We start from the raw sequence: 204031 nt of genomic DNA on the forward strand, positions 1-204031 counted from the left end.
GAGGAGGAGGAGGAGGAGGAGGAGGAGGAGGTAAGCGCTGACTCCAAGGCGCTTGATCTCACTGATGACTAGATCCCGACTGCCGCTGAGCATGCTGTCCGAGCAGAGGGACTCGTTCGTCACGTCGTGCCCGTACCAGTTTGGTTGGATGTATGGGACGCCGGCTTCTGCTGCGGCGCGGATGAAGTTCGTCAATTGTGGTTGGCGGAGCTAGCACGTTCATGATTATGAGGAGGACTTGCTGCCCGCGCAGGACCAACGAGTGCGCTGTCATCGTTGTCGTCGCTGGTGTTGGTGTAGTCGATGCGCGCGACGGAGTGGACGCCTTCGGGTATCTTGCTCGTATTGCCGGGGCGGGTTAAGGCTGTGATGATGTGTTTGCCGATAGATCCGCCGGCCTTGTCTTGTTAGCTTTGTCTGTAGACTCTCCTTGATTTCGTTTGAGGCAATGTAACGTACTCCGATGGCGACGTTCTCGATGCGGTTGGTGAAGCCCTCGGGTTGGTCTCTGGCGTACCGTGGAGCCATCTTTGCTACCTAGAAATATAACTGCTTGTTCAAAGCAACCTAAGAAGTAATCTTACAGCCCGACATTGGGCCGCTGTTGATAAATAAGTATGAATACAGCCCGGAGCCCTAAGAGCGCTCACAGAGCTCACAGTATCGGACATATCGGGTTTAACTTCTCAATATCCTAGCCCGGTTTGAGTTGAGCAGAGACACGCTGGGGACGAATCCATGAACATGAAGACACGAGTAAGTTATCAAGAGGAACTGGTGGGAAATCAGCTTGGAGACTGCCGTGTAAATTCTGAGAGAAGACGGTACTTAGGTTCCTTCAGCTGAATGGTGCCCTAGGTCGGCGCTCATAAATGCCGAGTTGCGACTCTTCGCCGGGCCCAGCGGACCAATATACCCTATCATTCGATGGTGTTTTGGGAGGATGTTCGTTGAGGGAGGGGGCTTTTACGTTAGGTGGACAGTGGGTCGTGATTTTGTTGTCATAGGGATAGAGAGAGAGAGAAGGTCATAAGTTATACGAAAGTTGAATGAGGAAGATAATCATTGCTCATATACTCGTCTGTTGCCATCGTCTAGAATTACGGCTGATCTTTCAGGAACCAGGGCAGGAGATCTATGTCTTATCTAGGCCAGTTTGAAAAAGCCAGTTACTGCTGCGCCTTCTCACGCTGAATCTGCGCATCCAAAATCTTATCTAACGGAGGAGGACAATCCAGCCTCTCCATAAGGACCTCCACCATGCGCACACCCTTGCCCTCTAGCATCCGCTCATCGGTCAGGGCCTTGTCAAGATCACCCCATGTCCGGACCTGCCATGTATGCGCAGCATACTCCCCCTCGGTTGGAGCGCCGAAGAACTCAGGGCCCTTGAGGTACCGCCAAGGCGTGATGTCGTTGTATGCTGCGTTGCGACCGTGAATAGCGCGCTCGATGGTATAGCCGTCATTGTTGATGAGGAAGATAATGACGTTGAGTTTGCGGTGAATGATAGTCGCAAGCTCCTGGGCTGTCAGCTGGAAGCTGCCGTCGCCAATGAATAGGATCGATCGGGCTTCGAGAAGGTCGTGATATTCCGATCGAGCGATGAGATCGTGCTGCGCTAGACTGGCGCCAAGGGTAGCTGGAAGCATGTATCCGATTGAAAGCCAGGTGACTGCTTTGAAAAGACGTGTTTTCGGAGGAAGGCGGAACTCGTTTGAACCGTATGCTGCTGTGCCTGTTTCAGCGAGAATGATGTCGCCTTCTTGGAAGAACGAAGAGATCCTGTGCCAGAAACCACCGGTTTGCGAGACAAGATCGGAGCTTGAAACTTCGGGCGGAGCGATGGATTTCGGATGCTCGAGCTTGGGCTCGTATTTGTGGAGTTTCTCCATTTCGAGGTGGCCGATAAGCTGCGGCAGGAAGTAGTTCGCCGGTAGATCGCGAATGATCTCGCCTCCAATCTGGACTGAAGTAGCGTTGAAGAAAATTGTGTCATCGCGCTTTGGGACGGTTTGATAAAGGAAGGTGTTGGTGTTGCTGAAGTGGGCGCCGAAGCAGAGGACGAGGTCGCTTGCATCGACAATTTCCTTGTGCTTCGGGGTGAAGACGCCGTAGACATTCGGCAGGGATTCGTCGAGCGAGCTCTTACCGAAGCCCGACGTGAATGTTGGCCACTTTGTTGATTTGACAATGTGGTCAATCTCGTCCACAATCCTGGCGTACCGAACTTCACCGTCCACCAGTATTATAGGTTTCTTCGCGCTGTAAATGCGATCAGAAATAGCCTTGAGCGCCTTTTCTTCGATCTTCGGCTGACGCGAAGGTAGCGGAAGGGACAGCTTCGTCTCAAGTGTCCACTTTGGAACGCGCAAGGAGACCATGTCGAGAGGGATGGCGATGCGGACGGGTCGGCTGTGGAGGAGGCATTGCTGCAAAACGCGATCAATCTCGGCGGGGGCGGTCCGGTGATCGGTCAAGATGGCCTGGGCGACGGTGATGTGTTCCTGCATCCGATCGAACCTCTCGTACTCGCCATCGTTGAAGGTATGGTGGATGAGGGCGCGCGACTCCTGGGACTGGCGGACGGGCGTGCCGACGATGTGGACGACGGGGGCGCGTTCGGCGTAGGCACCAGCGATCGCGTTGAGGGCGGACAGCTCGCCGACTCCGAAGGTGGTGACGAGGGCGCCAATACCTAGTGATAGTAAGCTTAGATGAGGTCGCAGAGAACGAATGTGAAGAAAAGACAAGGGCAGTACCTTTGATCCTGGAGTAACCGTCAGCAGCATACCCCGCATTCAGCTCATTGCCGCTGCCAATCCAGTGCAGACGCGACGGAGCCACGTAGTCCAGCAGCTGCAGGTTGTAGTCACCGGGGAGACCGAAAATGGAGTCTACACCGAGCTGATGCAGGCGCTTGAAGAGGTATTCGGCGAGGGTTGTGGTGTTGGTCTCCATGGCGAGAGAGTAGTTGTGTTGGTGTTGGAGAAGCCGAGAAGAAGAGGGGCGGCCTTATATATGGAGCGCAACCACCCGACGATAGCCGGCCCACCCGTTCCTGTTACATCATCTAGCAATCAAGATCACACTCTCAAAGAGAAAGTACCTGATATCTTAGAGGTGCCAGGTATCGGGGGTGCAAACGATCCTTTCGTTAGTTCGCGTGTTTGCTGCGAGGAGCTAAGATGTGAGCAGCCCATTGTGAATCGCAGACGCCGGTGCTGCATGACATTAATTCGACGAAGCAGGCGATCTTGGCCACAGCAAACTATACTTACTGGGCAATCCAGCCTCGTCTCAGCATGCCTGCGAATGGCTCGAATATCAACTCGAGGTGCTCCGACCAATAGCCCTAACTTGCTGTGTCCACCTTGAAGCCTCGCGTTTCCCCCAGCCTCGCCGCCATTAATGTACGTTTATCACATGGAGTAAGAAAACATGATTATCCGCAATCTATGGATGGTATGACTTGTACGCCTGCATTGCACCTGTTATGCTCTGGAACAGCCCAAACACCAGGGTCAAGGAAATCGCGACCCAGAGAGTGTACCACTGTGTGCCTTCCCGCCGGTCATTCCACCATTGAGACAGTGTCGATGGCCTTGACTCGTCGAATTCTTCCTTCAGAATGACGAGTCTATCATGCCAATAGTTGTATTCATCAATTCGCCGTTGTGCTGGGCCGCATTTGAGGACATGGTCGTCCAGTTCGTCGGACGCTCCTTGTTTTTTGTACCACTTTTCGCACGATCGATCACCCTTTGGGAAAAGAAGAGCCAGTGTTGCCAAGGTTTTGTCTATGAAGCCCGTCGGAAAGAACATTGACCTGGCTGTGTATGATAAGTATAGGTCTCAGGGGCTATGGAAGCGATCAAGCATACTGTTGCTGACTCTTCAGGAACGAAGCGTGGTGAAAAACAGTCACGGTTCTCTTGGCGTCTCTCAAGCGCAGATGATCCGTGAGATTTGAAGTCAGTTCGACTTTGAAGCCGGCAATTCGCACCATGCTGGATACATTGAAATCCCTGCCCAATTTCAAGCTGTCGTGACTGAGCGGAGCTTTGTCCGGGAATGTCTCGTGGAGAAAGTCAGTGTCCGTCTACCAGAGAATACGTGCCGAAATACGCCAACATCTAACATGAAAACAAGACGGACAGCGAGATCAATGCTGGAGTCTAGTGCGTCGTCAACGGCACTGTCTCTAGATGTACATCTTCTCATAAACTTTTCCTTGACTTCGGAACGAGGAAGGTTGTCAAGAATATCGGTCGCGATCTCTAGTATGTCTTGGTGAGTTTTCAAGGGGAGTTGCGCTTTGTATGACTGATAGATTATCATGTATTGCTCAGTATAGTATTGAAAGTAGGACCGGAGATGGCACGATTGACAGCTGCCAGATCCCCAGAACCGACTGGCTATCTCGTTTTGCGTATCTGAGGTCATATGAGACTCGAGAATTGAATGATCGAGGGACATGGCGCATGAGATCAACGTGAATAACCTGGACGAAAGCGTTCACAACCGAGGCCACTGCTTGCTTTATGCTTTCAGCATCTGCCTATTACGATGTGATTGGAGGATTGCACAGCCCCGGATATGCCTTTCTTTTCTTGTGGCAGGATCACTGTTTTTTAGCACTTGCATTGTTAAGCTCTTCTGACCAAATAATATCCACGTCCTTGATTCCAGCATATGCGAATTTCCAAAATAGGCTAGTGAATGTCATTGATTGTTCCAATTCGACAAAACTTATCCTCGGTTATCTTTGCTACACTTTCGATTTTGACAATCAAGGTAGATACCGTGGTGGATCCATAGCGGCATTGACGGGTGAAGAGCCTACATGATCTGAGACCGGAAGTGAACTGTAGCACCGTGGAATTGCTTGTTATGGGGGTGCCGTATACCAGGTCCAAAAACAAGGCGTGCCCAGGGCGATCATCCTCTTCTCCAACGCACGCAAGGTTTGACCACTGAGATTATTGGCAGATTTAATAGACGAAACCCCTGTAGATAGCAACGCAATGACAGTCTATATCGAGGATTGCGGGCGTAGATGTACGATGCAACAAAGCTGCAGGGCAATGCACTTGCATCGGCCCCTACCCTAGCCTACAGAATAGGAGAAAGAGGGTCGAATACTACAACTGATTGCTTCTGAATGGTCGGAAATTAAGCATCTGGCTATGACGCATACTGCTGGCTCAGACGTGAGGTCAGTGTGCCTTGGACCGCGAACTAGAGGAGGGTTTACTGTTAATGATTCATTGCTTATGACGTATGTGTTATATGGTACTCGAGATGCTAAAGGCCGGAATGACATAGGTGACTTTGTCTGAGACTTCCGGGTGACTTCGCTCATTATGCTTCATTAGTAGCTTGACGGGGTCTTGGACAATGAAGGTATAGAAACTCATTCGGCGGAACGATAGCATTAAAGATCTGACATCTCGCTAGCACAGTAAGCCATGGAGCGCTGATATACTAGCTCTGTCGGAGGGGCTAGGTAGCACGACTTCCAATCAAGCATGAAATTCCCGGATGAATTGCCCATCAACGGCCAAGAGGATAGAGAATATTTCGGGGAACGAGAGATCATATCAAGGATACACATTCCAGGCCATCAGATGTGGACTCATCGGCCTTGTCTGTTCATCGGCGCCCCCGGCTGGCGGCCGACACGATCTTGCTTTAGAGGAGGTAGATGGATACGCCGCCGCACTCCCGTTCTCACTGGAGTCGTCCGGGTATAGGAGGATGCAAGGTATATTCTAAGAAGGGATTTCAGGAGCTAGTTTGCGCAAATCAGCAGGAGCAGATCACAGGGAGTTAGGGCACGCCTGGGACATATCGACCAAAACCATAGTGGTAAGCTATGGTTCGTCCTGACAAAACTACAATCTTCAATCAAAGATAAGAATCACTGATATGGGGGGATTGCGTTCAAGTCACTCGAAGTGGCCCCCAAAGCTTTGTAACGAAATATGGGTACAGAAGGTGCGTGAGGGTAGAATGAAAGGTGTCATGTGTAGGCTTTGCGCTGAGCGGGCCATGAGCCTGATATAAAATAGGTGACATGTTGACCAGATCAATGGGAGAAGTGTACTGGGAGTATGCTGTTGTGCTCCTTGGAGACTCTGGAAATTTTGATTAATATGTACTACATATCAGCAAGAGCCAATGGCACGGAGAGTACAAGCAAAGACCGCGAAAGCTGCGTTGAAATATATGATGCCTTAATGATGATTCAAAGATAGAGTAAACTAGCTTCAGGGCAGGGGAGGGACTCGTAAATTTTTTATGGGAGTCCAAGATCTGAGTTTTCGAACCAAGGAAGTCATATAGTTTCCTGTAGCAACGAGCTAACAAGCTAATGACCTGTGCAGTCAGAGACCCAGAGTGGATATAGTGATGATGGAAATAGGCACTCATAGTGCAACGAAGTACGTACGCTCCCAACAAATATCTATCTGTACAGCCCAGCGTCAAAAACAATCAAAGCCTTGAATCTAATAGGTCAGGAAAACACCCACACTCCAGCGTATTAGATCCAAACTCGAGGTTACACCCTCCACTACCCGTGCCAAATCCCACGACACGACACATAAGATTCGAAATACGCCCCGAGGGGTTACCTCCGCACACAGTCAGCAGTCAGTATCCGAATGCCGTCGCAGCACAAATCCGCACGGCCCAGTGCATTGGGCCAACCCGCCATTGGTGCATCTATGATCCGGAGGCCGAAATGCATGTTTCACGACAGGCCCCAATCCCACGTAATCTTGGTGGATGCCGGAGATTATAGGCTGGTCGATCTGTGTAACGGCGGGATTGTCCTAATCTGCGATCGATCGATCGATTTCATGACTGATTAGTTGATTGCTCATGACGTATGAGCCTGGGATGGACTGGGTCAAAAATGGACTGGTAGGGCAGAGCATGGCGCGCGAGAAACTCAGGTTGCTGTAAAGTAGGGTACCAGATTGAACTCGGATTCGGATTCTCCGCGACTTCCAGCTCGGCCAGGAAGTCGTGCAACTTCGCGTGGGAACTAAGCCTTAACTAGGTGATTGAACCACTGTTTTTTCCGTTGCATCGGTCGTGTCCATGTGTGCTTTGTATGTGGACCGCATTGAAATGTGGGAAGATGTTGCCTCTTTGGGTGGGATCTGAGTTGTGCTGTTGACTTTCCCCTCGGATGGCGAATGGGTATAGGGTGTCAGCGTGCGCAGAGGAAAACATTCAGTGGCGAAATGTTTGTAGGATGGATCGTTTACCTGGTCGAGGGTTGGGATATGGACGGTATCGTGAGGTATCATGAGGAGGTCGATAGTATTGCTGTTTGGATGTATCGTTCGTGACGATGGGTTGACGGTGAGGTGTACTTTGTGAGGAAGTCACTTTGAAGAACCGCAAGATCGCGGTGACGATGCTGGTGTAGAGACGTTTAGGGGTTGTAGCGGTCCGCGCTCTCCTGGTGTATGCCCAATGCGACCTATACTCGATTATTCATATAGAGCGCGAAGAAGATCTGGAATACCATATGGGTCATCATCCGGACAGTCTATTCATTCAACAAAATACACCACGTACATTCTATGACATTATTTCCTCCGACCTTCAAGATAGTTCCAGACATCGGCACAGGCATCCCTCAACGACAGCTCCGTCCTCCAACCCAGCTCTCTTGCCGCCCGCTCCGGAATCGCAACGCAACATCCTACATCGCCCTCTTTCCTTCCCACAGGCCTCACAGACATATACCGTCCACTCGCCTCCTCCAGCGCCCTGACAACGTCGAACACCGAGTGCCCAACCCCAGTCCCGAGATTAAACGTTCGGAACGCCCCATCAATCCGACCAGCCTGCGCTGCTGAAAGAGCAGCGTGATGCCCCCTCGCTAGGTCGGAAACATGAATAAAATCCCGAATCGGACTCCCATCAGGCGTATCCCAATCCGTGCCGTAGATATACAGCTTCGGCGCCTCGCCCGTAAGCACTCGCACTGCAGCCGGGAAAAGATTGGACCCTGACTCCTTGGGATCCTCCCCGAGCAAGCCAGACGAATCGCACCCTATAGGGTTGAAGTAGCGCAGGGCGACGACAGTCCAGGATGGGTCAGATCGACACAGATCCGAGAGAATAGCTTCGGAGAAAAACTTGGAGCGACCGTAGGGGCTCGTTATCCCCGTGCAACCTTGTTCCGCGTAAGTCTGGCTGTCGGTTGCGGGGTCGATGTAGAATTCCCGCTCATGGACACAGTCTTCTTCGCGTAGGCGGGTTTTGGTTGTTGTGGACTCGGAAAGCGTGCCGTAGACGCTGGCTGAGGAGGAGAAGATGAAGGTTTTGATGTCGTGCTCTGCTAGTAAGCCGAGGAAATCGATTAAGCCTAGGACGTTGTTTTGGTAGTATTTTAGCGGGTGTTGGATGCTTTCGCCGACTTCTTTGTATGCTGCGAAGTGGATGACGCCGGAAATGGTAGAGCGTCTTTGACCGGCGGTGACCACGCTGTGTCGGGAGAGAAGAATACTCATGACTGGAATATCGCGGTAGTCGGCGAGACATAGCTCAGCTTTTGGGCATTGTGTGCCAGCCTGAGCATGGTAAAGCTTTGCGGCGAGAATGATACGGTCGAAAACGTGCTGGTAGCTGTTTGTCAAGTTGTCGACAATTATGATATTGTAGCCGGAATTGAGCAATTCGAGTGCGGTATGGGAGCCAATGAATCCAAGGCCCCCTGTAACGAGGATACATTCGACATTGTTAGGTTGGTGGAGTTCTGGTTTGAGGAGATCCTCAATCTCAGTTGCAGGAATGGGAGGGCCAGAGAAAACCACCGGCGAGCTTGTCCCTGACGACGGGGAAGATGAGGCCATGACCATGATACCGATAGTAATGTAGTGACCTTAACCAGGGTACAAATCTCCGGAAATGGAGATTATCATGGATGGCTGCCGTAATTGCCCGGGGCATCAATCCGAGAGAACAATGCAGAGCGCCAGACAAGAGAGAGCTCCATGGGTGGTGGACTCGGTACGGATACAGAATAAATTCTTAGAAAATGGACTGATTACGCGCTCTTGCGTTTGACGTCGTACGGAATCTCCGGGTTGGGCTCACAGTACCTGTCTCCAGGTGTCGCTACGGGGCCTGCTGGCTTGCTTGCCTTCCTGCCTGCCTGCCTGCCCACTTCCACTCCCACTTCTGCCCAGGCAGCGGCTGAGCGATGTGAGCACTTGTTTCTGTATGTCTCACTCTCATATCACCGGCGGCTTACTCGGATAGGTAAGAATACGGCGCAAGCAGGATTTCACATGTACTCGAGACAACGAAGACGCTGCTCTAGACTCAGCCCCATGGCTGGAATGTTCGTTGAGACTTGGATTTGTCGCATTGGCGGAAGATGGAAAACGGCATCCCACTCGGCAGTTCTACCTCGCTGTCATTCTTTAGTCTTTACTCTCCAGTAGCCCGAGAGTCTAGGATATGGCCCCTAAAAACAGAGACAGCTTTAGCTTATCGTACCTCGCTCAGGCTAGCCTAAGAGCCGGCGGCTGAAGCGCACGGTGACGTGATAAGCCGGTAGCCAGTCATCATACAATTAAGTTTACCTGACAGCACGATAGTTTCCCAGCGCTTGGGTATTGGTATCCAGCATGGAGGGCTGCAAGGTTCAGGATCGGAGCTACTGATGCTGGGCGGTTGCGGTGGCGTGCGATGCTTGCTATCTTGCTAGCTGCCTTCCTTCGCTCGTGAGGCGTTGGTCTATCCCTCACCAACAAGGTTCCTGATAATGGAATACGAGGACCAAGGGCTTGGAAAGGCATCCAAAGTTACTTCGAGTCACCTAGTCTGGGCATTGGACATGTTGCGCTGGATAATTGGCGACGGGAATTAAGGTTAGGGTCCTGGAAGTCTCTATCCTTTAAATGAAGATGGGAAATTTCAGCCGCAACCTGCAGTACCTCCTGCAAATCTCAATAATGGAACACGATATCAAGGTATTATATTTAAGTTTATCGAAAGATAAATCGAAAGATAACGTCAAAATGGCATCGAGGCTCACCGGAGCTCCAGGCTAAAATCGACAAGAGCGACGACTGCTCCAATACGAGCGCCACGTGTACGCACCCCGATAGCAGGCAAAACAACCTATCACGTCGCCAACAAGGTGCATCCCGTGCATACTTGTTCCTAAATGGCGCCATCCTCTGTCGAATTCATCCGAATTCAGCCAGGAACTTGAGAGTGTAACCGTGCGTTTCAGCCAGATACAGTTCATAGTACCATCGCTATTCATCCGCCTGTAGCGCCCGCATGAACTCCATCCAGGTCCTCCCGAAGCACTCGTAAAAGTCCTCCCGGATCTCCGTGACAAAAAAGAAAGCTGACCGGTGGCGCAACTCGAGCACTAAATCGTGCACTTGGTCCGCCGGGACGCCGCTAATCATGTAGCCGGCCTGCGAGCGGTCGAAGAACGGGTGCAGTCCCAGCCAGTGCTGCACTTCCTCCGATCGGTAGCGATGGTACGGCTCCTCGCAGACAAAGGTCAGCTCGGCGCCGGACGCGGCAGCCAAGAGGGCGTCAGGGGCGGTGCCTGGATTGTGCACGACCTGCGGAGGTTAATTGAAGGCAGAGAGAAAAAGCAAACATGCGCCGAGAATATCCCGATTTTGAGACACACAGAACACAAAAGAAAACAAGGAAAGGAAGGGGAGCATACGAATTTCTCGCCTAGAATGCCCTTGCTCTTTTTGATGGCCCGCGTCAGCGCGCTCAGATAGTCAGCTCGTTCGACCGAGTGGTGGTTCGGGGTCTCGTCGACGAAGATGCCGCGCACGCCGAGGCCCCTTGCTTCAACCTGCTCTGACCAGCCGGCATATCGCGCGATCTCGGCAAGAGATTCGTCCAGTGGTCGTCTGCAGTAGTCGATCCGGATGTAGCCCACCGTTTGGACATTAGCGTAGCTGTTGAGGCGCGACACTTCGCGGGTGTAGTTCTCGTCGGGGAGGGGGGTGTCGCCGGGCCCGCTGTTGGGGTTGACGATAACTAAAAAGTTGAGCGATGGGTTGGCCTCGATTCTGGATGTGTATCTTTTAGTGGGCTTGTCGCTGGGCTGGGCCATTTTAGTTGGTGTTGGCGACTTACGCTGCATAGAGCGGTGCCCAGGACTCCGCGGTCAGTGGATAGATGTACAGGGGCACCACGACGGTCGATTTGGGGGGCATGCTGTTTGTGATTGCTCGATCCAATGGAGAGGTCTGGAATGGGGCAGCTGCTTACTATTTGGTGCAATGCTGGCCCATTTATAGGAGGGTGGACTACATCTTTCTACAATTTCGTGCTGTATTACAACTGCTGCCTTCTCTTCTTTCTTGTCCAGTCGCCTAGTGCTGACGCTGTCCAAGACGCCAACATCATTATTTATTCATTATTTGCAATAAGGTACAAAAGCCACAACAGCGGCTTCTCCAGTGCAAGACCTAGCCAATCCTGTTCTCGCATTCCCACCACGCATCTGCACCAGCGATCCACATGGTGTGGCCTGGATCTGTCTCACTGCCTGCCAACTCAATGCCGTGCCGTCTCCACAGCGCGCACTACGGCAGATACCGCAGGATTTTCACGTCGGAATTACATTGCAGAACTCCTCCAGCCGAGACTCGGCGTCAAAATGCTCGTAGTAACTGTCCGTGCGAGTGGTAAGATACAGATACGCTGCTTTGTGGCTGATTTCGTCGACGAAACTCTCGAGATCGCCTTCGCTCATCACAGGCACCGAGTGGAAAATGTACGCCCACGTGTTGCGATCCGCGTCTTCCGCGTTCAGTTCGGCCTCTTGGCTCGTCTTGTAGTGGTCGTAGGCCTGCTCGAAGGTGACGGTGATGTCGGTGTTGGGGGCAGCCAGGCGGGCGTCGGGAACAACGCCGGGGTTGAGAATGACCTGTCAGATGCGCGTTAGAGCTAGATGTTCCAGACTGAGTCAAGCGCTAAAGTTAGAGGGGCAGTTGGCAAGGAAGAATCTTCAGTCGCATCGCACCACAAGCGAAGGAGCGATCGAGCAGGTCCAGTCTCCAGCTCCACTCAGCGCGGGACCAAGATCGCCATCGCCAGATCGAAGACCCATCAATCAATCTCCAACCCCCGGCCACGCTGCGCCTTTTCCTTTGCAGTTTCTTTTTCACGGGTTCTTGCACTCACCGTCCGATCACCCTGGAGCCCCCCGGCTTCCTTGACGGCTGAATTAATCCGCGTCAAGTACTCAACCGTCCCCTCCACATACTGATGCGGCGCCTCATCGAAGAAAATCCCCGCCATCGCCAGATCGGCCGACTGGGATTCCCACCCAGAGTAGATCGCAATGTCGTCGAGCACCTCGGAGACGTTGCGCTTCGCATAGTTTGTGCGCACGTATCCCACTTTCTGCACATTGGGATAGGTGTCCAGCTGGCGGATGGCAAGCTGGTATGCCTCGTCGGGTGCAGGCCCGGGCCCTGGCCCGCTTTGTGGGTTCACAATGACCAAAAAGTTGAGGTCGGGGTGCGATTGGATTCTGGGACGGATGATCAGTAGACGTTCAAACTGGATGCCTCGCAGAAAGTAAAACATACGCCTCGTACAACGGTCCCCAGGTGCTGTTCGTTTCCGGGTAGATATACAGTGGGAACATCACGCTGGAGGGTTGCCCTTTGTCCCCACGCTTGGGGAGGATCAGGGCCAGTGGAAGCACGATTACGAGGATGACCACTATGGCCGCAGCGACTCCAATCGCAACCCACCAGCGCCGGCGAAGCTGGCACTTGCGGTGCAACGCTGGGCTGCCGCCTTCTCGGGCGTGCTTTAGAGACTCCATGGGCGCGCACGATAGACGTAAAAATTAGAGAGAATATCAAGAAGGGGACTCAGGTGCGCGACGAGGCGGGTTTGGAATAAATGGAATATGGTCACTCGCACAGGACTCGGAGGGGAGGTCGAACAGAGACAGAGTGACAGGTCCGGAACGGTCTAGAAACAGGTATCACAGATACACGAAGGATTCGATGCTGCGCTGTCTTTTTTTTACTTTGCCTTAGCGCCGTCTGCAGTCTATCCTGATCCCGGCTAAAGTACCCAAGACTCAAGAGTCACAATGGGCGTCGACAACTAACGCTAGGCGCTCAACAAAGAGTCAAAGTTGAAAGGCGGGTCGTATCGGTCTCGTCAACCCTAATGGTCGAAGAACTTTTCCATTGAACTTAAGAGCGGACAAGGTCGCAAGCCCTAGGCTAGTGTCGCTCCGGCCAAGTGAGGCTTGCATTCAGCCCCGGTTAAGTGATCTATTTCGGGCAAAGCCATCGTGTTGTGATGAGTTGAGTAATATGGCTCCTGGCCTATGGCCCGACTCAGCCAGATGACTGGCGTGACCGGGCCCCTCAGAACTTAGCGATCCATTGGGCGCCTCCAAATCTAAACTACAACTGGTCGCATCCTTGAAGTAGCTGACACATCTGGTATAAGTTTTGTTTTGGCCAGGCGCTGAGGCTCCAGCGGCGGATCCTTGCTGCGGTGCGCTGTGCTGGTTGGTATCTACATAATCCACTCCGTCCGCACAGTCGCGATCGGAATTCCACTCGCTACATCTTGGACCCTTCTTTTGCTTGTTTTTTCTTGGTTGTTTAGTCCTTCGTTTCATCTGTGGGCTCGCTGTCACCATGGCTGAGTACCTTGGGCTGAAGGCCACGGGATGGGATCGAATGACAGAGACCTGGTGGCAGCAGGTTTGTAACCAAGCTTTGCGACTTTTGTTTCAGCCTCTAACAAGGAGAACAGACTCTTGCGGCATGCTTACTTGCGACAATTGTTCTCGGTAGCATATACATCCTGTATCGGATCGGGCGCAAGCTGTATCAGGTGTGGCGGGTAAGGATGCCCCAGGTGTATGTATATTTGGTCTTCGCTGACGCTTGCAGACGCGACATGAGCTGTCCGAAGTACCTTCGGCGACGGCGCGGTATATTGAGCGCTTGATAAAAGAGACGCCAACGCTCTATACATCCTCGTCAAAAGTGGTTGAGCCAAAGTCTTTCGGTGTATATCTCGGGAGCTTCACAAACCCGCCCACGGCGGACCAGGCTCGCTTGCTGTCACAATGGGATACACTAGCCCTTGATCCTTTGAAGCACGGTGTACTGGATGCCCTTGCCGGGGGCACTTCTGCGACTCACACACTGGCAAGGCTTGATGTTCGACAACTTGCCGAATTTGACCGAACGTCACAGGGCGACGGAGAGATCCACGCCCTCAGCATCCTCGCTGCCACGCTCACCACATATTTGAGGCGCCCTACAGACTCCCAGTCACTGTTCAATGGCGTCCTCCTAGCAGACTTTAGCGAGTCCTTTCAACCAGTGGTCTTGAACGAAGTGGTCAAATTCATAAATCGTCTCGGCCTTGATGTGTGGCTCGAGATCGCACCCCCCGATTACCTCCCCGAACGCACATGTCGCGAAATCGATATGGCGCGTATACGAGGTGTAGTCTACCGCAACGGGACAATTCTGACAAACGGCGATAGACGCAACTACTTCCAGATGGAGAAGATGCGGACCGTCATGCGAGTCGTCGCTGCGCAGAAACCAATCGGCGAGTCGACGCTCGCCATGTGGGAGACTGTCGATGACGACGTTGAGTTGCAGCACGATGTCCTGTATCGGAGCTATAAATGGTGTAACTATAACAGTGCCATGAGCTGGATTGGGCCACAGGCTGCCTTGACGGATGCCACGATCGCCGCTGGCAAGACGGTCGTCCACGAGCCGATTGGAGCACTGATGTGGATGAAGGATGAGAAGACACTGGAGGCTCACGACGTTTGGCGACAGAATGGAAAGATTATTCCTTTGCCATGTGGTCATGAGAGGTTATATGACTCGCTCCAGTATTTTGTCCCCAACCTTGCAGCCAAACTGGCCCTCTTCCCTCCGATTCCCAAACCCGTAACGGATGGTCAGGTCTTTGTCATTGACGAATTGCAATGGCCATCGCTTAATGAGCCTCTTATGACGAATCCCTTTTCATTCTCCGCCGATGGGCACGACTACACGGGCCTGGGTTGTTTCCAGCTGGGAATGGACTGCTCCTCAAAAGACATTGAAGACTTGCTGCAGGCGCAGCGTCACACTCGCGATCTCAACCTCCTCGACCCCTTCAAACGAGATGAGCTCAGGCGCATTGCGGGGGAGCTTCTTGCGCTGGGGAGTTCCCAAGTTGAAAGTGCTCGACCGGCCAGGGAGTTGTACGACCTTCTCGTCTCCTGTACCGGCGATGACGATGATCGTCTTCGCATTTATTCTGGTCTTCATTCTGGATTCCGTACCCGCTATGAGACACAAGTCTGGGGTATGTTCCAGCAGGATCCAGTCGGTGCGCTGAACATTTATCTCTCTGGGAAGACGGAGAAGGAGCGAACGGGCACCATTCTTCACACATACATGTCCAGCAGGGGATACTCTCGGTACCAGTGCTTCATGGCTGAAGTCGCTCTTGCTGATGCCAACGGAACCTTGTCGAAGGAATGGCAGCTCCCGACCCGCATCGTCAGCGATATCGAGCAACTTACTCCGACGGAGGCCATGCTCTGGCTGCGTCGTCTGTCGTTAACTCTCTGCCAGGAGTGCGCGGACCTCACGGCGAAGATTCGCGCTTGCTGCGAGCACAACCTCATGGAAGTCCCATCGCTCGCCCAGCTGCGGGCATTAAGCTCAAGCGAGTACCTCAGTGGCAAGATCTCAGCTGACGACTTGGTGGCTGCTCGTCTTGCGTGGTATCGCGAGCAAGGATGCTGGAGTCCTGAAGCTGCTGCTGCCACGGCCCTCTTCAAGGAAATTGACTCGCGTTTACCTCAGATACTCATGGCCTGCGGCGCGCACACTTTGGGTCAGCTTGCGAGCGTCATCCAAGGAACCCTTCTGACTGATCGTATTGATGCGGGCGCCGACATGTTCGCGCTCGCTGTCTTCTGCGCATTCCGCCGCCTTGCCCTGAACGAAATCTACTTGGAAGTCCTGGATCGCAACCCCCTTCCAAATGGCCACACCGTCCAAGCAGCCTGCTTTGCAGAGATGTACGCACTTGGCGCACGATGCGATCTCTACTTTGACATGACGCCAAAGCTGCTAGGCAAGATCATCTCGGCGCGCTACCGCAAATACTACGATGTCCACCAGCCGACACGGCGAGAAGAAGCCTTCACTGAAATCCCGACCGCTTACGCCTCCATGGAGATTGACTTGGACCCAAATGGTGAACAGCGGAACGTGTCTGTCTACTACCGTATCACCTTCTTGGGTATCTTCGCGCTCCCTGCGCTCATCGATATCACAATGCTCACCACGGTCGGCCGCGGTCTCTACCTGACCACCTTCATGAGCGACACCGATAAAACCCTGGCGACGACCGCTTTGATGGTTGCTCTCCTAGTCTGTGGTGGATTTGGCAGTTGGATCAGCTCCGGTGGGAGCTATTATCTCTACGCGATGGCCTTCCCTGCCATGAGCATGTTCGTCATGACCCGCTTCATTGCCGGTCTTACAGTTTCTCTGGTCGGCGGCCTTATTGCTATGATCGCTATTGGTTGCACCAAGGGGTTTGCTGCTGGTGTCCTATTCTTCCTTTACTTTTTTTTCCTCGCGACGTACCTCATGCTTCTGTCGGTGCTTGCTATCTACCAACTTCCTGGCTTCGAGTTTCAATCAGTGAGTTTCTCCCTAGCCAATGTCCGTTCTGAAAACAAGCTAATAGGTTTTAGGGACGAACGGTGATTATGAGTTGCATTCCCATCCTGTTTATTGGTCCCATTGTGACCCTCTGGGTCGGCCATGACTCTGTCATTTATCTCTGTCTCCTCGGAGTCTTCTTGCTCTCGCTTCTCCTCGGCGCCAGAAGGGTCATCTCGCAATGGAACAGCTGGTATCTTAATATCCCTCGGATTACCGATGGCGACGTCGTCAACTGGTACGTCAAGACCAGGTCCCAAGCCGAACTCGACGCGATCAAGGACGTCTCCTCCTCTTCGATCCCTCGTAAAGCCCTATTCCAGGCAGTCCAGAAAGAGACGAAGCGGCCGTTTTGGACTAAAGCCACAAATGATGAATTTGTCCGCACGATGGCTGAGGGATACTCTGCGACCATGTTCCTCCTTGTCTGGTTCTGCAGGTTTTCGCGCACAAAGCTTCCCCTGCCTTATAGTCCCACGTGGAACTTACAGCTCAAGGCGGCCGTCGACACCATGGGAGATATGCAAAAGGGATTGAACATGCACAGTGCGTTCCTCCACTGGCGCCATACCGGTGCTGACGTGTCGTGCGGCATTCTCTACTTTGTTATCGCGCTCATGGACAAGTGGACTGCACTGTTTACCGGTGAAGCCCTCGTCGGTCTGTCTACCGCGTCGAGCTCCGAGTATCGCTTGTCCGTTGGATTCGGCTTGGGTTACTATCTTGCTGGTGCTCTGATCCTAGATGCCGTTTCCCAGCCCCTCTGGACCGCTGTGACACAACGAATAACTGAAGCGGTCTCGTCGCTCGATAACTTGTATGAAGTCCTCTCGCACAATTCCGGTGATAGACAGCGGCTGTACTGGAGCAACCTGACCAAGTTCTTTTTCCTTCACATATGGGGTACCGCCGTGACACTCGCACTGATGTGGGCTTTTGAAGGCTCCCAACGGGCCACGATAATGTACCTAGCGTACATTGCAGCTTACAGTGGGCTGCTATTCTACCAATACAACCGCATTTTCACTGGCCCGCAAGCCGCCAGATGTCTTGCCTTGGGTTCAGTCATTGGTTTCGTTGTCGGTATCACTATGCACAAGGTCATTCCTCCCTTCACCTGGAGCAGTGTCATCTCGCTGGGCTCTGGCACATGGACAGCTGCCATTTACTCCCTTTGGCTATCAGATATTGGTCTTCCTACCTTTAAGCGCAAGAACGAGTCAAAGAAACGCGATGATTCCACCACCCATCTGTCTTCATACACAAGCAGTTCGCTCGAGCCCTACTTGGATCTCTCTCCTACCACACTGGCACAAACATTCGACAACATCAACGCTCTCTCACACGACCTGCGCCACCGACTGGACCCTTTGACTCATCCTGGACTGGAAGTTAAGGAAATCATCAGCTCTGACCTGGCCTCGAAGAAGTCTGTCTTAGTTCAGGCTGCATTCCCTAATGCTGAAAAGCTGCTTCGGGATGTCGTTCGTCTCTGGACTTCGGGTCGGACAATCATCGAATTCGTTTCTGCGGAACATCTCCTCCAAACCGAGCAAAGAGTGCGCGCAGTGAGCCGTCTAACTGGTGATCAACTACACATCTTCATCGTGATTGGACCTGGTCTGGTCGGACAAGACTGGACGACCAACATCCGACGCAACTGCAGGGCCATCGCCGAGGCCGTCGTGCAAGCAACCGCCGAAGCCAGACTTGGCTTCTCACACGACGAGTCAATGATGGCTGAGCTTCTTGTCGGCGACCACCGCGACGACTACGATCTGTCCGTGCCTGAGGGGGTCAAGTACCAACTTGAGCGGTCCCCAGCCGAATGCGCCCGCGTCGCCAACCACGGCCAGCGTACCTTCCTGCGCCATCTCCTTCTTGGTATCGATTGTGATCTACAATGGGATGAGCTCCCTCGGTCTGCCCGGTCATTCCTTCTCCGTCGGTGCTCTGGTAAGCCCGGGCGCATCACCAGCGACGAGCTCACTTGGCTTCAGGGTCAGGTCGGTGCAGAAGACCTCGCAGGCGTCGGGGCCTATGTTGCGCGGTATAACCTGGGTGTGGCCATGTCGCTGTCGGTCAACTACTACGCGCAGCGCTGGATGGAGCACGAAGAGTACCCAGACTATCCCGTCTTCCTGGATACCACCTACGAGAAGCCCATCCGGAGTCTACTGCCGCCACCTGTCGGCGCGAACCTGAGATTCACCGATGCGTTGAAGCTGTCTTTCCTTCGCATTCGTCATAGCGTAATGACCTGTCTCAAGTTTTTGATCCTCTCCCTTGTCGCGGATCCCCAGTACCAGCGCGAATTGGAGTATATGCTCCGCGGACAGCCCTTGGTCCTTGCCTGGCCGATTACATTTTTGCTCAACGGTGTGTGGTCACTCTGCAAGCTGCTTCAGCGCCTTCTCATTCCGTTGGTACTCGTTCATGGTCGCGACAAGATCTCCGATGTATACAAGAGTACACGCGGCTGGAAGACAATGATCAAGAAGGACAGAATCGTCATTGAGAGTCTCAACGGGCTTACGACTTGCTTCACTCGAGCCCAGGCGGATGGGTCCACGCTGCTGTATCAGTACTCTGGAGATCTTACTCACGAACCAAAAGACCAGAAACAGCTTCTCGCGATAAACACCTACACCGATAAGCTTGTGCTCCGCAGGCGCGAGGAGTACAGTGGCAGCAAGGTTACCAACGACTTCTCCTACGAGTATGCAGAAGACGGTAAAAGCTCGCGTAGTCGCAAACTTCCTATTCAGAGACATTGTACTGCCGGCGAGCTCGAAGGCCAAGTAGTCCAGTACGACGAAAGTGGCTATATTGTCTCTGGGTCTGCAATGCAGGGTGTCAATCCCATGCAGTTCAAGTACAGATTCCGCAAAAACGCCAGATTCGACGATGAGCTGCTGCGCGCGGAGTACACCTTCCCTCACATCCAGATCAAGGTTGCCTGGTGTATGCCTCCGCCGCATCGCCCCGAGCGTGAGGACAAGTGGATTCCATACCCCCGGGTCAGCCAGGCGACGTTCACGCAGGACGGTGATGTGCACCATGCGAAGTGGACTTACGACCACAAGTTTCATCCGGTCATCGCGACAACCCTCAACGGCCAGGATGTGTCTACCCCTGCAATGATCGCTGAGGATTGGTTCCACGTCCTTGAGAAGCCTACGAGGAGTAGTTTCCTGCACGACAATCCACTCTTCTTCTTTAAGTCGATCAAGACGAATTTCATCAGTCGCTTGCTCGGTTTGAATGTCAAAACTCGACCTATTCCTACCTCCCGGGCGCGCACTCACTTGTGGAAGTCATGGAAGGGCAGCAGGGACTTTGACGCCGTTACCACTACTTGGCTAGACGAACTTCTGTTGCGCTCTGATAAAGTCCTTCGTCCATACTGGAGGAATCGCGACTTTGGTCGTCTCGATGCCGCGGGAGACTACCTTGACAGCCAGGTCGACACCATCTTGGCGCGCGTTGATATCGATCCAGACATCAGCTCATGGACACGAATGGCCTTCAAGATCAGTGACTTGTACAGCTTCGGGATTGGTGGAGATGCAAGAATCAACACGCGGACCCTCTCAACACAGCTACAAGACACCAACACCCAGCTCCATGTGCTTGCCATGGACACCGCAACGTGGCCCAATGAGCCTGGTGGTGTCTCGGCCTGCCGTCGCGACATGGTCAACGATCTGAAGGGCATCAGATGGCACATCATCTCCGAGAACGCCAACGACTACGGCGTCCCCAAGTTCCAGACGGAGAGAAACGTCCAGTCGCTGACCGTGCTGCCCCAGTGGGGTCTGGATTTCCTCAACCCAACTCACGGCGTCTTTCAAAATACCCTGGACTCGGCTGTCGTGGAAAGGTCGCAGGATACGAGGAAGGAGGACATTAGGAAGCACTTCATTCCGATCCTCACCAAGCTCGTCAAGTGCGCAAGGACAACGAACTTGAAGCGACATCATATTGAGGAAGCGACCAACGCCCTTGTCGACCTGAACACGTACTTTGAGTCCGGCCGGAGCTGGAACGATGTTTGGATGAGCGATACCGTCAAGGACGCCTGGCGCGAGCTCTGGCTGACCGATGACGTCGAGGACACGACCCCTGTGTCGAAGTGGTGGAATGCAGAGCATCCATCGCTCCAGCAGCTGGACACTGCGCTGGATATGTGGCATCGCTGTAAGACTTACTTCTACATCTTATCTTGCAGCAATAACGCTAACTTGTCAGATCTGTTCATCTTCTCAATCCCTGTCCCCGAGCGCATCCCAGACGTCTTCCAGGTCTCCCATCACTTTACAGGCGCAACATACGGCGTCATGTGCAAGGCGAAGCGCAAGTGCGCCCTCCATGTGTGGGACCACTGCGTCAGTTTCCGTGAGATGACCGTCTTCCTCTCTGCCGCTGTATCCTTTGACTCGTCCTTCGTCAACACCACCTTGATTTCCCTCGGCCACCTAGCCTGTGTCCTTATCGAGCACCACGCCGACGTTGTCCTACCTTGCGCTGAGTACTTTAACCCCGGGTGGGAGATCGAGCTGGGCACCGCCGAAGGAGCTCTCCAGCACCGCCGCGCATTCAGCCGCAAGATCGACCCTGTGGTTAATGGCATCACCAACATGGAGAGGTACAAGCCTATCGAGACAATTAAGACAGAGACACCGACTGTGGTCATGCTGTCGCATATTCGGTACGAATCCCGTCCACTGGCCCTATTTGCAGCTCAATGCTAATCTCGGCAGTTATGTCAAGGACATCAAGACAGCCATCATGGCGACCGACCTGATCGTCAACAAATGGGGCTTGAGAGACTACCGCCTACACATCTACGGCGACATGGAGCGCGCGCCCGCCTACGCCTCCGAGTGCCAGGAAGTCATCGCGTCCAAGGGCCTACGCGAGCACGTCGTTCTCAAGGGTCTAGGCAACCCCTCAGTTGTCCTTCAAGATGCCGTAAGTCACCAAGTCATCAAGGCTAGTTTCAATGCTCAAGCTCCAATGCTAACCTCAACGTGCAGTGGCTCTTCATGAACTCCTCCACCTCCGAAGGCCTCCCCCTCGCAATGGGCGAAGCGGCCCTAACAGGCGCGCCAGTCGTCTGCACCGACGTCGGCGCCTCCTTCTGCGTCGTGACGGACCGCGCGACCGGAAAACGATTCAGCGAAGTCGTGGCACCCAACGACTACGACTCGCTGGCGCGGGCACAACTGCGCGTCCTCGCCCTCTTAGGCCCATGGGCCCCCTTCGCAGAAGATAAGGAGGGCGAGATCCCACCGACCCTCGAATTCCACCCTACCCCCGAACAAATCAAAACGATCTCCGACCGCATGTACGCGAAGGCCGAGAAACGCCGCCAGTTCGGTATGCTGGGACGCAAGAACGTCCAGAATAGTTTCTCGTCTGATCGGTATCTGCGCGAGCACGAGCAGCTCCTGTGGCTAGGTAAATATCAGAGTCAGAGCTATATTGCGCGCAGCGCCGTCTCGTCGAGTAACTCTAGTGGGATTTTGGCGATCAAGGAGAAGACGGCCGCGCAACGATTGTATATTGGGAATTTGCCCAGCACGCCGGACAGTATCTATCAGCCTGTTCCGGCGCGCGCGTGGCGCGCTTGGAGGGATTCGAGGCATGCGAGTTCTTCGGGGGTTGCGACGCCGGTTTAATGTTTATTTTTATTTTTATTTTTTTCTTTCCTTTTTCCTGTTTTGCAACGATTGCGTCAGGTATACGACATGTATTGTCTTAGTTTCAGGATAGAGAATTTAGAGATTAATGTTTATATATGAGCACTCGGTCCGATATGCTTTAAAACAATCCGTCCTCCAGCTTGCAATGCCTTTGCTACGGCGAACGGGCTGTGGACAGGAGACTGTATATTGATCTGCCAGAAATTACAAGGGTCTTTACTACAGCTATATAGGGTAAAGAACACTATTCTATTTTCCTACACTATCACAGGGGTCCTGCGACCGCGCCAGCTTCTCTAGGCGCGGCCCGGGGGTCGCTTCTTCATACCTTATTCAATTCGTGGCACACGAACATGCCTTTCGGTTCGCCTAGGCACTTGAGCTTTCACATCGCCGCCTCCCGTCCTTGAATTCAGACTTCATTTCCACCAAAGGCGTCCCACTTACAGTACATAGAGTCGAGAACTTGGCAGCTGGCGGGCACCGGGTGCCTTTCTCCAGGGCTCGGGCTCGAAATCACATTTATCGGACCTGGAATAATATGCCCCAACCTAATGGATACAATGAAACCCGAAACGTAAGCCCAAAACGCCAAGTCTGCAGTCAGCTTCGGCCAGGTTCCGGTCACCGAGACGAGATGCGCGGCAGGCCGGAGGATGAGGGCGGATTGCGTGTCTGGTAGAGGTAAGCACGTACGTATGTATGCACGTAACTGGATCCGAGCTATGATTTCTTCTTTCCATTTTGTTTCACGGTATGTGATTTATCTCCGACTTTGGTCAAAGAAAGAGTTATGCTTGTTGGTTAGGAAATAGGGAGCGCGGGCGGCAGACGGCCTACATAGGGGTCCAACATAAGACTTACGAGAGATCAGGGCTTGGCAATAGAACTGGCGGGGCGAGGCTCGGTGTTTGGCCTGGACCGGCCGCTGTATTTCTGCTGTTTCTTCTGTGATATACGCTCGGTTATAGTTCTTACTTTTCATTCTATACCGCACCGTGATAAGCACTTAACCTGGTCAAAATGACCCGGCGGCTCTAGAGCTTGAGCACGGCCAAAGGCAACTCACACAGATGCAAACTTCACGTGTAGCGGCTGAGGCTGTATAATAGGCGGTAGTCAGCTGGTATTGCGTCGGCGTTGCACAAAAGCTGGTGGAAGGCCGTGACCGGGCCGTTTGTGTGATCGGTGATTCGCGTCCAGGGTAGGACAGAGGAGAAGCACGGCTGATGCCAAGATCCCTGACAAGCAGGAGCTTAATGCCGACGCAAGGTGGTCCAATTGAACTGGACACAGGGACGTGACTGTGGTCAGCGGAGAATGCCAATATTTCTGAGCTGCCCGGGGTCTTACCCCAGGTTACCCTGGGCTGGGCGAAGTGGACGTGCGGTGCGACAGGGTTAAAATATTGAAAGTCTGCCGGCTCACCTTTGTGGAATGCAACTTGCCCTTGTTCTTTCCAATTTGACTTGGCTTCTTCCATATTTATTGAATAAGATGGCGACCACCGTCCCGCCGCGAACGTGGGAAAACGGATTTGCGCAACCTGTGGAAACGAATGGCTGGGAGGATCAGACGAAGTATGTCGCGGAGACGGGAGAAGAAGCACACTACAAAGTTCCTGCGCACACAAACGCTCCAACTTCGACCGTTGGGAATCTGCTCGGCTTGGGGAGTCTCAGAACATGGCCGAGCATCTATGATGGGACTGCGTTCGGGAAGCCGGAGTGGTTCACTCCAGAAGCGCAAGTGGATGTGCTGATTTGCGGTGGTCAGCGTGATTTTCCACATTTCGACCTGGATATAGACTGACTGATTATCTAGCTGGCCCATTTGGGCTTCAACTTGGTATGATCCTCGCGCGGCAAGGGATTACATTCCGCATCATTGGTGAGTGTTTCCAGGGCTCGAGGAAACACGTGGAATAACACCGTTCAGATAAAGCGAAAACGCCCTGCCTCTCAGGCCGGGCAGATGCGATCCATCCACGCTCGTTAGAGCTGCTCCATTCCTGGGGAATCGCCCATGAAGCCACCGAAGAAGGCCCGCTGATCAATTCAACCGCCGTCTACAGCAAAGGCGTGAAGCTGTTTCACAACAACCACCCCACAAGCGATTCGCGATACCGGGGCTCCCATGTCATTACGCAAGGCCAGCTCGAACGGATCTATATCCGTGACCTCCTTCGTCATCGGATCATCGTAGAGAGGGAGACCCTTGTTAAGGAGTTCCAGGTCCTAGAGGGCGGCGACTTGACCCACCCGGTTCAGGCGACACTGAGGAATCTGTCCACCGGGCTGGAGGAGACAGTGAGAGCGCAATATCTGATTGGAGCCGATGGAGCGGCTAGCAGCATTCGCGAGCAGATGAAGGTCGAGTTTGATGGGATGGCGACGGACATCTACTGGGCGATTCTGGATTGTCGATTCAAGACTGACTATCCGCATATGTTCGGAATGAAGTTGGTATTCAATCTCAACGTGAGCGAGCACTGCTAACGGCCTTGGAGCATGTTGACCAGCAAGCATGGAGGGACCATCATTATTCCGCGAGAGGAGGGTTACACTCGGTGAGTACAAGACATCCCCCTAGCTCATTGAGCAGGGCTCACTCAACAACTTCAGGTTCTACGTCCAGGTGAATGAGGAAACAGCCCGACGATTACGAGCAAACCGGGAGATTAGACGCAATGCATCTGCTGTGGGGGACACTCGCATCGATGATCACGGCATCACCCCCGAGGAGGCTCTGGAGCAACTGCGCAAGATCATAGACCCCTGGACAATTGAGTTCGCCTCACCCATCAGTTGGTTCTCGGTATGGAGAGTCAACGAACGCGTAGCACGGCGCTTTTCCTCCCCAGATCTCCGGGTGCATCTAGGCGGCGATGCTGCACATGTCCATAGCGTCCTGGGGGCATTCGGTCTCAACTCCTCTGTATACGACGCTTCCAACCTAGGCTGGAAACTGGGAATGTGCATCCGGAACCAGGCAAAGCCATCAGTCCTGCTCCCAACGTACGACAGCGAGCGCCGTATCTCTGCAAACCGGGTCATCCGCGCCTCTGGGGCGTACTTGCGCTTTCTCTGCAACTCCCATCTCCCACTTGCGGCATTGCGAGGGCTGAGTGAGGACCTCGAGTCCCACGATGAGGTTCTTCCCAAGCTTGATGGTTCCGTCCAGGCCGACGGCCAGTTCATGGGCGCGTTTTATAGACGACATGGAAATTTCCTCATGGGCCTGGAGTGGCCCATTATCGAGTCGGCGATTTGCCCTCCCGATGTCCCCAAGGAAGACCGACCCCTGTCCCTTCGCCACGGCGTTCGTGCCCCGAATCCACGGGTCTGCCTAGAAACAAACTACTCCGCTTATCTGTACGACAAGATGACAGGGGTTCAACGGTTTCATCTTCTCGTGTTCGCGTCAGATCTGCAGGGGCCTATACGGGAGCGGCTGGCAATATTCTCCAAGACAGTGTTCCGGTCAGACGGCCTCTTCGCCCGATACGGGGGCCTCAACCGGATTAATGTTGTTATATTAACCAAATCTTCACCCTACGAAGCCAACCGTTTGCTCGGTCCACGAAATGGTAGAGAAGATGACCTCAGAGGATTGCGCGAACACGCCACCGTCTTATACGATGACCGGGCACCGGATGACGACGCGCATTCATGGTATGGGGTAAATCATGCCCGGGGCGCAGTAGTGGCTGTCCGCCCAGATTTGACAGTGGGAGTCAGCGTTTGGCCAGAAGATGTGGATTCGCTGGAGGATTATTTCGGTGGATTCCTCGTACGGCACGAGACGCCAACCACGCAGTCCAGTAAGACGGCGGTCGAGATTATCAGCCATGAGGTCGATGGTGGTGAGGAGCTAGGTAGATCTAACAGTCGTCCGAAGCGGTCATTTCGGTCATGGCTCACCAACATATGGACGGTATAGAAGCTGGCCGTGAGGTGGAGTAGTCGCATAGTATCACAGTTAATGCCAGATCAAATTGCATACCCACGCTGCATCCGCGTGCATTTACGACAGTGGTTCTAGAGCGCGGTCTGATCAAATTTCAGCTCTTAGTGGGCAGGTTGAGAATTGATCTGCAGTATTCCCCGAGATTGTTGCACGGTGTTCGTATTGCCTCGCCACTAGGGCCAGGGCCAACCAGGACCAGCAGCTGAACGAGTAGGTCCTGACGAGACGTTGCAGAGGTGCTACTATGATGACCTCTGTCTGACGTTATCACAAGGAAAAGAAAAAAAAACAAAACCAAACGAAGCTCGTGGATTCAGCCGGTGACCGGGGGAGACGGGGCAGTCTTATCTCAGCGGCATTCAGGCGGAGCAAGGAGCCTGCAGGGAAGGCACTATCGAGCTAGCAACACCAACCATCGCTGCTATATCCAACGGCTCCTTAGTAAGGCCAAGTAACTTGAGTTGTCGCACTTCACGAAATCGCCTTGGTGCCATAGTCGGCTGCTGCCATGAGATTTCGCCGATTATCGGATATTCTCAATGCTAATTTTCCTTGGGTGCTTGGCAAGGACATTGACCAAAAGGCAATGTACAACAAGCCTTATTGAAGGATTCCCACTATGCCATGCAATAGCGGCCTTTTTTCTATTTTCTGGTGTCTGTCTCAGTCCAGCTCAATTTCACCTGTGCCCCGAGACGGATTCCACGCGATATGGGGAATAAGTCAGAGCCCGCCTGTCCAAAAGAGGCAATGCTATCCCGAATCGCGTTTATATATAGGGCCAAGTAGGGAAGACCAATGAAGTGAAGTCCGATTCTGGTTACCAAGATCAAGATAGCTAAGGGAAGGTTTCGAGAGCTTACACCAACGCCCAGTGCTTACATGCAAATGCCCAAGTATCTACCACCCCAGACTTAAGTTCATATGACGTCTACTCATCTGTCTTGATCACAGCAGATATGGAATACTTGGTGACTGCCTCGAAGATGGCGCCCAGCTTATCGGGAGCGCAAACGGCTTGGATACACACCCTTCGCTGGCCTGAGTCGGGCTTGGCCTCGCTGCTCGAGCTCGCTTCTGGCAATGAGAGCGGAGAGTACATGGGTGTACCAGATGAGGATGTCGGTGGGGAGAGTGACTGTGATACCAAGTCATCCACGCTGATACCTGACGGGAATGTACCGTCAAGTGGCATGCTTGCATTATTCGTTGAGCCTGCGAGTGGTTAGACGTATGAGCTAAATTCCATGGGGGAAATTGACTAGCCATACCAATTCGAGGGAAATGGAATGTGTTTTGCTCGACTTCGAGATCCCCGGGAGTGGGATAGAATGAAGTATGTGATGCTGGTGGAAGCCCAAGACTGCGACCGTGGTCGAGGATTAAAGAATCATCGTGCGAGGGAGTAACAAACGGGTCATGAAGCGTAGATGTAGCTGTTGAGGAAGCTGTGTCTTGGTCACTCTTTCCCCAGGTATTGAATGAAGTCGGATTTGTTCGTTCAAAGCGATCAGGCCACATTATCTCCTGCCACGAACAAACATCCATCGCATCCAATCCGCAGACTCTGTCAAGAACCCCTCCTCCTTCACTCTTGAGCCGACGTTGCAGGATGTGATATCGATTCTTGGCAGCAAGACTCGTTCTCCCGGGGAAGTATAGCGAGACGATCTGCTGCCAGTAGTGACCGTGCTTGTTGACATTGTGGATCAAGAGTTCGTCCTGGCAGCGTCAGTTCATACCAACCATTGCAGAGCCAGGCTACAAACCTCCTGGGGTGTCCATGGGCTATGATCGATATCTGGATTGATAGCATGACTCCATCGTTTCGAACACTGATCAGGCAGTCTGCTCCCAACGACGGACGCGACCACTGCCCACTTGGTACCGTGCCTTTCAATCGCTCGACGTAGCCGCTCGTCCTCTGCCTCTGTCCAAGGGCCCTTTTTTACCTTGGCAGCTGCTGTACCATACCAGCGTTTCCGACAGTCCTTGTTTGTTCTTCCAGGCAGATATGCCGCGATCTCGTGCCAACTGATGTTGTCACCCTCGGCTTGTACTACAAGTCACCAGTGAGTATGCTGTCCTCCGGTGTACCTCAGACCCGGGGTATAACACACCTCTTCTAACTTCTCTTTTCAGTATCAGGTCCTCTTCTGCTGTCCAATTGCGTCGAGGGCGGATCATCATGGAGGTTGCTCGATAGAGGTCTGGGGAAATCATAGTATGGTCTTGGGTAATGTCAAAAGCTAAACAGCCTCAGAAATGGCCTCTGACCGTACCGGTAGCTCTTATACACCTCGCTGGCTGGGCGGGAATTACTCGATCGCCTTGGCCGAAGAAGGTTCGCCTGATCGCCTCTTGTGGCCCCGATCAGCCAGTGGCGGTGGATCGCATTTCTGACGAGGTGAGAGAGTAAACCATCTTCCCACTTGGCTTACATCCCTGCTCCTGGCACCGACTCCAACTCGCTGGCTTCCTGCATTTCGTGGACACTGTGTAACGCAACCTGAATCCATGCAGGCCTGGCGGCACAGCAAAACATGGCGAGTCCCCAACCGTAACGCGGTTCCATCGGTTCGTATTCCCCTTCCTCTCCAATTGCTGAGCGCCGCCCCTTGGCCACACTTGGCTTAGTGATTTCTGCTCCGGGGCGTGTTAGTTGTTCGTTGAGGTCTATCGTTTGAAGGGTTAGCACGGTAATGGCGCCTGGCGATCAGCACCCGTTCCGCGAGTGCCCGCTACGAGCCCTGGAGAGCCCTAATTCGCACCACTATCAACCAACTGAGACCTTGACTATATATATAGCCCATACTAATTTCCAAATTCTGACTCCTGCACTCCACCACAAGCAATGTACTCCGACCGACAAGGGCGCGGATGACCAACGCATCGGAGCCCAGCACGCGAGCTGACTGCTCGCCTAGATTAGCCGTCAGCAAAGTATCGAGTGAGGGATGTACAGACTGAGTCCCGATCTTACCTGCAAGTAATCGGCGTATTTGGCCATGCCTTCAGCCCTGCTAACCAAATCGCACCACAGGCAAGCTTACACCATCAGACTAGCAATGCAGGCTCTTCCTTCGATGATCCTCAAGGCGCTACTCCGGAGCATAAATCGGGTACTTGATTGGCCCTGCCAATTGTCATCGAGATAAGCCCGTTTCTTAGACAGAAACCTTTTAGGAATTTTTCCATCGGAGTTTCGACCCGTGATACACACTTGGCTGCCCAGATAGCTCTGTAACATGAGTTTGTGGCTATGTATAGGACCTGCGATGACCTACAGCCTTAGGTGGTATTCTGTGCAACTCGAAGTCCACGAGATACAAGATATAGCATTTTAGACGACCTTGGCTCCTATCAACTGGAGAACGCTCAGAACATGCCAGTGCGAATTTCAATGGAGTTGAGTCTCGGCGCTTCTGTTCCCCGTGGCGTTATCCTATCACTCTGACTATCTCGCCCAACCACGTCGAATCTACGATGCATCGTTTATAGGCCATTGTAAAAGCCACAGTAAGTCGACCCCCAATAGCGCAATCGGGGTATATCTAGGAACTTGCAAACCCTATCTCGAGCGACGGTTGGGTCGGAATAAGCCATACTTTGTGCTTTGTTAATAGACCCCCGGGGGAAGGGGGCGCGCGCGCTGATGAGACATGCATTTCGCGGACTTGCGACACTGACAACCCATCATGTTACAGCAACAGAAAGCTACTACTGGTAGTAGTCGGATATGCTCTCTAATCCAGAAGGTACCAGTAATGACGACATGATAAAAGGCTGATTAATTCAAGAGGTGTGAGTGGAGTGGCATTAGTCAGTAAGTGGTTAGTAACACGAGGTGTCCATTGTCGATGGGCTAATCACTTTCTGAAAAACATAAACCAGTACTAGTAACTACTCGATAGAAGCTTTTGCTCTCTGTCCAACTTTGCCTTGGGTGACACCTAGATACAGTTCGACATCTACGACCCAGATCCATGGAATATATCTACGGGGTACAGAAATGGGGCCTTTCTACTGTGGCAGGGTAATACAAGAGGTAGGGTGATACCGCTGATCATGGACCGCGACGCCGGGTGGTATATCGAACCTGCACAGCGAGTAACTGCGCAGGTAAGCGGCCTGGTCAAGTGGTGTAGGGCACTTGTAGGGTAAGATGGGGGACAATTGACGTCAGGAAAGCCAAAAGTGGGATCCATAGAGTGCAATAAGGTGGTGGAGAGCCTCCCCAGTTGCCTTCTATCCGGACGCCGAGGGTCGCCATCTCACGGATCGATGCGGATGTAGCCCTATCACTTGGAAACAGCCTTTGAGTGGCCCATGATTCATCTGCGAAGATGGCTTTGATGGCCAGCCGTCACTGCGCGCATCACTTACCCCGGAAATAACAACCCAGAAGGGTACTCAAATCCTCTGTCCATCAATGTCGTCAATTTCGGAGGGTATTTAACGGAGCCTAACCGTGTCCTGTGGGCGTCCGCGGGAAGGAACAGCCTACACCAGCTCATAAGAATGAGTAGTAGGCTACCGGAGTGATGCGGTCGTGCAGATGTGACTTGAACGGCAGGATAGTTGTACTGAACGCAACTCCTGGTTCTCCGTCCACCGCTCCCTTGTGTCCCCCTGGTATCGAGTGGACAGCACGTCTGGCCTGCAGTGGGCTGAACTGAACCAATGTGATGAGAGACACAAAATCCAGTCAGTTTATGCGGAATCCCAAGGGCGATCTAACGCTGTATCACGATCTTCCCCGCAGACTCCCAAGACGATACGGAATATCTCGTTTGCTGTTGGATCTGGCATCGCTCGGCGATAATCAATCACTCCGGATCTGGGCCGCCGTCTGCAGTCCGCTTTCGAGTCATCATGGGGGGTATTTCTTTTGCAAATACCCAGAATATCACGGCCGAGCCATCTGTCCCGTTTCGTATTCGGAGTACCGGCAAGTGAGAGTTTAGTTATTGCGCTGGATGGCCATTGTGTACCTAATGTCTGTGAAGTCTGGCCGCAAAAGCCTCACTGACGTTAGCAACACTACCAACCTGTTGGAAATCGGTTCAATCAGTGCTCTCACATCTCGATGACTGTATGACGATTGTTCTCCGATCACAGTGCGATCGCGCACCCAGCCTTCAACACGACGTACTCATGGGGCGCAACGGATTCCCAAGCAACAGTCTCTCTCCCTTCCTGACAACAACTGCATCCCAGCGTGGGGGCCGGAAGCAGATGTCGAGGTAATATCCAATCGCGGGAAATGCTGCAGCCTAATCAATTGTCCGAAGAGACAGGGTTCGGGTCAAATATTATTCGTCGCGGGTTTGTAGTCAGGATCCTAATCTTAGTTATTTTCGATGATGCTTGCCTGCTCCGCACCACCAGGTCGATTGGACTGGAACGCCGATTATTATCGGAAACGTTCGGTCGATGTGTGGCTCACGTTGCTTGCCAGGTGGTTCGATAAGCCACTTACCTCTCTGTCGTGAGAATCATCTCTGCTCAAGGTGCTCGTCCACACGAGGGTGCGATTTTATACAGGGCCGGTGACGGGCGTCAGGCACCTTGAATGAGTCATGCTTTGTGAGAGTATTATGCCAGCTCTCGATGGAGCAGCGTCGACCATGTCAACAGACATGTTCTGGCTCGCATGTTGCAGGTAGAAGCCGCGACGGTCTGAATTGCAACTGGGGTACACTTGTCACTATGAAACGGCCGTGAACGGAAGAGTTACCGCATAGCAATGAGAGACTATCTAGAAGTAAACTATAGACATAGCTGCACCTCTTGCCATTTAGCCCGCCACAGTGAGGCATTCGCGGGTTATATTTGAAGATATTCTCTCTGACCACCCTCTCCTCATTGCCCTATCCGCTTACAGATCAAGAGAGAATGGATAACTTCCATTGTCTCTGACACGGCGCTGGTATTGCTATATTCTAGCAGGGAACAAGTTCACCTAAGAAGGATACCTTCTTCTGATGAATTGAATCATGGAGTCAGTAATACTCCTAATATTTATGGGCTCTGTGTCAACTTTGATGCTTCTATGTCGCATCATAATACTGACTTCCAGGATAACACTTGATTGAATACCAGCTCGACGAGAGGGTCAAGATAATTTGCGCCCCTCCATCTCATCCGTCAAGAATGGCGGTTCACGCTCGGTTGAGAACAATGTTACTGTACGCCGAGCTGACATTTATAACATTTTGGGATGATTTTGGTGAATAAAGCCTGCTTCTTGACTGTGGCAGGACGATTGGGATCGATTCATACCTCTAGATCAATCTAGTGGTCGAATATTGTAAGCTCAGTATATGAGGCGGATAGTCCCAGTGGCACAGCTTTATCCCAGCAACGCGCTCCAGGATATCGGACTTCTGTATTGCAGTGACAGCCTATTTTCGAGAGTCAAGGTGCTTGCACGAAAACATGATAAATGGAACCGCGGTTTCTGCAGTACGCCCCATCATATAGATATCGTACTGCTCCACTTCTGTGCACAGGATCGCAGTTATCGATGAAGACATTGTGAATTTCCGCTTGGATCATGTGTCGAAGGCCTCTTGAGCTGGCCCCCTGAGCCTCCTAATAGCCAAGCTTTCCCTGCGTCGTTCCAAGGTGTTTGCCGATCGAGAGTTCTATATTTGGGTGTTTGGAACAAAGAAAGAGGGTCTCTGAGGCGTGAGCTGCTCATTCTCTTCAGGACTCTTCCCTCAATGAATTTGACGAAGGAAGCAACTGATTTAAGGGAAGGAGGATGATAATGGGGGGCTTGTCGGTTATATGCATGGGGCGCGCGAGGCACCAACAACCTCCCATCATATCCTTACCTATGGGATCATAAGAAGAAAAACATCACTAGGCAGAGACTCTCAGGCGAGTCATACCAACCAATAGGGTACAAGGAGATTGCATGTGTGATATCGGCCGCGGATCGCTACTGGCGAGGTCGGGATAACTCCAACTCGCGGCCAGTGAGGTCGTCAGATGAAGCCACCGACCTTGGCGGGGGTGCAGCCCCTGTCCTTCCTGGCCCCGCTGTGGTAGGTAAATAGCGGTAGGAAGCCCGCCTTACTAGGGAGGCGGGCAAGCGACTATCGAGGCCTCTGGCCTACAACTTTGCTGCTATATGGCCAACTATAGCCCACGGCTCGAACTAATTGACTTTGTTACTAGGAGTATTATCACATCTGGTAGCATATCTCTGATTATCTTTGCAGATATCGAAGGAGGATAGCCCTGCCCGAGAGATCCGAGAGATAAGGGAGACCGCTTTACTAAGCAAGGGCATTACCAATTTAAGCAAGTATTGCTATAACCACTTGTACCCTCCCTGCCTGGCAAGGGTTAAGAAAGAGGAAATCAATATACCGCGAGATATTGCCAGGGGGTGCCTGGCGCTAAAATCACTAGTGAAACCTAGAAAGCAAAGCAAGGGTAATACCCTATAAGAATATTATTGATAAGGAAAGAAGGTCTTGGAGAATAATATTATAAAGACTATTATTTATACTCCTTCCAAGACTTTGCTAACTAAAGATAGTAGCCTATCCTAAGGATAGCTAAATACTAAGACTATACTATTCCTGTTAACCTGTACTAACAGCAAGCCCTGATCAAGACTAACGGAGGAGCTATATTCAAGGCCCCCCCTGACTACTAGGTACCAGTCTTCAGGAACCTCTGGATAGCTATAAAACCAGATAGTTAGACCTTTTATATTACTTAATGTCACGCAGGGCGCAAGAAATCTTATCTCAGGGCGAGCGGGCCCAACCACTAGAGCTCGGAAACAAGCCGCGCAGTCTCAAGAAGGTCACACGGTGCCTCGCAAGTCTGCTCGAGTAACGAGGTCTTGTCATGCGAAGCAAAAAAAAAAAAAAAAAAAAAAAAAAAAAAAAAAAAAAAAAAAAAAAAAAAAAAAAAAAAAATAAATAGCCAAGCCTGCAGGGAGTTATAGAGGAAGTCATGTTATTTTTTTCTAGCATGCGGCAATTATTGGTTCAGCAATCCAGCCTTAGTTGCGTGATTGAGATCAAAGAGATATATAGTAAAGTCTTGGAGCTTGAAGCCCTAGAACTTGTCTAGATTTAACTGATTCTAAAGTAGTCGTGTTTTTATAGAAACTAGATGGGTTTTCCATCACTCTAATCATTAAAATCAGAATAATTCCGTTTCCAGGGCCCCTGCCACGCTCTCCGCGACCTCATTCCCGTGCCTCCCGTGACCGCTTCCTTGCTCTTAACTACTTATAATGATGATGGTCCGACTCGGCACCGGCACATTGTAGTTTTTTGGTGCATAGTTGCGCTGACCTGCTCTAGCGATGGATTGGAGAGGTTGGCAGGTTTGCTTACGCCAATTCGTCGCCCACATCCGTGGCGGAGAAGAGCTCCAAGTTCCTGTCTCACGCCGTGGTGATCCTGGGCATGTCTGAACACCCGACACCCGTCACTTCACGGGCGTATCAAGCGTACCTCCTCACATTCTAGATCAATAGCATGGGCGGCTCATCGGACGAAGCTTCTAGAATCTGTAAATATGGTCATTAGAGGTCCTGTCAGCTTTGTCGTAATATAATCATTCTCGAAATCGGCTTCACCTTCCTCAATCATTATTGGCTAGTTACACCACAACCGACCAGCCATGATTCTTTTTATTCTTCCATATTGCTTTTTGCACTGTCACTGTCATTGCTGAGGAGGATGATAGTACTGGTATTATTTGAGAATGCCAGCTCATGTATGGGCGTTAAACCCTGAAAGCAGCACGTGGGGGCTTTTTCAAAAACTATGTAGGTAAATATATACATGCATGTATCGGCGCATACAACAGGCTGAAACTGCCTGAATAAGGAAGATCATTAAATCCCGAATAGTAGCTTAGTTACATACAGATATTATGACCCGAAGCTTCTCTGTTGGCACAAAGGCACCCAGATATGTATCGTTGGCTTCTGGGTAGCGAGAGCAGGTATGAGATGTCGACATGTCAGAGCATAGAAAGTGTGTATATTCTAGCTGGCTACCCTATACGCTCACGAAAACCCAGCAAACGAGATAGTTCCACCAAGCTGAAAGACACCCTCATCCTTCTTGGCGTGTTCCTTGACCAATTCAGTGAAATGGTGGTGAGTAATGCTGGGAATGAAGAAGACGGAAGAAACCTCGGTAATTGTAAGAATAGCAAGATAGAAGAAATTAGGAGGCAGTCACAGTAGTTATAGACCCATGGAAATTATCCTACTAGGTAAGCTAAACCGCTGGAAATTCTAGACCAAGCTAAGGGTACTTTTTCCTTAGTTTGGTAAGTAACTCCTTTACCTCTCGAATAACCCCCTGATGGATCACGAATTTCAGGTCTACCCCGTCCTTTCTCTTTGCCTTGCGCAGTGCCTCCGCCGCCGTGTTGATTTCTGTGCTAGATGCTCGACGCCCTTGTTCTTTTCCGTCGTTGCGTCCACGTCGTACGTGGTATATTCCAGCCCATCGGGCGTCGTTGCTGGCTTCCGTTCCAACTTCACCCCCGTTTTTTCCTGCAACCGCAGCTAGTTTGTACATAACGGAGACATTGTGTTCGGCGTCTTTGTGGTAGCACCCCCTTGTAAAGTCATTCATAGACGCGCAGAAACGGAAAATATCTAGAAATTCCGCAAGAACCAACTGTTCAACGCATTAGGCTCTTCGCCATTACCATCCCCCATACTTCCCGCAGCCACAGGCCTCTCCCCAACCGAACTACCATGCTCAAGAATAAATTTCAGCATCCACGTATCCATCCTAAAGCTCCCTTCGATCGAGCGTCGACAGGCATTATGAAACGCTTGTAACCTCGATAGCGCCACATCGAGCGTAGCCCAGAAGGTCCGCAACTGTGTCAAAATCTCGAAGTTTTTCGCCAGGCGATGGCGCGCGAGTTCCACTTTTTCGAGCTCAGGGCTGAAGAGCAGCATATGGATGTAGACTGTTGATGTTACGACGAGCATGTGTCCGACCATCACGTAGAGACATTGGTAGTTTGGTTGGCTGTTCGCGGAGCGGCAGGCGTAGAGGAGGTTGCAGAATGCGAGTGCATGCTCTTCGCATCGGGCTTGATACCTGGATTTGATATCATCATGTTGACGGGTAGAAGTGGGGTTGCGGGCGAGGAATTGGTAGAAGAGAACTTCGTTATAGTAGTGATAGCCTAGATGGAGAGCGGCAAACGCATTTCCAAGTCCGAGGGCCTTATATCGGTCAAGGTTGGCTGGCGTTTCCCGGAGAGAGGCAGGTAGCCCGTTGGCCCATTCGCGGAGCTCGATTGCGAGGTTGTCGATTGTGACACAGAGTGAATGGTTGTTTATTGACCTGTTCAATGATTCCTTGTTGAAACTGTGAATGCGGGCCCATATTCGCGTCAATTTGGCCATTTCCGACCATAGCCCAGGGCAGGCGGCATTTGTCATAGATTGCCCGCCTGTTATTGACAGGAAGTCCTCCTCATTTGTTGGCAGAGAATATTCGTCCACAAAGTCTAGCTGCCGAGAAAGGTCCAGACCCATAGAAGACCATATATCAATCATGTAAAGCGACCACCAGACTGCCGTCATCAGTTCTCACGGAAGAGAAAGAAAAGTGGAAGAAAACGCACTGCGAAGATTGATCTCCCTGTCTAGCCGGCCACTGCAGTGTTTCTGAGGTAAATCGAGTATAAGGGCCAGCCTTAGCGCGACAGAATAGTACAATGCTTCCGACTCCATCTGCGAGTCTGAAAAGGATATTGTTCCAAGCAGGATACATGCCTGGATCGTTGTCACAGATATCTCAGTGAGATCAAGCAGGCTCCTCGCGCGTTTCGCATATTCATCGCCACGTCTTCGTCTGTCGGTCTCTCCAAATAAAGGGTCGTCTGAGAACCGTGCCCCCAGAGCCAACATGCTATACAATAGAACAGGTGGAAGTTCTCCATGCTCGATCTGCAGTTCCACTGTAGGTCGGTGAAAGATCGAGTGGTGAGTATCGTGCACGACGCAAAAGTATAGAGATACAAGCTCTTTCTGTAGCTCTTGTGAGAGACCGTGGTCGCCGGAAGTCGCCAAAGTTAGGGCATCCTGCGGTGGTCGCGGCGCAAGTGACGCTGCAAGAGAACGAGGCGTCTGCAGGGACCACCCATTGAGACTACAGGTGAGTCTAAGGCTCCGACATCTGGTGCAGGTACTGTTTCTATTGTCCACGCGACACTTTCGTTTATTGGAACTGATTTTAATTAGTGGGGTGCTGTACGGTCGGAAGGAGGTCGTACCGGCAGCCATCACAGGCCGTGACTGGCCTCATACTCAGATCAAGACCGGAAAGTTATCCGAAGGAAGAACAAGACCAAGGCAAATGCCGAAGCAGCATATGCGGGGAAGAGGGGCCATTTATACGTCTACGGCGTTTTCCACCAACGGCGCGCTTCGAAAGCCGACTGCCTCTGTGTGGGGGGTGATCCGGGCTTGGGGAGTATCGCGGAAAATGCGTACAGTAGAAATATATAAACCGGTACTTATGGATAGTGCAAGACTTGTATTCTCTCACTAGTGAACAGAGTTCATCAATATTTGCAATATGACCACTAAAGTAATCAGCGTTGAGAGCGACGCGCTCCAAGTGAGCGTCCACATTGACGAGACTGGCGCGGCATATCTAAATCAGGTGATCCCGAGGGGAAGGAAATACCGACAACCAGCATCAAAGTACTTTCCAACTCACCACGCCCCTCTCGTTGAAGTCCGTCTCGCGGGAGAAGGAACTGAGAAACACAAATCCTCTAAGACCCTCGTTGGCACCTACATAGGCCCGCAGCTTCTGTACCAAAGTCATGAGATCCACCATGGGCAGGGCAGCAAGACCCTGAACGTGACTCTAGCAGGCAGCAAGATCACAGTGATCTCTCATCTTACCGTCTACGGCTCCACTCCAGTAGTACGAGCCACGGCGTCAATCCGGAATAAAAGCGATGGCGACATTATCGTCACCCAACTCACCTCCCTTGTCCTCGGTGGCCTTACAACCGGATCTGCCAAATGGTGGGACGATTACACCCTATCAGTCCCTAGGAATTCCTGGTTCCGCGAGGCACAATGGGTAGAACATGGACTTCCAGCCCTAGGTGTTGATGACTACGGCGTCTACGGCCGCCCCGAGAACCACTTCGCGTCTATCGCGCATTACGCTGTCTCTAACCGAGGCACGTTCTCAACTGAGGGACACCTGCCAATGGGAATACTGAAACGGCGCGACAATGCCGAGACATGGTTGTGGCAAGTTGAGAACAATGGCTCGTGGCGCTGGGAGATTGGCGACTGGCGCGATAGTGTGTATCTTGCTGCTGGTGGTCCCATAGAGACGGACCATGACTGGCGATTGCGACTTGGGCCAGGCGAGGAATTCACGACTGTGCCAGTGGCTCTATGCCATGTCCTCAATGACTACGAGGAGGCCTTCGACTCTCTAACAACGTACCGCCGCATCATTCGCCGCAAGAACGAGGACAACAAGCGCCTGCCCATCATCTTCAACGACTACATGAACTGCCTGATGGGCGACCCGACTGAGGAAAAAATCCTTGCGCTCGTCAACCCCGTACTAAAGTCTGGCGCTGAGTATTTCGTTATCGACTGCGGCTGGTACGCCGACGACGCAGGATGGTGGGACGACGTTGGGGAATGGGAGCCGTCCAAGAAGCGCTTCCCCAACGGCTTCAAGCACCTCCTGACCAAACTTCGCAACGAGGGTCTCATACCTGGTGTCTGGATTGAGCCCGAGGTTATCGGCGTGCGAAGCGCCATCGCCAACCAACTCCCGCCGGGAGCCTTCTTCCAGCGCGATGGGCAGCGCGTCGTCGAGAAGAACCGCTACCAGCTCGACTTCCGGCATCCTGCTGTCCGAGAGCGCATGCACGTCGTCATTAATCGCCTCGTGACGGAGTACGGCGTCGGGTACTTCAAGTTCGACTACAACATCGACGTCACGCAGGGAACGGACGTGGATGCGTCCAGCCCTGGTTCCGCACAGCTTGACCATAACCGAGCGTATCTGAGCTGGGTCAACGAACTACACGATCGCTTTCCAGATCTCCTTATTGAAAGTTGCTCCAGCGGCGCCCAGCGCATGGACTACGCTATGCTTGCTACCCACGCGCTGCAGTCTACATCCGACCAGCAAGATCCAGACCGGTACGCGGCAATCAGCGCTGCGCTGCCAACCGCCGTTACGCCGGAGCAGGGTGCCGTCTGGGTTTACCCGCAGCCTAGCTGGGATGACGAGACCAATGCAATGACGGTAGTGAACGCTTTGCTGGGACGAATTCATCTCAGCGGACGGCTTGATTTGCTGAGTGAACACCAGTTTGGGATGGTTAAGGAGGGGATGGATGTTTATCGCAGTATCAGGGGGGATCTGCCTACTGCTAGAGCTTTCTGGCCGCTTGGTTTGCCGCATTGGCATGATGAGTGGCTTGCCCTGGGAATGGCTGCCAGGGAGGGTGGGAGGTTCTATATTGCTGTTTGGAGACGTGGCGGGCCTGATGAGCTCGAGCTGCCTATTGGTGAGCTTAAGGGGCGCAGCTCGAGAAGTGAGCTGCTTTATCCTGCGGGTTTTGAGGCAGACAACGAATGGAGGGTGGAGGAAGGGGTGTTCAGGGTCAAAGTGCGCTCTGGGCTTTGCGCAAGGTTGTTCAAGTTAACAGTTTCTTGACTCTATCGTGTTTCTGTCAGTCATATGAGAAGTAATCCCTCCAGCTATGTTCCTGTCTGAATCCCAACAAGTCCTTGATCTTCCTGTTTGTCACCGGCGCCTCGTTTTCCCCCATCTCCCTTGTAAACTCAACCCTCGGTGCCTCCTTTTCCAGGAACTCAACCGTAGACACACCCTTGGTGTCTGCAGTAATCTCATCGTTCGTTGCATTGAAGATCTGGAACCCCAATCCATTCTTCTCCACCGCAAGTTCGCACATTCTTCCAAAGTCCCTTGCATCAGTGTAGCTCCACCCAACTGCCTTCATCTGACCAGGATGTTCAATCCACTGACGGAACCACCGCTCGTACTCATTACCCTCCATGACCGTGGCAATGCGAAACACATAGATATCCACGCCATGGTCCATCCATCGCCTCGCGAATCCCCTTGCCGTCTTTTCAACGCATACCTTTGATATCCCGTACGCATCCATCGGGTTAGCATCGACCTCTTCGTCCACAGGGAATGAAGGGAATTCAATCACGCCCTCCGCATACGGCGGCCCATAAACGCACGCTGTGCTCGCGATAATGATCTTCTTAATTCCCAGCCGACACGCCGCCTCAATGACATTATAACTGGCCATCGTATTCACGCGGTACGTCTCAACGTCCGGGACGAACATGTTGCGCGGGTAGCCCGCGAGATGGATGACAGCGTCCGGTAACTGGTTGAGAGGTTCGCGGTCTGGCTTGAATGGGCAGTCTGGGTGGAAGCGTGAGGTCAAGGCTGCGTGGACGTGGCCGGCATCGGATAGGTCAACGCGGAGGGTATGGACGCGGCCAAGGGAGATGTCGGCGGGGAGTGGTGAGATGTCGAGATTTAGAATGTCGTGGCCGGTATTGAGGAGGTGGGTGATTACTGCTCGGCCTACTTGGCCGGAGCCGCCGGTGACGACGATCTTCTTGCCCATGGCGGCTGGCTTTTTTTTTTTTTTTTTTTTTGTTTCGCAACAAATGTGGTAGAGACAGAGGCACTTCGTCAAGGTAAATATGAGTTGGTGCTTTGGTCGCTTACCCCTCCTTGCCTCGGGAGAGCTTCGGGCGAGCGCCAATCCGTAATACGAGGGATATTCGCGCCTTGTAAAACAGCTATAATAGAGGAAGACATCATGATTTCCCATCACGGCACATAGTTGGGACCAAGAATAACCAGCTAATCTCGCAGGAGGCGAGGGGCCCTACACCCACCAAGCATTGAAATGGGGGCTTAGAAGATATTGAAGGAAAAAGAGCAAAACATCTCGAAACTGTCAACTATTTCTGTAGCACATCGATAATTCTTGCTCTGGTGCCTTCGAGAACGTATTCTGCAAGAGTATGGCTGGAATACTATCGTGAGCTTGGGGGAACGGATTCAAACGCCCCTGCCCATGTGGCATCGGGCGTCAAGGAGTCGCGCATTCCTTGCTTAAGGGCATACCTTCCATGAATGGAAGGAGCTGACTGCACCGTCGGGGTTGCTGTATTCATTTGGATCCAGGTGCTGGCTTACTCCCACTCAAGGCCAGGATCGTGGAGACATTATTCCAGCAGCAGCAGCAGCAGCAGCAAGGTTACCCCGGATCGACATCGGAGGGGGGAGCAGCGCTCGGTCTGCTCCGCATACTGCGCGCCATGTCCGACGGTCTGGCGTCGCTGGTTAAGCCCGCCAGTGCGAGTGCTTGGCCCATTGAAAGAATTCCGTCAATAGTCCACCACTCAAGGCCCTTGAAAGCCGCGGCCCAAATGCCTCGGATAAGCGCAGTGGCGGCGCAGTCAAAGAAGAAACGCCAAGGGAGAGGGCGCCGTGGCCTTACCCAATCATGATGTGCTGTGCATTTGCCGGAGGCCGGTACATTCCCTGCCATTTACCCCGTGGGGAATGAAGGGATCGACACTATGTCATAGTGATTGGTGGTAGCTGGGGGGTTAGGACAAAGAAGACGGGGGAGAGGCGCGTGACTGTCAGGTTTCACGGCTAAATGTGACCTTGAAGCTATATAATGATGCCGAATGGCAAACCAAGAATCCCTCTGCCGCCCGGAAAATTTCTGGTTTTTGAGATTTGACCTTTCTTTAGTTTTCTCCGGTCTCTCATGTCTTTCTAGTAGTCATTCAAAATGGAGGACAAGAAGGCAGATGAAGCATCCGCTGCCCGACACGTCGAGGTCGGCTACGAGGATGATATTGAAAAGACAGCAGAGAATCAATGGCAAACAAGCACCAAAGAAGCCCAGGCGGCCAACGCGGCCGAGCATTCCATGACGGTGCGGCAGGCCTTGCGTGCGTATCCCTGGGCAGTGGTCTGGTCTCTTACCATCTCCATGTCGATCATCATGGAGGGCTACGATACGAATCTTATCACCAACTTCTTCGCCTATCCCGAGTTCAAAAACCAGTTCGGCGAGGACTATCCGCATGGACGTGAAGTTCCTGGCCCGTGGCAGTCAGCGTTGGGTGCTGGTGGAAATGCCGGCTGCATCATCGGGGCGTTTCTCAACGGGTACCTGATCAAGCACTATGGGTTCAAGAAAGTGTTCATGGCGGGATTGCTATGTATGTGCGGGTTCATCTTTGTGTCGTTCTTCGGAAAGTCAATCGGCGCTCAGGTTGCTGGTCAGGTTCTCTGCGGGTACGTTTATTTAGCCCTTACCATAATCACTTTGACTGATTTCAGTAGTATTCCATGGGGTATATTCGCGACGATTGGTCCAGCTTACTCCTCGGAGCTTCTCCCCATGGCCCTACGATCTTACCTGACCGCTTATACCAATATGTGTTTCGCCATCGGACAGTTCATCAGCATGGGCGTTTTGCAAAGTCTCCTCAACCGTCCAGACGAATGGTCCTACCGCATCCCTTTTGCCGTGCAATGGATCTGGCCTGCACCGCTATTCTTCATCGCTTTCTTTATGCCCGAGTCACCGTGGTGGCAAGTCCGACATGGCCAGTATGCAGCCGCCGAGAAAACCGTACAGGGCTTGATGGTGAAAGATGAAAGCCACAATGCGCGCCAGGTCGTTGCGATGATGATTCATACGGACAACATAGAGTCTGAGATTGAGGCTGGTAGCTCGTACATGGATTGCTTGAAGGGCTCGAATCTGCGCCGGACGGAGATTGCCTGCGTGACCTTTGCTGGACAGGTCCTGATAGGCAGCCAGTTTGCGTACTCCGGGACTTATTTCTTCGAACAGGCCGGAATGAGTCCGGATGATTCATACAAGCTTGCACTTGGCGGAACCGCGATTGCGTTCATTGGAACCATTATCTCGTGGTTCCTGATGAAGGCCTTTGGGCGGCGGTCCATGTATCTCGGCGGCATGACCATGATGTGCACCTACCTCTTCATCATTGGAATTCTAGATTTGGTACGGAACATGGGCGGCGTCAAGTGGGCCCAGTCTGCCCTCTGCATTATCTGGCTCTTCACCTTCTCCATGACCATCGGCCCACTCGGGTGGTCGATCGCACCGGAGGTATCTTCAACCAGGTTACGTTCCAAGACAATCGTGCTTGCAAGAAACACATACTACGTTGCTATTGTGATTGCGAATGTGATTGAGCCGTACTTTATGAACCCGACGGCGTGGAACTGGCGGGGAAAGACTGGCTTCTTCTGGTGTGGAACCGGGTTTGCTACGCTTGTTTGGGCATTCTTTAGACTCACTGAGACGAAGGGGCGAACGTTCGAGGAGCTTGATATCATGTTCGCTGCTAAGGTGCCGACTAGGAAGTTCAAGAGGTATCATGTTGATGCATACGCGGAGGGATTGGACCTTAAGGAGCGGGCAAGGGAGACTACACAGGACTAGGCCATAGACTTTCTCCTCAGATAATGATATTAGAATAGTCTATCTAGAATTCTTAAACTCTCATAAAGCCAGCAGACTAGGGGGCAAAGGGCTCACATCAGCAGTCACCGACGCCTCGGACAGAAACTCCTCATCCGCATGACAAAACCCACCATCAAAATACTCAAGTTCAGCGTCACTATACTTCGCCTCCGAAACCAAACCCTCAAGAACAGGGTTAAACACAAGCTCCCTCTCCACACACTTGTATAGCAGTCGCGTAGCAAAGAACTGGCTCGGACCAGGAACAATTTCCCTAAAGGCCTTTTCGAAGACTGGCAGCTTGACCGGGGGGATACACCCGACTCGTCTTCTTTCCTTGAACTGATTCAGGGAGTAGAGATTGCTGTCGTACCGAATTGCCTGGTAGAATGTTGGAGGGTCGCTTGATGGACCGCCGATTGTGGAATAGTATGCGCAGGGTTGGCCGTTGGGGTGTACGAGGATGACTACCCAGTTGGCCTCGCTGGGCATGCTCTCTGGGGAGACTGCGAGATACAGCTCGTAGTTCATTTCTTCGACTTCTGGGTCACGATTTCTGTATTGGAATGTGTTAGTGCGCTGCTTGGGGGTTCCGAGTCGTATGCCTACTAGGTTGAACTCAGATAAAACCCAACATGAAGTCTCCTACTTATACGTCTTTGATGTCATTGTCTCAGTGTAAAAGCCTTTGTTGGCGGAGAGCGACCTATTCTTTTTGATAAACGATTTCGTCCCCAGGTTGTCGCACAGCATGAAAGCCTTTGTGCTGATCGTCTTTCAAGGACCATGCCACAGGCAGAGTACAGAGGAAGCCCGAAGATTGTTTCCCATCTTTGAGACCTTGCATTCATCGCTCACGAGTGGTGCCTACACTAGATCTCGTACAGTTTCTACTTTTCTGGCTTCTTATTAGAACTCTAGGCTCCTAAGCGTATCCATTTTGAGAGATGGAAACTGCAAGAAAGTCCCACTTTTGCTGGGCAAAGCTAAGGTTTGATGAATCTCAGAAAAGAAATATTTCATATCACAAATCCCACCAGATACAACTGCGCTGACAGGATCTTACTATCCTCAACCTGTCATATGGGCACATGACGCTATATAGGATTCTAGACCCAAAGGCAAGTCCCAAGATTCGAACCACGCAGTGTATACTGATACCGCGAAGTAGAATACCGCAGCTCTGCACAGGCTATATCAGATAAAGACCGCCCAGAAATACTTTTGATTGAATTGAAAATGACATAAACTAGACTCACATTAGCCCCAGCCGCGCAAGGACGCTACCAACTGGTCTATCCCGTCCAACGTTACTAGACTCAACATCCATAATCGTCCATTCATACCCTGTATCCATCGCCGCAGCCTGAACCTCGTCCGCAATCATCTGCTCGATGATCCCCCTCTCCGCCAATCTACACAGCACATCCGCAACGAAGACATTACTCGGCCCAGCCCGCGTCCTGTATAGCGATTCATTAAACAAATGAACATACTGATTTTGCAACGCTCCAACCCACACCCGGTCCGAGAAGCAATTTCTCTTCCAGGGGATATCGCGCCCGTGGGCGTGGACGTACCCGCCTCCGCGGCTTTGCTTTGAGTAAAACCATTGTGTAACTTCGCTGTCGGGGTCAAGTAGGATTATCATCCAGCGTCGGCCGGAATCGGGAGACTTGGGGGTTATGCCGAGGTAGATTTGGATCTCGCAGTCGCAGTTGGGCTTTAAGGAGTACATGTTTGCTGGAGGTTGAGGGGGTCAAAGTGCCGAGTGAGATGATTGGCGGTTTTTATGTAAATGTAAATGGAGTGAAGGCGTCTCTCTACTTTTTAAGGATTCCTCTGCTTTTGCACATCTTGTTTCCTTTGTAGTGTTGCTTTATTAATATTGCCCTTTCATAAGTGAAGCCCATTACCCTTTTCTGTTGTGGATCTTTCTTGTTTACTATCGTATGATCGGACTACAAAAGATCCCTTGTTCAATACCTGATCGGCAACAATGAGTCCCGTTTTTTCAAAGTTGTTGAGCGACACCGGTTGCGCAAAGAGTTGGACTGCTGAGCAAACCAAATTCTTATCAAACCTTGTCTTACCTGGGCACCCTTCTCGAGTCGGACCTGGGCGTCTGTTCGTAGTATAGTAGGTCAAACAATATAATTAAACTTGTGATATATAAACAACGACGATCTCGAATAGTCACCCAATCTGATAAAGAGCTACGTGATCTTCATGTTCGCCCTTGTTGAAAAAGTTTTCATCCACGTTAGATAACCCCTTTTTGAAGTATTTTATCTCACGGGGATGGTATCGCGCCCTTGCCCTCCAAAAGTCAACAACAGACCGTTCGATGAAGCCCGCACTAGCCAAGCGATCCATGACACGGACGAGAAAGTGCTTGTTCGGACCCGGTAGTGTTATGTTCCATATATCGCGGAATTCGCCATAGACCTCCTGCTCTCGTAGCCAGGCAAGCCGGTATTTATCGAGGTCACTGTCTGGGATATCTTTCTCTTTCAGCTCAGCCTTCCGGTACGCAGGGTTGCCTGTCCCTGGACCATTCCCTGCAAAAAGCCAGTGATATTCTGCTTTATAGGGGGTGACCAGGAGAAGCATCCACTCCGTCCTCTTCCCATTGTGGAGGACTAGTAGACTGAGTTCGTAGGACATCTTGTGCTGTTGGTCTTGTTTCGTGTTTGTTCGAGTTGCATTACTAGGGCCAGGCTCCCGAATTTATACGCTCTTAGGACATCAAACATGACCGATTTCATTTATGTTCTTTGATGGCCTTGTTTATGTCTACTTGAATGACTGAAAGAGAGATCAGGGCAAATGTGAGTCTATACAAAGACTTCAAAACTAACCATTCAGTAGGCTAGCTCTTTGCTGCGCCCCTAACATGGGGCTTGTTTCTTTTACCTTCATGGTTCCATCGATTTTCAGTCTCTGTTCCTGGTTTTGAGCCAGGCCCTGCAACAAGCTGCTGGCAAGGCAGCAGCTAGTGTACACTTTCTTTATTAAATAAATGGGACAATTCGTCACAATATAATCTCACGAAGAACAGTTATGATCTTGAATTGGTTACCATGAATTATACTCTAATAATTTTCAGTAGCAGCAGTTGCGGCCTCACTTGATTCGACATCCTTGCTCCCATCAAGTAAACTCATTTTGACTCCAAGAAAGGCATACATCGGATCCTCACGAGATACTTCACAATGAGCACCCGTATCCGGCAAAAGCTCAGCAGCTGCCTCCGGATCCCGCGGGCGATGCCCACTTTCAGCAAGCTCCCTCTGGTAAAAATCATGATCAACCTGGCAAAGGTTCCCATAGAAGTACTCCGCCTCACCATTCGAATATTCTGGCAGCGCCAACACCTGCCTGACCTGTCCCTGCTCAAGCAACCCCCTCTTCCCAAGACTATGTAGGAATCTTACGGCGAAGAACTGATCTGGCCCAGGCTCCGTGTCGAAGAATGCCTCGTGGAATGTCCGGAACCGTTCTTCCTCGAGATTGCCGAGTAATGGCGTCCGCTCAAACTCGATAGTCTGATACTTGTGTTGTCCGTTGACATACGTCCAGTCGTACGGGTTCTCCTTGAAGGGGCTTCCGTCGCTGTAGTAGGCCGTCCAGGACTGGCTCTCGGGAAATGAGAGGAGAATTACCCATCGTCCGCCAAAGTCGGATTCCTCCTTTGTGATTCCGAGGTGGATGTTGCATGTGCCCATTTCGGACTTGCAGACTGGGCTGTTTGCTCCTTCGGCCATGATGGATGGGGCAAATGGAAGACCAGATTACCCCAAGGAAACCTTACTGCGAAGAGTATTGTTTATACATGAATCTGGCCTGCTATCATGGAAATTTCCATTGTTTGGTCGTGGTAAAGTCGCGAAACCAATTGATGGATGGGCTTTGTGCACAAATACAGGCTTCATGGGCTCAAAGAACATTTATTCCTGGACTAGAAAGACATTATAATGCTTCTTTCTCATAATGCAAATGTAGTAAGCGTCTTCGGAGGCAACGGTAGTCAATGTTGTCGATAACGCTGTAGGGTCCCCAGTAAACATCTCAGATCATTAATTCTAAAGCACCACTATTATTGACACGTTCGGTCGTCAACGAGATAACCTATGTTGATTGACGATACATTAATCAAAACAGATTTCAACTTCAGGTTACATTAAAAGGTAGTTAACGTTGAATGCTTATGTTGGCATGAGCGTCATTATATATAATCGTCGAAAAACCGTTCTTCTGTCCAAAAACGTCAGTCATTCCTTAGATACATCGTATGGAGCATATATTGCACCTCCTATCGTTGATATAACTGTATAGACCGCTTTGAGCATCTACACCTGTCCTGCAAAACGTCATACGGACACGGAGAACCCCCGATTGCCGCGTAAATCACCAGTTGGAGATGGTGAGGGGCAGTCCAGAATGGAAATTCTCGCGAGATGCTGCAGGAAATGCCAGCTCACTCCTTGGATCGCTTACTGAGAGATATGGGGTCTTTAACAAGTCTTGAATAAACTGGCTCAATTTATAGAAAAATGTATCCTCAGCAATCTCCACTGTACCTGCACAACTCACCAAACACCATGTCCCAGTCACTACGTCTACATAACAAGGTCGCCATCATAACCGGCGCATCCTCCGGCCTAGGTCGAGCGATTGCTCTTCGTTACGCACAAGAAGGCGCAAAAGTCGTGTGCGCCGACCTATCGCCAACAGCACGGTCGCGCGAAGAAGCCGAGATCACCACCCATGATCTGATTACCGGGAAAGGAGGAGAATCACTCTTCGTACAAACTGACGTCGGTGATGCCACTCAAGTCGAGAATTTAGTCCAAGCTACAGTGAAAGAGTTCGGTCGGTTGGACATGTATGCTACCCTCCATCCGAAACCTTGCCTAAGTGCTAATCATCCCAAGTCTCGTCAACAATGCTGGGATTAGCATCGAGGCCCGAGCACCCGCCGTCCTACACCTGACCGACGAAGCAACGTGGGATACGACTATGCGCGTCAATGCAAAGTCAGTCTTCCTCGGTTGTAAGTATGCCCTCGCGCAGATGCTGCGACAGGAGCCTCATGAGTCGGGTGATCGCGGATGGATTGTGAACATATCATCTATAATGGGGATGATCGTCGGCCCAGAGAATCGTAAGCCTTCTCAACGGATATAAATGATGACTATTTGTTTGACCTCATCCGGATTTAGCATCCTATTGCGCGTCCAAGGGCGCGGTCAGCCAACTTACTAGGCAGGTTGCTTTGGACTATGCGCCTCATAGAATACACGCCAATGCGCTTTGTCCTGGATGTATGTCGTTTAGAGTCTTACTTTGTAGACACTGGCTGATGCTTCGTAGATACTCAGACTGCCATCTTCAAAGAAACGACTACCCACCTCACGCCATGGGAGGATCTCAATCGACGCCATCCGCTTAAGGGCCCCGGATTGCCTGATGATGTTGCACGGATGGCGGTTGTTTTGGCAAGTGAAGATGCAAGTTGGGTTACTGGTGTTTGTCTACCGGTTGATGGCGGATATACTGCTCGCTAGACCCTCTTTTCCAAACAGGCGAAAATCAGACAATAATTAGGCTCAGCCTTTCTCAGCATTAGCCAAAATTTTACACACAGCTCAACCCCGGACCGACTTGCTTTGCCATATGAGCGTCCTCAGTCTTTAGGCTCCCGAGTTTTTTTGACACCCGTAGGTTCAACATGTCCGCCTATACGCCCCGCTTGCCAATCGTGCATTTCCTGGATTGATCGGCCACTTTTTCAACCAATGCCAGCGCAGATACCGATTTCTTCCTGCATTCCTCGAATACGGCTCGGTGACGCCGAATAGAAAACCTGGATGACGTCGTTAACAGCCGATTCGCTCTCTGGGATCGTTATTACCTCATAAGTCTAGATTTAGGCGGTTCAGCACCCTATATTGCGTGGCAAGAGAGATTCCCAGGACATCAAGGCGAGGCAAGGCACGTTCAGTTAGTCTAGGGAATCATGACATGATGGTTGTCGGACGTCTGGACCCTGTAAGTGTAGACGTGAGCCGCGACTCGCGTGCGTACCTGAAACGCCGTTCCCGAGCCCTACCCCGTGCGGTCCGTGGGCGTCACAAAATGTCGCACGAAGTGGGATATTCTGCGGCCAGCCGTCGCGGGGTGCATTGGTGTCTTCGACCCTGCATCAGGCTTCTGGATCTGGATGGATGGATGGTTTGAGAGTATGGAGAGAAAGACCCAGAGATTCGCGCGATATATATCCAGCAGATCGGGATTTGGAGGCTACGTCTGCTCCAGTAACGTGAACCCCGGCTCAAAGGGACCACCGCAGTGAATGTGCCTTGCCTCTATGAGACACATTGCTTACATCTGTTCCGTTGTCATTTGCTAGAGACTGATGTAGTAACTTTCGATAGCATGGGATGAGAGTCCTGACCCGTAGAGGAAGGCCCAGGAGAGGTCGAGTACACGGCCCACCACCTCTTTGGGCAACGTCCGCGACAGTGAGGCTAACGCTAGGCGCGCCGACAGCACCGATTGAAATGACTTCATTCTTCGCCGTATGATTCGTATACGTCTTCCCGCTCCGAGCCTCAAGCGTAACTGCAAGGCTTCGAGCCTTCCAAGATCCAACAAAGCCAGAAGAAAATCCAGTCTACTGGCACCGCGGGACTCTATTCCGGTCACCGATGTCTCTTCGGGGAAATCTTCGACAAGCGGACTGTGTCTACCTGCGAAACTCGACCATACCGGGCGCTCGGAGGGAAATTGTCAGTGGACCCCAGACGGCCCGGGACACCGGGTGGCATTCCGCTTGGTCTGCAACGACCGAATTGTTTCCAATACAGTGGTTTGCCAATCGGCTGTCCGCTACATGTCTATTTCAAGCTGGGATTCTGCAACTAGAAGTCTGCGAGGCATATCGAGCGGGCCGGCTTGCAGACGGTGCGCCTCCGTCGGGACGTCCCGTCACGGTGTCACGGTAGACTAGAAGCACACTAGAAGCTTGCTTGCATGATCTCCCTGACCACCATCTTCTTGATCGTGGACTAGCGGTGCTCTTGAGATATGTTTTGTATTTACCCCTACTTCTACGGAGTAGGGGCCATTTGCGTGATTTCTCCGCGGCGAAACAGTGTTCATAGTTCGCCGTACGGAGGACATACCGATCAACATCAATGGTAATTAATGACGTCTGCCAGCGGCTTCTTTGTTCAGAAACAAATTCAACAGCCTTGAATTGAGTAATAAAGCCAATCGTGAGGCGACAATACAAGCAAACTTACTCTATTCGACCCTTTTCATGCACGAATACTGGCTAAATGACCTGAAACAGACGCCCTGTCGCAGCCGTGGACACTAAGCTTTCTAACCAACTCCACACGAAAATAACTCGGAAAACACATACAAGAAAGTGATTCAAACTTCTGACTCACCGAACACCAAGTCTGGAGCTACTCGTGGCACAGGTGGGCTTAGATGCGCGGTGTCAGAGATCGGACGCTTGTCGAGTAGCGGCGATCCCTCTCTGCCTTGACCCGCCAGTGATACCAGCACTGGCTTCCTGGAATCCAGAAGGGTCAAATTCCCCCACCATGGTGAGCCTGGTACTTGGACCTCACATCCCCCCCCATGGAACAGTTACGTTCGCCGTCGTACTTTTGTCTCTCTCGGACGATTCTCGGGTCTTTGTGGGGGCTGCACGCTGCATCAGGCTGCATTGACGAGATGCCCCATCCGCGGAGGAAAATGTTTACGCCTGAAAAGTGTCCATTCAGGCTTTGACCCCTGGGGTAGGTAATACCTGGTAACATTACCACCGAGCAAGGTCGTAGACTCTGGTAGACTTCCCATCTTCCTGGGCCCAACGCTTCGAGCGATCTACCGTGCAGGTAGATCACCCATCCGGTTGGATCTACGATGCAGGCAGATCTATAATGCAGGTACTAAGCAGAGCTTAAAGCGCCCAACGGTGCCGTTAAAAGTTAAAGTATCCTAGTTTACCATAATGTAGAGAATAATTGTGCATTCGCACTGAGAGCTGAAAGGCCGTAATACTAGTAGGGCTTGACTTCATTTGGACGCGCGCAGTTCCACTGTCTCATACATGCCATCATAACACGGCCCAAGTGTAGTAATAACTCCCGGCCGAAGCCGTCAGTCTGTAATGCACAGTTCAGCTAAGCCAATAGCATGACGCCAAGCGATGTTTATGCACATAGAACGGCCAATGTAGGCAACGTTGCCTACTCTACAACCATTCCATGCATCCCAAATGCCGTCTAATCTAAGGCTCCAGACTGCTTCAGACACACCATGCTCGCGGGTCTCGGATACGCTCCCCCATCCCTTCTCCTCGCCCCAAAGTCTACCAGAACCGGTCGTAATTCTTAAGACCAGACATCATTGAGTCCTAGAGGGGCGCCTCAGGAAACAAATTCCATGGTCGAGTCTTACAACAGCGTTTACACTGAGAGCTCCGCAACGCCCACCTCGGCCCTGCAGTGCTTCATCCGGGCACTGCGGGGAGCCCTTCCCAGACAGAGGTCTGGAAAGTACCTGCTCCAGACGTTGCGGGATTTTATTGTGTTTCATAAGCAGTATTTTTGATCTTGATTTGCCAGACACCATTTGACTGTCAGTAACGCTGCTTGGCGCACATCAACAAGACTTGCACCGGGCTATATAATCGCGGGGTCGCTCTTTGCTTTTGCCAATGTTATCTTCAAATCTTCAAGATCACGGCCCTGATACCACTACATTCATTCTACCTTGAGGCTGGTCCTCTGCTCGTTCGCTATACCATACCCCTCACTCCTTTACCACCTACACCCACAAACATGCATTGGATCTCCGGCACATGGCTCTGGGCCAGACACAAGTACGCTAAGGACCACCCCCAACAGACGGAGATAACATACTAACAGAAAACCAAGGTCCTCCCGCTCAACAGAAACAGGTATCTATCTCGAGCGCGAAAGCGGCTCACGACAAAACCGCCGCAGGACCTGGTCTCTACCACCGCGCCCCCAAACCGCCGAACCCTCCGAGTCCTCCACATCCACATCCACATCAAGTTCCTCAATAATCTCGCGCGGCTTGTACCGCACGGAATCACACAACTACTACCCGCACCTAAGGTGCATCCGGTGCGGAGGTGTGCGGTCCCGCGACTACCACTATCGACACTTTGACGATCCCGTCAAATACCCCTCCGTCGGGATATGTTCGCGAGAGAGGACGAGGTGTGCGAGGGCGAAGTCTGATCCTCCGCCTCCGCCGGCTCCTATGGTTCATGAGTATGTGGAGGTGCATGGTGATGGACAGGCGCGGGCTCCTCTGTGGGATATTTGTGAATTACCGGATACGTCCGCGAGTTTAGATGGATTAGAGGCGAAAAGTTTATGTTAGATTCTGGTGCCTACTAGCTTTGAGTGTTTTTAGAGTGGTAGAGAATACGGGCCAGCGGGGTTTGCTGCTCCGACGCGAAGCACGGACTCCAAGTAGTTTCGGCAGGCAGCGTCACAGCCACCAGCCGAGCCCTTCACTCTGGGTAAGAGGCATCTTACAGTAGGATCCAAAGCAGCCAGGAAGGAGGGAAAGAGAATTTTGCATGGAGTTGTGCAAGTCGTGAGGCTACCCCTGACGCCGGCTTCTTGAATATAAGACTTTTTGGGACATCTATCTAGCAAGTTCAAACCAGAACAGCCCCAGTCAGTGCCCTACCCTAGCCGGGATGGATAAGTACCCTGAAGCTCGTACGGAGTCTGTCAATGAGCAGTTAGCCCTCTTATACCCATTAGGAACTGATATATGCCAAGCAGAAAACGAGTGAACGAATTGATCATACTGACTCAATTTGAGCTTGACCTAAGAAATTTTGAACTCCAGACGAAAACCGAATAGACAATATATCGTGCTTTCGAGTCTGCATAACAAAGAGCCGTGCAGATTGTTCCGAATTTCTAGCACTGAAGGAGTAAAGAACAAGAAACGGAGTTTCCTATCGCGTTCGACATGATACAATTGAAGGCAACGATCAAAGACGAAAGTTCCTGAAAGGGATCGGCTCTAAAGAAGAAACGATTCACTATTGCTACATGCGAGCACAAATAGCGTCTCTGTGTTCGGTCTTCATAGGCAGTTGTATCCCTAGCCTGGTTTTCAGAACTGAATTTCAGGGGCACGTATTGATATTTTGTATTTTTATGTCTTGGAGCGCTTAGAAATTCAGAATACCACGATAATATATGATAAAAATGTGATAAAATGGACATAGTATTGCACTATGTAGTATAGCCGGCCATCCGCTCGACAATTTCGACGTGGTACGACGACGTTATATAGAAGCATTGGATATAGTCCGTAAGAAATCTACTTGGCAAACAACGACCATGTTTTATTATCATCATTCTAATTTGTGACAAGGAGGTGGAGGGACTATCAAGTTAGATGCAATCGTTGCCCACGTGGGACCCGCAGCCAATAAGAATACATGCAACTGCCACTGCCAACCTCCTAATATGATATGACAGCTCCCTCAATATAAGTTCCATAACCCCCCGCCTCCTCCCATCCCCGACAATGCGCACAGTCTACGAAGGCATCCTCGACATGCTCACCTTCTTCTTCAGCCTCCTCTTCTCCGGCGGCTCGCTCGCCGCCCTCGACAGCTTCTACCCGCCCCTCAACCACACTACCTACATCACCAATGCCTCGCTGGGCACCTACGGCGGCCTCTTCAATGCTCCCGCAGATCGGCCCAGTCAGACGGGCAACAGCGTCTATAATTACTGCACGATGCCCCATCCCCACGTAGACACTTATGCCCTGCCGCGCCCGGTCGCGAATCGCTCGGTTGATGCGAAGCTGGTTTACCTCGAGTATATCCAGCGGCATCAGCGGCGGACGCCGTACAATATTCTTCCTGGGGGAGAGGTATGTTATTCCCCCTCCTAAAAAAAAGCGGGTCTAATGAATGGTTCAGAACCAAGAATACGCCTGCGATGCAATCCACGCGCACCAATTCGCCGCCCCCTCAACCGGCACTCCTGCACCCCTCCAAGTCTACGGACAAGCCTACACCGACCCATCTAACCCGTTCGTCTCGAACTACGTCAACGGCTCCTGCCAGTACCCGCAGCTCACGATCGGCGGGCTCCTAGACGGCTACCAGCACGGGCGGGACCTACGCGCCGTCTACGGCGGCAAACTAGGTTTAATCCCCGACACTCTCGCGCAGAACGACAACCGCGTCTGGTTCCGCTCCAGCACGTCACCGTTGACTCAGGGGTCTGCTGGTGCCGTCCTCCGCGGCCTGTGGCCTGACTATTCCGGCCCCCTGCCGCTGCATCAGCAGGCGGGGAGCGTGGATACGATTAATCGGGGCTTTCCGTGCGCTGCGCGGGATACGATCCTTTCGGAGATTCAGAGTACGGACGAGTGGAACGAGCATATTGCTGTTTCTGCGCCGCTGAGGGATCGACTTGCGGGGATGTTTGAGGCGCAGGATGCACAGGATTGGTTGAGTACGTGGGATCACTTCGCGGATAATTTTCAGGGCCGCTTGTGTAATGGGTATGACCTGCCCTGTAGCCGGAAGGATCTCTCGCAGTGCGTTACGGAGGATCAGGCGTATGAGGCGTTTCGCGCGGGCGACTGGATGTATAATTACTGGTGGCGACGGAATCCCCGGGTTACGGAGTACATCCAGGTGATTGAGGGGATGTTTATTGGGGAGCTTGTGCGGAAATTTGAGGGTGTGAGGGATGGTAATGAACAGGCGGTTTACAATCACGTTTTTGCGCACGATGGCGATATTGCGCCTTTGCTTGGGGCGCTGGGGATTCGGGCGCTCAGGTGGCCGGGGATGGGCTCGAATGTGGCTTTTGAGATTTGGTATGTTCTTTCCATACAGGGCGACTTGGGCAGGGTGCTGACTGTGCAGGCAAACTTCTACGGGCGAGTTCTTTGCTCGGGTTCTCTATGCTGGACGGACCATTGAGACGGTGCATGGAGTGTTGGAGTGGATTCCGCTGCAGCAGTTGATTGATATCTTAAACGTGTTTGTGCCGGAGGATATTGTTGCTCTATGTGGGTGATCATGCCGACCGTCAAGTTTAGTTAGAGAGTTGGGGCAGCTGTTGAATGGTAGGAGAAGTGTATGTATAATTAAAGTCACAATGATGTTATCTACATCTCGTACGGGAAATGAACACCGCGCATATCTAGATTAACTCCCGTTGCAGGTGGAGCGCCCATCAAATATCAACTCTACGCAGCAGCAGTCCTCCTAATCTTCTGGCTCCGCCCCGGGATGACACTACTCAGATCCCCAACAGGCAGCGAGATCGGGAAATCAACAGCCTCCAGAATCTGCGTGAAGAAGATATGCCAGACGGGGAAACACAGCGCGAAGTTGAATGCGCCGCCAGCCTAAACAATGCGTTAGTCATATTGCTATGTTCAGTGGATGCCAGAAAAAGATGACTTACAAGTTGTAATTTCTCCGCCAACTCTGCATTCCCGTTGGCCTTTTGGAAGAACGAACCGGCGATGAGACAGAATGTGATGACGAGCAGGAACAGGGCCGAGAAGAGGCAGAGGTTTGTGCGGATCGAGCAGATGAGGTAGAGGAATGTGAGGAGGCCGAGGAAAAGGTAGTAAAATGCTGTTCAGGAGTGTCAGCGGCTTTCGTTGCTGCCTTGTTTGGGTTATGGCTGTGTACCTATCGTCGCGGCGTATGCTTCCGTCTGTTGTCCTTCAAAGGAATCTCCGGTGGGCGAGTAGTTCATTCCGCTGGCGAAGAATGGCATGAGTCCTCCTCCTTGCACGAGCCAGAATGTTCCTAGCAAGATCCGGTTAGGGATGCGAAGCTACTGATGATGGGAGGACAACGCACCATAGGTGAAGAAGATGGCGCAGGTAAATGTGTTTCCAATGATCCATTCGCCAATAGCTCCAATGATCTGGACGATGCCACCGAAGAAAATATAGACCGGACTGAATCACCTCATTAGCCTTGGATCAGCGAAATCAGAAGTCGCGAACATACACAAGAGCACTCCCCAACCCTCCAGCACCGCGCCATCCCATGAGCATGCAGGCGTGTGGCGTCGAGGCTAGCAAGAAGCCCATAAGACAAATCGGCGTAGGGTTGCCGAGTTTCTTCCTCAGATTGCCTTCAACAGAGGGATGCTTCGGGCTCAGGTAGAGCTTCTCAAACGTCTCGCGCGAGATGGGCAGAAAGACGCTCTCCGCCGTCTTCATGCGGTTGAGGCTGTCGTCGGACTTGTCGACCGTGATGTCGCTCGACATTGTGCTGGCTCAGCGTGTAGCAGTGTTTCCTGAAAAGAAAAGAAGGCGAAGGATGAATAGGGTGAGGCAGCTAAGCTCGTGAAGGCGCAACAACCCCAATGCTTAAATACACCCCCTTGCCTGGTTGAGGGTCTTCCCCGCATCTCTCTCCTGATCATGGCCTTGCCTGGCCAACCGCTCATGCTCCCACGGGGTTCTAGCGGGGAAGATGCGGGGGATCAGCGAGTGGCTATTGTTTCGCGCGCCTAAATTTTGGGCTGGCGAGTCGTTACCGAGGTCGACGTGGGTCTCCCAGGCCTGTTTAACCGGGGGCTTGCAATTGACGAATCATCGTGAGGGCGAGTTTGCGGAGAACTGGGGCTCTGCCTCCTATGCTGTCATGATGGCGAATTGGATCGTGGTCCTGATAGAGTTACATTGGTGAAGGGTCCTCGTAATAAACGTAGCTCACCAATGCGAACGCATGCTAGAGGTGATTATCTCACGGAGTATGTCCGAGGTGACACTGCGATTGTCATGGCTCAAATGATGCTTGCAACTATGGTTGTTTTAAGCATGATCTCGCAGACTTGGTGGAGGCATTGACCCATGGATCAGCACGCCCAAAGCGTAAGCTCTCTCGTCCGAGACGTGTCGGCACCTGAACTCCATTTCATCAGCCGGGTATCTCCTTTGAGACGAAGGACTTTGATGGCAGTCTCATGGAAGGGCGTTTCCTTGTCATCCAGCTTTCTATGTGTGACTGACGACAGTCTGTTGCGCCCAGCGCCAACTACCAAACACACTAGTACATCACGAAGTGTAATCATAGAACAGCAACCACGCCAAGTGACCCGAAAAAAATCGTTCGTGAGACGTAGAAAATAGCGGCAATGGTACATGAGAATTCGTCATGGATGAATATGTGAGTCCTTCCGATTAGCACCGCAACCTACATGCTATCAGCAGCTTCGGGCCCAATTAGCGCACTTCTGACGGTGCTACAGATGCGAGCGAGTGCCATCTTTGTGCTCTTGCTGTTTCCTGGAGTGTCGCACCGTCAGAAAGACAAAAGGGTGTTGCACTGAAGATTCATCAGGCGCCGTACAGTATAGCGTTGGCTCCGGGGAAACACCAGGTGGCGACCAGCGGCAGTGGCTCTGCGCTTACCCAGGCCTACTGGCTCGCACCTTCTCTGATTATGGGACATGAGTTGCTCCTTCCGTTGGAGGTTTCGGAATGACTCTCAAGGAAATCGCGATGAGCGGCCCTTCACAATGGGCAGGAACGCTACAAGATACCCGCATTGCGCTTTCTTTGGGGGTGGGACAGCTTGCCTCCCCCAGAGCTCAGATCGGAGATCTAACACGGTGCAAAGTTGGATATCCATGGTGCTCTTCTGTCTCCCCTCAACTCTGAGGGCCCACTCAACAACTCTGCTCTAGATGCTGCGTCGATCAGCATTCAGGAATACCTCGCACAAGAGATACGCATCCAATGCGACAATGTATCAGATATTATCTATATCCATCATACACCATTGGGATTTAACTTCTCTATGTGTCTATTCTTGTCCATACCTAGTGGAAACTCTTTACTCATTTCAACCTCGCCGGCATCGCATCCATCTCATGCCACATTTTCCGCCGGTCCGCCCAACTCATGCACATTCCTACCGTGCATCTCCGCAATATAAGCAGGCGCTTGCGCATGCGACTGCTCGAATGGATCGACTCTAACCATTGAAGGGTACTCATCGCTTCCGACATAGCGATGGTGCCGTGCTCAGACCCCCAGAGCAGAGGGGGATGTAGGTGCGTATCCAGATGTCGGTGCATATCCCGAGCTCGGGTCGTAGGGAGGGGCAGGTACAGAAACGCCAGTACCAGGAGCAGCGGCATGCTGCCCCTGGCTTGCGTCTCCGAACGAAGAAGACGAAAGCGATGCCTGCGATTATCGCGACGGCGCCGACGCCGACACCTGCGCCGATTCCGGCTTTTGCGCCGGTTGAGAGGCCGCTGTCTGATGATGCGGAAGATGTTGACTGGGATGTTGGCTGAGACGTTAATTCTAAGGTGGCGTCGTCAATGGATGTGGCGGAGACAGTTAGCATCGATGTCAATGAAGAAGTTGAGACAGAGACTGTTGAGGACGCGAGGGCGCCGAGGATAGGGGCAATTGTGACGGCCGAGTCGGTACTGCAGCAGTCCGTGTCTGTCCCGCATCACCACTCCGTCGTGCTGTCGGCGTACTATCATCAGGTCAGTTCCAGTTTCACCTGGTACAGGCAATAGAGAGAGCAAGCAACATTCCTGCCCATCGCTACAAACATCCAAACAATGCGCACTCGCCAATTCGAGCTGGTACACAGATCCCGCCAGTAAGCCGTGACGATAATCTCCTGGTCATCATCGTCCGTGGTGGTGAGGACATTCTTGCAGAGTCCATTCTCCATGAAAGCGTCAGCACGGAGACCATCGCTTGCCACACCACCGTATGGATTCGTGTGGTTCAGAGCGCAGCATATGCTTGTTTCGCCCGAGATGGAGACGCATTCCCCGTTTGCGGGGTCGTCGCTGCTTTCGTCGTTGGGGTAGTAGCACATTGCTCGCGTGGTGGCTGTGAAGGCTTAGAAGGGTGAGGCCCAGAGTGACGAGGGGGCGGTGTTTGGCCATTGCGTTGATAGTGAAATGGAGGCTCTGTGATGATTGAATGTTAGGTCGATTAGATGGGGATCATGGGGTCTTGAGGGAGGCCAAAAAGAGATTTTACTTGGACTAGGGCTTCAGGGGCAGCTGTCATTTGTTAGTCTATAGAGAAACCTTTACTCTTCCGGGGACTTCCGCGTCATTGGAGGTTCCATCTTGTTCAGCGGCACGCTCTAGGGCTTCAGTAGTCCGGTTCCTGGACTATTGACGCTATGCATGACTGTACCCCAGGTCCAGCCGGGATTACAGATCAGACCGATGCAGAGCAAACACCATTTGCCATGGATATGACTCAGGCTCAAGGTAGTATAAAGAGCAATGATCCAGGTTCACGATACAATACAGTCCTGGCTCTCGCTGTTCTACACAGGCCAGGGAACCAGGCTGAGCTTGCGCTTGAGCTGATTCAAATTAAGTTTATTAAAGCTTGGTAATCACTGATCCGCCATTCTTATAAACTTTGGTTGACCTTTCTTCACAAACTTGGGCTTGCACGAGTCAGGGGTAAATCAACCATGTGGACCGGCAATCCCAAACTTGCCCTTGATCAGCCAGGCAATTGGTGAACCATGATTTCGGCGTAAGGCTTGGCCAAAAAAACAGACAATACTGAAGTGACCAATGATTAATTGGGCAGGAAATCAATTCCTTTAGCACTCGATAACGTGTTCTTGGGGGTTTCTACATCGTTAGGAGCCGTTCACGGACACGGAGTCCGGAGCTGAGCTCTACCTACATCTGTGAGCGGGCGGGAGATGCCGACTCCTGATCCGGCAAGTGTTACGCTGCTGAAGATACATCGCTTGGAGTCTAGACATCTCTGCAAGTTTGGATGGGTTTGTTGAAGTGCAGACAAAGGTTCGTTAGTTGTCTTGTGGTGTTAATTTTTTTTTTTCCAAGCTCAGGAGTCGAGTACTCTGTGTTTTCCAAGGCCACGATTCTAGTCCCGCCTGACGTGGGGACATACAGCGGAGTATAAATGGTTGCACAACATTGCAAATGCTTGTTCCAACCTTGCCGTCCATGCAGCTCTCACCTGCAGCCCGGCCATAGCTTCCATCTGTCAAGATCCACGTGTCGATATACTTTCTGGCTGGTGGCGCACTCTTGCATGAAAGTACACATCCGCATTGGCTCTTCGGAGGGTGACCCAGCGCAGTCACAGTCCATTTACTCTGTGGAGGAGCAGAAGCGATAAAATCCAATCAAGGTGGGCGTCAGTCAACAAGTGTACGTATTCCCAATTCTTGGCTTGTTGGGCCCGAGCGCGGGATATGCGAGGTCGGACTCGATACTCCCAATCGCGAAAAGGGAGGGACATATAGGCAGCTGCAGCCTACACTGGTAATATAGGGCAGGATGTTTCCAGCAGTCCAGCTGGACCCCGCTGGCAACACGAGGGAGCCCACCATGACACCACCCTGGCAGTGGCCCCCCTCCCTCCACTCAGGGCTTGGCAGTCTCCGCATCGAAGATTTTGATGAGAAAGTGCTTGTAGCCAGACACCATGTGTTCTTATCCTGCAAAGAGAGTCAAGGACTGTTCTTTACGCATCGGTGTCTAGTTGAGTCCAGAAGCCAGCATTTCTCAAACGCCGATTTCTGATCAGTGAATCGCGCAGCAGGAGGCATGACTCGCGGGCGATATTAATAGCAGTGCGGCTGATCGGCGCTCAGGACTCACCCAGAGGACCCTGTTCAGGTTCAACGTTTTTTACGAATGAAGAGTAGAAAGTTGGTACTGAATGGCCTAGGACATTTGTTGAAGTGGGTGATAGTGACTCATATCGGAACTAGATCGGATCTCACAGTTAATCTGAGAGAAAGACAGCTAACAGACAGCTAAAAGCTGGCGATAAGGCTGAAGCTGACGGGAGCGACTACCAAAATGAGGCTGTGTGACGGACGGAGAATTCAGAAAGGATCAACCAAGCAATTTCCTGGCCAGCGGGCCTTCTGCCAGCCTCTCTTCAAGGCTTAAATCTCCTCTCCCCTCCTCTTAGCTCTCCTGCTACCCAACGTTGCCCCGTTGCCCCGTTGGTCGTTGCTTTGCCGTCGCGATGGCCCCCGGCAGTGGCACAAACGAGCATCCCGATGCTGGCTCCTCATGGAATCCATTCGACCTCGGCGACCGGCGGAATTTTCGATACGAGACCCTAAACGATGCGACCGAGCACGATGAGCCTGAACCCGAGACTGAACAGCCTAGACATGTCGGGCTGGGAATCCAGCATCTGCATCCCAGCCGGCCCTCGTCTCCCTCCAACACCCGCCCGCCCAGCTACGAGGCTGCCCATACGCCAGACACCCTAACGCCGCCTCTTCGCACGCCTTTGCATTACGCTCGCTCGGAAACCGATCTTTTGCCGGAACACAAGTGTCCGACCAAGAAAACGATTGTGCACCGTCGGTTGTCGTGGGTTCCGGCGACCATCCTGGTCCTCGCGTTCTACTCTACGATCTTGTCTGGGTTATACTTGGTGGTCGCATTTTGGAAGCCTCGGTATGGAAGGACAATCGGAGTCGATGGAAGACTGGCGGCGTCAACGGCGAGTCTGCTTAGCACCTTGTTTGCGAAGACGATTGAGTTGTCCTATGTGACTGTCTGCGTCGCGTTTCTGGGGCAGGTGCTCACCCGTCGCGCCCTCACCAAAGGATCGCGTGGGATCTCTATCTCGGATATGAGTATGCGGACGTGGATTATGCAGCCGGGGTCGTTGATCGTGCATTGGGAGAGTCTGCGATACTCGGGGTGGACGATCTTGGGTGCCATCACCTTGACTGCGACATTAGTGGCCATGCTGTATACCACCGCCGCGGAAGCTCTAGGTAGGTTCTTTCGCTTATACAGGTAGTTCAGGCTAACGAGTCAGTCACCCCCAAGTTGAAATGGAGCGATGTGAACGACCGGGTACTGGTTGGCAACGTCTACGCCTCGTTCGCCAATACGAAATATCTCACTGATAACTGCGAGACCCCGATTGCTCTCCAAGATGACGTCGAATATCGCAACAACACTTGCTTGAACATGCAGCACGCCGGGCAGGCGTACCATAACTACCAGTCCTTCCTACACAACTGGACGCTTGTCGCTGAAGGCCAGCGACCCAGCTCGACCGACCTCGCATCGCGCCCTCTTCCAACCGGATCGCTTCACGATAATACTACTGTCGCAGGAAGCTGGATTGACCGGGCGAATATGACAGAGCTGTCAGAAAAATACGGTCGCAACGTGCACAACATCACTGCTGCGATGCCGCATGGGGGTATCATTGCCGCGGCCAACCATCCCGACAACGACATTATCCAGCCAAAGGATCAGTCCGGTGAAGGAATGTACGAGCTGGAAGCATCTGTTCCATCACCGGCAGTCAACGTGCTCTGTGCCGGCATGACCGGGGAGGAGCTGGCGCCTATTGTCTATAACCAGTGGCCCAACACAGGGGGGAAATTCAACGAGGTGACTTGGACTATTGAAACGCCTGCGGACGTCCCTGACCCTGAGCATTGGACCAACCGGACAGTCGTCGACGATCTCTTTGGCTTCGGTCCAGACTACCCTGGCCAGTATGCCCCCATCTTTGGCAAGCTCCCAAAACCGCACAACACCATCCTCAACGTCACCTCGCAATATACCAACGGCGCAATTTTCCTCCTCGGCGCGAGTCCCGAAAATGTCAAGCCGGAGTACGTCTTCTGCAGACTCAAAGCCAAGCAGTCGCCCCGCTGCTCGACTCGGTACAAGGCCACGGCAAGCGGTTCCCATCTATACACTGCTTGCGAGGAGGGCCATCCGCTTCAATACAACAAGCGCATCACTGACGCCGTCGACGGAACGTGGGCAAACGACTGGATGTACATCGCGTCGGAGTGGGGGTTCACCATCTCATTGAATGCCGGTATCACTGACGGCGCGGCCGCCAACGCTCGGCTGCTCATGCAGTTCGCCCCTCAGACGGCACATCTTGACCCGGAGCTGCCATCTATAGGGGAAGCTCTTGCCGTGCTGGCGGGGAATACCCTCCTTATGAGCTCCTCCATGTCGCCCTTCGTTCCGTTCTGGAACTACACCACCCCAGAGGGAGACAACATCCTCCCCGAACCAGTCAAGCAAGCCTTTAATGCAACCCTACGCTCAGTCGAATATGCCTCTGGTGGAACGCAGCAGTGGCAAGGTGTATTCTACCCGATCCTCATCTTCGCGTTCTTCACCAGCGCGCTCTGTCTCGCGTTCATGATTCTCGAAGTCCGCGGCAAGCAAATCACCGATTTTACAGAGCCGCAGAATCTCTTTGCCCTGGCGATGAACAGTCCGTCGACTTCGAAACTGCACGGCGCCTGTGGATCTGGTCCTGATGGGCCGCAGCTAGGCGAACGGTGGTACGTCGCCATGGAGGAGCAGGACGAGCATTATTATATTCGGACAAAGGCAGAGGGCGAACCGATCCCGACGACAACGAGGGCTCCTTCGATTGAGCAAATGGAGTTGGATGACCTGGGCAAGCCGGCGGGGAGTCCGGCCATGAGAGAGTACAGGAAGTTGTCGTCGCGGAAGAGTTGGCTGTCTAGTTTCTATTAGAATAATGTATAATAAGGTCCTAATTACCTTTCATGACATGAAATATTCTACTTGTACAAGGCCAACTCAACTAACAACGTCTGCAATCCCAAACCCGACCGTCCCCTCAAACACAGCCCCAACAGACCACAGCTTCACCTCCGGAAACCCAACCCCATCACCATGATACTCCAACATCGCCTCCCCTTCCTCACCCTGCAAAGCATCCACATACGCAACACCCCACCTCCCCGTAAAACTCGGCCTAATCAACAACCACGGATTCTCGCGCCCGTGTTCGGGATCATCCGTCCCGATCGTCGCGTCCCGGCTCCCAGCGGGCCAGCGCGATTTTAGTAGTGGTGGTTGCACGATAGGGAGAGGGGCCATACTCGGGAGTGGGAGTTTCGGTAATGAGGAGCCCTTGAGTAATGCCGTGAAGAAGGGCATGTTGGGGTCTAACGGCGCGGGGCTATCCTCGGGGTGGTAGACTCGTAATTCGGTGTCTTTGGTTTTGGAGTTTGGAATGGGTCTGAAGGAGAAGATTGCGCGGTGTTTGGGGATATCTATACCATTCAATTGCAATCAGTACTACGCTTTGGATAGGAAACCCTGTAGAGCGTATACGCACTCCAATTCCGCCTCCCATTCCAGACACTCGCGTCCGTCGACACATAAATCGTACTAATGCGCATCTCCTTGCTACCACTGTACGGATTCACAGCGCGCCCCGGTAAAAGGATCAACTCGTCGTACGGGCCGACATCCGTGTCCTCGTACCGCACGATCATAATCGCCTTGAGCCATGACTTGCCGTTGAACTGCGACGCGCCCGAGGGGAGTTTTTCCAGCGCGGAGGGGTGGTATGCGCCGTCCGGGAGGACTGACTGCAGGGTTGAGGGGTTGTTGTTTGGGTTCTGGGAGTTGGATGGGCTGGATGTGTTGTTTTTGTCAACGTCGGAGTACAGGAATGTCCAGGCTTTGGCGCGCAGGGTCCAGGGGGGTGGGGCGACGGGGATCGTCGGAGATGGAGGGTGAGAGCCAGCAATTGACGGGTTTGGTGGCGGTGGGATGAATTGGGGCATTGCTGTGTATTTCGTTGCGTCCCGTAGAGCGAAAAATAGCGATCAAAGGTGATTTGGAGAAGGTTAGGTTGTCCCTTATTGTTTTGGCAGCAGGCAGATCATCCCCGCATACAAATGCAGTGACATGTGGACCGGACCGGAACTTGTATTCGGCCTGGTTCATGTATATCCATGGCTGAGTTAGCTAATTCCTTTGAAGAAGCAAAACTTTCCGGTGTACATTTACTCCGACGCTATTAAGGTAATTTTGAGAGCTGAATATGGCGTGGTCAGAACACTCATTCAACTTGTTATGACGTACATACGGCCTCGGTTCTCGTACCTCGGCCTTTGCGTCTAGGCGTCAACGAGTTCTCGCGACGGCTAATCTTTTCATAATCGAGTAATCAGGATACCGCCCAGTGGTATGGCATTTTCGGTAAGTTATGTTGTCTGTTTACGTGTCGTCATCGTCGCATCAAACAGGAGCTTAACTCAGGCGTACTTATCCTAGGATTGCTAGAAAGAAAATACCGTCAAACAAGGCACCAAAAGCAAAAGCAAAAGTAAGGTCAAAGAAATAGAAGTTAAAGATATTGATGTAGCTAATAATTATAGATTATATAATCCTAGTCCAAGAGATTATACAGGCATTTTGCGGAGTATTGCCAGAACCGTAATAATACTTGCTTTCTTACGCAGCTTTATTCTAGTATCGGTAGCCAGGATGTGTTTGTGCAACTCAAGAATACAGCCCTCTACCTCCATAGTAATAAATTGAAGATTCCTTTTGCTCGGATAAATAGTGTTTTTGAAAATATAAGATGCTGGACCAGTTGGCCTCTTCATTTTCAGCAAGTAAATTATAGGGTAGAAAATTATTTAAAGACATAGATACCCCTTGGTTTATAGGTAAGAAGTTGCTGTGAAGATGCTCTTGCAGACAGTTAATGTGCCGTCGCTGTCACGCGCAGCTAGAAGAACCAATTACCTCTCGATATCGAGTAGCGCCTCCGTCGGCGAATAGATGTATATATGCACACCTGTCTGCTCCTACGTCTCGGGTCCCAAATTCAACTTTGTTAAATTCAGTGGGTTGTGTAAAGAAAAGCTAGTCTACACACACCGCGCACCATCAACCAGAACCTCAATGCCGCTGATAATCGAACTCGCAGGCTCTGCAAGGAACAGAGCTACGTTGGCGACATCAGATGGTTCGACCAGGCGCCCAATGGGGATGGCCTCGCACTTGGCCTTGATAATATCGGCCGGCACAGGCCCGTCGGCGATGCCAGCAAACTTGTTGAGCAGGGGTGTGTTGCCCGATGTCGGGCAGATGGTGTTGAAGCGCAGCTGATCCCTGGCAAACTCCAAGGCCATTGACTTGGTGGCTGACGAGACTCCGGCCTTGGTGGCGTTATACCAGGTCTGCGTGGCTCCGGGTCGGATGGCATTCTCACTAGAAATGACAACGGTCGAGCCGGGTCCGTTCTTCTTCATCTCGGGGATGAGAATCTTGGACGCCAGATAGATGCTGCGGACGTTGACATTGAACAGGCGGTCGAACTCTTCGACGGTGACGTCGAGACCGGACTTGTTGGGATACGACCATCCTGCATTGTGGACGACAATCGACGGGGCCTTACCGAATCGAGCAATACATGTATCAAGCTATGTCCCTGATCAGTTTCAGAATCTGTGCTGGTCGCGGGGAACTTACGGCTTTCTTCCAGGTCTGTTCTTCAGCCACGTTTGCCGTGATTTGGTAGGCGCGATCTTCGGGGACACCTTCCACAGGACCATCGACAGCCTGCAGGTCCATGCCTAGCACAACGGCGCCTTCGCGGATGAAGGTCTCCAAGATCCCTCGCCCAAACCCTTGGCTGGAGCCGGAGATGAGCGCGATCTTTCCCTGGAGGCGGCCAGACATTGTCGAAAACGATTGATTTGTTGATTTGTTATTGATTCACAAGTATGCATACAATCATCCTTTATATCATGCAATACCCTTATCCTTTTTCCACGTTGTCCATATTGAGTTTATCTTTGTTCCTGTTGCTACTCCAAGTCTCGGCCCGAGAAACCCAGCGATCGGATGGCCATCCGACCTTGCATGCACCCCTCCTCGACGTTGCCCCCCTTCTTCTCCATGTTCTTATTTCTCTGCATTTTCTCGGCCCGTCGTGTGCTCTGGCAATTATGGCACCATCCACTGCTAACCCCTCCGACCTGCACCGCGCGTCCGTGTGAGTCGACCCTACTCCTGCCACAAGGCAGACAACCACGCTGACCAGAAAAAAGTGCCTGTCTGCAGTGTCGAAAAGCAAAGGTCCGCTGTTTGGTTTCCCATCGGCTCGACCGGTGCAACCGCTGCGTAGCCAACGACACCCAATGTGTCTTCACGCACCCCAAGAGGGCCAAGACCCGGCCCCAGCCATACCCACCCCCCGCCAGACGCGAGCCCATGCTTGTCCAGGAGGACCAAGGTTCCCTTGTTGAAAAGCCTGCCAACTCTGCTACTCTGGCCCCGGTCAGTGAGTACACGCCCGCGGCTCAGACGCCTATCACTGCCAGTCCAAAGACCACTCCAGTCGAATACATCCTTGAGCAGGCTCTTCATCAACAGCCGCTCATCACGAATGCGATTCGGGCAAAAATTGTCGCCGGGTTGGCGTCATTGAAGGGGAAGAGGGGCTCTGCATTCACCTTCCTAACATCAGAAAATGGGCTCTCCATCAGTGCGACACCAGACCCTGATCCTCCCGCAGCGAGGAGTGCACAACGAGAACGACAGTCCGCGGCTCCTCCAAGTACAGGATCGATCAACCTCTTATCGCTTCTTCGCCCTCTCACAGTCGAACCCCGTTCACAGTCCAACGACGTGGATGAACGCCCTATTGGCATGGTCAAAATGCCTAGCTACATGTCCTCCATGACTCTCGGTCAGACAGTTGCAGATCCAATAGAAGCAGGCATTATCAACCTTGCCGCGTCGCAGGCTCTCTTTGCGTTCTTCATGCTCCAGCTCAATGCGAAGTGGGAGTATATTCTCGATCCACGGTATGACAGTCATGACGGTGTGCGGGAACGCAGCTCGCTACTATTTTCTACGGTTCTCTACTGTGCCTCCAAGTTCACCAACTACCGTAATGGACAACTTTTACCCGGGCCAGACTCGTTTCTGTTGACCCGACTCTGTAGCGTCGCAAGAAATCTGAGCATCAAGAGCTTAGCGCAGGGTAGCAGGGCTATCGAGACAATGCAAACATTTTACCTGTTGGCTTGCTGGAAGGACGTTGATGACGATGTTTCGTACCTACACAGTGGATACGCCATTCGCGTCCTCCAAGACGTGGACTTTAGGCCGGGAAGCGGTGATAGCGAACAGACGGCGAAGTGCAGAAGAGCATGGCTGGCCTTGTTCCGGCAAGACAGGCAACAAAGCTTATTCTTCATTCAGCGGGCACCACTAGGCCAAGCAAGTGATGATCTTCGGCCTGATACCTGGCTACAGATGCCAAACGTGTTGCCGTCGGACGTTGTCGCAAGCTCTAGCGCCGACGTGCGGCGAGTTCAATCCAAACTTCTTGCTATGGTCGACAAGGCTTCAGCGACAATGTTGCCATGCCTCGTCGGTCTTATGGACGCAGAGTTAGCTGTCTGGGCTGCAAATTGGAAGAGCCGCCTTGGTGAAGCAGATAGGTCGCAGCGGGACGATGACCCATACTTGAGCCCTGGAATGTTGCTTGCCGACAAGCAGCATCTAAACACCCTTCTGAGTCTATGGGAGCACAGCGTGAAACTCAACGTCGCCTCAGCTATTCTTCGTCGAGCTTTAATGTCTGCGTTGGCGCCGAATTTGGATTCGGGCGACAGTTCTCTAGATATTGACCTGCTCTCCATCCAGAGAGCTCTCTCCCCTGACCTCGCGGGTCTTACCAGCAGCATGGATGGTGCACTTGGCACGCTGCATAGCCTCCTCAAAATCCCCGGTGAGGATTTAAGACGAGCACCGGATGCCGTGCTACTACTTGCTCCGAACGCAGCGTTGTTCCTGTGTCTTCTGCTGTGTCTCCCAGAAAATGGGGTCCTCAATGCAGCCTTCCAGGCGACAGCGGTTGGGATGATACGTAACATGAGCCAGCACGTGAGGGACTGCGTGCAATCACCGCAGGATACTGTAGCTCTACATTCTGCGTACCTGGAATCTCTTGTAGAGCTGTTGGAGCCACCAGGATCGCAATGCCCACCGTCACATCAGGATCCTGATCTCCAAAGAATATACGATACGCCGCAGATCCATGCAGACAGCGGCCGTCAGACAATTCATAATCATACACTCCAGAACACTCAGGCACTAACGGAGGGGATTTCCTTGAACAACTACGCTGCTCCTCTAAGCGCAGACGACCAGAATGTTCATCTGCAGGGCTTGGCTAATCTAATAGACGGAGACCTGTTTTGGGAAATTCCTGCGCCAGAAAATGTGCGACACAACGTTTAACATTCAGAAGACAGTGGAATTAGAGTCCCAATTGCATTCCTCCTCCGTTAACTGTTGTTGGCACACGAAAAAACACTAGACACTTCACCCTTGGCATACGATGCCTGGATGCTGATAACTGTCGCATAAGTGCCGCCAACCATAATAAGAGCCCCGATAAGGATCATGGAACATGCCATAGCGAGTGCTGCAGTCTCTCGCCATCCGTCCCGGTATACCCTGAAAGCCTGTGTAAGCCAATTCCTGGCTGATGTTACTTCCGCGCCATTCACATAGTGGACACCTTGGACAGCCTTGACGGGCCTAGTCGCAAGAAAGAAGAGAATCATAAGACCGGGAATAATGTTCGTGAGGACAGGGTTGACCAGTGCACCAACAAGGCTGAGAAAGTTGTCGAAGAAGGGCACGACACCGACGACAACGAAGCCAAATGCGACGGTTGTGAACATCGACCCACTCCAGACAATCCAATGCTTTGGCGTATTTGATTGGAGGTCAGGCGTACCTCGCAGGATGCGCACAAAGCAGTACTTGGCTGCAATGTGGCTGTATAGGACAGCAGTGACGACCAAACCTGGCAGCGCGATACCGTACGATACCTTCTTGATTAGGGGCCCGGCGGATCCCAAGGCGGGACTGGCGAGATACTGGCCGACTTTGCCGTACACGATCGACGCGATTGTAATGCCGGTGAGGACAATGAATGACTGTCCGCATGCGAGGGAGCGGGTGAATAATTCAGGCTTTTTCATCTCGGCTGAGACGGAGAAGAATGTGCCCGATGCACCCACGGCAAAGAGTTGGTTGGAGATAGCCCGCATGGCTTCGGAGAATGTTGTATCTGGCAGAACGCGGACAGCAAGGTCGACGGGGCCTGGGGGTGCTGCTGCTGGATGATCTTGGGCGAGACAAGCTATGGCAACGACCCATATACCAGTGATTATCCCTGCCACGCCAATCCAACTCAGCCAGGAGACCCTTTCCAGAGACCTGAATCCGGTGCCCAGGACAAATGCTGCAGCGCAGGTGACGGCGACGAAGATCATAGTGCACGCTCCATGATCTGATAGTGCGTTGAGTGCGACTGAGGTCGTGAGCATTGCAGCCCCAGAGACCAACGCAAGATAAATATAATAGATAACACCGACCACTTCTCGCCCTCCCTTGCCAAACATTACCTCCGTAGCATCGCCAATGTTGTGCATCTGGGGGTAGTATTGCCTAGCATTGCCGCACACGTAGCCGGAGACCGTTGTCATAAGGGCAATGGTGATGAAGCACAGCAGGCCGAGGAAGAAGCCGAGGGTGTGGAAGGTAGAGGGAAGCCCCAAGACACCGAGCCCAATCTGGAATTTGGTGACAATTATGGCCGCCCCCTGCCACGAGACACCCCGGAAGTCGACCTCTGCCTCCTCGGTCGTGAAGAGGTCCCGGGGTGGCTGAGCAGTGGGCTTGTGCAGGTCCTGGCAGCCACCCTGGGCCACATCAAGGCCATCATCCAAGGTCGTGGACTTTCCGATTTTCTCCATCGCATTCAGAGGTGAATGGTGAACGGTCTGTGAGCTGGAGACGAGGGGTCAGGAAATGGGCCATCTATAAGGGCATCAAGCTCATCATCTCGGGCCGGCCTAAAGTATAGGTATCTATGCAAGGGCACTACCGGTCCGAGGTGACCGCTTATCTTCCAGCCAAGTCCCTCCAATTCCTTCGCAGTGATCGATTTTGTTGCTGCGAATTATGTTGATGTGAGGTTTGGCACCATGTTCTTCAGGCAGGGGCTAGGATTACGTCCCTCGAGACTTCTCTCATCCTTTCATACTCGGGCTAGTTCAGCACAGTCGCATTTCAGAATCCGGTCAAATGGCATTTTAACCTTCAACAGAAAGCTCGCATACGGTGCTGGCGGTGCATCTCTTGCCTGTGTGGGCCTGCTTTGGAAGGGGCGTAACCCAAGCGATGTAGACCTCGACGACGATCCGCGGGACAGAAAAGCTCTATCGACGGTCCCGCTGGGAAAACTCGTGTCTGGCTGGGTGTGAGTAGCTCCTCCGTGCTGCTTCTATTCTTCATGCTCATTTGATCTGACATCGTCAGCGCCTTTGCATTCTGCTCATCACCAACATGGGTTGACATGAGCGAGCCGCTCTACAATATCCTCCTGCGTATTCCAATCATATCTTCCATTGCCAACGCCTTTATCATGCGAACATTCTTCAACCAATTCCTCGGCGGCGAATCAACTTCAGAGTGTATCCCTAAGATAAAAGCTCTTCGCGACGAAGAAGTCGGCACTCTACTTGGGTACAACATTGAGGCTGAATTGGATGGGTCCAGTAAAGATATTCAGCTTATCCGTGCCCAGACGGAACACGTTCTGTCTTCTATAGAGACCCAGGGAAAGCTTTCTCGGAGCTTCTGGCCTGATACCTCGACGACCGGTGGTGACAATCGCTGCTGGGTCCGAATCAAGGTTACCGGTTTGTTACCTAATCCTGTTGCTCTCTACCACGGTTCGAATGCTATACTGCAGTCCCGAGAGCAAAAGGGTCTTGACAAGGACGTCCCATATCCAGGACTGCCTCATGATGGAGACTGGGAAGCAGCATTAAGCGGAAAGGAAGTAACAGAGCAGGACTGCGAAGAGCTGATCAACCTGCGCGCCACTCTCGAGAAGATCGCGACAAAGGCCAGGGAAAATAACGTTCGCATTGTGATCGACGCTGAGCAGACATGGTACCAGCCGGTCATTGATAGTTTGACCGACGAGCTGATGCAAAAATACAACACCCTGGATGGACCGGCTACCTGCATTGCATCATTCCAGGCATACCTACGTCGATACCCCAAGCTCCTGGACCAGCAGATCAAACGCGCAGACGAGAAAGGCTACAAACTTCTGTTCAAGCAAGTCCGCGGTGCGTACATGGTAACTGAAGCGGCCCGGTGGAAGAAAGAAGGAAGAGAGGGTCCAGGACCGGTGTGGCCGTCTGTGGAAGAGACTCATGCTAGTTACAACTACGGAGTCACCAAGGCCATTTGCACAATGGCCGAGCAGATCAAAAGGGATGGATACTCGCGGATCAGCGCTGTGCTGGCGACTCACAACTCCATTAGTATTGATCTTGCCATCAGGTTGCTGGAGGAGCACGGGTTGGCGAAGCGCGTGGGAGATGATCAAAGACTGCTCTTGTCCAGCGAGGCTGCTGGCAGTATTGCCTTTGCTCAGCTTTATGGTAAGGTTCCCTCTGTCCTGGGTACGGCAGGCTTCTAATGCGCAGCAGGGATGAAGGACGATCTGACTAACAAAATCACTGGATCTGTGGCTACGGATGGAGGGTTTCCGCTCGTCGTCAAGGTAAATATAATACCTCTTCCAACTGCCGGCGGTGCTAACAGTTTGCATGGTCAGTCAATGAGCTATGGAGAGCTAAAGGAATGTCTGCCCTTCCTGGCCAGGCGGGCGACCGAAAACAAAGCGGTGTTGGAAGGACGAGGGGGTGCTGCTGCTGAGCGGGTGCGACTCGGGCGTGAGATCCAAAAGCGTTTGGTTCCATTTAGCTCCTGATCTATCCGAGTAGTCTCTGTAGATAGCTGTCATAGTCCCGGACCGAGAGAAGCGGCCCGAGTAATGGTACACAGCAACTGTGGCATCGCATAAGTAACAGCATCGTCCATGCTCTACTCTCACCAATTTGAAACCTTGTTGCCATTGAACAATTGTTACCCAAAATTCAAACATGTCATCTATGCTCCAGGCCGAACCAACCAACGCTGACGGGGTATGTGCTTTACTATTGTAATCCGGCAATGCTGACCTTGTCTCAAAAGTTCTCGTACGAACCGGGCTCCAAAGAAAGGAAGCTTCTAACGGCGGCTCTGGCAGATATGGAAAAGACCGCCACCGAGATCCCGAGTATAATAAATGGCGAGCGTCGGTACACGGGCCAGAAAAGCAAGCAGACTAACCCCTGGAACCGCCATGGGCAGCCTCTGGCCGTGTACTATGAGGTTGATTCGTCGACAATCGAGAATGAAGCAATCCCAGGTGCCCTCGAAGCTCGAAAGGTCTGGGCCAACATGGCCTTCAAGGACCGAGCAGCGATCTATAAACGAGCAGCCGGCCTGGTCGCGTCTCCCAAGTACCGGTGGAAGCTCATGGCAGCAACCATGATCGGACAGGGCAAGACATGCGGGCAGGCAGAGGGCGACTGCATCACTGAAGTCATTGACACGCTGAACTTCCATGTCTACTTTTGCGCGCAGCTGTACCAGCAGCAGCCCTCCAAGCAATTCGAGTCGTCAACCAGCAGACTCGATTACCGGCCGCTGGAGGGCTTTCTGCTTGCGGTTTCGCCGTTCAACTTTACAGCCCTAGGGGCTCATATAGCCTTCACGCCCGCCATCTTGGGCAACGTTGTCCTGTGGAAACCGTCCCCCATGGCGGTCCTCTCCAACTACATTCTGTACCAGATCATGGAGGAGGCCGGTCTGCCGAAGGGTGTTGTCCAGTTCCTTCCCGTGGCGAATCCGATTACAGTAGTTGACCCGGCGCTGTCGAGTCCGCATTTTGCTGGGTTGCACTACACTGGCTCGTCTGCTGTTCTAAGGTCCCTCTGCACTCAGATCGGCACCAACACTTGCATCTACCGAAATTTCCCGCGCATCGTTGGAGAGAGCGGAGGGAAGAACTTCCATCTCGTGCACGTTTCCTGCAAGGACGATGTAGACTGGGTGGCATCGGCAGCTGTTCGGTCGGCTTTCGAGTTCCAGGGTCAAAAGTGCAGTGCTCTGTCCCGGCTGTATGTTCCAAAGTCCATGTGGGATGAGGGTCACCTAAAACGTGCGCTACTAGCGGAGGCAGCGAAGATGACCCATGGCGGCGACGTCAAACAGCTCCATCATCCATTGGGGCCGCTGATCTCCGAGGCGTCTTATGAGCGGTTCCAGCAGTTTGTCGCTCAAGCCCAGGAAGACGGTCACGAGCTGCTCTACGGAGGAAACACTGACGGCACCCGAGGCCTCTTTGCTCAACCCGCCATCTTTGCTGTCAATCAGAGCAGGGAGACGCAATGCGAGCTCATGACCAAGGAGCTCTTTGGGCCGCTTATCGCCGTGCAGACCTACGACGATGTTTCACCAACCGGCTTCACACAGGTCTGTGAGCTCATCGACCAGAGTTCTGAGTACGGCCTGGCCGGATCCGTCTTTGCGAGAGATCGGACAGCTATCCGAGTTGCCGATGAGAAGCTGCGAGACTCGGTAGGCATGTTCGTCATCAACGACAAGAGCACCGGGGCCATCATCGGGGCTCATCCGTTTGGCGGCGCCAGGTCTAGCGGAACAAACGACAAGGCCAACTCGGTCAATGTCCTGGTCCGGTTCTCGAGCATTCGCTGCGTCAAGGACTCGTATGTGAGCGGGAGCAGTACCCTCGGCCCTTGCCATTTTCCAGAGTAGTTAGATAGCGAACGCACAATTGTATTCGGATAGCTCTCCGATCTTTTCTTGTTCTCGGCCCGTGAGATTGTACCAAGTTAAATAAACTGCTTTCCATGCACAACAAATCCTGTACTCAACGTCAAACATGGCAGTCAGCACAGAACAAACCGTCGCCGTCATCGGTTGCGGTAGGAGCATGGCACCCAGCAGACAAGCCACGCTGACTGTTGTACTATCTAGGCACACTGGGAACTGCAATCGCCGCCGGCATTCTCGAACCAAAAGAACCTTCCGATCTCAGAGTCCGGCGACTCATATCCACCGTTGGAACACAGCCTTCAAAACAGCGAGTCGAGGACGCACTTTCTAAGCACCAGTCACGAATCACGGTCTTCACGCAGGAAGAAAATGTCCGTGCCGTTGAAGAAGCCGACGTGGTGATACTCGCCGTCAAACCTTTCAAGCGAGCAGCTCTCTTTGCTATCCCTGGGTTCCAAGAGGCAATCCGTGGCAAAATGATTCTCAGCATCATGGCAGGAATCACGACAAAAGAGTTGACTCGCCTGACCTTCGGCGAAGACCTTTCTCCAGACGATGCAGCCTCACTTCAGGCCGTCCGGGCCATGCCCAACATGGCGGCCCGGATCCGTGAAGCGGTGACGCTGTACACGCCCAGCATCGGCACGACTAAGGAAAACATCAAAATTGCCTCATGGATTCTCGGCCAAGTCGGCGAAGCGCAACAAATCCCCGAGACCTCGTTCGACATCTGTGCGGTTCTTGTCGGGTGCGCAGGGTCATTGCTGCTGCTTGCCATTGACGGCCTGTTGGATGCAGCAGTGGCTGAAGGGGTAAGAAGGCCCGAGGTTCAAGACCTCGTGGTCAACAGTGCAATCGGCATGATGAAGCTTGTTCCAGCTGGTGACCATCCCGGCGTTCTACGGGAGAAGATTGCATCCCCAGGGGGATGTTCTATCCGGGCGCTATTGGAGCTGGAGAGACTGGGTGCTCGGTCGGCCTTTACCAGGGCTATCATGGCGGCTGCGGAGAAGTCGAAGGCCATGTCCTCTTCTTGATTAATTGTGTGTATTCCGTATATAGCCAGTGAATTGTCACAGTTTAATCTCGGCCCGGAGATCTCCTTCTCGGGCCTGGGAGTAGATAGTGCCGTATATAAACCACTTTTGATCCCCTCCAAGATGTCTATCCAACTTCCAACATGTCTTGCTCCACGCCCCTGCGTCTCGCCTTTCTCGGATGCGGTCAGTTAAAGGCTACACCGTACAGTTCTCGTGCAGTTCTCATCTAATTCCTGGCAGGTCACATCGGCCAAGCGCTCTTAGGGGCCCTGCTTCCGGCAATTTCTCAACCTGGTAGTCTCGTCTCTGATATTACCGTCGCTCTGAACGGTCAGGAATCACAATTGAAACTGAAAGACCAGTACAAAAACAGCCCTCAGCCAGTCAATTTTGTGTACAAACGCAACAGGGAAACGGTCGCCCATGCAGACGCAATCCTGCTCGCCTTTCCACCCGACAAGATGCACGACGTCCTCGGCGCCACGGGCATGAGAGAGGCGCTCAAACACAAACTCATCATCAGCGTCCTAGCGCGCACTCCAAGGACCCAACTCGAGCAAATCCTACAGGACGGTTCAGCATCCTCGCAAGTTCGTATCGTCCGCGCAATGCCCACCATCGGCGCACAAGTCCACGAATCCGCAACCCTCCTTGCTAATGTTGGGGACCCCAATGCATTGGAATTCAGTTCGTGGATATTCAACTCGCTCGGTCGAGTCTTTCGTGTCTCTGATGACGCTTTCGACACCGCAACTGGGATGAGTGCTGTCGCCAACGCACTTACCACCATGGCGGTCCAGGTCATGGCTCGTCATGTTGCCCGCGGGGGAGTTCCAGTTGAGGAAGCTGTTGGCATTATCTCACAGTGTATGCGCGGTACAGCGACCATCTTGCTTTCAGGGACTGCGCCTGAGCAATTGCAGCGAGAGTTGTCACTACCGGGCAGCATCACCGGAGAGGCCGTCAGGGGACTTGAAAATAGTCAGCTGTTCAACTCTCTCGAGGAGGCTCTTTCGGTTGCGATTAAAAGAGCCAGGGATTATAATAGATAGAAATATCACTATACCTGTGTTGTTACCATTGAAGGCAGATTAGAATCATGCGTCGAGCAGATCTAGGGTTCCAAATGTATGTCTCAGAAACATGCCTTGCTCATTCTATGACAAAAGCAATGTCTCCCGTCTGAATACCTCTTCTACACAGTGCGGATGCCGTGTGTGAGATGCCCATATCGTGGTCTCGGATAGGGGTCCGGCCACCCTGAGACTATGTACTAACCGGATACAGTCTCTACCAAGATACTCTACATCTTTACTTCAACACAATGTGAATGCGTGTCATTCTATCACTGGGTACCTCTCAAAGGTCCGAAATACAGGCTACAACGCCTCAAATCCGAGCGCGGAGCGAGCTCCCTTCAGTTGCCTGTCGCCATAGCCGTGGCAAAGGCCCGTCCAGTCCGTACAATGGATCCAGAGGAGGAATAGGCACGGAGTCACTCAATTTTACCAGCGAGCTGGTTTCCTCTGGGTGTTTGAATCCGTAGTTCATATCGAAGCGGTGGCCGGTCGACTCTAGGATGCCCTTGACATGGTTAATTTTGCCATCGACCATCTGGCTCGACTGTTGTTTACTCACATTCGGATACAGTCCAATGAATTCGTAGTCGTCCCATGACTCTAGAGAGGCGTGGCATATTCCTGCCTACCACTGATTTTAACTCCGCATAACAGCTTCAGGGAAGGGGAAAGCTTACAGGCAAGACAAAAACATCCCCTTTCTGCACTGTCAACTTCATCCCATAGGGGCGGCCTTGACGGTCAAACTCAGGGTCTTTGGGCCCGACACCGAGCAGGTATGTTGACCCCCCTTTGATGATACCGTAGCACTCGTGACATTGCGTGTGGAAATGAGGGACTTTATACGTCTTCCACTGACCCCCCTTAATCCAGCCATTCGGCTCAATGATGTTCAAGATGTTTCGCGGGCTTGTATTGTTCAGCGCATTGCGATAAACAAGGATTGGGAGTTTACTGTTTGGGACATGAGGGGCAGGAGAGAGGAAGTACTGCTCGGGTTCAACTTGATGGGCTGACATGACTGCAAGAGATTGTGTCAGGCGGCGAATATTGCTGTGAAGATGGTGCGCTAAATGGGGTCTTATCTGTCTATTCGGAAAACCGTCCGATATATCTCGGCCCTGGGTAGGCATGCCCGGCGAATGGGATCCGAGTGGTGCATGGCTATCTGTGGTCTGGACCTCAAGCAATAACCCAACACACCGAATCCCAATCCGAAGAGTCAACATATCCTTATGAAGCATATAATAGTCCAGGAAAAGCCAGAAGGTCATGAAGGAAACGACATAACATCGCAATCATGGCTGCTATACCCGTTATTGCTCCAAATGACCTTGAAACCAAAACTCCCGCCGTGGCCGTGGTAGAAACCGCTTCTTCGACGGCAGAGAGCATCAATAACGAACTATTGCACGAGAATCCCAACCCAAGTACAGCAAGCTATCATGACGAGAGGCAGTACAACTTCTCCACGCCGTTGATATCCGAGCGCGCAATCGACCAACCACGCCCTCTCAAGGTGATTTACATCGGAGCCGGTATCTCAGGGATTCTGGCTGCAATCAAGTTCCGACAAGCAGTGCCCAACCTCGACCTCATAATCTACGAAAAGAATCATGAGCTCGGGGGCACCTGGTATGAGAACAAATACCCGGGATGCGCATGTGGTAAGCAACACCTATAAACTTGAGGGTCATCGTATTCTTACGCTATCAGACGTCCCATCCCACAGCTACCAATTAAGCTTTGAGTCCTGGACCGGCTGGAGTCATTTCTTTTCCGGTGCCGAGGAGATCCTAAAATACTGGAAGCGCGTTGCGCACAAGTACGACGTTCGAAAACAGATCCGCTTCCAGAGCCGTTGCGTCGGTGCGCGCTGGAATGATTCCACTGGGAAGTGGTTCGTCCAGATTTCGGATGAATCGGCACCAGGTCGGGTCTTTGAAGACTCTGCTGATGTACTTATTACCGGGACCGGGTTGCTCAATAAGTGGAAGTGGCCGTCTATTCCTGGGCTGCACAGCTTTAAGGGGAAGTTATTGCATAGTGCCTCCTGGGACGAGAGTTATGATATCGAGGTAACCCTATCTGCCCAGGGCTTGTTCATGTGCAGACTCTGATTGTTTTCAAGGGCAAGCAAATCGCTGTCATTGGCGCCGGTAGTAGTGGCATCCAGATCGTGCCGGCTCTCCTGGACAAGGTCAAAGGGATGGACCACTACGTGCGCGGCAAAACGTGGATCTCGAGCCAGCACGGTGGGCAGCGCTTATCAGCGCGCACTAACGGCAAGGGTGGTAATTTTGCTTACACAGACGATGAAAAGCAGGCCTGGCGAGCTGATCCTGCGTCCTATGTTGCATATCGCAAGGAGCTAGAGCTGGAGATGCAGACGCTCTACGCCAAGTCCCAGAGAGGCAGTGGTCTACAAAAGCTCTCACGGCTCCAATACCAAGCAGATATGGAATCTCGGCTGCGAGAGAAACCAGAGCTTCTTGAGAAGTTGCTGCCGGACTTTCCGCCACTCTGCAAACGCCTTACCCCCGGACCAGGGTATCTAGAATCTCTTACATCGCCCAAGGTCAACGTCATTACGACACCGATTACATCTGTTGATTCAACAGGGGTGATAACTTCTTGCGGAACACACCGTCCCGTGGACGCCATTGTCTGCGCAACAGGGTTCCAAATTGGAGGAGGATTCCCCATAATCGGTCGAGACGGAGTAAATCTCCGCGAAAAGTACGAACGGCAAGCAGAGTCATACCTAGGCCTAGCAACCGACGGCTTCCCAAACTTCTTCCAGTCTCTAGGGCCGAATTCCTTTCAAGGAGCCGGAAACCTTCTAATCACAATAGAGCAGATTCACAGTTATTTCGCAGAGTTGCTCCGACGAATGGCGTACGATAATATCGGGCGTGTGGAACCGAAGCGAGCAGAAGTCGAGCGATTCACGGCGTTCTGCGAGAAATACTTTGAACGCACAGTATACAGCGCAGCGTGCGCAAGCTGGTACAAGTCGTCACCGCCGGGGGCATCGCTTGAGGAGAGAAAGAAGGGGCGCGTTACTACACTGTGGCCTGGAAGCAGCCTGCACTGCCTAAAAACTTTAGAGAAAGTAAGATGGGAGGATTTTGAACTACAGTCTTATGACGGAAACGAGTTTGGCTGGTTTGGGAATGGATGGTCACTAGCTGAAAGGCAGGATGAGATTGATACGGCGGGCTTGACGTCCTATCTAGACGAGACTGACTTTGTGGATGACGTGGACTATAAATATTAGGCTGGCGTTGAGATGTAGTTTATTGCTGAGTCCTATCTCTAAATGAATGAGTTGCTCGGAAATTCCATCCAGTCTAGCATAACATCACCATTCAGCATGTCAACAACCTCCAGTAGTTGAGACGGGGTCATATCCCTCGCCCAGTCCGATGCCTCTGCGTGCCCAGCAAACAGCTCTTTTGTGGTCGCCTCCGCGCTGGGAACGTCTGTTCTTACAACCTCCATTATTGGATTAAGTTCGAGCTCTACGTTAGAATCAATTGGATCTTGTGCCTGCGAGAATTCCGGGTAATGAGCGATGGCAGGGGATGCCTTGAGCTCGGCACAGATACGCCCCAGCTCATTGAGTTCAGTCTTCTGGTCCGCAGCTACCAGATTACCCTTTTCGATTATATGATCGAGGATACTCGACAGGGTTTCCAGAAGGTGGGTATGGTTCTCAATCAGGGTTGGGCAGACTAGAGACGCCATGTTGATGACGAGGCCGGCAGAGACCGCGCTTTCGAGGTCCCAAGGGAGAAAACATTCTGCTAATAAGTTAGCTCGGTTAGTTATGGTGAGAGATATGGCGGCTTACCTAGCAACGTCTGCTTTTGCAGTGAGTCGAGTATGAAGACTATTTTCCTAGTGGATTCGAGGCAGATCTGGAGAAGAAGTTGTATTGGGACAGGGACTTTTCTGTCTTTGCATTCCGAGGCGATGGATGCCTCAACAAGACCGAACAGAAATGGTCGAGTGGCCAGCAGGATGCACTGATATTTAGAGTTAAGAAATGACAACGAAGCTAGACTAGTTGACGTCTCACTTGGTGGTATAGCAGGTTCAGGTATCCCGACACCCTCGATATGCCGCTGAGAGATTCTTGCTCGGGTACTGGGAAATGCTCGCGGAGCTCCGATGCAGCCTCTGCCAGTCGCTGGAGAACTTCCTGCGCGGTCTTGACGAGCGTCGAGTTTAGTTCGCGAGTGTCTTTGTAAAGCGCTATGCGCAGGTTAGCCACCGGTCCTCATAGACATAGCCAGGCACGTACCATTGACGACCTGGCTGAAAGCCTGAGATAGCTTGACATGGATCCTCACTATCATAGGTTTGTTAACAGACTCGAGGTTGTTAGGGAGGGAAGCACTAATGTCGTTGTCACTGATGGCCAAGGGAACTCCCAGAAGAACAGATATTTGACGCTCAAGGACGTAGACCGTCCACCAAATTTCCTGACAACGTTCAAGATCCTTGTTCGCAGTAACTGCGGATACATTCGTATGGTAGCCGTGCACCTGGAGGATCCGAAGTGCTTGACCAATCTCGATACTGGGTCAGTCAGAGGCAGTGGAAGGCCGAGAAGCGACGTACCAAGTTATGCGCGGACGTCCTCCAGTCAATTGACTGCAGATACAACGCCATTGAACACAGAAGCTCAGCAGAGGTACATGGGTCCTTCCAGAGAAAGCCATAGTCTGGGAGCATTATAAAGGCTCGGGTGAAGTACTCAGCGCCTGGCGGCGTTGTGCCTCGATTTTTCTCCCCGATAAAGGCTTTGCCTAGCGCGATGATGACGAGGAAGTGAATGAACCATAGATTCCCGCTACCAAGATACTGAGTCGGATTATCATAGAAGTGATGCAGTTGAGCCATGAACCGCGATTCGTGGAATAAGTGGAATATGTTGCCCGTATGGAATTTGGTTGCGTTGACTAGGAAGAGGGCATGGTCTAGGGACGGAAGACCACGGATATCGGGAACCACGGAGCTGCGCAGGCCATTCCAATTCAGACTGTATGTCATGGTGTCGATGTGGTGTGCAGCACTCGGGAACGGACATCTGTATAGAGCATGGTGGGTAAGGTGGAGAAGTCGTACGGTCAGAGACCAATTCGAGGTATGCCCGAGGTAGTCTGTATCGGTTAGTTAAACCCTCACGCGGGGACGTCAAGTAGCTTACGGGGACGTCCTGCCATGTCAGTAATGTACTTGGGAGGCCCACAGGACAGAGGGTTCACCATGGGACTATCATCGTCATCAAGCCCAGCCGGCAGTGCTCCAGCCTCATCTGCAGAAACGTGACTAACAGGCGAGGTCGGGCTACAGTCCGAATCAGCTGGCACTACACATGGCAGCGCTGCAAGCCGCTGCTGCAGAACGCGATTCTCTTCCTCCAGCTGTAGGTTCCGTCGCTTCAACGCAGAAAAGTGCTTCTTCGTGATATGAACCTTGGTCTCTTCGCCTTCAAACTTGCACCGCACCTTGCGCAGCACGCAAGTGGTGCAGGGTGAGTCTCCCGAGCACTTGATTTTGTGCTGCCGGCATCGCGTGCAGGCGTTGACAACTCTTCGTTTATCTGGGTTTGTGTTTCCCATTGTGCCGAGTGGTCTCAGAGACTTGGAGGTGACGTGCATCTATTAAAGGAGTACTAATTGTAATAACCCCGCATTTCTTAGCTTATCACCCCCGCAATCTGTCAGATAGCGCAGATAGCAACAAGATAAGCTGTATTGGCAGTGCTGACATCGGACCCCTACCCGAGCCTTATCAGTTGGAGGCAGTATTATAGCTCGGATTCATACCCCCAAAATAAATCTCTAATATGATTGATTCGGCGTAGTCTGTAAGTGGGTCAAATTAAGTCAGTATATATATATTGACTGTACAGGAATAAGCGGCTCTGATTTGAACCACTTGGAGTACCCCAAGTCTTATTGCTACGTTAAGCACTTGGCTGTATATTACAGCTTGCGCTTCAGGCTCCTGAATCCACGCCATTATGTGGACCCGAAAAGTCTATATAGACTCGCTTCAAGGGCCTTGATGCCCTAGGGACCACCTGGTAGCTCGGCCTCTTCTTAACTCTTTACCTGTATACACGTCTTAAAGATGGCCGAATATAGCTGAAAATGTTTCGGATCGATCGAATCCTCGGCCCCGCCGTACAAGAATATCATCGGCTTTGGGGAACTCCGGAAAGATTACCAACAGCTTGTCAAAGGGGCTGGTAAAGAGTTGGATCAGCGGTGCCCTAGGCGTCTCCATTGTATTAATCACGTAGGCGGTGATGGTGCTATTGGTCAAGTAACGAGCCGTGAGCTATGATGTCGGGAATGTCTCATCCTATGAGTCGCTTTCCGGCGGCCTTGTTGTAGGGAATGCTGGGGATCGGCTTGGGAAGCAGGGCATTGTAGAGCAGACATAGCAGTGTCAACTGCTATCGCTAGGATCGGGATGAGGGCAGGGATAAATCCGGATAGGAATACATTTTGAGGTGATGATTGTTCAAAACAAGGCAGCAAAACAGCCGAAGATAAGTAAGTGCCGACATGCATGATAAAATCACCCCTGAATGCAGACCTATTACTCCTAAGGCTGGTCATTGATTGTTCTTCGTTCGGGAGTGGTAATCGGTAGTATGCCATCACCGGCAATCATCAGCTTGCAACCAAAGAAGATCACTGTTGCCGAGATCATGCGGGACCCTGTAACTATGCAGCCGCGTATATCCTGGCCTGGGTGGTATAGTACTGTAGCATTGGATTATCATTCCGCCAATTACTAGCTTCCCCTTGTGAAAGAGAACGCCATGGTGAAGAGAACTATTAGGACGAGCAAGAGCTAAAGCTATGCTGTAGTCAATATGATTGAGCTAGTCGAGTATTGTATAAAGGACTAGCATATCGTGCGTGAGATTAAAGCCGAGAAGCCAAGGTGACTTGCGCGGGCTTGAGGGCGCCACTCTTGGCTGTCACAGTGAAATCTCCCAAGGCGCCCACTTTCGCTCGGACAATGCACAGCGCCAGGCCATTGAATGCCCTCCGCTCAGAGGACAGGAAAGGAGTAAAGTCCGCCGGAAATCCGTTGTCCGTGGCAATGATCTCCCCTGGGCCAGATACAGAAAACGTAATCAGGTTGTCCGCTTCTGGCACAGCATTACCATTGGCATCAATAACCTCCAGCGTCACAAACGCCAAGTCCTCGCCATCTGGTGCAAGGTGCGTATGGTCGGCCTTGAGATGGAGTCCTGTGGCCTGTCCTGCTGTCCGGACAGTATCCGTAGCCCACTGCTGGCCGTCCTTGTAGACAACTACATGTAATTCTCCCGGTTCATAAACCACGGTGTCCCAGCGAAAGCGGTAGGTCAGGAGTTCTCGGCGCTGTCGCCCTTGTGAGACCCCGTTCAGGAACAGTTCTGCCTCGTCTCCAGAAGTAAAGACGTGGACCGGCGTTATCTGACCAAGCCTCTGTGGCCATGTCCAGTGTGGGATGATGTGCGCCACTGGAAGGTCAGGGCGCCAGCGCGACTGGTAAAGATAGAACCGCTCTTTCTTGAATCCCGCAAGGTCGATAATGCCAGAATAGGCACTGCGAGCTTCATAGGGATACGGCTCGCCGAGGTAGTCCCAGCCCGCCCACACGAAGCCACCGGCAACGAACGGATGCTCATCTTGCGTTGCGAAGACTCTATCAGGAGAGGAGCCAGCGTCGGCCGAATAAAGCTCGTATGCGGAGATCTCCAACGAACTCGAGTTGCCGCCGAATGTGTCATTGACCGGAGCGCTCGTTTGGTTCGTGACTGGGAATAAAAACGACCCGCGGCTGCTCAGTGACCATGCAACTTCACTACCCAGAATCAGCTTATCCGGTAAGGCTTCATGGAACGGCTCATATTGGGGCGTCCTTCTGGTCCCCTCCAGATGTTCGTATGCTGGGCCATACCGCACACCCTCGCCCAGGTAGTTGAGGTTGATGAGATCCAGCACTTCGGCAAAGGACGAGTTTGGAGCAGCACGGTGGATTGATGCTGTCGATGGCCGGGTAGGGTCTTCGTGAGTGACAATTTCACGTAGGTAGGAAGATATGGCTGCAGCTTCTTCATCCATGGATTCCTGTTCGCCCACCTCATTGCCGTAGCTCCATACAATGACTGAGGGATGGTTTCGATCTCGTCGCATGAACGCGCGCAAGTCTGGCTCTCGCCAGTCGGGGAAAATGAGATGGAAGTCCGAGTCTGTTTTGTTTAGGGTCCAGGTGTCGAATATTTCGTCAATAACCAAGAAGCCCAGGCGATCGGTCAGATCCAGCAGTTCGGGGGCAGGAGGGTTGTGGGCCGTCCTGATGGCATTAACTCCTAGTTCCTGTAATACCTCTAGTTGGCGTTCGGCTGCTCTTCTGTTGAACGCAGCACCCAGAGCCCCGAGGTCATGATGCTGATTCACGCCCTGGATTCGTAGTGGTACCCCATTGACAGATAAACCATTGTCTGCATCAAAGTCAAGCGAGCGTATCCCAAACCGCGTCTCGTATGTATCAAGTACTCTGTCCTGCTCGTACAAGTGGGTGATTGCCATATACAAATTGGGGCTCTGGGATGGCAAAGGTCCCCACAATCGAGGATGTGTGACAATTGTAGAAACGGATATTATCGCCTTGCCATCCTGGTCCAAGCCGATTTCCTTGGCTGGAAAATGTGCGACCAGTGAACCAGGACCGTTCTGCGCAGAGTCAAACTCAAAGACATCGGTGGTCACATGCACTTTCCTCGTTGCATCCCCCGCATTCTCGACTTGTACCTCAAGGTGGATGGTGGCCTTCTCTGACGTGATGTTACTCGTCGTTATATACGTGCCCCAGTGGGCGACATGAGTGGGATTGACCTTGGTGAGCCATACATTGCGGTAGATGCCGGCGCCGGGATACCACCGTGATGAACTTCCTGACGGGTTCTCGACACGAATTGCCAGCTGGTTTTCTGATCCTGGTGCCAGTAAAGGAGTAATCTCAATGTAAAAAGAGTTGTATCCGTACGCCCAGCCCCCGGCCAAGCGCCCATTCACCCACACCATCGGATACGACATGGCACCATCCACCTCCAGGAAGATTGCTTTGTCCAGATCTTCGGCAGAAACGTTCAGCTTGCGCCGATACCATCCTACACCGTGCACAGGTAGTCGACCCATTCCAGAGGATATCGGCGGGTCTTCACCTGTGTAAAAAGGCCCTGCGATGGCCCAGTCATGCGGCAAGCGCACCGTCTCCCAGTCGGCATCGTCAAACGTGTTGTGACTAAACGGAATGTCTATCTTTGGCTCGTCAGAGGGTCTCTCGTGGCGGTCATCGGGATCATCAATGAAGTTGTTTGCCGATGGCAGGATCCAAGATTTCAGTATGTGGAGTGTATCGTTGTTGGCATCAGGTCGCAGATCATATATAATATCGTCCGGAATGCTCTCCGACCGCCAGAATCGCCAATCGGCGTTGAGACTAACACGCTCTCTGCCACCATTATGGTTGCTCGTTGCATGGGGCAGTGCAGATGCCTTAGCAAGAAATAAAATAAGCAGTATGGCAGTATGCCACTCTGGGCTTGCAAAAGACGGCATGTTCATAACGACAGTGCCGCTGGCCAGCCGGAAAGCTCGAGAAAGGGGAGGGCATTGTGTCCCCTTTTGAACATAGTTGGAGAAGCGAATTCCGGCTATACTCTACAGCTGCAGCTTAATATTCCGCCAATCGTGCGTATACTTCCCTCGAGGACCCTTGCTGCAAAAAAGTATGCAGCCAGTATTGCATGAGCAATATCCGCAACCCCGCATACCCACCTATCCAGGGACCCCGCCCCTGGGCACGGCCTGACGGGTAATTCTAGCCTGTTGCCGAGTATTTACTATTTACAGGCACTCTCTGTAGTACAAATTGCATAAAGGATGTGACGTCACGCAAAGATCACAAAGAGTCTTAGTCATCGTCTCTGGCACGGAGCAGCTGAGTCAGCTTTACGTCAACTGGAAGAAGAATCCCAGAACTCTCAAGGCTCCAGCATTCCCCGCGATTCAATACACTCCCCAGCATCTCAACGCTCCAAGATCATCCACCTACCATGTCTGTCCCCGACTCCTTCAAGGCCGCCCTTCTCAATGAGAAATCCCAAAAACACATCATCTCCGAGCGCTCCCTCGGCGAGCTCGGTCCAGACGAGGTCATCATCAAAATCAATGCCACCGCGATCAACCCGGTCGACTGGAAGATCCGAGACTCGGGCATCTTTCTCGAGTCATTCCCTGCTGTTCTAGGTAGTGATGCTGCCGGCCAAATAGTCGCTGTCGGCAACACCGTTACTCATCTTCCTCTCGGCGCCCGTGTGTTTTTCCAAGGCATCATTCGCAACTATGATGCCAGTACTTTTCAGGAGTATTGCAAGATGCCGGCTGCCCTGGTCGGCAAGACTCCCGGGTCTGTCAATGATGAACAGGCCGCCGGCATCAGCCTTGCGACCGTTGCTGGTGTGACTGGTTTCTATGACAAGACCGGTCGCGGTCTCGCCCCGCCGCCCTGGGATGCTGGCGGTGATCAGGCAGGAAAGGGCAAGGCCGTCATTATTTTGGGAGGCAGCTCTTCTGTTGGCCAGTATGCTATTCAGCTGGCACGACTATCAGGTTACGAGCGAATCGTCACAAACTCCAGTTTGGCTCACGAGGAAACCTTGAAGCGTTTGGGTGCGCATGTTGTCCTGGATCGAAAGCAGGCGAGTGCGCAAGATTTTATCACTGCTCTCGACGGTCTGCCGCTGGACTTTGTCTTTGATAGCATTTCGTACCGGGATACCCAGACCCTCGGTGTGGAGGTGCTCCAAGCGGCTGGCGTCGAGAGCTGCGTGGTGACCGTTCAAGCCGTCGACTCAGAGGCGAGGTCGCTCGGCGAATCGAAACAGCCCAAGGTCGAAGTGCGCCAGGTGATGGGACTGGGAAGCAGCCCCGATCTGCGCTATCTAAGCGAGCCGCTCATGAAGAGCCTTGGGGGAGACGAGGGCTGGTTGGCGACCGGGCAATTCTTCCCGAACAAGCCGGTGGTCGTCGAGGGTGGGCTGGATAAGATCGATGAAGCCCTCGACAAGAACCGCGCTGGTGTTTCTGGGCAGAAGGTTGTCATCAACCCATAACGCGTGCCGGTTTGACCGACCAAGGGCTCTTTATCTTCTGCAGAGCTCATGGGTCCAGTCCAGGGAAATTTACGAATAACGGCAGATTCACGACTCGGCAGCTTTGCTTCGACTTGATTATATGAGCAGTTTATAGCTCGAGGTGTATGTTAGACTTTATAGAAGGTTGTCTGGTAACCAAACATAGGCAACCACTTTATTCCATCGCTCACTCATGGATCCCAGTAGCTTTCGTTTATGCAAGGGTGTCTGCGAACCACCCGCTGTTCCAGTTGTAGAGGTTGTATGGAGTCACTCCTGTCAACACGGGGCAGTTTTGCTGGTCATCAGTCAAAGTGCAGTTGCCCGAGCCGTGCAGGCACGAGGCGATGAACTCTCCAGCATACTGCCCCTCGAGGTATGCCCCCTGCAAGTACCCAAAGAATTCCTGGCCGATGGTCTCTCCCGCGAAGAAGAGGTTGCCTAGATTGGCGCGCAGGTTCTGATGCGACTGCAGACTCGTGGCCGGTGGCCAGTTCGAATACGATCCGTATGCCCTATTTTCTGTCAGCATTGGACCTCTCATCTTCAGATTCAAAGGGGGGTCTACCAAGGAGTCTAGGTCCATCGCTTATACCACAAATGCGTGGGGTTAGGAATGTCCTCGCCGTACATTGCTCGGAGGACCTCCATAACCTCTGCCTGGGTCTCCTCGTTGGACTGCGCTTCGAGGCGGTAGGAATGGTCGTTGACAACGGTTGCAACTAGAAGGCCAGAGCCCTCCAAGACGCCGGGCATATCCAGGGGCTGGAACTCTGGGTAGTATCCTCTAGTCTCGGGGTCAGCGTAGATGAGGTACTGCACGTCATCCCAGAATGGCTCGTCGAACTGCATGAAGACCTTGGTATACGTGCCCAACTCGAAGCTGGAGATGGCTGCAACCTTCCAGTCAGGGAGCGGGGGATTAAAGCCAACCACTTTGTGCTAAAGTACACCAAGCGAAAAGGTCGAGATGGCATAGTCGTCCTCGATGCAATATCCCTGATTGGTGTGGACAATGACCGAGTCGTTGCCGTACTCGATACGCGTCACTTGCGTGTTGAGGCGCAGTCGATCGTCATTCCCGCCGAAAAACGTCTTTGCCTCCTCGCGGACGATGGTCGCGAAGCCGCGCTGGTCGTAGATAAAGAGATTGTCCTCGGAGAAGTAGTTGAACGTGGCGTTCTCAGCAACGGAAGTGAAGATCTCGGAGCTCTCTTCAAGGCTGTAGATGAACTCCCCATCGAACAGCCACCATTCGGCCGTCTGGCGATACGAGTCATTCTTTGCCGGGTTCCAGTCGTGCAGTCGGAAAGTAGCTCGTAATGTTCGATCCTGCAGCAGCGAGCCGGCATCCGGTAGGACCTTGTCGAGAGCCTCGTTGAACTCGTCGATGGCATATTTAAAGTCAAAAGGACCTCCCGCGGCAAATGTTGCCAGGCTATCCTGGTCAGTCACCTTGCAGATGGTAGCGGCGCTAGTAATCAACAAGCAAGCGTGTCACTCACAGCGTGATAATGTTGTACTTGTTGGCCTGCTAAATGTCCGTGCATATCAAGCCGTCAGAGCAGGCTTACCAGCACGTTGATGGGATTCTCTGGGCCATCGCCAGTAACAGTACCTTGGACCTGTAAACCCAGTCAGCAACTGCCCACTCTCAATGCTTATTTTAGGTTAAAAATACCCAGTTGGATCCTGCCTCGACGATATATGGTTTGCCATCGGGTCCTTCGCCAAACTCGACATCGTGCATGCGACCGCCAATGCGGTCCTGATACTCGATGATCACAAAGTCGCCAACATCGTTCTCAGAAAGCGCTTCCTACAGCATCGATTAGCTTGGCGTTGGTGCATCGACCCTCAATCGAGACCGACGTACAGCAGCCCTGATGCCAGCCACTCCTGCGCCCCTACAGAGCGGTTGGTATAAGGAAGACCAGTAGGGCCCAGGAGACTTCCAGGACAGCAACCTGGGATCGTTCGCAGTTCTCTTGCGCCTGCACGGTGAGGGCGCTCAGGAATGAGCAGAGAAGGACTGTTACCCGCACGGCTGAAGTCTCAACCAACGGTGGTTGTGTAAGGCACCGACGATGCCTGAGGTTCTAATGACCGCTTAGTGAGGCGTCAAGTCAATTGAGGATCAGAATAGACCAATAGAAAGCCTGGGCTCAATTTGGGATCAATACAGAAATTAAATCACTGAAGACCCCTGCGGCTCTCATGCAGACTATCTGCAGATGGGCGAAGGAAAGCGGAAACAAACGAAGGAGATTAAGAGTTTGTCGAAGGCCGGGAGGAAAAGAGACGCAACCTGGTTATGCAGTCGGACATCGCTCACCGGAGCAAATGTCGTGCTGTGGCTGGCGCAAAGATGTCTTGAATTTTCTCCCCGCATGCAGCAGGGATAAGGCCTAGGCTATGTAGATACTCCATAGAGTGAGTTCCTGCTCGAGCAGCCACTCACAAAAATAGTTCTACTCTGCATGTCCATTACTCACAGGGCACCATGCCACCGAGGCTGTCTATCCTTTCTGCGGTCTATGACATGGAGGACATCCTTGCCCTTGAGAGCTGCCCTTGCAGGACAATCTCGCCCGCCTTTCACATCCAGGTAGGTAGACAGCCGATCACTTTATAGCCATCTTCTCTGTCAAGCTTCACGGCGGAGAGATCGAGTCCAGCGATGAGATGGAGGTTGTGCTGAGTTTCGCAGTTGTCTCGCCTGGCGCAATGACTCGGGCAGCGTCCATGTCAGACAAGGCACAAAGGCGATAGCGAAGAGTTGCGATGTCTTGTTAACGAGCTGACGCCTCGCTGGGCTAGGTGAATTTTTTTGAGGAGTTTGGGCGAGACGAGATGTCAACCCACCGAACTCATTGCACGGAACCAGAAAGTATCCTTAGTATAGCCCGTGCACATTATAAATGCTCAGTTCGTACCGCCAGAATTCTTGCAAAACATCTTGTGCGGCGGCTTCAATCATGGATGTCTCGTCGATTGGCTGGGCTGAGCTAACAAGTCTGGACGTTGTTCAATCACTTCAGCAAGGAATAGAGCTATGGATTCGCGCTGCGTGAATTTGCGGTGTATCAAGCCGTAAGTTCGGTGGGTTCTAATGTTGGTTCACCCATGGTGAAGAGAGACAAGACAAAAGAATAGTCAAGCGTGGAAGTCGGCTGTGTTTGAGGATCAGGGATGAGACATGAGGACGAAAGCGAGCAAATCATCAGGTTCGCAGGACAACTGACAGGGTACAAAGTACGTAGCCACACATCATAATTGCCACTTGAGTCTATTTAGCCAAGCGAAGCCTCAGCGATTGTGAGAGATTAACAGCTTGAGACATGTCGAATCCACGCTCTTCAGCCTTGGAGCCACATGCGCCACCGGGGTCCAACGGTCACTCGAGACAACATCCCCGGGCTTTGATCACGCCATGCCGACCCGGCATTGCTGCTGCAAGTCGCCGTTGATGTTCTGGATGTGCCGTGTAGACAGATGCTCCTCACGAGCAGGGGATCTGAAATGGCAGTCGACGGGATGGATGGATCGGGGGAAACGGCAACACTCAGGGGAACCCTTTGGAAGATGTGAAACTGCCGGGTATTTTTAGACGCAGCAAGGTTTTGATTGGCCAAAAACAATGCGGTGGCCTGGTTCAATCTGGTTTAATCATTCTGCAGTGGAGAAAATCCGGAGCATCCGAGACATGGTGTGGAGTAGGATGAGGTCAGGGTCTGCAGGTGAAGTCGATGTCAACCTGGAAGACAACCTCGGATCAAGTCTTCGCAGAGGTGATCGTTGAGTCGCTGCCAATAATAGAGCACTCTTGTCTCACAATCATCTATCCTCGCTCGGAAGGAAGCCAATATAAATACAGCCCTCAATCCCAGTCTCTGCATCCTCATCCCATCACTCATCACAAACTACAACACCACAACAGCCTATCCCGCTACTCAAACCAACCTCTTATTCACCATGAAGTTCACCTCTTTTGCCCTCGCCGCTTCTCTGGCCGCTGGTGCCGCTGCCCAGCCTACCTCTTCTTTCTCTGCCGAGCCCTCCAGCACCAGCGCTCCCTCCACCCCCGAGACCTTTGGCGTCGTTGCCATCCACTCGGGCAATGCCGTCCAGTACTCCGGCTTCAACGCTGCTCTCGGTAGCCTCTTCGCTGGTCTCCCCAACCAGAACGCTTCCTGCGAGGGCTCTGACAGCGGATCCGCCACCTTCTACGTCAAGGACGAGGCGCTCTACCTCTACGGCCCCGGTTCCCAGCAGTTCTACGTCGACCGCTCCGGCATGGGTATGACTCTCGCTCCAATACCTTTCAGCGACCAAAGCTAACAGAAATGCAGGCCAGGGCAACATCGGTTACACCACTGGCGACGCTTCTTCCGGCCCCCGCAACGGTGAGCGCACCGGCTGGGCCATTAACGAGAACAACCACCTCCAGTTCGCCGGCAACGACTTCATCGCCTGCCCCAACAGCATCGACGGTGCCTACAGCATCTGGGCTCCCTCTGGCATTGACAACCCTGCTGGCAACAGCAACTGCGTCGGCATTGCTGCCCGTGTTGTCAAGACTGACAGCCCCGTCAGCTGCACCTACTCTTCTTAAATGGGGGGCCGCCCTCTTGTATATATGAATCACCTTGTACATGTTGAATAGAACATAGTCTAGCAATGAACCCGGTAGCAGAACATCCTGCTCAGGGTTGCACTATGAAGTACATAAAGTACATACGTCAGAACTAAATATTATATCACACTATTTTCTCTGGGTGAATGCATTGGTAGCTCTTGTTTTCTACAATAACCTCTAGCGGAGCAAAGATTCGTCACTTGATAACCATTGGCTTGCTGGAGGGTAACGCGGGGAGTCCGCAGGTAATATAAGGTGGTATGAGTTCCTAGCAAGACAGTGGTCAACGGATAAAACCTGAGCCCCTTCGCTTATTCTCTAAATTGTTTATGAATCGCGATGGTATACCATTAGTTCCTGTATATGGCGCATATATTGCTTAGTTGTATAGTATCTTCCTGGTGCCCTCGGACTATCACCGTAATATATATCGCCGCCCACTTGTCCCAGCATGCAAGCAGCCCATTCATACTTTAGTACTTGGGACATTCACGACTTGGTCGGAAGACACGGTTTCTTCATCCAGTCTCGGCAGAGATTTTGGTGGTCGTTTTGAGGGGTGCTTGTAGCGGAGGGATGGACTGTTGTCGAGAACCGCAGTGACCTCTAGCGCATATCCCAGTGTTTCGGGGAAGGTAAAGAACACAATCGCAAAATCGACTGCGAGCCAGACAACATAGAACTGTCGGATATAACTCATACATCTGCTATTAAAGAAAAAGGCAGGTTGCTTACAATGTAGTATCGCCAGCCGATGTTTTGGAGGGCGACGGGGTTCACTGTCGCTCTTCGTCAACCCCATGAAAAGGTAAAGCAGGAGAGAAAGACCTACCCAGATATTGAAAAAGCTAGCGAGTTCGTAGAACGAATTGAGGAAAGACAGGCCCATGACTTGAATGTTGTAGGGCAGAACTGAAATTGTGAGCTCAGTACGAGGGTTGAGTGAGTGGCAGCAGTAGAGACGCTCGACAGGTAGGCATAAGCAAGCGAATTGAACGCCCAGTTGTATTCACACATAGAAAGGAAAATAAGAAAGATGACCGTGATCGAGGCCGCCTTTGCGTCTTCCTCTCGTGAAGTAATCGAAGTTGCGATCGTGACAGAAAGAAAGGAAACGAACATGATTGCAGCGGAGGTCAGGAACTGCGTACGACGAGCAACCCAGCTGGTCGCCCAGGATGTCTCAAGGTAGGTCACAACGGGCAGAATCCGCAGAATGCCATTGATCAGGGTCTGCTCCTCGCTCCTGATTCTGACCGTGTCCAAGACTCTGGAGAGACGGTAGGAGACCAGTCCGTTTCCAGATCAGTCCATCGCAGTTCCAATGAAGACCAAGAGGAAAAGTCGCTTGAGATGCACTGGAGAGGTGAAAAACTCCCTCCAGCTGGATTTGTTCACTATCTCCCGTTGAAGCGCCACGGATAGCTCGTCTATTTCGACCAGGACGACGGGATCGGGCATGTCGCCATTGCTATGAGCCTTGGCCAGAACCGCATGCGCCTCTTCCTCTCAACCCTGTGCGACCAAGTATCGTGGAAATTCAGAACACCACATAATGAAGACAAAGTTGATAAACGCCACTGCACCTTGCAGGTAGCTGGGAATACGCCAGCCATAGGTCGTGTCGAGCGGAAAAGTTCCGTAAGTAACCCACGCTGCCATGATAGCCCCGACATAGTAGAGACTGTTGTATAGGGCTGTAAAGAATTTGCGATCTCGGGGATGAGCCAGTTCAGCCACCAGGACAGGGCCAGAGTTGCCAGCACTGATGGCTGACAGGCCGAAGAGAATACGCGCGACGACAAACATTCCCACTGTCGTCTCTCAGCAGAATGCAATGGAGCCAGAGATTGAGGTAGGGATAGTATTCTGTGCCGCCCTCTGTAAAGCAGCACCAATGAACATGACAAGACAGGCCGATATAATCACCCACCGTCTGCCCCATTGATTGGAAAATGACAGGCTCGATTAGAAAGGCAATGATGGCGCCCACCCAGTACGAGGAGTTGATGAGCCCGGTGGCAGCGACGGTGCAATGAAAGACTGGCAAAATTCACTCTTTAATTCTGAAAGAGTTTTGGCGACGGGATCACATACTGTCTTTGAAGGTTGTCAGGGCTTGGAGCCCGTTCAACATGGACCCTTCATACCCCGTGGTTGCTGATACTGGTTTGGTACGTAGTTGTCAGCAGCACATCGCACAGCCTGTAGGAACAATGTGTACCAATGAGCACTCCAGGGAAAAGAACAAAGTACAGGTTCAACGCCCCAGCATCGCGATACCACGGCTTGCGTGGATGCTCTGCTAGGAGACGTGACATGCTGGAGATCACCACCGCTGACATGGCACCTATAAACTAGGATACTGAGGAGGCCAAGGCCGTTTGATGTTCAGTAGCAAGCTATCGGATGTGTCTCGGCGAGTTGGACGCGGCGTCGGGCACAGAATTATCCTTCGATGTTTGCTGTTTGCCTGATCCAGTCCACAGGCCCAAGCTGGGTAATAAGGGTGTACTCGAGTCATACTTAGAGTCTGTCAAAACGTTGGCGACATAATCTATCCCGATGGGATCTTATAGTGGCATTCCAGAACCTCATATCCCTAGATTCTAGGTTTCTGGTGTTGTTGAATGGCCGAAAGCGAAAGATAATCGTCAAAGCACAGTACTCAAAATACTGAATCCAACAAACAAGCTGATCAAACGCATACATCGTGTTTGCTTTATCAAACAGCCAAACTACAGAGTATATAATAATGGCCAGTATTATACTCTAGAGAGAGGGGTTAGCCCCGCAGATAAATTGGGCAGAGAAGACTGGGCATTCATAGTGTGCTTGGTGCACCAAATGAGCTGCGAATTGCGTTGGATTGGAGTATAAAGACGAGCCAAATGACTAGGAGATCCAATAATACCTTGTGTACCCCAGTTTTGTTCCTCATCGTTTCAAGCTGATTATTCTACCAGACATAAGCCCTTGCCATGGCCCCTACGCCAAAAGACCGAGAAGAAGCGTCTCGTTACTGGGCAACTGCCATAGCTGGGCAGGGTGCAGAGGCACTAGGAGAGGAATTTGAACAGTTAAAGAAACAGATAATCCAGCAATATGGCGAGCAAAACCTGCGGAAGAGCTGGCTTGAAGTCACTTCTGCCTTGGCAAAAGAAGCAGAAACGATCGTATCCCAAGGCTCTTCCATTATTCCAATTGTCGACGCGAGCGAACTAAATCAACTTCCAACAGCAATCATCGACGAAATAAAACAGCGCGGGACTGTCGTGATTCGCAACGTCCTTTCGTCCGAGTATGCTCAGGAACTACAAAGGCAACTGGATGAATATCTTCGAGTCAACAAAGAAGATATTGGCTGTATGTGCTCCAAGACAATGATTCTAACAATAAACATGAATAGGCCGCTGACCAGCCGATTATAGCCCGTCCGGCAGAGAATCCCTGGCTATTTGACACTTTTTTCAATCCAATTCAACACAAAGTGCGAACAAACCCCCGCAACCTGCAAGCACAGTTGTTCCTAAACAGCCTCTGGACTGGCTACACGCCTGACGAGGCTCAGCCCGACCCTTTGATATATGTCGACGCGCTGCGACACCGTCGCCCCGGTGGGCACTCGTCCACGGTGCAGCCGCATATTGATGCAGGCAGTCTTGATCGGTGGGCTGACGATAACTATCGACATTTCTACGAGCCCGTCTTCCAAGGCGAGCCCCTTGCGTACGATCCATTCGACATTCATAAGCGCAATCGAGCAAATCAAGCCAAATTTCCAGGAAGATCCCAATGTAGCGCCTTTCGCACTTTCCAGGGCTGGACAGCGCTCTCATCGTCCGGAGAGGAATTTGGCCGGAGCAGCCTGGCTGTGTATCCAAACCTGAAGCTGGCCCAGGCATATGTTCTTCTCCGGCCTTTCTTTAAGCCCCCACCAGACAATGAAGCCTCCCTGGATCCAACTAGCTGGGTCCTCGATGAGTCCGACTCATTTCCAGGCTCAGTAAAAGGGCTGAGTCAAAGGGTCCTGACAGGAACGCACCCTCACTTGCGTCTCGAAGAGACACTGACTTTGACTCCTCGCATTAACCCGGGAGATGCAGTGTTCTGGCACTCGGACGTAAGGCTTCCTCCATGTCCTGTAGTGTGCTCACAAGTTAATGCGTCACTGTAGGTCATTCATGCTGTAGATCCTGCAAACAATACCGACGAGACCGCAACGGTGCTGTACATCCCGGCCGTGCCACTGACTCACAACAATGTGGCCTACCTGAAGAAGCAACGAGACTCGCTGTTAGCCAACGCTCAGACTCCACCCGACTTCTTGATCAGAGTTGGCGACTTACAAGAGGGCCGGCTGAAAGGGTGGAAGGACCACTCAATTGCCATAGGCGACAATCTAGAAGGACGACGGGCGTATGGGTTGGAGAAGCTTCAAGGAAGCGCCGTAATTGTGAAATGGGCAAATGAAGTCCTGGGCTTCTCATAGTCTAGACCAGTCTGTTACTATTGAGAACAGCATGAATTCTTTATTCCTCGTCAATTCTTTCAATGCTATCGATCCAGACCTTCTTATATTCATTCGCCTGTCGAATGTCCAATGATTGTATTCAGCTATAATATCCACTCTAGCTATATAGACCCTCATTTTCTCCAGACATGTTGCTCCTGCTACTAAGCGTTCTAAGAGTTTAATCTTTCCTAGACGCTCTGCTGGTATTCCAATGTCCAAGCGTTCTGCTAGAGCAGTCAATAAGCGTTCTACTGGTAAACCTCTACCCAGACGTTCTACGAGTACACCTATGTCCAAGTTCCGCTGGTCCTGTATCTAAGCGAACTGCTGGTGCCCTTAATTCCCAAGCCTCGTTCCGGTGCGCTTATCCGCAAACCGGATGCTGGGTCTCTTGTCCGTCGCCCTACCGCTGGACTCCTTGTCTCTAGACCTTCCAGAAGACCAGTAGTCTCAAGACCATCTGCCGGGTCACTTACATGCAGTCCGCGAGTCCGGTTGTCTCTAGACCGGGCCGGTCGAGTTGTGTCGAGACCATCCGCAAGACAGATAACTTCAAGGCCATCTGCTTCTAGGCCGCCTGGCTCCCGCGGCCATAGGGGCCATGAGTTAGGATCTCACAATCCCAATGAGCACGACTCTACTTCCCGACGGCATGGGAAGCATGGTTCTAGGTCACATAAATGTAGGACACATCACGCGAGGTATCAGACACAGAGAGAATGGTTCTGATTCCCAGAGCCATGAGGAACGTAGCTCTAGCTCTCACAGACACAAGGAGCATGAGCCTAAATCCCGTAGCCGCAGAGGACATCGTTCGCTCTTGGATAAGTTGTCCTCTATGAGATCAAGACATCATCGAGAACATGGCCTCTCATGGAAACGGCTCCCACGGTCATGGATTTGAATATGCTGCAGCTGGTCATGCTCCAGAGCAAGAGGGTGGTCATCATGATGGCAATGATTATGATGGCACTCACGATGGCGGACATGAAAATGACGACCATGAGAACGTCGCTTATGACGACGACGGTGACGGTCACGACGAGGGCAATCATGGGGACGGCAGCTATGATGATGGCGAGTACGACGAAGGCAGTAATTTTCATGAAAAGTACGACAAGAGCGATTACGAAGGTGGTCACGACAACGAAGCAGGGTTATGATGATGGGGATCATGACGGTGGCAATTACCGTAATGATGATGGGAATCCCGACCATGGGGGTTTACAATGACGAGGGCTACGATAGTAGCGATTACGATAATGGATACCCTGACGATGGCTCTGGCTATCATACGGAGTTTTCAGGCGACTACGAGGATGAATATCCTGGATGTGGAAATTCCCAATTGTCCGAATTGTCGGCAATACAGAGAATAAACAGCCAAACTGGGGGGGGGTCAACATTGATCAGGCACACAGGAATACATCAAACGAGTTGATATTATAACGCTAATAAACATTTGGATTGTTCATTCTATTCTACAGTAAACTGCGTAGACTAGGGCAAGTTGGTTCCAAGGGTCAACAAGAGTTTACATCATGGTGATGCGTAGACATTCCCCGAGCAGAACGTAGACGGTAGTTCTCAGAGTACAATCTCCCCCTAGCATATCTTCAGTTGCTGCTGTAAAGATGGTGTACATGCACTACATTGCCTCAAGGCCTGCCACCTCGGCGACGAATGCACCGCACTTTGTCTGGGTGGTCATTTCTCCCAACCGCAATACGGCCGACACTCTCTTTCGCATTTTGCAAGACAACAAGGGAAAGGCCCTGACTGTACCCAACGTGGGCGCAGAAACCAAGAGTCTGACTCCGCTGGACATTGACCGGTTGTCACCCAAGTTGTGGGTACTCCAGATCAAGGAAAGCCCCGAGAGTGTGGCTCTTCTGAGCGCGGCCATATGTCCGCATACATTGCACAATGCGGACCCGGCATTCGCTGCAGTGTCAGGCAAGATGTTTCTATATTCCATGGGAAACTATCCAGACCTGGGGGCCAAACTGCTTCCTGCTGCCTGCGACATTGACCACGACTACCTCTCCGGTTACAGCTTCTTCATCCGACGCAGCGGCTATCCCAACACCTACTGGTACTGCTGTGGCAACCTGATCTGTCTCTCAACGAACAAGCGCTCCCGGTTCTTGGTCACCATCGCGGACAAGGCCGATGATCGAGACCATCTTTCATCGAAGACGCCGATAGTGGGTCAGGACCAGGTCGTCGTTCACTGGATCGAGAGGGACCGCTGCAGCCAGGTCGGGGTCGACAGCAACGAATGGCTGACGGTCAAGTCCGACAAGTCCACCACCTTTCGCTTCTCGGACTTTCAGGGGCGCTTCTATCTGGGAAATGAAGGAGCTTTTGATAACCCCGATCCCACCAGGCTGGGCACTACGCTCGATGTTGTATGCTGGTCCGCGCCCCAAGTATTCCATGATAGCTTTGAGCTCTGTTACGGGATTCACCCATACGGTGATTAGAAAATCTCAATAAGAAGCATCATGTGGTAGAATCCAAGTACTTTCTTGAATATATGTTCTCAGACTTCACGTATGTAACCGTGTTTCGAGCACGACGTGCCACGTGCTTTTCATCCGAGTATGCACGACTACACGCAAGAGCCACAGCTCCATAGGCTAGATACACCACGATTCATTAAGTCCTGTCACAAAAGCCCATATTTTTCTGGATAGTATACTGCTGCCTGGTCAATCAACTGTCGGACGTTTGAAATTTCTGCTCGTAGGCTGGGCCCAAAACCTCTCCCGGCCCCCCCTCCCCCCTGTTCCGCAGGGTCCTCCATCTCAACAGGTTGACTCGCCGTTGCACCAGTCATTCTACTGATTCGGCTGCTCTGTACAAGCCTTCGCTGCGGCCGAACAAGCTTCGAGCTCGTCTAGCCAAGCTAGTGGGCCCATTCCAGGACTGCGTCCCACTGTGGCCAGTAGCTGTCAACAAAACAGCGGTAGATGCGCTTGGGTTATTACGAGAGACTCGCTTCCGGAAGATTATCTGAGCAAATGAGGTGGTATTGTCCATTGTCGCTTGCTCTACACCCACCTTGCGAGCGGCCTAAGCTTACTGAAGGCGGATGCCAGTCCGTGAGAACTCTGCTATTGATACACCCAAGGTCCTCACCTCATGGGTCGCAGTCGCCCCCAATGGTCCTCCTGGCGTCCGACCACCTTGCGAAACTCTTCTATAAATACTTATGCCTCCTCGACTTGCTATCAAGCTCATACTGCCTCTCTCGATATATACCAATCGTGGTCTTCTCTCTTCGAGTTTCCAGTCGCCTTATCCCTCCGCGACCATGTCGTTCAATCCTAGCTCCGTGGACCTGGATACTGCTGATCCAAGGGATATCATCTGCTACATGAATGCAGGGGAGAATGACTACGATGGCCGTATGGGTGCACGCATCTCCTCTATTTTCGTCATCTTCATTGTGTCGACCTTGGTCACCCTCTTCCCCATGCTTGCCAAACGGTTCCCCGGCATGCATATCCCCCATTACGTCTATCTGTTCGCCCGTTACTTTGGCGCCGGTGTCATTGTTGCTACGGCCTTTATCCACCTTCTCGATCCTGCGTATGATGAGATCGGTCCGGCAAGCTGCGTGGGCATGACTGGTCACTGGGCAGACTATTCTTGGTGTCCCGCTATTGTGCTTGCGTCAGTTATGGGCATTTTTCTTCTGGACTTTGGCGCTGAACGCTACGTCGAGGTCAAATACGGAATTTGCAGGGAGGACCCCGAGAGGATCATGACTAGCACCGTGAACAACGAGGAGGCCCTTCCCACCCACGTCCCCAGCAATGGCAACAAGGTCGATGGCACGCTTGACGCCTCTTCCATCGACTCCGGTGCGGTCGAACGCTCCTTCAGGCAACAAATTGCCGCCTTCCTGATCCTCGAATTCGGCATCATCTTCCACTCCGTCATCATCGGCTTGAACCTCGGGACAACTGGCGAGGAGTTCCCGACCCTGTACCCCGTTCTCGTCTTCCATCAGTCCTTTGAGGGTCTCGGTATTGGTGCAAGGATGTCTGCCATCCCATTCCGTAAGGGAAGCTGGCTGCCATGGATCCTCTGTCTTCTCTACGGACTAACCACACCCATTGCCATCGCCATCGGACTCGGTGTTCGCACGACCTACAATGCCGGATCCTACACTGCCAATGTCGTCTCTGGGATTTTCGACGCCATCTCGGCCGGTATTTTGATCTACACTGGTCTTGTTGAGCTTCTTGCTCGTGACTTCCTCTTTGACCCGCACCGCACCCAGGACAACAAGCGACTTGCGTTCATGGTGATCTCCCTCCTCTGGGGTGTCGGTATCATGGCCCTTCTCGGAAAGTGGGCATGATCATATCAAATGTTTTCAGCACAGCGACGAGATCAGTCGCAAGCTTCCTTCACTAGGCTTATTCCAGCCTCGTGAATGCTCTGTGTCTAGTCCACCTTAAGCATGCTCCTACACTTTTCCCTTCGTTCCCATTCCTGTCATAACTACTGATCTCTAATGCAAATCGAGTTGCTTCAAGATTAAACATTTGCTTTTCGGTAGCCCAGACCCTAACATGATTAAAATGCTAGCATCGATGTATTCACACTGAATGAATTCAGGTTGGTAAAAAGGAAGGGTAACCTAGCGAGTACGCGCCAGTCAATGTTCCGTTAGCCATCCAGCACTGGACTCTGCACGCCGCCATACTTCTACTCTCATCACTGGCAAGTGCTTTCTTAGCTCCTGCCATTCCGCACTCCCCAATATACACCTGGCGAACTGTTGTTACTCTTACCTAGCGAGAAGCGACCCATGCTTGTGACCACAAATTTTCCGTCAGAAACAGCGACCTGCCATTTGGTTTCGATATTGTGCTCTTATAATTTGACAAGGGTAATGTACTTTGATCCGCGCAGACACGCAGTGACGCCAATGTGGCTCCAGACTGGGCAGCATCGGCGAGACGGTATTGATATGGCCATCAAGTCGCAGGGTCTAGATTTAGCTTAGCATCTTGTCCGAGCGGATAGGAGTATTCCTATAGGGTAAAGGAAGGCATGTTCTAGTGGAGGCGAAGGTGTTCCTATATCCACAGCTGTGGTTCACAGGGCTGCATTGACTCAGAACAGGGCAATAAACTTGGCCAAAATCCGCGGCCAAAGAACGATAATGATGACATTGGGTGGGTCGATCTGCCAAATGTCCCCACAGTGTATACTGAGAGACCAGTCACTGGAACGAAACGACTCTGGGCGACTTCTCGGCGCTCAACTCTCAACTGGGCTGACGTCAATGCCCCGGGCATGTTGCATCCGCTGGGAAAGGTATAGGTGAAAAGGCAGAGGCAAAGCTGGTGCCTGGATGTATAACGTGGATTGAATTAGTTGCTTAAAGCCCCCAATTCCCAGGTCGAAGTCCCGCCCGCTAGATATTCTACATACCAACAGGCAAGCAAGCATGGATCAGACCTACAAGCCCACTCCGTCCGCGCCTGTCGTACGCCTCACCGTCCTCGAGACCGACAAGCCTCACCCAGACACATACTCAGAGCGCGGCTCCTTCGGTCGCATTGTACACGAGCATTTTGCCAAAGCAGGACAGGCCCATCACCCGCCCCTGGGCGTCGAAACGGACCAGATCTTCGTTGTGCCCGAACAGGGCGGCCGCATCCCAAGCGTGGAGGAATTCGATGACTTCGATGGACTGCTGATTACGGGCAGCGTGTATGATGCGCACGGCAACAACGAATGGATCCTGCAGCTGCTAGAGCTCCTCAAGACCCTCTGGATCAGACGGTCCGACTTTCGCTTCCTGGGCGTCTGCTTTGGCCACCAGCTCCTCGCCCGCCTCCTCGGGGGTTCTGTCGGGCCCGCGCCCTCGCAAGACTGGGAACTCGGTCACTGCCGTATCACACTCACCCCCGTTGGCCAGCGCCTCTTTCGCACGCGCGACGACCACGTACACCTGCACCAGATGCACCAAGACCAAGTCACTGCGCCGCCTACCGCGGCCTCCGCTGGGCCCGACATGCTCCCCACGTCTACAGAAATTGCGTGCTGGGGGCGCAGTGAACACACCCCAATCCAGGGCCTGTATATCCCGAACCGCTTGTTTACCACGCAGGCACATTTAGCGTTTGACGAGGATATGGTCAAGCGGCAGATCCAGATCAGGGTGGATAGCGGTGGAATCCAGGACATTGAGCATGCGGATCGCGCGGCCGAGACGGCGGATCTTGAGCACGACGGCGTCGAGGTGGCCAAGGCGATATTGCGAATCTTCGTCTATGATGATGATGATGGATTGGGGTATGAGCGGAGATAGACTGGCGAATATCCATAGATTCACAATCATGTATCGACACAAATAGCCATTCTATATCATATTGTTCAATCATCGGCAGATAGTGATTCGCAGTGCTCCCCTGGAGGTAGAACCGGCGAGTAATACGGGTGAAAGCAGTCTTCTGTTGAGATCTATATTGCATAACTTTCATGTCGGGCCAGGTTGTTCGTAGAAGAGGAATCTGGAAGGTCGCTATCGTGCTTTGGCACGGCTCGGTGTCGAATGACACAGGGCTCTGGAGCGGCAGCCTTTTTCTTCTTGGACGGCGACGACAAACGGATAGACGAGATATAGCTGCTCAATGTTCCGCTAACGTGCTTCAGCCAGACTGCCTTCAAGGAAGGGGCATTGGCGGTCGTGATGGCGACGTCTAATTCTGCTGCGGAGATGAAACCATCTTGCCCAGGATATACGTGGAGTCGGGGTCCACCACTAACTCATGCAAAACTCATGCAAGACAATTACTCGTAGACAAGAGACAACAGCCGCTACTCCTCGGGCAGAAACCACAGCGATCACGCCGAGACGACGCGATAGGCTGGCCTGGAGGTACCAGAGCGTTCGGATTGGGAGTGCGACGATGATGAAGTCGGTGAATATGTTCTATACGAAGAGGTAGTTAGTCCTAAATACCTAGGTGGCAAGGCAGAGTAGACGGAGAAGGATGCTCACGAAGGAAACAGGCACATAATAAGTGACAGCGGTGTCAAGGCACGTTGCGTCGGGGTATGCAGCTGCATTCCAGGATGCCGGGAGAGGGCGGCATTGCAGGCAGTACAAGCAGTACAGTAACCACAGCGCTATTGCAATGAGCAGATTGAGGACCATGGCGGCATATATGCTGTAAGTAAACGAGGTCTGGTCCGCAAGCCGAAGGTAGAATTGCAGGAAGCCGTGCTTGATGACGAACTGCATCCAGACGTACAGAATCTCCTCGGTAAAAAGAAGATATTCGGCAGTTAGGTGATTCGAAATCGCTGATAGACCTGAAGGAGTTGAAAGTCATACCTTGAGCAGTGTGGACAAATGTCTTGGTCCACCTGTTCAATATGCCTGTAGGCCATGTCAGCACGGGCAATGGCAAAGGCAGGGCACACGAACAGCCCACCTCCATAATGTAGAAACAGACAGAACGTGACTCGCTGGCCGATGTTGAAGATCTGTGGCCAGTTAATTAGACGCCTGATTGTTGCATTTTCATTCTCTGCTCGAGGCGCCTACGTCTTGAAGACGCCCATCATCCACCAGTCGCCCCAGCCAAAGCTCTTAATAATACATTTGCGCGAGTAGAAGCGAATGGCAGTTGTTATGAGGGCAAGTGCAAAGAATAGAAAAGAGACCGCGTACGCTGTCGGCTGCAGAGTCCAAAACATGGCTGTCGGCGGCACGCTCTGTCCTCAGGCATTTTCTGGGAGTCAGGTCCGTTTACAGAAAGCAGATGGGCACAATCTCAGGGCTCGAATCCAGGATTCGTCTCCAGGAAAGCTGTTCCAGTTGCTTCCTTGCGCTTTTCAGCCGTTCACTGAAGCAGCTCTTCACTAAGCCTGACACTAGGATGACTCCACATTGGTAAGGAGCACTGGCTTAAGAGTAATTGCGCGCTACTTTTGACTAAGAGATTAGAAAGCGTGCCATTCCAGTAGGTCAAGCCATCGCTCGCTGCTAGGAGACTGAGTAGCCAATTAGTTTCTGGACGATGCAAGCCCTAGCAGGGGTCTTCGGGCTGGCACGGCTCGGTCCCTCCCCATAACTCTCCCACCTGGTAAGGCCCAGGTCTTTCCCAAATTGTAAAGAGAGACTCGCGGGGCTCCCCTGGAGTAACTCTAATTACTGATCCCCCGCCCGCTGCAATTGAACTTCTGGAGGTGCAGTTTTTCCGATGGGCGTCACCACCGCGCTCATGGCTGTTCTGAGCCCCCATTTCTCCCAGACCGCACTTGTCTTCTTTGGCCTGGGAGGAGTGTTTCAGCAATGCATCCGGACTCGCGAGGTTGATAACCGACTGAGGTCATTAGCGGCACTTTACATGGGGACATTCTTCAGTCTGTGGATAGCGTATGTTTCTTTATTCTCGCTGACTCGGTTGCGGGCTTTGGGAGGAGTAATTCTGGCCTCGACCTCATTCAACTTTGGGCTTGCTACTAGTATCATTCTCTATCGGTCTTGTTTCCACCGTCTCCGTTGCTTTCCAGGACCATGGATGGCCAAGGTGACCCGCCTATTCACTGTGATGCAGGCCACAGAACGAAAACAGTATCACCTCGAGCTGGAGAAGATGCATCGCAAATACGGCGACTTCGTTCGAACGGGCCCAAGAGAGCTATCGATAATTCGATCATCCGCGGTTCATGTTTTTGCAGGGCCTCAGTCTGCGTGCACCAAATCGACGTGGTATAGCCATGTGTCGGAAGATATCACACAGATCTCGCTCAACTCAACCCGCGATCCTGACGTGCACCGCCGGCGACGGAGAGCATGGGACCGGGGGTTTAGCATGAAAGGTGAGACGCTCATCTCCTCTATTTGGGCGTAGGACTGACATCTACTATCTTAGCACTGCCCACCTACGAACCCCGTCTCCAGCACAAAGTAGATGTTCTCATTTCCCAGATCCGATCGCGCATCGACGAGCCCCTCGACATTTCGCAGTGGACCATGTACCTAGCCTTTGATGTGATGGGCTTAGTTGGGTTTTCCAGGGACTTTAGACAGCTGGAGGAGGGTGTGGAGCATGCGGCAATCAAGGAACTGCACGGGCAGATGCTGATTCTGGGGGTTCTGAAGCCTGTGCCCTGGGTCTTGACTATTCTCGGTGCACTGCAAGGCCTCGTTGGCGACTATGGGCAGTTTATGACATACTGTGCCGATCGCATTGCAGAGAAGAAGGCCGTATGTTAGCCGGATCCCACTGGGAGTGTCCACAGCTTCTAACTTTTGTAGGAATGGAAGGCGTCCGAGAGCAAAGTGCCCAAGGATGTCATTTCATGGCTGCTTAAGGCCATGGACGAAAAAGACCAGTCGGCACCGCCAGGAGATCAGGCTCTCGATGAGGATGGGCGGCTAATGATTATCGCTGGGAGGTAGGTCTCTCGTCTCGAACGATTCCCCTCCGTCGCATACTGATTTTTCTAGCGATACTACCGGCGTGGCTCTGGCCAATGCATTCTACTATCTAGCCAAGCACCATGAAGTTTATAAAAAGCTGCAGGCCGAGTTAGATGCTGCCTTTCCCAAGGGTCGTTCAACATCAGAGCTCAACAACGAATCCCTCCGTCGTTTACCATACCTGGAGGCCGTCATCAACGAGACCCTTCGCCTCAAGCCAGCCGTCCCCAGCGGCCAGCCCAGACAAACTCCTCCAGAAGGGCTACAGGTCGACGAGATGTGGATCCCCGGCGACACAATTGTAATCATCCCTCAGTATATTATACAACGAGACGACCGGTATTTCCCATCTGGAGACAGATTCATCCCGGAGCGGTGGCTAGATGCGAAGGATAAATTGATCAAGCATGAGGATGCGTTCTTTCCCTTCCAGCTCGGTCGCTATGGTTGTGTAGGAAAGCAGTTGGCCCTGATGGAGATGCGACTTGTCATTGCACGAATCGCGTCCGAGTTCGATGTCTCGTTTGCCCCTGGTGAGACCGGCGACGCTTTTGATCGAGATGCGAAGGACACATTCACCTTTACTGTTGGGCCTCTGATGCTGAACTTTGAGCCCCGAAGAAGGTAGCCTATAGGCCAGTCAACTTGATACAAAAACACGTTTCATTCAGCAATTGGCTTGCGTCATTCTTGTCGTTTAATAATCACGCGGGGTGATTTGGAGAAGACCTCCATAGCACTCTCTGCGTCTTCCAGGCAGCACTAGCTATATCTTTAACTGCGGAGATGGCTACATCTGTTGATACTCAGCTTGACGACCTGCATCTTAGAGAGTCCAGGCCGATAGCTGGCGTTCACCATGAGGATGTCGCCCTTGAGACGAGCCCAGTGGTTGCAGGGACCGACTACAGGGCCTGGCTATGGGTTCTTAGTACTGTAGCATTTACCATTCCGTCATACGATAGGATATCGCATGTCCATAACTTGTCTGATATGGCTCTAACGGCTCGGGTTTTCATGCAGTCCTTTGGAACGGTGCAGTCGTATATCTACGAGAACCAGCTCGGCACCTATTCCGCCGGCAACGTTGGCTGGATCACCAGGCTGTAGCTGTTCTTCAGTTACTTCTTCAATATCCAGATCGGCCTGCTCTTCGACAAATTCGGCCCCGTCATCATCAGCCTCGTTAGGGCTCGCATCACCGTCGTGTCCTTTGTCCTGTTGGCGGAGTGCAAGACCTACTGGCACTTCTTGCTCTGCTTAGGCGTCATAGGGGCTTTAGGGGGCGCAACAATTGCAACAATCGCCTTGTCGGTCACCATCAAGGTGTTCAACAGACGCCGTGGCATGGCGATGGGCCTCGCCCTGACAGGGAGTGCTATCGGCTCCATTGTCTTTCCTCTGATGCTTCGAACAATTCTACATGATCTGGGCTGGTAATGGACCATGCGCCTCATGGCTCTCGTGATTACTGCTATTCTGGTTGTCGTATGTTTTGTCCCTTATCGTGGCTTCACATTCGTCATTCAGGGGCACGAAGAACCAGCAGACTTTGTCGCGACGCTCCCCAACTTCTCGCCATTTCGGTTCCCTCCACTCGTCGTCTTGTGTATTGGGATTTTCATGCTAGGATAGCGATGTCTGGAATAACGAGTCTTCTACCAACCATTTCCACCAAAACCGCATTTGGTCCAACGGAGGACTACACGTTGATTTCCGTCATGGGCGCTTGCTCCTTCATGGGGAGGGTTGTGCCAGGGCTGTTTAGTGACATGATCGGGCCGTTCAACGTCCTCCTAATCCTGATTCTGTCCAGTCTTGTTTTCATGTGCAGTTTGTTTATCCCTTTTGCGCACATCTCGAAGCAAATTGTGTATGCCTTTGCCGCTATGTGGGGGCTTGGCTCTGTGTCTTTTCTCTGTTCCTCCAGGTGAGTTATGCATCGCTTATGCGATTTTAGTCAAGGAAGCTAAGGCTAGAGACAGTGTGTATAGGCAAGACTTGCGAGGTGCAGGAGTATGGCAGGTATTACGGTAGGGCTCGCGCATCCACTTATCAAGACTCAAAGCTAACGAGATAGGTGCCTCGACCTTCATCATCAGCTTTTCTGTTCTGCTGTCCGTTCCGCTCAGTGGCATCATGCTGGACAGTCGTGGAGTCCGGGCGCTCGCAGGCTTGCTTGGTTGTGCTGAGTTCTTGGGAGGCACCTGTGTCAGTGCCGCTCGAGGCACAATGACTGGACGCTGGTACTCGATCAAGGAGAAGATATAGAAGGTCTACGAAGAGGTGTTGTTTGTATGACCTTGATTTGTTATCATTCTAACGCTGATATCGTACTTCATATCGTACATATGGTATAGTTCTATTTGCTTTCTTCCTTTGCCTCCTGGCCAATCTTCTCCAGCTGGTCCTTTCGCTTCTTCAGAATGTCCTGCAACTCGCCCACTGTCTCCTTCAGCACGCTCTCTGCATCCTTGCCCTTCTTCTCACCGACTGTCTGCAGTGACTGGAGCTGGCTGAGGATATTTGAACCATCCGGGATAACACTAGACCACTTGTCCAGATCGAATCCGCTGTCCTGCGCCTTGTCCTTTGCCTGTCCGACCTTCTCCTTGACGTACTTCTCGACATTTTCTGTCTTGCCAGATGAAGCGCTCTCCTTAACGAGTCCCCAGAGTTCAGAGAAGTTGCCCTTCTTCAGAACATCGGCATTGTTTTCGACCAGTTCCTTGACCTTGGGGTTCTTGTCGAGGTACTGCTTCGACTCCTCCAATCCCTTTTGCCAGGCCTCGTCGCCCAACTTCTGCAGCTTCTCTCGCTTCTCCTGCAGGAGCTTGCGGATCTTCTCGACAGACTCCGAACTGGCACCGCTCTTGACAATGCCAGTCACCTGCTCCCATGTCTTGTTGACCTCCTCCTTCGCCTGAGGTCCGTACGCATCACCCATCTCCTTGAGCTGGTCCCAGCTACCGCCAACCTTCTCCTTGAGCTTGGGGTGATTGTTGAGGATGTCCTCCGCCGCGTCACCGGACAGATCGAGCAGTCGGTTGAGGTGCTTTTGCAGGATGGAGAGTGCCTGGAAGGCAGTATCGACATTTGCACCGCCCTTTTTCGACAAATCCTTCATATCAGAGTATGCATCGCGAATAATCGAGTCGAACTCGCCGCTGTGGTTCTTCTTGATGAGTTCGAGATCGTCGAATAACGTATCGATGTGGCCGCGCGCTCCGGGGATAAAAGCCGCATAGCTCTTTGCGGTATCGCGGAACCATTGCAGTGCCTGATCGGGCTCAGGTGCATTCTTAACGATCCCCTGCTTCAGCGAGTTGGCGTAGTTTTGCGTCTCCTTGACAGTTCTCACGGCTGTCTTGGCTCCGGAGAAGTGATACCAAGCGTAACCGGCACCAAATGCGACAGCGCCACCGGCGATACCGCCGACGAGAGCAGAACTGCTCCCGCTAGATTGTTGTTCTGATGAAGTCGATTGGAAGCGGGCGTTGGGGCGCGACTTGGAGGCGTAGAGCTGGCGGCGGGCGCAACGGACGGCGGGTCTTGAGGATCGGGTGAACATTTTGGAGTATGAGTTACTGAGTTTGGAATTGAGTATGGAAAGAAATAAAAGTATAATGGAGTTGTTGAGGTTTTTATGTGTTCTGAAGTTGAGACTTTATAGTGGGCCAGGGTCTTCGTCACGCTGACGTGGAGAGAAATCCCCTTCCTTGGAAGTGGAAGAGGCTGCACTTCCTTCAAACATCCACAACGCAGTCGTCATTGTTATGGAGTATTTACAGAATAGGCTACTTGATCTTTAGAAATTAGCAACAAGACTAGTGCCAGGTACCTAGCCACTAGAGCTCCAGGGTCGGCGTCTGCCTTGACCCAAAGCTGCCCCGGAAGCAGAGCGTCAACAAGTCGCCCTCCACGATCTCCTGCTTCTTCGCCTCCAGTTCCTCCATATCCCAGTTGGCAGAGATTGTTCTTCCAGACAAGAACTGCTTGTCCCCGCTCGCAAGCCAAACGGCCGTTCCCCCCGTCAGCTGCGGCGTGTCCTTCATAAAGGGCTCCAGGTACCAGATACTAGTCGCCATGTCCGTCTCCACAACGCCTGGGTCCAGGCTAACCGATGTGATGGCCGGATGCTCAAAGTTCAGCCAGGCAGTAAACTTGTTAATGGCCAGTTTCGTAATTGAGTAGGAGCTGAGGTCGGGGGACAGGCCCATCGCGGACATGGAAGTCAAGCTAATGATGGTCGTCGGACTGGACGGGCTTGATCCGACCTTGCTCAGGAACGCCTTTGTAACAAGAAAGGTGCCTTTGATGTTGACTTCCTGTTCCTATGTCAGAATCTCCCCTCGGCTGATACAAGGGAAGATACCAAAGGGTCAATACTGACCTGTAATTTCCACCAAGACTCTACATCCGACTCGGCGATTGTACCTAGCGACAATGCGCCGGCGTTGTTGACCAGGACATTGGGGATGCCTAGCTGGGACACGATCTCGTCAAAGGCTCTGGATACGCCAGCCTCGTCGAGGACATCCACGGGGATCGAGAGCACATGCGTTGCCGGATTGATCTCTTTGACGAGCTTCTCGGTTTCAGCTAGTCCATCGGCAGATCGTCCCAGTAGAGCAATCCCTTTCGCATTGGCCCGGGCAAGCGACGCCGCTAATCCCTGAGAAAGTCAGGGACGTCAGATGGAGAAGCACAGCGTAACTCACTTGCTGTCCCAGCCCCCGGCTGGCGCCCGTAATCACAACCACCTTGCCTGCCTGAGAGAGCTCAGGTCGAGCGGGGTCGATGGCTGGATAGGCATCGCGATGGGTGGTGTTGGTAAAGGCATTGAGCTTGACGTACAGATCTGGATCTGGTGCATCGGCCATCGTGCTGCTTCTTCTCCTCTTGCAGCGATACAGATTTTCCAGGGGTTGTCAGCGGTCTTTAATATGGAGGACAGCGCGCATCTCCACTTGACTCAGCCTCAGCACTGATTGCACCCCCGCCCAAGCATCTCACTAATACGCGAGGCAACCAATGCCCATCAGTATAGGCGATGTGCCAAGCAGGCGTCCAGAGGTCAGCAATCAATCGAAATGGGTTGCATCGCGCGCCGGCTTTCAGGGAGCCTTTAAGGTTGACGCAGTTATACGGCCTCCCAATCCATCGCATCGACGATAAAGTCCCAGTCCATGCTCGACGCTCCCTGGCGGTTGCGAAGAGTGTCATGCTCCGCGGTGTAGGCCTCGGCCAAGCGATAACCGTCCTCCAACCCATCGAAGATTACCGGAATCATTGCATCGAGGTCGTAGCTGTGCAATGGCATCCCACTGTCCCCCCGTGCTGCTGAGCGAAAGTCCTCGCGTGCCCTCTCCTCCTGCGACAGATCGGCCGTCTTCCATCGGTTGCGCAGTTCTTTCGCTTGCTTGAGCTGAGTGAGCCTCTCGCCGCTCCCAAGTACCGATCGCAATGGACTTGTCTTCGATTCCAGTGTCTCCAACACATTCGCGTGGTACCGATGACTGCCTGTCCACCCCTGATTCCTCGCCGCAGAGACCGTAACCCCAAACACGCCCAGCAAATGAACCAAAGCACGTTCCAGTAGAGCATAGTATTCGTGGAAGTCGAGTTTGAACATGATCTCGGCCTGAGCGTTGTCAACGGCGGGGTCGCGCGACGTTGCGACGCGGTACCCCTCCGCCAGAAAAGGGAGCTTCCATCGCAGTCGCGCAACGATTTTCATGAATCGAGAGAGTTCCTCGGATGGAGAGAGCAGATTCCCTCGGTCGGCCGGTCTTGGATTGGCATTTGAGGATGGCGCCCAGCGGGACTTAGACAGACTCGACATTGTTGCTGAGAGACCGAGAAATCCAAACAGAAAGAGAAAAGAGAACTCAGCACAGCCACACCAGCCACATTTGCAATCTACAGTCCAAGATGAGCATACAAGCAATTGACAAACATAAGTATCAAAAAAGCATGGTTTGATCTCGGTCGTGGAGAACAAATCCGTTTCTAGTCTGTAGCTATGGAAATTGTGGTTCGCGGGGACCGCCCGAAAATATATTTTTCTGAATATTCACTATACATTTTCACAGCAACCGATCTATGAATCTACAGGCGATGATTTCTTGCAGACAAGGCTGATACAGAAGCCAGCAGAGAGCAAGTCAAGGAAAAGACTGTTCAGAATTAGTACAATACCGACTGCTTTCATAGGTCGACTCACTATAGGCATGCTTCAAGCCCGCCACGTAGCTGCCCACCACGGTCTCGCGAATAGACCCTGTGAGACTGGTAATATATTCAATGCTCGACAATGCGCGGTGAGTGATCTAGCTGGAGTCAGTACTGCAGATGGCCTATACTCATCTTGCCCTATCAATCTCACCTTGTGTTCCCGGGGTCCATGCAATCGGGCATGCAGCTGTCTCTTAAACTCGGATCCCAACAACGTATAGTTGGACGTGATGCCCGCGGTAATGGCAAAGCTCAGCAGAAGCAAATAGCCTCCAGTAGCCATGGCAATCTCTTGCGGCTCCAGGAAAGCAGTCATGCACACAAACGCCGCCGAGGATGCAGATCCGCTCCCTAGTCCGCCGAAAATAATGTAAAAGGATTCCCAAACCCCAGTGTGCCCATTCCAGCAGAGGATCTGCAGTAGGTACGAAATGCATGCAATCAGCCCTGCGATGACAAGAATGGGCTTGTAGTTGCCGGTATTGCGAATGAAGAATCCTGCTGTCAAGCCGCCAATGGCATTTCCGGCGACTGCAGGAACCAAATGGGTACCGGCGACAGTCGTGGAGGCTTGCGACGTCACTTGAAAGTAGAGCGGCACTGTAAACATCATTCCGACTTGAGCAGCCGCCTGGAAGGAGCTGACGAGGTAGCTGGCCACGACGTTAGGGCGATTGAGGATATGCAGGTTGAATATCGGCTCGGCTGCTACATAGAGCTCAGTGTAGATAAAGAGAAGTAGGGTTAAAATCCCACTGCTGGCGAGAGCTAACGTAGGCCACGATGCCCAAACAAATGACTTGCCGCCCTGATCAAGAAGGAGAATAATGGCCGCAATGCTGGTGGCCACCAGAATAGACCCCTGAAAGTCGATACGACTGATTCTGGAGCCAGTAGGTCGTCCATCTAGAGATTCACGAGGAATAAGCTTGAGTTGAATCGTGACAATAAGCGCGGCGATTGCAAGCAGCGGAGCTTGAAGCAGAAACGCCCTAAATAATCAATTAGTACTGCCGAAGAGACAGTAAGATATCGAGATACCCAACATACCAACGCCATCCGATGGTGTCGGTTAGGACTCCGCCAACTGGACCTCCGATGCTGCGGCCAAGGGTCATTGAGATATTGATGAAGGACCGCCATTTGGCAACTTCTCGTTTGGATACGATGTCTACCACAGTTAGTGTCTATGGTAATAAAAGGGCGAGGAGCGTACCAGTGATGATGATGGAGCTCATGGTCATGACCCCAGCACCCCCCACGCCGCTTAGGGCTCGACCAACGAGAACAACCCACATGTCGGTTGCAAGCCCACTGCAGGAAGTATTAGCCTGCATACCGGCCTAAGGTATACAAAGTACGTACCAAACAACGCAGCCGAGCGCGAGAAAGAAGTAGGACCATAGTAGGAGCGGTTTCCGGCCGTAGATATCACTCAGTTTACCGTACTGCATACTGTCAGTGCGTCTCCTCATTGCTCAGAAGACTCACTGACCATCGGCTGCGCAACGCACACGCCCAGGGTGTATCCAGTCGATAACCAGGCGGCTCCTTGCAGGCGATTGAATTCGGACGAGATGCGCGCCGTTGCAGCCATGATGAGGGTAGAGTCGGCATTGGAAATGAACTCGCCTAGGTATGTCAGTATACAGCTTTCTTTCCATTTATGAAGGCTCATACCCAGAAGAAGCACGGCAATGATGCTTCCCACGCTGGTCAACACCTCGACCGGCGGCTTCGAGGGGCTCTCCGGAACCGCAACGTTCTCTTCGTCGCGGCCCGACTGCTGAAAAACTGCATCACCGCTGACTGGCTGCTCAATGGCCTGGTACTTGGGGTCGCCAGGGCTCAATGGCGTTGTCTCGTCAGACTGCGCAGTCATGGTTGCGGTGGTGGCTCTGGATGGCAGGCATAGTGATGATCAGGGTCCGCGAGAAAATTGTAAGAGAAGATCGGAGTTCGGCGATAAGCATGACTCAGAAGGCTTATAGGAAGAGCACGCCATTTGCAGGAACCATTATTCTATCCGTGTAGCTTCTTGGAATCTGACAGCGGAGTGTTGAGTGGTGTACATCTGCCCTAAAATGACGCCATCTGGGGCCCATCTACGGGGCTCCACTGCAGTATAGCTTCATCTCCAACTTCTCTCAACCCAACTCAACTCAACTTCCAAGACTTGGACGCAACAATCAACATGAAGCCGGTATTACTACTGTCTCTGGCCACTTTGGCCTCGAGCGATCTGGTGCAGCAGGTCCTGGGCCCAACAAAGCCAGCGTTGCCCAAGCAACCCAACTTTGTCTTCATCATCACCGACGACCAGGACCTCAAGCTCGATTCTGTGGATTATATGCCCTCAACTTTGCGGCATGTGAAGGACAAAGGGACATTCTTCAGTAACCATTTTGTAACAACGTCGCTCTGCTGCCCGTCGCGCGTCAGCCTGTGGACCGGGCGACAGGCGCACAACACCAACGTCACCGACGTCTCTCCACCATATGGTCCGTTCCCAGGATATCTTCGATTTACAGTAACTAACAAAGAGTAGGAGGATATCCCAAGTTCGTTGATCGCGGCTTCAACGAGAATTACCTGCCAGTATGGCTGCAGAGCGCAGGATACGACACCTTCTACACGGGCAAGCTTTTCAACGCCCACACTGTCGACAACTATCACAGCCCCTGTGTCAATGGCTTCAATGGCTCTGACTTCCTGCTTGACCCCTTCACTTACTCCTACTTGAATTCCACCTACCAGAGGAACCGCGATGAGCCGGTCAGCTATGAGGGCCGCCACACCACCGATGTCATCAGTGAAAAGGCGTTGGGCTTCTTAGAGGATGGAATCAATGGTGAACGACCTTTCTTTCTCACTGTTGCCCCGGTCGCTCCTCATTCAAACGTTGATGTTGGCGATCTTGTGGGGAAGACGCCGATGGTGATGACGGAGCCAATTCCTTTGGATCGTCATAAGCATCTGTTCAAGGACGTCAAAGTTCCACGAACAGAGCACTTCAACCCAGGCGAAGTAAGTCTTTTTCGCGAACAATGCGGTACTCATTTACTGACCATCCCAGCCCAGCGGAGCCAACTGGATTCGAGAACTTCCTCAACAGAACGCCTCGACGATTGAGTATCATGACCATTTCTACCGCCAGCGACTGCGCGCCTTGCAGGGCGTTGACGAGCTGGTCGACTCGATTGTCACACGTCTTGAGGCCAGTGGCCAGCTGGACAATACCTACATCATCTATACCGCCGACAATGGGTATCACATCGGACAGCATCGGCTGCCTCCAGGAAAGACGTGCGGATTTGAGGAGGACATCCGCGTACCTCTTTTCATTCGGGGCCCTGGTATACCGGAAAACACGATTGAAGACGCAGTCACCACCCACATTGATCTCGCCCCGACCATCTTTGATATTGCCAACATACCCCTGCGCGAGGATTTTGACGGCACGCCGATTCCTCTTCCTAGGAAGTCTGGTACTGCCTATGCGCGTCATGAGCATGTTACCGTTGAGTTTTGGGGCAAGGCGTATCTGGAGGGAGAGAAGGGGGTGTTGAGCAACCCAGACCACCTCCCCTTCTTCACGAACAACACCTACAAATCAGTGCGGATCATCGGTGAAAGCTATGATCTGGCGTACACAGTCTGGTGTACCAACGAGCACGAGTTGTATGATTTGACAGTAAGGCAACCATGTCCTTTTATGATCTTAACAATGCTGACTTGACTAGACCGATCCTTACCAGTTGAACAACCTCTATGGCAAGAACAGCGAGATTAGAATCCTTGGGCGCAGCCTCTCGCAGGTGATCACCAGACTAGACTCCATTCTTCTAGTGTTGAAGTCTTGTAAAGGGTCTACCTGCATCAAACCGTGGGATGTGCTACACCCGAGAGGCAATGTGGAAAACCTGAGAGACGCATTGAACTCGCTGTACGATGCGTTCTATATCAATCAGGCCAGAGTGTCGTTCGAGCGCTGCGAGCTGGGGTATATCCCGGAGGTGGAAGGGCCACAGAATGCGCTCCCATTCACGAGATACGGGCTGAACTGGGATGTGTGGACGTAGCCAGTGGCAGATACTTGAATATAAAATCTATGAGTGCTGAACTTAATCAGACGTCCATTAGTGCTGTGTTGTATATACCGTATGATCCGTAGGAGTAAAGCCGGCACTCAACCAAGGAATGTCAACTGCCAGGCCCGGGGAGAATTATTAGCAGAGGCCAAGCTCAAGATAAAACGTGTAAGACAGACCCACGAATTAGTCCAGATCGAAAGGAGAGCGAGTCAGATCGATTGCTGGCATTGGGTGAGATTGCTACTCCATACAGTGGATGATTGCGCCATAGCGCCGTCCGCTGTCGACAACGCCAAAGTTCTGCTGTATACCCGCTGGCAACGTAATCGGGAGATAACTGTGAATTTTTAACAGGAAGTCTGGCGCATATAAGACAGTTAAGGGGGCCAGAATGATGTCGCGTCAGACTGCCTCTATCCTCAATCATGGCTTCCCTCAAAGAACCCCAGCTGGATGTGGATAACCTTGACGCTGAGAAGCATGGCCTTGCTGTTGACGACTCTCAGAGCGAGGTTGTCAAGGACTGGGACGACCATGAAGAGAGGAATCTCAAACTCAAGCTCGACACGATCCTCATTCCCATCCTCGGCCTGGCCTTCTTCGCCCTCCAGATCGACCGAGGAAACATCAGCGCAGCCCTGACATCAACCATCACCGAAGACCTCAACATCACCACGAACCAAATCAACATTGGGACACAAATGCTTTCTGCCGGTATCGTCATCAGTGAGATTCCGTCGAATGTGATTCTGCAGCGAGTCGGACCGCAGCGGTGGCTCTCGGTCCAGATCTTTGTCTGGGGACTGGTCGCCACATTCCAGGCCTTCGTACAGTCATACCCTGCCTATCTGGTAACAAGGTTCTTGCTCGGTCTGCTGGAAGGTGGCTTCATCCCAGGCGCCCTCTACTACCTCTCGACCTGGTACAAACGGGAAGAGACCAGTCTGCGAGTCACACTCTTCTTCTTCGGCCAAATGTTCTCCGGTGCGACGTCCAGTTTGATCTCAGCCGGTCTCTTGACGCTTTCTGTGGAACGAGGACTGGCCGGCTGGCGATGGATTTTCCTCAGTAAGTATCTTCCACCTGTTTCACGGCTCTGCTAACGGAGATCAGTCGAGGGTGTCATCACTCTCACCATCGCCATCATTTTCGTCCTCTTCGTCCCTCCCAAAGCAGGCGATGGCCGACCGCTCATTAGTGCTGGCCGCTGGAGCTACTTCACACCTCGTGAATCGCACATTGCAACCCAGCGCGTGCTTCTCGACGACCGTAACAAAGCAGCCGGCGACATCAAGATTACCGGTCGCGATATCTGGAACACTGTGCGCCAGCCGAGAGTCATCCAACACTTCTTCATAACTCTAGTTGCCATGTCCGGTTTCCAGGGTCTGACGCAGTACACCCCTAGCATGATCAAGTCATTCGGCTTCGGCGCGGTGCGGGCGAATGCATTGGCATCGGTGCCGGTGTACTGCGGTATGCTTTTGATTCTGATCCTCTCGTATCTCAGGTAAGAATTCTGTCAACACCGCGGTTGAGCAATTCGATGCTGACTGTCGAAGCGACAAAACCGGTCATCGCGGACCCTTCGTTCTCATTGCCATCACATGGAACGTTATCTCATACGCCTGCCTTCGCGTCACACCAGCTACTTCCGGCCGGTGGCATCGATATGGAGTCATTGCGGTCGCGAATGTCTCCTATGCTAGCATGCAGTAAGTCGATGCCACTCCTTTAGACAGAATCATACCCGCTGACTCGTTCTCCTCAGCATCCTTAACATCGGCTGGTTGTCAGTATACTGCAAATCACCTCAAGAACGCAGTGTCGCCATGGCGTAAGTACACCCCTCATGTCCCGATCTAGACCACGAAGCAGACACTTGACATCGCCCAGGCTGGTCGTCATGGCCGCGAACTGCGCAGGCATTTCCGGATCACAAATCTTCCGCACAGAAGATAAGCCACTTTATCTTCACGGCTTAACTGCCATCTGCGCCTTGGCTGCGGCATCGTGGGTGCTGGCTCTCGCGTTGAACCTGCAGTCATATTTCTGGCATCAGAAGCCGAAGCGAAAGGCGGCTCCAGGCCGCGTTTGAGCGGTCGCATTTGATTGTATTGGATATTGACATGAACTTGACGTCGTAACATCATTTAGATACAATAAACAGCGTGATTTGTGCTCTTTTCATGCAGCTCGGTTCATCGTAGACACCGGAAGCCGGGACCTCTTGACGATCTCGACCATGGCCCATTGACCTAACTCGCCTCAATTAAACCCCTCGACCTGACCCTGTGAGAGTCTCGCGGTACGTAAAAGCTAGCTGTTCAGTTGTCCGGTCGCTCAAAGCTCATCCTTGGGCACGCCCTCGATCTCGAGCAACTCAGTCTGGAAGATCAGAGTCGAACCCCCAGGAATCGGCCCAATACCCCGATCACCATATCCATATTCTGGCGGAATTGTCAACGTCCTCTTCTCGCCAACGCACATGTCCAGCAGTCCCTCGTCCCATCTATTATTCGCGAATCACGTCAGCTCAGTATCCTCAACCCGACTCAAGCCTAGGATGTAGACCTACCCCTTAATCACACGTCCGGCACCAAGCTTAAACTTGAATGGTGTCTTCCTATCATAGCTCGCATCAAACTGGGATCCGTCGGCGGCGAGGGTGCCCCGGTAGTGCATCTTGACAGTGTCGCCCTTGATGGTCTTGCGCTTGCACTCGACGGCGTGGGTTGTTTCGACGCCGAGGTCGGCCGCTGCGGTGAAGCCGGTCACGGCGAGGGTGAGGAGGGTAGCGAAGGTTGGGATGCGCATCTTGTTGCTGTTTGGATCTTTGGGAGAATTCGTGGTGAAGTTGTTGTTGCGGTGAACGTGTCGAGACTCCAACACTCTCAGAAGACCTCGGCAGAAGGTCTTATGCATTTGACTAAGCTGTATTTGCATAACTTAATGCATTGAGGGCCCGGGGTACTTGGTGAGTTTCCGTACAGGGGAGGTCTATGAAAGAATGTACAATGTCCTGGATCATGTATGATCGTGTTCTGCCTGGTTGAGTAATCTCTATACATTAAATACGTATATCCAAATAACAGTCTATCCTCGTAAGTGCCGCTCGCTGTACATCGAACAAGAACAGTTCTAAAAGTTAACAAAAGATTGTTCGAAAAGAGATAAAAATGTTGGATCACTAGATCACTGCGCCTTCTTCCCTCTGGGGACACGGAAGAGCTTGTAGAAAGCAATGGCAGCAATGGTGTTGACCACAATGTATACCCACAGAAAACCAAAATCCCGCCACCGGTTCTCAAAGTCGATGTTGAGGCCGCTGAGATACTGGTTGGTGTACTCGAGCGTACAGAAGTTGCACTGTTCGCTGCCCTGCGCTTCCGGGTTTAGCAAATATCCTCCGTTGACGGATTGGTAGTCTTCCATATACTCGCGGCAGTTCATCCCAGATGGCGCAGAGAAGGACAATATCTCGTTGTCAGCACAGTGCATGGGCGCAGCGCCCAAAGTCGTAGAGAGCAAGGATGACACCAGATATGTCATCGGATTGACCCGGTACATGAAAATCCAAAAGCCTGGGAGAGCATCGGGGCCGGCCAGAATACCACAGAATGCGTACATCATGATGAACAGGATATTGGAGAAAGCAGACGCGATCTCTGCGCTATCCATGCCCGCAATCAGAGCGTGCGCAAACGAGCTGGCGAAGAGAAAGGCGGCCCATATGACCAGTAACGTCTGGGTGCTCCGGGAATGGATTGTATCCGTATACTGCGCGTTCTGGTACAAGCCCACAGGATAGAACCAAACAAGGTAGCAGAATATTGCCATAATCTAGAAAGCGTAATCAGTCATGATGTCTTAGCAGCGCATGGAAGAGCATACAGTATTCCAGAAGAACTCGACCGCAATGTTAGACAGGATGAATGCTTGCCAGGCGTAAGTTTTTGACTGGCGCTCGCGGGACTCATATAGTGTTCGCTGAGTAACAAATGAAGGGATGATTTGCAGAATGAGCTGGACGATTACGAAGAGAAAGACGAAGACACCAAACATCTGGTTCTGCAACCCTTGTCGAGTGTTGTCCATTTTGAAGAATGAGAATCCAATAAAGAGGGCCTAAATGAGTCAGCTATGATCAGGTCTGGTCGTGTAGTGGACTTACACAGCCATTAGTCAGTAGGACTTTCGAGTAGATGTAGGAGGGACTGCGCCAGTATTGTTGGAAAACACGGCGCCCAACCTGGACGAGTTGCTCGGTGAAAGGCGCAGCAAACTCGGCATAACTGGACTTGTCATTGGGATCCGAAACCGCCGATGGCTGGTTGGCCAACTCCTTTAACTTTGTAAGCTCGCTTCGTACTTCCTGGTATTCAGGACTGTCCCTCCACGCGGCAGGCCAGTCAACATCGGTCTGTGCTCCAGGTGCTGCACCGATGACCTCAAGCATGTGCTCTGCTGGGTTGGCGCCTGGGGGACAAGGAGAGCCTCCGTTGCGAACAAAGTAATCCATAAGGGTTCGTGCTCCTTGGCCAACCTCGCCGAAGTAGACTGTCTTTCCACCTTTTGCTAGTAAAAGCAGTCTATCAAAGCGCTGGAATAACATAGCCGAAGGCTGGTGAATGGTACAGAGGATCGCTTGTCCGTTCTTCGTAAGTGTTTCCATGAGATTGCAGATCGACCATGACGTTTGACTATCCAAGCCTGAGGTAGGTTCGTCGAGGAAGAGTAATAGTTTCGGACGAGCAGCCAATTCGACACCAATCGTGAGACGCTTCCGTTGCTCGACATTGAGTCCCTCGCCTGGAACGCCGACTATAGCATCTGCATATTCTCTCATGTTCAAAAGATCAATGACCGTCTCAACGTACGCTAACTTTTCCTCACGAGTGTACTGAGGGGGTTGCCGCAGAAGGGCACTAAACTCCAGCGCCTCTCGTACGGTCGACGTATGCAGGTGAAGATCTTGTTGCTGAACATAGCCTGTCTTGCGCTGGAAGGACTCATCCCGAGGGCGACCATCGACAAGCATGTTTCCTCCGACGACACCCATTGTTGTTCGACTCGCCAATACGTCTAGCAGGGTAGTCTTACCGGCGCCGGAAACGCCCTAGAGTTCATGATTAGCGAGGCAAAGGAACTATAGGTCCGTGAGTGCTTACCATGAGTGCTGTCAGAGTCCCGGGTCGAATCCAGCCGTCAACATGATCGAGGATTCGCTCAGGTTCACCTTTGATCTTGATATCATATGTGACATCCTCCCAGTGGAATATAGAAGACTGCTTCTCAACCCCAGAAACCATACCGGGTTCGTCGTCTGTATTCTTTTCACTATGCGCCGCGGCAGTTGATACCTGCTCTTCATCGTTCTGCTGGCGCTTTGCTCGGGCCTTCTGGGCATTGCCACGACGAAAGACAAGGACCTCACCCTTGGAGCGCTGGGAGGAAACCAGTTCGGAAGTCACCAAGTGAAGAAAGGCCAGGAAGACCGTGAGGCCAATGATGATGCCAAAGTTTCGCCAACGGTGGCTATTCTCGTATCCATATGAAGAGCGAACGAAGGCGGTACCCTGGACAACGTCGGATCCAGCAGCGGCACCAACCGTCGAGCAGACCTTCTCTTGGAGAGTTGCGTTTTCGTATCCAGGCCCGGAGGGAACGAACGAGACGCAGGGAAACTCGCGCCCATGGAATTCGTTAACCATGGCAGCTTCAAACCCGTACGAGACTGGGTTGAGCCAGCGGATCCACGAGGCCCAACCTCGCATATAGCTGACCGGAATAGCGAAACCTGTGTATAGGACAAGAGCCAGCAGAATAATTGAAGATGGAGCAAGTGCTTGTTCAATTGACTTCGTCAAGGAGGCGAAGAAGCGGAAGAACATAGACATGCCCATCATCATCGAAAACGAGATCAGAAAGAAGAAAAAGAACGCGCCCGGTTCACGCCGGAGATTACCCATAAGGTAGAGCACAAGATTAGTGAGCAAAGAGTTTGTGATTTTGTATGGCATGTCCATAATCATAGACGAAATGGCTTCGGCACTGGGGTGGTAAAGGGCGTATCGATTGTGCTTTTCGACAATTGTTCGTTTCTCGTACAATGACATGATTTCAAGAATGCTGGAGAAAGCATTAAGAAGGACCATCATAAACAGTAGAGCACCCCGGGAGAAGAACGAGGAAGTATTGCCAGGGAGATTATAAAAGACGCTTGAGATAATCAGTGCCTCAAAGAAGTTGCCGATCAGCATAGCGAGCGTGACACTAGGGTCGTTCTTCAACCGTTGAAAGTCCCTCCACAAACAAATGCGGATCTGACCCCAGTAAGACAGGGTGTATGGGGACTTCGAGCGTTGCTTGGTCGATTTCTCGGCTTGTCGAGACAAAGCGAAGAGGTCGAGATCCGTAGCATTGAAAGGGTGTTCAGCGTTATACTGCTCGATGTCGCGAAGGAGTGCCTGTCGCTCAGCACTTTCCTTCCAACGGGCTGCGAATTCATCAGAGGTTCTAGGGACCAGGTTCTCAAAACCAGGTCTGATGATGCGCTCGACTGGGCTGGACATTGAGGTAAGGAAATCGGGCGTGGTTTGAGCTTCTGGGCACACGAATCCGAGATGGATAAAGTACTCCTTGGCTGCCTGTGCAGGGCCGAAGTAAATCTGCTTTCCTTCGTAGAGAACGGTAACCTTGTCAAATACCTGAAGATCGGTCAGTATGTCTCATTAGAGTTGGGACTTGGACTTACCTCGTAAGCCGCCTGGGGAGCTTGGTAGATGGCGACACAGGAAGTCACTCCAAAAACATCCCCTTGTGTCCGCAACGTTCTGCAGAACTCGACAGCATTCGCGCTATCTAACCCACGAGTACTGTTATCCCAGCATTGCAATGGAGCATAACTCAATGCTGCCTCCGCAATCGTGACTCGCTTCCTCTCACCTCCACTGACGCCTCGAACGAAGTCATTGCCGACCTTGGTGTTAATAGTGTGACTGATGCCAAAGGTCGACATGATGACATCCCTTAGATGAGCAGCATACTCCTTGCGGTCCATACCCCCGGGAATTTGGCGAGGCGTGCGGGCAAGGGCGGCGAAGTACAAGGTGTCGCCGACCACAAGCTGAGGGAAGTGCGCATCCACCTCGGCTGTATAGATCGCCTCGCCGCGAAAGTGCGCCGACATCTGCTTCAGGGTGATTCCCTGGTAGTTGATGTGTGACGATGGGTCGACCTCGAAGCCGTGTGTTTCTTGAGCGATGGTCTTTAGCAGGGTCGAGCAACCTGACCCGGGAGGACCTAGAACACAGAGCTGTTCACCAGGAAGAAGCAGCCCGTCGACATCACGAAGGATCTCAATCCGCTGCTTCTTCCGTCCTAGCGATTGTAGCGCGAGGGTCGGCAGCTTCAGCAGCGCATTCCCGACACTCATCTGGTAGTCGACCGGACTGCCATAGCCCGCCACTTTCAGATTCTTGAGCGCGACACCAGTAACTCGCGGTGGGGGCGCATCATTCGAGCTGTATCGCACATCGTAAAAGGCCTTTGCCCAAGCCCTGGCGTTGAATCGTGGGCTCTGCGGATCGAGGGAGGCGTCTTTGCCTGCTGTGAAAGGCAGCTGGTGATGCGACTGCTTTGACCGCGTACTCAACGTGCGAGCTAGGTCGGTTACCTCGCGATCAGCTTCGACCTGCTTTGCGGTCAATGTCGCCTTTGCTTCTGAATCGGAGTCGCAGCTGTTGGCCCGGGTGCCACTCCCCGAACTGATTTGGTCTTGACTGGTAGAAGCCATATGCACCACTGACCGTAGAATATCCATTAAGTTGGAACATCGATACAAGATGGGCGGGCAGCGGGGCTCGCATCTTATATCAGGACGCCCAGCGATGCGAACTTCCAAGGTTGTGCGCTCGGGGTCCCGATTGAGTCAACATTACCCTGTTCATGCTGCCAAACCTCGTATACACTACTTGGCTCGTCAGCCGGAATCCGCGCGCAGCGGAAATCCTCCCAAACGCTCGCCAACAAATGGGAGATCTCAAAGAATTGTGGGTCCAGGGGCGCATTTTGACCTAAATGAAAGCTTGCCAAGCGAAGAGTCCGAAAGTCCGAGCAGTCGGTGAAGCGTCATCCTCCAGGCGCCATTGATCGCCCGTCCGCTCGGACAAGCGGCCTTTAACTGTCCGCTACCCTCTGTCATTATTGCTGTGCAGCGTTCACCGCAGCAAAACGCCATGCAGCCATACAGCACTTCCTATCCCATGAAGCTCTCGGTGCGAGCTCGCCCTTTACGTAGTCATTTAAGCCACCTGGACAGCAAACTGACACTATACAGTGTTCAAGGTGCAGAGATCGCAAACTGAAATGTGATCGAGTGGAGCCTGAGTGCAAACGATGCCAGTCGATCGGCCTTCAATGTGTGTATCCCGAGAAGAGGAAAACGCGTGGGACGCGGTAGGTCAATACTTGTGCAATTTGTACAGTGACCGTCGTCTGATTGTGGCGATCGCTCAGACAGAAGTCCGAGTTCCATCGACTGGACAACCGGTTGGACGCTCTGGAAGAGCGCTTGAAAGCAACTGCGACTCCAGACGCCAACAATACGCCCTCTACGCCGGGACCGAGAGCAGAGGCAACATGCCCAAATCTCGAGCTGGAACCTGGGACCGATAGTACGGATAAGTGCAAGTCCTGAAGGGTGGCTCGCCCATTGACGGCTGCAGAATTCTTATATCAGATGGTGAGCGGCGCCAAAGACAACATCGAATCCCTCACTAGCCAGAGTCGCCTGGCTTCACGACCAGAGTCACCTTGGGCGCAAACCACCGTCAACAGTGCCATTACGCGCCTTGACACAGCTCTCGTCCAACTCGCAGCTCCGAGCCCTCGACCAAATGGGAATGCGACAAATGAGTCGAGAAGCAGTCTGCCAGTAGGCGATGTGAGCCGATACTTGGACAGTAAGGTTGTTGACGCTTGACCCAGCAGGTATGCTAACAATCTCTATAGCCTTCTTGGACATTGTTCTGCCGCAGCTGTCCTTAAACGACATCTTTTTGGGGATGATAGACGCAGATTTCTTGAGGGCGATGCCTATCATCGTCGACTCTCCGTATGCACAGCTTGATCCTGTCATGCTAGTCATCTATCACTGCGCGATCTATCTCGGCCAAAGTATTGGAACCAACGAGGAGCAGCGGATGGGGTTGCAAACATATTATAAATGTCTTCAGTCAGTTCCCAAATGGCTGGAGTCGGCGACAGGAACTCAACTGGACGTCCTTGCTGCTTCCATAATCGTGAGCTCGTACTGTTGACGTTCAAATTCTCACACTGATTGCTGATACAGGCGTGGCTGGCGATCAACAACTTTGACTACCACCTGGCATGGCAATTCCACTGTGAAGCCTGTCGCTTCGGAGACCTCCTAGGGATTCATCAGGTAGACTCCCTTCAGCCTGGGTCAGTTCGAGAGGAAGCGTCAAAGGAACAGCATCGCCGGCTGCATTGGTTCCTTGTTGAAGTCGACTTTCACTTCAGGCTTTCCTACGACAAGCCCAAGGCTTTGCGGGCTTCGGTGTTCCAGGTCAGGCTTCCGGATCTCATCTCGCCGGCGAAAAAGCAACCCAAACACTACGATTGTGTCCTGTTCATTGTCTGGTCGCGGGGGTACTATATCCTGGATGACTTCTTCAACGCCATCGAGACATTGCCAAGGGAAGAGCTAAACAGTAAGATAGATCATTACTGCGATCAGCTAGCAGAATTAGTCAATGACTGGGACCTTTTCACTCTGGCGAGATCGCCAAAGCTGGGCATTGTCAAGTCTTGGTTGTATGCAGACACCATCATCGCATTTCACACCTTCATCATCTGCATGCGGCGGAAAGCGTCTGCTGTTGATCAGCCTACACACCAGCAGGCACTCCAAGCCGCCCGAGTGGTCATCAGCACGATTCACGAGTGGTCGCAAAGCAAGATTTCCCCGACCGGGGAACATAAGGGCTATAACACGCAGTAAGTCTTGCACATCCAAGTAGTCCAAGGCTAACAGATCAAGTCTCCTTACATTCTACCCATTCTGCGCCTTCTTCACGCTCTACTACCACATCATGGCCTCCAACACGCCTGGCGAGTGCGAAGCCGACATCTGCACGCTGGAAAAGGTCGTGGATATCATGACCGAGATAGGCTCCGTCCGACGCGACTTTGTCCCACTAGCGAACGCGATGGGTGCGCTGAATGATGTCTCAAGAGCAGTCCACTCGCGTCAAGAACCTCTCCAAAACCTCACTGTTGTCTGTCCCGCGCCACGAGCTCAGACAAATTTTGAAACGATAGACTCGTCTGGCCCGCCAGTACCACCGCAGCCAGGTTTCCCTCCGATTGAGTCACTGCAGCACCTGTCTGCGAATATGCCCCTGCAAGCCACCGACGATCTCAGCGGGGCTTTCGGAGTCCCGTTCGAGCTTCCGTTCGACTGGGATACTGCCTCGACAAACAGGCCGGATACGGCTCAGACAGTCTCGCAACCGGTGGACTTTGTGCGGGCGATTGAGAGCGAGCTCATCTGGCGGGATTGGCACGAGAGCTGGTGGGCACAGGGGAACACGCAGGGCGCAGCTCCAGCGGCGTAGTTTCAGTAAACGCATTCATCTCGACTGCAGGACGGTCGACCAATTCAATTCAGCCGTTCTCATCGGCGTTGGTATGTAGTAAAGTAGCTTACGGAGGAGAGTCAGTGTTTGCGTTGGACGTGTCGGAGGGGGATCAACAGAGGAGCTTATGTAATCTAGTCGCACGGAGTTTAGCGGGCGCCAAGACATTCAACTTTTGCGTGCACACCAGTCCTTCCTTCCGTACTATAGAGGGAGTTACAGAGCCAGCATCATGGCGTCGCCGTTTTCTTCTCTCCTCGTCACTCCGGCTGAGCTGCATGCAGCTTTAGCCAGTACTCAAGCCCGACGTATCGTTCCTGTAGCGGCTGGTCAGCCATCTCACATTGTGTCCCTCGAAACCCGGCATATACCGGGATCGATGTACATATATATTTTTACTCGACTCGAGACCAGCGACTAACCCTCTGCAGATTCTTCAATATGGATGAAATTAGAGACACTGCTTCCCCTTATCCGCAAATGCTACCTTCTGCGTCCCATTTTGCCACTTGCATGACGAGACTCGGCATTCAGCCAGATGACATCCTGGTGGTCTACGATGTGCTGGAGGTTGGCTTCTACTCGTCACCTCGCGTGGCATGGGCGTGTCGACACTTTGGCCAGCGAGACGTTCGTGTCTTGAACAACTTCCCACGCTATATTAAAGAAGGGCTTCCCATTGCTACAGGGCCATTGGCCAGCCTTCCTCCTTCTCAGCAAGACTATCCCGTCAAAGAGTCGGATCCGAGAGAGGTGATTTCCTACGAGGAGTTGCATGACCTCCTCTCCGAGAAGGGCCATGACCAATTTCAAATTATCGACGCCAGAATCCCCGGTCGGTTCTCGGGCGTTGAGCCAGAGCTCAATCCATCCCTGAGATCCGGGCACATGCCCCACGCGCTCAACGTACCGTTAGCCTCGATTCTTGGCGATGATAAAGTCGTCGTATCGGCGGAAGAGTTAAGGACACGTTTCAAGACGGCCGGGGTAGACGGGAAGCTGCCGGTGGTGTTGACTTGCAATTCCGGGGTCACTGCCGCTGCGCTGGATCTCGCGTTGCAGCTGAGTGGGTATGGAATGGAGCGGAGACTGTACGATGGCAGCTGGATGGAATGGACTCGAAGAGCGCAGGAGGAGCAGATGGTGGTGTCTGATTCAACTTAATAGATTGGAGAGATATTGCACGATAACCAAGTGCGCGTGGTTGTTTACATTTCCAGTCACGTGCAAAGGATCCGTTTTGGGAAGGCGCGATTGTGCGCGGAATCCCGTGACTCGAGTCCCGTGACTTTGATCAGGTGACGCGGGGCACCGGGATCGGAGATGACGCCGATCATACGGTTCCTGATGACTAAGCATTTTTTTCGCCGCCAGGACTGCACCAAGCAACAAAATCTGTGAATAATCTCTTCCCCGCAGGAATTCCTCCTGAGTCTAGACCAATCCTCAAAATGCTCTCCAGACAAATAGCGTCCGCAGCCCGTGCTGCGTCTGCGACAAGCAGGTCCTTTGCCACTGCCGCCCCGGTAAATGCCGCAGCGCGCAACCACAAGGTCGTCGTGATCGGTGGAGGCACTGCTGGCTTGGCCATCAGCCACCAGTTGCTGCGCACTGGTCGCTTTGTCAAGGATGACATCGCCATTGTTGACCCTGCCATCTGGCACCACTATCAGCCCGGATGGACGCTTGTTGGTGGTGGTGTCAAGACGCGCGAGCAGCTGCGCGAGCCGCTCCATGGGCTGATCGACCCCAAGCTCAAGTTCTACAACCAGAGCGTCGGCTCATTCTCCCCCGAAGACAACTACATCACCCTGGGAAACAGCGATAAAGTCAACTACGAACAACTCGTCGTTGCTCCTGGTATTGCCCTCGACTTTGGCAGCGTCAAGGGCTTGTCCGAGGCGCTGGCAGCCCCGGACTCGGCTGTTTCGACCGTCTACTCATACGACACCTGTGCCAACGTCTTCCCCCAGATCGAGAAGCTGCAGAAGGGCTCTGCCATCTTCACCCAGCCCGCCGGCGTGATCAAATGTGCTGGTGCTCCACAGAAGATCATGTGGCTTGCGCTCGACTACTGGAAGAAGGCTGGCCTCTACAACCCCAGTAACCCTGCTTCCTCGCCGATCAAGATTTCTTTTGCCACTGGCACGCCAACCATGTTTGGTGTCCCCAAGTACAGCGCTAAGCTCGAGGAACTGCGCAAGGAGCGCGGAGTTGAGGGTCTCTTCCAGCACGACCTCATCGCCATTGACGGAAAGAAGGCCACCTTTGGCCGCCCCAACGGACAAGGCAATGTCACAAGAGAGTTCGACCTTCTGCACGTTGTACCAAAGATGGGCCCTCATGCTTTCGTCAAGAACAGTGCCCTCGCCAACGAAGCCGGCTATGTCGACGTCGACGATGGCACTACCCGCCACAAGAAGTACGGCAACGTCTGGTCCGCCGGTGACGCGTCCAGCTTGCCTACGTCCAAGACGGCCGCTGCCATCACGTCTGAGGCACCGGTCCTCGTTCAGAACCTGCTTCGCGCAAGCGAAGGCAAGGCACCCGATGCGACATACGATGGGTACACCTCTTGCCCGCTCACAACAGAGTATGGCAAGGTTCTTCTCGCAGAGTTCAAGTATGGCGGAGTTCCCAAGGAGACTTTTGGCAAATGGTTTGGCATCGATCAAGCTACTCCCCGCAAGGAGTTCTACTACCTCAAGAAGCACTTCTTCCCCTGGGTGTACTACGAGTCGATGGTCAGTGGCAAATGGGGAGGACCCAAGGGTTGGTTGTAATGATAGATCATGTATAATGTGATAGAGACTTAATAGAGCTGTATCCTCATCTCCAGCGCTTATAATGCCCCGCGCGTATAGCATGACATGGATCAAACGTCACGAGAAAATGCCCTTTAGCGGATTATATTGATCATTCAGCGATACCTTATTCCACCTCAATCGGTATTCTGGGTGCATGTTTCAACAGCTCAATTCCTTCCGGGAAGTCGCTAATGCGGCCCTCGTCATCCCACAACGCTACAAGAACCTGACGCTCGCCCACCGAGGGCTGTCTGGAATGTTGCACCGCATAGTCCTAACAGCCCGAAAGGCCAGTTCTTTGAAGATGGTTTGGCATCAAGGTCAGCTCACATCGATTATAACCAAGTCACCCTGTTCCCACTCGACATTGACAGCACCCTGCTCTGCAATGTCTAGTAGAACATTAAGATCCTCCACCGTCATGGACGTCCCATCTCCAAACTGCGGCGGCGGATGATACGACCCGTCGTCGCCACAAAATGGAGGCCTCGTAGCCCCGTGGTACCGGCTGCGATCCATGGCTGAGGTGATATTGCTGAAGAACACGGCCGCCCCAGTAGGTTGGTGAAGGCGAATCGCCGGTACAACGTGGGTGACACTCGTACTCCCATCTGCATGCCATTCGAAGTTCTCGCTATGCCGCCTAACCTCATCGATCTTTCGCTGGAATGTTGCTGCATCGTCGTCGTCGGTTACATGTTGTCCATACGCCCCTCGAATGCTATTGCCCGTATTTGATACCAACTGCTCAGTCGTGTACCGGTACGTATACTTAGCGCCTAACCGGCACAAGCTTGGAGAGCTGCTTGACGATATAGATTGAGGAAGTGATAGGCGTTGCATCGCCTTGGCTAGGCACCTTCAGCGCGCTGAATGTCAACCAAGCCGGGTTGATGGTAGACCACGCATACTCGTTATGCGGCCAGATCGGAAGTTCGGGGCACTACTGACACTATTAAGGGCGGGTCAATTGTCGGTGGGATTATCAATCTTGCTTTCAGTCAGCGATGATTTCTCATGGTTTGGAATGTCTCTAACAAGCGGACAGACTACTCTGGAAAGTCGACCGGGAAACTGGACTGGAGGACTTATATTGTATTCGTGGCTTTGTGTGAGTATAGCCCTCAGTAACTGTTCGACCAATTGTACTGATAATGCAGAGTGCGTGGCCCCCTTTGTCGCATTGCTGCTCTCCACGCCAGACAAATTACAGCGAACCGACGGCCAAAAGGTCAAAACGCCAGAGAGAATAAGAACACTTCAAGAGCTCAAGGAGATCGCAAAGATCCTTATCTGCAAGGGCTTTCTCCTCATGGTCACTTTCTTCTTCTACGCGACCTTCCTGCTCTCTTATGCGGGCTCCTATCTTACGCTCTACTTCAGTGTCCGTGCAAGAGCCCTGGCCTCTCTCGTCTCAGCGCTTGCCCAGATCACAGCCAACTTTTTCTTTGGCACTTTCCTCGACTGGAAACGATTTACTCTCACCCAGCGCCCCCGGTACTCTTACATATTCATCATGGCTCTCTTCGGGGGGACCTGGATATGGGGAGCTGTTGTCCAGCACGACAACGAGCTCAATGTGCCCACTCTAGACTGGGTCGACAGCGGATTTGGTCGCGGCTGGGTATTCTACATTATGATCCAGGTCAACTTGTATGTTTTCCGTCTGAGACCACCTGGAAAATAGTCGCTGACTGCGCGGTGCCTTGGCATATAACTACGGATATTGGCTTGCTGGATACGTCGCCAGAGGCCCAGCAGAGACCATCCGCCTTACCTCGACTGTGCGCGCAGTGGAAGCTGCTGGTGGCGCTGTTGCATCTGGTCTTAGCTCCACGTCTGCACCGGTAAATACATGAGCCTGCTCTAGTAGATATCCCCGTGCTAATTTTGAGGATATAGCTCATCGCTGCGTTGGGGGTCAACTTCGGCCTATGGGGTCTCGCTGTGGTCCCGACGTATTTTGTGGCAAGAAAGGTTGGGCTAAACAGTGAAGGGGAGGCTGGAAGGCCCGTCATAGAGGAGTAGTCGCATGGTCGAACATGGTTAGAGGGAAGTGCAACAAAAGCGATCTGAATTAAGAATAGATTTGCGCCAGCCCATTGGGATATGGGCGATTGGGGAAATAGGAGCCTGAAGCCCGTTCGGCCACATGGAACACGGCCGTCCTGATGGAACCCGGCAATGGAACCCAGAAACCTGCTTGCCAAGTCAGTCTAGCGTGGGGATATCAGGCTATATGACAGTTCCAAGACATTTGCTCTGCGATCTGGTGCCGGTGCTCGTATCGGGATTCAGGTTCATGAGCCAGGATAAAATCGTTACTTTGCCGGTCGAAAGGACCCTACAATAAGTTCCCGTCCCCATTTGCCACGGTAGGGTTGGCAATTCCCCTTTGATTTCGGACTGCTTTGCTTAAGCGACTCTCATAATGCTTGAACGAGAATCTGATCCCTCCCGCTTCGTCTAAGAGGTCTTGTTTTGCCTCCCAAGGCTATTAGGCGAGGCGCTTGTCAGTAGCGTCAAAGCTCTAACCTCGAGTCCTACCAATCAATTCCAGATAAAGTGTTGGCTAGCAGCTGTATGGTCTAGACCATGGGGTTGAGTCCGGGGTATGTGCAGGGGTCTTCTCAAAGCATCACGGAGCCTACTGCCCCGGCTCCGGCTAAAGAGTTGGCCAACAAATGGAAGCTTAGTCGCCTCCTAAAAATTACCCTGGGCTTTTGATTTAGCCATTCTTCCATGATCGCGTGAGGTTTGTCGACGCTTTAAATATCTTCTGGCCCCTGCCCGTCTGGGAGACACGCAGGGTGCAGGATTCAACCTTGTTACTACCTCCCTTGGCCAACATAGTCAACCTTTACAATGGGAAAAGACACCTTTACCCTCGCGGGCCGCGAGTGGCCCAAGGTCTCCTGGTGGAAGATGAAGGGTATGCGCTTTGTTTACTGCACTTTGTGGGCGGCTATGATCACCTCTGCAACAAACGGTAGGAAACAACATCTCCATCGTTTCGAGAAGGTTTTATTAACTCTCTTCAGGTTACGATGGATCGCTCATGAACGGCCTGGAGGCTCTCGAGGCTTGGAATGAGTGTAGGTTCTCACACCCACTTTGTTTGGCTACAAGCCCTAATCAACCATAAGCGTACAATCACCCCGAGGGAGCAACCCTAGGTCTCCTTGCTGCGTCCATGTCCATCGGCTCTATCCTTGCTATCCCCGTCGTACCCTACGTGGCAGACATCTGCGGCCGTCGCTTCGGAGTCGTGCTCGGCTGTGTGATTATGCTTTTCGGCGTCGCGATGGTCTCTATCGGATACAAGATTGCGTTGTTCGTTGTCGGCCGGATGATCCTCGGTTTCGGGTTGGGGATTGCGCAGGTATCCCTGTTCTTCTCGCCTGACTTTGAATGCAAGCTGACTTTCGTAGGAATGTTCGCCTCTTCTGGTGACTGAGTTGGTTCATCCCCAGCACCGAGCGGTCTACACTACCATCTACAACTCTCTGTGGTATGTGGGTAGCTTGATTGGTGCCAGTGTCGCACTTGGTATGAGTCAACCGATGTGCTTATGCAACAATGATAGTGACTGACGGCCATAGGCACAAACCACATCAAGGGCAACGACTGGTCGTGGCGCGTCCCTTGTCTGTTGCAGGGCGTTCCATCAATCTGCCAACTTATTTTCATTTGGTATTCCCCTTCCTCCCTATCAGTTCACGCTTAAGGAGCCAACACTTTACCAGGTTTGTGCCAGAATCCCCGCGTTGGTTGATTTCAAAGGGCAAGCTGGAGCAAGCCAAGAAGATCCTCGCATACGTTCATGCCCAGGGCGACGAGGATGACGAGCTGGTCAATGTCGAGTTTGATGAAATCCAACAGACACTAGCCCTCGAGAAGCAGCTCGAAGGAAATGGATGGTCGGAGCTATGGTCAACCCCAGGCAACCGACACCGCTCCGTCATCCTGATCTCGATCGGTTTCTTCTCGCAATGGTCTGGAAACGGAATCGTCTCCTACTTCCTGCCCAAGGTATGCTATCTCTTTCCTTCCGATTGAAGAGACGATCTAGCTAACAAACCAGGTCCTCGAACTCATTGGCATCCACGATAGCCATGAAGTTCTCACCATCAACCTAGTCCTCAACGCCGTCAACGTCGTCTCCGCAACCGGTATCTGCTTCTTCGTCGACAAGTTCGGCCGGCGCAAGCTCTTCCTCACCTCCGTCATTGGCATGCTTCTTTGCTTCATCTCGACGACCATCGCCCTGGCACGTTTCCCCCACGGCCCCGGCGGCGCCGACAACAATGCCGGCAACACCGTAATCACATTCATTTTCCTGTTCTACATCTTTTACAACGTCGGATTCAGCGGATTGCTTGTCTCGTACTCCTCTGAGATTCTGCCGTACAGACTGCGCGCTAAGGGATTGACACTGATGTTCTTCTGCGTCTCGCTGTCCCTGTTCTTTAACCAGTACGTTAACCCGATTGCGCTGCTGGATATCGGATGGAGGTACTACATTGTTTACTGTGTCTGGCTGTTGTTCGAGCTGTTTGTTGTCTGGAAGTTCTATATTGAGACGCGCCGGACACCGCTGGAGGAGATTGTCAAGTATTTCGATGGTGACAAGGCGATTCTTGGTGGTGCGGCAACGACGGAGAAAGTCAATGATTTGGTTACCGTGCAGAATGGGGAGGAGAGTGAGAAGGGACCGACTATTCATGCTGTCGCTCGCTAGGAGTGCTCCATGGAGAAAGTGGGTGTGTTATGACTAGGTCTGTCGCAGTGGTGGCCTGTATATGTGCTCGATAGTTGAAATGAATGTTTGGAATGGTCATGAGGCGAATGACCTGAACTCGTACAATATATTGACCCATAATCCAAGCCCTAATCCGACCGAACGCCGTGTCTTCCAATCCATAATCCATCATGTCCTATGCGCCAATGTTCCGTACAAAGTAGCTCATTATTGATCTTGATGTCATCGCCTCCCTTTCGATCGCATCGTCACGAAGATGATCCCGTTCCAGAACCCCCGCAGAGACCCCAATGCAGCGACGCCTACCATGAGACCGTATGGCTCCTGTCCAGGATGCCGGAAAGCGTAGATGCGGTTGATAGTTGGCGTGACCCACGTTGTCAGTAGCGCGAGGAAGAAAAGGACAGGCATAAGGAGGAATTTGCGCAGGGATACCGCGGACTGGCGACGAATTATAGGGGCTACCAAGATTGTTAATAAGAATACGACGAAGGATTCCGCTGGCCGTGAAGCTCACCATCAGGGATTTTGGTATCATCACGCGGCGTCTGCTCAACAGACTCGTTGCTTGGAGAAGCAGTGGAAGAGAGGACAAGACAGTCGTTGCACATAAGCATCAATTCGTGTCGCAGCTTGAAGATCTCGTGGGCGATGACGATGTAGAGCACGAAGACCACGAGGATAAGAAACCATATTGGTGCATAGTAGAAGATGATGCGAAATAGGACCCAGTTGGGAGAGATCGAGCACCAGAACTGCGCCGCTTGTCAGAGCTGACGATGCTATACTTGAACTAAGTGAGCTCACAGTCACACTCCCATACAACGGGCCCTTGTCGTCACTTCGAATGAACAGGAAGACCAATGCTGGGATGAAGGTCAAGGCCGTGATAATGGCGAGGTATATCTTCTCTAGCTTGCGCAGTGCTTCTGGCTTGTAATGATAGAGCACGACAAGGACAACATCCCATGTCATCGCTAGCGTCCAAAGAACATCTGCCACTGGAAACCTGCATTCGGTCAGACTCAACAATTCACCCTTACTAAATGGAAAGCTCTGGGTGAAAGCGTACATCTGCAGCGAGAAGGCCTGAAACCTGCACAACCCGGAGTCAACGCCGGCCTCCGGCCCGCTCACAGATATCATCGTGGCAACGAAGTCAAATAAGTTGTAGAACACATTGATGAGCATGATCCGATGCGTCGGACTGCGAAAGTTCGGCGAGTAGCAAAAAGTCGCAATGATAGTGCCGACGCCCAGCAGCGACAAGGCCGACGCCGTGCGCCCAGCAATCGACAGCTGATGAAGCTGGTATCCAGAGAGCTTCATGTTGCTTGGGTCCCTCGTTCTCGTCAGGGACCGCGGACTCTTCAGTGGAGATGTCTCATATCTATGGTACAAGGTGAGGATAGGGGTTCACGCTGTCGTGAGCATTATGGCAAGATGGCTGAGATGACGCGAGGCTTGAAGAAAAGCAAAGAGCAGCGATCGAGGTTGGAGATATATCATTGTGCGATCTGGAGCGCTATTACGCCATCTGGAGTGTCTGTGATAGACTCGAACATGCTCCACTGTCTCGTCTTTGCTTTTTCCGACCTCACTGTCACTTCCTCGGCTCGCCGCGGTTTGCATTACGAAACAGTTGCCTGTAGACTCGACGTGCGGACCCAATCGAGCATCCTGAAAGATGTTAGCTACTCTGCAAATGAAATCGAGTCGAGGCTTACTGCCGAACGAGAAGATGATATGCACTGGTATCTTCACCCACAAGCCTATTCAGCATGATTTGCGTGACCGACAGCAAAATTGAAAGACATTATAGTACCTTTGTTAAATGTACCAAGTAAACAAGAATTCAGCATGGCATCTCGATCAGGATCGAGGCCGGCGCCGTGGGAATGAAGACCTCATATACAGCCGGATGTCGCCATGACAGCCCTATCCCATCCCAGCGTTAAGCAGCCACCCGATGGACAGGCAGCCGGAGCACCAAAGCAGTGCGAACGAGAGCTCAATCACATTTGTTGAAGCGGCAACCGCGGTTGAAATTTGACAGGCCCAGAATCCCGACAGACTGGTTAAATGCCGATCGGACTGTCAACCGGGCTGCCACCTCGCGCAACGATCGTGGCGGTGCCGGAGAATCTGGAGAAGTGGTCGCGTCGCGTGCACTGTGTTGGCCCTGGGATTTCTGCGTTGACCTATTCATACGACTATAGTGCCTGGATAATGGCCGAATCTCGAGGTGAAGTCGAAATTGAGGCTACCCTGTCCACACACGCTCGCCTCCTTGCCGCGTAGGTACACCTGGCGAGCAGCATTACTTTTGCTTTACACTTTCAATAGTCTGCACGCCAGTCGCCTCAATCTTTTCACGGACCTGCTGGATATCTGCAACGACGACGTTGTCACCAAAGATCTCGCCGATCTCCTCTAGCGTCTTGCCCTTTGTTTCGGGGAAGTAGAAAAAACCACAACCGCCCCGACAATGTTCGTACAGACAAAGAGCGCATAGTACTTGTACCCAACAGTATCAACTGGAACCGGAGAGACCTGGTTAAATATGATGTTGATGATGACATTGCAGACGACGGAGATCGATGAGCCCTTTGCACGGATGGTCATGGACATGATCTCGAGGACGTAGATGTAGTGGATTGAGTTGTATCCGAGAGATTATCTGCTTGGTGGTAACGATTAATGGCGGCGCCTACATCATGCTGAAGCAGAAAATGAATGCTATCGTGAACCCTTTAGCGACCATATTATCGCTGTCGACGAATCCACCAGAGAGTCCCATTACAAGAGCCATATCGAGCGCCATGGCAATGCCAGTAATCCACAGTGTCTTTTTGCATCCCCACGAGTCGACATAGTACAGACAAACCAAATTAGCAAGAGGACCAACCAGGCCATAGATTCTAAACAACTCTAAGTCTTCTCGATGGTGTAACGGCAGGGAGTATTTACCCAGCAAGTAGTGTGACATTGTGTCCTTCCATCCCTAGTCCCTTGTACAGGTCGGTTTGATAGTAATTGATCACATTTATCCCAGACAGCTGTGTAAATGCTTGGACGAGAACAGCGAGGATGAGACGCTTGCGGTTGCTAGGCGTGTTGAGTAAGTCCGCCCCATCCAGCGACTTATTGACTCTTCTCAAACCGTAGCTGCTCACGCACCAGATGGAATTCCGCCCGGACTGCGACATCGTCTTGGCTTTTCCCGCCGTGAAGCCGTTTGATGACGGTGAGTGCCTCATGATCGCACTCCTACTCGAGAAGCCAAAGTGGCGAGCACGGGAGCCAGAATATGCCCACCAGAATGATCAGGACCGGGACACATTCTGCATTTATCAAAAAGAGGCTCGGACAGTCGGAACTGACTTACGAAAGGCGAGAGGGAACCGCCATTGAAATTCGCCCGTCGAATATGAACAGCCGAAAGCTACCCACTTAGCCCTGGTTAGCAAGGCGAAGTCAGGAGAAGAGATTTAAAAACATACATTCGCAGTCGTGAACCCAAACCTCACGAACTGAGCATGCAGACCCGCGATCAAACCACGCTTATGCGATGGGGCAATCTCAGAGTTGTAGATTTGTATGGTCATGTCTATACGAGTCAGAGACAGACATCAAACCCCGGAGGACATCAAACCCCGGTCACTGACTTACTCATAATGCCCACTGCAAAGCCACCGACGACTCGGCTAGCGAGCAGCACGCCAACATGGACTGTCGCGGCCTGAATTATGCCAGCAATCAGAGCAATCACTGCCCCGAGAGCATCTGCACTTCATCCTGCGAAGAAGACACCGAAGACTGTGCCTGCCCCGAAAGTATTTACGGCTGTACCTTTGATGCTAGCTAGGAGATGTTAATAATGATTCTCTCGAAGCTGGATTGCCAACATACGAGTGAATGGCGAAAAGTACTCCAGAAATTCAGGCTGAGCGATGACTGTGGATACAATACCCTAGTCAATGCCGTATAGTAACGAGCCAACCTAGGGAGAAGTGGAAAGAAGGAATGAGACCGCTACTGTGTCGGGCTGTGTGTTGCGATAAGACTTATCGCCGCAAAGAGACCACAGGCCGGCCCACATGTAGGCGTTGATGCTAGGATGATTTGAAGACATTGTTCTGTCTCTCGTCCGGCTAGCAATACTACACAAGACGACCAAAGCCTACGAGGTGGGGTAAAACAGGATATATATACCTATTTTTATGCGTGTAGCCAGTATAACCAGCCAAGAACTCTCCTTACACTGATGGTGTGGTGTGCATATCTTGTCGCGTGAGCAGCTCACGGCAGAGTATAGGCTGAATTCGAAACTATTCGGAGTCATTGCTGGTTACCGGCGATATATCAAAGCCTGGAGACTCGTCTGCTTCAACAGTAGTTTCGATGGGACCTTCATTCGTACGATAAAGCTTGCTGCACCCCGGACTTCGGAGTGCATGCCCAGTGTTCCCCGCGTGGGGGTACTCGCCGAGGCGCTAGAGACAAAGGTTTTGGAGTCAAGCGCAGAACAACGGACGAGGAAGACAAGCTGTGACTGGCCGACGAGGGAAGGAAGGCCTTGACTGCAAATACCCAGCGCCTGAAGGAGCTCGGGATACTTAATGCGATCTTCCCCTGCAACCGTGGCAGCACCAGGCTTGGAAATGCATTTCTCAGGCATTGCTGCATTGAATTCTCAGACAATTACCGATTCTCATCCACGGGTCCACAGTTGCTCAAAACCATGGTCAAGTTCTCTCACGGCTGCTGGCACCCAGCCGCGGATACCCTAATTGACTGGGCCGTTGAAACTATCGTCGCAGAGACACGTGGCGAGGATTACATTTTGTCGCGGTATGGATCTGCTTGCCCTATGACTTTACTTGCTAACAGTATCTTCAGTCATCGAAGCCAATCAACCACCAAGGCGACACGCTCAATAATCCAAATTTGAGCCATTTCCTCGACTCTCCAATTGACAATGTTTTGCACCTATCGTCGACGCACTGGAAAACAAAGAAGAGTGTCACGCAGGGACCGCACTTTGAGCTCTTCCCGGGAGAGAAGCCAGATCGTGTATCTACAGCCCATACCCAGAAAACAGCAGAGAGCCTGAACCTCGAAGAAGGACAGCAGACTGCTTCGGTGGACACTTGCCCCAAGTCATTCGATATCAGCTTTGAGGCGAGAGGTAGGCTCCTCACACGCCTGGGGTGGCGCTCAGTTGGTTATGTCAAACAAGGAACAACAGCACTACACCCACGAGCAAACTATCTTGACTCCAACAGGGGCCAGCGGTGGGTGATTTACCAGCTACATCTCGGGTTTGGCGACCATGTCTACGGACTGGGAGAGAGGTTTGATCGTTTTGCAACGAACGGCCAGGTACGCAACCCCTTTTCTTCCAGTGCCGAGATTGAGCCAAGTCTAGTAGAGTATCCAAATCTGGAACGAGGACGGCGGCACAGGCTCAGAGCTTACATACAAGAACATTCCCTTTTTCATGGCCTCCGCTGGGTACGGTGTCTTCATTCCAACATCAAACTTCATCAGCTTCGAGATTCAATCTGAACGAACAACCCGCTTCAATATAGCTGTGCCCGTGAGACTCGTGGCGATGTACCTGGTCTACGGCCCCAATCCCAAGTCGATCATCGAACGCTACACGACAATCACAGGAATACCAGCGCTTCCACCAGCATGGACATTCGGGCTCTGGCTTAGCACCAGCTTCACGACAGGGTATGACGAGGGCACTATCACGTCGTTTCTTGACGGGATGGCGGAGCACGATATCCCGTTTAGTGTGTTCCATTTTGACTGTTTCTGGATGCCGGGGTTCAAGTGGTGCGAATATGAATTCGATAAGGATAATTTCCCCGATGCGAAGGGGCAGTTGCAAAGGATAAAGAGCCGTGGAATCCACATACATATTGTGCGGACCTGACTGCAGGAAAAAAATACTGATACTTGTAGGTTTGTGTATGGATCAATCCCTACACCGTGCAAGAAAGCTCGATCTTCGACGAGGCCGCCGATAACGGCTACCTTCTCAAACGAACTGATGGGAGAGTATGGCAGTATGGTTTCTGGGTAAGATTTGCCTCATGGTACCTTCGAAGCATAGCTAACAAGGCGATTCCAGCAAGCGGGAATGGAGTTCGTTGATTTCGCCAACCCAGACGCATGCCGATGGTACCAAGGGAAGCTACAGGCTCTGATCGACATGGGTGTCGACTCGTTCAAAGTGACCAACTCCATCTACGTATCACCGAGCTCTAGTTCCTAACAAAGATACAGACCGACTTTGGCGAGCGCATTCCCACAGGCGATGTCGTTTACTCCGACGGCTCCAGCCCCGAGAAGATGCACAACTATTATCCCTTCCTCTACAACAAAGTAACAATCGAAGTGTTGGAAAGAAACTTCGGCCAGCACAAAGCTACACTGTTTGCCCGCTCTGCGACCGCCGGATGCCAGCGCTTCCCTGTACACTGGGGCGGAGACCCTTACAGCAACTTTGAGGCAATTGCTGAAACCCTGCGTGGGGGAATGAGCCTAACTCTCTGTGGCTTTGGCTACTGGGCTCACGACATCGGAGGGTTTGAAAGCAAACCCGATCCGGCGTTGTTAAAGCGGTGGAATGCGTTTGGCTTATTCTCGAGCCACTCGAGGTTACACCCTAGTGGCAGCTTTCGAGTAAGCACTCGGGGCTTATACTTATTGTTCTTCGCAAGACAATCTAACCAGAATACCAGGTTCCCTGGCTCATCGACAAAACCGGCGAGGCCGACAAAGTTCTTAAACATTTTGTGTACATCAAACATTCCCTATGTCATATCTCTATCCATTTGCTACTGAAACACATCAGACTGGTGTACGCATGCTCCGTGCGCCTTTCCTCGAGTACCCAGACGATCCTATAGCGTGGCATCTCGACACACAGTATTTCTTCGGCCAAAGTCTGCTTGTAGCCCCGATCTTCAATGTCCACGGCGAGGCCCAATACTACATCCCGAGCGGAGAATGGTACGGGATCCTAGATGGTAAGATGCGATCTGGCGGCAGATATGTGACAGAGAAACATGACTTCTTCTCACTGCCTGTTCTGCTTTGGCCTGGATCCGCCATATTTCCCAGTGGTCATGAGGATCTGGATAGCGTCATGTATGACTGGAGTAAGGAAGTCGAGCTTCTTGTGAACTTTGCGCATGGGATGGACACAATAGCCAGAATTGCGGACCACAAGATCCCTGGGCTATCAAGATTGCACTCAGAATCTACGACACTGGGGACGGTGTCACCATCCGTCTTCTCGAAGGCGAGATCAATACACCGATAGAGATCAAGGTTGTAAACAAGCCCATCGAATCTGCTGATGTGGAGACACTGGATGAGAACAGTTTTTGCTTACAAGCCGGGGCGTCTCTGGTTTCTCTCAGGGTTATATAGGAAAGGGAATAAAACCTGATGGCAAATGGTCCAGTGCGTGATCACTGCCCCGTTGCAGCCATTTGACGGAATTTTCATTGTCTCAAATGCACGCTATGTGTCACGCTCTGTATATCTAAAACGCCATTTCTTTCGTCCCCGTAGCACTTTCTTTATGCTCTGCATATAACCATACCTGTCAGGTTGGATGCTACGGTCCTTTGTTGCTGTCCCATAAGTACTTCATCGGTCCTCCGGATTGTGAATAGGGACCATCTCGACTTTTGTGCTACAAAATACCTCTATGATGATCTCGCAACGAATCTGCACATTACTTGCTTTGTTCACTTTGCTCTGGTCAGCAGCGCTGGCAGCTCCCGCCGGTGGCCCTCCCGTGAGTTCTTCCTCCCATTCGCGACCTCCATAGCTGACCATAGCTGGAATCCAGGATAATCGGTTATATATATCATACTACCTTGAAGAGGGCTGCAAGGGTGGCTCGACCGGGGCCAGGATCGATATAGCACCTAATTTCAACAAAAATTTCGTGACAAAGGAGACTCCCTCGAAAAGCTTCAAGCTGTCCCGTCCGTTGCACGGAAACGAGCAGCTCGATCTTTCTTCCCCTGGCGATCACAGCTGTGCGACCTTTATGAAGAGTTACTTTGCTAAGGATCCAACCGGAGGATGCATTGACTCTAAAGTCTTTACTTGCTTTCGCTATTGGAATAACCCGGGATTGAATTAACGGCTTACGATGGGCGGTCAACGAATTGGTTTATGAAGTGGTTATCTAGGGCTTCTCTTTCGAAGAGCTGAAATTGAAGTGAAATATTGCTTTCACGCCATGTACATAACTATAACAACTCAACAGTGTCATGTAGCAGTTCGGCACCAGGCCCTCCATCGCCGATGGGTTTCTCAAGCCGCACAGTCACCCCCGGTCTCACTCAAGTATGCCTGTAATTGACGCCGACTGTCCCCAATCACATCGTATCCAAATCCATGATCCCAGAACTCTTTCATATTCGTCGGCACCTTGACGCCTTCCGGCATGTACTCCTGTGCCCGTTCACGAATAGTGGAAACCTGATCTTGTCCAGCATTCGACAGTATTTGCATTGCTGAAACGCGCCTGAGGCGGATCTCCTCGAACAGCCTGAGGCGATTAATTATTTCATGCTTTGGTGGATACTTTGGTAAGCCTGCGAAGACCTCGCCCAGTGCAGCTCCATCTTCAATTGCCATGGCGCCGCCTTGGCCTTGATCTAGTCTAATTAGAAACAGCGTGACTATGAATAAGTCTTGCAGAGACAGGAAACATACGAGGAAGCATCGGATGGGCTGCATCGCCGATTAAAACCAAGCGCCCTTTGGTAAGAGTTGGAATAGGCTCGCGGTAGAGAAGGGGCCACCGTTTGATGCTCGTTGCTTTTCTGTCGTGCCTTAGTAGCTGCCAAAGTATGGGCCTACATACGCACCTGATGATCTTCTGTAGATGTGGATGGAAGTCGTGAACGTGAGAGATCACATCCTCTACATCAGCTGAGCGATCCCAGTCTATCCTGGTTAGTCGGGTTATAGACAAGAAGCAAAGCCTACTGGCCTTCTCGCTCATCGCTAGTCCGCCGGTCCTTATGCACGACCACTAAATTCTGTACCCGATTACTATGAAATGTTGTTAGCGGTGTGCCGTCATCGCCGTTGCTCATGGAGTCATACTCAGAGCATGGGTACCAGGCCAGCCGCCTCATGTTCTCTGGCATAACAAAAAGTCGCATACGCCCATCTTCAAGCCTCGTGGGACCGTCAGCAACTATACTCGCCAGTTCCGGATCCTCTCGAAGCTCATCAGCCGTGAGCAGCAATCGGAAGACCGCCCATCCTGTAGCGGTAGCAGGTGTCTGGTGTCCTATAACATGGTTAATTGCAGCAGTGTGGACGCCATCTGCCGCAACGACCACGTCCGCATGATGTTTGGAGCCATCTTTGAGATTTATGAAACCATTTTCGGCGTCGTAGTCAACGACCTTCGCCTGCAAGACGATCTCCACAGGATTCCCTAGCCCCTCTGGATCCGTAGCCACCCGCCGCAGTTCCGAATGTAGATCGACCCGATGAGCGAGAAGCCAGGGACCACCGTACAGCTTAGTAAAGTCGGGATAGTCCACCGATTGATGGAGGTCGAGCGAGCGTGCTGATGCCAGTATATGATGGCGGGCAGTTACCATGCGCGCACGGTGGGTATCAATCTCCCAGTCGAATAGTACCCGAGAGGCGTTGGGGCAGATAGTGAGTGCTGCGCCAAATTCGCGGAGCAGGCTTGAGCGTTCAAAGACCTGTCGAATGCTGGGTCAGCAGCGTTGGAAGCTCGCACTCGAACATTCATCGCTTACCATGACATCGTGTCCCTGGCGACGGAGGCCGATGGCTGCTGAAAGGCCGGCAATACCAGCTCCAACGATGATGACTTTCATGGTATCAGACAGGCTTCAAGATGTGTTCCAAGATAGTGAGTTCCGTTCCTTGTTACGGGCGGTTGAAATGGTGAGCTCGCCCCTTTGCAGGTCCTGGCATGTCCTGGCATGTCCGATCGCCTCAGGCTCAAACCGCAGAAAGTGGCATCAGGCTGCGGTCAGTTTGAATGTTACACCGTATCATCTCAGTATGCACTGGCCACACACACGGTCTGCTTGTTCGTCCATTATCCCTGCTTTCAATCGGACTCCGAGCATCGGCGCTATGATGGTCATCGTTACCGTAAAGTGCGGTCCATGGTGGCATCTGACAGTCCGAAGACCAGAATTCAGATCAAGCAAAGAACCGAGGATGATTTACGTACTCTATCAATTTTTATTCTGCTCACTTCGCTGACCCACACCGCAGGAGCACTTCAATATGTTCACATACCTTATTTTGATATCGACAAGGAGTCAGCCTGAGGGATGACGCACTCTCAAGACCAAATTAGTAATCTTCCCCCGCACGTTTCCTATATATTCAGCCCTTCTTTTCAATTCTGCTTGGCAGGATAACTACCATAGGTAAACTCAACAAGATGCCTCACGCCGTTGCTAAAGTAGGAGACCGTGTTATCGCCGAGACGGACTCCTGGGAGACTGTTGAAGGGAACATCTACGTGCGTTCCCTATTCCTTTAGCAGCTTACACATGCTTATGTCGGATATATCTAGTTCCCCCCATCATCGATCAAGGATCAGAATCTTCTCCAACCGACTGAGCTGTCCACATTCTGTGCTTGGAAGGGCCACGCTTCGTATTGGAATATCGTTGTGGAGGGTTCGTAGCGCTCCATGCCGCCACATGATGAGAGCTAATAGCCTGTCAGGCAAAACAATTGAAAACGGCGTCTGGGCTTACAAGGAGCCTTATGATGCCGCTGCGAATATTAAAGATCACTTTGGCTTCTGTGAGCTGAGCTGAGTCAAGGAAGTTCGCTTGCATATGCTAACGCTGAATAGACAAGAACAAAGTCGAGATCATTGAGCAATAACAGATAGCAACTACATCAGAACATTATCTAGCATCCCCAACAATCTGTGTTACAACTTCGACACAGAACTGCTCGTAAAACCCCCATCAACCACCAAGTTCTGCCCCGTAATGTACTTGGCCGCATCACTGGCCAGAAAGACCGTCGCATTCGCAACATCAATAGCATCCCCCATCCTCCCAATAGGAACGGGCTGCTCCATGATCTTGTGATATGCCTCCTCCTGTCCATTTGCCTTCAGGCTCTCCACCAGAGGTGTATACATAAGACCTGGAGCCACCGAGTTCATGCGCACCCCCTTTGGCGCATACATGACAGCTGTAACCCGTGTAAAGTGAATTACCGCAGCCTTTGCGGTTGAGTAGGCCACCTGCGGCTTCCCAATGTATCGTAGTCCCGCGATCGAAGCATTATTGACCACGACTCCAGACCCCTGGTTCTCCATAATCGGCAGGATAACATGGCAGGCAAGATACACGCTCTTCAAATTGACCTTCACCTGCCGATCCCACATCTCCTCCGACATACTCGCCGGATCCCCCGTGGCTGTCGCACCAACATTATTGACCAAGATGTCGATCCGCCCGTGCTTCGCTAGTACGGCGTCTGCAACTTTCTGCACGTCGTTCGCGGAGGTGACGTCTGCTTGTATGACATTGCAAATTCCACCTTCTGAGCGTATCCGGCTCGCTGTGTACTCTGCTGCCGCGAGAGAAAGATCGCAGCCGAACACCTTTGCGCCGCTGTAGGCGAGGAGGCGCGCGATCGCGGCGCCGTTGCCCCATGTATCTGAGCCGGGGATTTGGGCTTGGCCGATGCCCATCACGAGGGCGATTTTATCTTTGAGGTCGGGGTATTTTGCGAATGAGGACATATTGTGTGTCGGGGCGAGGGTTGGTTGACTGGGCATCAGGCGAGCGCGATAGAGTGTTGTTGTGGAAGTAAGGATTCCAGCTTGAATGATTTTCCACCTGAAAATTAGATAAGTACGTGATCGGAATCCTTTCCGGCTTAGAGAGGGGTATGGACATGCAACGCTCTAGATATCCAGGTCTGTGGGAGTGGATGGCCGGAGTCTCTTGCTGTGCTCCGGAGGGCGGGGGCCTTGGGGGTGGGAGAGAGGGCGGATGCACGTCAGTATGCGGAGATGGTCCGGCCTTGCAGATCCTCGGCAGACATGAATTATTAAGAGGATTGTCATTCCTATCTCCTGCCTGGTTGGGGCTATATTGAGGTGGTATGTATGTGCAAACCATTACGCGGCGCTAGACTAAATCCTCAAATTAGAAATTCTGATGATGGGTAGGTAAACTCCAACCCAAAATGCCCATGGACTCCACTCCACCAATTGAATTCGTAGCTGATTAGATTTGATATCTAAAATATGAGGTCCTGACACAGGATCGTTGCAATCTCCGCGTCCTTCGCCAGCGTTGGACTTGATAACGCAGTCTCCTGTAAGAATCCCAGAGCAAACGCACACCATGATCGATACCTTGAAGGAACAACCCGCTGTAGCCGGGGATCCACGCTCTGTCTGAAACAGTATACTAGGACAAGGTGGCCGAACAGTCTATAAAAGTTAGCATGAATGCCCAAAATGCCAAAAAGAGAGACCACGCACTGTGAGGATATCTGAAACTTGAGTGGCATGCAGCTCTTCATGACTGCAATCACTTTTATGATGGGCTCCCACTGGAATACCTGATCGAATACTTCTGCGCACCGGCGCAACTCAGCGTCGGTCGTATCCCCAGGCCGGCTGAGGACTTTGTGTCTGCACTAGCTTAGAATATGTACAGACGCTGAGAGATAAATTTCTTACAGTAAAGGTCGCCCAAAATGGAATTTGGCAATAATGTAGCGAAAGCGAAGCCACGAGACCACAAGGATATTGCTCGGTGAGTCTGGCAATGGAGCAAGATTGTTATCGTCAAACTGTAGAGCTGCCGGCAATTGATTTCGCCATCGCTCCAGTTGCTGAAAGAGCTCCTCTTCAACGGTGGGTGACGAATACTCGCCTATCGACTGTCAACGAGCGCTGGTGGGAGGGCGGGGTGAGCAGCACATACTGGTGAAGAATATACTAGATTTTGTCCTTGTTAATAGAATCCGATGGGCGACCTGCGCCAGGAAATGATAATGGAAGAAAGAATCCTCTTCGACCGTCTCCGAGTCAATCGGTATGCCCAATGGCTGCTTCATCTTCACAAACTTTGGGAGTGGTACTCGTTGGGAGAGCTCGTTGAGTTGTCCCTCAGGGAGTTTAAGCTCTTGTGCTAATATCGCGTCGAACATGACGGTGTTCCAGAATAATCGTGACTGCATGTCTACTACCCATTCGTCGCATGGAGCGGAGAGACTGTGGATATCAGTATGCAACAAATGGAGCGAAGAAGGTGTCTATTACTTCTCCCAAAACACCCGACAGCAGGTGCTTGCCCTATTGGTCATTGTCCACCAGTCGACCGGTCGTGTCAGTTGTGCGTAGAAGATTCTGTCCATATCAGCCGTCTCTTCTCTACTTTATAGCGATCACATACCCCGACAGAAGATAGTACTGGCAGCTTTGCAGGCAGTGGTCATTTATCAACCAGCCGATTCGTTTCCTAGATTCATTGAAGAAGTTGAGACCGGGTATACTGCCATCCAAAGATTCCTGGCTTATACTACCCCTTGATAACCTCCGTTGACTTGGAGCACTGTACTCAGTTACTTCGGCGAGGCCCAACTTGGACCAGCAGCCTAGAGCCATAACGACAAGCACGACGCAGCTCTCGACATCGTAGCCAAACTCCCCGTGGATTGCCGTTGGTAGCGTATGGCGAAGGAAGAAGGTGCGATCAACAACCGGATATGCTAAATGGAAGGTCGCAAAATATGAGTCACATAGTCCCCTCACGAGCGACACGCTGAGATTCCCCAATGAGGCGGCGTCACCTCTAGTGGTAGCTCGTGTACCCAGTGGGAGTCGCGGTCTCTTCATCTCAAATGAAGTTGAATAGTCCGCCCCATGCTCGTTAAGGATCAGCTTGACTGCATTGGGCAGCACTGAAAGGACTGGTTTCCACAAGATGACCTGATGCGCGCTCCATGGTACAACAGCTGACTGTGGGTAGCAGGGCGCGCTCTCTACCATCTCTTGTGACGGAGGAGATATGTAGGTCGGGGGTGCAGGATTGTCTGCTGTCCAGGGCGTGCCTGGTAGATTGGTGCCATACGGTGACTGACCAGCGGAAGTCTTAGCAGAAATACCATCGATCTTCGACTCCAATCGGCCCAGCATCTGCAGAAGCGCATTTGACGATACTTCGCTACTGCACTCATCAGCTCAGCTCTCTCAAATCATAACGCAACTGACCGAGTCTGCTTCCGATAGCTATAGACACATTCAGCCCCGAGATTTCGGCACAGTCCACACGGAAACTGCTCGTCACATCGCGTCTTCTTCACGCGACATCGCTCGCAAGCCTATCATAAGGTTCCTTATCAGCAGTCGACAGGCCAACTTCAGTTCATTGGCAAGCTACCTGTCTTGCGACGTCGTGGCGCCGCCTCTTGCCCGGTGGTTGATTGCGGGAATCTGGACCCAGTTCGTCGCCCATAGGACTAGTCATGAATCTGATGGAGCAGATATAGACGTAAAGTGGGTTGAAAGGAAGACGAATCAATCGGGCAACGTGTTGGGGAAGGGGCCGGGCTGGGGGTTGGCTTACCCCGGAAAGTCCGTACACAGTGACAGACCTCGGGCGGGGGTTCTCCACCGTGTATGGAGACATTAATTTGGATATGCTCTCGTGAAGCTCATAAATAGCCAATAGTTAGATTGGGGTACGCGTTGCTGGAGCACTGTCGGAGACTAGCATCTTCTCCGAATCCTGCGATCGTCCTCTCGGGCACATTCCGTTTCGCCTAGGACATCACTTGTTTGAAAACATGTTGATTCATGAATGCTATAGCAAGTCCCCAGAAACTGAACACTACGTAATATGGACAAGAGGCATCATTAGGGCGGGTACATCAGAGCCCAACTTCCGCGGCTTTGATCTGCAGCGCGAGAATTCTAGAATAATATCTTGAGATGGCCATATTGCCTCCCATAAACCACAGTCCTTTATGCCCAGATGGCCTCCAGATGCCTCGCATCTCACTGTTCTTGTCGAAGCCCCAGACATCGCAAACAGAATCAGCCGTCTCGTCGCCAAACAGCCGCCGCGTTTGCGTCCGCATGTTCTGGTAACCAGTTGCAAGAATAATCTCGTCGGCCTCGAGTTCAGCGCCATCAGCAAACCTGAGACCATGGGGGAGAACCTGATCGATTTCCACTCCTTGTTTGATCTTGATATGCCCGTCGACAATGAGCTGACTGGCGCCGACATCAATATAGTACCCTCCTCCGCGCTGGAAGTACTTCAGCAACAGCCCGGCACCGTTTGGCCCATTATCAACCTTGAAGCCCGCCTTCTCAAGACCAGAAATGGTTGCTTCATCATGCTTATTCTGAAGTTTTGTAACGCCAATCTGCTGTGTCTTGAGCAACTCGGAGGGCATGCCCCAGAACCAGATGTCTGCATCCTCCGTGGGCGGAGCAGTTTCATCATACAGCCCTGCAAGACCAATATCTGTGATCGCTTCTGATGAGATAACGCAAGTTGTGCTTCGCTGAACCATGGTCACGTCGTATCCCTTCTCGTAGAAATCCTGGGCGATATCATGCCCCGAATTGCAAGACCCGACGACAACCGCCTTCTTCCCTTTACTGGTGTGAAGTGCACCTTTAAAGTCTGAGCTATGACAGAGTCGATCCCCCTTGAAGCTGTCAAGTCCAGCCAGGGGCGGAACATATTTCTCGCCAGAGTGACCTGTGGCCTGGATGATATGGCGTGGGTGAACAGTCCTCGTGGAAGTAGTACCGTCGGCATTCCGTCGCTCGAGAACGACCGCCCATTGCTTTCCGTCCCATGTAGGTGTCTGCAATGCTGTCTTGGTCCAAACATTCAGCTCCAACAGTATAGCGTATGCTTCGAAGAACTCGGCGAGTTTGTCCTTCGGAGTGAAGACTGGCCAGTGGGCTGGAAAGCTGATGTATGGCATATGGTCGTACCAGACCGGATCGTGGAGGACAAGCTGATGATATCGCTGGCGCCAGTTATCCCCGATTCGATCATTCTGGTCAATTACGAGGGTGTCCACGTTGAGCATCTTTAGTCTGGCCGCGGCCGTTAGGCCTCCTTGACCGGCGCCTATACAGATAATTCAAGTCAGCGGCGGCTCGATAATGTGATGAGCAACATACCAATAATCAACACAGCTGGGCCCTTTTCATTGAACCCTGCCTCTGTGTTTCGTCTATCCTGCCAGTTCTTCCGATCAGGCCGCCCTCCATGCTCGACGCCCTTGCTGCGACGTCCATTCAGTGGCTCTTCATGCCCCTTCAACTCCACCAAGGAGGTAAAGAACGTGAGAATCTTCCAGTCGCCATTCTCCTCCACCAACCGCACGATTCCACGGCCCCGACCGAACTCTAGGTCGATCGTCGTGAAGAACTGAATCCCATATGAGTTCCCCAGCCCGTCGAGCGCGCAGGCTGTCGGGCGGCGGAACTCTGAGGAGCGATCGAGTTCGATTTTCAGAGCGCGGTAGTGACAGTTGAGGAATAAAGCAATATTATCGCGGCCTTTTGCGGTGTGCAAATCCCACTGGAGACACAGGTGGTCTCTCCAGTAGCCATCAGCGAGGAATAACCCCGCAACGGTCTTGGAGTCTCTCTTGGCAAAGGCATCGTTGAAGCCGTTGACCACGTCCTGGGCAACGACTTCTGCATCTTCTGCAGACAGATTCGACGGTGCAGTCGCTGGGAATGTCCCCAGGGGGATGTTGACAGCCATGATGTTGGTCTTTGGCGGAAGACGAGGGGCATGGGGGGTAAGCGTACTTAAGGGCGACAATTCGGAATCGTATGCCGCGACCCCGCATATACCAGAGTCTTACTGCGTCTTCTTCTTCTTTGTCCTCGTTGACCGAGAGCACCAATCCGGAGCTCCTCCGGCCGATTGCACATCATGGAAAGCGACTGGACCAGAGGGCATGCAGTGTACCCACCCAAAGTCCGGGGTATGAGACACCGGTGTGTCGATCCCCGCTGCCACCGCCAGGCATGGGCGTCCCCTTTTAAGACAATGCTTTGTCGTGCGTTCCCAATCCATTTGTTATGCCTTCTATTCGCGTTGTATGCTGCCTCTTATCATGGCTGCGAGCGATCATACGGAAGCTGGTCTCGACGCCAAACAAGACTTTCGAGGGGACGAGAATATCCGGGAGCTGGGCTTGGAAGATGCACAGGCTGAAAGGAGGTAGACCGCTGATTGCTGAATTATTGCCTGGTGCAGTACTGACATCTCTTTCCCAGACTTGTTAGGAAGCTTGACAGACGGCTGCTCCTCCCCACAGCCATCATATACCTCCTCTGCTACCTGGACCGATCAAACGTTGGTATGCTGTCCCTGTCGATGTGAAGCTTTAGGTTTAACGCGTCCAGGGAATGCCAAGATCATGAATTCGACGACAAACGACACCCTCATGGAAACAAATAGCATTTCCGACCATCAATACACAATCGCCATGATGGTTTTCCTGGTCGCATACTCCGTCTTTGAAGCTCCCAGCAATCTTGCCCTCAAGCTCTTCCACCCGCATCGATGGCTCGGTTTCCTGGTTGTTGCCTTTGGTGCTTTCTGCACAGGCATTGGCTTCACGCATACATTTTCCGAACTGGCGGTGCTCCGCTTCTTTCTCGGTGCTGCTGAAGCCGGCGTATTCCCAGGTATTTTTACCAGCTGAGAGAGTATTCGCGGACTGACTCGAGAAGGCATGGTATTCTACTTTACCTTCTGGTATAAACCGGGCGAGCGCGCAATCCGAATCGGCGTTTTCCTGTGCAGTGCTACGCTCTCTGGTGCCTTTGGCGGGTGAGTGTATTTTTTTTTTTTTTTTTTTTTTTTTTTTTTTTTTTTTTTTTTTTTTTTTTTTTTTTTTTTTTTTTTTTTTTTTTTTTTTTTTTTTTTTTTTTTTTTTTTTTTTTTTTTTTTTTTTTTTTTTTTTTTTTTTTTTAGAATTTCCTGTTATTGCTTCCAATACGTACTGATTCTTCAGCGCGATCGCCTACGGCGTTGGGCATCTGAATGGTCATCTCGGTCTCGAAGGCTGGAGGTGGCTTTTCATCATTGAAGGAGTACCCAGCAGTGAGTTGACGCTTATTCGGCTCCAACGCAAAGATTGACTGGGATCCGTAGTCGCTGTTGGTCTTCTGGTGCTCTTCTTCTTTCCGAGCTACCCCGAAAGAGCTGGGTGGTTGACAGCTGAAGAGAAGGAGCTCCAAGCCCGCCGCCTGGGAGCAAACCGCTCGTCTGGGTACGCACTCAAACCACCTTTACAGGGCATCTACTTACCCCGAACAGGGAGGACAAGATCAACTGGCCTGACGCAAAGGAGGCGCTCTGCTCGATCCCTCTTTACGTGCACTATTTGACTTACTTGACCATTGGCACTGGAGTGGCATCTTTGGCCTACTTTGCCCCAACCATCATCGAGGGACTGGGCTACAGCGATCTTCAGGCACAGCTGTTTACGGTACCTCCGTATGGTATTGCGTACCCCATCACTCTTCTCATCGCCTGGCTTTCCGACCGTTTCAAATCTCGTGGTATCTTTGCAACGTGTTGCTGCGCCATGGCATCTATTGCTTTTATCATCCAAGGTAGCCCTTACCCTCTCCCTATATCTATACTCACTAATCCATGCCTAGCTGCCCTCCCCGCAGACGCCTATATCGCTCGCTACGCCTTTCTTGTCATTGCCACCATCAGTGTCTTCGGCGGTCTCCCATCGATCAATGCATGGGTCGGCGATAACGTCCGCAATACAACAGCTAGTTCACTTGCTATCGCGTTAAACATCGCATTCTCGGGGCCCGGTCAGATTATTGGAGTATGGATTTACCGGTCGCAAGATGCGCCCGCGTACCGTCTGGGACATGGCGTCAATGCGGCTATGGCGGCCATTGCTGCGAGTCTTAGTCTGGGGTTGACCATCTACTATCGCCGGTTGAATAGGAAGATTCAGGGGACTGGGAAGACGCCGTATGTTAGTTAGTCTGCTGACAGATTCATCCACATTTGAGGCTGCCCCTCATCTATTCCCAAAGCGTTACAGATTGCATTGGCGAGTACTCTTCCAATGGTTCAAGATACATATTCCCTCCAACACTTTCCCAGGCCATGGCAATAATCATTTACACATCATACTCCACCTCTTGAACAGTCGGGACCCGATCAACCTTCATCTCAAAGAACTTCGCAACAAGCTTCACAACCCAAATAACCTGCACCTTCTCCGGACTCACCCCCAACCTCCTAGTCCCCCGAATATGCCAATGCGTCTCCAGCCTCAAATTTTGAATCATAATTCCCGGAAGGACGACAAGCTGCGTATCCAAATCATCCAAAACCGCCCGATCGGACAGGTAAAATCCATACGTAATTTCCTTGCTGATCCAGGTGAAGTCTTTGTGCGCGTCGAAGAGACCAAGCGTGTCACTTGCATTCCGCGCATAGATCCTATTGTACCACCCCATCGCGCGCTCATGGTTTGCCTCGTCGGCTTGCCAGTTTTCTCGGGTCGTGTTGTAATCTCTATCCTGGGGCTTTTCGACCTTTGCAATAGCGAGAATGGACTCGATGGGTTTGCACACGCCCACAATGGATATAGCCTTTACGAGGGCTTCGCGGAGGCGGCGGATGATGGTCTTCCTAGACTCCGGTGTCGCATTATCGGGCTTGTTGATTAAGTAGTTGTAGAGATGGTGGGCTTGGTCGGGCTCGGTGCTGGCGGTTATGGTTGTGATTGCGAGGATGTACCACCGGTCAGGATCGAAGCCTGCAGCTGAGAATTTCTGCTCGAGGCTTTGGAATAGGGCTTCCATTATCGTAATCTTTGGATTTATAGGATGAGAAGTTTCTTCAGAGTCGGATGTGGTTTCGCTTATGCTTATACTAGTCTCATTCTGCTACCACGGGGCGGCCAGGATAGATATGGAAAATAGACCTATCGTCATACGAACTACAGCCATCTTGCAAGCTTAGGAGATCTTCGGGCCCTCGGGGAGTGCTGGTAAACGTCCGACCTAATATTCAGTATACAGAGTAACGGGGCCTTGGAGGAGGCAGCCACCTTTACCTCGGCCAAGGGGTATAGATAGAGCCACAGAAACTTACCAGCGACGACCACCCCTCTGGCGCAATTGCCCCTGTAGACAACCGTTGTAGAGTACGTATGTGCTCCAATCGGTGTATCAACCAGCACTGAACCATGCAAGACACTTCATCATGCATGAAGCTGTGCGGGGTAAGCTCGGAGGGGGGTCCGGCCTCCGGATCGCCAAAACAGAACTCCCACCATGTAGAGCTCAATTGACAATGAGCGGAGTTACCCCGAGATATGCAAAGCAAGGATATTCCTTTAGGCATTGGGATATCTACAGAGCAACTGATAGCTAAATCCCTCGGTCTGATCTCTTCAGAGTTCAGCCCGAGGCGTTCTACCTCAAAACAGCAAAGCGAGTGAGCGTGGAAGCAAGCATGACATCTACCGAGCCTCAGGAGAGCACACTTGCTCAGCTAGCTGGAAAGACGGTCATTATCACCGGAGGCGCAGGGGGCATTGGGGCAGCAACAGCAAAGGTCTTTAATGAACATGGGGCAAACGTCATCATCGCAGACATCCCCAGTTCCTGCGACCTCGCTGAGAAGGCGATCGCCAGCTTCCCATATCCCGAAAATGCCATTTTCATCTCCGTTGATATCCTCAACTGGGAGCAGATGTTGAGTCTCTTCCTCAGGGCGGTAGACCGGTTCGGCACGATCGACACCGTCATCGCGAACGCTGGTATCATGGAGAAGACGGAGACGCTTGATCTCGAGAGCACAGATGAGCAGGGAAATCTGCTTGAGTCGACTGGTGCATTCAACGTTATTGACGTAAATGTCAAGGGGACACTGAACAGTAAGTCCGTCCGTATCCCAGCATCTAGATAGAAGCCAACAGGAAAATAACAGCCCTACGTCTCGCAATGCACCACATGAAATCGTCCGCTTCCACCAAACCCACGGGCCGGAAATCAATCGTCCTAGTCGCCTCAACCTCCGGGTACATGGGCGGCACCGGTGTCTCAGCCTACGTCTCCTCGAAACACGCAATCATCGGTCTCTTGCGCAGCTCACATACCACAGCCGCAAAACACGGAATCACAGTTACCGGCGTTGCGCCGTTTTTCACGTATACAAATATCACCGCCAAGGCCGGCAAGCAGTGGCAAGCAGACGGCCTGAAACCTAGTACAACGGAGGATGTCGGGTTGGCGATTGCGCAGAGCTCGGTTCAGGGAGATGGCGGGAGCTGTACTTTGGTATGAATCCTCTCTTGGCCATTCGAGAAATGAGACCAGAGCCCAGCTAATTCATGGAAAGATCGCGGGTCCGTACCGCAAGGAGATGGAATCGAGTCGAAGCGAAGTCATGCCGCAGTGGTTGGGTCGGGATACCTATGATTTCTTTCAAAATGCTTTCAGAATCATTTCCAGTAGTGGAGGGTATAATCTGCCCAAAGCTGCTTCCAAAATATGAAGGACTGTCTGAGAAGTGTATGCATCAGGCGAATCCATTGTGTACTTGTCTGGGCTGAGTAGCCCTCTTGTCAGCCTCAGGCACCAATTATTTTCTCTCTTCTGTTATCAACAAAAGAAAATTTGGAGCAGCGACAGTCAATAAAAAAATGTTTATATACCGGTCTACAATTGGTTTATATAGTAACGCTACATCCTAGGATTAGATATTTTGATTTATGGCGAGATGGGGGGCCATCTACTGTCTGGCGAGTTGCCTAGGACAAAAATATATATCTTCTGCAACGCTCTTCGGGGTCAAGTTGCCACGCACTCAAGGTAAATTTATACACCACACATCGTCTTGATCTCATGCTATCTGTAGACTAGGTAACAACTCGATAGGTTAGTTCGACTTGAACTCGCTCACAACCCTCTGAATAGTCTCCTGGACACTCTCCTCCCTCAGTCCCAACAAGCCATTCGCCAATACCCTATCCTTTGCAAAGTTGGATTTCAAACCAGGAGTGATACCGTAGGGAATAGCGCGAACGAGCTGCAATGCACCGTCGAAGTCGCCTGACTGGAGCTTCTTGGAGCCTTCGGCGACTTGTGCATCAGTCGTGGTATGCTGTAGAGCCCAGGAGGAAGACGTCGTACTTTCGAGTGCCGCAAGGATCTCGTTCTGGGAGGTCTCGACTGAGGAGATGTACAGGTACTTATTGGCGGTGGCCTCAGGGTGTCTCAAGACGGAGACGACAGCATCTTCGAGTTGCTTCTCGTTGGTGAGAGTGAATCTCTTGTCACCGTTGTCCCAGATGGTGGCCGATCGAGAAGCAATATCGAATTGAAAGAAGCGGTTCGTGATGCCCTTTGCAGAAAAGCATCAGTGATTGCTTCCTACCCAAGAATGAAGGACACCTACCCAATCGAACAAGCCCGAGGTGGCCACCCCAGTCCAGGAGAAGGAGTCCGATTCCTTTGACCTCAAATATTCAATAACGTCCTTCTTTAGGAAGAACAAAGGAAGCAAATTGTTGACAGTGTCGTTCAAGGTATCCGCCGAGAACTCGGACGGGAGAAACCTGCATACACCGGCGGCGATAGCAGCGTCTACGTACTTCTTCTGGTCAGCGAAACCAGTTGCACCAACAGCAGAGATGACCGCATCCTGGCCCTTGAAGGCTTCCTGTAGGTCTGCACTGGAGAAATCGGACGTGCGGACAATGACGCCGGCAGGGAAGGTTGCGGCGCTGGAGCTGCGAGTCAAGACAGTAACGTTGAAATCAGAGGCATGAAGAAGACCCCTGAGGATTATTTGGCCGATGTTACCGCTGGCCTATATTATACCTTAGCACGGCTCATAAGAGTCATAGGATTAGAGCCTACCCCGATAAGAGCAATGTTCTTGAATGTAGAAGTCATCGTGGGCTGGGAAGATGAAGTTGGAGGCTAAGAAACTGAGCAAGATTGATTCTGCAGACTAGTTATGAGAATAGAGAACTGTTGAGCTCCCTCATCTCGGACGAAGATACCAGCCTTTATAGACATTTTGCGTGATTCCAGGTGTATCCATCATGATGAGTTACTGGAAGCCTGAATAAGCGTCGCTGAACAATACTTCGGACAATTCCTCCGTTCTCCGCTTTAGCCAATAGATAGACCAAATATTATTACTCATTCTTCATGACCGGAGCAAGAGGCTCAATCGCCTCCGCCGCAAATCTCTACGCAAAGACTCATATGGAAGCACTTTGCGGGGAAACCAAGTATACTCAGAAGATCCTAGAGCCGCATCTCTCATCCATGTACGCAGGTGAATTTTAATAAACTGCAGGATGCGAGTGAGGATATTCTCCAAGATAGATTAAAGACTTAGCATGCTCCGAGGTGGTATAAGCTAGTAACAAGTTAGTGGAGCTAGATTACACAAAGTTAAGCTTATAGCTCAAACAGGACTAATCCATCAGCTTTAAACCTAAATAGGACGCAAAGATGAAGACTCAAGGCCTGCGTGACAGTCGGATACATCAGACAGGTTGCCAGATGGTAACATAATTGATCCTGGTCGAGTCGGTGAGCTGGACTCATCCCCGTCCTCCGCGCAATGTTCTCCGTCATCCCAATGCCGCAATGCCGTTTACATACACCGAAGTAACGATCATTTGGCCTTTGAACACGGTCCATGAGCTGAGAAATGCCCCGTCGAGTAATTGCCCCGGGCCGCTCCTGCCTCGAATGCCGCCGCCGCAAGATCAAGTGCGATAGATCGCACCCTTGCGCCTACTGTGTCAAAGTCCGCGTTGAGTGTACATACCCTCCGCGACGAGCTTCTAACAATGGCAATGACGAGGTCACGAGTACGGAAAGAATAAGAACCCTTGAGTCAAAATTGAAGGCTGTTGAGAAGCGTCTTTCCGAGATCGAGGGCCCGCCGAGGATGAGGACATCTGCCACCACAACGTTAGGACGTGGCCGTGAGAGCCAACAACTAGAGAGTAGGGAAGCCCTACGGCAGAGCTCGGTGTCTGCATCTGCATCGCATTCTCACTCTGTCGCTGCAAAGTCAGCGACGCTCCTGACACCGCAGCCAACTATTGATCTCAGCGTCCTTTATCCAGACCCCTCTACGGTTGCGCTTCTCTGGCAAAAGTACTTGGAGGTTGTCGATCCCCTTGTTAAGACATTTCATATCCCGAGTGTGCAGAGGCTGGTCGTGAAGGCGATCCGTGGTCGAGATAACCTAGACTTGATTGCTCAATGCCTTCTTTTTGCGATCTATTATGCGACTATAGCATCGATTTCCCCAGCCATCTGTAGGATAGAGTTTGAAGAGGAAAGACCAGCCCTATTGAAACGGTATGAGCGGAGCTTTAGCCGCGGCCATGGCCAAATTGCTAACTGTCCCAGATATCGCACTGGCGTTGAGTACCTTCTTTCCCAGATGGACCTCCGAGGGTCGACCAACATGACGGTGCTGCAAGCATTTACTATCTATCTGGTGAGAACCGCCCTTCGTCGTTGCTGGAGAGCTGCTGAAAGGTCAGACAACCGGAAGATGCGATGAAGACGGGCCCGACGTCTACGCCCTTGTTGGGCTGGCAGTCGGAATGGCCCTGAAAATGGGACTTAACCGGGACGGAGAAGCACTCGGACAGTCTCCCTTTGAAGTGGAAATGCGACGTCGACTATGGTGGCAGCTGTTGATCCTGGACACGCGTGTTGCAGAGGACCATCAGTCAGAACCATGTATTCTGGAATCCTCTTTCAACACACGGTTGCCATCGAACATTGCATCTGCAAACCTACATCCTGAAATGAGTCGACTAGCGATTTGTGGCCACGGTCGGACAGAGATGCTATTTAGTTTGGTACGTTTTGAAGTCAGCTACTTTGCCCGCCAGATGGTCTTCTCCGATGTATTCGGCAACGCAAATGCATACGCAACATTGTCGACGGTTCAGAAAATCCTCGCGATCGATCTCTTTCAAGAGCGCGTCGAGAACCAATACCTATCGCATTGCGATGAGGGCATACCGCTCGACAAGATCACCACACAGTCAACCAGGCTCATCTTAGCGAAGCTCAAGTTGATGGCCACCGGCTTCATGGACGACATCTCTCAAAACGACCGGGAAACTTCCCGGAGGGCTTGGATGAACCTATTACAAGATGCTGAAGGACTACGGGGATATGAGGACGGGAAGCAGTGGCTTTGGCTGTTTCAGACATACATTGAGTGGGATGCGCTCTTACAGCTACTGCTGCACCTTCGTGATAACCCAGTAGGGGAGGACGGAGATCAAGGGTGGGAAACAGCCTACAGAGTCTATTGGCATTGGAAAGGTTACAAGTCTGCACAACGTGATGAACGCTGGAAGCGCATTGAGCAATTACGATCGGAAGTGCTTGCTCTGCGAACTCAATTGGCCATGGCCTGAGCGCAGGCTTCAGAAATAGAAATGAGCAGTGACACTCTACATGTTTCTGGCTTGTTGATTTCCCACACATCAGCTTTCCAGAAACGACTGCTTGGGACTTGGACGGTCTTTGTGGTTCAAGCAAGGTGCGGCAAAGCGCCCACCGGCATAAAAGGATTCGCGGGGTTTGTTCCGGTGGGAGCGTAGCCTCATTTCCTGCGCCGGAGTTTGGCTTCAAAGATTTGATCAGTGACGTTGAAGACGTAAAGACCACCGGTTAGAACTGCCAGCCTAGAACCGGCGGGATCGGGTAGGTGGGATGCATACTATAAGACCACCAATGCCTTTAGTAATGCGGAAACCCAAAGTCGTCGCGTATAAAGGTCTTGTTCTACGCCAGTATTCTACAAAAACCCCATCGTATTATGCACTCCAATTGAATCACCACCATGTCTGACATCAAATTCTTCTTCGCCTCCGGCGCCTGCTCCCTATCACCCCATATCCTCCTTCACGAAGCCGGCCTCAACTTCGAACCAATGCAAATCAAGCGCGAAGAGACTGAAGTCGTCTTTCCACCAGACTACTACAAATTAAACCCCAAAATGCGCGTGCCCGTTATCGTTGTCGACGGTGAAATCATCACCGAAAGCCCTGCTGTCTGCACAATCATCTCGCAGCTCTCGCCCGGAAAGAAGTTTATGGGAAACACACCCCTTGAGACGGTCAGAGTCTACGAATGGATGAATTGGATCTCCGGCACCCTGCACGGCACTGGGTACGGCCACCTCTTTCGTCCCTGGCGCTGGACCACGTCTGAAGACGCCAAGGTCCACGCAGAAATTAAAGAAAAGGGAAAGGAAATTGTGGCCAACTGTTTCGAGCACATTGAAAGCCGACTGAGGGAAGACGCAGTGTTTGCGGTTGGGGAGGAACTTACGGCGGTAGATACGTTTCTGTATTCGATGTATCGATGGTCGACCTACGCTGAGCTGGACTTGGGCCTGTATTCGAAGTTCGCGAGACTGGTCAGGGAGCTTGAAAAGAGGGAGAGTGTGAAATCTGTGTTGGAGAAAGAGGGGTTGCAGGCTATTTCTGCTCTATAATAGCGTCGCATTGATGAATAGGAGCTCTTAAATGAATCCTAACGCGGTCGAACTACCTTGATTTACGATCACACTACATCAATCAGCTGGATTTAGTCCGAAATCTATTAATATGGCACCTAGATATCTTCTGTGTAGGCAATGCCTCCTTGTCAGTTACAGACCACCGAACCACGACTTGTATACCCAGCCGCCAAAAGCACACAACTTCATAATTCTAACGGACATCAATAAGGCCATGGGGCCGCCGTGGTTTTACTCCAATGTTCATGTTTAGACTCTACTAGGCAATTGGCACAGTAATACCAGGACGGTCACCGTGCATACGTTGGCGCTAGCAAATATCAACCGAACAGAAAGGTTAATCACATACCCCAAAGACATCCACAAGATCTCACCTCTGCGTTCAAGTAGCATGCGGTAGGTCCCCCGTGTATTGGTATACAATTAGCATTGATTTGTCGGCGACTACTGTCAAGCAACCGGTGCAAATGGCTCACAGAGAGACAGAATGCCCATCTGACAGAAAATGGGTGCTTTGACTAGCCGTGTCGTCGAGCCATGATTGACTGGTGATAGTGGAAAGTTCAAGTTATCTAGCTGGGCGGAAACTCAACTTCGAATGATCTATTCGTGCGTTAAAAAAAGGCCGGCTAAATATAGCCGCCGGCAAAAAGACCAAAAAGACTTGTTTCAAATGCCTTTGGAACAGCAGTTGCTACCAAGATGGTACACTCCCACTCAGCCCTGGCCAGGAGGGGGAGCTGTAGATACGCTGGAGGCTGCATCAGGAATGCTTCATGCGTGCAAGCTATGAGAGTTCTAGTAAGGGCTACTCTGAGAACTCGGCCTGTGGATACGTAAGTGACCGCGCGTCGACTATAGGGCTTGATATCGATATTAGGAGAAGAGAAGATCTGGCAGAGATCCGATATACATATTCAGGAAGGAATTGAGACAAAATGTTGCATTAGACTTCAACGCATAGTATACTGCCTTTGAAAGACATAATTGCAATCCATGTCCACATTATTCATTATGTTTCATTATGGAAATTCATAACTTCACAGGTTCGGCACAATCAGCGTCTGCTGCTTTACGCACTTCACTGCTTCCCGCACAGCCGACTGGCCCTGCTCGATAGCGCCGTCAATAAATCCTCGCCATCCATCTGCCCAATCTGCACTGGCAAAGATAATCCGCCCATGAGGCCGCTGTAGTTCCGCGAGGTATCTGGACGCACTGTTCGGACCCCAACACGCCCAGACTCCTTTAGCATATGGGTCATTCATCCAATCGTGTGTTGCATAGGCGTCGACGCTAACGTTCGGGTTGACATTCTTCTTGAATTGTTCGAGGATATGCTTCGAATCCTTCTTTTCGCCGAGCTTACCATTGTATCCAAAACCAATGCACCATGTCCCTGATGGTCCTGACGGCTGAGTTCCATTGTGGTCAGAGAACGCGAACAGGAAGCTCGAGCCGCTGTAGCCGTCGCCAGTCCAGAACCAGCCTAGGAGTGTCTCGCGAAGCTTGAAGTGGATTTTTGCCCCTTTGTTGATGTGTCCTTCCTTGACAGCTGCTTGTCGCAGATGGGAGAGCGGTGGACTGAACTTGATATCACTCAGACAGTTGCTAAAGCCGTGGTCAGTACAGGCAAACAGGTTGCAAGATTATATCGATCGCTTACAGTGGGATGGTAGAGACGATGGTCTTTGCTCGAACCTTCCGATCTTGCATAGTTGTCACTTCCACACCGTTGGCGCTCTGACGAATCTCAGAAACAACTGTGTTGAAAACTCTATCTCCGGCATACTGCTCGAAGATTGCCCTTGCCAAGGCAGTCATGCCCCCGTTCCCTAACTTATAAATGCCCGCCATCTCGAATACTCCGGCGATGCTGTGACCACCCAACGCATACCATCGCAGGGCTTCCACGAAGCCAATGTCCCTTGCCGGTGCACTCCCGAAAGTACTAATATTCGAATCAAACAGTGCCTTCTCGCGCTCGGGGATTTCATGCAACGCATCCAACCGGTCCTTGACACTGAGGTTGTCATACCGTTTCCAAGGCGCAGGTTCCCGCAACGAATTGTGCGGATACGGCATCAGATCCCTGCTATCGAGGCCATCAATAGTGAACACCCTCTGCGCGACACGCTCCAGCGCAGCTGCAGCCTCAGGTATCGACAAATCCTCCATAACTCCCGAAGCCGAAGTAAACGACTGGCGCTCAGGCGCGATAGTCCCAGCGGAGGTTTTCAAATCCTGGTGTAGTCCACACCGATGAAGTTCAGTATATAGATGCGGCTGCGCCCAATGCACCCATGTGCCACCCATTTCAACTTCCTCGCCAAGGACCTTCGCAGTCCAAGTGCGGCCGCCAATTCGGTCACGAGCTTCCACAAGAAGGACATCGAAATTGTGCCTTTGGGATAAGTCGCGAGCGGCTATGAGGCCTGCGAAGCCGGCACCAATGACGATGGCATCGTAGTTATCTTTTATCTTTTGGGAACCATGTTGCACGGCGTCGGTGACGAGGCCCTCTGTTATCTCGGTTGGTGTCCACAAGAATCCTTCCCTCGTGCGAGGCATGTTTGTGAAGACAGTTTGTAAATTGCAATCGAGCCGTTTGTTCTCCGATCATCCTGGTGGCCACGGCTCCCCGAAAGAACAATTTAATCCTCTGACAAGTGATGGAATAACCTCGGAAGGCCATCTGCATTCCGACATTGCTGTAGTCAAAGTATTGGTAATTTGCGATTGGTCGAGATTCGCGTCGATGATTTGCATAAGCAGTCATCCCCGCGCAACGCACCTTTTTGCCTAATTGGGATGGACGCGTTTCCACGCACCAGCAATGAGATTAGAGAGCTTTTCCTTTTCCGTACCTAGAAGGTCGGCTCAGGCTTACAGAAGAACACGTTTGGAACACCGGGCAGTCCGGGCAGCTTGAAGCGCTCCGTCTTGTCCTTCACTTGGAACGGCATGATGGCAAAAGCTATGGCAGGAGGGTAGGCAACGACCTAACGGAAGCGCGTGGTAAACTTACGATGCCGATGCGCGATTCTTATCAATGATGCTCACCCAATCGCATCTTGTGGAGCGTGGAGGAATGCACTATTTTCCCGAATGGGGGAATACCCAGGGGCCGGGTGGGCCTGGCTACCATGACAAAGCATGTTGGTAAGTATAACGAGAGATGGTCGAGTTATAGCACTGCTGTCACGATATGGTTCGAGTAGTATTGGTACATTCTCTCATCCGAACACTGTCTCCAGCTTCTCCTCCACCATGACTTCAGTCCACTGAACAAAATGCTCGGACCCTGGGCTCGCTGCTGCTTGAAGATCACTTCTGGCCCAAACCCTTTCCACGATCTCGGTAGCTCGTGAAATTGCCGTTATACCGACATATCGGAGAATATGCTGTAGTCTAGCTCTGACAAAATCTCGCCACTGCAGCTGGACATCCTCCTGGCCAGCAATTAGATGGATATCGGCGGAGAGTATGTGCCAGGAAGAAAGGCCCTCGCTATAGTGGGTGGAACCGGCGCGGGCGGTTTGCAGGGTGCTCCCAGCTATGATCAGTGGGAGCACCAGGAGGCAGTTGATACCGGAGGTCTGGGGGACCGCCGCAACGAGGGACAGACAAGAGGTTGCCATGGCGAGGATCTTTAGTCCAGACGTAAGTCTATTCTCCGCTGCTGTAATACGGCCGGCATCATGGAGGGGTCTTTCAAGCAGCCCTGGGAAACTTCTGTAAAGCTCTATTAAGGTAGCGAGTCTGTATATCTGGGCCAGCCTCTGCAAGTGGATAGCCGGTGTTGCCGCATCACCCGTATCTTCTATCAAATCCTTTCGTGGAATCCGGTAATGGAAAATGCTATGCTCTGTTTCTCTAGCTGATTGTAAGAGCCCTTTCCTGATCTGACTCCCGACGTCGGTGGCCGTGCCGGTTATTGACAATTGATCTGTCAAAGAGAGTTGCCTGACCAGAGATCCAGTCCTAGCCAGATAGGCAAAGAGCGGAGTGCATACCCCCGTCCACGGGTTGGGGCAGGTCTTGGAGCTGCTGCCTTGGCAACAATGAGCATTTAGGTACGCCGTAGCGTCAATCGGCTGGTTAATAAGAAATGATGCCATGGCTTCCCAGTAAGCCATGAGACCAACGATGGTGCCTTGAACTTGCTCTCCACCTCCTGGCGTCAAGAATTCCGGGTCCTCTTGGTTGTTCGATATCCATCGCTTGAACAGAATTCGGGCTCCGTGAAGGTGAGTGATCCCGAGATATGACGGGTTATGCCAGGCCTATATGTCGTCAGCTGCACGGTCTCAAAGGCTGTTAAGAATATGTTCGTACCTCGGTCATTCCCAGCAAGATACTTCCCAGAAGAGCTTCGAGCGGCTTGGTTCCTGAAGGACGGTGCGCGCCTACTGTATCCTTAAATACCGCGATGTCCGAGTTCAAGTAGGACGCCGCTTTCGATCTATGATCTAATGCTGCATCTTGGGCGTCACCTATACTGGATGCAAGATGAGCAGCGGACATTGAGAGAACGCAATGATAAATGAGAACAGAGGAGCTCATCAGGCGGCCTACTTCCTGACGGAAGAAGTTTGCATTAGAATCCACACACGAATTGATACGACACACTTGTACGTAGTAATGCCGTGATATCGTGGTTTCATGGTCCTCGAGGGACGAAGGTATCAAAAGTTGGTTCGTATATTCCGTCCATCCAATCGACCCACAAGCTCTTTCGGTATCAGGAATAACCCTGTAGCTTCCAAGTAGCGGATCCAGGGAGTCCAAATCCATCGGGTTGCCCCAGGGGTACGCGTCACTACAGTCCGTGTCCCAGGCTGAACTCGTAGAGAGATTTCTGTCATCGACCGTGTCATATCGAGCTTGAACTTCCAGATCGCCAGCCCCGTCTTGAATAGAGAAGTCTAGTGCCGTTGAAATTGACGACGACATAGGGAATTGTGGAGGTCCCAGCAAACCATCGATTTCAGATGGCCCCAGATCTCGCGTAGGCGTCCGCTCCGTAGACCTTCGGCCATTTCCTCCGAGTTCATATTTAGAAGACCATTTTAACACACGCGTGTATCCGGGACACTCAAATCCTCTGCGGGTACACTGATTACAGTGGGGAGCACTCTCGTCGCATTTAATCTTCTGCAGTCTTAATCAGAGGTACCCAGATCAAATAATATACCTTGACTCACCCTTTGCTTGCATCGGGAGCAGCCAGCTTCAACTGTCAGACCGCGGTTGCCTGAATATTGGACACGGGCTACTCACTGCGGGTTTTGACCCTGTTTCGCTGCACTCGTCCAGACATGGAGGAGATACGCCGGGCTGGAATTTTTTAAGGCCTCAAGGACAGGGAAGCTGCATGGCTGTAATGTAAATGGCACCCTGATAGAGCGCGGAGAAACGGTGTTCCCCGCATCAAGCCAAGGTGGACTACGGCGTAGTTCCGCATTTTATAGAAGCCATGCTTACTCCCTTATCTCTTCTAGCTGGGAAAAAGATAAGACACAGTGGGGCATCATTTAATGGAAAATCGTCGGACATTTGTACGCTGAGAAGAGTTGGACAAATGACATGTCGCCTTGTACACAAAGCGGATGGCTGCACAACTGTTTCATAGGAACTACAAACGCCTTAATTCCCCCTTCTAAGCACTGGGAAGAACAATATTCGGACCAGTATACTGCTTCCTCCCTTTCCAGATCCAGTATATCCAACTGAAAACCAGGACAGCCCCGAAGATGAGCGAGGCGTAGTTCATATTCTCCGCGGTCACAGGCTGATACGGTGGAAAGACCATGAAGATAGATGTGTAGCTCAAGTATACGACCGAGACAATGTTGATGGGTATACCAAAACGACCGAGTTTCCAGGGACCATAAGTAAATGCTACATTTGCCGTTGACAGTCGACACCAAAGCATCAAGGCAACCGGGACAAGGTAGGAAACGTGCAGCCCCAGAACAGCAAGTGAGATGATTGCATTGAAAGCTGTTGTCGATCCGATATTAACCAGGCCGAGAAGAAACAGCACAGCGCCTGTTGCCAGGATTGGTCGGCTCGGGATGCCAGTCTTGTTGTCCACCTTGGCAAAGTATCCATGGCAGGGGATGCCTGGAAAAGATTAGCTACACATATCGCCTTGAAAAACACGGGGCAGAAGTACATACCTTTGTCCCGAGCTAACGACCAGACCATACGAGCAGCCGACGCTATCAGCGCAATCGTACCAAGCCAAGCAGTAAAGATGAGTGTAAAAGTCATAGCTGAGCTCGCCGCCTGGGATCCTGTTACGATCCGGAATATCTCAATGATAGGATAACCAGTCGGACTGCCAAGGGCCGTCGTCATATCGCCCATACAAAAAAGCACGGCCAGCAAGAAAGCAAAGCCCATCACGCCATTTATTGCCACTGAGCTGAGCATGCAATAAGGTACAGCCACCGCGGGATTGTCCATTTCCTCACCGAGGTGAATCGCACCTTCATACCCTAGACCCGCTATCAGCGTTTGCCGCCAGCTGTATTTGTAGACAACGCACCCGTCAGAACATAGCAGCTTGATAGCATCCCAATAGACCAGGCAATGCCACTGCTTGACCAGCCGGAACTGTCCTGAAATGTTGTAAAGACGAACTCGACCGAGTGTTTCGCTGGAGCACACGCCCACATCACAATAAAGTTTGCAATAAATGCGCCGATGTGTATGACCAGAGAAACACGCTCAACAATGGAGAAGAACCGGGCCCCCCAGATGTTGATCGCTGTTCCAAGACCAACAAGAGCCCAGTATATAAGCGTGCCCTGCCACCTCACAATTCCACATGTTTCATCATGGAGGACTACGAGGCCTTGGATCATCGTTGCTGCAAGGAAAGGTGCGCTGGCTGCGAAAGCGATCCAACCGAATGTGCCTATATCGAGGAGTCGTTAGTTAGAACCTGTGTTCGATCTTCAAATCGGATCGGTTAAAGCCCACCTATCCATCCAACAGCCCAGCTGAGTATGTTTTTAACTCGCTCAGGCGCCAGCTTAGCTGTGAAATGGTATTGTCCTCCGGCAGTTGGATACCTGGACCTATTAACACCATTCAATTTCTAATAGGAACCTAGTCTCACATCGAGGCTAGCTCACCCAGAGACGCTGCAGTTGCAAGGCTTCCAAGTATTGCCACTATTGATCGATCAGCCAATATGTATTGATGGTACTTGTAGGTTCCACTAACGAAGGAATCCGTAGACCAACGACACCGGGCCTCCGCTCACAAGCCCAGAGACTATTGTACTATGAAGATTCCTCAGCATCATTTGTGTATTGGACGTACTGAACTATACCTTGAAAGTGCCTCCCATGTTGCCATAAGAATCACGGTCATAGAAAGGATGGTCAGGCGCGAAAAGCCTCTCTGGGAAAATTACTGGTGTTAGCGGAATCTTCGATCGGTCAGCTATCTCTCTTTAGGCTTGATACCTTCAATTCATAGGTCTGCCCCTCGCCATGGCTCTTGTTCCGCGCGAGCTCAAGTGTGCCATCGAAGATATTGGCTTCCTTCTTGTACTCCTCGAAATCCATATTTGTGAACGTGTATCTGTTCAGTGGTGGGCAGGGGAGGGCGCAGCCTTATGCTGAGTCTGGTTAAATAGCCACCTATTGTCGAATATGGCCTCGCTTCCCGCTGGCGTCATTCACCATTCGGATATACATATGACATTGATAAGGCTTATCAGGAAAACATATCGTACTTTGCATTGAGATAGGCTCCTGTGGTATATCATCTTACCCTAGCGTCTGCCTCTCCTCATTTTGCATCAGCATCGGGGAGAGACAATCAGTCCTGGGATATTCAGCCAATCGCATCCTAAGGCGAGGGAACAGACCGGTATTCTGTGATGATAAGGTTCCGAGGCCTACTCCAAAACGCGGTACAAATTCCGTACTTCCGAACGTCATATCTCGCTTTTGTTATCATGACGCTCATTGAAAGAAGGTCAGCATGTCCTGCTGTTCCTGGGATGGTTCAAATCGCAGAAAGAATTGACGGCCGGTACTCATATAATTTTGGCTTTTGATAAATACTTAGAGGCCGCAGCGGCCGTAATAGCGAGCAGATATAATGTCTGCGGGAGAGAAGTGACATTTAGGCTTTCAGAAGCAAATACGTCGTTTGAAAGCAGCAATTTTAGCCTTCGTTGTTTTCTCTCTGATCATCCTCATACGAGCGCATAAGATGCGCTGTGCATACCAGCCACACTTTGCAAATGCTAGGGATGGCGCAGCCCATCAGGATGGGAGCAGGAGCATAGAACTGCGCCACATGAAGGTGTATGCTTGTCCACTGGTCAATTTATAGTCGGGCTATGAGGAGGGCGGTCATCACCCTGTCCGTCTAGACGACTGTTTAGGACCTCGAGGACAGTATCACGTCAAAACGGCGACTCAGCGAATGTCTGGCTGTTGTAGTGTCATTGACCCCAACCCTTCCGAGTATGTCGCGTTGAAGATTCTCATAGCCGATATAACGGGCGAGGAATGTTACGAACGAGACAATATATCGCGGTTGCAACAGATTGCGAAGAGGAACCCGTTAATTGAGCGTTCTGTGCGGTTTCCGTTAGATCAGTTCAATATCCAAGGGCCCAATGGCTCCCACCAATGTTTCATTTACCCTATTCCAGGCCTGCCGGTCTCAATTCTTCGGGAAAAGGTCAACGGCATCAATAAGACACAACGAGGCCTCGTGCGCCAGGCGGCAGAGGCCTTGGCTGTGCTTGGTTGAGCTGGCATCTGTCATGGAGACTTCCGGCCATCAAATATCCTCCTCTGCTCACACAACCTGGATTGCATGTCGGAGGACGGGGTCTTCGAATATCTCGAGTACTCATGGACAGCAGACATCCTAAAGGGCTCGGGAGAACTCCATAAAGACCCGCGTGCTCCGCCATACTTAGTTCGTCCCGTCGACTACTACAGGGACAATACCTCCCGGGCGTCTGAGGAATTAACAATCATTGATTCTGTAGAGGTCTTTGAGATGCACAGTCCACTGGAAAGGGTCGAAATTCCTTTGCCCTACGCCGCACCAGATACACAGCAAGTAATATATGGGCGTTAGGCTGTACACTATTTGAGATAAGAACAGACACTCACGCTTATTCACAGTGATTGCTAATTACATGGATGACCATTTGACCCTCGTTGCTAACATATTGGCCCTTTTCCTGAGCCATTGTGGTCATCAAAGGAGAGTCCTCAGGCTTACATCCCGGACGTGCCGATAGAAAATGATCATTTAATCGAACCTCGGACGCTACGGAATGGACTCAAGTATCTGTGGGTCATATCTTCGGCGAAGAGGTATTAGAGGAGTCGGAACCCGTTTACATGCCCGAGGAGGAGCGAGAGCTATTCGCGGATCTCTTCGAGAAAATGTTTGTGTGTAGTATGGACAAAAGACCGCCGGCTGATGAGGTTCTAAAGTACCCTTTATTTGCATATGCGGCGGAGAATGCTTGACATACTCTTACGCAATGAGCGTTTTGTTGCCTTCTGCAATTGAGTCCCCTGTCTGTGCTGTGAATTCAGCTGAAATCTTCTGCCGTTCCGCGAACCCAGTTCCCCCTTGTCAGTAGAGCGACACTGTTCATATAGCTTTTAGTTTATAAGTAGTTTATAGCCAATGCATACGTTGTATATATGAAGCACCCGTTTGCGTTGTACCTTATTGAACATACAAGTTCAGATTCCTTCTAGAACTGCATTAACTAACCTCAAACCCTGCCAAGATGGAAGTCCGGTTATCCCCTCAATTGAGCGATGACGGCCTGTTTGATCAATATATCCGTAACGACCACGAACTTGACATGGAGAAACAGGGTTATTGTCTTGCTGTTAGCGGGATATGGTGAGGCCCTTGTACGTTCTCTGTCAGTCGAGAAGGGTGTGCTTGATCGCCTCGCCAGTCCAGAATCGGCGAAGTATTTCACTGCTGCCGATCATCGAAAGGAGTGGCAGCAGTATGTATCAGCATAGGCTAAGTATCTATGGTTTCTAATTTGGCTATACAGCTGGACGTGATGGTTCTTCTGTTGCAGGTAAGTACCCTCCGGCAGTCTTGATAGATGGCGAGAGGATACTTATTTCCGGCGGGGGGTCAATTTCTTTATATATGGTATATGGTAAATCCACCCATGAGATAACCTTTTTGAAGGGCCTTGTTGACGAGTCTATAGCCGGGTCCCAAGCCGCTGTGATGGACCAAAGACAATTTTGAAATGAGGCTTCCCAACGGGGTACTAATGGCATGCGTGGCTGCACAATGGTGACAGTAGTTTCGCGGCGGGCCGTCTGGATAGTTCATGCAATGCTACTACCTTCTGTCATGCTTTACTCGAGTTAATGGATCATGTCCGGGCTAGGCACACTTTGGGGAGACATTCTCTCATGCAGGAACTATAATAACCACGCCAAATTCAGCTACATATAGAGCCTTTCGGCAGCGAGTTATTGGCGCATTCAGAGGGATCCCAGTGATCGATCCTGTCCAGCCGCGAGGAGGTCTTCCGTATGAGCCCCCTGGTGGACCTGCGATTGACCCGAACTTGTTCAATAGAAATGATGACGGTACCGAGATCTTCATCTACACTCCAAACCCGGTGCCCCCGTGCGAATATTCGGGCGGGCGTTCGTCCAATGAACGAGAGATACGAACGAAGAAATAGAATCCTGATAGACGGGCTTAAGGATCATATCGGAGGGGACCCCAAGGTAAGAACAATGGTCTACCCTCGTGTCCATTACGGGCTTGAGGACGAAGAGGCTATGGCTGCGACAACCCGACGAGGGATGGTTCTATTCCAGTACGACCCAGACTTCGATGGACAGGGGCAGGGACATCGGCGGTGGAGGCTGATTTATGAGCATAAGCAGTATGATGGCCAGGTCTAGGGGATATATGATATGTTTGGTAGTCTGTAGGAGAAGAGGGAGGGGTAGGCGCTTGGCAGAGGGGGTCTATAATTTGAACCAATATCCCCGTCATGCTTTCTTCTTATACGCATCTCTCATCATGCCTTCCTTTCTATCGCTCCCTTCGGAAATTCTCGACTCTGTTTGTGAATATGCCGCTCTGGGATACCGACCCACCCTATCTAACCTCGCGCTCGTGAGTAAACGTTGCTATACAATCACTAGCAAATATCGATTTCAGTGCATCTCGATCACCGTTGATGAGGACCGAGAGCGACTCGAGGAAGAAATCAAGATATGGACTGCTATCCTAGAGGCTGCTTCCGCTTTTACCGCTGTCCGCCACCTGTCAATAATCCCTGCGAGCCCGGAGATCACTGGGTTATATGATTCCGAAGAGCCAGACTATACAGAGCCCGCGGATGACCTGACTCGTGAGGATCAATATTACAACCAGGCGATCTCGTTTCTATTCGGTCACAAACCCGAGTACGAACGCGACGAGGACTGGGAATGCGTTGCTCGTTTCCTTGCTCAGTTATCAAATCTTAAAGATTTGCTCTGGGCCTGGGACACTCTGTTCCCCTTCTCACTGCTCGAGGTCTTGCACCAGAAACTACCTCACTGCAGGCTGCACGACCGAGCCTTCGAGCTGCCCAGTCTCCACCAACACGCAGGCCACCCACATGACATTGACCAACGGGACTACGCCTTGGCTACATCTCCGAACTTATCTAGTGTCCTCGTTCCCATATCAGGGTTTGATGGCGACGGTCGCCTGGAGTACAATAAAGAGGCCGTGATACAATTAGCGAGAGGGCTGGCTCCCAACTTGACACGAGTACACATTGTGCATAGAGGCTTTGGGGCTAGTGCTTCAGACTACGAAACAGTGCACCGAGGACGACCACCCTGGCGAGGTTTCTTCCCTAATGACCCTTTGAAAGGCAGCAACACAGAGGTTTTAGGGCCAGTACGTTTAGAATGCTGGAGTTTGAGCCCATCTATCATGCCATACTTCAAACCATGGGGGAATTGTCTTGACTTTTCCGCCCTTCGAATTCTACATCTATGGGAGGTAACTGCAGAAACTCTGAGGTCTCTGAGCACCCATAGCTTTAACTGTCTAAAAACACTAGCAATAGACCTGGAATATCCAGAGGATCGCAGAGTAGAAGAGTACAGCGTGGAGAAAGCCTCTCATCTGGACGAAGCCGCCAGTGCTTTCCTCTTCGGTCTTCCCCCTCTAGAAAGCCTCCATCTTTCTGGCTTTCCAACACCCGAAAAGACCTTCCAATCAATCCTCCAACACCACGGAGATTCATTACATACTCTCTCACTCATATCACCGGGCAATTCTCTCTCAGCCCTGATTACAGTCAGCCAAATCAAGCAAATCCAAGAAACCTGGCCCAAGATCCGCGACCTGCGTCTTCCAATCCTACGCACACAGGGCAACGTCAGAGAAGTCGCAATCTACAAGGCCCTTGGAGGATTCACCCACCTAACAGATCTCCTCCTTCAACTCCATCTCGTGGCCCACAAGCCCGAACCCGAGGCCTTCGATCACACACCCGCCCCACCAACTATCCCCTCTTCAGAGATGCTCGTAAACCTCGCGGTCGATGAGTCGCTCGCACGAGCGATTTTCATCACAGTTGTAACCGCAGGCGCGCGCTCGCTGCAGCGGCTTAAAGTGAAGAGATCGAAGACTTCGATTCCCTATGATATAGATAGCATTGCGTCTATCATGATGCGGCAATGGGAGTGTACAAGTCTACCGAGGAATGGAAATGAAGACCCTGAGATCAAAATCGGCATGCGGGAGATTGGCGCAAAGGCAAGACTCCTGCATCAGCGTGAGGGTGTTGAGTTGGGGTTATGCGAAGAGGAATTCCGCAAGCTGTGGCCTGCAATTTCTGAGCACTGGGAGGATGATTGGCATAGTTTCCCTTTGGAATCTGGACCGAACTCTGAAATTGAGGGGTAGGGTTTTTTTTTTTTAAACATAATAGCCAGCCTTATATAATGGTTCCTCCCTTGGTGGATTTCATTTACATGTGGGGATGAGCGACAGTGGGCAGTGAGCTTTCAAGCAAACACCTTCGGGTTGCTACAAGTTGGCGGTTTTTGTCCAGATTCTGATTTACAGTTGCTATGCAGTCAATGGCAGAATATTCTTATTCTATCTAAGCGCCGCATGTAATGTATAAAGAGAGATCTCTTCTCACAGACTACGGTGGTATACCTCTGAGTTCGGGTTTTAAAAAGCGATTCTTGATCCGTTCTTATTATATAGCCTGTGGTAGTACGGGTCAAATGCATGCTGAGGTCGTGCATTCCAGAAACAAATCACCCTCTGTCTAACCATCCCCATAGTATAGCAAAATAGCATTGCCTATGAAATATTTAAGTAAGGATCGATCATTTGGGTATGGTCCTTTCTAGCCACATTCAACCAAGCTTAGAGGATGGTCAAGAGCAGACCTGTGCAATTCTACTTGGGATCACCGCGCTACCAGCGGATAGCCAGGGCGAGATTATCGCTTCCCAAATCAAGCCCCTGCTCACAGCCTTGCTGCCCGAAGCGACGGATCGGAACTCGACGGCCTTTGGCAGCCTCCCTGGAGGCTATCCAGCACTTATAAACATCTTCATTGCCAACCCTATGCTCCAGGACGCAGCGCATCAAAATGCCTTGGGAAATATCGCGACTGCATTTGATCGGTCTGCCCCTGCCTATGATAAGGTAACCGACGGAGCCCGTGTACCAGCAGCCATAAGAGAAATGGTCACTCAAAAGCATGCATCGACGGAACAATCTTTAATACGTCCAGCCTCCATTACTCAAGGATTCTCGAAAACAGCATTGGTTGTTGATATGGTACCATTTCTGGTCTCATCCCTACTAGCACATGTCGCTTATACGCTTGCACCTTCATTCCTCCTAGTGTCTCCGCCATCAGGCCAACCCTTGATGTCCTTTGGGTCCTCGACGCGCTCATTGCTCGTATAGTACACGTCCGCTCTACGGAACGGATTGTATGGGGCAGCAAACACAGCGTCAAGTTCCTCTAGTGTCTGACCCTATCGCAACTGAATCAGTTTACGTGTTCACTGTAAGGATAAATCCAGACACACCTTAGTCTCCGGAAGGAAGAAGAATGTCCATAGTAAGGCCACGACCGACACACTACCAAACACCCATCCCACGCCGTAGTGTATATCTTCCATCATATACGGGATGACAAAATTAGTAACAAATGCCCAAATGACGTTCCAAGCGGTCCCTATCGACTGGGTCTTTTCTCGAACTGCGGCGTTGGGGACTTCCGCTCCAATAAGGTATGGAATGGAAGCACCGCCGGCCTAGAAATTGATTCGTGAGTCAGATGATACGGACTCGTAGAAATAGGAGCAGCCTACGTTGTAGAAGAGTTGATAGAGCATAAAAGCTGCAACAATGGTGTTTCTGGTTGTGATGCTTTTCTGGCTCTGTGTCCCGAGACCAGCTAGCACGTACATCCACAGAGTTTGGAAGGCATAACTGATAATAAAGGTGTATCGACGACTGCAGAATTGAAGTTAGTAAATCATCTTATCTGTCGTCACATGGTCACTGACCCCAGTTTATCAACAAAGTACATCGCTATCAGGACGGCCACAAAGCCAAAGACACTGCTAATGAGAGGGTATGTGTACGCTTGATCAGCGAACCCGTTCTGCTGGTAGAATTTGGTCTGGTACGTTGAGACAAAGGCTTGTCCAGTAGCCTATGTTCCACTTGTCAGTCGGATCCCAGCGTAATGAAAAGAGGAATGTTACCTGCTGGAAGAAATAGCAAGCCACAACAATGAGAGTGCGGCGGAGGTTGGTTCCCCGAACGAGGTCTGTCCACGACGCCTTGTGCACCTCTTCGTGAAGGGCTTCTCGAATATCTTGAAGCTCCGCTTCACAGTTGCCATTTGTAGTGTCGTCGTTTGGGCGTAAGCGGCGAAGGGATGCAAGGGCGTCCTCGTCTCGATCTTTCGACAGTAGCCACCGAGGGGAGTTGGGGATGAAGAACGTGCAGAAAATGATCACTGCCAAGGGTACAGTATGGTTAGGCAACAAGCCTCACCGCAGATAGGAGAGTATAGACACTCACAGACAGGGAAAATAAACTGAATGCCCGTCACAGTCTTCCACCCAACACCGTCGGCTCGACTCTCGAATGCTTTGTTGACGCCACTGGCGACGAGACTCCCAGCGACTAGGAAGAGCTGCAAGGACACGACCACAAGCCCACGGAATGATGCAGGAACAATTTCCGACTGGTATGTTCTGGAATCGGACCGCCCGTCAGCTCATTGGACATGATATTTGCAAGTAGAGGGTAACCCACGTTACGTCTACTTCAACCAAGCCGACTGAAATGTAGACGATGATGCGACCAACAATGAATTGTGCAAGACGGCCGGACCCTGGATCCGTGTCTGCAGCGGTGATTTCGACTGTAAGAGTCTCAGCAAGGCGCAAGACCTAGTGGAGAGCAGCCAACTGACTGATCACGCCGATGAGTGAAACGATTGACAGTGCATAGAACACCATCCGGTGCCCATGCCTTTCGATAGCTGGACCTGCCACGAAGCATCCGACAAACTTTCCTATGAAGGCCAGCGAGGACAAAAGCGAGGTGTGCAGGGGGTCGATGGCATAGCTCTCGGTCTGCGGGTCGTATGTGCCGAATTGGTTGACAAAGCCCTAAACAGTCAGTCCCAGTCAAACATGTCTATTCACAATGAGGATGCCGTACCGGATTTCCTAGGATGCCACCAAAGCTGCCAGTGTCATACCCAAACACCATGTCGCCTGTGAGCAAACAGAAGCAGGAGAACAGCAGCATGGGGGTCACCATGGACCAGGCTAGGCGAGTGTTCGCCATGGTACTGCGATGCGGTGTTTCGGTAACTCAACAGGGCACAGCTAACAATATCGTAAAGTCGGCAACCAGCAAGGGATGAATGTCATGGTGGGTCCAGAGACATTCCATGGTCCCTTTTTATGGAAGTCTTCTTGCCAAAGCCTCCAAGAAGACCAAGACAGCCAGGAGAAAGGATCCACCAAAGAGACTACTGTTTCTAGCTGCGATGGCACAATCCCCCCACAACCTGGGGTAATCTGGGTCCAACCAGTGCCATAGAACTGGCTCTGATCTCGCTTGGAATTTTCCGAGCGAGCATCCTGTCTTCCGAGCGGGGTGGTGCTGCTCCGAGCGAGGTCGTTTGTCAAGTACAGCATGCGTCAACCAAATAATCGTCGCATGACTTGGGTATATTAGTTGTCGCAACCCTGTCTCCGCTCTGTCGCTATCGTCAGCTTTTTTTTTCTCAGAGAAGACCAATCCAGTTGGTCCAGGTTGTTGGCCTGCGGTCCGCAGAGTCTCTATACGTATCACGTCCACCGTTCGCGACATGGAGGACTCAAACGCGAAACGGCCCAATTTCCTCTTCATTTTGGCAGATGACCTGGTAGATTCCCCCCCCCCAAAAAAAAAAAAAAAACGACGGAGTTGCCATCGGTTGACATCTTTTTGACAGGGCTTCTCAGACATTGGCTGCTATGGCTCGGAGATCCAGACGCCAAACATCGACCAGCTGGCCGCTGAGGGCACGCGAATGCTGAATCACCACGCCGCTGCCGCCTGCTCACCTACGCGCGCAATGCTGCTGAGCGGTACGGATGCGCATCTCGGCGGACTGGGCTGTCTAATCGAATACAAGCAAAATGCCAAGGGTGCGCAGCGATGGTCCGGAAAGCCGGGGTATGAAGGGTTCCTCAATCAGGACGTGGCTACCCTTCCGGAGATCCTCGAGGACAATGGATACTTTACAGTCATGTCGGGAAAGGTACGACTTCTTTTAACCCGGCGTAACTCCTTTGTTACTGACCCTGCTTGCAGTGGCATCTCGGTATGCGCACGTCACAGGGCCCGTGGGCGCGTGGCTTCCAGAAGGCTTTCGCAATGCTCCCTGGCTGTTGCAACCATTATGGCTGGGAGCCAGTCCAGGACAAATTCCCCATTGGTGGTCGCCCCATCCACGCCGAACAAGGCGAGAAAGTCGATATGTGAGTCGAATTCGCATGGTGACTTCTCTTGGCTAATAAATTGTGCTCTAGAACCCCTAACAAGACTGAAGATTCTGAGGGATTCTACTCAACCGACTACTATACCGACCAGCTGATCCGATACTTGGACGGTCGAACTGACGATGAAAAGTCAAAACCATTCTTCTCTTTCCTCCCATATACAGCACCCCATTGGCCCTTACAATGCTCTCGGGCGCAGCGTGGCAAGTGAGTCAGTTCGATCCTACTACTATGATTATCGCACTGACTGTCGGACCAGATACAAAGGCGCTTACGACGATGGACCGTACGCGCTCCGCGAGCGCCGACTGAAGAGGCTTGTTGAATTGGGCATTGTCGACAAAGATGTTATCCCGCATAAGGTCGAGACCACAACTGTAGGAGCCGAGGAATGGGATACACTCACGCCGGAGGAAAGGAAATTGTCTAGTCGCGCGATGGAGACATACGCTGGCATGGTGGACTCGATCGACGTGAATATCGGCAAGGTCGTGGATTATCTAAAGAGAACAGGCGAATACGACAACACGTTTATTGTCTTCATGAGCGACAATGGCGCAGAAGGAGCGGCGTCAGTGCATCTCAATCCCAGTCTATCGGAATTCCCAGCTAACTTTTCTTCAAAAACCAGGTTAGAAGCCATTCGTAAGTATTAAGTTTGCTTAAACTAACTGAGAATAATCGTCAGCTAATGCCCTTTCAGCCGTTTTGGGGACAGATATCAGAACAGCCATCCACAAGTACTACGATAACTCGTATGATAATATTGGCGCCTACAACTCGTATTCCTGGTAAGCCCCCTCGTCCTTCTTCGATATGTCATAAAGATGTCGCTCACTGAATCTAGGCTTGGTCCATTGTGGGCGCAGGCGTCGACAGCCCCATCCAGACTCTTCAAGTGTTTTCCCTCCCAGGGTGGCATCCTCGTCCCCTGCGTAATAAAGCCTCCCATAAACAATTTCCCTCATCTATCGGCTGGCTCGTTAAATCGACCCTTTACCACCGTCATGGATTTTGTCCCTACATTCCTCGATCTAGCGGGAGTCTCTCTACCGGAGCCTTCGGGAACCGCGCGCCCAATGACAGTTTTTCGAGGCAGGAATGTGCACGCAGTTCGCGGCAAGTCATGGGTACCATTCTTTGCGCGCGGGGAAAGCGTAGAGACAGATGAGGCCTGGGCGATTCATTCTTCCTCGCAGCCGATCGGATGGGAGCTCTTTGCCCGTGGCGCGCTACGCAAGGGAGACTGGAAGATTGTTCACTTTGCAAAGGCGCAAGGAGGTGCAGGCGAAGGCGACGATGGGTGGGAGTTGTTCAATGTCGTAGATGACCCAGGAGAAACCAAAAATCTTGCGCAAGTGGAGTCTGAGAAGCTCAAAGAGCTCTTGAAATGCTGGGATGAGTATGTAGTCGAGTGCGGTGTTGTATGGGGTGAAGGCGCTGTAGCCCCCGGTCTGGGTAAAGATGAGGCACCAGAGCTTTGGGAAGATGAAACGGAATTACAGAGACGCTGGATGGATGCTAGAGGGGGAGTCGAACCGTCAGGTTGTCAGTAGATCAATATCATTTTCTCGTCTCATCAGGAACGCTTTCTGCCTGTTCTGACTTCGTTTTATTGCACCATTATATATTTTCTGCAAGCGCCGTTCCGACCACGCTTTCTCCGTACATGCGTAATTTCTTTCTTGTCCAACACCACCAAGTCAGCTGCGCAGTCCACTAACCTCCGACAAATAGAAAGCGAGTTCAGTCTCACGAGGATTCATGCGCCGTACATCGAAAATCGAAAGGACGCGGACGGGCTGCCAGACATGCCGGTCTCGGAGGGTGCGTCGCGCCTGAACCCCCCTGAAAGGTTGCCTCTAATCTCTCATTAACAGGTCAAGTGCGACGAACAAAAGCCAACGTGCACCCAATGTTCTCGAGGAAGCCGAAATTGCATCTGGATTGATGAGCAACCCAGGAGACTCAGACCAGCGCGTAGACCGAACGCGACAGCCTGCGACGCGTGTCGCGAGAAGAAGGTTGGCTTTGTTTGGAAATTCATCAACCATACAGAAAACACTGACGCCTCTGTAGCTCAAGTGCACTGGCGGCTCGGATGAGGCGTGCCAAAGGTGTCGGTCGCTGGGCATTGAGTGCTTGAGACAGCGACGACGTGATGGTCCATCATCAGCTCCGGTGCCAACTGGGCCGCCCCAGGCGCACACATCTCGGCAAGACGACTTGCCTGAAGGCAAAGAGCTCGACGAGCTGATACAGCTGTACTTCTCGTCCGTTCACCGTGAGATTTCCATTCGTTCGTAAAACGTTGGGCTTGTCCATTGACAATACTGTTAGACTTTGGCTTCTTTGCCTTTATCCACCCACTCCATTTTCAGCGCCTCCTTGCCAACGGTAAAGCTCCACGCGAGCTGACCTTGATCATAATCGCTAGCGCTCTGCGGTAAGTCTGGATGGGGCAGTCTATTCATATTCGAGCACTATTACTGATATCCCGCGTTAGGTTTGCTGCGCCCGTCACCACCGAGAGCCTGGCGAGAGCAGATGCTTGGGCAGACGGAGCGATAAACGCCCTTCTCCCAGAGATTCATCGGGGCTTTGGCGCTATTCAGCTCATGGTAAGTGGTGGGAAGAGGCTACAAGTTGCATTTGCTGCAAGCGTCGAATATCATATTCTTCGTGCTGCCACAACTGACTTGGCCACTCTGTTCAGACAGCTCTCCTTGCACAGCACTATGATATGCACCGCGGCCACTTTACGTCTGCCTGGCTTCTGGGAGGAAGCTGCACCCGGTAAGCACTCAAAATTGCCCGGAAAACAATGGGTAGGAATTGACGACGACGTAGAATGATGCAAATGATGTCGCTGCATACGTTCGATCGCTCATACCCAATGGACTTTCCGTCGCGTCAGCGTTTATCGCCTCTCCTCTCACGCGAAGCCCTCCGCCGTCTGGCGTGGTCTACATTTTACCTTGACTCGATGATTGATGGCGGTCGCTACGGTTCGCAGACAATTGACGAACGGGCCTACCGCATCCAACTGCCGTGCGATCAAGAGAGCTTCCTAGGCGACGATCAAATTTCGACGGAACCGCTCATACTCGGCCAGGTACCGACTGGACCGGCTAAAAGTGATGGCCTTCCTCATGGCTCGCTTGACATGTCAGCTTACCTTTTGCGCACTGCGGCTGCTCGTCGACGGGCTTTGCACTTTGCCTTTCGTGCCTCATACCAAGATGATACAGTTGAAAGGCTATCAGACGAGCTTTTGACGCTTCAACATGATCTAGAGGCGGTGTTTGCAGACCTGCCGCGCCGATTTGACCATAATCCCAACAATATGCTCCTGCACCGCGATCGACGTCCCATGTTTATCCTGTTGCACATATTACGCCATAACCTCTTCATAATTTTGGGGCGAGCTGCTGTGCAGGTCTATCTTCGCGATCCTACAAAGGCCAATTTTGTACACCAAGTGCGGCGTGACAGGATTACGCGGGCTCAGGCAGTCGCAGGTCTGGTGTTCGAAGCACTCGAAGAAGGGACCGTCTTGGATCCTCATATTGGCATACAAGCCTACGTCGCATTTGAAAGTACAGCATCCAGCCGAATGACTAGTTGTGAAATATTTGCTGACTGAAAACTTGTAGTTCTTCTCTTTGAGCCCCGCCGTCTAACCACCGTGGACAAGTCCTACGATCCAGGTGCCCCGGAGCTCGTCAAGGGTATTTCCGACCTTCTCGCATCCATCAGAGATATTTCCTACCGCTCCGAATTCACAAGGCACCTAGTGAGTTAGGAACGCTATTCGTGCGCAGCAGTTCCTAACCAATGCGTAGTATCTCGAAGCAATCTACCGCCTGATGCGCTGTGGTTGTAATGACATTCTTCGTCAGGAAGATTTTGAAGCCATTCAAAGGTCTGTGACTGTATCGGCCAGACAACTTGTTTTACAATCGCTCATATCAGATATAGTGAACATAGCCTAGTGGGTCAAGATGCTGCCGAGTTCGACTTCAGAGACTTTCGAGGAGCCAAATTGGAACGCCTAAGGAACCGCGGCCACCCAACTACTGCCGCCCATGACGAGGTTCTCCTCGAGGACACAAGTGGTCAAGGAAGTAGCGACGTTTCGGCTGCCTTTATTCATGTCGATGGGACACACCCAAACAACCCTCCAGAGCAGCCGCCAGAAAGCCAGCCACAGAACGCACCCAGAGACTTGCGCGTAGGTGACTTTGACCTGCTCAGCAACAGCCATGGCTGGAGAGAGCTGCTTGAGCCTGAAAATGTGGACCATCTATTCTCGTCGCTTAATTGGCTTTGGGCCTTTGACGAATGGAACGATCAGATGGCACCCGTGACAGGCCAGCCAAGTGCTCTTGACATTTCAGGTCCCGGCTTGCAGTGACGACTTCATGCATGACCAAGCACTTGGCATAACGGATAAATTGCACCCTCTGCAGATCAACGTCCCCCCCGCAACATCGAGTCAGGCCATTTGCTTCATTCTCCAGCGGGGTGAGATGTAGACTAACTGGGCAAGATGATTGAAGATCCGGTTCATGGGTGACGGGTGGTGCTGCCAGTTTTGCATGTCCGTTGAGCTGAACAGCCGCCATTCGGAGAAGGTTGTATTGTGTGCTGCCGTCTTCGTCGTGGCCAGTGAAAATGTACACCCGGTTGCCCCAGGTTATGGGCGCTGGGTCAGCGGTGTAGATGTCTTGGACGATAGGGTTGTCTGCGTGGGTGGGAGGGAGGGAGGGCGTTTAGGATTGTGATGAGGGTGAGGAATAGGGAGGAAATCCTGGATAAAAGAAGGAATGTGCCGCGCATTCTGTCCGTCGCAGAAGTGCCTTTAAATGCGATAACCCTAATAGTCTTGGTTGGCTCTAGTAAAATTGGTCCGAGTCTCCAGTGCCCGCAGCGTGTTCAAGTACCCCCGGCCGTCATTGCAGCACAGGACAGGGGAAAGCCCTACGAAGTGCGAAATTAACCGACATCTCAGTGCGCGCTGCTGTCATAAGGTCTCGTTAGTGCTTTATCTCCACATTCCACCCTGCAATTGTATCTCTTTTGATAAAGGCCAGACGTCACACGTGCGTGGAACTCTGGATCTTGTCGTTCCATGGCGCATATGGAGGCCCGTTAGAATACCCTATCTGGGCTTCGTCTCCGGAGGGGCAAGAGTTGCAAGTGCTGTCGGTGCTTGACAATGCTTAATAAATATGCATATCAGCTTGTTGGATAGCGATCACCCGGTTTCTCGAGGGAGCCTCCCCACGCTTAAGCTTGTGGCCCGATGAATACCTAACTTCCTTTGGCGTGACCCTAGGCATATGCAACCTTTGGTTTGACTCGGGATGGCCTAGGCAGTTGCAAACTAAGAGATCTTGGCGGTACGCATTAACTTCCGGTTCAATTACTGACGGTCACTGGCACCATTGGGGCCGCGAAAAATGACAATATGGATCACCTACACCGTCACGCAAAAACGCCCAAATTTCGGGTATTGCCAGGCGCCGGGACAGTAGAAGTAATTATCTTTGTCAGATAGCCATTGAGAAGCCTGGTTTCCACAGACAGTTAGGAACTTTAGCCGCGTTGACATAATACCCACCGCTTCTTCAACCCTGCCTGCCGCATTCCCCATAGCCCAGAGACAACTGTCGAGAAACCAGCGAGAGTAGACATAGAGTCTGCCTGAGGGCATCATGAAAAGTTGGGGAGCACCGGTAGACTGGTTTGGGCTGCTGTAGTTTCGTCCCAGGTAAAGCCGTCGACGTCACAGACTTCTCCAGCGGAGGAGCGTCTCATAAAAGTTTTTGGGAAAGTGCTTACACCAAAATCCCGGGTCCTGCAGATCGACGAGTCTTATACGAAGGAAGAAGTAGCTCCCTAGCATGGCGCTTCAGCTCAGGGAAGCACCTCAACTTTTACAACAGCCTTGAAAGCAATAGCATAGGAGGTTTGGGCGTCCAGACAAATTTCCGCAACACGGTACAATTCGGAGCGGATATCCCAGGCTGTTTTGTCCTGACATTCTTGAGGAGACGAGGAAATAAAGGAATGTGGAGAGACTCGGAAATGCCGACATTAGATATCGGAAATAGCATGTTCAGCGGTACATCCACTGCCGAATTCTGGGGTAATATGTGCGGGGTTATCAAACCCAACGCTCCTCATAGAGGACTTTGTGAGCTTTACTGGATTCTGGCGTTGGGGACCCAGAGTGTATCTCGGAGTCTCATACCCCGGTGCCTACCACGTGTCGGTGTGAGCTATGCCGCTGGGGCTGTTAAGTCCCCGGATATGCAAAGCGCATTTGGGACTAGGAGGGAGAACATAATGAGCTGTATCTCCAAGCCGCAGAGTTTATAAAGCGAGCTGCACCTCGCTCGGCTCTACCAATACTATCACATCGGCCTTTTCATTGCGATTGAGGCAGTTGTATACCTTACCAGTGACGAATTTCAACATGGTTTATGTCGGGAAGCTTATTTACTTCTTCTTCTTCTTCTACCTTCAAGCTAGCGGTGCACTGTACGTACATCGGAGCAATTCTCAGGCAGAGAGCTGGCGAGGACAGCTTCCTGCCGCATCTACCTATGAGTCCCCTCGTTTCCGATACTGGTGGCCAGGGGGTTGGATTGATCCAGATATCGTCAGCGATGAAGTCCAGGCTATGGCTCTGGCAGGTTTCGGTGGTGCGGAGATTGGGGATGTTCGGGACAGTATCACAGTGCCAATGCGTCCCAAGATATATGGTTGGGCTGAGGAAAGATGGAACGCGGGTGTTTTTGCCGCCTACGAAACTGCTGCCGAGTGAGCCACCTCAGTCATATCAGGGGGGAACAAAGACCTGGGCTAACTGAACCAAAGACTAGGACTTCATATGGATTACTCCCTTGGCCCGCACTGGCCGACTGGAGTTCCGGGATACACCCCGGACTCCGTGGAGACAGCAAAGGAACTCGTCCATGGGCAAGCCTTGCTCCAAGCGGGCGCGAGATATTTTGGACCTCTTCCTCTCTCCGTGGCGGACCCTTCTGGTCAGGTCAAAGGGAATCCGAACGTGACGGCCACGCCTCAACTGGTCGCCGTTCTTGCAGCCAGGACGACGTCTACAAACGTCAGCGCAACCAAAATCGATTTTGATCAATCAAGCATTACGAGTATCTCCGAACATTATAAGGACGGTAACCTCACATGGACTGCTCCACACGACGGCCCTTACATCGTCGTAGCTGTGTATGGCCGAGGGACTGCGCAAATCCAGAACATGTACGACATGAATCCGGACGGTCCGCAACTAACAGACCCTGCGCCTGCTTATATCGTTGACCACTTCTCGTCGGCCGGAGTTAGAGCGACAGTCAGTTACTGGAACGAGCACATTCTGACAGACGAGCTTCGAGCTCTCTTAGAAACGTCCCATGGTTCACTGTTTGAGGACTCTCTCGAACTGAAGCTGACGCAGTACTGGACACCAAATTTCCTAGATGAGTTCCGAACAAGACGCGGATATGATCTGACTCCATATCTCCTCTACGTCCTCAAAGACACGAACAAGTTCACTGGAGACCCCGATATAGCCCGAATGGTCGAATACGACTTTTTTTCCACAGTCACCGACCTGTACATCGACTACCGCCTGACAAATCTGAAGAAATTTGCTCAAAGCCTAGGATTGAAACTGCGAGTGCAGCCTTACACCACATCATTCGACTCATCTCGCGCCGCAGCCTTCGTCGACATCCCCGAAGGCGAATCTCTCGCATTCGACAGCGCCCCCGATTCCTTCCGCGTGCTCGCAACCGGCCGTGACGTTGCTGGGAAAACAACCATTCTCTCAAACGAGATAGGCGCATATATGGGAAAGGCGTACGGGGTTACATGGAACTTTCTCCTTGGTACGGCGAACCGCGACACCTCGTTAGGCGCCACCCAGAGCGTTATCCACGGCTTCCCATACCAGAATTCACCGAATAGTGTGTGGCCTGGCTTCTCAGCCTTTACTCCTCTGGGGCCTTTGGGTAATGGGTTCGCTGAAGCTTGGGGCCCGCGGCAGCCGCAGTGGATCTTCGCGCCAAACGCGAGCAGCTACCTTGCTCGGTCTCAGGAGTTAATGCAGAGTGGATTGCCCTCGGTGGATGTTGCTGTCCTGAATCTTGACTGGGGTGTCACGGCGACGTGGGATGACACAGGCCTTAATGATGCTGGATATTCCTATCAGGTAACTTGCTTCATGTCCTTGTCTCTGTGTCTGTTGCCTTCCACTTGGAAAATGCTAACCTTGATGCAGTTTCCCACGCCAGAGCTCCTTGTTCAGTACTCTGCATCTGTGCAAAATCGCCGGCTGATATACGACGGCCCGCGATACAAAGCGCTAGTTCTTAACAACGTGACGGCCCTGAACGTTGAAAGCGCGGAGGCAGTCCTCTCTCATGCTAGGGCGGGTCTTCCTATAGTCATTTTTGGCAGCACTCCGACATCGACGCAGTCATTGTGCACTTCATGCGGAGATGTATCTGCCCATCTGGAAGCTGTCTTCGAGTCGACTCTCTCGCTGCAGAATGCCCGGCAAGTGACTTCGCAGGCACAGGTGCCAGAAGCGCTGGAAAATCTCGGGGTGAAGTAAGCTTCTCGAATCAACCTGTTCGCACAGGGCTAATACCGAACATAGACCATTAATCCGATACGCAACCTCATCAAATGTTTCAACAATAACAACCAGGCGACGCATCGCAGACAACGAGTACATTTATTGGATCTACAGCTCCAGCACAACAAGCCAGACCATAAAACTCGAAGGCAAAGGATTTCCCCTGTCGATCAACCTTTGGACCGGCGATGTCCTCCCCATCGCATCCTTCCACAGCGCTGACGGATACACCGTGGTAAACGTGACCATTGGGGAGAATGGTGTCGCAGCGATTTACCTCGGACACCAAAATCCGTACGGCGTCAGTAACCTGAAGCAGCATATCCTTGCCACGGACGCCGAAGCCGCCGTGGACGAAGATGGCAACTTATTCGTACGAGCAGTCAACAACGGAGCATACACAGCACGATTATCCACACGAAATACAACGACAGTCACATTCGAGAACATCCTGCCTGCTGTGACGCCGAAGTCATGGTCCCTCACTGTTGAAGACTGGTCACCGGTAGCAGACAATCAAACGGGATTGTACTCGTCGCTCACTGAAAAGACAACCTTGCCACCTGTGACCCTTCAGGGGTTAAAGTCGTGGTATAACATCTCGGGACTCGAATATGCCAGCGGCGTCGGGGTGTACCAAACTACTGTCAATCTGACACTGGATTACCCACTGGGACTTCGGCAGAGCCTAGGTGTCTACATAAACTTTGGCGTCGTTCAAGGCTCGTGGGGGCTAGAACTTAATGGCAAGACGGTGCCCGGAATTGACTATTTCGTTTCCAGGCCGCTTGACGTGACGCCCTATGTCCGAAGTGGACTAAATGGTATGCTGCACCTTGTTTAGTTTGATTCCGGAAAATTCATACTGACGTTCCTTGTAGATGTCAAGATTACAGTTGCGACAACGCTGTGGAACAAGCTGCGCAAGACATGGCCGGATATGTATGGGTCGCTGGACCCGGAGGAAATAGGGTTGTTGGGCCCCGTAAATCTCACGTACTATACCCAGCAGCAAGTTCTCTGAACAATCTGTGATGTATGATGCTTGTCATCCTGGGGAAGAGTCCCTTCCTTGCTATATATATATTGCGTACCCGGCACTGGAATGGCCCCCGAAGAAGGAACGAGGAGCTGGTCGACTCTCACCCAGCAATACTGAACTCTCTATTTGTCGTTTTCAAGTTTCTAAAAGGACGAACATCGTATCGATATTGTTCCCTGCAAAAGTCATATCTGATGCGCTATTCTTATCTCCTAAGGAACCAATGAGCGGGAAATTTTCGGACAAATCAGGTGCGACGAATAAATTGGCTGAATGCCAAGAATGATGCGCAATCCTGCTTGGCTGCTAATATTACATGTTCCTTCCAGCTGTAAAGCTATACATATCCTGTTCTTTTAGCCCCGCTGTGGCACCTGCGGGGTGGAACTGGGCGTGCGCGTTCCAGACCAACTTTCTGCATCATCCTGCCTGCTTTCTGCAGGATTTCTGATAAGATTCATGACCATTCAATATCGACAAGGAAGCTGAAACGCTGGCGCCCACACATGACTCCCCCCAATTCCGACTGAAAGAATCGTCCTCCCACGTCTCGGGATTGTCACCGCTTGAACTCGCAGGAAACAATGAGCGCGCGATCTGCAGACAACCCAAATGCGCAGCCTCGACGACACATCGGCAAGGCCTGCGAGGGCTGCCGTCAGCAAAAGATCAAATGTAACGGCGAGCTGCCCTGTGAGCGATGCGCCCGCCTCGGGCTGCTCTGTACTGTCCGGACTGTCGCGCGACAACGTCGTCGCCAGACGCAGCACAAAACGCCAGAACAGGATGCAGATATTGTCCAGAAAGCTCTCCGGCCTGTGCGCATAACAAATGTGACCACGGGAAGAACAGCCATCTATGGACCGACATCTACTGTTGCGCTGCTCCAACTGCTTGCATCAACGAGCAAAAACAATCAAGCGCTCTCGATCAGGAACCCTCAGATCCCGCTGCCGGCAGTGGGGACCTCGATGGACTCGCTCATCGGGGCCTTTAGTAACAGCCGTTTTGCCATTGAGCCCTACAACATCACCCCTTCGCCCACCCTGGAGCTGTCTCTAACACCACCCCTCTGCCTTACCACAATCCCTAACCAACTCTTGGAGACTTTTATGAAAATTTATGTTGGGACCGCGTGGTCTATCCTTCCTATTCAAACCCCGGCTCAGCTCGGTGCTCTTTTCGCATTATCATGTACCGCTTTCAGTCAAAATAATCCACCTCCAGCCTTATACCCTATCATTCTATATCAACTTGCGATGGGCTCGATGTTCACGACACAAGGCCAGCTTGCAGATCTCCTTGTTCAGGAGAGCGACCTCTTCATGTCCGCGGGGGCGCATCTTTCCGAGGCCCTTGAGCTTCAGTTATACATCCTCATGATAAGTCTATCTTGTTCCGAACCAGTTCGCGTGCTAGCTAACGATCCTATACATGCAGTATCACAGCGAAAGTGGTAACTTTGAGAAAACATACTCCATCCTCGGCACCGTAGCAAGCAAAGTGTACGCAGCGGGCTTCCACTTGGAACCCCGAAGTCCTGAAATAGAAAAGCTCATCCCCATTTTGCTATCCTCAGAAAGGTCCGTCATCCCCATCTGCATACCAAGGAACGCCTACTGACGCACTCTCTGACAGGTTCGCCTGTATCGCCTTGGGTCGACCACCCCTACTAAGCCCCAGTATTCAAGTATCTGAGAACAATCAGTCGACCGATTCAAAGTTCTTCTCCGGTATATTCGACATCCTATGTTCTTCTATCCGCGTCCAGCAGAGTCCAGTTACGAGCCTCGACGATTTATGGGACTCTATTTGGGCAACGCAAGCTCGCCTCTCAGCATTCTGGGAGGCAAACGAGCCGCTCTTACGATTTCCTCATGCAGACCCTCATCGGCCATGGGGCGTGGGAGAAGCTGTGGCGCTTAATTCTGTCGGTGAGTATCTAGTTAGATCGCTTTTCAATGTTGGGACTCAAGTCACTAATACCAGAAGTATACGAGTACGCCATCCTAACGAATCTCAAACCCGTCCTGCTCTATATCGGGCATAAAAGGGCACCACTGAAGCAATCGCCTAGCCCCAGCCCCGGTCCTTCTCATTCCTTCCAATCGTCGCACTCAACCAGCCTTACCACCAGATTCCCTCTGCGCCGAACGCCCAACCCCACCAAAAGCAACCCCGAAATCATCAAAGCGTGCGATTACATCCTCTCGTATGCGAAGAAAATGATCGGGACCATTTCAGATATTCAGCGAAGCGGATCTCACGCAAAGGTAAGCACCACTTACCCCTCTCATGCGCACATCAGACCCTGACTATGACTTGACTAGGACCTCCCCATGAACTCCTTCTTCCTAGAATCAGCATGCACAGCACTCATTGCGTACGGCGCCTGGTATGATAATGCGGGTGCTGTATTGGATAGTATTGATGTGGGAATCCAGTGCTTGGAGGCATTGCAGTATCAACGGGCGGCGGTGCATAGGCTAGCGAATGTGAAGAAGGCTGTCGAACAGTCGGGTCTGAGAAGGATATAGCATAGTTTCTTCTTCGCATAACTGGGGCCGAATCCGTTCAGTGCCGCAGCGCGTACCTCCTACCTCCACATCACCACCTAGGGCCCGGCAACGACATTGCGAGTCCGAGCTTGAGAATTATTCTCACGTAAATCCGAATCGTGACAACGCTGCATGGATACCATTTGTAATCTTACTTCCTGATACTTTGCGCAAGGATAGCCTCCGGGCTGGCTAGGTTTGACGCTGAATAATTCGATGTGGCTTACTGCCATTACTAACTGCAGAACTGTAAGCCTTCAGCCTGGAGGCCGTCATTCTAGACGTTTAGGGTTAGCCTTGCGCAGCACGGTCTGTAAAAGAGCAGAAGGGAACTGCGCTTATCAAGCATTTCTCTATGCTACCCGGAGATAAGTATGTAGATACGTTTTATGGACCTCGAATACAGCACGGAAAGCCATGTAGGCTGTCAAGGTAGGAAGGGTACATAAACTATGGGAATACCTCTCCAAATCAACATCACAACATCAAATCGTCTGTTCCCTGAATAATTCAAACAACCTGACTTCTACCCAATTCCTCCCTGATCCAAAAGAAAGTAATAACCACAATGACCGCCAACGCCAACACCGCCGCCTGGCTCACCACCCCCAAATCTTACCCCTTCGAAATCAAAGAAGCCCCAACCTGGACGCCTTCCCCCACCGAAATCCTCATCAAGAACCACGCCGTCGCAATCAACCCCGTCGACGGCAGCATCCAATCAACAGCCTGGTGGCCACTAGCTTACCCAACAATCCTGGGTCACGACGTGGCCGGCGAAGTCGCCGCGATCGGGTCCTCCGTGACACGGTTCAAGATCGGCGACCGCGTCCTCGGCCAAGCAGTGGGCATGACGTCGAAACGAAACGAGGACGCTGCGTTCCAGAAGTATACGCTTGTCGCTGAGAATCTTGCGTGCTATATCCCGGATCACTTGGGCTATGAGAGCGCTGTTGCTCTTCCGCTTGGTGTATCAACCGCTGCGTGTGGGCTTTTCCAAGAGGACTTCCTCAACCTGCAGTATCCGTCCGTTCCTGCTGCAAAACCCACCGGCCAAACCCTCCTCGTTTGGGGCGGCGCAGGCAGCGTAGGGAGCAACGCAATCCAACTCGCGGTCGCGGCAGGGTACGAAGTGCTCAGCACCGCCTCCCCTAAGAACTTCGATCTCGTGAAATCCCTCGGGGCTTCGCAAGTCTTCGACTACGCCTCCCGCACCGTCATCGAGGACATCGTCACTGCATTAAAATCCAAAACCCTAGCCGGCGCAATCGACTGCATCGGCCCCGACGCCCTCGAACAAACAGTGCAGGTTGTAAAGCGTGCCTCCGGTGTGAAGTTCGTCGCGACAGCGAATGGCGGACTAGATGATGACGTTGTGACCGTGAAGATGATCATTGGGTCGTCGCTTAAGCATAATGATGTGGGCAAGGCGATCTATGAGGATTTTTTGCCGAGGGCGCTGGTAGAACAAAAGTATGTTGCTGCGCCGGAGCCGCTTGTTATTGGGAGGGGATTGGAGAGGGTTCAGGAGGGGGTTGATTTGTATAGAACTGGGGTTGGGGCGAGGAAGGTTGTTGTTTTGGTGTAGATAGGGTTTTGTTATCTTAGATGGTAGTTGGAGATTCCAGGATGTGATGTTTGTAATTCGGTTTGTGTTTTCCTGCTACATATTATAAGCCTCTGTCGGACCAATGGGCGGAGTAAGAGATCTTTCAAGAAGATAGAGTATCCTTCAAAGTATAGGGCTCAAATGGAAGTACACGGAACTTTGTTAAGTAGGCAAGTATTGAGACTACATTCAATGGTGTATCCCGTCGCCCAGGCGCCTTACCTAGATATAATAAGGTCTGCACTGTTCAAGGCAACGTGTATAGAGAAAGATTGGTGAGTTTATGGCTATCACGAACGGAAGCCACCAGGTCGCTGACGCATTAGACGAATTGTTTGAACTCTGGATAATTAATTGAAATATAACTCTTTTGGTACAAAACGAAGTCCTCGACCGACATAACTAAAATGCGTCAAGCCGATGATTTTACAGGCTCAAAATCAAAAGCCTTCTGTCGCCCTGCGTACACGGTACACAGATAGGCACAAGAAACCAAAACCGACTCCCTTGGTTCCGATGCATGAGAGAGTAGTCCTAAAAGACCATACCCTTGACCTGCGCAACCTTCCCAACATTGATATTCCGGATCATGATCGTCCAGATAAAGCAAAGCGCCATAATCCCAGTACCAGCAGCCAACATCCTCGTCTGGGCGTATCCATACGCATTCTGGATCGCCAGTCGCGCAGGCGAGCCAATGGGATAGCTCTGCTGCGTGGTAATATCCTCATAGATAGTATCGAGGTTCGAAAGCTCACTACTGGGCAAGTCCCGAATAAGCGCCTTGCGGAAGGTATTCGTCCAGATAGCACCAGAGATGGTATTGCCCATTGCGCCGCCAATTGTTCCGACGACGTTAAGCAGGGCCAGGACGGTCGCGACGTGCTGGTGGTCGACGGCGGCGAGGATGGCGAGTTGCTCGATGATGATGAAGATACTTCCGCCGATTGAGATGAAGATCTGACACATTACCAGGTATCCGACGGATTGGTTGGGACGGCGGAAGTAGATCATGAGGCCCTGGGCGAAGATGTACAGCGGCACGGAGATGTAGAGGAGCCATTTGAAGCGGCCGGTGCGGCGGATGATGTAGCCCACAATCAGGAGCAGAACACCCGAAACAACATCGAACGTGTTGCTGACATAACCGGCTTCCGAGGCAGAGAGGTCGTTGACGACTTGCAGGAACGAGGTGAAGTAGTTCGCCCAGCAGTAGTATGAGATCTGGTACGTGGCATCGAGCAAGCACGCGCCGATGACGGTGCGATCCTTGATGATGCTGAAGTTGAGCATTGGGACGCGCGCGATGTAGACTTCATGCAGGATGAATATGCCTAGCATGACTACTCCGACCACGATCATGGCGATGATGTACCCGGTGCCCCAGCCGTTCGGGGCGCTGTCGGCGATATCGAAGGGGAGGAAGAAGACGACGAGGCCGGCGGAGAAGATGAGTGCTCCGATTGCTGTACTAGTTAGACCTCATCTCGTCAATTGGTGTTAGAGAACATACCGTCAAACTCAACCACATAATGCCAGACACTCTGCATAAACGTGCGACCGCTGCTTTCCTTAGCGAGCATACCCTGTTTCTTGGCCTTCTTTACGTTGACCTTGAACAGGACGTAGAGAGGGGCAGCGACGATGGGGAAGACAATGGCAAAGGCACCGAAGCCCCAGCGCCAGTTGTACCGGTAGTAGAATTCCTCACCGGCTTTGGGGCCAGCAAACGCAGTGATGATGTATGGAGAAGATGTAAAGGCATAGGCGAGACCTCTGTTCTTGAGTTTGGAGGCGTCTGCTGTGATAACGTCAACGCAGTATGTCATGCCGCTGAAGCCAATGTTCCAGAAGACCTAATCATCGTTAGCTGGGGAGCGACAGAGTCTGAGAATGGGGACGCACGTAGGCAGCGCAGAACGTGGGAAGGTTGTGGCAAGCAGCCATGATAATCAACCCGACTGTTGCAACGATAGTCATGAACAGAAAACCTTCAGCTCGCCCCCAGACGTCGAGGACTCGCGCGAGAGGAATGTAAATTGCTGCGGAGATGGCATCGGAGACGACGTAGATGGTGGTGAGCAGGGAATGCGTTTCGAATTCGGAAGTGATGTAGGGTGTAAGGGTGTTCAGGATAGAGGATTGCATTGCATTGACAAAGTAGAGGAGCCAGATGCTGTAGGATTACATGTTAGCACTGTCAATAAGACAAAGTCAGGGGAGACAACACACTTGACAAAGACCATAATCAAGGACCGCTTCGACCATGACAGCGTAACGGCCTCCACATCCTGAACACCACGCTGTGCATCCTCAGTAGGAACGACATCCTCAGGACTTGGCTCTGCGACAGCAAGCCCAGCCTCAGGAGAGACATCGGTCTTGTTCTGCTGCTCTGTCGTAACAGCGACCGGGCTCTCCGTCTCCGTCTCCTCAGTATTCCGACGACGGAAAGCAGAACGGATCCTAGATCTGACAGCCATTGTATCTAGATGGTAGATACTAGAGCTGCTCAGTGCTGATCTGATAAGATGATCCCGATCACGATCAGAACATGACAGCCAGAAGGATGCAGCCGCAGGAGATCGTTGCCCTTATAGCAAACAAGCTTGCTGGCGACTGCAGCGACTGCAGGCCCACCCACTGGAACCTCCGAAGTCGGCTGATGGGGCTAGGGTGAGGGCTTCGTAATGAGAACTACAAAAGGGTGGGTTGACGACGAGGGGTTCACTGATCGGGAGCTGTGATTTGTTTAGTTTTATGTTTAGCTAACTGTCTCAAGCTTCATGTCCGCGTGCAGTCCATCAGGCCCACCGGGCATGGTGACAGATAATCTAATCAGATGGGCTTTTTCTGTGGGAAGGATTGTGACTCGCTGGAGGTGCGCGCAAAAGTGGCATTCTACCGACTTTCTGCAAGAGAGTGGGCATGCCGGAAGAGCCGAGTCAGAGAGATAGCCTGCCATGAAAATGATTGCATCGTGCCATGGGCTAAACCCGAATCCACATTCCCAGACTGTCGGCGATATTAGGGGCAGACTAGGATTCCTAACCTCGCTTGGAGCCGGAGGATGGCAGGCTCCACACGATAGAATGTCGACACTTCTTACTCACAGCAGTGCTGACGTTGCGGGCTTCTAGAAGACCGCGAAGATGCTGATCAGCATGATTGACCCCATTGGACTTGATCCCGTCAATTTGATTATTTTCTCAAGAATGATACGACAGTGTTGACAGCAGATAAGAGTTGGATCAGATAAGATGAAAATTCTGCAGTGGAGTTGGACTGTGGAACCCCCATGTTGACATTTGCCCAACGCCAGTCTCGGCTAAGGCTTGATCAGGAGAAGCCTGTGGCCAAGCTACGTAAGACTTTCTCCCCTGCGTCTGGGCGTTTGACAGGTCAAGCTGTTTGTTGCCTCCCACGCCGGCTCCATCAGCATGTTATGAAATCATAGTCGCGCTATGCGATCGGACCGTTTGTCCTGCACCAGCATGAACTCCGCGGTCACACGGTCCCAGCTAGTCTAGCGCCACTGTTTCGCATGTTTCCTGGATTTGCCAAGAGAGTGGGCTGAATTAGCCTTCGACTACTCCGAGTAGTTGTTTGCTTGAGTTACGTACACTTCTGTATCATGGATGAGTGAACCGCTAAACGCTGCATTACCACCGCTGCATGAAGACCAGGAAGTCACGATACTCCGTCGTCCCGAATCAATCGCGTAGGATGCAGCTCTGAAAACGCCTATTCTGCGGTATTGTCTCTGCGTCAGAGAGCGCGCCGCATACGGAGTAATCGTAGCCGAGCACTGTTTGCACGATTCATGTCATGGCATTTGTCTGCCGTTTTCTAGAACATTAATCTGTGGAACCAGAATCGATAGTAACGCCACAAGTGACAGTGGGATATAGTTCAATCATAACCTTCGTTCCCTCGCTTGTGCTAGCTCCGTTGTGTCTAGTGACAATAGAGATCCTATCTCCCGAGGCAAATCGAGCCCAGCGGACATGAACACCGACATAAATAGAGGACAAGACGACGAGCCCTTTCGAAAGGTCTGCCCTCAAGGTAACAGCCAGAATCTAGTGATATTTTACAACCCGGACGATCGGAGAGACGACACGCGGGATCATCTAGGTATGCAGGAAATACCCTGCCTGTTTTCGCAGGGCCATCAACTCGACCAACATCGGCCCACTATAAGCACCCCTCGATATCATCGCCGAGATCCACCGCGCCCTCCGGCATGATCACAATCGCACGGCCTAGATAGACCGACATATTAGCTTCGAACATCTCAACATGCTGTAGGTGAATACGTCAATTTATACATCTCAAGTATCAGCAATACACTGAAGCGCACGCTCAAACATTGGCGTTTGCATCGTCGATGTAAGCTGACATTTGAGGACACGAGGGTCAGTGACTTTGATTCGGCTGCGGGGGTTCGCGCCGTTGAAGGTGGCTGGCCTTGGATTGGCAGGCGTAAGTAGCGCAGAGCAAGCCTTGCGGTGTAGAACGTGCCCTTGAAATTGACTTCTATCGGATTGAGATTCGGGATCGATGGTGGAGGACCGTCGAGTGAGACTTCGCCCGATGCACTCACACCGTCGACGATATGACCAGTTATACCTATAGCCGCGAAAGCAGCGACTGGGTCGAGTGTCTTGTTCGGTGAGAAGTCGAGAGCCGCTCGGAAAGCCGCGACCTGAGAGTCCCAGTTGTTGATGTCGCAGCGCGCGAACTGTACATTGTAGCCCTGAGCAGAAAGACTGCATGTTATTTCATAGCAATCCCTCCTGCCGACGACTGTGACGGATGCACCGGACTGTGCCAGGAACGTTGCGGCTGATAGACCGAGACCGGATGTTCCGCCTTTTACCAGGACGGAGTGGCCCTTGAGGCTGGACGGGTCTGCAGGGGAGAGGGGTGTAATGGTCAATGTAGGATCAAATAGTTTTGTTGCCTTGCTGGCCGTTCATACGCAGATATCAGCAGGTCAAGAAGCAAGTCCAACATCTGCCCTTTCCCTGCTCCTTATATAACCCATTCACCGGTAACCATCCGTCATACTCCGGCCTCAACGCCACCGTGATCTCTCGTTGATGTCGTTTGTACGTACAGTCAGAGCAGTGAAGGCCTCAGCACAGGTTTATCCAAGCTTGGATGAGATATGTGCTAAGCGAGCCAAGTCAATTGAGGCTCGTTCACTGGCTTATTTTTTACGAGGTCTGTGCAAGCATCTGGCATCTCCGTCGGTCAGATTACGCATGAGGGCACTGACTCAGTATAAGGCTCATCAAGTTCGAGGTGTGTGTCGTGATGTAGACGGCTTGGGACTGATATTGTATGAATTATTCCGCCAATGCATCCAAGTATAACATGCAACCCAACTGCTGGCTCATACTCGCTTGGGACCCAGGTGTCTACGCAATGGACACATTTGAAATACGGACCAAATCCCTTAGCAATGCAATCAGTCCGGAACTTTATGTTGGTGCATTACGAACCTGCCTTGTTTGTACTCACCACAAGATCGTTTCGTGTTGAGGCATCGGAGGCACGACTGCGCGACAAACAGGGCTGTATATTGACCAGCTTGAGCTTACATACCGGACGAGTCTGGTTGCACTGTTTGTTTTCACGCGCCAGCGCTTGGCCGGCGGGACCTGGGTCAAATAGTCTCAACTTTTTCCTGCGCCTTCTGCAGTTGAGGCAGCCACGGGAGGGGCCATGGTATACCTTCTCGTCGTTGTTATGTCCCTAGCTGTCGCTGTTGCCTTCTCCGCGAGCTTGGAATATTCGGAGACGAGAAGCAACCAACCGAGAATTTGGTCTGAGTCATAATCACTGATCTACCACCCGGCTATGCTAAGTATAGCCGAGCACAATATATTTTTCTATGTCTATTTGTCTGTTTTCTGACTCGTGCAGTCTTTTCAACTGGCCTGAACCTATTTCCGAGCCGGAGTTACCCGATGGGTCGTCCGCTCGGCATTTAGTTACGTGTGAGGCTCGGAGATAGAGACCGGAGATCTCCAGGAATAGATATAGTCCGAGCATCATCCCCGATGAGCGCCAGGTTGGAAATGAAGAAGCTGCAGCCAGCCGTGGAAAGCTCTTATATATAATCTGACACTGTGTCCATGTTTTTTTTTTTCCTCCTCAGACCAATTCCTTCACGTAGCCTTCATCGCCGACCACAACGACAAGATGGGGGCCCAGCTGCATACTGTTGACCAGCCGCATGGTTATGACGACGCGAACTACTCTAGCCCTACATTAACACCCCAGGGTAGCCACCAAGAGATGCCAACGCGAGAACGATCAACAGAGAAGACTCGTCCTGCGACCGGTGGTCCGAGCCCGCCTCCCAACGGTGGACTCGTTGCCTGGCTACACGTTGCGGGCGGATTCATGCTGTTCTTCAACACTTGGGGCATGCTCAATACTTTTGGAGTCTTCCAGACATTCTACGAATCAGGCGCCCTATTCCACAAGTCTTCCTCTGACATCTCATGGATTGGGCCCCTTCAAGCCTTCATGCTACTCGTGGTCGGCTTCATCACCGGGCCGATCTATGACCGGGGATATCTGACACCTCTGTTGACAGTAGGCAGCTTCGGTATCGTTTTTGGAACTATGATGCTCAGTCTGTGCAAGGAATACTGGCAGGTCCTCCTCGCGCAAGGCTTCTGCGTCGGCATGGGTGCTGGGTGTCTTTTCGTTCCATGTGTCTCCATTCTACCCACCTACTTTTCCACGAAACTCGGCGCCGCACTCGGTCTCGCGGTTTCCGGGTCCTCGCTCGGAGGAGTCATTTACCCCATCGTCCTGAATCGCCTCATCGAACCCCTCGGCTTCGGCTGGGCCGTCCGAGTAATCGGCTTCATAGCTCTCGGCACCCTCCTCCTTCCCATCGCCATTATGAAGCAACGCGTCAAACCGCCCAAGGCACGCGCGCTCATCGATTGGACCGCTTTTACGGATATTCAGTACATGACTCTCGTCATAGCGGGACTTATCGCCTTTATGGGCCTGTTCACGCTATTCTTCTACATCTCCTATGTTGCCTCCGCCCGCCACCTCACCTCAAACGACATGGCCTTCTACCTCGTCCCCATCCTCAACGCAGCCTCTTGCTTCGGTCGGACCATCCCAAACGCAATGGCCGATAAGCTTGGTCCATTCAACCTCATTGCGCCCTGCTGCATGATGGTCGGCATCCTCATCCTCTGCCTTATCACTGTCACCAACCAAGCCGGCATGATCGTTATCGCTGTCTTCTCTGGATTCTTCAGCGGTGCGCTGATCGGTCTTCCGCCCCTTTGCTTTGTGGCCCTGACGGAAGACAAGAGTAAGATTGGAACGAGGATTGGAATGGGCTTTGGCATGATGGCATTTGGCGTCCTTGCTGGCGGCCCAGGCGCCGGTGATATTCTGGGTGGTGGGGATAATAGTCCGATGAATTGGAATTGTGTTTGGATTTTCGGCGGTGTTAGTACGCTTGCCGCGTCGGCGATACTCGCTGGGTTGAGATTTGTGAGAGTCGGGTTTAAGTTCAAGGCCAAGGCGTGAAGGATTCAAGGTTCAAGAGATGCTTTGATTGTTGCAGTCATTCAAGCTGCTCCGTTATCTTGTATAGATCTAGGATATAGATTTCAATTCAGGGCAATCTCTGCTCTCCAACCATCATACACGGGAACACTAGATCACGCCTGCTTCATATCCCAAATCATGCGATCGCCTCTTCTCCTAACTCCTCGAAACTCCTCCTCAGAGCCCAAATCCCCAATGCTTTATTCAAAATTGTCAACCGTACTTTCCAATTAAGCCTGCTCAGCACCCTCAATCGCCGGCTGCCACTCCGGGCGACAATCCGTAAAAACCTCCATCTTGGGCGGAGCAATCGAGTCGAAGAGAGACGCCTTGATCAGTGCTTTCCCTGGGAACTTCGGGCTTCTTGTAACGACGGGGCTACAACCAATAAGTAAACCGATTAATGCAACATGCCACAATAGAACCGCTATACATAGCCATATACATGTACATACCTGCCGCAGTTTCCGCAGAATTGGCGCTATAGTTGGAAGCAGAATTAGCACAAAAAGACAACATGACGATCACGCGAAATAAGTGGACCAAGACATACCGTGATACTATTCCCGCTTAAAGTTTGAGTGTCCTGGAAGGATTTGAGCGAGCCATTCGGGTCTTCGATGCTGCAGTCCGGCTCGTCGATGACGTAGTTAATAGATGAGCCTGCCGTGATAAGCTCATGTCACCTGGTCCGAGAGCAGATAATAAAATGACTTACCACCTCCAGATCTACCGCAGTTGCGACTATCGCACGAATGGGATCATTGTATTAGTTAAGTTCCTGTCTCGTGGGCTGGGTGCAGAGGTGGTGAACAGTACCAATAACAACGCAGCGAGTTCGGTGGCTGCTCCTTTAACGAAAGCTGGATATTGCTGCAGATGCAGTGGCCTCGATAAGCAGACATGATTGGTTGGAAATCAAGGATTCGAAGATTGGAGTAAAGGACCTTGGAGGCTTTCCAGTGAGCTTTGACTACAGTATGTGAGCAAGGGTAAGGCAGACTTCAAGTGACGTGGGAATGATGGCTTTACGCTACGTAGCTTGCCCCCTCGGAATTGCTCTGCATGATTCAGGAAGTGGAATCTTCGTGGTGCCACTGTCCCTCAACTTCCCCTTGGCTGATGGTGGGTCGTGGGTGGAACTAGGCTGCGGCATAACCGCAACCGCGGCTATAGGACTGATAACCATCACCGCAAATTTGAGGTTAACCACGGTTAACCTTGCTATCCCCGCGCTAGCTTACTTATTTAGCTACTCAGTATGTAGTATGGTTTCTTAATATATTAAATTCGCGTTGTTTTAACTATAAAGGCTATAATTAGAAAAAAATATCTACAAGTCCCTCTTTTCTCTTCCTGTGTTGCTCCGTGAAACAGCTCAAGGCGAAGCAACTCAACTCGATCGTGATCCTGACCCGCGGTTCTGCCAGATATCACCGTTTGCCTATTCTGTACTAGAGTCTGACCAGAGACTAAACACATCTCTTGACTCCTCGCTTAGATAGATTCCTTCTTCATCTTAGTATTCTGATAGAATTCTACCTAAGCGTTTTACTACGTCTTTAGATCGAGACCTCGTCTGTCATAATGGGAATGATGATGGCGACAAGCAGGGCAGTTGGATGGAACTTGTATACTTTGTCCTAAGAAAGCCCAAGTTATTTGAACGAATCTTACCCGACGATGTTCTCCTGTGTGCTTGCGTGATCTGCTTGGCTGATGTGACTTCCTTATTCACGCACAGAATTGCTTCTCAGTGGATCTTATCATAAACCTTGGCCGTGCTACAAGCAGGTTAATGCCATAAGGTCGCATCGTCCCCCATCCGGCATTCATCTTATTCCTTAGTTACAACATGTGAAGTACTAAATACCAAAGTAACAGTCAAGCTGATCGCGAATCCCCAGTTCGATGTCGCATATACCACTAAATTCAAGAACCCCAGAGAATTTTCCCCTACAAAAACGGACCAACTGGTAATCTTCATAGATACAACCGCCACTTAGGCAATTTTGTAGAAGCTGAAATGCGAGCTCATAGGTGCAAGTTCTGGCACCAAAAGCGTGGGCTAATCTCCCTAGCCAACGCCAGGACACTCAGGCGAAGGGAGGAATCTCGGAGAGCTATATTATGTGTAGCGAATTGGGACCCGACAGGCCTATATTGAAGTATGGAAGTGGATAAGTTGATGCTATTCAGAGACCGCCGGCGGCGGGAGCTAACGTATTCGGTAAGCGAGCGGGCCATGTAAGCGAGCGGGCCACCTCACGCGTTTTGACCGCGATTAAAATACTCACCTAATTCAACCATCAACCATGCCACCAAAAGCGCGTACAAAACCAAGAGATTCTATTGAGAAGGAAGGTCGAATCTTACTTGCAATATCTGCTATCAAAAAGGAAGAAATTCGCAATATTCGTGAAGCTACACGTATATATAATGTTTCCCGTATGATACTTGAGCGGCGCCTAAATAGAATCACTTCTTGCAATAATATACGCGCTAACTCCTATAAGCTGACTCAAAATAAAGAAGAATCACTTGTATAATGGATTCTCTCTCTAGATCAGCGTGGTGCAGGTCCCCGGCTATCTCATGTACAAGAAATAGCTAATAT

The 204031-nt window shown here is 51.9% G+C and overlaps 83 protein-coding genes across 83 annotated transcripts; 39 read left to right on the forward strand and 44 right to left on the reverse strand.

Annotated features, from left to right (window-relative positions):
- Positions 1–191: 191 nt before the first annotated feature.
- Positions 192–528, reverse strand: BDV17DRAFT_294603 (uncharacterized protein; the record flags this gene model as incomplete). Its single annotated transcript, XM_073762874.1, has 2 exons — positions 192–398; positions 460–528. 2 exons carry the CDS (start codon positions 526–528, stop codon positions 192–194), a joined length of 276 nt encoding a protein of 91 aa, XP_073612046.1.
- A 641-nt stretch (positions 529–1169) lies between these two features.
- On the reverse strand, positions 1170–2961 carry BDV17DRAFT_284056 (alpha-keto acid decarboxylase family protein; the record flags this gene model as incomplete). The annotated part of the gene is made up of 2 exons (XM_073760468.1): positions 1170–2698; positions 2763–2961. The coding sequence occupies 2 exons, from the start codon at positions 2959–2961 to the stop codon at positions 1170–1172; spliced, it is 1728 nt and encodes a 575-aa protein (XP_073612047.1).
- A 495-nt stretch (positions 2962–3456) lies between these two features.
- Positions 3457–4673, reverse strand: BDV17DRAFT_300385 (uncharacterized protein; the record flags this gene model as incomplete). Its single annotated transcript, XM_073764047.1, has 3 exons — positions 4107–4673; positions 3885–4062; positions 3457–3829 (listed from the first exon to the last, which is right to left on the reverse strand). The coding sequence occupies exons 1-3, from the start codon at positions 4477–4479 to the stop codon at positions 3457–3459; spliced, it is 924 nt and encodes a 307-aa protein (XP_073612048.1). The 5' UTR covers positions 4480–4673.
- A 2760-nt stretch (positions 4674–7433) lies between these two features.
- BDV17DRAFT_187603 (NAD-dependent epimerase/dehydratase family protein) lies at positions 7434–8979 on the reverse strand. The gene is made up of 2 exons (XM_073755048.1): positions 7597–8979; positions 7434–7534 (listed from the first exon to the last, which is right to left on the reverse strand). Exon 1 carries the CDS (start codon positions 8883–8885, stop codon positions 7608–7610), a length of 1278 nt encoding a protein of 425 aa, XP_073612049.1. The 5' UTR covers positions 8886–8979; the 3' UTR covers positions 7434–7534; positions 7597–7607.
- A 973-nt stretch (positions 8980–9952) lies between these two features.
- On the reverse strand, positions 9953–12856 carry BDV17DRAFT_300387 (spherulation-specific family 4 protein; the record flags this gene model as incomplete). Its single annotated transcript, XM_073764048.1, has 5 exons — positions 9953–10616; positions 10727–11084; positions 11631–11947; positions 12205–12556; positions 12615–12856. 5 exons carry the CDS (start codon positions 12854–12856, stop codon positions 10296–10298), a joined length of 1590 nt encoding a protein of 529 aa, XP_073612050.1. The 3' UTR covers positions 9953–10295.
- Positions 12857–13298: 442 nt separating this feature from the next.
- Positions 13299–22615, forward strand: BDV17DRAFT_272525 (glycosyltransferase family 4 protein). Its single transcript, XM_073758906.1, has 7 exons — positions 13299–13760; positions 13813–13902; positions 13953–16736; positions 16790–20957; positions 21009–21468; positions 21521–21731; positions 21797–22615. Exons 1-7 carry the CDS (start codon positions 13695–13697, stop codon positions 22439–22441), a joined length of 8424 nt encoding a protein of 2807 aa, XP_073612051.1. The 5' UTR covers positions 13299–13694; the 3' UTR covers positions 22442–22615.
- Positions 22616–23962: 1347 nt separating this feature from the next.
- On the forward strand, positions 23963–26407 carry BDV17DRAFT_294610 (FAD binding domain-containing protein; the record flags this gene model as incomplete). Its single annotated transcript, XM_073762875.1, has 5 exons — positions 23963–24236; positions 24290–24355; positions 24404–24926; positions 24975–25034; positions 25090–26407. 5 exons carry the CDS (start codon positions 23963–23965, stop codon positions 26405–26407), a joined length of 2241 nt encoding a protein of 746 aa, XP_073612052.1.
- A 958-nt stretch (positions 26408–27365) lies between these two features.
- BDV17DRAFT_294611 (uncharacterized protein) lies at positions 27366–28621 on the reverse strand (the record flags this gene model as incomplete). The annotated part of the gene is made up of 4 exons (XM_073762876.1): positions 27366–27649; positions 27706–28156; positions 28204–28493; positions 28555–28621. The coding sequence occupies 4 exons, from the start codon at positions 28619–28621 to the stop codon at positions 27366–27368; spliced, it is 1092 nt and encodes a 363-aa protein (XP_073612053.1).
- Positions 28622–36086: 7465 nt separating this feature from the next.
- Positions 36087–37361, reverse strand: BDV17DRAFT_284063 (fungal specific transcription factor domain-containing protein; the record flags this gene model as incomplete). The annotated part of the gene is made up of 2 exons (XM_073760469.1): positions 36087–37024; positions 37076–37361. The coding sequence occupies 2 exons, from the start codon at positions 37359–37361 to the stop codon at positions 36087–36089; spliced, it is 1224 nt and encodes a 407-aa protein (XP_073612054.1).
- A 670-nt stretch (positions 37362–38031) lies between these two features.
- BDV17DRAFT_300395 (putative Melibiase subfamily) lies at positions 38032–40169 on the forward strand (the record flags this gene model as incomplete). The annotated part of the gene is made up of 4 exons (XM_073764049.1): positions 38032–38118; positions 38161–38273; positions 38310–38492; positions 38523–40169. The coding sequence occupies 4 exons, from the start codon at positions 38032–38034 to the stop codon at positions 40159–40161; spliced, it is 2022 nt and encodes a 673-aa protein (XP_073612055.1). The 3' UTR covers positions 40162–40169.
- Positions 40170–41119, reverse strand: BDV17DRAFT_187747 (NAD-dependent epimerase/dehydratase family protein; the record flags this gene model as incomplete). Its single annotated transcript, XM_073755049.1, has 1 exon — positions 40170–41119. The coding sequence occupies one exon, from the start codon at positions 41114–41116 to the stop codon at positions 40178–40180; it is 939 nt and encodes a 312-aa protein (XP_073612056.1). The 3' UTR covers positions 40170–40177.
- A 1185-nt stretch (positions 41120–42304) lies between these two features.
- On the forward strand, positions 42305–44001 carry BDV17DRAFT_300397 (general substrate transporter; the record flags this gene model as incomplete). Its single annotated transcript, XM_073764050.1, has 2 exons — positions 42305–42816; positions 42865–44001. 2 exons carry the CDS (start codon positions 42305–42307, stop codon positions 43997–43999), a joined length of 1647 nt encoding a protein of 548 aa, XP_073612057.1.
- Positions 44002–44059: 58 nt separating this feature from the next.
- Positions 44060–45758, reverse strand: BDV17DRAFT_294616 (uncharacterized protein; the record flags this gene model as incomplete). The annotated part of the gene is made up of 2 exons (XM_073762877.1): positions 44060–44576; positions 45280–45758. The coding sequence occupies 2 exons, from the start codon at positions 45756–45758 to the stop codon at positions 44060–44062; spliced, it is 996 nt and encodes a 331-aa protein (XP_073612058.1).
- Positions 45759–46216: 458 nt separating this feature from the next.
- On the reverse strand, positions 46217–46687 carry BDV17DRAFT_294617 (uncharacterized protein; the record flags this gene model as incomplete). The annotated part of the gene is made up of 1 exon (XM_073762878.1): positions 46217–46687. The coding sequence occupies one exon, from the start codon at positions 46685–46687 to the stop codon at positions 46217–46219; it is 471 nt and encodes a 156-aa protein (XP_073612059.1).
- Positions 46688–47115: 428 nt separating this feature from the next.
- Positions 47116–47787, reverse strand: BDV17DRAFT_294618 (uncharacterized protein; the record flags this gene model as incomplete). The annotated part of the gene is made up of 1 exon (XM_073762879.1): positions 47116–47787. The coding sequence occupies one exon, from the start codon at positions 47785–47787 to the stop codon at positions 47116–47118; it is 672 nt and encodes a 223-aa protein (XP_073612060.1).
- An 837-nt stretch (positions 47788–48624) lies between these two features.
- On the forward strand, positions 48625–49590 carry BDV17DRAFT_284067 (SDR family NAD(P)-dependent oxidoreductase; the record flags this gene model as incomplete). Its single annotated transcript, XM_073760470.1, has 4 exons — positions 48625–48908; positions 48958–49187; positions 49246–49347; positions 49397–49590. The coding sequence occupies 4 exons, from the start codon at positions 48625–48627 to the stop codon at positions 49588–49590; spliced, it is 810 nt and encodes a 269-aa protein (XP_073612061.1).
- A 3294-nt stretch (positions 49591–52884) lies between these two features.
- BDV17DRAFT_294620 (uncharacterized protein) lies at positions 52885–53455 on the forward strand (the record flags this gene model as incomplete). The annotated part of the gene is made up of 2 exons (XM_073762880.1): positions 52885–52925; positions 52981–53455. 2 exons carry the CDS (start codon positions 52885–52887, stop codon positions 53453–53455), a joined length of 516 nt encoding a protein of 171 aa, XP_073612062.1.
- Positions 53456–54621: 1166 nt separating this feature from the next.
- BDV17DRAFT_272548 (histidine phosphatase family protein) lies at positions 54622–56204 on the forward strand. Its single transcript, XM_073758907.1, has 3 exons — positions 54622–54982; positions 55032–55942; positions 55992–56204. Exons 1-3 carry the CDS (start codon positions 54629–54631, stop codon positions 56143–56145), a joined length of 1419 nt encoding a protein of 472 aa, XP_073612063.1. The 5' UTR covers positions 54622–54628; the 3' UTR covers positions 56146–56204.
- Positions 56205–56317: 113 nt separating this feature from the next.
- On the reverse strand, positions 56318–57456 carry BDV17DRAFT_300399 (putative plasma membrane ammonium transporter (Ato3); the record flags this gene model as incomplete). Its single annotated transcript, XM_073764051.1, has 5 exons — positions 57099–57456; positions 56946–57046; positions 56772–56891; positions 56539–56714; positions 56318–56479 (listed from the first exon to the last, which is right to left on the reverse strand). The coding sequence occupies exons 1-5, from the start codon at positions 57359–57361 to the stop codon at positions 56318–56320; spliced, it is 822 nt and encodes a 273-aa protein (XP_073612064.1). The 5' UTR covers positions 57362–57456.
- A 1637-nt stretch (positions 57457–59093) lies between these two features.
- Positions 59094–59945, reverse strand: BDV17DRAFT_294623 (uncharacterized protein; the record flags this gene model as incomplete). The annotated part of the gene is made up of 2 exons (XM_073762881.1): positions 59094–59538; positions 59671–59945. 2 exons carry the CDS (start codon positions 59943–59945, stop codon positions 59094–59096), a joined length of 720 nt encoding a protein of 239 aa, XP_073612065.1.
- A 1781-nt stretch (positions 59946–61726) lies between these two features.
- Positions 61727–64685, forward strand: BDV17DRAFT_187771 (uncharacterized protein). The gene is made up of 2 exons (XM_073755050.1): positions 61727–62876; positions 62921–64685. The coding sequence occupies exons 1-2, from the start codon at positions 62108–62110 to the stop codon at positions 64624–64626; spliced, it is 2475 nt and encodes an 824-aa protein (XP_073612066.1). The 5' UTR covers positions 61727–62107; the 3' UTR covers positions 64627–64685.
- Positions 64686–65148: 463 nt separating this feature from the next.
- Positions 65149–65897, reverse strand: BDV17DRAFT_272553 (uncharacterized protein). Its single transcript, XM_073758908.1, has one exon. It carries the CDS (start codon positions 65688–65690, stop codon positions 65181–65183), a length of 510 nt encoding a protein of 169 aa, XP_073612067.1. The 5' UTR covers positions 65691–65897; the 3' UTR covers positions 65149–65180.
- An 837-nt stretch (positions 65898–66734) lies between these two features.
- BDV17DRAFT_187790 (NAD(P)-binding protein) lies at positions 66735–67866 on the reverse strand. Its single transcript, XM_073755052.1, has 2 exons — positions 67390–67866; positions 66735–67340 (listed from the first exon to the last, which is right to left on the reverse strand). Exons 1-2 carry the CDS (start codon positions 67597–67599, stop codon positions 66786–66788), a joined length of 765 nt encoding a protein of 254 aa, XP_073612068.1. The 5' UTR covers positions 67600–67866; the 3' UTR covers positions 66735–66785.
- Positions 67867–67868: 2 nt separating this feature from the next.
- Positions 67869–70173, forward strand: BDV17DRAFT_284072 (uncharacterized protein; the record flags this gene model as incomplete). Its single annotated transcript, XM_073760471.1, has 2 exons — positions 67869–67915; positions 67971–70173. 2 exons carry the CDS (start codon positions 67869–67871, stop codon positions 70171–70173), a joined length of 2250 nt encoding a protein of 749 aa, XP_073612069.1.
- A 23-nt stretch (positions 70174–70196) lies between these two features.
- On the reverse strand, positions 70197–72003 carry BDV17DRAFT_187788 (transmembrane amino acid transporter protein-domain-containing protein). Its single transcript, XM_073755051.1, has one exon. The coding sequence runs from the start codon at positions 71700–71702 to the stop codon at positions 70221–70223; it is 1482 nt and encodes a 493-aa protein (XP_073612070.1). The 5' UTR covers positions 71703–72003; the 3' UTR covers positions 70197–70220.
- Positions 71819–73859, forward strand: BDV17DRAFT_187795 (FAD-linked oxidoreductase). The gene is made up of 4 exons (XM_073755053.1): positions 71819–72208; positions 72268–73406; positions 73455–73528; positions 73583–73859. Exons 1-4 carry the CDS (start codon positions 71934–71936, stop codon positions 73736–73738), a joined length of 1644 nt encoding a protein of 547 aa, XP_073612071.1. The 5' UTR covers positions 71819–71933; the 3' UTR covers positions 73739–73859.
- A 51-nt stretch (positions 73860–73910) lies between these two features.
- BDV17DRAFT_284075 (Aldehyde/histidinol dehydrogenase) lies at positions 73911–76688 on the forward strand (the record flags this gene model as incomplete). The annotated part of the gene is made up of 3 exons (XM_073760472.1): positions 73911–73952; positions 74002–75581; positions 75914–76688. 3 exons carry the CDS (start codon positions 73911–73913, stop codon positions 76686–76688), a joined length of 2397 nt encoding a protein of 798 aa, XP_073612072.1.
- A 143-nt stretch (positions 76689–76831) lies between these two features.
- Positions 76832–77743, forward strand: BDV17DRAFT_294632 (pyrroline-5-carboxylate reductase family protein; the record flags this gene model as incomplete). The annotated part of the gene is made up of 2 exons (XM_073762882.1): positions 76832–76874; positions 76932–77743. The coding sequence occupies 2 exons, from the start codon at positions 76832–76834 to the stop codon at positions 77741–77743; spliced, it is 855 nt and encodes a 284-aa protein (XP_073612073.1).
- Positions 77744–78080: 337 nt separating this feature from the next.
- On the reverse strand, positions 78081–78789 carry BDV17DRAFT_294633 (cupin domain-containing protein; the record flags this gene model as incomplete). The annotated part of the gene is made up of 2 exons (XM_073762883.1): positions 78081–78395; positions 78448–78789. The coding sequence occupies 2 exons, from the start codon at positions 78787–78789 to the stop codon at positions 78081–78083; spliced, it is 657 nt and encodes a 218-aa protein (XP_073612074.1).
- Positions 78790–79070: 281 nt separating this feature from the next.
- BDV17DRAFT_300403 (flavin-containing monooxygenase) lies at positions 79071–81050 on the forward strand (the record flags this gene model as incomplete). Its single annotated transcript, XM_073764052.1, has 4 exons — positions 79071–79133; positions 79230–79437; positions 79487–79848; positions 79902–81050. The coding sequence occupies 4 exons, from the start codon at positions 79071–79073 to the stop codon at positions 81048–81050; spliced, it is 1782 nt and encodes a 593-aa protein (XP_073612075.1).
- Positions 81051–81088: 38 nt separating this feature from the next.
- On the reverse strand, positions 81089–83403 carry BDV17DRAFT_294635 (Zn(II)2Cys6 transcription factor; the record flags this gene model as incomplete). Its single annotated transcript, XM_073762884.1, has 6 exons — positions 81089–81576; positions 81627–81801; positions 81855–82030; positions 82080–82350; positions 82400–82941; positions 82989–83403. The coding sequence occupies 6 exons, from the start codon at positions 83401–83403 to the stop codon at positions 81089–81091; spliced, it is 2067 nt and encodes a 688-aa protein (XP_073612076.1).
- Positions 83404–84588: 1185 nt separating this feature from the next.
- BDV17DRAFT_187913 (glycoside hydrolase superfamily) lies at positions 84589–87666 on the reverse strand. The gene has a single exon (XM_073755056.1). The coding sequence runs from the start codon at positions 87418–87420 to the stop codon at positions 84724–84726; it is 2697 nt and encodes an 898-aa protein (XP_073612077.1). The 5' UTR covers positions 87421–87666; the 3' UTR covers positions 84589–84723.
- BDV17DRAFT_187902 (zinc-binding alcohol dehydrogenase family protein) lies at positions 87666–89087 on the forward strand. Its single transcript, XM_073755055.1, has one exon. It carries the CDS (start codon positions 87912–87914, stop codon positions 88968–88970), a length of 1059 nt encoding a protein of 352 aa, XP_073612078.1. The 5' UTR covers positions 87666–87911; the 3' UTR covers positions 88971–89087.
- BDV17DRAFT_300408 (uncharacterized protein) lies at positions 89078–91421 on the reverse strand (the record flags this gene model as incomplete). Its single annotated transcript, XM_073764053.1, has 8 exons — positions 89078–89506; positions 89587–89933; positions 90012–90465; positions 90497–90522; positions 90566–90616; positions 90673–90810; positions 90868–90898; positions 91327–91421. The coding sequence occupies 8 exons, from the start codon at positions 91419–91421 to the stop codon at positions 89206–89208; spliced, it is 1443 nt and encodes a 480-aa protein (XP_073612079.1). The 3' UTR covers positions 89078–89205.
- A 1358-nt stretch (positions 91422–92779) lies between these two features.
- On the forward strand, positions 92780–93976 carry aspf34 (cell wall protein PhiA). The gene is made up of 2 exons (XM_073755054.1): positions 92780–93291; positions 93344–93976. The coding sequence occupies exons 1-2, from the start codon at positions 92967–92969 to the stop codon at positions 93604–93606; spliced, it is 588 nt and encodes a 195-aa protein (XP_073612080.1). The 5' UTR covers positions 92780–92966; the 3' UTR covers positions 93607–93976.
- Positions 93977–94096: 120 nt separating this feature from the next.
- BDV17DRAFT_294640 (uncharacterized protein) lies at positions 94097–95951 on the reverse strand (the record flags this gene model as incomplete). Its single annotated transcript, XM_073762885.1, has 4 exons — positions 94097–94312; positions 94366–94409; positions 95728–95796; positions 95855–95951. 4 exons carry the CDS (start codon positions 95949–95951, stop codon positions 94097–94099), a joined length of 426 nt encoding a protein of 141 aa, XP_073612081.1.
- A 660-nt stretch (positions 95952–96611) lies between these two features.
- Positions 96612–98122, forward strand: BDV17DRAFT_294641 (uncharacterized protein; the record flags this gene model as incomplete). Its single annotated transcript, XM_073762886.1, has 3 exons — positions 96612–96996; positions 97062–97753; positions 97808–98122. The coding sequence occupies 3 exons, from the start codon at positions 96612–96614 to the stop codon at positions 98120–98122; spliced, it is 1392 nt and encodes a 463-aa protein (XP_073612082.1).
- A 1658-nt stretch (positions 98123–99780) lies between these two features.
- Positions 99781–100632, forward strand: BDV17DRAFT_294643 (uncharacterized protein; the record flags this gene model as incomplete). Its single annotated transcript, XM_073762887.1, has 1 exon — positions 99781–100632. The coding sequence occupies one exon, from the start codon at positions 99781–99783 to the stop codon at positions 100630–100632; it is 852 nt and encodes a 283-aa protein (XP_073612083.1).
- Positions 100633–101465: 833 nt separating this feature from the next.
- Positions 101466–102521, forward strand: BDV17DRAFT_284083 (Zinc/iron permease; the record flags this gene model as incomplete). Its single annotated transcript, XM_073760473.1, has 1 exon — positions 101466–102521. The coding sequence occupies one exon, from the start codon at positions 101466–101468 to the stop codon at positions 102519–102521; it is 1056 nt and encodes a 351-aa protein (XP_073612084.1).
- Positions 102522–103548: 1027 nt separating this feature from the next.
- Positions 103549–104530, forward strand: BDV17DRAFT_272575 (type 1 glutamine amidotransferase). Its single transcript, XM_073758909.1, has one exon. It carries the CDS (start codon positions 103620–103622, stop codon positions 104484–104486), a length of 867 nt encoding a protein of 288 aa, XP_073612085.1. The 5' UTR covers positions 103549–103619; the 3' UTR covers positions 104487–104530.
- A 108-nt stretch (positions 104531–104638) lies between these two features.
- On the reverse strand, positions 104639–105880 carry BDV17DRAFT_294646 (uncharacterized protein; the record flags this gene model as incomplete). Its single annotated transcript, XM_073762888.1, has 5 exons — positions 104639–104886; positions 104945–105110; positions 105180–105493; positions 105609–105667; positions 105729–105880. The coding sequence occupies 5 exons, from the start codon at positions 105878–105880 to the stop codon at positions 104639–104641; spliced, it is 939 nt and encodes a 312-aa protein (XP_073612086.1).
- Positions 105881–106386: 506 nt separating this feature from the next.
- BDV17DRAFT_300410 (cytochrome P450) lies at positions 106387–108240 on the forward strand (the record flags this gene model as incomplete). Its single annotated transcript, XM_073764054.1, has 4 exons — positions 106387–107008; positions 107062–107396; positions 107448–107587; positions 107640–108240. The coding sequence occupies 4 exons, from the start codon at positions 106387–106389 to the stop codon at positions 108238–108240; spliced, it is 1698 nt and encodes a 565-aa protein (XP_073612087.1).
- Positions 108241–108398: 158 nt separating this feature from the next.
- On the forward strand, positions 108399–109052 carry BDV17DRAFT_294648 (uncharacterized protein; the record flags this gene model as incomplete). Its single annotated transcript, XM_073762889.1, has 2 exons — positions 108399–108698; positions 108753–109052. The coding sequence occupies 2 exons, from the start codon at positions 108399–108401 to the stop codon at positions 109050–109052; spliced, it is 600 nt and encodes a 199-aa protein (XP_073612088.1).
- An 857-nt stretch (positions 109053–109909) lies between these two features.
- Positions 109910–111321, reverse strand: BDV17DRAFT_187966 (uncharacterized protein). The gene has a single exon (XM_073755057.1). The coding sequence runs from the start codon at positions 111181–111183 to the stop codon at positions 109975–109977; it is 1209 nt and encodes a 402-aa protein (XP_073612089.1). The 5' UTR covers positions 111184–111321; the 3' UTR covers positions 109910–109974.
- On the reverse strand, positions 111322–112625 carry BDV17DRAFT_187969 (SDR family NAD(P)-dependent oxidoreductase). The gene is made up of 3 exons (XM_073755059.1): positions 112334–112625; positions 112006–112287; positions 111322–111940 (listed from the first exon to the last, which is right to left on the reverse strand). Exons 1-3 carry the CDS (start codon positions 112493–112495, stop codon positions 111461–111463), a joined length of 924 nt encoding a protein of 307 aa, XP_073612090.1. The 5' UTR covers positions 112496–112625; the 3' UTR covers positions 111322–111460.
- On the reverse strand, positions 112626–113666 carry BDV17DRAFT_187968 (uncharacterized protein). The gene has a single exon (XM_073755058.1). The coding sequence runs from the start codon at positions 113455–113457 to the stop codon at positions 112756–112758; it is 702 nt and encodes a 233-aa protein (XP_073612091.1). The 5' UTR covers positions 113458–113666; the 3' UTR covers positions 112626–112755.
- A 57-nt stretch (positions 113667–113723) lies between these two features.
- On the reverse strand, positions 113724–115731 carry BDV17DRAFT_294652 (major facilitator superfamily domain-containing protein; the record flags this gene model as incomplete). The annotated part of the gene is made up of 8 exons (XM_073762890.1): positions 113724–113791; positions 113839–113944; positions 114001–114841; positions 114900–115020; positions 115066–115163; positions 115215–115297; positions 115345–115481; positions 115530–115731. 8 exons carry the CDS (start codon positions 115729–115731, stop codon positions 113724–113726), a joined length of 1656 nt encoding a protein of 551 aa, XP_073612092.1.
- A 312-nt stretch (positions 115732–116043) lies between these two features.
- BDV17DRAFT_284089 (sulfatase family protein) lies at positions 116044–117931 on the forward strand (the record flags this gene model as incomplete). Its single annotated transcript, XM_073760474.1, has 4 exons — positions 116044–116350; positions 116398–116876; positions 116926–117543; positions 117593–117931. 4 exons carry the CDS (start codon positions 116044–116046, stop codon positions 117929–117931), a joined length of 1743 nt encoding a protein of 580 aa, XP_073612093.1.
- A 437-nt stretch (positions 117932–118368) lies between these two features.
- On the forward strand, positions 118369–120041 carry BDV17DRAFT_284090 (major facilitator superfamily domain-containing protein; the record flags this gene model as incomplete). Its single annotated transcript, XM_073760475.1, has 6 exons — positions 118369–118455; positions 118486–119011; positions 119057–119453; positions 119506–119658; positions 119715–119780; positions 119840–120041. The coding sequence occupies 6 exons, from the start codon at positions 118369–118371 to the stop codon at positions 120039–120041; spliced, it is 1431 nt and encodes a 476-aa protein (XP_073612094.1).
- A 150-nt stretch (positions 120042–120191) lies between these two features.
- On the reverse strand, positions 120192–120789 carry fkbp3 (peptidylprolyl isomerase family protein FPR2). Its single transcript, XM_073755060.1, has 2 exons — positions 120522–120789; positions 120192–120455 (listed from the first exon to the last, which is right to left on the reverse strand). The coding sequence occupies exons 1-2, from the start codon at positions 120758–120760 to the stop codon at positions 120287–120289; spliced, it is 408 nt and encodes a 135-aa protein (XP_073612095.1). The 5' UTR covers positions 120761–120789; the 3' UTR covers positions 120192–120286.
- A 349-nt stretch (positions 120790–121138) lies between these two features.
- On the reverse strand, positions 121139–125741 carry BDV17DRAFT_294656 (putative ABC multidrug transporter; the record flags this gene model as incomplete). The annotated part of the gene is made up of 5 exons (XM_073762891.1): positions 121139–121786; positions 121838–122071; positions 122118–123062; positions 123115–124653; positions 124701–125741. 5 exons carry the CDS (start codon positions 125739–125741, stop codon positions 121139–121141), a joined length of 4407 nt encoding a protein of 1468 aa, XP_073612096.1.
- Positions 125742–126183: 442 nt separating this feature from the next.
- BDV17DRAFT_300419 (uncharacterized protein) lies at positions 126184–128912 on the forward strand (the record flags this gene model as incomplete). The annotated part of the gene is made up of 7 exons (XM_073764055.1): positions 126184–126222; positions 126285–126403; positions 126464–126621; positions 126673–126909; positions 126959–127248; positions 127299–127966; positions 128010–128912. 7 exons carry the CDS (start codon positions 126184–126186, stop codon positions 128584–128586), a joined length of 2088 nt encoding a protein of 695 aa, XP_073612097.1. The 3' UTR covers positions 128587–128912.
- Positions 128913–129048: 136 nt separating this feature from the next.
- On the forward strand, positions 129049–131390 carry BDV17DRAFT_284095 (uncharacterized protein; the record flags this gene model as incomplete). Its single annotated transcript, XM_073760476.1, has 2 exons — positions 129049–129698; positions 130046–131390. 2 exons carry the CDS (start codon positions 129049–129051, stop codon positions 131388–131390), a joined length of 1995 nt encoding a protein of 664 aa, XP_073612098.1.
- A 148-nt stretch (positions 131391–131538) lies between these two features.
- BDV17DRAFT_294660 (uncharacterized protein) lies at positions 131539–132257 on the reverse strand (the record flags this gene model as incomplete). Its single annotated transcript, XM_073762892.1, has 2 exons — positions 131539–131688; positions 131745–132257. The coding sequence occupies 2 exons, from the start codon at positions 132255–132257 to the stop codon at positions 131539–131541; spliced, it is 663 nt and encodes a 220-aa protein (XP_073612099.1).
- Positions 132258–132726: 469 nt separating this feature from the next.
- Positions 132727–133442, forward strand: BDV17DRAFT_294661 (uncharacterized protein; the record flags this gene model as incomplete). Its single annotated transcript, XM_073762893.1, has 3 exons — positions 132727–133067; positions 133165–133261; positions 133317–133442. 3 exons carry the CDS (start codon positions 132727–132729, stop codon positions 133440–133442), a joined length of 564 nt encoding a protein of 187 aa, XP_073612100.1.
- A 581-nt stretch (positions 133443–134023) lies between these two features.
- Positions 134024–136285, forward strand: BDV17DRAFT_188057 (hexose transporter protein). The gene is made up of 7 exons (XM_073755061.1): positions 134024–134403; positions 134456–134509; positions 134561–134796; positions 134846–134963; positions 135017–135107; positions 135161–135446; positions 135499–136285. Exons 1-7 carry the CDS (start codon positions 134280–134282, stop codon positions 136153–136155), a joined length of 1566 nt encoding a protein of 521 aa, XP_073612101.1. The 5' UTR covers positions 134024–134279; the 3' UTR covers positions 136156–136285.
- Positions 136286–136398: 113 nt separating this feature from the next.
- gprI (putative cAMP receptor (Car4)) lies at positions 136399–137505 on the reverse strand (the record flags this gene model as incomplete). Its single annotated transcript, XM_073760477.1, has 4 exons — positions 136399–136637; positions 136694–136931; positions 136984–137185; positions 137249–137505. 4 exons carry the CDS (start codon positions 137503–137505, stop codon positions 136399–136401), a joined length of 936 nt encoding a protein of 311 aa, XP_073612102.1.
- Positions 137506–138410: 905 nt separating this feature from the next.
- On the reverse strand, positions 138411–140311 carry BDV17DRAFT_300427 (uncharacterized protein; the record flags this gene model as incomplete). Its single annotated transcript, XM_073764056.1, has 11 exons — positions 138411–138622; positions 138652–138810; positions 138938–139097; positions 139147–139284; positions 139340–139446; positions 139495–139520; positions 139565–139628; positions 139680–139786; positions 139849–139962; positions 140089–140149; positions 140216–140311. 11 exons carry the CDS (start codon positions 140309–140311, stop codon positions 138497–138499), a joined length of 1158 nt encoding a protein of 385 aa, XP_073612103.1. The 3' UTR covers positions 138411–138496.
- A 609-nt stretch (positions 140312–140920) lies between these two features.
- BDV17DRAFT_294666 (glycosyl hydrolases family 31-domain-containing protein) lies at positions 140921–143518 on the forward strand (the record flags this gene model as incomplete). The annotated part of the gene is made up of 8 exons (XM_073762894.1): positions 140921–140992; positions 141079–141561; positions 141611–142111; positions 142153–142269; positions 142322–142423; positions 142477–142875; positions 142935–142973; positions 143048–143518. The coding sequence occupies 8 exons, from the start codon at positions 140921–140923 to the stop codon at positions 143516–143518; spliced, it is 2184 nt and encodes a 727-aa protein (XP_073612104.1).
- Positions 143519–144528: 1010 nt separating this feature from the next.
- BDV17DRAFT_284100 (putative salicylate hydroxylase) lies at positions 144529–145838 on the reverse strand (the record flags this gene model as incomplete). The annotated part of the gene is made up of 5 exons (XM_073760478.1): positions 144529–144875; positions 144934–145043; positions 145089–145172; positions 145210–145275; positions 145330–145838. The coding sequence occupies 5 exons, from the start codon at positions 145836–145838 to the stop codon at positions 144529–144531; spliced, it is 1116 nt and encodes a 371-aa protein (XP_073612105.1).
- A 655-nt stretch (positions 145839–146493) lies between these two features.
- On the forward strand, positions 146494–147222 carry BDV17DRAFT_188294 (DUF427 domain-containing protein). The gene is made up of 4 exons (XM_073755062.1): positions 146494–146746; positions 146801–146906; positions 146956–147036; positions 147089–147222. Exons 1-4 carry the CDS (start codon positions 146666–146668, stop codon positions 147118–147120), a joined length of 300 nt encoding a protein of 99 aa, XP_073612106.1. The 5' UTR covers positions 146494–146665; the 3' UTR covers positions 147121–147222.
- BDV17DRAFT_300431 (SDR family NAD(P)-dependent oxidoreductase) lies at positions 147170–147994 on the reverse strand (the record flags this gene model as incomplete). The annotated part of the gene is made up of 1 exon (XM_073764057.1): positions 147170–147994. One exon carries the CDS (start codon positions 147992–147994, stop codon positions 147170–147172), a length of 825 nt encoding a protein of 274 aa, XP_073612107.1.
- Positions 147995–148497: 503 nt separating this feature from the next.
- BDV17DRAFT_300432 (Zn(II)2Cys6 transcription factor) lies at positions 148498–150725 on the reverse strand (the record flags this gene model as incomplete). Its single annotated transcript, XM_073764058.1, has 8 exons — positions 148498–148693; positions 148745–148897; positions 148946–149141; positions 149193–149482; positions 149531–149617; positions 149664–150437; positions 150482–150591; positions 150651–150725. The coding sequence occupies 8 exons, from the start codon at positions 150723–150725 to the stop codon at positions 148498–148500; spliced, it is 1881 nt and encodes a 626-aa protein (XP_073612108.1).
- Positions 150726–151077: 352 nt separating this feature from the next.
- BDV17DRAFT_300433 (uncharacterized protein) lies at positions 151078–153008 on the reverse strand (the record flags this gene model as incomplete). The annotated part of the gene is made up of 2 exons (XM_073764059.1): positions 151078–152363; positions 152417–153008. The coding sequence occupies 2 exons, from the start codon at positions 153006–153008 to the stop codon at positions 151141–151143; spliced, it is 1815 nt and encodes a 604-aa protein (XP_073612109.1). The 3' UTR covers positions 151078–151140.
- Positions 153009–153366: 358 nt separating this feature from the next.
- Positions 153367–155271, forward strand: BDV17DRAFT_300435 (major facilitator superfamily domain-containing protein; the record flags this gene model as incomplete). Its single annotated transcript, XM_073764060.1, has 8 exons — positions 153367–153473; positions 153530–153612; positions 153659–153943; positions 153989–154088; positions 154273–154361; positions 154413–154530; positions 154578–154876; positions 154925–155271. 8 exons carry the CDS (start codon positions 153367–153369, stop codon positions 155269–155271), a joined length of 1428 nt encoding a protein of 475 aa, XP_073612110.1.
- A 139-nt stretch (positions 155272–155410) lies between these two features.
- BDV17DRAFT_300436 (uncharacterized protein) lies at positions 155411–156100 on the reverse strand (the record flags this gene model as incomplete). Its single annotated transcript, XM_073764061.1, has 1 exon — positions 155411–156100. The coding sequence occupies one exon, from the start codon at positions 156098–156100 to the stop codon at positions 155411–155413; it is 690 nt and encodes a 229-aa protein (XP_073612111.1).
- A 560-nt stretch (positions 156101–156660) lies between these two features.
- Positions 156661–157799, forward strand: BDV17DRAFT_300437 (uncharacterized protein; the record flags this gene model as incomplete). The annotated part of the gene is made up of 3 exons (XM_073764062.1): positions 156661–157179; positions 157233–157582; positions 157644–157799. The coding sequence occupies exons 1-3, from the start codon at positions 156756–156758 to the stop codon at positions 157797–157799; spliced, it is 930 nt and encodes a 309-aa protein (XP_073612112.1). The 5' UTR covers positions 156661–156755.
- A 384-nt stretch (positions 157800–158183) lies between these two features.
- On the reverse strand, positions 158184–159202 carry BDV17DRAFT_300439 (aromatic alcohol reductase; the record flags this gene model as incomplete). The annotated part of the gene is made up of 3 exons (XM_073764063.1): positions 158184–158648; positions 158703–159116; positions 159167–159202. 3 exons carry the CDS (start codon positions 159200–159202, stop codon positions 158184–158186), a joined length of 915 nt encoding a protein of 304 aa, XP_073612113.1.
- Positions 159203–159905: 703 nt separating this feature from the next.
- BDV17DRAFT_300442 (transcription factor domain-containing protein) lies at positions 159906–162142 on the forward strand. Its single transcript, XM_073764064.1, has 3 exons — positions 159906–160636; positions 160688–160778; positions 160825–162142. The coding sequence occupies exons 1-3, from the start codon at positions 159975–159977 to the stop codon at positions 161716–161718; spliced, it is 1647 nt and encodes a 548-aa protein (XP_073612114.1). The 5' UTR covers positions 159906–159974; the 3' UTR covers positions 161719–162142.
- Positions 162143–162146: 4 nt separating this feature from the next.
- BDV17DRAFT_294677 (glutathione S-transferase family protein) lies at positions 162147–162803 on the forward strand (the record flags this gene model as incomplete). The annotated part of the gene is made up of 1 exon (XM_073762895.1): positions 162147–162803. One exon carries the CDS (start codon positions 162147–162149, stop codon positions 162801–162803), a length of 657 nt encoding a protein of 218 aa, XP_073612115.1.
- A 1064-nt stretch (positions 162804–163867) lies between these two features.
- BDV17DRAFT_284109 (flavin monoamine oxidase family protein) lies at positions 163868–165398 on the reverse strand (the record flags this gene model as incomplete). The annotated part of the gene is made up of 2 exons (XM_073760479.1): positions 163868–164438; positions 164494–165398. 2 exons carry the CDS (start codon positions 165396–165398, stop codon positions 163868–163870), a joined length of 1476 nt encoding a protein of 491 aa, XP_073612116.1.
- Positions 165399–166063: 665 nt separating this feature from the next.
- BDV17DRAFT_294679 (transcription factor domain-containing protein) lies at positions 166064–167354 on the reverse strand (the record flags this gene model as incomplete). The annotated part of the gene is made up of 2 exons (XM_073762896.1): positions 166064–167113; positions 167166–167354. 2 exons carry the CDS (start codon positions 167352–167354, stop codon positions 166064–166066), a joined length of 1239 nt encoding a protein of 412 aa, XP_073612117.1.
- A 1135-nt stretch (positions 167355–168489) lies between these two features.
- BDV17DRAFT_300444 (putative GABA permease) lies at positions 168490–170413 on the reverse strand (the record flags this gene model as incomplete). The annotated part of the gene is made up of 8 exons (XM_073764065.1): positions 168490–168956; positions 169013–169333; positions 169384–169755; positions 169821–169912; positions 169960–170014; positions 170067–170125; positions 170176–170246; positions 170312–170413. 8 exons carry the CDS (start codon positions 170411–170413, stop codon positions 168490–168492), a joined length of 1539 nt encoding a protein of 512 aa, XP_073612118.1.
- A 3493-nt stretch (positions 170414–173906) lies between these two features.
- Positions 173907–175796, forward strand: BDV17DRAFT_300445 (uncharacterized protein; the record flags this gene model as incomplete). Its single annotated transcript, XM_073764066.1, has 1 exon — positions 173907–175796. One exon carries the CDS (start codon positions 173907–173909, stop codon positions 175794–175796), a length of 1890 nt encoding a protein of 629 aa, XP_073612119.1.
- A 932-nt stretch (positions 175797–176728) lies between these two features.
- On the reverse strand, positions 176729–178730 carry BDV17DRAFT_294682 (sugar porter family MFS transporter; the record flags this gene model as incomplete). The annotated part of the gene is made up of 9 exons (XM_073762897.1): positions 176729–176893; positions 176948–177175; positions 177233–177377; positions 177431–177579; positions 177632–177888; positions 177954–178129; positions 178191–178299; positions 178351–178549; positions 178602–178730. 9 exons carry the CDS (start codon positions 178728–178730, stop codon positions 176729–176731), a joined length of 1557 nt encoding a protein of 518 aa, XP_073612120.1.
- Positions 178731–179259: 529 nt separating this feature from the next.
- On the forward strand, positions 179260–182735 carry BDV17DRAFT_300446 (alkaline-phosphatase-like protein; the record flags this gene model as incomplete). Its single annotated transcript, XM_073764067.1, has 12 exons — positions 179260–179316; positions 179386–179694; positions 179748–179914; positions 179966–180142; positions 180195–180526; positions 180639–180726; positions 180783–181467; positions 181816–181959; positions 182015–182219; positions 182276–182381; positions 182442–182556; positions 182652–182735. The coding sequence occupies 12 exons, from the start codon at positions 179260–179262 to the stop codon at positions 182733–182735; spliced, it is 2469 nt and encodes an 822-aa protein (XP_073612121.1).
- A 3684-nt stretch (positions 182736–186419) lies between these two features.
- Positions 186420–189630, forward strand: BDV17DRAFT_300448 (uncharacterized protein; the record flags this gene model as incomplete). Its single annotated transcript, XM_073764068.1, has 5 exons — positions 186420–186766; positions 186824–188177; positions 188247–188578; positions 188628–189430; positions 189488–189630. 5 exons carry the CDS (start codon positions 186420–186422, stop codon positions 189628–189630), a joined length of 2979 nt encoding a protein of 992 aa, XP_073612122.1.
- A 924-nt stretch (positions 189631–190554) lies between these two features.
- BDV17DRAFT_188345 (fungal specific transcription factor domain-containing protein) lies at positions 190555–192220 on the forward strand. Its single transcript, XM_073755065.1, has 5 exons — positions 190555–191030; positions 191083–191231; positions 191287–191582; positions 191641–191921; positions 191979–192220. Exons 1-5 carry the CDS (start codon positions 190620–190622, stop codon positions 192183–192185), a joined length of 1344 nt encoding a protein of 447 aa, XP_073612123.1. The 5' UTR covers positions 190555–190619; the 3' UTR covers positions 192186–192220.
- Positions 192221–192774: 554 nt separating this feature from the next.
- On the forward strand, positions 192775–193794 carry BDV17DRAFT_294686 (zinc-binding alcohol dehydrogenase family protein; the record flags this gene model as incomplete). Its single annotated transcript, XM_073762898.1, has 1 exon — positions 192775–193794. The coding sequence occupies one exon, from the start codon at positions 192775–192777 to the stop codon at positions 193792–193794; it is 1020 nt and encodes a 339-aa protein (XP_073612124.1).
- A 423-nt stretch (positions 193795–194217) lies between these two features.
- BDV17DRAFT_300450 (major facilitator superfamily-domain-containing protein) lies at positions 194218–196298 on the reverse strand (the record flags this gene model as incomplete). The annotated part of the gene is made up of 4 exons (XM_073764069.1): positions 194218–195281; positions 195329–195671; positions 195721–195991; positions 196048–196298. The coding sequence occupies 4 exons, from the start codon at positions 196296–196298 to the stop codon at positions 194350–194352; spliced, it is 1797 nt and encodes a 598-aa protein (XP_073612125.1). The 3' UTR covers positions 194218–194349.
- Positions 196299–198012: 1714 nt separating this feature from the next.
- On the reverse strand, positions 198013–198886 carry BDV17DRAFT_294688 (uncharacterized protein; the record flags this gene model as incomplete). Its single annotated transcript, XM_073762899.1, has 3 exons — positions 198013–198120; positions 198179–198785; positions 198870–198886. 3 exons carry the CDS (start codon positions 198884–198886, stop codon positions 198013–198015), a joined length of 732 nt encoding a protein of 243 aa, XP_073612126.1.
- A 1116-nt stretch (positions 198887–200002) lies between these two features.
- On the forward strand, positions 200003–201484 carry BDV17DRAFT_272637 (major facilitator superfamily domain-containing protein). Its single transcript, XM_073758910.1, has one exon. The coding sequence runs from the start codon at positions 200029–200031 to the stop codon at positions 201391–201393; it is 1365 nt and encodes a 454-aa protein (XP_073612127.1). The 5' UTR covers positions 200003–200028; the 3' UTR covers positions 201394–201484.
- BDV17DRAFT_272640 (GFA family protein) lies at positions 201485–202503 on the reverse strand. The gene is made up of 5 exons (XM_073758911.1): positions 202234–202503; positions 202133–202158; positions 201968–202077; positions 201870–201895; positions 201485–201792 (listed from the first exon to the last, which is right to left on the reverse strand). Exons 1-5 carry the CDS (start codon positions 202317–202319, stop codon positions 201645–201647), a joined length of 396 nt encoding a protein of 131 aa, XP_073612128.1. The 5' UTR covers positions 202320–202503; the 3' UTR covers positions 201485–201644.
- Between the last annotated feature and the right edge of the window lie 1528 nt (positions 202504–204031).

Source organism: Aspergillus undulatus, assembly GCF_047715775.1.
Source record: "Aspergillus undulatus strain CBS 261.88 unplaced genomic scaffold BDV17scaffold_56, whole genome shotgun sequence".
Taxonomy (NCBI): domain Eukaryota; kingdom Fungi; phylum Ascomycota; class Eurotiomycetes; order Eurotiales; family Aspergillaceae; genus Aspergillus; species Aspergillus undulatus.

What these genes read in the sequence shown, in the direction of transcription:
- BDV17DRAFT_187603 (XM_073755048.1), bottom strand. Translation starts at nt 8,885, where the DNA reads ATGGTCATGGCCTCATCTTCCCCGTCGTCAGGGACAAGCTCGCCGGTG.
- BDV17DRAFT_272525 (XM_073758906.1), top strand. Translation starts at nt 13,695, where the DNA reads ATGGCTGAGTACCTTGGGCTGAAGGCCACGGGATGGGATCGAATGACA. An exon ending in GCTGGATATGTGGCATCGCT is followed by an intron (nt 20,958 to 21,008) that starts GTAAGACTTACT and finishes CTAACTTGTCAG; the next exon opens with ATCTGTTCATCTTCTCAATC. An exon ending in GTCATGCTGTCGCATATTCG is followed by an intron (nt 21,469 to 21,520) that starts GTACGAATCCCG and finishes TAATCTCGGCAG; the next exon opens with TTATGTCAAGGACATCAAGA.
- BDV17DRAFT_272548 (XM_073758907.1), top strand. Translation starts at nt 54,629, where the DNA reads ATGCGCACAGTCTACGAAGGCATCCTCGACATGCTCACCTTCTTCTTC. An exon ending in ATATTCTTCCTGGGGGAGAG is followed by an intron (nt 54,983 to 55,031) that starts GTATGTTATTCC and finishes TGAATGGTTCAG; the next exon opens with AACCAAGAATACGCCTGCGA. An exon ending in AATGTGGCTTTTGAGATTTG is followed by an intron (nt 55,943 to 55,991) that starts GTATGTTCTTTC and finishes CTGACTGTGCAG; the next exon opens with GCAAACTTCTACGGGCGAGT.
- BDV17DRAFT_187771 (XM_073755050.1), top strand. Translation starts at nt 62,108, where the DNA reads ATGGCCCCCGGCAGTGGCACAAACGAGCATCCCGATGCTGGCTCCTCA. An exon ending in CACCGCCGCGGAAGCTCTAG is followed by an intron (nt 62,877 to 62,920) that starts GTAGGTTCTTTC and finishes CTAACGAGTCAG; the next exon opens with TCACCCCCAAGTTGAAATGG.
- BDV17DRAFT_272553 (XM_073758908.1), bottom strand. Translation starts at nt 65,690, where the DNA reads ATGCCCCAATTCATCCCACCGCCACCAAACCCGTCAATTGCTGGCTCT.
- BDV17DRAFT_187790 (XM_073755052.1), bottom strand. Translation starts at nt 67,599, where the DNA reads ATGTCTGGCCGCCTCCAGGGAAAGATCGCGCTCATCTCCGGCTCCAGC. An exon ending in AACAGACCTGGAAGAAAGCC is followed by an intron (nt 67,341 to 67,389) that starts GTAAGTTCCCCG and finishes TCAGGGACATAG; the next exon opens with CTTGATACATGTATTGCTCG.
- BDV17DRAFT_187788 (XM_073755051.1), bottom strand. Translation starts at nt 71,702, where the DNA reads ATGGAGAAAATCGGAAAGTCCACGACCTTGGATGATGGCCTTGATGTG.
- BDV17DRAFT_187795 (XM_073755053.1), top strand. Translation starts at nt 71,934, where the DNA reads ATGTTCTTCAGGCAGGGGCTAGGATTACGTCCCTCGAGACTTCTCTCA. An exon ending in AAACTCGTGTCTGGCTGGGT is followed by an intron (nt 72,209 to 72,267) that starts GTGAGTAGCTCC and finishes TGACATCGTCAG; the next exon opens with CGCCTTTGCATTCTGCTCAT. An exon ending in TGCCTTTGCTCAGCTTTATG is followed by an intron (nt 73,407 to 73,454) that starts GTAAGGTTCCCT and finishes AATGCGCAGCAG; the next exon opens with GGATGAAGGACGATCTGACT.
- BDV17DRAFT_187913 (XM_073755056.1), bottom strand. Translation starts at nt 87,420, where the DNA reads ATGAACATGCCGTCTTTTGCAAGCCCAGAGTGGCATACTGCCATACTG.
- BDV17DRAFT_187902 (XM_073755055.1), top strand. Translation starts at nt 87,912, where the DNA reads ATGTCTGTCCCCGACTCCTTCAAGGCCGCCCTTCTCAATGAGAAATCC.
- aspf34 (XM_073755054.1), top strand. Translation starts at nt 92,967, where the DNA reads ATGAAGTTCACCTCTTTTGCCCTCGCCGCTTCTCTGGCCGCTGGTGCC. An exon ending in CGTCGACCGCTCCGGCATGG is followed by an intron (nt 93,292 to 93,343) that starts GTATGACTCTCG and finishes ACAGAAATGCAG; the next exon opens with GCCAGGGCAACATCGGTTAC.
- BDV17DRAFT_272575 (XM_073758909.1), top strand. Translation starts at nt 103,620, where the DNA reads ATGGATCAGACCTACAAGCCCACTCCGTCCGCGCCTGTCGTACGCCTC.
- BDV17DRAFT_187966 (XM_073755057.1), bottom strand. Translation starts at nt 111,183, where the DNA reads ATGTTCACCCGATCCTCAAGACCCGCCGTCCGTTGCGCCCGCCGCCAG.
- BDV17DRAFT_187969 (XM_073755059.1), bottom strand. Translation starts at nt 112,495, where the DNA reads ATGGCCGATGCACCAGATCCAGATCTGTACGTCAAGCTCAATGCCTTT. An exon ending in GCCGGGGGCTGGGACAGCAA is followed by an intron (nt 112,288 to 112,333) that starts GTGAGTTACGCT and finishes TGACTTTCTCAG; the next exon opens with GGATTAGCGGCGTCGCTTGC. An exon ending in AGTCTTGGTGGAAATTACAG is followed by an intron (nt 111,941 to 112,005) that starts GTCAGTATTGAC and finishes ACATAGGAACAG; the next exon opens with GAAGTCAACATCAAAGGCAC.
- BDV17DRAFT_187968 (XM_073755058.1), bottom strand. Translation starts at nt 113,457, where the DNA reads ATGTCGAGTCTGTCTAAGTCCCGCTGGGCGCCATCCTCAAATGCCAAT.
- fkbp3 (XM_073755060.1), bottom strand. Translation starts at nt 120,760, where the DNA reads ATGCGCATCCCAACCTTCGCTACCCTCCTCACCCTCGCCGTGACCGGC. An exon ending in GCCGGACGTGTGATTAAGGG is followed by an intron (nt 120,456 to 120,521) that starts GTAGGTCTACAT and finishes CGCGAATAATAG; the next exon opens with ATGGGACGAGGGACTGCTGG.
- BDV17DRAFT_188057 (XM_073755061.1), top strand. Translation starts at nt 134,280, where the DNA reads ATGGGAAAAGACACCTTTACCCTCGCGGGCCGCGAGTGGCCCAAGGTC. An exon ending in TCGGGTTGGGGATTGCGCAG is followed by an intron (nt 134,797 to 134,845) that starts GTATCCCTGTTC and finishes TGACTTTCGTAG; the next exon opens with GAATGTTCGCCTCTTCTGGT. An exon ending in TGCCAACTTATTTTCATTTG is followed by an intron (nt 135,108 to 135,160) that starts GTATTCCCCTTC and finishes ACACTTTACCAG; the next exon opens with GTTTGTGCCAGAATCCCCGC.
- BDV17DRAFT_188294 (XM_073755062.1), top strand. Translation starts at nt 146,666, where the DNA reads ATGCCTCACGCCGTTGCTAAAGTAGGAGACCGTGTTATCGCCGAGACG. An exon ending in CTGTTGAAGGGAACATCTAC is followed by an intron (nt 146,747 to 146,800) that starts GTGCGTTCCCTA and finishes GGATATATCTAG; the next exon opens with TTCCCCCCATCATCGATCAA. An exon ending in TTGGAATATCGTTGTGGAGG is followed by an intron (nt 146,907 to 146,955) that starts GTTCGTAGCGCT and finishes ATAGCCTGTCAG; the next exon opens with GCAAAACAATTGAAAACGGC.
- BDV17DRAFT_300442 (XM_073764064.1), top strand. Translation starts at nt 159,975, where the DNA reads ATGCCCCGTCGAGTAATTGCCCCGGGCCGCTCCTGCCTCGAATGCCGC. An exon ending in AGACCAGCCCTATTGAAACG is followed by an intron (nt 160,637 to 160,687) that starts GTATGAGCGGAG and finishes TAACTGTCCCAG; the next exon opens with ATATCGCACTGGCGTTGAGT. An exon ending in AAGCATTTACTATCTATCTG is followed by an intron (nt 160,779 to 160,824) that starts GTGAGAACCGCC and finishes CTGAAAGGTCAG; the next exon opens with ACAACCGGAAGATGCGATGA.
- BDV17DRAFT_188345 (XM_073755065.1), top strand. Translation starts at nt 190,620, where the DNA reads ATGGACTCGCTCATCGGGGCCTTTAGTAACAGCCGTTTTGCCATTGAG. An exon ending in ATTTTGCTATCCTCAGAAAG is followed by an intron (nt 191,232 to 191,286) that starts GTCCGTCATCCC and finishes ACTCTCTGACAG; the next exon opens with GTTCGCCTGTATCGCCTTGG. An exon ending in TGTGGCGCTTAATTCTGTCG is followed by an intron (nt 191,583 to 191,640) that starts GTGAGTATCTAG and finishes TAATACCAGAAG; the next exon opens with TATACGAGTACGCCATCCTA.
- BDV17DRAFT_272637 (XM_073758910.1), top strand. Translation starts at nt 200,029, where the DNA reads ATGGGGGCCCAGCTGCATACTGTTGACCAGCCGCATGGTTATGACGAC.
- BDV17DRAFT_272640 (XM_073758911.1), bottom strand. Translation starts at nt 202,319, where the DNA reads ATGTCTGCTTATCGAGGCCACTGCATCTGCAGCAATATCCAGCTTTCG. An exon ending in AACTCGCTGCGTTGTTATTG is followed by an intron (nt 202,159 to 202,233) that starts GTACTGTTCACC and finishes TTCGTGCGATAG; the next exon opens with TCGCAACTGCGGTAGATCTG. An exon ending in TAAGCGGGAATAGTATCACG is followed by an intron (nt 201,896 to 201,967) that starts GTATGTCTTGGT and finishes TTCCAACTATAG; the next exon opens with CGCCAATTCTGCGGAAACTG.